This window comes from Tenrec ecaudatus, chromosome 16, assembly GCF_050624435.1.
Source record: "Tenrec ecaudatus isolate mTenEca1 chromosome 16, mTenEca1.hap1, whole genome shotgun sequence".
NCBI lineage: Eukaryota > Metazoa > Chordata > Mammalia > Afrosoricida > Tenrecidae > Tenrec > Tenrec ecaudatus.
The window spans coordinates 29,285,754-29,522,475 of NC_134545.1; the positions used below are offsets into that span (position 1 = coordinate 29,285,754).

The following is a 236,722-nucleotide window of genomic DNA, read 5'->3' on the forward strand; positions in this document are numbered from 1 at the left end:
TTGAAGCCAGTCTAGATGTGCCCAGGAGCCGGCTGGGATGTAAATCATTTGCTGGAGACAACTCACAGCCCTTTAAACCAACACTGGCGGTGACAGATGTTCCAGGCTGAGGAGAGGCAGAGCGAAGCGAGGGGTAGAGATCCATCAACATCTATCTCACTTCTAGCCACGTGTCTGGGTCTCTCCTCAGAAAGTCATTTATCCACTGGGCTAGTGGAACTGAACTGGGCAGCGTGGTATAACTGGGATAACTTTCGAGATGGACATACCTGATCTAATCCAACGCGACCCACTACTGTCAAGTCCATGCAGACTCATAGCAACCCGATAGGACATAGCAGAACAGCCCCTGTGGGTTTCTGAGACTGAATCCTTACAGAAGCAGAACGGCCTCATCTGGATCCTGTGGAGTGGCTGGTAGGTTTGAACCATGGACCTTTTGGTGAGCAGCCCAACACCAACCCATTGTGCCATTTATCTCAGCTCTGCCACTCCCCAACTCTGCAGGCCTGGGCAGGGCCTCTTCATGCATATCTGTACCTCCTTGTTCTCGTCTATAAAAGGGTGACTGTGTCCTCTGCCCAGCCCTCTCAGCCACAAACACACCAACATCACTTGGAGAGAGAGGCATTCAGCTCAGAGACGGGCCTCCAGAATAAACCATCAGAACGCAGAGAGAGAGGCACACCCAACTCAAAGTGCACATGCCAGTGCTGTGCTGTCATTCTGTGTCACTCTCACTGTGATGTCCAGGTGGGGTTAAACTGTCACCTTCTTGGTATTTGGGGATCTTTGAAGGTTCCAATCTAGCCCTGGGGGTGGGGAGGAAGAGTAGGAGGAAAGAGGAGAAGGTCAGAGGGTGGGGTGGAGGCAGAGAAAGGGGGAGCAAGGAAAAGGAGAAGACTGATGCTTGATCTGGCTGGGATGCCTGGTGCCTGGCCAGTTAAAGGCACCATCAGAGAAGAGAAGTGGGGGCTGACTCTCGCTGGAAGCTAGGGTAGGATGGAAGGGGACTCACTGCCTCAGGGGCAGGGCTTGTGAATGTGGAAGCGACCCTGTCAATTGGAGGAAAGAGCCTGCCGCTCTCCTGGGACTCTGGGGGTAGAAAAGCTGCCAGTGAGGGGTCTGGACCTGGTCTGAGAGCCTCCCTCTGCAGCCACCCAAAGCAAAGTGGACAGGGTGACCCAGCCAGAGGGAGGCAGCTCCAGGGATATATGTGCCTCAGGAGGGCAAGCTGGTGATAGTGGTGGTACGGAGAATGATGGATTTACAGACCTCAGGGAAAGGAGCCCAGTGGTGCTGTGGTTTAAACATTGGGCTGCTAACCACAAGGTTGGCAGTTCAAACCCACCAGGAGAAAGATGAGGCGCTCTGCTTTCATAAAGATTTAGTCTCTGAAACCCTCTGGAGGGCGGGTAAGTGTCAGGATTGGTTCCACGGCAACAGTTTGCGGTTTGGGGGATAGGGGAAAATTCTGGTGATGCAGTGGTTCAAGCACCTGACTGCAAGCTGAAAGGGCATGGGTTTGAACCCCCAGCCGTTCCTCAGGTGAACGATGTGGCAGTCACCTCTCCTAACTATTCTAGCCCTGGAAACCCCAGGAGGGAGTCGGCTTTGTCCTCTAGAGTTGCTATGAGTCAGAATGTACTTGGTGGCAGCGGTTTTTCTGATCCTTACCAAAAAGGACCTGTGGTGCAGTGGATAAACTGCTGGTCTATTGAGCAAAAGGTCAGCGGTTCGATCACCAGCCCTTCTACAGTAGAAAGAGGAGGCTGTCTTTCTGTAAAGACTGACAGCTTTAAAACCCCAGGGGGCAGTTTCATTTTTGCCCTACAGGGCCGCTTTGAGCTGTAGTGTATGGGAGGGTGATGGCTGACCCGGAGAAGTTGTGAGCTTTCCCAGCCAGGGCTCTGTGGCAGTGGACAAGGGGATGCAGGGGGGAGGGGGCACAGGTCACAGGATCTCAGATCTGGAGTCTTGGGGTTGTCAGGACTTATGAGGACAAGGTATCCAGGCCTTTCTCCCTGGTGCTCTGTGACCCCAAAGGAACCTGTTCTCAGAAGCATTCCCTGGCTGATGGGGAAATCATCCCTGGGGCAGAAGCCATTTTTAATCCTGCTACCCCCAGACAAAGCATAGCTTAGTGGCCAACAGAAAAGATCACAGATCTGAGAAGACCTAGATTTGAGTTATTTCTAGCATGATTATTCAGCAAATAAATGGACCATCCTGAGTCCCGGTCCAGAGAGCGGATGGCCCCCTGCCTCGGTTTCCCCATTTATAAAATGAAGGTAGGGTGAGTACTTACTTCATGGCCTGGGGGAGCATTTAAATGAGAACAATTCAAGCCAGAGCCTGAAGCAAAGTGAGTTGTGAGCATTGGTTGTGTTTTTCCTTGTTGGCTCAGTGAATGACAGCTCTTCTAACCACAGTCTTTGAAATGTCTTGGTAGGGGAGTCTGATGTGGGACCAAGTTGCTGTTGCTAACCTGCTAGCTTTAAAATGAGCCACCTTATAAACAGAAACTGGGAGTGGGGGACATCCCACAGCCACTGAGGAAAAAGAGAGCTGGAAGTGGAGCGCATCCTTTGGCCCCTGAGATCCCCATATGGAACCTCTTCAATCTAGGAAACCAACGGCTGTAACATAGGGAAAGAGGCAGCAACAGAACAAGAGCCCAAGTCCAGCACTGGGCTTCCATGCCCACGGAATGAGTACAGCTGAGTGCCACTGCGTAAGAGACTCAAAGGCTCCAGGCTTTTAATCTGAAGACCAAGGGAGATCAAGCCATAAACAGAGTCAGTCACTTGTGTGATGATGCTTATAGCAGAGTGGTGTGGCCTATGGGCATTTATTGGCAACACTAAAGGAGTTTTGTAACACATACCCAAGCAAGGCAGAGGCCAAGGAGCCCTCATGAGGTAGAGGCTAGAGAGACAGATGCCTCTGTGCATGGCTAAGGGAAGTTGTTCCTGACCAGAAGAATTGTATCCTGAGCATTTTGATCCTGAATAGCCCCTTAGTTACTCCATTAATAAACTCCATCAGCATGAGGGTGTTTTCCTGAGATCCGTGAACCTGTTGCAACTGATTTTTAAACTCGGCAGAGAAGTAGAGAACCAGGGGAAGGACAGTTGGTACCAGAACTGTTGAAGAAAAGTGGTGGGTGGAGGCATGTCCAACCTCCATCTCAGGGCTGCTGCTGGTTGTCAGAATTTTATACTCTTTATATTCGCCAAATGTCTTTGATGCCGACTAGATCATTCCTTTGATAACATATCTTTGATGAAGCCTCAGTTCCCACATCTGTAAAATGGAGCTAACAAACCTGACTGTAGGGTAGGTGTGAGGCTAATAGGAGACGATGTCTGGTAAGACCTGGTACAAGGGAGACTCTCAAGAAAAGCTGACCCTGCCTCTCTTCCCGCGAGCGGAACATGAGGGCAGGACAGGAAAGGAAAGCTGGGACCAGGGACATAAATGTGATTGTGGGCAGTGGGAAGGCCACTGGGACACTGGAGGGCTGTCCAGAGCTGGCAGCCAATGATGGGCCAACATCTCAGCCCTTCTCATTAGGCTTCTCCTCCTGTCCACTGCCATGCGGGCCATTCCAACTCAGCCACTCTCCACGACAGGGTCAAATCCCCCACACAGTGTCCAAGGCCTTCCATCAGTCTTTGGGGGAATAGCCAACATTATCTTGCTCTCAAGTTGCCCCTAGTGGGTTCAAACTGCTCAACTTTCACTGGGAGGTCCAAAGCTTAGCCCACTGTACAGCAGGGTTTCTCTGGCTTCTCCTTACTTGCAGCCTCTTCCCAAAGCCTTTTCACCCAAAGACTTCCACGGTCGAGGAAGGGCGGGTTCTCCCTCACCCCACAGAGTGAGCCAGCATGAGGGTCAGACCCTCAGACTCACCAGCTTCAAGCAGCGCCGGCTTGCCTCCACCTCTCGTTGTGCCAGCTCCTCCATGTCCGCCTTCAGCTCCTCCAGGCGCCGCTGGTAGTACTGGCTGTTCTCCCGCTGCCGGGACTCGGAGGCTGCTGCCCACGACAGCTCCTCACCCATCTTGATCAAGCTGTCACGCAGCCGGATCACCAAGACCTGGGGAGCAGAAGAAGCAGACCCACGCCCAGCTTAGAGCCCGAGGCTCCAATGGAGAGACTCTCGTGTATTTGTATATGGGAATCGTAGCCATTCACACTGGTGATACAGAGACCAAGAATTCTCGCCACACCTGGAAATTCCGGTTTGCCCCCTGGTGACCCTGTGTGTAGGACGGCTCCATTGGGTTTTCACAGCTGTTATCTTTGTGGGAGTATAAGCTTTTCTTCCGTGACCCCCCTAAGTGCATTCTCGTGACCACTTGAGATTAGTGGTTGACTACCAGCCATCCGTGCCACCTTCCTTCCAACTTTAAAAGTCACAGTGAAACCCAATCCTGGTGAGTTCAATTCTGGCTCCTACAGGAGCAACCCTACAGGACAGAGGAGAACTGCCCCCTGGGGTGCCTGGGGCTGTAAATAAATACAGGAGCAGGCACCCTATTCATTATCCCTTGGAGCAGCTGATGGGTTTGAACAGCCAACTTTGAGGTTGGCAGCCCAAATATCAATACACTGCCCCCAAGGTTTCTTCATGATGGATCCCAAATCAAACTCACTTCTATCAAGTTGATGTTGACTCAAAGTGACCCTATAGGACAGGGTAGAATTGTCCCTGTGGGTTTCTGAGACTGGAACTCTTAACAGGAGAAGAAGGCCTCCTCCTTCCTCTTTGTAGTTGCTAGTGTTCCAACTGCTGACCTTGTGGATTGTGTCCCAAAGAGTCACCATTACACGAGCAGAGCCCATCGTTCATGATGAGACATGAGGAGATAGGGATGGTCAGATAGAGGTGGGCAGGTGGATGGATAGTTGGATTGTGGGTTGGAGTGATTGAAGAAAGAAGGATGGAGGGAGAGATGGAAGAATATAAAGGAGAAGGGAGGGCACTCCGATGGGAAATGGATAAAGTATGTCCAGATATAGACAGATGACTAGAGAGAGAGGTGGATAGTGGAGGGAAAATGGAGCTTATACAATACCCCTCCCCTCCACTCTGAGCAGTGCTATTGTTTAGTTGCTGTTGAGTGGACTGCAAATCAGAGCAACCTCATGTGACAGATGGGCCTCCTAGGACACCATCTTTCTGAGAGCTCTTCCTTCAGCTCGTATCTGCAGCCGGGTGGGCTTGATCACCTAACCTTTAGACTAGCGGCCTAGTGCTTCAACATGGCCCCCCAGGGCTCCTCACACACATCAGTAAGTACCTCGAATCTCTTGATCTGCACTTTCTGGAACTCCGTCTTGTTTTCCAGGTCACAGATGACTGCCTCCTGCCGGCTGACAATGGCTCTGTCCACAGTGGATTGCTCCAGGTGCTGGATGTGCATCTGAGCCACCTGCAACTGGAGAGCAAACCCGAGAGGTTCACTGACCACCTACTGACCACCACTGACCACCTATTGACCACCACTGACCACCTATTGACCACCACTGACCACCTATTGGCTCAGGACAGACCCATGCAGGACCCATGCTGGGCCCGTGGCCACCATCTCCTTCTCTGCTCAGGCACTGCCCGTTGGATGTCTACACAAGCCAATGCTGCTTGGTCCTCAGCTGAGGACATTTTCTGTGCCGTCACAGCAGTTCCTGCCCCTGGAGGTCTCTGCTGCTGGGAAGAGATACTTCTTGTGCCTTCAGCCTGCTCTGCTGGCCTTCTAATCAGACCTGCTCCTGCCTCCTACCTCCCTCCCACAATGCACACGGTGCAATCAGAAGACTGCAGCATCCACAGCCAAGGGTCGGTTTGGGGGCCAAACACACAGACCAGGGTGCACAAATGAACTCCAGCACTTCCCGGCTCGATGAAGCTGCACGAGCCAGCTTTCCTCCCCGAGCCTCAAGTTCTTTTTCGTTACTTGAAGGATTCCGTGCAATGAGTGTATGGCATAGATTATTGTTCCATTCCGTCAAGGCAGTGGTGACTCAGACCGCCTGACCCAGCAGATTACCAGGACTTCCCCCCTGGGAACACTCTGTGGGTTGGAGCTCCCAACCACTTAGTGAGCAGCCAGGTGCCTTAACTGATGTGCCACCAGGGACCCTTGGCACAGAATAAGAATAAGCCCTCAACACATGGGACCCCTGCTGCGACTCAGAGCAGTTGCTTGAGACTGGGCCTCTCTGTCGGTCACGCGCAGTGGATTTGCCAAGTGCATTGAGAATGTCACAGATAATAGCAAACCTCTAGATAATGCGGGGATGTCCCAAAGTCCTAGGACAGGAAAGACAGATCTCACAAAGGACCACATCTCAGGACCCGGCTCTTGCATGTTTTCTCAGAGGGAGGAAACCCTGCACTGAGTGGCGGATGGGTCCTATCACACCAGGGTATCACTTTGGATGCTGAACAGGCAGGGCTGCTGAACAGGCAGGGCTGCGTGTGTGTGCATGCGCGCCGAGTGCGCACGCGCGGGGGTTGGGATTGTTCCCTACTCATCTGGTACACGAATGGAGTTAAGTGGCTGCTGAATGCATGACTGTGAATGAATGACAGTTTCCAAAAGCCAACAGCGGAGAGCCAAGGATCCTTCCCTGCCTGTGTAGTTACATAATCTGGTGTCAATTTGAGGATTAAGAGTGTAGGGGTGGAGTCTAGTCTGTCAATCAGGACATAGCCAATGAGGCCTCTGTGTGGGCATGGCCTTCCCCTGAGGATTCTGGGAACTTGGGTATTTCCTCTTTGGGGGCGGGAGACATTCTTTCTCTCTGCTCACTCCCTGAGAGACACTCTATTGATAAGGCACATGGCACTACGCTGATAGACCCCGTGCCCTGGGAACTGGAGGAGCCATGTGGACACCCCTGCCAGTGCTGAGATGCTTCTACAGCCACTGGATCCACAAGACTTTGTACCCACTGGCCTGTGATCTTCCTGTATTCTGCATCATTGCATGTGTTTTTGAATCCGAAGAGGACTTTATAGATTGGTATCGGACATATGGGCTAATATTGGACTTATGGACTTGATCTGGACTGGGCTGGGATGTTTTCTCAATATTCAACTGCTCTTGTATATAAAGCTCTTTCTTATATACACACGAGTGCCTATGGGTTTGTTTCTCTAGTCCACCCAGACTGACACACTCTACAACTCCACAGCAGGGCAGTCGGCCGCTGTGACCCTCAACACCGACTTGCTCTTGAAGCTTGTGTTTCTCCTTGTTGGCTTCCTCCAGCTGCAGCTGCATCTCTTGAATCTGTCCAATGTCCGCAGCAGACTGGTGAGATCAAACAATGCAGATAAAATGTCACCCTGAGATCACGGCTTTGTGGGAAACCAACCCCAGACCTCCCCTCTCCCCTGACCCATAAATGCCTAAGGCCCCGAAAGCGTAGATCACAAGGCAGCTTGCAGCTCATGGAGGCCCCGTGCACAGTGGGGTCAGAGTGTTGGGATCCACTGGCCTTCATTGACTGGTTTTTCAGAAGTACATGTCCGGACCTTCCTTCCAACAAGCCAACAGCTGGTCCCCCGTGCACAGTGGGGTCAGAGTGTTGGGATCCACTGGCCTTCATTGACTGGTTTTTCAGAAGTACATGTCTGGACCTTCCCTCCAACAAGCCAACAGCTGGTCCCCCAAAGTAACCTCCCCATCATCCTTCCTTTTCATGTTCACTGAGTCCCTTCCAATTAGCCTGTGGCTGTTCTCAGCTGTGCTGCCATTTATTACCCATGTTGGGGAGCCCAGACAGAAGTGAGCTGGCCACAGCTTTAAATCCCCGGAGCAAGGACAATTCCTAACGTCAGGTAGCTGGGGTTCACGAACTAGCTGCTTGCCTTGCCACCCCACCCACCGAGCCTCTCTGCCCTTTAGTGTCCCCATCTGTGGAATGTCCTTAGACACAGAGTTTCTTCTTAAAAGAGAGTGAAGTTTCTTTTAAAAAGAAAATAAGATTAAATGATTGAATGTGATTATCTCTAACCAGAGAGTTTTAAGGAGGTAGAAGGACCCTTATTTCTCTATTTCCCACACATGTCGGTTATTTGAAGAAACTACACTGGGCCTATGTACAGGTTGACTTAGTAGTTAAGCAAGTAAACAAGCTCCCATTTTTGACAAAAATCAGGGAACTTTACAAATAGGAAGGAGGACCCAGACTTCTTAGGGTTGTTATCCTAAGGTGGCTAACACTATAAAGTCAAGCTCAGTGCTATCGAGTCGATGCTGAATCCTACAGGGCAGTGACGGACTGCCCTGTGGGTTTCCCAGACTCTAACTCTTTATGGGAATAGAATGCCTCGTCCTTCTCCCATGGAGCGGCTGGTGGTTTTGAACTGCTGACCTTGTGGATCGTGGCACAATGCATAACCTCTATAGACCTACTGATTTTATATACTTATATTTAATAAAGTATGTATTTTTAACAATATAATTTATATGACATATAATCATATAAGTACATAATTGTAACAATCACATATTTACATAATTACAATTATTTTACATATTTTTATTGATGAATTATAGAAGTGTAACAATTGCATAATTATAATATGTAATTAGTTGTATAACTTAGACTTTAAGATGTACATTATATCATTAGAATTATATAATTAGTATGTGTCTAAACTCACTGCCATCAAGGAAAGCCTGCCTCACAGTGACCCGGTCTGGGTTTCTGACACTGTGACTATGTATGGGAGTCGAAAACCCTGTCTTTCTCACACAGAGCTGGTTGTTTTGAACTACACGTTCTGTTTCATGGCAGCGATTGCCGTCCCCACAGCGTAACATCATTTCTCCTACTTCCACACGTTGTATCCTTTCTCCACTCCTCCTTCTTCCTTCTTTTTCCCTCTGAGCTTGGTCCCTGGATCAATGCTGCCCTGTAGCTCTCCAAAGTGGGGGTGATTTTAAGGTGTGTGTATGTCCCTTGGATTCCTGATCCCTTTATAGATCTGTCTAGTGTTTGGCTGAAAATTGAGTCAGGGAGGTAAACGCAGATCCAAAAGTTGACTGTTGAATGAGAACCACAATCTCAGGGGTTCTCATAGTGGATTATTTGCATCATTATTGATCCTTCTGCAGTAGAAGAGGAGTCAGGGTGGCAGGGTGGTGGTTCAAAGCCATCAGCCACTCTGAGGATGAAATGATGAAGCTGTCTGTCACATACAGGTGATTGCTTTGGAAACCCTAGGGAACAGGCTTGCTCTGTCTTGTCTAGTTGCTTTGAGTAGGAATCTACTCAACCTGGCTGGGTAGCATCACATATATTTCCACAGATCAACTGATTGTAGGGTGAAATTAAAGGCTGGCAGGCCTTTTCCTCTGGATCTCCAGAAACAAAATATCAGGAAGACATTTGCCAATCCAGGAAGGAGCTGCTATCCCTAGCACAAAGACTATAAATACGATGGAGTCCTTCCTCACAGCCCTTGGTGTCACTCTGCCGAGCCTGCAATTTGCCACCAAACAGATGACTAGAAGGATATAAGGGTGCATAGATGGACAGAAGAAAGGGTTGGTGGGTGAATAAATGATTACATGGATGGTGGGGGGGGTGAATATATGAATGGATGGATGAATAGATAGATGGTAGATGAGTAAGGGAATGAGTGAGTGGATGTATGCACAAGGATGGACAGAGAGGCACAAATGGTGAAAATGGGTTGAAGGGTGAGTGGATAAACAGATTATGGATGTATAGGATGAGTGGGTGGATAATAAATGGATGGATGGATATACAATGGGTACAAGGATGAATAGATAGAAGGATGTAGAGATGGATTGAATGATGTGTTGATGGGTAAGTGGATGGTGTGTAACATGGATGTTGGATGGATAACTAGTATGATGGGAGGGTGGATAGATATCTGGGTGGGTGGTAGATAAATGTGTGAGTGGATTGGTGATGGGTAGATAGGTAGATGGTGAGTAAGTGAATGAATGGATGGGTCGATATACAAATGAATCGAAGGATGAGTAGAAGGAGAGTGGAAGAATGGATTGGTGGATGAATGAATACCAGGGTATAAGGATGGGTGGATGGATGTATAAATAAATATCTTGCTTGGTGGAGATGTTCACCAGAGATCACACACCATCTGAAAGTAGAATTCTCCTTCCTTAGAGCTACATAAGCCTGTGCACATGATCCTGATTTCAGTGGCATTTCCTCTCTCCTCTTGTCCTGGCCCTTCGACCAGGAAGCAGCTCAACCCTGTTACCTCCCCAGCACCCCCCACCCTTTTAGCTCCGGGCCCTCGAGTCTCGTCCCACACCAGGCTGTCACCTGGGCAATGAGGTCCTTGTGCTTCTTCATGAGCTCATTCAGGTCATCCTGGTCCTCATCGATGCGCTTCAGGAGATCTGCCCTCTCAAACTGCAGCCGGTACAATTGCTCATCCACCTGAAGGGAGGCAGGACAGCAGGGCGGAGGTGTCTTAATGAGAAACAGAGGGAGGCCTGCCTTTCTCTGCTAGAAGGTTGGCCATAGGTGTGCCACCACATGCTGTGGGTGTGTACCTGAGAAGGTGCCTACATGGAGCCCTGCATGGCCCTGTACAATGGCTATGAGTGCATATGTGTGTCTGTCCTGAGAAGGCATGTGACTGTGTGAATGTAGCATGGATGTGAATGGCTAGATATATGTGTGTAAGCCATCTGGGAATCTTTGTAGGCAGATCTATTTATAAATATGCCTGGAACATATATGTGGGCTTCAAAGCATTCAGGAAAATATGCTATTATCTTGGAATCCTATTTTCACACCACAGACATGTTGAATCCCCCTGGTACATGTGAGTGCAAAGCCCTAGGGTCTCCCAGAGACCAGGCACCTCGTCTTGTTCACAAGTCCATCCCCACACTAAGCCCCCTGCTGAGAACATTCATTCATCACAAGTAAATACAGGCTGAATGGATGGGTGGATCTAGATGTGTATATTTACATGTGTGCCTGGTGGCTTTGTATATGAATGTGTATGTTCCTCGGTTTGTGTGTGTGTGTGTGTATTTATGGGGCCATGTTCCTTTTTATTTAGTGTAAACAAAATTCTAAACAAAAGGACCCACTAGAATTTTCAGGCAAACTTCATCTCACACGTCTCCAAAGACACCTAAACTATTAAGATATTAAACTTTTTGAGACCAAATTCAAGTCAACCTGTATCTTACCCACTCTAAAGAAACAGAACCCGATTTTTACAATCTGAAAGAGCCATCCAAATTCACTGCCATTGAGTGATTCTGACTCACAGCGACCCTCTAGGATAGGGTAGAACTGCCCTTGTGAGTTTCTGAGACTGTAAGTCTTTATGGGCGTAGAAAGCCCCATCTTTCTCTTGTGGACTGGCTAGTGGTTTTGAACTGCTGATCCTGTGGTTAGCAGCTCAACACATAACCCACTAGGCTACCAGGGCACCTGTATAACAGATGCATCACATACGGCAACTTTTCCCTCATGTTTTCATTGAGTGAAAGCTTGCTCTAAATCACCGTGCCCTGATTTGATGGTGGTGCACAGTAGGGCCATAATAGATGGTGGGTCACCTTGTGGAAGTAAGTATGTGTGATCCCAGGAAAGATGTCACCACCTTGTCCTAACCTACATGAATGAGGGTGCAGTAACCTAACAGGAATGACCACCTTCCCTCTGGTGGTGGGGAGTGCATAGTAGGGGTGCACCATGTGCCTGAGAAATACTCAGGAGTGAGTAGGCTTGGTGCTTGATGAATACTTGTTTGACCAGACTCATTCTTAGAAAACATTAGGTGCATGGAGGATGAGTGCATCACATAGCCCTAGCACACAGTAGGTCTAAGTGCCCAGCAGGTATTCGGGCTGCTCCTTGCAGTAGTGAACACACAGTTGGCCCTTTCTCCTTCATGGTGCTCAGAGCATAGTGGGATATCTACACCCCATGGTGCTGAGTACACAGTAGGTGACTCCCTGTACCCATTCGTGAGTACTGATATAATGCCCGATCCTCCATGATGCTGGGCACCCCATGGCCCTCTAATAATGCTGTGCATATAGTATGTCCACAACAGCCCCCAAAGGCCAGTTGGCCCGGTTGCCCTTGGCGACAGGGAGGGGCAGGTACCAGGTTCTTGCTACGGCTCATGTTCTCCAACTCGCTGTGCATGCTCTCCAGGTCGGCGGTCAGCGCTTTCTGGGTCTTCAAGGCATCCTCGCACTTGACTTCGCTCTGCTGCAGCTGGATCAGGAGCAGGGTAAACAGAAAAGGCCTCGTGAAGCTACCTCCAAGAGGTTCTTTCCCTAGAGCCCAGCCCCAGCCCAGTGGCAGCCCAGCCCAATATTAGTTCAGCTCCAGGCCAAAGGCAACCCAGACCCAATCCAGTCCTAACCCAGACCCATCATAGCCCAGCCTTGCCCAGTATCTGTCCAGTCTTGCTCTCAGCCCAACCTAGCTCAGAACTGGCTCACCCCACATCAGTCCCAGCCCAGCCCAAATCCAGCCTAGCCCAGTCACAGTCTAACTCAAACCCAGCTTAGCCTAGTACCAGTCTAGTCCAGTACCAGTCCAGCCTAGTACAAGTCTAGTACCAATCTACTTCAGCCTACTACCAGCTTAGCCAAGCACCGGTACAGACCCTGCCCAACACAAGCACAGACCTAGTCCAGCCCAATACTCCCCACTCGACTATCAACCCAGAGTGGCCCAACCCAGCCCAGCCTAGCCCAATACTGTCCAACCCAGCCCAGCCCAGCCCCATAACACTACTTACAGGTAAGCTGGTTCACTTCCCACCCTAGGGAAGACAACATTTCTGCATCAGAGGGAGCCTGGCTCAGTGCCTGCATGGTACGACCCACACATGCCTGGGATATAAGGCAAGGCCATGTTCACTCCAGTGCCACGAGCTATTTCCCATTTCACTGGCCAAGGACTTGCTGATGCCCACTTTGTGCCAGGCCACAGGCCTGCAGAGAACAGGTAGCCTGGGCCTGCCTGCATGTGGGCTGGAAGCTCTCTGAGAAGTAAGGGTCCAGGGGCACTGGGCATGGGAGAAGTGGGCTGGGGCTTGTGGGGAGCTTCCTACACGAGGTGCCTTGATGTCAGATTGAAGAGTAAAAGTAGTAGGGGGTCTCAGAGAGCCTGTAGCCACCTCATAAATGCCACGCAAAGCTTCACAGGAGAGCCAACCTGCATTCAGCGCTGGCATCCATCTCCAGGATTGAAAACCACCAATGTGAACAGAATGTCTGCTCCTCACCATCCTATCTACCCACATGCTTCCTGGCAAAGCAGGGCATCCAGCGAGGGTGCTTCCTTATCTAGTGCTGGTGAAGGATCGTTTAAGTGCACAGACGGCTAAAAGAACAAGTCCATTGGGCTTGGAAGAAGTACAGCCACAATGCTCCGTAGAGGCAAGGATGGTGAGACTGTCTCACGTACTTCGGACACGTTGCCAGGGGAGACTAGTCCCTGGAGAAGGACTTCATGCTTGCTAAAGTAGAAGGGTCGTGGAAAAGAGGAAGGTCCTTCATGAGATGGACTGACACAGTGCCTGCAGCAATGGGCTCAACCATAAGAACAAGTGTGAGGCTGGCACAGGACCAGGCAGAGTTTCTCTGTGTTAAACGTAGGCTCTCTGAGTCAAGACCAACTCGATGTTACCTAATGAAAACAGCAATCCAGTCCTAGGGATAGTTACACACCAGGTCCCAGAAGGCAGACATCCCCACTGGAGAAAATTGTACATGGGCATAAGCCCTACTCCCTTCAGATCTGAGCCCTGCAATCTCTGTGTTGAAAATATTAGATGTCACTGAAGGAAAGCAGCCCTGGCTCAGGTAGGAATGGCATGGTATTCAGTCACAAAGCTCACGAGCCCCTGATCTTGTTGCCCTCTCTAAAACAGCAGGCCACTGCCTCCACAAAAGGGTTAATGATATGAAGTTGGGGGTGCTAAGACAGAAAAATGGGGTGGGTTGCAAGAGAGAGTCCCAGGAGGGAGCCCTGGTGGGAAAAAGGGATCAAGTGCTCGGCTGCTGACTGCAAACCAAAAAGCTGGTGGTTTATACCTGCCAGTAGTGCTGCTGCAGAAAGGCCTGGCGATCTGCTCTTATAAAGTCGACTGCCAACCTATGGAGCAGTTCCACTCTGTAACCTATGGGGCCTTCGTGAGGTGGAATCTCCAAGGCAGGCAGGGGGAGACTTCTAGGGAACCACATATGCATTTTTTGTGAGAAGCCATTGAGTTGATTCCAATTCATAGTAATCTTGTGCACAACAAAACAAAACACTGCCCAGTCCTGCCTTACAATTGTTCCTAGGCCTGAGCCATTGTGTCAATCCATCTCATCGAGGGTCTTCCTTTTTTTTTTTTTTTTGCTGTTGCTGTTGCTGCTCTACCAACCATGATGTCTTTCTCCATGGACTGGTCTCTCTTAACAATATAAGACGAAGTTTCTAAGGAGCACTGTGGCCATACTTCCTTCAAGACAGATCTGTCTGCCCTTTCAGCAGTCCGTGGTACGTTCAACATTCTTCACCAGCCCCATCATTCAACCGCATCCATTCTTCTTCAGTCTTCCTTATCCAATGCACAGGAGGTGATTGAAAACGCCATGGCTTGGGTCAGGCGTGCCTAGGAGGTGATTGAAAACTTTCACACGCACAGGAGGTGATTGAAAACGCCATGGCTTGGGTCAGGCGTGCCTAGGAGGTGATTGAAAACTTTCACACGCATAGGAGGTGATTGAAAACGCCATGGCTTGGGTCAGGCGTGCCTAGGAGGTGATTGAAAACTTTCACACGCACAGGAGGTGATTGAAAACGCCATGGCTTGGGTCAGGCGTGCCTAGGAGGTGATTGAAAACTTTCACACGCACAGGAGGTGATTGAAAACGCCATGGCTTGGGTCAGGCATGCCTAGGAGGTGATTGAAAACTTTCACACGCACAGGAGGTGATTGAAAACGCCATGGCTTGGGTCAGGTGTGCCTTAGTCCTCAAAGTAACATCCAACACTCTAAAGAGATCATGTGCAGCAGACTGGCCCAATGCAATGGTCTTTTGGCCTGTTGACTGCTGTTTCTCAGAACATTGATTGCGGATCAAGGCAAAACAAACTGCTTGACAACTTCCACCTTTTCTCTATTTATCATGATGTCGTCTATTGGTCTGTGAGGATTTGGGTCTTCTTGAAATGGAGTTGTAATCCACACTGAAGGCTGTAGACCTTGATCTTCATCAGCAAGTGCCTTGAGTCCTCCTCACTTTCAGCAAGCAAGGTCGGGTCATCTGCGGATCGCAGGTCGTTAGTAAGCCTTCCCGAGATTCTGGTGCCAATTTCTTCTTCATGGAGTCCAGCTTCTCTGATTACATGTGTATGTGTATACAGCTATTCTTGCTGACTGCCCAGGCCACAGAGTAAGTGCAGCTGCCCCAGGAACCCACGTACAAAAAATAAGGGATCCAAGGCGGAGGCTACCCCATGGACAACTGGCTACCTGCGGCCAAAGCCCACCTGGGGTCAAAGTGGGCAGAGGTGGTTCTCCTCAGAGGGTGTGATGCTCAGGACTCCAGCGCAGATGGTAGAATCACCCCAGGATAAAGGCCCGTAGGGGATTGGTGGCCACTCTGCCCAGAGCCACGTTACGGGCTTTACTTGTATCCTATTTCGTCCTCCGGTCTGACCTGTGAACTTCTCCGATCTACGTTGTGCATATGAGACCATCGAGGTTGGGAGCAGGAAGTGAGTGTGGAGCCGGGCTTGCCTGTCCTCATGGCCCTACACACTGCTCTTGTGTCTGGGTAACTCTGGTCCCACCCCCTACAGTCCAGCAGCTACAATCCTCAGAAGGCCCCAGAAGGATGCATTTCTGTAGCTGCGCTCCAGCAAAGGGGAACTGGGAGGACTATTTCCCGAAATGACTGGGAGGGATGGAGGCACAGCTAGGGAAATGAATTTGAGCAAGGGGAAGTCCCTGACATGGTCAGCGTATTAGTGATAGAAACGAGAGGCATACATGGCCTTATCTTCTTACAGGACCTCTGGAAGTGCTGGAAGATGGGGAGGAGACACGTGGCAGGCTGGCCCCCACTCATGGAGAAACCAGAAGCCTCTCTGAAAAGAAGGTAGGCAAACTACACCTGAAGTGTAGGTGTGAATGCAACATGTGCCGCTTTAGACAAGAGTGGCTGGGAAACCAAGGCAGCGTGAGGTGAGGATAAGAAAGGTGGTCAAGGTGACTGGATAGTCATGCAAAGATGAAGAGCGAAGAGAGTGCTGAAGGGAGAATTGGGAGAGGTAGTGTTAGAGGAGGAAGGAGGGGTGGGGTGATGATGCTGGAGAGAGGAAGGGGGAGGTGATGGCCAGGGCCAAGCCATGGAACGGGTGGCATCCAGGGCACATGTGTGCATCTTCAGAAGTACCAGGGCAGAGCAGGGTCCATGACACATTTGCCAACCATTGAGCTCATCCTCCTGGCCCAGGGTCTCATCAGCCAGAACCCAGTGGTCCTCAGAGTCACTGCAGAATAGAGGCTGTAATTTTAGCCGTCATCTAGTTGGACATGGTGCATGGTCCCAAAGTGCTCCCTCCTCACTTCTGGCTTCCTGGAGCAAGCCGATGTGAGGCCACTGAGCCCCGGGTACACATGAATTCAGAGAGCAGAGCCAATGGGGCCCCTCAACCAGCCCGGTTCTCAGCCCCTGCTGTTCCCCAGGCAGGACGTCATGGCCTAGCAGCTGGGTTTGGCATTAGCAGTCACAGCTGCTACGACTTCTCAGGGACCACTGTCAGTGCACTCTACCTGATCTAAGGAGACCTGGTAGTACAATGAGTTAGGAATTGGGCCGCCAACTGCAAGGCCAGCAGTGGGACCCCACCAGCCACTCCCAGGGAGAATGATTAGCCTGTCTTCTCCCCTTAAGGTTTAGACTCGGAAACCCTGTAGAGGACTGGTTCTCAACCTTCCTAAGGCCGTGACCCTTTCATACGGTTCCTCATGCTGTGGTGACCCCCAACCATCAAATTATTTTCGGTGCTACTTCAAAACTGCAAATTTGCTACTGTTATGAATCAGGCTACCCCTGTGAAAGGGTCGTTGGACTCCCAAGGGGGTCGCGACCTACAGGTTGAGAACCGCTGCTGCAGCGGCCATTCTGAGTGAGAACGGCGTGGGCCCAGGGTATGGGCTGGGGGCTTTATCTAAGGAGTCCCCGGAAGCACAGGGAGTTAAGTATGGGCTGCTAGCTGAAAGGTGGGCAGTTTGGACCCACTAGTTGCTCCATCGGCAAAAGATGAGGCAGTCTGGTTCCATAAAGATTAACCATCTCAGCAATCTTAGGGAGCAGTTCGACTCTGCCCTATAGGGGTCACTATGACTTGGAATAGAATTAGTGGTGTTGGGTCTGGGTGTTTGGGGCTTGGTGCTTATATTAGGCAGGGTTCTCTAGAGAAACAAAACCAGGACATTTATGATTTTATATGTATGTGTGTGTGTGTGGGTGTGTGTGTGTATAGATGTATATATGAGGATAGGTTTATACAGCGAGAAAGAATACAACAGCTAATTAGTCTACACAGAAGTACAGAGGGCTCAGTTCAACTCACTTCCGTGGAACAGTTAATACACTGGAAGTCCTTCAACTCATGGGGGCTGCCAGGTCCAAGGTCAAGGAAGCAGAGAGCAGAGTGCTCCCTTGGGCAAGGCAAGGCAAGGCAAACAGAGTCTGCCCACAGGCAGCAAGCAGCAGGTGGGTCACCAATAGTCAGTCACTTAGGAGCTTAGTGAGGCAGGCCCAGATGTGATATCGAACACAAGCAAAGCAAGGCGACAGGATCCACCAACCTCAAGCTCAAGTGATGTACACACCAGCAGCTTGGTGAAACAGGTCTTGAAGGATGCTCAAGCTTTAGAGACACGATCCGTGGATTGACGTGGCCCACAGGTTGTGAAGCTCACAGGTTGAGGCAGAGAACTAGCTAAAGCAGCAGCACCCTCCAGCATGCTCCAATCATCAGCGAACAAGAGAGATGGGGGCGGTCCATGCAGAACCATTTCTCTCTTTGCCCTCCAATCAAACTGTGACCTGATAAATCCCACCTGTTCCCATTGGCCAGGTTGCCACAATAAACCTAACGATCCCAGTACTTTATCTGCCTGGCTTCTTAAAATCCTCAGGATACTTCCAGGACGAAAGAGCTAACAGTAGGGTCATTTGATAGCTAGAGAAGGAAATGTATGCTCATGGAAGGGAGTGACCCCCTCTAGGTTACACAGCTGGTCCGTGAAATGACCAGCTTTCTCCATTCCAGAACCCAGGCTCTTAACCACTTTGGTCCACTGTCCTCATGAGAAGTCGCCCGCTGAAGTCTGACCACTGTGTGCCCTCAAGCCACTTCCAACTCACAGTGACCTGATGTACAACAGCATGAACCATGGGCCAGTCCTGTGCCATCCTCAATCACTGCTATAGCGGAACCCCTTGTTGCTGCCACGGTGTCAATCCACCTCCTTGAGGGTCTTCTTTGTCACTGACCCTCAACTTTACCAAGCATGATGCTCTTCTCCAGGGACTGGTCCCTTCTGATGACATGTCCCAAGGACTGAAGATGATGTCTCTCCACCCCTTGGTTCCAAGGAGCATCTGCTTTCACTTCCGTCCTTCGGGCCATTCATGGTCCATAGTCAGCATTCCTCGCCAACACCGCGATGCAGAGGCACCCGTTCTTCTCTGGTCTTCTGTAGCCACTGTCTGGCTTTCTCACGCACACCAGTTCAGAAACCAAGCCCACTGCCCTCGAGCGGTTTCTCCCTCACAGATCTTGGATCGTGTTTCTGGGAGTGCCGTCATTACAAGAGCAGACAGCCTCATCTTTTTCTCAAGGAGAGGCTGATGTGTGGGAACTGCCAGTCTTTTAGATAGCTAACATTAAAAACAGACAACACCTAAATTGAAACCTAAAACTCATTGCCATTGGGTCAAGTCTAACTCAGTTTGACTCATAGTCAGCTTGCTCCTTCCCATTTGTTCACTGACCTCTCATTGTGTCTCCCTACTGGGAGACCTAGCTGGCCGCACCGACAGCATCAAACCCCACAGCTGCCCATCACCTGCGCATGTGAGTTCATCTCCCATATCAAATTCCAGTCTCAGAAACTCAGAAGGGAAATTCTTGGCTGTCTTGGAGACTCACTGTGAGATGGAATAGACTCAATGCCCTGAGTTTGGTTTTCAGTTTGGATGCATGCTTAAAGGAGCCCTGGTGGCACAGTGGGTTAAGCATTGGGCTGCTAACCATAAGGTGGGGGGTTCAAACTGAACAGCTGCCCCTAGAGAGAAAGATGAGACAGGATGCTCCTGCACGGGCAAGTTCTCTGGTCTGGCGATAGACAAGTTCATCCCGCCAGAAGAGGACAGGAAGTCGGTATCACAAAGGGCCAGAGTCTGTGGCTCAGTGGGTATGAGCTTGGGCACTGGAGCTAGACCCGGCCATCTGCCTCTCAAAGCAAGTTACTTGACGTTGCTGGTGGTGCCAGGTACCTTGGATCACTTCTGATTGACATGTTCACCAGGATGAAACACGGCCCCATGCTAGCTACCCTCATCTTCAAGCCTGTACCCGAGACCGCTACTGTAACCAATATGTCACTCAACCTTGTGGTGCCTTGACTTTCTCATCTGCAAAACGGGGACAGTCACCAGCTCAACACCATGGGACCCGTGCAAGAGTGACACTGTAGGCTGTGTGTAAAGCCACAACAACGGTCACAGCCGCTGTTTGTCCCTTTCATCCCAAAGAAGGACTCCATTCAATGGTGAGGAAAATGCAGCCACGACGAAATAAGCTGTCCAAGCTCCACAGCCACCCTGGGCAGAGCCCCACACCTGCTATCCAAGCAGGAGGTTGAAAGTTCAAATCAACCCAGAGGAACCTTGGAAGGCAGGCCTAGTGATCAACTTCTAGAGGGGACAATCACTGAGATGGAGTGTGCTTGATGGCCACTGGCAGAGAGGGGCGGCGGAGAGGAAGGAAGGCCCAGCCATCCATCTTAGAAAATATCAGCCACTGGAAACGTTCTGGAACACAGTTCCAGTCTGACAGACATGGGGTTGCTGTGTGGTGGATTCTACTCAGTGGCAACTTATAAAGAGGTAGGAGGCGTCCCCCCAAAAGCAGCCATTTAAAACCCTCTGGAGTATGATTTTTATTCCCACATACACAGAGTCGCTGTGCACTGGAATCTCCTCAACGTGCACTGGTAAAGAGGCTAGGAAGAAAGGTCTGGTCATTGAGTTCCGAAAACCCAGCCACGGAAAACGGTAGCGAGCACAGTTCTACTCTGATATTCATGGGCTCTATCAGGGTCAGAATGGGCTCGACAGCACCGCTGCAGGCCCTCAGGCTCGCTGGCCGACCAGGGCGACTGGGTTGTTTGGATGAAGAGAGGAAGGTGCGGAGCCCAGAGGCACTCACCCAAGGAGGGCCCGCTTTTAACAGGCTCTGGGCTGCCGACATGTCATCTTGATTCCCTGCTGGGAGAGTCTAAAACAATTAGACTTCAGGGAACAGGAGAAGCACAGGACGGCTGGGCATCTGAGTAGCCCACTGCCCATCACATCCTGGTCAGAGCTGTTTGACGGATGGTTTTATGAGGCCAGTATGCCTGAGCTGCCATGAAACACTTTGAAAATGACTCTCCTGCCACATGCTCTGGCAGATTTCCGAGAGCAGGGAGGACTGACAACTGACTGAGAGGGCTGATTGGTGTTTGTTCTCTGGCCTCAGTGACCAACATGACCACAAGGATCCCAGGTGTTAGCTGGCACCACCCACGTTTGGGCAACAAGTTGGTCCCTAGGTTGGGGGCACATACAGTCTCGTGCTCTGCTACTGTGGGGTTGACAGCTCACATTCACCCAAAGGCACCTCAGAAGAAAGGCCGGGTGATCTACTTAAAAAATAAATAACTTCATTCACCCATTGCCATCACATTAATTCTTACTTTATACTCCTATAACATCCCAGTGTCAGAAATCCACAGGGATAGTTCCAACATGTCTTATAGGGTCCCTGAAAGTTGGGATTGACTCAAGGAGAGAGAGGAGAGAAAGATGCAGAATGGGGACCTGATGCAAAGGGCTTAAGTGGAGAACAGAAGCTTTGAAAATGATAAGTGCAATGAATGTACAGATGTGCTTTACACAATTAATGGATATATGTATGGATTGTGATAAGAGTTGTATGAGCCCCTAATAAAACATTTTTTAAAAGATGCAGAATGGGAGTTGAGAGTGGCTCTTCCCACCAAGAAGTAAGAGTTGTCTGCCTACGGGAAGCTGGGCAGTTGAACAAGACACACCCTTTTGACATAATTGGCCTTGATCGAGTCAAGCCTGAAAGCCATCCTAAATTTCACTTTTTTCAGATACTTAGGCCAGTAGCTTCTCTTTTCCAGCTAATGATTGATGGACTTAGGTTGCTGTCAGCTGCCAAATACAGACACTTGTAAATGGCTAGATAATGGTAAATTTTATGTTGTATTTTACCAGCAAACCCTTATATCTTAGTGGTTACACACTAGGCTGCTAACCACAAGGTCAGAAGTTCGAACCCAGCAGCTGCTCCCTGGGAGAAAGATGAGGCTCTCTAGTCTTGCATAGAGTTACAATCTTGGAAACCCACAGGCCGTTCTGCCCTGTCTTTTAGGGTGGTTATGAGTCAGGATTGACTCCATGACAGTGAATTTTGAGTGAGTGTATTTTATCATAGGAAGACAAACAAATACACCCTCCCAGTGCTGGCGGGTCCATTTTGACTCATAGATTCCGATCCTGTAAGACAGAGTAGGACTGTTCCTTAGGATTTCCAAGGCTGTCCCGTCTTCACAGGAGCAGAATTTTCCACTTTCTCCATTAGAACAGCTTCTGAATTGCTGACTTTCCAGTTCAAAGGGCAATGCTGAATGTACTCTGCAGCCAGGGTTCCCTATTAGAATATCAATCTCTCTCTCTCTCTCTTTCTCCCCCGCCCTCCCTCCTCCCTCTCACCTTTCAGCTTGCTCAGTGAGGGCAAAGAAGAATGTCTCTTTAGGCCCCAAGGTTTCAGCCCCTGCCAACCCACTGGATGTTCAGTATCACTCTAGCCCACCTCCACCCTGCATGAAAGGCATCTTTGTTTGATGCACACGCCAAATGCAGCCTGCAGAGCGGAAGTGACTTGTCCAAGGTCAGGCTCCAGTTGGCCTGCCTCCAAAGCCATCCAATTCCTGGGCCAGCACAGCTCCCACCCACCCCCGCCATGCACCCCCACCCCCACCCACATACAAGTCTCCCTGTATTGCTAAATTCATCCCAAATACTCTCGCCAACACCCACCACCCTCCTCTGTTCATTCAGCCCATTGGGATTCCCAGCACAAATCCATGCGCTACAAGCCAATGAATAGCACCGCTTTCCTATGCAAAGCCATCTGCTGGCTTTAAATACCTGGGTAAAATGTTTGCTTTGGACTGATTAAGCTGTGAGATGGGTTGGCTAGACATAGGGGATGAGGGGGAATGCCATCGAGGGGGCAGGACCTGCATTTCTGGGTCTGGTAGAACAACTAAAGCAGGATTTAAGAATACTGCACGACAAAGAACCAGAGGGACACATCCTGTTTAAGAAGTGGTGGCCTCAGGGAGTTCATATCAACACAGGCCCGGGCCCCCCCCCCCCGCCCCCAGCAGTGCAGAGTCTCCACCTGCATTCAGCTAGGAAGCTTTGCCACGAGAGATTTACCAAACGCTTAAACGCAAACGGCTCAGATATCAACGCGTTATTAAATGCAAATGTATTTCAAATGTCAGGCTAGGCCCGTCTGGCTCAAAAGTGTAATGAAAGTGACCTTGAGGAGAGATAGGCAGAAACTATCTGGTGGCCCAGTGGGTTAAGCGCTGGACTGCTAACCACAAGGTTGGTGGTTCAAACCCTTCGGAGAAAAATGAGGCAAAGAGTTACAGCCTGAGAAACCCCAGGGAGCAGGCCCTATTCCTCTAGGGCCTCTCTGAGTCAGAACAGACTCCGCGGCAGTGAGCAGGTCACTCACTGATAGAATTCTCAGCTTCCACAAGAAAGGTCTGGACTTGACTCCCAAGCAGCACGCCTTGTATGCAGCCACCACTCAACTGTCAATGGTAGCTTGAGTGTTGCCATGATGCTGAGCAGATTTCAGTGGTACTTCTAGACTCAGGGAGATGAGGAAGAAAGGCCTGGTGATCTGGGCATAAGTCAGGGAAAACTGTAGGGATCACCTGAGCTGCAACCCACCATGAGAATAGTGTACGACCCAGAAACATCTTGTTGGGTTGTGCATGGGACTCTGTGAGTCAGGGACTAGCTTAAGAGCCCCCAAAAGAAAAGCCTACACCCTGGATTTTTTATTTCAAAGATGTAGCAATACGCTAAACAGCCTGACCTTCTTCGAGGGGCCCATCTTTTGCTTATTACTCTTCCTGAATGTCTCTCTCTCCACTTTCTTCAGAGTTAGAATACTCCCATAGAGAATCACCACTCTTTTCTGTTGCCACCCTCTGCGGTGGCTGGCTTGTGGTCGTGTGGGTTGATACACCAGCATAAGTTCAAAGACAATAGAGTCGCCCATGGTCGGTAGGTTTCCGCGGAGCTAACAGATGAAGAGAGACTTGGGTGGGGTACAAACCCACCCAAGGGGAGGGTATTGTTTATATCTCCACAAGGAAAGAGGGACCAGACTTCAACCCAGTGCTCCAAGATGTGAATGCAACATACCGGCATCGAGTAGGGAACCAGTGGAGAGATCTGAGGGGCCGGCCCAATCCCAACTTCATAGACACCTGCCCCTCCCACCAGAAGAAATTACTATTTCCCATAATCATTAGGATATGGGAAACCTTGTATCTTGCAGGTTCCTGTGCACCCTAATTGCATGAAACAATGGAGCTTTAGTATCTTCCTGTGTTTCACATTGAGTTGGTTGGATTGTTGTCTCAACCTGGCTGATAAACACAGGTGGGGTTAATTGAAGGGCAGAGGTATACATGGCTCAGTGAGCCTTGCCTTTCGAGATCCAGGGTCTCTTGCTTTGTGAAGGTCAGTCCAGGGTGAAGTTGCCTTAGCCAGTTACTGCTATTGCTTCCATGGCTCACTTCCTGCATGACATCTCTGAGCAGAGGACACATGGACCTACCATGATGCAGCCCTGGGTGCCAGGCAGCCCTGTGGAGACCCTGCCAAACCTGAGATGACTACTCTTTCACTGACTTGGCTTTCCCCCTACAGTCGGGAAAATTTTGTCTCTTTTGTGAGATGGAGGGAGGCTGTGGATCTGTGACCAAAATAGGGGATAATTTTGGGCTTGTTAGCTTGGTCAGCTCTGGGTAGGATGTGCACTGGTACAGGTAGGAAATGGAAACACAGGGAATCCAGGACAGCTGAACCTCTCAGGACCTGTGGTGAGAGTGGCAATACTGGGAGGGTGGTGGGAAGATAGGGTGGAAAGGGGGAACCAATTACAAGGATCTACGTATAACCTCCTCCCTGGGGGAAGGACAACAGAAAAGTGGGTGAAGGGAGACATTAGACAGTGTAAGACATGACAAAATAATAATAATTTATACATTATCAAGGGTTCGTGAGGAATGGAGGATAGGGAGTGAGGGGGAAAATGAGGAGCTGATCCCAAGGGCTCAAGTAGAAAGCAAATGTTTTGAGAATGATGAGGGCAACGAATGTACAAATGTGCTCGACACAATGGATGGATTGTGATAAGGGTTGTATGAGCCCCCAATAACATGATTAAAAAAAGAAGAAGAAAAGCCTGGGGATCTACTTCCCCAAACTAGCCAATAGAAACCAAATAAATCACAACAGAATGCTGTCCAATCTAGTGCTGGAAGATGAGTTCTCTAGATTGGGAGACCCCCAATGGGTGGTTGGAACAATGGCCTTGAGCAGACCATGGTCATGAAGATGGCTCATTCTTGGTCTAGTCATGATCCCTTGTATTCACAGATGATGCCACAGCTACCTACAGCAGCAACTCTATGAAATGATTACTGTGTGTGTGTGTGTGTGTGTGTGTGTGTGTAGGAGCCCTGGTGGTGTAGTGGTTATATGTTGGACTGGAATCCTCAAGGTCTGTAGTTTGAGACTATCACGTTTTCTGCAGAAAAAGACAGGGTTGTCTACTCCTGTAAAGAGTTACAGTCTCAGCAGCTCACATAGGTAGTTCTACCCTGTTCTATAGGGTCACTATGAGTCAGAATTGACTCGATAGCAGTGAGTTGGAAATTTGGGGATATAATATATACATAGTTTTATAGAGAGAGTTATATATTTATATGTAATATATAATGTATATGTATGTTTCATTTGCAATGTGTATCAACTCTATGAAATGGGTATTTTATCATGTATCTATTTATTTATTTATATTTAATCAATGTGTGTGTATTTCCTTATATTCATTTGAAACATGTTAGCAACTATGTGAAATGGGTGGTTTTTATCCCTACCCAAGGCTCCTAGATGCACAAAATGAGGCTCAGAGAGGTTAGTTCACTTGTCAGTGTCTCCCAGCCAATCCGTGGTGGATGGAGCCAAGGCCTCAGCCAGTGTTGATTCTCAAAAGCACGCGTCAGGCATATGTCTTAAGTCTGTTTGTTTGGAGGCTGCAGAATCCCTCCTCTTTTTATATTATGAAATTTCAGACCTACAAGTGGAACCTGTTCCTGGATCAAGGGGCAGTTGTGCAAACACAGCTAGGGACCACTGCTTGATTTAGAATCAGGAAAGGTATGTGGCAGGGCTGTGTCCTCTCACCATACTTGCTCAATCTGCACAATGTAGAGCAAATCTTCCGAGAAGTTGGAGTATCAGAAGAAGAACGCGGCCTCAGAATTGGAGGAAGGCTCATTAACTTGAGATATGCAAATACAACCATGCTTGCTGAACGTGAAGAAGACTTGAAGACCTCCTGATAAAAATCAAGGAGTGCCTTGGATTACAACTCAATGTAAAAAAGGCCCAGATCCTCACAACTGGATTGCCTCCCAAGAGGTAACATCAATGTAAATGGAGAAAAGGTTGACATTGTCGAGGATTTTGTCTTGCTTGAATGGAAAATCAATGCTCATGGAAGGAGCAGTTAAGAGTTAGAAAGATAGACTGCATTGGGTCAATCTCCTGCACAAGACCTCTACAGAGTGCTGACTCTTTTAGAATCCTCAAGGAGGTTCCAAGGACTAAGAGGACTATAGCCCAAGCCATTGTATTTTCAATCACTTTCTGTGCACGTGAAAGCTGGACCTTGAATAAGGAAAGCCAAAGAATGATTGATGTATTTGAACCATGGTATGGGTGAGGACTATTGAAAGTACCATGGATTGCCAAAGGAGCAAACACAACTGTCTTGAAAGAGGCTGTCCCAGAATGCTCCTTAGAGGCATGTTGTCAGGAGATGTTAGGCTCTGGAGAAGGACATCATGCTTGGTAAGGTAGAGAGGCAGCAAAACAGAGGAATGCCCGTGACAGATGAATTGACACAGTGGCTGTGACAATGAGTTTTAATAAAGGAACAAATGTGAGGATGGTGCAGGACCAGGCAGCATGTCCTTCTATTGTAGATAGGATCGCTATGGGTCAGAACCAATCTGAAGGCACCTTACACCACCACCACCTTCTCCCATGACTCAACAGACTTTCCAAACTTCCAACCCCCTGCTCCCAAACCCCCCTGAAGGATTTGGAGCAAAGTTGATTCTTCAATCTCATGCACAGAGGAACTACAATAGTATAGTAGGGCTTTAAAAGAAACCACAAAGACAAAATGGTTGCTATCACATGGACTCGATTCAGAATAGAACTGTCCTCCACAGGGTTTCCTAAATGCTGTTGGCAAAGCAAGAGTGCCAGGCCTTTCCTCCAAGGTGCTTTGAATGAACTGTGTGGTAGCTACACAATTTCATGTGACATTGATAAATAAAGTGTAGCGGCGGAGTCTAGCCTGTCAATCAGGTCACAGCCTAATCATGCCTCCTTGTGGGTGGGGCCTTCTCATAAAGAGGGTCCTGGAAACCTCCTCTCGGTCTGCCTTCCCCTTCCTGTCAAGGAGCCACGCTGAGGCCTGTGTGAGCTCTGTGATGTGGCCACCACCATTGGATCCACACAGCTCTGCACCCACCAGCCTACGATCTTCCTGCATCGTGCATCATTGCATGTGGCTTGGTGGGTCTGAAGAGGGACTTATGGACTTGTATCGAACTTATGGACTTGCGTTCAAATGGACTGGGATGTTTTCCTGATATATAAGGCTTCTTGCTATAAAGTTCTTTTACACATATATGGGTGTCCCTGGGTTTGTTTTTCTTGTCAATCTGGTCTTACCCAAGCTGTAACCTTTTCATGAACAGCTGACCTTGCTGGTCGTTAAAACCAAAGAGCCTTTAATATTGTCTGCTGCTAATCACATGGTCAGCAGGGGAAAAGACCTAGACATTTTCTCTTGTAAACATGACCGCCCAGAAACCCTAGGGGGAAGTTCTACTCTGTCCAATAGTGTCGCTAGAATTCAGAATCCACTAACCCCAAACTAAACTCAGGTCAGTGTGCTAGCGGTCCAAGATGGGCTCCAAAAGAAGATAATGCTCAAGCTCAAGTTCAGTGAATGAACAGCAGGTCTGCCTGCCCAAAGGGCCTTGAGAGGCGAGCACAGGGCAGAGCTTTCCTACAGAGGCGAGGATGGAACCCCCAGCTTATACCGCATCTAACCTGGGGCTAGTGGGGAGATCATCCGAAGGGGAGGGGCTAGCCAGGGCTCTATGGTGGGTCAAGTTCAGGGGAAAAATAGTTTCCATTGGGTCAACACTAACCTTGGTCTCCTCCAGGGGTGTCAGAGTAGAAGTGGATTCCATTGGGTTTTCAATGGCTGTTCTTTCAGAAGTAGATCACTAGGCCTTTCTTCCAAGGCACCCCTGAGTGACCTTGAACGTCTAATGTTTCTGGTTCATAGCTGAATGTGTGAACTATTTATACCAACCAGGGGCCCCCAAGTTTGGGCACTTGAACTTAATTCTGAACACAGCAGGATGCCAAGACCGATGGTGGCTTTTGATTACAGAAAATCAGGGTGATTTGGAAATTTTTAAATTTTTCTGTACATAAGTCCAGTGGAAGATAGATTACTGGGATGAAGCTGGAGCATGGCAGCTCAGTGGGGGAAACAAGCAAAAAAGGTAGGGGGGGCATGCATTAAGGAGCCTGAGTAGGGCAGGGTGGGGTCAGAAGGGAGAAGCTAAAAGAGCTATTTAGGGCGTTGAGAATTGTCAATGACTTTGTTCTCAGCTGGAAAAAGGAATAAGGTGCCCGTCTTGGACTTAGGCAAACAATCCAAGAGTTCAGTGAAAAAAATAATCCTCCGTTTAATCACAATGAAAATCAAATAGTAAGAATTTTGGGGGACACAATGAAGGGCAAAGGCATAGGTAAATGAAATAAACACACAAACAAGCAAATGACAACACCACCCCAGTGACACGGCCATCAGGTGCCCACACCTGCACTTCCCAGGTGTTAATTCTACACAGTGATTATTTCAATTATAGTGCTGGGTGCTGGGCTTGCTGCTGTCTCCACACTTGTTTGTTTGTTTGCAGTCAAAACCTTCCCTGGGAATTACTTAGTAATTGGTGCCTAAAGAACAGGTGCCGTTAGATGGGCCCTGCACCTTGCCTACACCTTGCTGTTCCAGAGGTCTCATGGAGCAGTGAGCCCAGAACCCCACAGCTGTCAATGACCGGTGCTGATAAGAGGGGTTGGGAGGCCAGTGGGTCCACCTCAACCTCAAAATAAGTTCCAAACTCACTGCCATGGAGCCAATTCCGATTCATGTCACCCAGTGGGACGGAGTAGAACTGCCCTATGGTTTCTTTTAATGGGAATAGATAGCCTCATTTTTTGCCTAGTGGCTTCAATTGATTGACTTTGGGGTTAGCAGCCCAATATGTAACCTACTATGCCACTGGGTAGCCTTAGGCTTTTGAGATTCCGGTCGCATCCAGCACTTGCTATGTGTTGCACCTGTCCAGCACCCTGGGACCAACTTGTCCCCACAGGAACTCGGAGGCTGCAGAAAGCAGGCATTTCCACCAAAAGCATATTGTCCTTGTTGCCCATTGCACTGGGTCCACTTTAACCCTTATGCCCTGTGTCACTGGCATGGTCACCAGCCAGAGTCTACTGTGAAGCCCAATGATGGCCATGTGATCAGGGACCTCAACATGACTCCAAAGTCATATAGTTCATTCAGCAACAGAAGCAGCATTCAAAACTAAGAGACCTGACCCCTGGCCCTCTCTCCTCTCTTGTGTCCATATTGCCCCAGGTGGGGGTGCGGGGTTCCTCCTGTGTTGGATCCTCTTTTATGAACTGACCTGCACCAGGGCTCACAGCGGGTGGGGGCTTTAGATGTTGTCAAGTTGGTTCCGACCCATAGCGACTCCATGTACAACAGAACAAGACACTGCGTGGTCCTGTGCATCATCACGCTTGTGCTTACTGGGCACACTGTTGCAGCCGCGCTGCCCACCCATCTCATCTAGGGCCTTCCTCTTTCTGCCGCCCCTCAACTTTGCTATGCGTGAGGTCATTCTCGGGGGACAAGTCTCTTCTGATAACATGTCCAAAATACTTGAGAGGAAGTCCCCACCCTCAACCCCCCTTGCCTCGAAGGACAATCTTGGTCATACTTCTTCCAAGACAGAGCTGTTTGTCCTTTTGGCAGTCCGTGGTATGTTCAGTATTCTTCCCCAGCACCAGCATCCCAGTGCACTGGTTCTTCTTTGGTTTTCCTGATCCAAGTTCAGAACCAAAAGGATGCTCTCAGGACAGTCAGGGAGAGGGACAAGGTTCTTTGGATTCTGGCAGCTGGACTAGAACGGCACTGCATAGGGTTTTCAATGACTGATGTCTGGAAGTAGATCGCCATCCCTCCCTCCCCAGACCCTTCTCAGTGGACTGGAGCCTTTGGGAGCCAAGTATGGGTACTAAAAGGAAACCCTGTCTGCCTGACAGATTACTTGTGAATGCGCTGGTGGAATCCGCCACGATCACAAGCTTCTGATAGCCTCTCGGTTCAGTAGCCTCCTGCATCTGAGTCCTTTCTCTACACACATCTGCAAGGATGGAATCTAGCGGAGCTTCCTTCTAGAAGCTTCTTCTGCTTCTCAGCCAACCAGAAGCTCCTCCCTATCATTTCAGACACAGCTGGAGCCACCCCTCCACCCCGAAGCAAAGTCAAAGGCTTCCTCTTTCATGAAACCCAGGCACTGCTGCCGTAAATGGCAGGCATGGGATCTGCGATGGGGGAGGGGAGGGGATGTGGGGGTCTTCAGGGACCTTCGAACCCCGAGAAACCTGGCCTCAGGTTATCCTCACATAGTATCCCTACAAAGGAAATGAAAATACACCCCATCACGCGCCCCTTGGGCAGTTACCCTTTCTCTGGCTGACTGCCCTTCTGATAAGCAAGCTCTGCTTTATCTCGGGGGTTCCCTGGGCTTCCCTGGCTCCTCAAAAGCTGGCGACACCCCACCCTGGAGGAAAGGGTTCCAGGAGGTCACATCCTTTACCCAAGATCACAGCACTATCAGATGGTGGCGTCAAAAAGAAGTCTTGGTGATGTAGTGGGTTATGAGTTCAAAACCACCAGTTGCTCCATGGGAGAAAAGACAAGGCTTTCTACTGGTGTCAAGAGTTAGTCTTGGAAACCCACAAGAGCCCAGTCTACTCTGTTCTATGGACTCACTATGAGTCAGAATTGACTTGCTGGCAGCGGGTTTCATTTTTGGAGAGTAAAAACAACAACAGCCCCAGGGTCACTGAGCAGAGGCCAACTCAACACCGCCCTGTACAGGGTTTCCTAGACTATGACTTTTTATAGGAACAGACCTTTCTCCTGTGGAGCTGTGGGTGCTTTTAAACTGACCACCTTGTAGTTAGCAGCCCACTTCTTAGTCCACTGCATCACCAGGGAGCCTTCCACAACAAAACATCACAAAACACACTCATTGCCATTGAGTCAATGCCAACTCACAGCGAACCCAAAGGGCCGCCCCCTGTGGGGTTCTGAAACTAACTTTTTACAAGAGTGGAAAGCCTCATCTTTCTCCCATGGAGTGGCCGGTAGTTTCAAACTGCTGACCTTGTGGTTAGCCCAACATGTAGACACTGTGCCAGATCCCCAAATTTCCTTCTTCATAAAACAGCTTGCAGAACACTCAGAGCTACCTTGCTCAGTGCACCTCCTGGTCACTTCCCATAGCTGCAGAATAGGCAGGAGCCAGAAAGAAGAGGCAGAGAGCACAGCGTTTGGAGCACTAGGATGTGGGTTCGAGCCCAGCTTCACCGAACTCAAATAAAAAGCCCCTTGAGCAGCCCTGGAATCCTCTGAGGTGGCTTTGCTGACCACCAAAGCGGCATGAGACTCTGTGAGTCCCGATGAGTACCCAGGTGCCTTTGAGTCAATTCCATCTCACAGTGACCCCATGTGTGTGCCAGAGTAGTGCTGTACTCCCTAAAGGCTACCAATGGCTGGCTTCTTTTTTTTTGGGGGGGGGGATGAGGGAGGGGTGGACATAGAATGGCAGGCCTTTCTTCTGAGGTACCTCTGGGCAAACTCAAGCCACCAACCTGCTGTTTAGCACAGGGCATGGCCCCTCCTCCTTGGCTTGAGGCATGTGAGGATTCTATTGATCTGTCCTATTATCTGTCTGTCCTTTTTGACAGGTTTCATGAAGAGACAGGAGCATATGTTTTATGCTCACCCGCTACACCCCTGGCGATGAGCCCTGGTGGCATAGGGGTTACAAGTGGGGCTGCAAACCACGGGGTCAGCAGTTTGAAACCACCATGAGAGAAAGATGAGGCTTTCTATTCTCATCAAGAGTTACAGTGTCAGAAACCCACAGGGGCAGGTCCACCTTGTCCTATAGGGTCATTGTCAATCGACGGTGACTTGAGGGCAGTGAGTTTGGTGATGCTGTCAGTTAAGCACTGGACTGCTAACCACAGGGTAAGAAGTTCGCACCAACCAGCCACTCTGTGGGAGAAAGATGGGGCTATCTGCTGCCGAGAAATTCAACAGCTTCAGAAACCCTGTATCACGTCACCAGGAGTCAGACAGGCCCACTGAGTCCAATGGGTGTGATGGGTCAGTGCTCAAATGCTAACCAAAAGGTTTAGGGTTCCACCTTTACGTCTTCTCCAGAAACTAACTGGTCTCTCCTGATAACACATCCCAAGTGCATGAGACAAAGTCTCTCTATCGTTCTAAAGAGCATTCTCACTGTCCTTCCAAAACTAGACCTGAGCTTTTCTGGCCACCCATGATACTTTCAATGTTCTTCACCAGTACTGTAGTTCACATACATCCATTCCTCTGACTTCTTTACTCGTTGTGTAGCTCTCACATGCATAGGGAGTGATTGAAAATACCATGGCTTAGTTACCGTAACAATTGCTGTTAGGTGCCATCAAGTTGGTTCCGACTCACAGTGACCTGATGTACAACAGAACAAAACCCCGCTGTAAAGATAACAGCTTAGGAAACTCCACTGAGCAGTTGTCTTCTGTCACTGGAGGTGGCTCAGAGTCAGAGTGGACTTGACAGTCTCCCCAAAACAACAGCAATCTAGTGCATCAAACACTGTAGGCGATGCCTAAATGTTTGGCGAATGATTGCATGAATGAATGAAGGAAGGAAGGCACAGAGGAGTAGAGTCACTCTGCTCAGTGCCCTCCAGGGCAGACCTCAGTCAGCAGCAAACTTAGTTTTGCCACCTGTCCCCTCCCCCAACAGCTCCCTCTGTCTCTGTCCCTGGAGCCCAAAAGGCAAAGGACAAAGAGCACTCATCAGAGAGGCGACACGGTCATGCCCAATGTCATCTCGGTTTTATTTGATTAGCTCCGGCACCAGCATCCAGGACACGTGTGCTGGGAGCCAAAGCTACTGTACCCTGACCTCTGGTCCAGGCAATCCCATCCTTATGCCGATTTCCATGACAACAGCCTCAGAAAGCCAAGGCTTGTGAATTTCCTTTGATGGGAGCCGGATGCAGAGGCAGGGGGAAAAGAACTTGGAGAAGAAGGAGGCTCTTTGATTCTGCTCAAGGCTCCTGCATTAAATACCATGATTTCCCAAGAACACACATTTTAACCCTGTAGAGGGAGAGAGCTGGGCAACACTAATGAGAGAGAGAGAAAAAGAAACATAACCACTGTGGTCCCTTTTCAAAAGCATGCCCCTGTGTGGGGCCAGGCAGAGCTGGCTGGGGTCCTGGGTGTCTGCACTTTTTAAAAGGAAACTGGCAGGTAGGGTATGGGGTCCTCTGCTAAGTGGAATGCAGAAACCCTAGAGGCCAACTGACTCCAAGCCAGGGATGGAGGAGGAAGTGACGATGGCAATGTTACCATAAGGTGGGTGGTAAATGAAGGGGTGGACTAGTTCAAAGGCAGGGAGGGGCTCAGAAGAGGGTCACTGTGCGTGTTCCCTAGGGACACAGGGTCACCCTTGCCCTTGCCAGCTCGTCATGGGGCAAGAACCAATCCAGAGTCCTGCTTAATCAATTTGCTTGGAGATCTCCTTCACCAAGCATCTCACTACCTTGCTAGGCACTGACCCATTCATACCATTCTCTACCAGCTACCCTTGACCATGCTGCCTGCTCCCTGCACAGCCAACCATCATGTCCTCACTGCCTGCTCCCTGCATAGTCACACCACCATGTCCTCACTGCCTGCTCCCTGCACAGCCCACACCATCATGTCCTCACTGCCTGCTCCCTGCACAGCCCACACCATCATGTCCTCACTGCCTGCTCCCTCCACAGTCACACCACCATGTCCTCACTGCCTGCTCCCTCCACAGTCACACCATCATGTCCTCACTGCCTGCTCCCTGCACAGCCCACACCATCATGACCCCAATGCCTGCTCCCTGCACAGCCACACCATCATCCAATGCATGTTCCCTGCATAGCTCACACCATCATATCCCCCGAGGTCCCCCTCAGCTCCAGCTCTGGCCTCACTGCATCCATCCTTGGACTAGCTGGGGATAGTGGAGTCTGTGAGATCTGGGTTCAAATCCACATGCTACTGCTTTCTATCTATGTGATTGACTTGGTGCTAGTCAACTCCCTTCTGAGTAACTCAAACCCTTGACAGAGAGAGATGAGGATCTGCCCTTCTATGTGCTACCCAGAGAATATAGCAAAAAATAACTGTGTACATGGTGGGGACTCCTGATGGCAATAGTCATGGTTTGATATGGTATCATGATCAATATCATTATTATTCCTCAATGGAATACCTCTTGTTGGTTCTTATCATTATTATTAGGATTAGGTTTCATATTATTAGCATGCTTACTGTTTGTTTTATACCCATCCCTGTTGGCCACAAGGGTGTGGGCACACACCTACACACTTATATTGTGATCACAAGGCCTTGCCCAGGCCCTGAGGGTTACCATTCTGCTTCATCTCAGAAAACTAAACAAGCCAAACCAAACCAAAACAAACTCACTGATGTCAAGTCCATTCTGACTCACAGCAACCCTGCAGGACAGAGCAGAAATGCTTCTTAGGATTTCTGAGACTGTCAATGTATCCAGGAACAGACAACCCCATCTCTCCCCTGTGGAAGAGCTGTCTTGTAGTTACTAGCTCAAAGCTCAAAGCTCAACCCACTGTGTCATCAGGGCTCCTGCTCATCACCTTTCACCTTGCTTTAACTCTCAAAGTCCCAATGTCCCCAAGTTGAGAGCAGCGTGGCAGCCATGCTCCCAGCTAGGAGCAGGCCACACAGCCATGTCTTTCTTCAGGGAGTCCTGTGCCATCTCACCCAGAGACGGCCTCTCACATACCTGACTGTGTACTTTCTCCAGCTCCTCCTTGCTGACTGATGTCTTGGTGTCCTCCATCGTCCTGAGGAGGAGCTGTACATCTGACAAGAGTGCGTGGGTCCTCTTGAGGTCCCTCCGAAGACGCTTCTCCACATCAAAGTCCCTATGGCCAATCTGGAAGCCAAAGAAAGATCCATGAGCTTAGACATCAGTACAGTGACCAGGACCTGAGGTCTTGGAAGCCGGGATCTCTGCCTTCAAACCCAGCCTCTATCACTGTGCACACTGTGTGACCCTGCAGGAAAGTTGTTGCTTCTCTTCATCTTCAGGATGGATGCTGAGAAATTTAAATACACACTTAAGCTAATGGCTGGCTCATAGCACATGTACATGAGGGAGATTCTGTCCTTATTGTTGCTGAAGGAATGGCTATCCTAAATGTTACAGACTGCTGGAGGTACTGTGGATTATGCATTGGACTACTACCTGAAAAGTTGTTGGTTCAAACCCACTATTGGCTCTGAGGGAGAAAGATGGGGCTGTTGGCTTCCAGCAAAACTTATAGTCAAGGAATCAATCTCTAGGGTTGTTCGGTAGATTTGGCTCCATGGTAGTGAGTGGGTATCCTGTTATCAGAGCTTGCGTGCACTGAGAATCATCTCATCTCATATTTTGCATCAAAATCCTCCATATGGCCATCCCCCACCTGATCAGGGCCTATGCCCAGTGGGACCTTCTGCTATGGATCAGAATCACAAGAACGGTGGTTCAAGGGGGGCAGTCACTGGCTGGGGAGGAGAGGGTGTTATGGGGGCTCGCTATGCCATTGGTGAGGTGTGGTAAGCTTGTGAGAACTCATCGAGTCAACATGTCATATATGGTGTGTGTCTCTGCATGTCAGGCTGAACATGTGGCACCGAATGGATGTTACCCAAACCAGCACCATCAGGATGCCTGCCTGGATGGGAACTCTTACATAACTCCTTGCCATCACAGGATTCAATTTATAAAGACTCTCTAGGACAGAGCAGAACTGCCCAGGTAGGTTTCTGAGGCTGTCAACCATTACAGGAGCAGTCAGCCTCACCTTTCTCTCAAGGAGCAGCTTGTGGTTTTGAACTGTTGACCTTGAAGTTAGCACCTAATGCACAACCACTATGCTAGCAGGGCTCTGGCATGGATATTACACTTCAGAAAGTGCTGCTGTTGCTCTTCAAAGTTGAGATCAAGTCTCTCTCTCCGTTTAGCTGCTCTAGAAGTCTGGTGGTGCAAATGGTTTTTATTAGTGATTCTTCCGGTCATTCTGCCAGGGAACAGAATGTTCACATGCTTAGCTGCTCACTGAAAGGTTAGAGGTTCAAATCCAACCAAAGGTGCCTAAGAGTCAAAGCCCAAAGATCTACTTCCAAAAGACCATGGCCACTGGAAACCCCATGGCACAGTTCTCCTCTCACCCACAAAGGCTCATACCTGACTATTACCCGGTCTCCTTTGCCAGTCACAAAGCAGCACACGGCATCATTTTCTGGAGTAAGACCTTAGGTGGAGGTGAGCACCTTTCTTCCCTCAAAATCCTAAGCTTTAGGACCTGCCCTTGAAGGAGACAGTCCCAGTGGCCACAGAGCAGGCCTGGGCTGCCACCTGGGTGCAGTACTCAGCCTCACAGCCCAGGTTGTCCTCTGCAAGTCAATGGTGACTTCAGAAGCCATTAGCCACCGTCTATGAAATCAATGAAGAACCCTTTCTCAGACACTTCAGGAGACCAAAGAAAGAGCCTGGCACTCATCAATGCCTAACTCAAACTCACTGCTACAGGGCAAATGCTGACTCACAGTGACCCTCTAGGACAAAGCAGAACTGCCCCGGTGGCTTTCCAAGATGGTAACTCTTTACAGGAGTAGGAAGTCTCACCTTTATCCTGAAGAGTGGCTGGTGGTTTTGAACTACAAATCTTGCAGTTAGTAGCCCACTATGTAACTACTATGCCACTAGAGCTCCTACCCATTGATGGCATCAAGGCATGGAGAGGTTGAAAGAAATTCAACATAGGAACTTGGTTTCTGTCCACCTGGGCAATACCTGTGTCTCATCCCAAGTGCTCACCACTGCCTGAGATACCCAGTGGGCCTCCCTGTGCTTTTATGGATTTAGAATGAGGTGGCTCAGGCTTCTCACCGAGGCTCACGGCTTGCTAGTCGTAAAAGCCTTAGCTGAGCCATGTCCCCTTTCTGAGCCTGATTCCTTGTCTATGAAGAAGTTAAAAAAAAAGATATATGAAAAATCCCTGTCCACTGTAATGTCATAAAACAAGGATCAGGTGTGCTCATGGATCAGAAAGCTGTTGTAAACTGGCCCCTGCTTTACAAATAGGAGGGATTCTAAGCGTTGTCTGATGACCTAAAACACATTCCTTCAGCTCTTACGTGGCCATTCCACTACTTGTGGGTTTGAATTCTTTGAAAAATGACTTGGTTCCTCATGCTGAACCTCTCTGTCCACAGATTTAACGGTTGAACTATCTGATAGACAGATAACCTGTGTCTGCTGCTGTCAGGTTGGTTCTGACTCCCCGCCACCCTATAGGAAGAGTTTCCCAGCTGACACCTTTATCTCCTAAAAGCCTTGATGGCACCATGGGGTCAGGGGTTCAAAACCACCAGCCACACTTTGGAAGAGAGATGAAGCTGTCTACTCACATAAAGACTTACAGCTTCAGAAATCCTATTGAGTCATCCTTTGTCAGAACTGAACTGATGGCAGTGGGCTTGGTTCCCAGTGAGATTATCCTCATGGAAGCCGGTTACAGTGTAGTGGATTAAGTATTGGGCTGCTAACTGCAAGGTCAGCAGTTCCAAACTGCCAGCTACTCCATTGGAGAAAGAGGAGGCTTTCTACTCCTGTAACAGGTTATAGTCTCAGAAACCCACAAGGGCAGTTCTACTATGTCCTACAGAGTTACTATGAGTCCGAATTGACTCCATGGCAGTAAGTTGGGACTTTAGTTTTTGGATGAACTATAGTTTTTTAAAAGTTTTTAATTTCCAGGGTTATACTGAGTGATTTTGTTCCCTGTAAATGGACAGTAGGACAAATAAATTTGGGAATAGATAGATAGATAGATAGATAGATAGATAGATAGATAGATAGATAGATAGATAGAGCGAGCCATGGTGGTGTAATGAGTGGGGACTGGGCTGCTAATGGCAAAGTTGGTGGTTTGAACCCACCAGCTGCTCCTCATGAGAAAGATGGGACTGTCTGCTTTTGTGAAGATGATCAGTCTCAGAAACCCCATGGAGCAGTTCTTCTCAGTTCTATAGGGTTGCTATGGGTCGGAATTAACTGGGTGAGTGTGGGTCTGTTTGATCACATACATATATACACACACACATGTGCTTCCAAATGTTTATCAAATGTCCATTATCCAAAGCCCATCTGTAGATAACTGGATATCCCCTTACAGAAGGGTCTCCAGGAGGAGATGAGTCAGTCAGGGTGCAGTATAGCACCAATGAAACATACAACTTTCCTCTAGTTCTTTAATGCTTCTTCGCCCCCACCCCTCATCATGATCCCAATTCTACCTACCAAATCCAGCTAGACCAGAGCATGTACACTGGTACAGAGAAGAGCTGGAGGAGACACAGGAAATTCAGGAAAGATAAACGCCTCAGGACCAATAATGAGAATAGAGATACCAGGAGGGGAAGGGGAAGATGGGGGAGAAAGGGGAAACAGATCACAATGATCTACATATAACCCCCTCCCTGGGGGACAGATGATAGAAAGATAGGTGAAAGGAGACACCAGACAGTGTAAGACATGAAAAAATAGTAATCGTTTATTAATTATCAAGGGTTCCTCTCTGCTACATTGCCCTTGATGAAGCCCCACTAGGCATCCTACGCCCTTCTCTCCATTGATTTTAGTTCACTTGTTGTTCCCTTGTCCCTGGTGAAGAAAGCTGATGGTTCCTACCTATCAAAACATATAGCGTCTGGGCTCTTAAAGGTTTGAAGATAAATAGGCAGTCATCTAGCTGAGAAGCAACAAAACCCACATGGAAGAAGCACACCAGCCTGTGTGATGGGATCAGGTGTCGTTGGGACCAGGTATCACATCTAATACCCAGAACAAAAATCATACCCAATGTGAATTGGGGGCAGGGATGGAGTGGAGACCCAAAGCCCATCTGTAGACAATTGGACATGCCCTCACAGAGGGGTCACAGGGAAGAGATGAACCAATCAGGGTGCAGTACAGCACCGAAGAAACACAACTTTCCTCTAGTTCTTTGATGCTTCCTTCCCCCCACTATCATGACCTCAATTCTACCTTACAAATCGGATTAGACCAGAGCATGCACACTGCTACAGTTAAGAGCCTGCAACACAGGGAATCCAGGATAGATAAACCTCCCAGGGACAACAAGGAGAGTAGAGATGCCAGGAAGAGTAGGTGAGGGTAGGGGAAGAAAAGGAAATCGATCACAAGGATCAACTATAACCCCCTCCCAGGGGGATGAACAATGGAAAATTGGGTGAGGGGGGATGGAGGATGATGTAAGATATGAAAATAATAATCTATAACTTATCAAGGGTTCATGAAGGAAGGTGTGGGGGAGGAGGGAAAAGAAATGGGAAGCTGATATCATGGGCTCAAGTGGGAAAAGAATGCTTTGAGAACGAGAATAGTAGCAGATGACCAAATGTGCTTGACACAGTGGATGGATGGATGGATGGATGGATGGATGGATGGATGGATGGATGGATGGATGGATAGATGGATGGATGGATGGTGATAAGAGTTGTACAAGCCCCCAATAAAATGATTTAAAATAAATAGATAAATAACATAAATAAAATATCCATTATCTTTTCACTCTATTTTCTATAATTTTTTGAAGGTGTGTGTGTGTGTATGCACACTATGGGGTTTCAAAAAATTCGTGGAAAAATACATTATATTTTCATTCAAGCTTCCTGGACATTCTCTCTCCACAGATATAGATATATATGCATGTGTGTATACCTATATATATACATATACATATACCTATATGCACCCACATATATACAACTAGCTGAGCTGTGGGCTGGGCATCTTGCCATCCTTTTGTGGTATTATTGCATTTGGCTCTGTGACAATCCCTTTCCAAGAGGCAACATCATGATTGCCTCAATGAAAGTAGTCACAGCTCATCATTCTGGAAAGCTGGCGGCCAGGGCTGACCCTACAGAAGTCCCCTTCCCTGGGTGTGGTCACACAGTGTGCTCCTGATCAATCTGAGATCCATGGAGTGTCCTGCTCCCAAATGACATAAGATTAAACCAGGCTGACTGCAGCGAAGGCACTCACCCAAGACCACGCTGCCAGTGAGCCTCAGTGCTAGGATAACATCCAAATGTTCGGACTGGAAAGAGGTCGGTTTAGGAAAATGAGGGCTATGTTTTTATTAAATTATCAAGAGTTCATGGGGGAGGAGGCAGAGGGAGTGGGGAGGGAGGGGAAAAAATGAGGAGCTGATATCAAGGGCTCAAGTGGAAGGCAAATGTTTTGAGAATGATGATGGCAGCATATGTACAAAAGTGCTCGACACAATGGATGGATGTATGGATTGTGATAAGAGTTGTACAAGCCCCCAATAAAATGATTAAAAAAGAAAAAATAAAGAGAATTTTTAAAAAAATTAGAGGCATATGTGAGTATCATCAAGTTCAGTCTGGGAAAAGGATTTGGGAAGATTTAGGAGATAATTAAGAAGTAACTCGGTGAAAAGGAGGTTGGTTCCACCGTGGTTACATACTTGGCTGCTAACTTAAAGGTCAGTTGTTTGGATCCACTCAGTGCTCTGAGGGATAAAAGATCTGCTAATCGACTCCCCTAAATATTCTAAAACAAACAAACAAACAACCCACTGTTACCAAGTCAATTCTGACTCACCACAGTCTGCAGGCCAAACAAAATTGTTCCATAGTTTCCAAGGCTATCAAGTTCTTCAGTAGCGGCTAGTCTCATCTTTCTCCTTAGGAATGGCTGATGGATTTGAACTGGTGACTTTTCAGTAACCTACTGTGCCAATATTATAGTCTAGGAAACCTAATGGGGGCAGTTCTACGCTGTAACCTTTGGGGTCCCTACGAGTGAAAATTGACTCAATTGCAGCCGGTGAAGCCTAGGAGAAGAGGCCCAGGAAAGTCCTTCCAGATAGAGGGCGCTGCAAGAGCAAAGAAACCCAACCCAACCCACCACCACTGAGTCCATCCCCACTCACATTGAGCCTGATGGACAGGGCAGAACTGCCCCTTTGGATTTCAGGTATAACAACTCTTCACAGGGGCAGATTAAGAGAAAAATGAAGATTCCGCTTAATTAAGATTAAGAGACAGTTTCCTTTTCTCCCTTGAAGTGGCTGGTGGGCTTGAACTGCTGCCCCTGTGGTTAGCAGCATACCGTTGAATCCATCACAACAGCAGGGCTCCATGATTAAAGAAGGAAAAAACTCAATCTCACTGCCCGCGGTCGATGCCGACTCAGGGCAGCCCTACAGGACAGGGTAGAACTGCCCCTGTGGGTTTCCCCAAACTATAACTCTTTACAGGAATAGAAAGCTAAGTCTTTCTCCAGAGGAGCGGCTGATAGATTTGAACTGCTGACTTAGTGGTTAACAGCCCAACCTGTAATCAGTACCCTAGCAGGGCTTCATGAGTCAAGAAAGAGTTGAGTAATCATCTGGCATATAAAAATTTGGGTAATTAGTCTGGGAGTATGAAAAATGGGTGGCAGGGCAGGTCGCAGTGCTGGAGAAGCCACCTGGGGCCAGTCCATGTCCTCCAAGGTCTGCACTGTCACGGAGAAGCAGAGGTAAGGCTAAGAAGGTCAATATAGGAAGGTTAGCAATCTGTCCAAGGTCACACTGCTACCAGCTGGCCAGGCAGCGATTTGAACTCAGGCAGCTTGATTGTAGAAAGCAAATCCCGAACAGCTGCACCACAGTGCCTAGTAGAACTACTGCTTGAACCTATATTTACCAAAGCCCAGATTTTTCCAACACCAGGATTATATTCAAGCCGCATGCTTTGGGCCTTTCTAATTTGTGTCAGCTCTTGTTCTGCCCACATCCCTTTAACTCTCCTTTGGGGCATCTTGGCACCAGGGTCACACCCTGGCATTAGCCTTGGCCATGTAGATCATCTTCACTGCCAGCGAGACTTAGAGGATGCTGGCATCATCTCCTTCCCAGACGGAGAACTGCAAACAAAACTGACAACAGCACCCCTGAGCAAGTCAGCCCCCCTTCACTGTGAACGGCTACCAAAGGAAGAAAAGGGAAAAACCAACCTCATTAGGTTAATGGGAAATAAATGTCATCCTGCGAGTTCTCATTTTACAGCACCAAGATTCGGGCTTGGATGAAGCTGGTGGGTAATTAGTGTATATATTCAAATGATGCTCAGTGTTGTGGGAAACGATGTGCACACCTCACTTACTTCGCCATCCATCATACAGAGCACTTTGGGTTAGTATCTGCTGCTAAAGGGGTCTCATTGCATTGGGTAAATCTGCTGCACAAGACCTCTTCAAATTGTTAAAAAGCAAGGATGTTACCTTGAAGACTAAGGGGTGCCTGGCCCAACCCATTGTATTTTCAATGCCTCGCATGTGTGCAAGAGTTGGGCCTTGAGTAGGAAAGATTAAGGGAGAATTGGTGCATTGGAATGATGGTGTTGACAAAGAACACTGAAAGTACAGTGGTGTACAGAAAGAACACACAATCTGTCTTGGAAGAAGTACAGCCAGAATGCTCCACAGAAGTGAGGATAGGAAGACTTCATCCCATGCACTTTGGACATGTTGTCAGGAGAGACCAGTCCCCAACACGCACATCATGCTTGCAAAAGTAGAGGGGCAGTGAAAAGGAGGAAGGCCCTCCATGAGACTGATTTGTACAATGGCGGTGACAATGGAACCACTGTGACGATGGCCCTGGACCAGGCAGTGTTTTGTTCTGTTGTACAGGGTGGTCTCTAAGAGTCATCACCAACTCAACGGCACCTAACAACAAAGAACTCTCTGGACACTTCCTGAAAAAGATCTGGAAATTCTGTTAGGAATCACTTGACCACTTTAAAAAGTCGAGGCTTGGTGAGAGAATGTGAGTTTGCTGACGATTGCCCAGTGAACGGAGGGCCGAGCTGGACTGCCTGAAAACATTATGTAAAAAGATGGTCCTTAACACATGGGTCGAGGTAACTAGAGCTCATTGTGTTTAAGAAGCATGATGCTGTTGTTTTGCAAATGGGAATTCAGTGTGGTCAGCACTGTTTGTTAAAGAGACGATCCCAACCCCTTGAATGGATTTGGCCCTTTGTAGATCAGCTGTCTACAGGTGGATGGATTTACTTCTGGCTTCTCAAATCTGTTAAATTGGTGTACAGGTCTGTCGTTGGGCCAGCACCAGGATTTTTTGACAACCATAGCTAAGACTGGGAGGTGTAAGGTTTCTTCACTAGTGCTTTACTTATCCAGGGTCTTGGGACATTTAGACCAGTGGTTCTCAACCTTCCTAATGCCACAACCCTTTAATACAGTTCCTCAGTTCCTCATGTGGTGATGACTCCCAACCATAAAATTATTTTGTTGTTACTTCATAACTGTAATTTTGCTACTGTTATGAATCTGGTGACCCTTGTGAAAGGGTCGTTAGACCCCCAAAGGGGTTACTACGCACAGGTTGAGAACCGCTGCTTTAGACCATAGTCTCATGGGACATCTAGGTCAACTAGGATGACACAGTGCACAAAAACAATGTTCTACATTCTACTTTGGTGAGTAACTACTGGGATCTTAATAGTTTGCAGGCAACTATCAAAGAGGCAATTATTAGTCTCTCCTGCCCAGAACAAAGGAGAGTGAAGAAAATTAAAAATTCAAGAAAACAATCCAAGTAACTCATTGACCACATGAAATACAACCTCCAATACCCTGAGGCCAGTAGAACTAGCTGGTGCCCAGAGACCTCTAGTGACCACTCTGGGATCACAATAAAAGGTCCCGGACAGAGTGAGAAAAATGTAGGACCCAATTCAAAACTACACCACACACAAAGACCAAACTTACTGTTCTGACAGAAACTGGCAGGACCCTTGAGACAATGGTCCTTAGACACCCTTCAAACCTGGAATGGAACAGCTCCTAGGGATCATCTTTCAATGAAAGAAGATTGAGACCTATCCAGGGAGCAGTAACACCTACATAATTTGGATTATCATCAGGTGAGACCAGTCTCTGGAGAAGGGCATCATGCTTGGTAGAGAGAGTCAACAACATAAAGAACACCTCTGACAAGATGACACATTGGCTACCACTATGGGTTCAAAGGTGAGATTGGTCCTCAGGATGGTGCAGGACTGGGCAGGGTTTCCTTCAGGCATACATAGGGTCCCCAAAATTCTAACTTCCTGTACAACTACCTAACCATGCTCACTGCCATCAAGTCTATGCTGACTCATGCGAAACCCTGGCAGGTTTCTGAGATCATAACTGTGTACAGGAGTAGAAAGCCAGTCTTTCTCCCACACAGCTGTTGATGGTTTCCAATGGCCAACCATTCGAATCATGTAGTCACTGCCTACACCAAATGCCTACTCTCTCCCCTAAAAGAAACTAAACCCCAAAGGAGTTTGCAGGCAAATTGCCTGAACTCTTGAGAAACTACAAGAACCAACTTTTATAAAAATTGCTTCACCAGTGACTGAGGATTCATGTTTTGAGGTTAGCACAAAAAGTGCAGTGAGCCAAGATGAGAAAAGAGGGTTATAAGCTTGTTTTCAAAAATCCTCAACCAAATATTGCCACTTCAATACAGCAATGGAAGGAAATGCATTAAGATACATTACAATATCTAAAAGATATACAATGCACTATGTTAATACATCACTGAGACAAATCTTGGTATATTAACAACATCAGAAAAAAACACCTGATAGCATTCAACACAACCATATCTTATCCTTTTTTAAAAAAGTATTAGAAACTTGCCAAAAAAGACTGACTTCCTATGTCTCCGGTTATTTATTAAGCACACTTTGTAAATATGCTGTGTCTGATGATGTTGTAGAAGCATCCTTTTGATGTCAGGAGCAAGGAGAGACACTCACTACCTCTTCTACTTCTCAATGTTGTACTAGAACTCCCAGCCAATGAAGGAATGTAAGAAAGCAAAATGAGCCCTAGAAATAGAAATTTGGAAATTCCTATTCCCCAATGAGAAGCTTGCCTATGAAGCCAGCCTGAAAGCATCAACAGATGACAGATGAGAAGCAAAAGGCATCCAGCCAGTTTGCTGGCTCCACCATCAACAGAGAATATCTTTAGCATTTCTATGTGCCACCGTAAGGAAATGAAAGATGGAGTAGAGACAAATAGTCTATTCCTAATAGCTTAGCAACGGAAAGAACCCTAGAAATAAATCTAAGAACAACAATGAAAAAAATGCTTAAAGACTTTTCTGGGGAAAATATTACAGAGATCCATAAAGCAGAGAGATATGACATATGTATGAGTACAATAGTTTGAATTGACAATTATTCTCAAATAATTCATGAATCCATGTTTCAAAATAAACCATCAGATTTTGTGGCAGAGTCTTACTAAGAAGCTAGATCCAGAACAGACAGCATATTGAAGGTTAGTCTATAGGATATAATAATCCAGTAATCAGTACGGCGCAGGAAAGGACAGATGAACTGGTGAACAAAAAGGAGTAGCTAGGTATTATGCCAAGTAGACACTCCTGGCTAGGGGTGGAGTTCAACCTGTCAATCAAGAGGTAGCTTGAGGATGTCTCTTTGGGGGTGTGGCCTTTTGTACAGGAGCAAGATTGAACAGAGATGATTCCTCTTCCACTCTGTGTCTGCCTCCAGGGGCAACCCCATGTGAAAATAAAAGACACATGAATACAATCTGACCAATGGCACAATGGAGAATGGACCACACGAGCATCAGTCTTCTTGACCCGGAGACCAGAAGAACTAGATGGTGCCCAGCTACCGCTACCAATTTCTCTGAAAGGGATCACACAAGAAGGGCAAAGACAGTAGGGGAGAAATATGTGGGGAAAATAAAATCCAAACCCACAAAACAAAGATTGGGCTTCCTAATTAGACAGGAACTGTTGGAACCTTTGAGACCACTTCCCTTCAAGCCTGGGACGGAGCTCACCTCTGTGGCTTAATTTTCAGTCAAATAATAGGTCTGTAAGGAGAACAATAACACGAGGGAGGTTACACACACCTTAGAACCAGCAACCACTGGAGACCCAAAGGGCAGTATTCACCCCAGCAAAGAGTTTAGAAGTGTTCAGCATTCAGAAAGGAGAATGGATGGAGCAGGAAACAGAAAGAGGGAAGAAGTAGGATGCGTGGTGGGACAGTGTGGAAACTGCGATGATTGGGATGGAACAAAGTGTGTGCAACTGTGGAGTAGAAAACTGATGTGCTCCGGGAATCAGTCACGATAAAAAGTTAAAAATATATCTCAATCAAGTATGGAAAAATGTTAATTGATATGAACACTGGGTGTTTGGTAAAGAACCTTTAACTGTATCATTTGCGATTTTTTCCCACATGCTTGAGAAAATGTCAGCATGACAACATGATGTAGAAGTGTAACATGTCCTAACGCATCCGAAGGCTGCAGTTGGTTCCCAACACACCACCTGTATTTTAGGACAGATCTGAAGCTTCTGTGTTAGTGATATGTATAGACACCTTTCTTTACCTGATGACCTACATGGTTTTCTCAAATGGAAATTAAACCCAAACCCACTGTCATCCAGCCAATGCCACTGAATGGTGATCCTCTACATAGTTTCTGAGGCTGTAAATGTTTACTGGAGCAGACAGCCTCAACTTTCTCCCTAGGAGCAACTAGTGTGTTTGAACTGCTGGCATTGAGGTTAGCAGCCCAACAACACTCACCCAACAGTGCCACAGGGGCTTCTTCAAACGGACTCTGTTGATGATGTCCCCTTCTCCCAATGAGTCTAGACTATGGTTCTAGAAGCAGACACTTGGCCATGCTCCCGTGGCCTCATCCTACAGGGAAGGACCTCGGTGAGCCCCAGTGTCTGGCTGAAGAAAGAAAAACTTGAAGGAGAAAAGAAGTGATGCAGCCCAGCTGTCTAGTCTTCTCTGCTGCCACACCCACTTTCCCAACTGCTGTGGCCCTGCTCATTCAAACACCAAACAAACAAGAGCCACAAAGAGCTCTGACTAGGAAGAAACAATATTTCCATGCCCATCTGAAATGATCCACTTTCCTTTGTGGATGAATGGAAATGATATCATGAAATAAGATTAGTGATTAATAAGAAGTTCAATTAATAATAAGACCAATGGACAGATGGATGAATGCCTAGTAAGCAGCTACCTGAAATAGATTCCCGTGACCCTGGAGGACAAGGGCAGGGAACAGCGGGTTCACAGGCCATATCGTTTGCTCGCTCACTCATTGCCATCGGGCCAACTCCAACTCGTAGAACCCTAGAGGACAGGGTCTACGTGCCTCTGTGGGTTTTCCAAATGGTAGCTCTTTACAGAAGTAGAACGCCTTGCCTTTTTCCCTGGAAGCCACTGGTGGTTTTGAACTGCTGACCTGTGGTTAGCAGCCCAATGAGTAAGCACTGCACCACCAGAACTCCTGTGGGTCTTACATCTAAGGCCCACAAAGTCATCCACAGCAGCTGACCTCACACTCCTCACCGAAGAGAAGCAGTTCCAACCATCACCTTGAACAAACAGACAGACAAACTCACTGCCATTCAGTCCATGCCGACTCAGAGAGACCCTTCAGGACAGGGTAGAACTGCCCCTGCGGGTTTCTGAGACTGTAACTCTTTACGGGAGTACAAAGCCTGGTCTTTCCCCCTTGGAGCAGCTGATGGATTTAAACTGCTGTCTTTGAGGTTCGCAGCCCAATGCATAACCCTTATACCACCAGGTCTTCCGGGCATCATATTAGGGGTGAGTTAAATATGGCCAAACATGAATGATGTTATAAATATCCAGATGGCCCTCATAGAAAACAGCTTCCCCACCCCTGATTTTGCTTAGTAACTTAGAGGGGGCATTGAGGGAGTGAAAGACACTCAATGAGATGGATCGACACCATGACTGCAATCATGGGCTTAAGCCCATCAAGGGTTGTGAGGATGGTGCAGGACCGAGCAGGGAGTTTTGTTCTCTTGCACATAGTAGGGTCACTGTGAATTGGAACCAACTAGGCAGCACCTAACAACAACAGCAACAATAACCCCTTCTGTAAGAGAACCCATAGTTCTCCCAGGGTGGGGCGCGGGGTACCAGCAGCCAAAAGCAAACCTCCTGCCACCGAGTAGATTCCAACTGCTATCGACCAGACAGGACAGAGTAGAACTGCTCCATAGGGTGTCTGTGCCTGTCAATCTTTAAGGGCGGGACTGCTGCATCTTTCTTCATAGACTCTCAAGACTGTGACCTTTTGGAAGCAGATTGCCTGGCCTTTCTTCCAAGGGCTCCCTGAGAGGGTTTCAACCTCTATTCCTTTAGCTTAGTCATTGCATGCTATTTACCCTGCCTGGGGTCTCACCACTTACTCACTGCCATGTTCCAACTCTTCAAGACCCTACAGGACACTGTAGAACTGCCCCTGTGGGTTTGCAAGATTTATGGGAGTAGGAAGCCTCATCTTTCCCCCTCAGAGAAACTGGTGGTTTTGAACCACTGACCTTGTGGTTCATAGACCAAAGCACAAACACTACACTACCAGGGCCACTAGGAGGCCGGAGGCTAGATCTGCCTGGCTCCAATACTGGCAGACCCTCAGCCTTCTCTAGGCAAGGTCTTATTCTCCTGGTGACAGCAGTGAGCTCATTAGCATTCTCCCCCATCAAATCAAGGGCTGACCGCTGGCTCGCTGACAGCCTCTGAAGGCAAAGCCATCCTATCCTGAGGCCCTGGCTGGGCCCACACCTTCGCGTCCTGGGGTTCTTCCAAGAACCAAGCTGTCTGCCGTCCTCTGCAGGCCTCCGGTGTGACGCAGGGAGTGTTAGCAGGGACTGAGCTGATGGAGAAGCAGGGGTTTTCTGAAGATCAGAAAGACAGCCTCCTTTCAGCTGCCCTCCCTGATGAGCCCCTCTCTCCTCCAGCCCCCTGAAGCATGTAAGGTAGCATGTCTCCCCCATGGCTCTGGCCACCTCCTCCTTACCTGATCACACAGGGTTCCAATCAGGCCTTCCAAATCCTGCTTCTCATGCAGGACCAGCTGCTTCTCCTCATATTCTTGCTCCAGCTGCATTTCCAGCTGCCGGAGCTGTGGGCACAAAGGGAGAGGTCTGCATCAGGCCAGTGGACTCCACCAGGCATGGCAGAGACCTTCAAGGTGGGAAGGATGAGCTGCTGGTTCCTTGCCTAACTGCACAGAGGCTGCCTCAGTGGTGGGGGGGCTCCATCACCATCAAGTTGACCCCAATGCACACAGGGACCCCTCTCGAGCTGCAGAGCAGAGCTTCTCTGGGAAATTTCTTCAGCCATCATCATTATAGAAGCAGACCGCCAGGCCTTGCTTCTGCTGTGCCACACAGGTGGGTTGAAACCACTGACCTGCAGACTAGCAGTGGAGTGCAAACCATGTACACCATCTAGAGTTGGAGTTCTCAAGAGCTGGTCAATTATAGGAGCCCCCACCCACCCTATAATTCTCCCATAAAGAAAGCACGCCTTCTCCCCAGCTCCCCGCCCAGACAGAAGGGATAGCTCCCTCTTCTATGTACAGACCATGTATACGTCCTGGCACCCGGCCTTACTAAACATGATCTGTAACGTCTTAAAACACCGTCATCTCCCTCACAAAATATACTGTGTGGCAGCGAACAAAAAAATTAGCTCTGAGCTGGTTTGTCAAAGAACAGCCCACTGAGTGGACACTGGGCTTAGGCTTCTTGAGCAGAAAGACTTTCTGCCGCCACAAGGACAGTCTCAGAAATCCACGGGCGCAGTTCTACCCTGTCCTGTAGGGTCACTGTGATTCGGCACAAAGGCACTGCTGTGACTTAAGAGGTGACAAGCCGGTCACTGCGCCTCCAATGCTTCGTGGTCCCACCTGGGTCAGAGCAGAACTGGGCTCTGTAGGGATTTCCTGGGTGGATTGGGTGTCAGCAGGTTGCCAAGCCTTTCTTCCAAGGCACCTTGGATAACCATGAACCTCCCTCTGCTAGGTTCACAGCCAAGCATGCTGTGCTCACCGCTCACCCAGGAGGGCTGTGTTTCGCCCCACAAAGGCCCAGCCTCACTGCGAGACTTCCTCTCACCACCTTCCTCCTCCCTGCTGACCCCATGTCCCGAACAGCACAAGTCCACAGATGACAACCGAAGTCCCAGAGAGGTTTGAAGATTCACACTGGAAGGAAAATAAAGTTCCTGCCGTGTTGCCTGCCAACTGGGACTGCCAGCCACTTCCCACCCACGCTGCTGACCATTGATTTCCTGCCACGGGAGAGACAGACTGAGTCCATGTCAATGTCTGTCAGACAGAAAAACACCTTTCCCTGACCGCCCTCCCTCCCTCCCTTTATAAAGCTGCCTGCAGAAAGGTCTCCGCAGGGTCATCGTTCCAAGTCACTGGGACCCTGCCGCAGGCCCCAGTGGGAGACCCAGGATCTCAAGGATGGACCAGGACATATGCACCCTCCACCTGGGCGTGGCTGTGTTTCACCGCAGGGGCTGGGGCATCCCTCTCCTGCTGCTGCGAGGAAAACCAGATCACCAAAAATGCTGGCAGATTGTCCAAGGATAAAAAACAAGTTCCCTACCAATTGTCCCCCTTCGTGTAAGAACTAGCAGGTGTGCTCTGCTCCTGCGTGCATTGCAAATGAGGCAGGGAACATGAAAACTTTGGGGGGGAGGAGGGAATATGCTGAGTAAAAAAAAATGGATGGATCAGGCCTGGAAAACATTTCTGGATTGTGTTCTGGAGCTTCCCAAGCCACCATGGGGTTGAGGAGTCGGGAGCTGGGGTGGGGGATGGTCCACTGGGAGTCAGTTGTTGTTTGGCACATTCTCCAAGGGCTGATGCGAACCTTTGGTAAGCTCCCGTACAACCTATGCCATGGGACACAATCAAGGGAGCAGCGCTATCCATGTCCGGCAGGCGCTTCTTCGATGATTCCATGGACCAAATATTTTGGGAGGAGGACCCTCATGGCATAGTGGTTACTCGGTGGGCTGCTAACCATAAGGTCAGCAGTTCTAACCCACCAACCGCGCTGCTAGAGAAAGACTGTCGACTCCCATAAAGGGTGGAGCCTCGTGAATGCACAGCGATGACACACCCTCTACCCTGCCCTAGAGGGTTGACTCGATGGTAGTAGAGTTTGAGCTTGCTTTTGTTTCTGATTGAACAAAAATTGAAAAGGGAGTGTTAGGGTTTAAGAGTCTAACATTTGGAGTGGAACATAGGAGTCTATGGCTGTAGTTATTCTACCAACCTATCTCATCGAGGCTCTTCCTCCACCAAAAAAGATGTCCTCGGCTATTGATTGGTCTTTCCTAGTGGCCTGGCCAAAGGAAGGCAGCCCGAGTCTCTCCCTCTGGCTGGATTTCCTTGGAGATTGATTTGTTTGTTCCTATGACAATCCACAGTACAGTCCGCCCTCCTCCCCGGGCCTGTCTTCCTCCTCATCTTCCCTTCCCACTGCCCAGCTTTAGCAGGCAGATGAGGCAATGGAAAAAGACTAGGGCTAGAGGCAGCCACACCTGCATCATTCAAGTGACACCTTTGTTCTTTAAATCAAAATAAACCTAAAAGGACTCTTTGGCAGCACATTGGTCCAACACAATACAGGAATTGGTTTCTCGACTGCTGCTTCTGCGAACATCCTTGCTCCAGCCTTCTTGGAGAGCGACAGCTGCACGGGAGGTTCTGTGAGTTCCCCAGGAGCCTGGCTGGGAAGCCACCTGCTAACTCACATTGACCCCGATGCTTCCCAGCCATCCTACCATAAGGAGTGTGCATTACACTCACATCACTCAACACATCTTATGAAGGGTGCTTATCTCAGCAGAAAATCAGAAACCATCTAAATGGTTAAGCACGGGGTCTGCACTGAATAGCCTGGACCACTTTTAAGCCCCTTCAGTAGCAGTCAGCTCTGTATTTATCAACAGGGAAAGAGGCCAGAGCATCGATAACAGCAGGCTTCTGAGGAGCATGACCCACTTTGGGCTGATATTATCATGGCCAGAAGGGATGTGTGCGTGAGCACCAAAGCATCATGGTCGCAAACAAGCATCACAATACAGTTCTAATGATGGGTTCTGGGTGCTCAGACTCGGAGAGGCCATTGCCTCCTTACGCAGTTTGAAGTTTCTACAAAGAGCCTGGCTAAAACATGTGACATCTGTTGATTCTGAGAGAAGTACCGAGGGGCCTGCACTGCTTATTGAAAGGGAGAGGCCGTCAGTCATCAGTATTATAGGCTCAAGGCCGACATCGCGGGCTGATGATGCTGGATAGTACCAGAGATTTCTGCAAGTCCTGAGAACTTATTTAAGGCAGGGACTTCTGCTTCTCCATCCTTGAAAGCAACCAGGGAATTACGGTGTCAGGTAGCTGAAAGAAAGACCAGCACATAACCCCCCTTTCTTCCCCCCTCCCCCAGGGTCTTGGTGTCCAACTGGCACCACGACTGGATATGCTAGGACCCCAAGGCAGGGCTGAGCCCGCTGCCCACATACCCGCTTCTGGCAAGACTGGCGCATGTCCTCCAGCTCCTCCTCCTGGTCCTCATGGTCCTTCTGGTGCATCTGCTTCATACGTTCAATTTCCAGCTCAAACTGCTGACGAAGCTGGGGGTGGGGGTGGGGCAGCAACAACAATGCGTGAGGGAGACCCAGTCCTCCTTTCCCCTGACCCTCCATGTCCACCATGGCATTTCTATTGCGCTTTCCATCTTTGGGGTGCACACAGGCATGATCAACAAGTAGCCCAAATGTAACCTCTAACCCTTTCTATGGTCATAATTGTCACCAATCAATCATCTATTCCCACTGAGTTTAGATGCATCCTTAGAATCCTTTACAATGCTCTGATGTAGAAACACGTTTGTCATCCCTGGAAAATATATCAGCGATGGTATTTAGGATGAGTATATGTACACATGGATGTATGGGATTACAGATGGATAACTGGATGCACGGATGCATGGATAGATGTGTTTATAGATAGATGGATGGATGCATTTATAAGTAAGGGGAAAGATAGAGGGTTTATGGATGGATGGATGAATTTATAGATAGATGGAGGGTTGGATGGATTGATGAATGATTGGATGGATGGATAGATGGATAGTTAATGGGTGGATGGATGAGCTTATAAATGAGTAGAGATGGAGGGTTTATGACTGGACAAATGGATTTTTTGCATATATGGACTTATGTATGTGTGTACTTATTTGTAGATGGTGTGTACCTATTTATAGATGGTGTGTACTTATTTATAGATGGATATATAGGCTTATGGATGGATAAAAGTTTATCTATGCATAAATGAAAGCCTGAGGAATTAGTTAACTTGTCCAAGAATTAAATTAGGCGATCCATGAAAAGTAGGCAGTACAGTTCCTAACAAACAGATTAATATTTATTACACCCCATTCCCCACCATTTTGAATACAAAAAGAAAAGTGTACATCCCTCTTCCTGGCAATTTGACCTCATTGAGGAACTGGGTCATTTCAGCGCGATTCTCTGAAGCTGATGCAGGACAGAGTGGTGTGCTTACACTGCGTGGTGTGCGGTGCTGTGGAAAGGACCCTGGGACAGGAGGCAGAAGTCATGGGTTCCAGCTCTCGTTCAAGGTTTCACTTTCCTGATCTGCATAATCAGCACACTGATCTCAAGCCCTTGCTTCTCAAGTGTGGTGACGTCAAAATTACTTGACATGCACCATCCGTGGGCTGTGCTGTGGCCGTTTGTGTGTTGCTATTGTGCTGAAAGCCGTATCGCTGGTTTCTCAACTATCAGCGGGGTCATTCAGGGCAGACAGGTTTCAGCGGAGCTTCAAGACGAAGCAAGAGCTACTTCCCAGACACGGCCCATGAGAACCCTATGACTCACAGCAGTGTGCTACATTACTGGAAAAGGAGGCGCCTTGGTTGGAAGATGTTGCCGAATGGCGACGACAATGCACTCAAGCAGCCCACATGGTGGTGACCTGTGTGCGTCAGAGCAAACACGGCCAAGTTCTGTGCCATCCTCTCGACTGGTCTTACATTTGAGCCCATTGTTTCTGCCGCAGTGTTGGCACCACGATGACCCGGGCCCTGACGATGCTTTGTGTGTCCTACATAAGGTCACCGTGAGATAAAGCCAGCTGGACAGCAACTACCAGCCACGATTGTGAACTCCGGGGAGCCACTCCGGACCTCCTGAGCCAGGATCTGCAGAGCATAGGAGTCTATATTTTAAAGATTTCATAGAATTGGGCTAAGGTCCATGGAGCCGTAGTTGGAACCCATTGGTATCAATGGGTTATCAAAACCAAACTCACAGCCATCCAGTGGATTCTGACTCATGGTGACCCTAGAGAACAGGGTAGAACAGGCCCTGGGGGATTGCCAGACTGTAAATCTTTCCAAGAGTAGAAAGGCTCATCTTTCTTCCAGAGTAGCTGGTGGTTTCGAACTGATGAGCTTGCGGTTAGCAGTTCCACACATATTTAACTTTCTGACCATTTGCTGCACTGTTCCAGCCCCTTTCACCTAGCTTTCTGAAATTAGTTCCAACAACTGCCCTAATGTAGAGATTAAGTTGAGAAAAGAAAACAAAGACAAAGCCATCTTTGTCGTCTAAGACACCTGATAGAATTCCTTTCTATGCAGGACTCTAAGAGTCCCTGGGCCATACAAAGAGTTAAGCACCTCAGAAGAAAGGCCTGGTGATCTGCCTTCAAAATACAGTGCCACACAAGCCTCCTCTGATGTTCCCAGGCTGACACGAATCAAAGCAACCAGACACCAACTGGTTTGGTACAGATTGACCCATGCTTATTCAATCTGTGTGCTGGGCAAATCATCAGGGAGGCTAGATGACATGAAGAACAATTTAGCTTGGGGAGGGTCACTATGAATTGGAAATTAACTCGATGGCACCTAACAACAGCAAGAACAATGCAGTGAGGTCTGGCAAGCACACACTACATCACTATTCCTAGAGGGAAGTAAGCTCCCTGTAACTGTCAGCTTCCTCTCCATCTATAATATGACAGAGGTTATGGGAAGATAATCCAGAATGAGAACTCCAGGCAAGTAAATAGAAGATTGCTTTTTCCATTTTGTTTCCAGCCTCTTGGACATGCCTGGCATCTGCAGAACCATTCCTGTCAAGCTTGTATGAGTTAACACAAGATTCCCGGGGAAAAAGTGCTAGATGATAATCCATAAATATCTGCTGAGTGTCTGCAAGGACACAGACAGTGTGAGGTTATGGGCCAAGCTGGCGATGGATGCATGCCTCAAGTGCGCCTTGCCTTCTGGGCACACAGCAAGGCTGGACAATCAGATAGTTGCTTTCAGTTCTGGGTCACGGGGTTCACAATTCTGCGTCTGGGCACTCAGTGGCCCCTCGGAATCCTTCACAAGCAACACTCTGATGCTAAAACACATTTGTTTTCCCTGGAGGAGCCCTAGTAGCTTAGTGGTTACATGTTGGGCTGCTAAACAAAAAGTCAGTCGTTCAAAACCACCAGCAACTACACAGGAGAGAGATGGGGCTCTCGTCCCAGATGGGGCAGTCGTCCCAGAAACCCACAGATGCAGTTCTACACAGCGTGATAATCTTGTTATGACCCAGCATGGACTCAAAGGCAGGAAGTGCGGTTTAGGGTTTTGGAGCAGATACCAGTAATGGTATTTTGGATGTGTGTGTATATAAGCATGTATGTGTGCATTTCTGCATGCACACATCCATGTATATATATATGTGCATGTGTGCATGAATGCATAGGTGTACACACATATATGTATATTGTGCATTTATATATGTTTATGTGCATGCACATGTGTATGTATAAATGAGTAGCATGTGTGTGTCTACATGTGTGTATGAATGCACATGTAGGTGCATACATGCGTGCACATGCATGCATATATACAGGAATGCATGGATGTGTGGACATGCACACTCATGTGTGTACATGCTCACATACACATGTACACAAATACATGCATGCATAGACAAGATGGATTGACACAGTGACTGAAACAGTGGGCATAGAGAGGTAATACTATTTTCCAAAGTGCTGGTTTAACCCCTGGTTCTATGAGATTACTACCAGTTGACACAGCCCTGGGTGCCATGCGAGGCAGTACCATCTTTCCTGTCCCTTACAACCTATAGGGGTTCTTCCTTTTTTGGGGACGTTCACGGATTTCTAAGTGAGGGGCAAAGGGGAAGCTAGGAGATGAAAGCTGACCAGATTCAACGTCGTGGAGCACAGTACTGCTCTGATACATGGCGTGGTCAGGGGTGGCAATGAACTCAGTGGCAGTGGGTTTTTCCTGAACTTGATCTATAAGATGCATAGTATCCTGGGTCTGGGCAGCTGCTTGGCCTGCTTGTTCTTGCTGTTGTTGTTTACAAGGAGACTGAAGTCCAAAGCAAAGAGGGGATCTTATAGACAAGACCCGCGGCAAGGGCTCCATCTGGCTACAATTCTTCACAGCTCCTTAAGCGGGACATGACTTCCCTGCCCTGGGCTTCTCCCAGGCTGTTCCTGCTGTCTCAGTCACAACAAGCCAACTCTGACTCAGCCTTCAGGGTTTAACTTCCGAAAACAACATTTTTCCCTCCTGGAAGTCTCCCTGCTGGCCACTCCCTCAGTGCTGCTTCCAAGTGAAACCTGCCTCTGGATACTCAGGCTGGCTCCTCACTTCAGGGGGGCCGCCGCTGAATGCTGCACCTTCAGCACCCACACAGGGCCAAACACATAATGTTGCTACAGCCCAACAACAACAGAACCTACAGCAGCACATAAACCAAACCAAACTCATTGCCATTGGCTTTGATGATGACTCATCATGACCCTCTACTCACAGTAGAACTGCCCTTGTGGGTTTCTGAGACCATAACTCTTTACAGGAGTAGAAAACCCCGTCTTTCTCCCTAAGAGTGTCTGGTAGTTTCAAACTGCTGACCTTACAGTTAGCAGCCCAATGATGGACCACTATGCTACCAGGGCCCCGGTCCTATAAGTCACTTCAAATCCGCTGTAGGAAGAGGCAGCAAGGTAGACCAGCCCACTGTTTTCTGGCTCCCGGGTAAAGGAGCTGCTGCCATAGCTTACCTTGTCCTGTCTTGCTTGCTTTTCACTTTTACCACCTTGAGGACTAAGGTGTGGCAGACCCAAGCCAAGGTCACTTCAATCAATTCAGATGCATGTGAAAGCTGGACAACCAATAAGGAAGCCCATAGAAGAGTTGGGGTGAAGAATACTGAAAGATCCATAGACTTCCAGAAGCATGAACAAGTCTTGGGAGAGGTACAGCTCTAATACTCCTTCATCTTACAGGATTAGGACGGGTTCCCAGGAGGGACACGTTCCTAGAGAAGGACATCATGCTTGGTAAAGTAGAGGTCAGTGACAAAGGGGACCTTCCGCAAGGTGGACCGTCGCACAGGGCCTGCAGCGATGGTGAGGATGGCACAGGACTGGCAGTGTTTGTTCCTGCTGTACACGCGTCACTGACTCAGAACTGACTCGAAGACACTGAGCACACACTTGTTCCCATTTGCTATTTCCCATTTCCCGAAGCAGCCTCGGACCCTGTCCACACTGCTGCATCCAAAGGAGGCATGCAAGGCTCTAATGCCCACCACTGACTCCATCTCGCTGAGCCTCAGCTTCTCCATCTGCCAGGTGGGCAAGAACACCAGCATACCACCCCATAGAGGCTGATGTGACATTTGGATAACCCGCTGGACACGCAGTGGAGCATCAGCTGTGTCCCTGGCCTCACTCTGGGCTCTGGGGACGCATGATATAAGCACGATGAACCATCAATTTCTCCTGGGATTTATAGTCTATCTAATTAGAAAGGGAGGCATTGAGTGCACTGTACAAATACTATCTAGCACAGGGGCTGGCAAGCTGCGGCTCTCAAGCCATACGTGCCTCTTTCGGTTCATATAAGTGGGTCTTAAGTAAAATTGAAAATGAAAATAACACTATAGTTTCATTTATAATAGAGTATATTATATTATAATATAATATTTATAATATTACTTTACGTTTTCTTTTTTTAAGTATATGTATGGGTCTTGAATAACTTTTAAATTGTCATGACGGGCAGGATTGGCTCTTCCGCCTCAACAGTTTGCCAAGCCCTGACCTAGAAGATGGCAAAGGAGTAGAGCATTGGGTGGGAGCTGGTTTGGGGAAAGTGACCAGTCTGGCTTCTTGGAAGAAGTGCAGTGAGGCTCGTAAGCTGGTAGGAGAGGGCGAGATCCTAGAGAGCCTGAGTGTCAGATGACTGTTCTCTCCTGGAGCAATAGGGAGCCATTGATGGATGTGAAGCCCCCCAGTTGAGTGTCTGTGTCCTCCTGCACGGTCCTCTGCGGAGGTGCCAGCCTGGCTTACTGACCTGTTCCAGCTGCTTGATGGTGTTTTCTTGCTGGGTCTGGATTTTCTGCTGCTCCACGGCATGGGATTCCATCTTCCACAGTTTCTCCTTCAGGTCGGCGACGCCGTTATGCCCCACTGAGGGGGCCTCCAGCAGTTCCTGCTTGTGGGCATGTAGCCTCTCCACCTCCTGCTTCAGTTGCAAGGTGTCCCGTTCCTTTTGCTGCAGGGACCGAGGAGATAGCGATGTGGAGTGACCTGAGGCATGACTAGCTGCTGGAATAACACTGGGCTTTCCAATGCCTGGCTCCACCTCAAGGCCCCACACAGCGTCCCCTGTGGGACAGCAGTGAGAGTTGCTCTGGAGGACAGATGGGACAGGTCATGGTGGGCATGTTGGTGGGAAAACACTGCCATGGCCCTTCCTGTTACATCCCAAAGTGGATCATGGACTGGGATGTCAGAACCAAGTGGCCAAGTTTCCAGAAATGACTATTCTGGATTAGGAAACCAGCTCCGGATGCCAGATAACGTTGGGCAGTCTGGAACTGACCAAAGGTCCACCACGTCTCCCAGGCCTCCCAGGATGCCAGGAGCAGAATCCTGACATCAAGTATGGGGTCAGCTGGTGACTGTGCCAACCTCTGCTTGGCTTAGTAAGTCATGCTAGGTTCTGTGGCAGGACAGCCACGCAGGGCTCCCGCCCTGCCACCATGTACAGAGGGGACCCAACAAGAAAAATTCAAGATGGCGCCAGGGCCCCCTGCCCTTACCTCCAGCTGTTGCTGCAGCTTGCCCAGCTCCCACTGGATGCTGGTGTTCTCCTGAGTGACTTTCTCCCGGATGCCCTTCTCAAACACGGACTCCCCCAGGGCCTGGGCCAGCTGCATGTCAAACCTGTACAAGGAAGAGCATATGTCACAGTATGGTGGTACCATGGCAGGGACCCTGCGATGGGGTACGGACGAGAGAGAGCTGTTTTACCAACACAGAGAGAGGTGTGTGGGAGGACAGAGGATCAGGGAGAGAGGGGAGAGAGGGAAAGAGGTACAGGGGAAAGGGGGGGTATAAGGTGAAAGTGGGGAGGAGAGGTGAGAGAGGGGGCAAGAGAGAGAGTACAGAGAGGAGGGGAGAGGAGAGGGGAGAGGAGAGGAGAAGAGAGGGAGGAGAGAGGAGAGGAGAGGAAAGGGGAGAGGAGAGGGGAGGGGAGAGGAGAGGGGAGAGGAGAGGAGAGGAGGGGAGAGGAGGGGAGAGGAGAGGAGAGGGGAGAGGAGAGGAGGGGAGAGGAGAGAGGAGAGGATAGGAGAGGGGAGAGGAGAGGATAGGAGAGGGGAGGGGAGAGGAGAGGAGAGGGAAGAGAGAGGAGAGGAGAGGAGAGGGAGGAGAGAGGAGAGGAAAGGAGAGAAAGGGTCCTTTGAGAAGGTTCACACTGCCATCTGACGTGGTGTCAATCAAAGAGCCCAGAATTCCTTGGGGAAAAGTTAGAGAGCCAGAAACACTGCCTTCAGAAGTAAATAGAAAATAGAAGTAAATAGAAAACTCAGAAGCAAACAGAACTAGATGGAGGCTATGCCAAGAAACAATAATTCACTTTTGAGAATGAATGAAGGTTTCTATGATTTTAAATACAAAGTTATCCACATGAATTAGGGGCATACCTCATTTTCATATTTTACCCCCCAGTGTCTGCCTCATCCACCCCAAACCCAAACCCATATCCACTGCCATAGAGTTGAATCTGACCCATAGAGACCCTCGATGGCAGAGTCAAAATGCTCTCTACGGTCTCGGAGGCTATTTTACCTTTAGGAGAGCAAACCTCCTCATCTTGCTTCTGAGCAGCACCTGGTGAACCGCCCGTGTTATGGTCATCAGTCCAACACTTAATCCACGGTGCCACCAGGCACTTTTAAACCATATTCACGTTTTATAATAAGTACTGATCTAGGGATCCCTGGTGGCACGATGAGTCAGGCACTAGCTGCTAACTGCTAGGCCAGCTCTTTGAACGCAGAAGCCACTGCTCAGGAGAAAAATACGGCAGTCTACTCCCTTCAAGCCCGATGGTCTCAGAAACCCAGAGGGTCTCTATGAGTGCCAATCCGTTTGATGACAGTGGGTTTTGGTTGATGATTGAAACAATGTTGGGTATTTATACTTTAAGGATTGTCTTTATTTGCTTCCCAAGAAGATCACACCAAGATGAAGACCCCTACTCAGAGTCATGCAGGCTAATCATAGATTAGGACTCATAACCCTCCACCCCCAACCTTCCTTGTTGATAATCACCAAGGGGAAGAAGCTCTTTCTGTGCATCACACCATCCCAGTCATTATCCCCACTTCCAACCCTATAAACGGAGGAGCTGTGAGTAAGTCTCAATAGTCTAGGACTTTGAGTCACTTGCTCCCAGCCTGACAGGAAGTCTGCATTGATCTTGAGGATTCCCATGTGGCCAGGGTAACAGAACCAGGCATGAGCTTGGGTTCTGTTGCTTACAAGGCCTCCCTTGGTCCAAGGTCAGCCAATAGCCCTATGACACTCAATAGTCACTCGTTAGATATCTCAGACTCTAGAGAAGTCAATCATAGATCATGTAAGGACCTATCATTGGGGCAATCCAGGAGATTCCTTGCTGACTTTTGATGGCATCGCTTAAGAGCCTCTACTTGCTGCCTGAGTAGGAACAATGTGATGAGAATGATGACGTGGCAATTCCAAGGTGGCAGGCCCTGCTCTCGTGTCCATTTAGTCCTTTGCTTACCAGTTGGATTGCTTCTGCAAGATCAGTAGTTTGAAACTATCAGCCACCTCATGGAAGAAAACTGATGATTGACAGTCCCGTAAAGAGTTGTGCTCTCAGCAACCCGCCAGGGCAGATCTACTCTGTCCTCTGGGGTCACTATGCGTCAGAATCCACTGGACAGCAGTGAGAGTTGGAGCCATCCAGCAAGATACTATCTCACTTTTCCAGAAAGGAACTGAAGTCCAGAGACAGGTGGGGAAACAGTGGAAGACACAGAATGGCTGGTGTTTCAAAGATGTCCTTGGTCTCGGCAGACCAGCTGCTGCCAATGAATGGCTCCTACAAACCCCCAACTTCTGGAACACACTGACCAGATAACCACTGGTGACCAGATGGGTTCTCACCCACCCTTCCCCCCAGTTCAGAATGGGCTTGGTGCCCAGCATCACATGGTGGGAGCCAGTGGACCAGGGAGCGGGCCTTACCCCAAAGGCCAGCTAAGAGTTCCATCAGCTCTGGAAACAGAGGGTTGTGACACAGGGTAGCCATGGCAACAAGAAGCCAACCCAACACGGAACCATTCTGAGCCACTTTGAACTTGGAAGCCAGGTGGTTTCTATCCTTACGGTGGCCTCACTCTAGCTCAGCGCCTGTGACTTAAGGAAGCCATGGCCGCCATAATCTGATGAGATTTCGTGAGATCTGAGGAAGCACCACTGCCTCCTCAGTCGCTCCCCACCCCCTTCCATGGTCATGCTCCTGAAGCTCTCCGATTAGACTGGTATGTCTGATTGGAAAGGTTGAGTGCTGCCATCTGCCATAAGCATCAGAATAAAAAGTAAATGCAAGAAATGGCAACTTTCCTGGGGGTGATGAGGCTCCTCGAAGGATTCCTGAGGGCCTGCTTACAGATTCTGTCAAGATGGTAGAAGGAAGGCCTGAGAAGGCTTGTTCAGGCTGCACAACCTCCAGAACAGTGGTTCTCAACCTTCCCAATGCCGCGACCCTTTAATATAGTTCCTCGTGTGGTGGTGGCCCCCAACCATAAAGTTATTTTTATTGTTACTTCATCACTGTCATTTTGCTACTGTTAAGAATCAGGAGACCCCTGTGAAAGGGTTTTTGGCCCCCTGAAGGGGTCGCGACCCACAGGTTGAGAACCACTGCTACAGAAGGAGCCCCTGTACCACCAGAGCATTGGGACTCTGCTCACACCTCTCAGAGCAGGGCAAGAAAACACAGGTGGAGACTGCGATGGTCACAGCTAGAAGCTGGACCTCATGGGTGATGGAGGCCATGTTTCTTACTTCGTGGGTGGGCAAAGTTTTGAGAATTGAGGTTCTTTGACCAGGTCCTACAGTAAGTGGCCATGGTAAGGCTGAACTATTGCCCCTACTGTAAAGAGTCAGCCAGAGAGCCCATGGGGAGCTAGAAGGGGGATAGAGGGAGATATTAATGCTGTGTTGTAGTTGATGTCAAGTTGGCACCCAACCTACGGCGACCCTAGTACAGTGACACAAAAGCCTCCCAGGCGTGCTCCACCTGCTGGGAGTGGCTGCGGATTTCACCCCGGAGTTGGTGTTCCCTACAGTTTCTATTGGCAGATTTTCTAAAGTGGGTCATGAGAGTTTTCTTCCTAGTCCGTCTCAATCTAGAAACTTCCAAGAACCCCGTTCCATGTTAGAGCCACACACAAGCCATGTGAACACTGTCAGAGGTGGCGTGGTGTCTACGTGAAGTGCCCTGGTTAGGAATCGAGCCCATGTCTTCCATGTGGAAGGTGAGACTTTCTACCACTGAACCACCACCAGTTTAAGGGGCAAGAAAATAACCTTCAATAGAATCTTTTACTTTTCCCCATCTCAAAAAAGCCAGCCCCGGAAAAGCAGATGGCAAATGAGAGAAATGTAGTTTATAGCAAAGCAAGTTCAACATTTGTGCCACCCACCCCAGGAATGATGCCCTCAGAGAAACCCCATCCTGGCCCAGCTAGGAGCGGTGATCCATATTTTATTCCGGTCCTTTTGCAAATGGTGGCGCTTCACCGGTTTGCCTCCCGGGAAAGCCTGAGGACTTTCATGACTCAAAATAAGAAGGACCCTTTGGAAAACAGAAGCCCTTCCCTTCACAACCATTGATTCACAGCAGTCAGCAACAACCCAAAGCAAAGCCTCCTGCCAGAGAGTCCATCTCAACTCATAGAGACCCTATGGGGAAGAGTCAGGCTGTCCCCTGTGCTTTCCAAGACTGTCCAATTTTAGGGGAGCAGAACAGCCTCATCTTTTTCCCAGTGGAGGAGCAGCTGGATTTGAACCTCCAACCTTGTGGTGAACAGTCCAACACATAACCCATAGCACCACCGTGGCTTCTTCCCCACACTACCACACATAGATTGCTTCTGGCAGGTTCTTTCAAAAAGCCAGTAAGAAATCATCCTTTTCTCTTACCCAGTCCCAGCTCTGCTAGGAATTGACCATGTGACCTTGGGGAACATTCTTGGCATCCGGGGGCTCAATTATTTGACTCATGGCGGCTCCATATGTCCCAGTAGAGGGTCTCTGAGACTGTAACCTTTCCAGGAGCACACTACCTGGTCTTTCTCCAATGGAGTGGTTGTCTGAGGATGTTCTCATGGCCAATGTTTTGGGTAGCATCTGAGTACTTAACCATGGCACCACCAGGGCTCTTTCAGCTGTGTGTGTGTGAGTGTGTGTGGATGTGTGTGTGCGGTGTTGGGAGGAAAAGAGTGATTATTTGAGATCTAAGATTCAAGCTGCATGGTTGAGGAGGTTGGACGGAGGGGGTGGGACGTTAGGAGCAGAAACTGGAAGGTCTTCTCAGAAGACCCAGGACAAACACAGCAAGACAGGGAAGAACACCACGCACTTCTTCTGCTTCTTTTCCAGCTCATGGTTTCGACTTTGTTGGTTCTCAAGCAGGACACGAGTGTCCTCCAGGTCACAGGTCAGATGGTGGCACTTCCTCTTTAGCTGGTAAACCATCTTCTTGGCTCCTTCATAAGCACTCTGCAGTTCCCCGAGCTGCGGAAGCAACAGAATGAATTAGCCCCCTTCCGTTGGAGCTAAGTGAGGAGTCCTGATAGTATAGTGGGTTACAGAGTTGAGCTGCTAACCCTAAGATCGGTGGTTCAAAACCACCAAGCTCCCTGTGGGAGAAAGATGAGGTTGTCTACTCCCATAAAGATTAAAGTCTTGGAAACCCACCTGGGCAGTTCTACTCTGTCTATAGGGTCTCTGTGAGTTGGAATCGAGTTGATGGCAGTGGGTTTGCCTTTGTGGTTTGGTTGGAGATGAACAAGGAGCCCTGGTGGCACAGAGAGTAAAATTCGGTGGTTCAAGTCCACCTGCTGCTCTGTGTAAGAAAAGGGAGGCTAACTGCCTCTTTAAAGACCAATAGTCTCAGAGGCCCTATGTACTATATAGGGCGACTTGGAGTCAGAATCAACTCAGTGGCAGAGAGTGGGTAGGTCGGAGATGGACAGGCCTTCAAACTTTATATTTCCCCAGCTTCCATTTCCAAGGTGGCCACAATGGAAAGAGAATAGTCACTGGGGCCCACGGGGTCTTGCCTTGGTCACTTTCTATCCATGTCACCTGGAGAAAATGGGCCTCAGTTTTCTCAGGGGTAAGATGGGGACAACCCCATCCCTCTGGGTTCATTGGTGTCCAGTTGGCCCCCACTGGGGCAATCCCATGTGTTACAGCCTAGAATGGCTCCGGTGGAGTTTCTTACCTGGGACCTTAATGGGTGCAGCTCACCAAGACTTTCCTCCCTGCGACCCCCAGGTGGGTGCAAACATCCACCCTTTTGGTTAACAGCCAACCACCTGTGCCTCCCAGGCCACAGTCCATTTCCTGGAATTGTTTCTCTTTTGACCTGGAGTATCCTTCTGCCAAAATGCCCGCAGACTCATTTTATGTCAGGCCGCAACTCATGAGCACCCTGGCCTGTCGTTGACATCCCCATCAGCCAGCATACTCTAGGCACCTGTGTGAGGATTATCTGGGGAGCAAGGAGTCCTGGTGGCACAGTGGGTCAAACACTGGGCTGGAGACTTAAAGGGCAGCAGTTAGAACCCACCAACCGGCTGGTAGGAGAAAGATGAGACAGTCTGCTCCTGTAAAGATCGCCAGCCTCCGGAACCCCATGGGGCAGCTATACTCTGTGCCTGTATTGCTGTAAGAGTCCCTGGAAGGCAGACCTGATGCCATGGCACCTGGCAACTGCCAACAACGGCTACATGGTCGCTGCATCTGTTGAGTCGGCTCCATCCCATAGTGACCTGCGCACAACAGAAGGAAACACTGCCCGGTCCTGCTCCCTCCTCACAACTGTTGCTACATTTGAGCCCATTCCTGCAGCCACCGTGTTCATCTGCCTTTGTTTTTGTTATTTTTGAAGGAATGGGAAGCGTCTTTTGGTACAAGCACGAGAAGGTTCCCAATACGTACTGTGCGTGTGAAAGCAATGCTCATGTTCGTCATGACACTACCCACTCAATGACTTTTGACATCTTCTCAAGTCAAGCATTGCATTGCACGCTCCGCTCATCGGGACATGCTCCTGAGGAGAAAACAGCCCGTCAAAGGAGATGGCACCGTGAAGATGCCATCGGGTTGCCAAGCTGGGAAAGCCCCAGGAAATCCAGCGGATGAGTAAGCAAGCTAGCATGTCTCCTTCTCAAGGACAAAGAGTACAATATTTCGCACGGTATCCAAAAGTACGTTCACTTACTCTGACAGCCAAGAATGCAAGATCTGCATGGTGAAAAGCTCAGGACGATTCTTTGCTGTTCTCACTGTTTATTATGTCAGTCCATCTTGTTGAGGATTTTCCTCTTTTCTCATTGACCCTCTACTTTTGCAATCGGCTGCACAAAACCACTTTGAAGTGTTAAAGGGTCACAATGTCACTTGGAGGACTAAGGTGCACCTGAATTAAGCCTTGGTATTTTCAATTACCTTATGAGCATATGAAAGCAGCGCAGTGAATTAAGTAGATGAGCTAGTCTATTGTGCCAACCAGGCCGATAAACACATGTAGGGTTAGTTGAAGGGCAGAGGGATAAATGGCTCTGTGAGCCTTGCCTTTCTAGTTTTTGGGTCTCTTGCTTTCTGATGGTCAGACCAGGGTGCAGCTGCCTTAGTCAGTTCCCTACTCCAGCTGGCAAGGCGCACTTCCTGAAAGACATCCCTGTGGAGAAGCCACATGGACCTACCCCGATGCAGCCCTGGGTGCTGGAGCAGCCTTGTGGAGACCCCTGCCAGCGCTGAGATGTTTACACATTTACTGACTCACTTTCCTCCTGCAATTGGCATCATAGTGTGTGTTTTGTGAGATGGAGGAGGACTTTGTGGATTGGTGTTGGACATATGGGTCAATGGATTCATGTTGGACTTGTGGGCTTGGGCAGCACTGGGTTGGGATGTTTTCTTTATGCACACTTAACCTTTATAGAAAACTCTCTCTTATACATGAGTTGCTGTGGATTTGTTTCTCTGTAGTACCCAGACTAACACAGTAGATCTCGGAAGAGTAGATGCATTTGAGTTATGGGGTTGACAAAGAATAAGAAAAAGGATGGATGCCAGGTGAAAAAACAAATTGGTCTTGGAAAAAGTACAGACAGATTGCTCCTCAGAAGTGTGGATGGCAAGACTAAGTCTCACATATTTGCGGCACACCCTCAGGAGGGACCAGACGATGGAGAGGACATCATGCTTGGTAAAGTAGAGGGTCAGCAAAAGTGAAGAACTTCAGCAAGATGGACCGACACCGTGGCTCTGTGAGCTCAGACCTAAACACCATGGTAAGGACGAAGCAGGGCGGGCAGCGCTCCACTCTATTGTACCTGGATCTCACTGGGTCAGAACCGGCTCGACAGCACCTCACAGCAACAACTAGTGCCTCATCCACGATGCCCTTCTCCAGGGACTGCTCCCTCCATAAACAGACAAAATGGCATTCCCAGAAACTCTGCCCAGGAGGCCCTCCTCCATTCAGAGACAGGCCGGGCTGCTTCTGAGCTGCAAAAGGCATATTGGCTGTGCTGAATCCCACCGGGGGGAGCACAGTCTTAAACAAACCCCAGAGCAAAGCCCTTTGCATCATCCTCCAGGAGACCCCCTCCCCAATGCCCTAGTTTGGAGCTGGCAAAGAGCAGGAGTCAGCACACTCGCTTTGAAGAAATGGCCTCGTTAAAGAAGCGCTTTAAATAAGCAAAACACCGAGTTAATGAAGCCTAAAATTCTAAATTCGGGATTTGGAGGCAAATGGGATGTTTTCTGATATTCTGCCATTCACCAAAAGGTTTCCTGTTTATTACTTTTTAATGTAGCCTTAATACCACCCTCCCAATTCATTGGGGGAGCTGACCTGACTTTATAATTTGTCATTAAAAAGCTGGGTTGCGGCACTCATCCTGTGTGTGTCTACAGCTCAGATGTCCCCTGAGAACAAGTGACTGTCCTGGAAACAACCACGACAGCCAGGAGGGCACTGGGTCTAGTTTCCATTGTTTGTAAGATCCCCTGGATCTCAGCCTCACCCATCTACTAGATGATCACAAGACATCAGAAGTCTTGTGATCCAGCACCCTTAGGTGGTACACAGGGCCGCTAGCTGAAAGGCCTGAGGCTGCAACCCACCCCACGGCACCACGGAAAAAAGGCCTGGTGGTGTCATTTTTTAAAAATCAGCTGTTGAACACCCCATGGAGTCCGGTTCCACTCTGGCAGGAGTTGAGTTGCCAGGAGTTGAGATCCATTTGACAACAAACGCTTTAAAGGGCTTCAGAGAAAGAGAATTCAGCCTCCACCTTCATGGCATTTCTTCTCATGGGGGAAGCCAACGAGAAAGTAGGCATGTGCCACATAGCACAGTCAGACCTATTGCGGGGCACCAATTTAGAGGCAACCAAGCCAATCTGTATCAGAGATGGTTTCTAGGAGGGAATGACATTATGTTTAGATCTTAAATCTATGGTCCATCTACTGGTCTCCCTGTGTCCAGAGGTGAGAAGAGTGATAACTGAAGATACATGGAACAATTGGACGGATGGACTAATGGGCCATGCAACCATCAGTCCCCATGACCTTGAGACCAGAAGAACTAGATGGTGCCCTGTGACTCCAACCCATCCTCACCCACGCGACCTGGCTGCCCTTAAGGAATGAAAATAATCTCATCCCAGTAATCACCATTTAAAATTTAATGAAAATAACTGGGCTCTGTAAAGTCATATGTAAGTCATAATGTTGGTACTCCATAATTTAAAATGCATCAAGGATTCCCACAATTATCAAGTTGAACCAAGAGTGCCTTCATTTCAAAATAATCAAGCATTTCTCTAAGAATTGTACAGGCACAAAGCGAATAAAAAACTAAAGAGCCTGTATCACGCGGAACCATTTTAAAATCAGTTATGTGAAAACACTGAGAATTGCCAGAGGTGAAGGAGTGAACACAATGTCAATTACTAGAAGAGGGGTATTCATTAGCAGAGTTATTTTCCTGTAACTTTGACCTTGGGTGTTGGTATGTGACTTGCTTTAGTCAATAAAATGTGTGAACCGGGAAATAAATAAATAAATAAATAAATAAATAAATAAATAAATAAATAAATAGATAGATAGATAGATAAATAGATAAATAAATAAATAAATAAATAAATGTAAGGGCAGCATTTGTCCAAGGACAAAGTGCAATAGGGTTAAGAAAGAAAGACAGGAATGGAAATAGGAAACACGGAGGAAATGGGATGGGGAAGGAATATAGCAATGGCCATCAGATACATGAAGCTTAAGGTGTCTGAATTGCTGAGGGGGGGAAAGAGGGTCTGTTTTGTAATCCTACACCCAGTTCACAATGAATAGTTGCTTGTTTTAAAGAAAAGTTTATAGCCGGAGGACAGAATATGAAATTACAAGGGACCACCGAGAGGAATAGAAAGTTACATGTGATGGAGCATGGTTCAAGTGCAAACGGGTCCCTGAGGACAAAGCAAGGGCAGGTGAAGAGGCCCAACCCTCATGATACCCACCTAGGGAGGCTCCATGGGACCCAATTATACAAGGAGATTTCTAAAGTTTCGTGGAGGAATGGAATTAGAGATCATGGGAATTTTCCACCAATGTCCTGAAGCCCCCTCATAGTTGGAATGTCTCACTGCCTTGTGCGAGTAGCGGACGGAATCCACTGGCCTGCTAACCACAAGCCACAAGCTCACCATCCGCTTCTCTGGAGCAAGAAAAAACCTGTCCACTCCCGGAATATTGCGCAGTCTCCGAAATCTGGGGGAACAGTTCCACTCTGTCCTAGAGGGTCGCCATGAGTCAGGATCGATTAGAGGGCAGTAGGCTTTTGAAATGTCACTTTAAAGAAGGAAAGCGCGTGCTGGGTTATCGCAAACACAGAGGACACATAGGCAGCGAAGGAATGGTCGCTGCTGATGGGGAAAGAGGGGATGAGCAGTTGCTAGATCCAGAACTGTCTCTGAGGACAACCCTGCATCATGAAGTAGATCCCAGCGCAGAGATCCCGTGAGTGCAGAGCAGAACTGGGGTTCCTAGTCCCACGGAACTATGAGCTTTCATCTGAGGAGCTTCTGGATGGGGGCCAACTCCCAAACGAACCACTCCCTGTTTACTCTTAAGTGCTCAACCCTTGGCACCACAGAGAGACTGCCCACAGAGAGCAAAAACACTAGAAGCAACCAAATTTACCTCCATCAAGTCAATTCTGACTCGCAGTGACCCTACTGGACCTAGGAGAACTGCCCCAGGGGTTTCTGAGGCTGGACACCTTCACAAGAGCAGAACACCACCTCTTTTTTCCAAGGAGCAACTGCTGGGCTCAAACTGCAGTCCTGTGGGTAGCAGCCCAATGCATAACGTACTACATTATGAGGGCCTCTCCCTAAAGATTAAGGAAAAATACACCAAGCTCGCTGTCAGCAAGTTCATTCTGAATCTCAATGACCCTGTAAGGCAATGTAGAATTGCCTTTGTGGGTTTCCAATGCTCTACCTCTTGACAAGAATACAAAGCCTCATCTTTCTCGCTTGGAGTAGCTGGTGGTTTCAAACTGCTGACTTTGGGGTTAGCAACTCAATGCATAACCACTACACCACCAAAGGCTTCCATATGAACTCTCATACAGGCAGAAGGCAAGGTTGCAGATGCAGGGAGAGAGTGTGCATCCAAATGAAGACCTTTGCCTCAAGTCAGGATCCTCAGAGAGCTGCATCCTGGTTACGGAGGGGACAAGAAAAGAGCCGCCCCTTGACCCAATGGATGATGAGAAGGCTTGTTGTAGTCTGGCTGTGGGTGAGGGGCAAAGTCCTCCCCCAAGAAACCAGAAGGCCAGATATGTACTTCATATGGATTTTGAGATGAAGTCGATACTTGTCACATGTTTCCGGAAAGTCAAACTGAGACTTCCAATGAGATTGAGAAAACGTGTCTAACATCAATTCATGATTAAAATAGCCTTCAGGATAGATCACAACTTGTTACAAAGGAACCATGAACCTCACCACTGGGCCAATAGCACTGGGATACACAGAGAAAAGACCAACAGTACCCGTGGTTTCACCTGCCTTGGATCTACCACCAATGCTCATGGAAGCAGCGGCCAAGCAATCAAAGCATGTCTTACTTTCATTGGGCACATCTGCTACAACGGGCCTCTAGAGATACGCTGATGCATTTGGATTATGGTGTTGGCAAAGAATATGGACTAGATGGAGCATACTATAGACTGCCTGAAGAACAAAGACTGTTTCCTTGGGAAGAAGTTCAGCCAGAATGCTACTTAGCAGTGAGGATGGCAAGACTTTTTCTTATGTACTTTGGCCGTGTTAAAAGGGGAGACCGGTCCCTGGAGGAGGACACCATGCTTGGTAAACTCGAGGGGCAGTGGAAAAAGGAAGGCCCTCAATGACATGGACTGACACAGTGGCTGCAGCAATGGGCTCAAACATAATGATTGTGAGGATGGCGTAGGACCAGGTAGTGTTTTGTTCTGTTGTGTATCGGGACCTTATGAGTTGGAACAGACTTGACGGCACCCAACAGCAACCAGCCCCCAAAGTTCACCACGAGGCTCAGTAGGAAAAAGGAAGAAAGCAGATAGTAAAGATGACCTAGAGGACTAGAGTGGGCTTGGAAAGGTCACTGGGGATGAGTTTAGAATCAAAGTTCCCAGCACTCACAAAGAAACAGTCCACCTACTGAGTCTGCACTCCTGTCACTAATCCAACTCTCTGAAGGATGCTCCACGGGATCCCTTGGGCTGCAGAGGAAGAAGCCAGCAGAGCAGGTGATCGCTCGAGTCTAGATGATGGAGGTAGAGGACTAGAACCATGACCATGGGAATGGAGAAACCGTGACCACTTCCCCAGGATTTTTCCAATCGCTCAGGTGAGAGACCTGAGACCCACAGGTAATGTGATTTCCACAAGATCCGATTAGAAATTGAATTGGAACTACTCAGAAATTCTGAGTTCATAATATTCAATCAATAATCTTCATCCTGCAGCGTCCTTCTGTCCACCCACCACCACCTCTGCTAGAAGACCCCAAATAAAAATTAGCAAGCCAACCCAACCCCAATGCTATTGACTTGATTCCTACTCATAGCAACCCCACAGGACTGGATGGACTTTCCCACAGAATTTATGAAGCTATGAATCTTCACAGGCCCAGACAGTGTCATCTTTCTCCAGAGGAGCTGTTGGTGGGTTGGAACCACTGACCTGGTGAACAACCCAAGATCAGCCCAGATCACCACCAGGGAGAAGACCCACACATTGGGAAAAGGGACTCCCATACTCGACAGCGACCAGTGTGTGTAACAATGAGGAACGCTAGAAATGGCTGCCACCCTCCCTTTCCCTCTCAGGCTTCGTCAACCCTGTGAGCACACACAGTGGATGTGAGCAGGTGCTGCTCCTTGGCACCCCTGGGCCCAGCTTCCCCCCCTTCTTACCTTCTGCTCCAGTTCTTTCCTGGATGTCAGCTCTGAGTCCAGCCTGCCCTCACATTGCTGTAGACGCTTTCTGAGGAATTGGTTTTCCATCTTTGCACAGTCTAAGCGCATTTGCCACTCACCAGCTGTTGAAGAGAGTCAGAGAGACTAGGAGGGGAGGCTAGGTGTGAGGAAGGGAGCAGGGAGGGGGTGCCCCTCCACGTCCTTAGCCCTTTGCAGGCATTTCTTACTACTCATGCAGCTCCTGAAGCTAGACCTTGGACTTCAGGTAAGCAATCATATCTTAAGTCCAAGCTTTAAAAATGCAGCCACAGCTGGACATAATTGATTTATGGATGGTTATACTCTCTGTAAGAGCCCACAGTAAAATGAATTTTTTTAAAAAAGACAGCTACCACTGTCAACAGCTCTGAAAGTCCTGGATAGAGAAGGAGGAAAATGTAGAACAAAACTCAAAATCATAAAAAACAAATAAAAACAGCTTCTTGGCTGGGTAAAGACTTATAGAGCCCCTGAGAGTACAGCTCCCAGAAGCCGTTCATGGCTGTTTTCAGACAATAATGCCTATAAGGGGAACAATAACAGGTCTATAAGGGAGGTATGTACGCCGTTAATCAATCAACCACTGACAATCCAGAGAGCAGCACTTTCCCAAGCACAAAATGCAGAAGTCGGGAAAGAAGGAGGGACGGAATTGCAACCTATCAAAAATCTGGGACAGCAAAATCAGTACTCAGGGCAATTGATAGCAATAAATGCACACATAAAAAAGGAAGAAAAAACAAACACCTTAAGATATAAACTACAACAGTTGGAACAAAATCAGCAAATCAAGCCCTCAGACACTAGAAGAAAAGAAATAATAGAGATTAAAACATAAATAGATGAATCAAATATATATATATATGATCAAATATATATATATATATGATCAATAAGACAAGATGTTGGGTGTTTTTAAAAAGCTTGGCAATATTGAAAAAACACTGGCAAAACTAACAAAGAAAAATAAAAAGCAAATATTATGAATAAGAAATTAAATGGGTGACATTACAACAGAACCAACAAAAATTTAAAAAAACAATCACATAATATTGTTAAGAATTTCACTCCAACAAATTTGGAAATCTAGAAGAAATGGATACATTTCTAGAGATGCATTACCTACCTAAATTAACACAGACAGATCTGGAAAACTTAATCCAACAATCAAGAAATCTGTCATAAAAATGCTCCCAAAATAGATAAGTGGGATATACTGAAGATAAGTCACCTGTGCACATCGAAAGAATTCAACAAGAGAGTAATGAGAAAGCCAAACGACTGGGAAAACATCTTAGCAATTACAATCAGACAAAAGCCTTATTAGTAAACTCTACAATACTTTGCAAGCTTACAATAAGAGAAAAACTAACTGCCCACTGAGGAAGTGCGTAAAGGACCTGAAGAGAAATTTCACAGTATGAAATCTGAATGGCCAATAAACATATGAGAAAATGTTCCCGATCATTAGTCATAAGAGAAATGCAAATTAAAACAACTATGAGATACCATTTAACACCCTCAAAGATAGCACAATTGAAAAAATCAGAAAGCAACAAGTGTTAGAGGGGCTGTGGGGAGACAGGAACTCTCATCCACTGCTGGTGGACCTGTAGGTATGTACAGCCACAATGGAAATTGATTTGACGATTTCTAAAACAGATGGAAATCGAGCTACTATACGATCCAGCAATTCCCTACCCAGAAGAGGCAAGAAACAAACCATGGCCAGACATCTGTGCTCCAATGTTCATCGTGGCACAGCACACAATTGCAAGGAGTTGGAAACAACCCACACTTCCAACAATAGATCAATGGTTTAAAAAAAACGGTAGTACATACATACAATGGAGTACTATGCATCCCTAAAAAGCAGTGATGAACGCATGAAGCATATCGTTGCATGGGAAGAATTGGAGGAAAATATGCTAAGTGAAGTAAGCCAAATGAAAAAGGACAAGTACAACATGAATCTGCTGAGCTAAGTTTATTTTTTATTAAAGATATGCAAAAGGGACACAGGGAAAAAGCTACTGTATACAAACATTCCAGGTGTGAGGTCCAGGTAGTATGGCAGTGGCCAGACCAAATCCAGGGATACATATAGTAGCCAACTAAAAAGGGGTGGGGGGGAAGGATTTAAAAAAAAGGATAGAAATGTGTAGCGGGGAAATAGGTTACTGACCCACCCAAGGGGAGGGTATTGTTTATATCTCCACAGGGAAAGAGGGACCACTTAATTTTGGTGTTTCAGTATGTGAATGCAGCATGCAGGCAGGGAGAGGGGAGTCAGTGGAAAGATCTGAGGGGCCAGCCCCAATCCCAGCTATGTGGACAACTGCCCCTCCCCCAAGAGGAATTTACTTTGGAGGATGGCACTGAAGCTGCAGCTCAGGGAAAAGGACATGTCTGATCAGAGCACATGCGTGTGCAAGTGAGTGGGAAGGAAGAGAGAGTGGAACACATCCTGGCCCGCCAAACCTGGAGGACGATATCCCTGCTGAGAACAGTCAATGTACAGAGTGCCTAAATGGCTGATCCCACTAGGAGACAAGACATCCCTTATTCACCCATGGTCCTATGGGGGACAACAATGGAAACTCAGTGTCCGGATTGGTCCTGTCTGACCCCACCACACCGAAGCAAAACACTAAGGGCGTGTGGCAGAGCAGGGAGCTCCGGAGGGAGTGCAAAGGACAGACTTAGGGGCCAGAGCGTGGCACCACATAGGACTCGACTGGAGGACACTCCTAGAGGTCAAAAAACAGACCTTGATCTATTTACAGGTTTTTCTTTTATTTTTTTTAATTAATGAAAAAATTGGCATTGTTTTTCTTTTTGTCGTCATCGTTGTGTTCTCTTTTGTCACTTTGTCTTGCTATGCCTTGGTGTTTTTTGTGCATATTATTATCTCTGCAGGTCTATCTAAAGAAGATAGACTGGATGAACAATCTGGAGGAGAAAACATTGGGACCAATGGTTCCGGGGGGGATCATGGAAGATGGGGAGGTGGGGGAAAGGAGGTGGTGTTGACTAACCGAGGGACAAGGGAACAACAAGTGATCCAAAATTAGTGGCAAGGAGGGTGTGTGAGGCCTTGTAGGGATTCAGCAAAGACAATGTAAAGGAGAGAAATTACTGAAACCCAAATGAAGGCTCAGCATGATAGTGGGACAAGAGTAAAGGAAAAGGAAATAGAGGAAAGAACTAGGAGGCAAAGGGCATTTATAGAGGTCTAAATACAGGCAATGTACATATGCAAATATATTTATATAGATGATGGGGACATAGATCTACATGCATATCTTTATAGGTTTAGTATTAAGGCAGCAGATGGACATTGGACCCCCACTCAAGTACTTACTCAATGCAAGAACACTTTGTTCTATTAAATTGGCATTCCATGATGCACACCTTCCTGACACGATCACTGAAGACAAATATGTGCACAAGGAAATATCGTGAAGACAGCTAATAGTGCCCGGCTATCAAAAGATATAGCATCTGGGGTCTTAAATCTAGCTCAGAAGCAAGAAAGCCCACATGGAAGAAGCACACCTGTGTGACCATGAGGTGTTGAAGGGATCAGGCATCAGGCATCAAAGAACAAAAAATCATATCATTGTGATTGAGGGGGAGTGCAGAGTGGAGACCCAAAGCCCATCTGTAGGTAGTGGGACAATCCCTTACAGAAGGGGGGGGGTGGAGATGAGCCAGTCAGGGTGTAGTGTAGCAACAATTAAACATACAACTTTCCTCTAATTCTTAAATGCTTCCTCCCCCACACTATTATGATCCCATTCTACCTTACAAATCCAGCTAGATCAGAGGATGTACACTAGCACAGATAGGAACTGGAAACACAGGGAATCCAGGGCAGATGATCCCTTCAGGACCAGTGGTGAGAGTGGAATTACTGGAGGTTGGAGGGAAGGTGGGGTAGAAAAGGGGAACTGATTATAAGGATCTACATATAACCTCATCTCTGGGGGACAGACAACAGAAAAGTGGGTGAAGGGAGACGTCAGACAGTGTAAGACATAACAAAATAATAATAATTTATAAATTATCAAGGGTTCTTGAGGGAGGGGAAAGCAGTGAGGGAGGGGGAGGAAATGAGCAGCTGATACCAAGAGCTTAAATGGAGAACAAATATTTTGAGAAGATGAAGGCAATGAATGTACAAATATGCTTGACAAAAAGGATGTATGTATGGATTGTGATGAGTTGTATGAGCCCCAATAAAATGATTTTTTTTAAATGCTCCCAACATCAAAAAGTTCAGGACCAGATGGTTTTACTGAAGAATCCTACTAAGCATTTGGAGAAGAGTTAACACCAATTTTATATGAACTGCTTAATAAAATAGAAGCATACCATATAATACCAAACTCATTTTACGAAGTAATTATAATCCTGATACCTAAGCCAGGCAAAAACATCACCAGAATGGAAAATTATAGACCAATATCCCAGATGAATATAGATCCCAAGATTTTCAACAAACTTCTGTCAATTGATGCAGAAAAGGCATTTGCTAAAATTCAGCTTCTACTTTTGAATAAAACCACTCAAATAGGAACAGAAGGGAACTTACTCAACATAACAAAGGCCATATGTGCAAAACCAATTACTAGCATCTCACTTAATGGGGAACAATTGAAAACATTCCCTTCTTTGAACAGGACAGACAGGGTTGTCTTTTATAATCTCTCTTACTTAATATAGTCCTAGAAGTCTTAGCCAGAGGCTTATGACAATAAAAAGATAAATTGATGGCACCCATCTTGGCACAGAAGAAACAAAACTATATTTGCAGATAATATAGTTCTACATGTAGAAAATCTCACAGATTTGGCAATGTAAAAGGCTATAAAATCAACATATAAAAATCAGCTGAATTATTTTATGTTAACCTCCCTGGCAGTAATTCCGAGTGTGGCTCAGGGTAAATGTTAACTGTGTATTAAAGTTTATCATACCTGGAATGTCTACTAGAGAGATTAAAACGAGTAATTTCTTAAGAATTACAGGCCTACAATATAAAACAACACATTTTATGCAAAACAATGAACCTCTTTGGGTACAAAATTACTGATATAATTAGACTGGCAGGGAGGTTAAAGAAGTGGAAATTAAAAGAACAACACCATTTACAATAACTACCCCAAAAAACTAAATAACTAGATATAACTCTTACTAGAGAAACAAAAGACTTATGTGAAGAAAATTATAAAACACTTCTACAAGAATCTGAAAGAGACTTACACAATGGAAGAATGCCCCATGATCCTGGATAGGAAGATAGATCAGATACAGTGAATATGTCAATATTACCCAAAACACTTTATAAATTCTGATCCAAGTCTCAGCATAATCTTCAAAGAAATGAATAAAAAACTAATCGACAACTTTATATGGAAAGAAAACAAACCCAGGATAAACAGAACACTATTAAAAATAAAAAACAAAGTAGAAGGCCTTTCACTCCCAGCTTTTAAAGCCTACTATATAGACATAATCCAAACAACTTAGTACTGGCACAACAATAGACATGAAGACCAAGGGACTAGATTGAGAACTGAAAAATACAACCAAGTACCTACAGACAACTGATCTTTGATAAAGGACTAAATATATTAAGTGGGGCAGAAATGATCTTTTCAATAAATGGCCTTAGGAAAATTGAATCTCTACCTGCAAAAGAATGAAACAAGACCTATACCTTACACCATGTACAAAAACAATGCAAGATGGACTGAAGACTTAAATATAAACCCTAGAGCCATAAAAACCATCAATGGAAAAATGGAGACAAACTTAAGGGCCTTAATACACAGCATAAATACACTATCAAACATAATGAAAAATACCCACACTGGAGAATACAAAATTGAGAACAGGGACTTTCTGAATTAGGACATCTGTGCACATCAGAAGGCTTAATTAAAAGGGTTAAAAGAGAGCCCCCAGAATGTGAAAAAACATATTCAGCAATGATATATCAGATATAGGGCTAATTTCAAAAACATATAGAAAACTACAACACTGTTTAAGAAACACTACAAATAATCTAATAAAAATGGGAGCAAGACATGAGAAGACAATATTTACTCATGATGGCATGTAGGCAGCCAACAATCATATGAAGAAATATCCACATTCATTAGCAATAAGAGAAAGACAAATTAAAAAAACAGTGAGATACCACCTCACATCAACAGTCAGCAAAAAAAAAAAAAACAACTAAGAAATAACAAATGCTGGAGAAGATGTGGAGATTGGAACATTGATACACTGCTGGTGGGATTGAAGAAGCATACAACCACCATGAAAAACAATATAATGTTTGCTGAAGGAAATGCAAATACAAATACCGTTTGATCCTGCAAGCTCTCTACTTGATATAGATCCTAAAGAAATAAAGAGCGAAACACAAACAGCCATATGCACAGCTAAAATGCAGAAACAACTCCGACTATAAAGAATGGATAAACAAACTCTGGTACATTCACACCGTGGAATATTATGCATCTTAAGAAAGAATGACAAGTCTGTCAAATACCTTAAGACATGGACAAAATTAAAGAACATTTTGCTAACAAGTTAGTCAAGCTCATAAAGCTAAATATTTTATGACACCATTATTATAAAGGTATATAAAGGAAAACGTGTTTTTTACAGCAAAAGGATACAACGTTTAAGACTATAACCTGGCCAGGGTTGAGCAGGGAACAAAGGAGGGGGTCAGAAGAAAGGGCCAGGAAACTATGGAGGAGGGAGGGTGGGAAAAGGAGAGAGGCACTTCTAGGGGGAGTTGAATGGGATCCAGTTAGTGATTTGATTTGATACGCTGGGCTGTGCAACTATACAGAATATGTTTTTCTTTGTGTCATATTCCACACACAAAGGAATATATAAAAAAGGAATACATACATGCATATATTTAAATTTTAAAAGAGAGAAAGGATAGGGGTCAAAGCCTTAAAAGCCCCTCAGATGGCTTACCCATCAGATCTAAACACTGGTCTGAGTGGCTACAAAAGGAGGAAACGTAAAACTGAAATGACTGACTTGGATTCTTTTGTGACCTACAAGTTCCTTAAGAAAGAAAGAGGAAGAAGAATGGAAACAGAAAACACGAACAGTCCGATGTCAGATGAATGATGTTTCACTTTGAGATGGCAATGACTGCCATGAAACAAAATATGTCTGAATTGTCGAATGGAAACCTGTTGCAATGACGAAACATGCAAAGTTTCCCTTAGTTCTTTAATGCTTCCTCCTCCCCCACTATCATGACCCCAATTCTACCTTAAAAATCCAGCTGGACCAGAGGATGTACACTGATACAGATAGGAACTGGAACCACAGGGAATACAGGGCGGATGATCCCTTCAGGACCAGTGGGGAGAGTGGCAATACCGGGAGGTTGGAGGGAAGGTGGGGTAGAAAGGGGAAGCCGATTACAAGGATCTATATATAACCCCCTCCCTGTGGGATGGACAACAGAAACATGGGTGAAGGGAGACGTCAGTGTAAGACATGACAAAATAATAATAATTTATAAATTATCCAGGTTCATGAGGGAGGGCCTCAGGAAGGGAGGGGAAAATGAGGGGCTGATACCAAGGGCTCAAGTAGAAAGAAAATGTTTTGAAAATGATGATGGCAACAAATGTACAAATGTGTTTGACACAATGTATGTATGGATGGATTATGATAAGAGCTGTAAGAGCGCTCAGTAAAATGATTTTTTAAAGGCAAAGTAAAATAAAACACTTTGTGTCCCAGCCACCTGCAGTTCTCTGACCTTTTTTGACTGTTCTCTAGGTTCTAAGCTTGGCTGCCTCTTCAGTTGCCTCTACAACGGTGCGTGTCCATTTCTTTAGACAAGTAGACTACGCACTACTTAAGATACCTGTGAATTCTCAGCACCTCCTAGAAGTTTCCCCATACACGCCGATAGGGTTGACTAATTGCTAATGTTCCTATTCAATTAGATAGGCAAGAAGACCCACCTGGAGAGAACTAGCCAAGTGGCTACCTTAGTTAAGTAGCACAGAATATGTAACCAGCAACTGTGGGTTAAGTGCATGGATGATCATGCTTAACTCTTCATGCCTAGCACTTACAAATGGGAAAATTATGAAGTGCAAGCAACCGTGTGCTTATCTTGCTTATTGGGTAAATCAACACTGGGTACCTACCACAAAAGGTCCTCTCAATATGCAGCCACAGAAGGCGGGACAAATAGTTCCCTCCTCCAATCATAATTTAGACACCTAATGCATGGAGGAGGCGGTGGTGATATTGCCGTGGTTTCCATCAAAGGGGTTTTATTTCTTCTTTCAATGGGCCTCAACCATAGGAATGTTCTCTTGTGAATACATGTTATTGTCATAAAGAAGAACAAAATATGTGTAGGTAGACCTCCTGAAATGAGCCTGCAGAGCATGGTGACCAACGGGCTCCTGTGCTCAGCCCATCTCACCTCTCATTTAATTCCTGTAGTCTCACAGGGAAGCAATTGGGGATCAGCCTTGAGGTGTGGACCACAGGCTGAAGGGAACTGGTGGAACCCTCTTCTGGGAAAGCCACCTCATCACTCACATGACTGGTTCCAGGTGAATAGGTTCCTATTCAAGACATGGACTGGCCTTGTTAGGTCTCCTGTGTACACCCACCTTATTGGCTCTCCCATATCAGAGGCCCTCAAACGCCTCTTCACCAACCTTCCTTGTAAATGCCTCCTCTGGGAGTGGCCCAGTTGAGAGGGTAAGAGAGAAGAGAAAGCCAAATGCATCTCCGTCCTTCTCCATCACTACTTTCCTCTGCTCCTCTGAAGGCTCCTGGAGCACGACTTCTCCGGAGGCACTGAAGGAACGGTGTCAATGTCTATAGATGCAAAAGCACTGGGCATCCTTCTCAACTGCATGCTTTGTGATGAGAGAGAGGTCTGAGAGCTGCAGTGGCAAATTGATAGGGAGGACCTGCCCACAGAATCACTATCTTTATTACTGTTGGCAATATAATTAAATAGCACCTGTCTCTTTGATCATGCATTTTGGGGAACAATGTTGGATGTTTTTTTTGACGATTTCTTTTGGTCAACTCATCCTTCCACCAGAATGGAAGCTCCAGGTGACCCAGGGATGGGTCTTGTGCTCTTGGTTGTGGTACCAGGCTCTAACACAAGACACCCAAAGTCAGTGTTTAGTGTGTATCTAAAGCTGAATGATCGATGAATGACTGAAACAAACAAACAAAAAACCCAGACCCTGGTCTGCTCACCTTCTCCAGTATGGCTTTTCCCCACGTCATCCAACTGAATCTTCTGCTGGGCTTCTTCCAGCTGCTTCTCCACTGCCCCCAAATTCTTCTGTACTTGCTCCCACTTGCTCTGGAAGAAAAGGCTCCCACAGCTGTTCGGTGGATTTCAACTCACATCGACCCAGTAGAACAGGGCAGAGCTGCTCCATAGAGTTTTGGAGGCTGTCCCTCTTTATAGGAGCAGGCTACCTCATGGCTCTACCCCCTGGCAACTGGTGGTGTGAACCACTGACTTTGCAGTTAGCCGCCCTCCGTCTAACCCACTGAACCATGGGGACTCCTTCAAGGTGTGCATAGAAGGTCGATGGAGTTAGCCAGTCACTGCGTGGTTCTAAGCCTTGACCCCTCCCAGACCAAGACTTGTGGCTGCCGGCTTCTATGGAGCCTGTGTCTGGCTCCTGGCGACCTCGTGAGTAGTCAGAAACCCAGCCTCGTCCTGGACACTCCACATGAAGCTGGTTGCAAACTCAACCACTGCTGTCCACATGGGCTGACTGGGAGAGACCTAGCTCACCACATCTGTTTTTCTAGTCTGTCTTAGTCTGGAAACTCTGCTGAAGTCTGTTCTGTGGCACAGCTAAGTACCACCACGGACAGATGGGTGGTCGCTGCCCATGTGACACATTGGCCAGAATCAAACCCGCGGCTCCAGTAGAGAAGGTGAAACGTCTCCCGCTGACGTGCCTGTGCCCTCATCAGAGACCCATGTGGTCCTCATGACCTTGGCCATGGGCTTCAGAAAGCCTGTGCCTCTCACCTAGGCTTACCAACCCCAGACATGAATGAGCCCAGGGGGACAGTCCCAACTACTCCCAGCCATCCTGCTCAGCCACCCAGATGGCCCACCTTCAGCTCCTGCACTTCCCGGAAGGTCCTCAGCCGCTCTGCCCGCTCCACCTCCAGAGCCTGACAGGCCACGTCCCCCTTGAAACGCTCGTCCGCCAGCTCTGTGGTCAGGTCAGCAATCTGAAATGGTTGGTAGAGAATGCGTCACTCATGTGGCCAGCAGAGTTTGTGCCCCTACATACACTTCGCCACACCACTCTTGGTAAAAACACCAAGGGTTGTCATGGAAACCACTGGTTGGCGCCAGCAGTTTGGATAGATATACTAGTCTAAAGGTTTCAGTGGCCTGAATCCATACATGGTGGTACCGAGAAAGAAAGGCCTGGCAATAGCTTGCTTTAAAATCTTAGCCCCTAGTTACTCTTTGGGTCTGCAACAGAACTGATCCCATGGCTCCACTGACAGGCAAAACCAGACAAGGTCTATCGTGGAAGCGGTAATTCTAGGGAGGTCCGCGCTCATTCAAATTGTCAGCTGTTGGAGACTCAAAGGGCAGCATTGGCCCAAGGATAATGGTCAGAAGGTAGGAATGGGTTAGGACATGAAGTACTTATTGATGAAGATCAAAGAGTACTTCCCTTCAGCATGACTTACCCCTCAGTGTACAAGAATAAAGATCCCCACTAATGGATCACATCAGTGATGGAGAAGGATGTCATTGTAGCGGGATCCATAGTCATTGAAGCAAGACTCAAGAAGTCTCGCTCTGTATTGCACTGGGCAACTCAGTTGCACAAAACTGCTTCTTCTAATTGTTAGACAGCCAAGGTGTCACTTTGAGGGCTAAGGGGTGCCTGACTCAAGATAGGATAGTTTCCATGGCTCCTAGGGGTGGGGAAGCTGGACAATGAGTAAGAGGAACCAGAGAGGTACGGAGGCATTTGGATTGACAGCATTGACCAAGAACATTCAATATCCCGCAGAGAATGATTAAATCTGCCTGGGAGAAGAAAAGGAGCCCTGCCATATACTGTTACCTGTTGGGCTATTCACCGCAAGGTTAGCCGTTCAAAACCACTTGCCCCTCCCCTGTCAAGATTTGGTCTTGGAAATTCACAGGGCCAGTTCTCCCGTTCTACAGGGTCACTCTGCGTCACAGTCTCCACGGACGTGAGATTTCTGAGTTTGGGGAGAGGTACGGCCAGAATGTAGCCACACAAACGAGAATGAGAAGACTTTATCTCACATGCTTTGGAGTCGTCATTAGGCGGGACCAGTCCTTGGAGAAGGCCATCGGGCTAGAAGGAGGAAGGCCCGCAAGGAGGTGGATGAACACAGCAGCTGGACTACCGGGCTCAGCCGCACGGACTGTGAGGAGTCTGCGGCCCAGAGGGTCTCTACAAGACGAACTTGACTTTCCACTAAGAGCAATGACCTTTCGCTCTACTGTCAACTTGTGGTCCTGTGGTGACTTGCATGTCACTGTGATGCTCGAAGCTATGGCTCTGGTATCTTCAATACCAGAAACTTACCCTTGCGGGACAAGCTTCAGCAGAGCTTTCAACTAAGTAGAAGCTCTGGTGGGTTTGTGCTGGGCTAAACATGAGGTTGGGAGTTCAAACACACCAGCCACTCCAGGAGAGGAAGATGAGGCAGGGGTGAGTAATACATAGAGCAAAATTGCAGAATAGACCGTTGAACCTGATCCTAATTTTGTTTGTGTTTGTACGTAAAAGAAATGCTCTCTTAAAACTATTAGTAAGTTTTTTCTTCCCCCTAAAGAGGTGAACACAAGGTGAACTCCAATTTCCAAGTGGGACATTTCTGTACTATTGGAAAATAAACAGTTCTGCCACAAATATGCGTTGTTTTTGTCATCAGGAAGGGGAAAAATAAACAACTTTCTCTCTAAATTAGTAGGAACTGAGGGAAGCTCCATACCTCAGGCCTGCGGCTCCACACATTCTAATTCAAGTCCACCGTCCTTTCCCTTGGGAGCCCTTGTGGTGTAGTGGTTATGCATTGAACTACAATCCGCAAGGTCATCAGTTCAAAACCACCAGCCACTCTTAGAAAGATGAGGCTTTCTGCTCCCATAAAGAGTTGCAAAGTGTCAGAAACCCGCAAGGGCAATTCTGCCCTGAACTATAGCATCACTATGAGTGGATGTTGACTCGGTGACAATGTGTTGACTTGAGTTGATCCTTTCCCCACAGGACTGGTTACACCAGGGCCTGCTTGGACCAAAACACAGATTTCAAATGAGAAAAAGCAAAAGGGGACATGGGAAGCTGCATGGGAATATTCTGAAGTCACATGGTAAGTGAGTGGTGGATCCGGGATTTGAACCCCAATCTGATAGATCCAAAACATGGCCATCTGTTCGTGGATGCATTTTCCCATGCTGTCCAGGCATCTCTGAGGTAGGCTTCTTTTACGCTACTCCTTATACTGATATTTCCCCTGTGGCCTGGGGGAAATCCTTGCATTACAATGGCTTGATTAAAATGTAAATAACATGGTTCATTCAGGTAGACAGGATTTCATTTCTCCTTATTAAAAACAAACAAACTCACTGCCATTGAGTCCATGCTGACTGATAGAGACCCTAGAGCACAGAGTAGAAACGCTTCCTGTGGGTTTCCAAAGCAGTCAATCTTTATAGGAACAGAAAGCCTCATGTTTCTCCTACGGAGCTGCCAGTGGTTTCGAACATCAGACCTTGTGATGAGCAGTCTAACATGTAACTTTGTATGACTGTGTGAATCACCCCTACTGCCTACTTCCAAACTTCTCCATAACCCTTGCAGAAGTTCAATGCATCCTTACTGACATAGAGAAGAAACCAAATCCTAGCGGCCTTCTAGGACGGGGTAGAACTACCTCTGTGGGTTTGACACTGTAATTGCTGCTGGGAGTAGAAAGCTTCATCTATCTCCTGCAGCACAACTTTTGGTTTTGAATTGTTGATCTTGTAATTAGCGGCCCAACACACACTTCACTATGCCGTGAGGGTTCCTGAGTGACACTAAAGCAGTAGCCAAAAAGGTACAAGTAACTGAAGTGCCCCTTAACAGATGAATGGAGAAACACAGTTCTTATGTTCGAACACATTTGTTGCAGCCACTGTGTGACTTCATCTTGTGTGCACAGGTTCTCAATTCAATTGGCCGACTGCTCCCTTTTCAGAAAAAAAAAACCAGCTACTCAGCACCTAAACAAGTACTAAGGCAACTAAAACTTTTACACTCTAGCTTATAATCTGCACAAAGGGTTGTTAGGTGCCATTGAGTCCATTACGACTCATAGCGACCTTCCCTACAACAGAACAGGCACGCACAGGTATTGTAGCTGAAAGAGTGAGGCCAACAGGTGCAGGCTGGCACATCAGGCATGCCCCCACCTCACACCCTGCCCTGCCACCAGCATGGATGCTAAACTCCAGAGCTGTGCTCTCTCCACTTAGCCAATGAGTCTAGCAATTAAGCTGTGCTAGTTCGCCCAAGCAAAGTGATTCCACGATCAATGTAACGCATTCACTTTGAGTTTCATAGAACCCAACTCTCAAGTGCAAGGGGCCCTTTGAGTCCTTTCAAACTGGGAAGTGATGAAAGACTATGGAGAAAAAACAGCTTCTGGCCTTTTCCCAGACCTACAAATCCCTCTGCCTTCCACAGGGCAGCGGGGCGGGGGCTTTGTGCTTCGGTAAGGAGGGGGGGTCCACACCCCTGGCTGTTAGGAGAAGCAACATGAAAGGCAATTCATTGAGAAGAGGGCTGGGTTTGCAAACCCAGAAGGGTCATTGCAGATTACTCAAGGATCAATCACCCTCAAATGCCGTGGGAAACCTCCACAGATGCTCCACTGGGCAACCACGCACTGTCGTCTCCAAGGCTCCCCGAGAAAGCAAAGTGGGGAGAAGTGAAGCCACTCAGACTCCAGCAGAACATACCCTGAGCTCTGGCAGCCTTTGGGAAAGGTGAGCAGGGGCTCTTTTTATTGTTGGGAATCTCCCCAATGGAAGAGGCACCAAGCCAACAGCCTCTGGTTGCACAGCTCAATGGCACTGATCCTCCTTCTCGAAGGCCTTCCTCCCCCGCTGACATAACCCCCAGCCTCCAAAGCTTCCAGTCTTCATCTTTCTGGTTTCTATTGTCCATTCCATCCCATAGCGATGGCCCTCGAAGAGCAACATGTTCATGTTCAAGGCAGACATTTTTGTACAAGTTAAGCTGGACATGTGTCATTGACTAGTGAAGTTATGCTACTGTTTGGTTTTCAGAAGAACTTCATTCAGGGAATGGATATTTGGTGGGGGGTGGAGTTCAGGTTTAAAGATCATCTCAAAGTACTGTATATACTCGAGTATAAGCCAACCTGAGTATCAGTCGAGGCACCTAATTTTACCACAAACCTGCATAAAATGTGTGCTGAAAAACTCTCCTTATACACGAGTATCTACAGTAATTGTTTCGGGGCCTCATGCAGCCTCCACGACTCCAGAAGATCAGGATTCTATCAGAATTTAAAATTCTGCATTGCATTTGGCCTCTCCTTTGGATAGAGTCTTGGATCACTATGTTTAGTGACAGTAGCCAGGAACCACCTAGTTCTTCTGGTCTCATAGTAGGAGTTGTTTAGGGAGGCAATTGGCTACACATTCCAGATCTTCCTCCTCTTCTTGACTTTCCTGTCATTCCATAGGAGTAGAGACCAATTGCCATCCCTGGGATGGCTGCTTGTAGGGAACCAAGATTGGACTGTCACCGACACTTGCTTTCCTGAATCCAGTGGGCATTATTGGAGCGCTTAAGGTGTACCAGACCCTGCCCTTGACGACCGCTCTATGGAATTGGGAGGAAAAGTAATCACAGTAGTACCCATGTGTCTTTACTCAACTCTGCCCTTGACTCTTATATTCAAGGATTGCCAGATCTAAGACCCAACTCACCTGCCTGCAGAGAGCAGAAAACAACCACCTCCCACTCTCACCCTCTCTTGGGCTTTTCCGCCTGCCACACAAAAAAGGCCTCTTTTTTCTAGGCTTTGCATAGACCAGAGCTCACACTTACTAAATTTGGAGGCGAAGCATGTCAAGAACTTGGCACCCATCATTTTTTTCACTCTCTCTCAAACTCACTGCCACCGAGTCAATGACAACTCATCGTGACCCTACAGGACAGGTGACTTTCCCTGTGAGTTTCCAATACTGTAATTCTTTATGAGAGGAGAAAGCCCTATCTTTCTCCTATGGGGCAGCTGGTGGTTTCTCCTTTAAGACTATCAATATCTTCCAAAGTATTTCAGTTATTCTCTTTTTTTTTTTTGCTAGCAGAACTGACTAGCAACAGAGGCATTGAGACCTGAAATGAGCTACCCAGTATGGTAGCTGGTTAGGTGGCCTACTTTGTCTCGCCTACTTTGGACATGTCATCAGGAGGAACCAGCCCCTGGAGAAGGACATCGGGCTTGGTGAAGCTGAGGGTCTGCTAAAAAAGGAAAGCTTCCACGAGATGGACGGCCACGGTGGCTGCAGCCATGGCCTCCACCATAGCAGTAACGGAGAGGATGGCGCAGGTGAAGCAGCCTGTCCTGTTGCACACGGGCTCGCTAGGAGTCAGAGACAACTCAATGGCACCGAACAAGTAGCAGAGAGTGTCGAGTCCAGGAGCCTGGCTCATAACCAGTCTCTCCTTTAGCCCCCTTCCTCCATCTGAGGAGCAGGTGGAGCGGGAATCCTAAGGACCCGGAACAGACCACTATCCATGACTCGGAGACATAACAGTTCTTGTCCAAGGTTAAACAGCCAATGGGGGACAGATCAAAGGCCTGATCAGATCCTGATTCTACTATGATCAAACAGAGCACACGTGAACAGCCCCCATGGGAGATAAGCCACCTTCTGTCCCCATCCACCTGTAAGACTCCAAAGAAGATGTGAATCAGCCAATGAGGGGCCAGCCTCACTAGCCCCAGCTGACTCATATGCTGTTTGTCAAGTATATTAAGCCTCGGGCAGCTCAGTCTCAAGGCACATGCCCCAGAGCTGTCTCAGTCAGCAGGGAAAACCCAGAACAAATCCCTAGCTTAGTGGCAAGCTTCCAGGGTTTCCAGAGAGATACACAATGGCACAGTTCAGAGACCAAGGTCTGTATTCATTTCTCTCCAGGGATGGAAGGTAGCTAGGTACAGAAATCACTCAAATAGTAGCAACAGACAGTGACCATGGGCCCACATGGCCTCGTGGTTACTTATTGGGTTGCTAACTGCAAGATCAGCAGTTCGAACACACCAGCTGTTCCTTGGGAGAAAGATGAAGTTTTCTGCTCCCCTAAAGATGTAAAGTCTCAGAAACCCACAAGGAAGGTTCCACTCGGTCCTGTTATCATTGTTGTTAGGTGCCATGGAGTCAGTTCCAACCCATAGCAACCCCAACTCACTGCAATGGCCACACAGAACTCCCAATTATGGGGACTTATTGGGGAAGCCAACAAGTTACAAAATGGTAAGGACACTGGTCTTTCGTCTGTAACACCTCCCTCAGCCACGCTGGCAGACACGACTTTCTGGTCCTTGACCTTCAGCCACGTGGTCCCTTGGCCTCTGTATCCGTCCATCAACTCTCTGCTCTGTCTCATGGTCTCGGGGCTGTGGCCACTGCTGGCGTCACCACTTCCTGCAAGGATCTTCTAGGCACCCTGCACTGGTGGCTCCTAGTTCTGGATGGCGATTGGGTTGCTGCTCCAGCCTCTGAAATGGCTCACTCACATTCAGGCGAATGGCCAAACCGACCACGCCCCAAGTTCCAGTCTTCTACACCTTATTTGCATGTTCATACTCATTCAAACGTGTCGTCAGGAGAGAACAGTCCCTGGAGAAGGACATAGTACTTGGTAAAGCTGGGGGAGGCCCTTGCCAAAGAGGAAGGCCCTCGACGAAATGGACTGGCACAGTGGCTGCAACCCTGGGCTCAGACACAAGAACAGTTGTGTGTACAGCACAGGACTGGGCAGTGCTTCCTTCTGCTGTCCATAGGGTCAGTGAGTCAGACCCACTCAAAGGTACCCAACAAGAACAATCATTCATTTGAGGGGAGTACCAAGATTATGGATAGGAGAGCCACACCATGTGGTTTCACACAGAGGCTGCATGGACAGCAGAATGAAAGGCTGTGCCGTCTCATGCTCTCTTCATGACCATGGTCTGTCTGAGCCCACGCTGCTGCCATGGTGTCTTATGCACTTCCCTGTGGATGTCCTTCCTCTCCACTCTTCATGGACCATCCACCCGTAGAAAGACAGTGAAATGAAGTGCCATCGCCTGTCCTCCTTCCTACGGAGCATTCTGACTACAGTTTCTTCAAAGGTTGATTTGTGGATTCTTCTGGAAGTCCACACCATACTCGATTTTCTTCACCAGCATCACAAACAGGTGGGAATCCCGGGAAGGACTGAAGGGAGTGATGTTGCGCTGAGGGAATCCCAACCAATGAGATGGTGTGAATGGTGTACAAATTGCTGGATTTAAAACTGATGATTGGCTCTGTACACTGCCATCCAAGTTACAATATAAAGCAAAATAAAGCCAAAATACAAATGCATCAACTCGTCTTCCATCTTGCTTACATACCAACTTCCACATGCTTATGAGGTGACTGAGGGGACTAGGACTTGGAGGCAGGTGTACTTGAGTCTATAAAGTGACACCTTTACTTTTTCACATTTCAAATAATCCTTTTGCAGCAGATCTACCCCACACGATCTCAAAAAAAAATCACTGCCATCAAGTCAATTCTGACTCACGGAGCCCTGATAGGACTGTAACTCTTTTCAGGGACAGCAAGCCTCGCCTTTCTCCCAAGGAGCAGCTGGTGGTTTCGAACTGCTGACCTTGCAGTGAGCAGCCCAAGTTGTAACCAGTACATCACCAGAGCTTAATTTCTCCATGGATGCTTCACATACACACGGATTGAAGTCCCGTAGAATGCTTCACCCCAAAGAGCAAATAGCCAGCCACACCCTGCATCCACCCTTACCACCAGAATGGAGCCCAACCCTCTCATGAGGTTCGCATGGTCTGTTGTCATCTGACTCGGCCCTCACCCCCAGCCCTACCCCATGCCGCAAAACTCACTGCTGTCGAGTCAATGCTGACTCAGCAATCCCTTGAGCATTTCTGAGACTATAACTGTTTATGGAAGTGGAAAACCCAGTCCTTCTCCCAAGGAGCTGCTGGTGGTTTCCAACCAGCAGCCAAGCAGATCACAGCCCAACATGTAACCACTACACAGACTCCAGTCTTCCTCCCACCTGTCCCTTGCCTCACCGGCATACTGCCACTTCCAGGACAGCCTGTGCCGGGACACCCTTACACCATGCCCTCTGCCCGGAATGCCCTCTGCCCCCTGGGGGCACTTTGCTGCTTCTCTCCAGCCAAACAGTCTTTCCAGTCTGCACATATCCTCGGCCTCCGTCACTGGTTACAGAGCCCCTCAGTGGGTCAGGACTGGGCTGGTATGATACATCCTGGCAGCCACGGGGATGCTGGTTGATCTCAAGTCAATTCAGACTCAGGGTGACCCACGTGGGTCGCGCTCTTCAGAAAAGCCCCGCTGGCACCGTGACCTGAGTGTTGGGCTTCTCACTGAAAAGTTTCCAGTTCAAACACGACCTGTGCACAACAGAATGAAACACTGCCCAGGCCTGCACCATCCTCACAATTGGCTCTATGCCTCAGCCCACTGTTGCAGCCGCTGTTACAGTCTTAGTCTTCGCCACTCCTCCATTTTACCTAGCACGGTGTCCTTCTCCAAGGACTGGTCTCTCCTGACAATCTGTTCGCGTAAAGTAAGAGGAAGTCTTGTCATCCTTGCCTCTCAGGGCATTCTGGCCATATTTCTTCCCAAACATGTCAGTTTGTCCTTTTAGCTACACATGGTAATTTCAATATTCTTCTCCAGCACCACGATTCAAATGCATCAATTCTTCTTCGGGCTCCTTGATTCAGTGTCCAACTTATACATGTACACATGTATAGGAGGCAATGGAAAATGCCCTGGCTTGAATCAGGCGCACCTTAGTCCTCGAAGTAACATCCCTGCTCTTCAATACTCTGAAGAGGTCTTGTGCAGCAGATTTACCTAATGCAGCGTGTCTTTTGATCTCCCGGCTGCTGATTCTATGAGCATTGATTGTGGATTCAAGCAAGACAAAATCCTTGTCACTTGCAACTTTCTCTCCACTTATCATGAAGTTACCTATTGGTCCAGTTGTGAAAGTTTTGGTCTGCTTTACATTGAGTGGCAATCCATACTGAAGGCTGTAACCCTTGACCTTCATCAGCAAGGGCTCACGTCCTCAATTTCACCAAGCAGGGTTGTATCATCTGCATATCTCAGATTGTTAAGACGCCTTCTGTGGCAGTTACATAATCTCCTGTCAACTTGGGAAGGGGTGGAGTTTAGCCTGTCAATCAGGTTGCAGCTTGATGGTCTCATTTGGAGGTGCAACAGAGATAAACAGCTGACTAGAGGCCAGATACACACCTCACTCTCTGCTTCATCTTCCTGCTGACAAGACACATGTAGCTATGCTGATGGAGTGAGAGCCCTGGAGCTGGAGGAGCCGCATGGAGCCCCACGCCAGTGCTGAGATGCTTACACTGCCACTGGATCCACAGACTTTCCACCCACTGCCTATGATCTGCCTGTATTCAGCATTATTGCATGGCTGCATGATTCTAAAGAGGAATTTATAGACTGGTATCTGACATATGGGCTAATATTGGACTTACAGACTTGATCTGGACTGGGCTGGATGTTTTCTTAAAATACAATTACTCTTTGATATAAAGTTCTCTATTAAACATAGGTGAGTGTCTCTGGTTTTGTTTCTCTAGTCAACCCAGACTAATCCACCTTCCAATCCTAATGCCTCATTCTTCTTCATATAACTCAGTTTCTCTGATGATTTGTTCAGCATCCAGATTGAATATGTATCATAAGAGGATACAACCCTGACACACCTTTCCTGACTTTAAACCATGTGTTTGCACAACTGCCTCTTGATCCATGAGCAGGGAAAGGTAGTGTAGCCATATACATAAGAGATTTTTTAAAGTTTTGGGAAAATTCCATTATATTTTTGATTCCATTTAAATCCCACCCCCCGCATATGTGTGTGTGCATGTATTAAAAACAAACAAATAAAAACCCAACTCCAAATTCCCTGCCATCCAGTCAATGAGGGCTCTTGGGACCCAATAGGACAGGGAAGAACTGGCCCTGTGGGTTTCTGAACCTGTTAACTCTTTGTGGGAGTAGAGAGCCTCATCGTCGCAGAGATCCGTATGTGTGCGTGTGTCTGTGTGTGTGTGTCTGTGTGTGTACGCCTTAACCAATAAATAATGCTGACGCCCCTTATGTGTGTGTCTGTGTTTCCACATATAATGCCATCAACATCCAATATTGTCCAGCAAACTTCAAACCTCCGACTCTCCTTCAGGTATTCCACTGTAAATGAACATTGACTTCACAACATGCTGTGAGGCTCCCCTGTTAATGCTGCACCAGGGACCGGCGTTCTTTCTCTGGACAGGGCCAGAGAGTAAGCATGGATGTTTTGGCCTCTGCCATCACAATCCATGCCAGCCTAGCCCAAAGCAGCTCTGCATATGTGAATGGGCGTGACTGGGTTCTGACAACAGCGTTGTTTACAAAAGCAGATGGTGAATGGCTGGCTTCCTCATTCATTTCCACTCTGAGGAATTTACATGGTCATACAACAAAACTCTCTTATGCACAGCATTCCAGGGAGCATCCTTTAAAGGTGACAAAGGTCACCACTCTGAGTGTCTCAGTGTTTCATCCATAGCGGGGAGGCAGAAGTGGCATTGCTGGGTCTCCCGGAGGAGCAGCTCCAGCATCTGCAGACCATGCCGATGGACTCACATGTCCACTTGCAGGCAGTGTACACCCAAACTCACTCCCATTGAGTCCTGATGGTTCATAGTGACCCTAGAGGACAGGGGAGCCCTATATATAGGCCCCTGTGGGTTTCTGAGATTGTAACTGCTTATGGGGGTGGAAAGCCCTGTCTTTCTCCCAAGGAGTGGCTGATGGTTTCAAACTGCTGACCTTGTGGTGTGCAGCCCAACGCGTACCCACTATAACACCAAGGCTCACTAGGAGCTCCAGATGGTCCGTGCCTTTCCCAAGTCTTGGCTACCTGGGACTTTTCAGTGTTTCCGACCCAACATGAGGCATGGAAATGGCGGCGGCGGTGGTGGCAATTTGCATTCCCCGGTGCACCACTTCATGAGGTGAGTGACATTTGGATTCCAGACCAAAAACACATACACTGCCATCAAATCAACGCTGGATCATAGCAAACCCTGAAAGGGCACCTGTCTACGGGAGTACAACACCTAGTTTTCTCTCGTGGAGCTGCTGATGGTTTTGAACGCCAGTCATTACATCACCAGGGCTCCTATTTAGATTCCAGAACATGTGAATCCATGAAACAAAGTCCCTCCCTTTGACAATGGCCGATTCACATGTTTTGCCTTTTTTTGTTGTTGTGTGTAAAGAGGTGTTTGTCTCCTTGTAATTGACTTGCAGAAACTCCTTGTTATGCTGTGTTCCCTTTGCCAGTTCTATGGCGCGCAAAGTTCTCCTCCAAGTATAGGGACGGTTCTTACTTTATGCTGTGATAGTGATAGACATTCATACACCGGCTACTTTAATACAGCAGAATGCACCACGCCCTGACCCCCAGGCACAAAATGATTTGTGCTTTGGTAATTAATTTGAGCAGTACTTTCCCGCTGTCAGCAGAAAACCCAGGTTTGAATCCAAACCAATATTCCCCTGACCTCAGTTTTATGAATGGGGACAATCTGAGCATTAGAGCACATAATTCTGACAGCACTTCACCCAGTGCCCATCCCTCCATTAACATCCCCCCTACACACACACACACACACACACACACACACACACACACACACACACACACCGCTCCCACAGTAGGACTTGCTCCCCACAGGGACCGGGGTACCTTGCTGTCCAGCAGGTCTGCATTCTGCCGCAGTTCATTTCTCGTCCTCTCTGACTTTTCCAGCTTCTGTCTCAGCGCCGTGAGCTCCTCCTACAGACACAAACAGGGGACCGAAGCCACTCTGGGACTGAGACACATGGGTGCCACTCGGGTCAAGAGCGGTTGGGGGATGGGGGCGGCTACTGAATGCAAACCCAAACCCGCCTCCAGTGAGTCCCTTCTGACTCACAGCGACCTCTAGGACAGAGCGGACCTGCTCCTTGAGGCGCCTAATGCCGTGCGTCAGTCTTCTCAGGACCAGACCGCCTCACCTTGTTGCCCGCAGCGGCTGGGAGATCCAAGCAGCCCAACCTGGCACCCTCTGTGCGGTGGGTGAGTGTTTGATGTGTGCGTGCAGGACATGACGCTTTGTAGAGTGGAGGGCAGTGGAAACGAGGAAGGCCCTCGGCGAAAGCGTTGGACACTGGCTGCAACCATGGCTCAAACAGAGCAAGCACGGGGAGGCTGGTGCGGGACTGGGCGGTGTTTCTCTCTGTTGTGCACGGGCTACTGAGTCAGAACTCAGTAGACAGCACTTAACAACCGCATGTGTGTCGGGGAGCTGGAGGCGGGGTGCTTCAAAAAGTTCATCAGAAAGTCTCATTTTCATTCCAGCTTTCCCCACCAACTTTCTAAAGCTCTCGGCCATGTGTGGAGAGCCTGGGACCCGCCATGGAGGGTGGATGTTGAAATGGAGCTGAAGGCCAGAGACCCAACTAGTGACGGCATCATCCGACGCCCCCAGGTGACCCTGTGTCTGGGCAGAGCACAGAGGGCTGTGATCTTCTGCAAGAAGAGACTGAGGCTTCTGGGTGGATTCAAACCGCCAACCTTCCTGTTCCAGACAAGTGCTTAACCCTTAGTGCCACCCAGGGACTCCAGGTGAAGGGGAGAATTGTTTTCGTTGAATTATTTTCCTCTAAGTGGGAAATTTCCCCAGGAGCCCCGGGGGTTTAGGAGTGTAGAGCTGGGCTGCTAACTGAAAGGTCAGGGGTTCAAACCCACTGATCACTCTAGCAAAGTGGTTCTCAACCTTCCTAATGCCACACCCCTTTCATACAGTTTCTCGTGTTGTGGTGACCCCCCCCCTCCCCCACCAACCATACAATTATTTTCGTTGCTACTTCTTAACTGTCATTTTGCTACTGTTATGAACTGGGTGACCCCTGGGAAGGGGTCGACCCCCAAGGGGGTTGAGAACCACTGCTCCAGAAGACAGACGAGGCTGCCGGTGCTGCCAAAGATGAATATTCTTAGGAGCCCTTGGGCGCAGCTCTCCCCTGTTCTTTAGGGGCTCTTATAGGTCAGGAGAGACTTTACTTTGGTGGGGGTTGGTTTTTATTCTTTGAAGTGAAGATAAGAAGATACATGCAGGACCCTATGGAATGGCCGATCTGTAGGGTACTTGAAGTGTCCCTCTGACCCTGTTGGTGTTGCCCTTCCACTGTGTACACAATGGAGGGTGCTTGGGACTGACAGCGGTGCAGGGGTCTGTGGAGCAGAAGCACAGTGGGGGCTGGACTCAGCTGGGGGCGGGGAGTCAGGGACAAACCTCCTTGGCCCGCAGTTGCTCCTCCCCCAAGGTGGTGCTCAGCAGGGGCCGCAGAGACCCCAGGAGCCGCCACCAAGGCCAGTCCTGGACCTGCAGGAACACAGCCACATTCCTCTGGATGCACTTGGTGGCCAGGCAGCGGATCTGCAGAGAGAGGACAAGGAGACTAGAGGAGGTCCTTTCCACCTGGCCAGAGGAGGAGGCAGAGGGAGGCAGCATGGGGCATAGAGGCCGGGGGTTTGCAGAGCAGTGGACAGACAGGAGAACAAAACACAAAACAAACATGTCCGGCCCTGAGCTCTGGGCAGGAGCCCTGGTAGTGTGGTTGGTTACACATTGGGCTACTAACCACAAGGTCGGCACTTCAAATTCACCAGCAGCCCTGCTGAAGAAAGATGAGGCTGTCTACTCCTGTAAAGAGTTTCAGTCTCGGAAACCCATGGGGGCAGTTCTGCTCTGTTCTACAGGGTCCTTATGAGTTAGAATTGATTCGCTGGCAGTTGAATCTGGCTTTGGTTTGGGGGCACCAGGCATTCATCCCTGATCCCTTAATCCTGCGTGACCCCATGCTGACAATCACAAGGAATCCACCCACTGCCATTGAGTGCATTCCACCTCTTAATGCTCCATGGATTTCTGAACAGACAGACCCATCTCTCTTATAGAGTGGCTGGAGGGGGGGATGGAGGTGGGGGATTGAATTGCCAACCCTGAAGTTAGCAGTCCAATGCTTATCCCACCATGCCGCCAGGGCCCCTTAATCCTATATAGTAAAGGGAGAAGATAATATTGCATAGGGTCACATCTGAAGATAGGTTTGAACACCAGTGACCAAGGTAAAACCTCACCTTAAAAGTACTTGGAAGTGCCCATCACAGACATGTTCATGATTTTGTTGTTCTCTAATATGAAGGGGCTTCAAAATGCTCATGAGGGAGAAAAATATTCCATTTTTTCCCATGAGCTTTTCAAAGCTCCCTCATAGCTAAAAAAAAAAAAAAGAAGCTATTTTTAAGAGTATTTAAACACTAATACAGTATTTTTCAAGCTCCACATGAGCCAGAATTAGTAGTCCATGAGGCACAGGGCTGTGGACTACAGGGTCAGTGATTACACCACCAGCCGCTGCAAGGGAGAGATGAGGCTGTCTGCTCCTGTGAAGAGTGACAGCCTCTGAAACTCAGACAGCTCTGCTGATGGCCGCCACGGCCATGAGCTTGAAGGGTTTTTGGGTATGTAGGTGGGTGAGTCATAATGTATTGCTACAAAAATCAGAGACCTTTATTAGTCTCGAAATGTGAAGCTATTGTTTCTTGCCACTGCCTCCATCCAGGGCCATCCACCTGTGAAGACAGTGTTTCCACCTCTCTGAACCTCCCCTGAGGACTCGTGCTCTGAGCGTTTTGATTCACAGCATCTCCAAGAGGCAATTCTGGCATCCTCGTGTGACACAAATCATGTTCATTGTCTCTGGGGAACACAAAGAAGTCTGAAGGGTCAAGATCAGGACAGGAGGGTGGATGCAGTAAGGTTTCCCAAAGGAATTCTGCTGAGACGGCTCTCACTACCTTAGGACAATGGGCAAGTTCGTTGTCGTGATAGGAGACAGACCTCTCCATGAAGCTTTCCTGGACTTCTTGTCACCAAGGCAGTTTTTCATGTTTTAAACATTCTTCCTAATAAGTTCATGATGATTCTGTGTCCTTGGAGATGGCCCATTGGAATAAAAACAAGTCACTATAACCTCCTGAGTTGCTCTTTGACCTTGACTTGAACTGGCCCTTGGAAGCTACTGTTTTGATTGGAACATTATTTGTTTGTCGAAGGCACCACGATGAGGCTCTTGTTACGTTTAATTGCCATCAAATCACACCCCCTACGTACAACCAAATGAAACACCGCTTGGCCCTGCGCCATCCTCACAATGAATGTCATAGCTGAGGCCCGCGATGCCATCTCTGTGTCAATCCATCTCTTTTCACTGCTCCTCTCTTTCCCAAGCATGATGTCCTTCTCTAGCCACTGGCCTCCCCGGATCACATGTCCGAAGTCTGTGGGAGGAAGTCTCCCCGTCCATCAGGCTAAGAAGCATTCTGTCTGTATTCGTCCCAGACAGATTTGCTCATGTTACTTTCTGTATTCTTCACCAGCACCCATTCTTCTTAGTCATTTTCCATGTGAAAACACGCATATGACGTGACTGAAAAGACCATGGCTTGGGTCAGGCATACTTTCGGCCGCAAAGTGACATCCTTGCTCTCCAATACGTTAAAGAGGTCTTGTGCAGCAGATCTACCCAATGCAATGCATCCTTTTATTTCATGACTGTTGATTCTATGAGCATTGATCGTGGATCCTGATGATGAAACTAAGGGGCATGTGTATTCCTGGGCGAATGTGGCATTTACTTGCAGCCACACCTTGATGACTGAATCCTGTTTCAGCACCTTTGCTTGGTATAAACCTGTGCATATATCAGTAGGAGCCCCAGTAGCAATACTTTCAGACTTATCCTCATGTTTATTTATGTATTTTTGAATCTTAAAAAAAATCATGATTTAGAGGAAGGTTAACACAACAGGTCAGAGTTTCACATTCAACAATTCATATGCTTTTTAATTCAGCTCTTCCATGGTCACCGACTCAATGGCCCATTATTTATCCATTTCCTCCCTCTGTTTCCTGTTTCCATCCCTCCTTCTGTCTTAACCCTCTGCTCTCGGATAATGCTTCCCTTTTCATCTTCAATGGTTGGCATCTACTTCAATAGATAAGGTCATAGAATTCTGTCTCTAGAGAGCTCTGAAGGCCAGGGCCAAGAGTGGGTCTCCAGATTCTGAACTTGCCCTTGGGTCTCCTAGACCTTAGTGGCCTTGACCCAGCTCCTGCCTTGGGTGCTGTTCTCCAAAGACAGAGAGGTTGAAATCCCAGACTGAGCCAGGAGAGCATGGACTACCTCCTAGAGGTCAAGATCAAGGTGGAAAGTCGTTGAGTCAAAGACCTAGGAATAAGCAGACTGCCGTGCCCATGGCTGGCTGGCCCGTTTACTGAGATGGGTCCTTGGACCAGCAGCAGCACCAACTTCCATGGCAGGTAGTAAAACAGAGTCTCCTGCTGCATCCTTTTCTTTTTCTTTTTTTTAAAACATTTTATTAGGGGCTCATACAACTCTTAGCACAATCCATACATATACATACATCAATTGTATAAAGCACATTTGTACATTCTTTGCCCTAATCATTTTCAAAGAATTTGCTCTCCACTTAAGCCCCTTTGCATCAGGTCCTCTTTTTTCCCCTTCCTCCCCGCTTCCCCCTCCCCTTTCCCCCATGAGCCTTTGATAATTTATAAATTATTATTTTGTCATATCTTGCCCTATCCGGTGTCTCCCTTCACCCCCTTTTCTGTTGTCTGTTCCCCAGGGAGGAGGGCACATGCAGATCCTTGTAATCGGTTCACCCTTTCCAACCCACTCACCCTCTACTCTCACAGTATCGCCCCTCACACCCCTGGTCCTGAAGGTATCATCCACCCTGGATTCCCTGTGCCTCCAGCTCCTATATGCACCAGTGTACATCCTCTGCTCTACCCAGACTTGCAAGGTAGAATTCGGATCATGGTAGTTGGAGGGGAGAAAGCATTTAGGAGCTGGGGGAAAGCTGTAGTCTTCATCGGTGCTACATCGCACCCTGATTAACTCATCTCCTCCTCTAGACCCCTCTGTGGGAGGATCTCCAGTGGCCGACAAATGGCCTTTGGGTCGCCACTCTGCACTTCCCCCTTCATTCACTATGGTAAGATTTTTTTTGTGTGTGTGATGATGCCTTATACTTGATCCCTTTGACACCTCGTGATCGCACAGGCTGGTGTGCTTCTTCCATGTGGGCTTTGTTGCTTCTGAGCTAGATGGCTGCTTGTTCACCTTCAAGCCTTTAAGACCCCAGACACTATCTCTTTTGATAGCCGGGCACCATCAGCTTTCTTTGCCACATTTGCTTATGCACCCGTTTGTCCTCGGTGGTCGTATCATGGAGGTATGCAGCCAATGATATGATTTTTTGTTCTTTGGCTGCATCTTTTTCTTGAATGGAGATTCAAAGCACCACGTGGACAATATCCCACAGATTCCCGTGCAAGCAAGCATCAACGTGCACAGTGTGGACTCACTCACACCCTCATGAGCCAGGGGCATGGCTCTTCTCTAGAGCCTCACCACTGTGGAAACCCCCGGGCACACTGGCCTCCGTACCTTACACTTTCTGAATTCCTGGCGAGACAGGAAGCCCCTGCAGGCAGCCTGGAAGAGGATGATGCTCTGAGACACCAGTCTTTCCCGCTGCTTCTCCAGCCTGGAGACCACGCCAGCCTTAAGGAACACCTGGAAGGAAAGAAGGCGGCAAGTGGAAGTGGTGCACACCCGGCCCTTCTTCCCTTCCACTCCTTCTAGCTGTTCTTTCGTGAAGGACCCCTCATGGTTTCCTAGAGGGCCAAGCATTGGACTGCTAACCCAAAGGCTGGGATTTTGAGCCCACAGGGTTCTTCAAGAGAGAAATAGGAGGCAGACTGTTTTCATAAAGATGCACAGGTTTAGGAACTGCTAGGGGCAGTTCTACTATGTCCCCAAAGGTTACTGTGTGTCAAAATCCACTCAAAGTGGCAATGAGTTGTTTGCCCTTGATGACTGGCCTGATCCGGAAAGTTCCATGGAGCGCCAGGATACTAACAGATCTGCTTCAGAGGAATTACAGCAAGAGGCTCCCTGGAAGCAAGGATGGCAGACTTCTTCTCACCTGCTCTGGACTCGTTCTAAGGAGGGACCAGTCCTGAGAAAAATGTCATACTTATCAAAGGGGTGGGGGCTGTCAGTGAATATAAAGGAAGATCCTTAATGAGATGGATTGGTATAGCAGCTGCGGGGATGGACTCAAACATAGCAACTCTCGTGAGGATGATGTAGGGTTGGACGGGGTTTCCTTCTGTTGCTCACAGGGTCACCATGAGTTGTCAAGCAACTCCATGTCCCCTAGCAGCGGCACTGCCCCACAGGTTGCCTGGGAATCAATCTGAGTCTTTTTTCCATTCAAGGTGAGAATTCTCACACTGAATCTTTCAAGGAAGGTGTGATGTTTTAGGGGCTGCTGGACTTCCAGGGTCAGAAGGCCATATGGGGTGTCAGTGTGTCTCACACAGCCACTCCCTCTCTGTCAGGGCTCCTAGGGTCATTCAGACACCACAGTAATGGACCAGAAATTACCAGTAACCACCGGGTTGGCTACTTCTTCTGCAGTACCCCTGGATGCTTTGAATTGCCAACCCTCCAGTTTGTCATGAAGCACAAACTGTATGTGCCGCCTACCCACCCAGCACCAGTGAGTTGACTCTGACTCACTGGGAGCCTAAAGGTCAAGGTAGACCTGTCCTCACAGATTTCCAAGGCTGCCATCCTTATGGAAACAGACTGCTTCATCTTTCTCCTGCACAGTGGATTTGAACTGCCAACTTTTTGGTTAGCAGCCCAATGACTAGCCCACAGTGCCACTGAGAGACCTTAATTTTACAGATTGAAAATGGAAACTCACTGCCACCCAGTTGTTTCTGACTCATAGCCACCAGATACAGCAGAGCAGGATCCAGGGTTCCTTAAATACCCAAGGATGCATATAGTTTAAATAATTAAGTGCCTCTTGTAGATTAGAGTCACTAATCATTTGGAATTGACTCAATGGCAGTTGAAAATTTTGATTTTATACATTAGAAAGGCACCCTGGTGGTGTAATGGTTACACGTTGGGCTGATAACCACAAAGTCAGCTGTTTGAAACCACCAGCCACTCCATGGAAGAAAAATGAGGCTACTACTCCTAGAAAGAGTTATGGTCTTAGAAACCCACTGGGGCAGTCGTGTCGCATGCTATAAGTTCACTCTGGGTCAGAAATGACTTGATGTCAGTGAGCTTGTAGATTAGTGTCATTAATGAAACAAGAAACACTATTTGATAGGCATCTTGCCACCAGACCAATGGAAGCAATCGCGATGATAGCCAGTCCTGCTGCATGACAAGTTGCAGACTCCTGCATCCACCTTGAGAGAGACCAACAGCTACATTTCACAGATGAGAAGACAGAGGCTCCAAGAGGTGAAAGCATTGCCTCAAGCTTCACACAGTTAGAAGGTGGTGAGACCTAGGCATGTACTGGGTTAACCCGTGGTTAACCCAGTAGTGGCCTTCCCACCTCGGAGGCCCCTAGCACCTGAGATATTACACTTGCCTTCAAAAACTCATTCTGGAGCCCTCCTGGCATAGTAGTTATATTTGCATGGTTAACCTCATGGTCAGCAGTTCAAATCCACCAGCTGCTCCATAGGAGAAAGGCAAGGTTTTCTATTCCCATCAAGATTTGTCGTTTAGGAAACCTACAGGGACAGCTCTACCCGGTCCTATAGGGTCTCTATAAGTCAGAATTGGCTGATGGCAGTGAGTTTGAGACCAGACAATGCACCTCTGACACAGCCATCCCTGTCTAGCAGTGGAGGCTTGTGTGGGGTGGTTGCTCAGATGCTGAAAAGGTTCAGGGGGAGTTTCCAGACTCAGGTGAAGTAGGGAGAAAGGCCTGGCGATCTACGTCTTAAACCCAGCCAGTGAAAACCCTCCAGATCACAACTGCCAGGTCCACACCAACCAAGTGGATGGTGAGGCGTTGTGCAATGTGCCTGGGTCACCAGAGTCAACGATTGAAGACGCCAAGCCAGCAGGCAAACAAACAGCCCAGTAAGCTCCATGGGGATACAGCCACCTGGGTTTGCTCTAGCCCAGGAGCCAGCACCCTGCTGCTCTTTCAGCCCGCATGTGGCTCAGAGGTAAAACTGGAGAACCGTAAAGAAATATTCAGGTGAGGATGGTTTCATTTGCTTGTAAAAATACGTTTCTGGCTCTCAATTACTTTTTAAATTGTTGGGAGAGACAAGATTGGCTCTTCCATTTCAGAAGTTTGCTGTCCCCTGCTTTAGACATTGGTATTATTCATTGACTGCATCCTCTCAGAAAAATGCACAGGGTGGGAGACGTGCCCTGGCCACCGTACACCGGGGGCAATGACTTCTTCACCTGCCTCTGGCTGCTTCTTTGCTCTTCAGTCGAGACTGGAATCACGCTGTTCCTAGGGGCTGTTGAGTCAGCTGTGACTCACAGCCACCCTGCGCACCACGGGACAGAGGGCTCCTGGCCCTGCGCCATCCTCACAACTTTTGTCATGTTTGAGCCCATTGTAGCCCCTGTGTCTTTCCATCTCCTGTGGAGGGAAGGGGGGAGTCCTTTCTTTTCACTGAAGAAGACAGACTGAGACGCTAGGGCAAGAATTGGGTATTGGTCCCAGCCGCCATGAACAGAATGACCTTGAGAAATAAGTTCTACTCACCTGGCTGTGCCCCACGGCCACCGCCTCCTTCTCCAGGTCCAGGGTCTGCAGGAGTGCCTCCACAGCCTTGGGAGCAGAGAGAAGGTGGAGATTTCCAAAGTTATTGACTGCCCACAAGATAAGTCAGCATGGCTGGAAGGCTGGTACACCCCATCAGAGAAGGCCCATCCAGGGGTCTGAGAACTCTGCTAAACAGAGCCCAAGATACGAACACAGCCCATCCCACACAGAGAGTGACAAAGATAAGCCCTAATTATGCATCTACTGTATGCCAACCACTCTGCTGGGACCTTCTCATGGACCATCTCTTCTATGGTCTTACCAATTCTACCAGCAATGCCATAAAGTGAGTCCTATTTTACAGACAAGAGAGCCCAAGACCTCTAAACGAAGTGAGGGCCTCCCCTGGGGCAGAGCGAGGCTTGTATCCAGGTCTGTTGGGCCGGCAACCACAGAAGAACATCTGAGCCTCACACTACATCTGCCACATGACTAGGATGGCTCTAGAAGATACCCTCTCCCCCCCCCACCCCAGTCCCCAGTGTCCCTCTGTCCCCCCAGGGACAGCCACTAGCTCCCTGTTCTTCTCACCATGAACCTGCCAGAGAGGGCCTCTGGCTCACAAATTGCTGCTAAATGAATTACACCATCATTAAGCTTGCCTGCCGGACCCAGATTATAGCTACATGGCAGGAGAGAAGATGCTGAATTCGTCAATGCTTAATTCCTCCCCGGCACCTTGTACTGTTCGGAGCATCCAGTGCAGCGCTCGATCAAAATGCTGACGGAATGAATGAATCCCCAAACAGAGAGATGCTCAATGGGGTGAAAAGGCAGCCCCATGTTCCTGCCGAAGGGAAATAACTCAACGAGATCCCTGCCTATTGCTTAGGCTAAATCACCCACCATTTCATCACCTTCCAAATTACCACCCAGGCTCTGTAGCAGCCCTTTTGGTAAACACTGGTCATGACTGGTTCCTTCTGGACTGCCAAGCGCCCCTCCCCTCTGCCCCAGGTGGATCATCCATTCACTTGAAACCAGAAAGTCTCTCTTCAGAATGTGTAGTCAGGAATGTCACTGAAATCCAGTAGAGGGATTACAGTCCCATAGTCATCAGCATCACTGACAACTTCATAAGATAACCTCCTCTGGTACAGGGAATCCAGGGTGGATGATACATTCAGGGCCAAGGGTGTTAGGGGCGATGCTGGGAGAGTGGAGGGTGAGTGGGTTGGAAAGGGGGAACTGATTACAAGGATCCACATGTGACCTCTTCCCTGGGAGAGGGACAGCAGAGAAGGGGGGAAGGGAGACTCCGGATAGCGCAAGATATGACAAAATAACGATGTATAAATTACAAAGGGCACTTGAGGGAGGGGGGAAAGGGGAGGGAGAGGGGGAAAAAAAGAGGACCTGATGCAAGGGGCTTAAGTGGAGAGCAAATGCTTTGAGAACGATTGGGGCAGGGAATGTATGGATGTGCTTTATACAATTGATGTATGTATATGTATGGACTGTGATAAGAGTTGTATGAGCCCCTAATAAAATGTAAAAAAAGAAAAGAGGAGAAAAAAATGATTAGGGCAAAGACTGTACAGATGTGCTTTATATAACTGATGTGTGTATATGTATGAACTGTGATAAGAATTGTATGAGCCCCAATAAATTGTTAAAAAAATAAAATTAAATTAAAAAAAAAAAAAGATAACCTCCTCCTACCAGAAAAAAAAAAACTCAAGCCCCAACAAAAGGCATCAGAGTTATTGGTCAGATAGAGGCTGGTCAGACCCCCATTACTAGGGCCAGTAGTGGTGTTCAAAGAATTCACTGCCCTCAACTCACTGCTAGGGAGCCAATGTCTACTCATCGTAACAATATAGGACTGGGTAGAACTGTCCCCTTTGAGTTTCTGAGATTGTAACTGAAAGGGAGTAGAAAGTCTCATCTGTTTACTGAAGAGCAGCTGGTAGTTTTGAACTCCCAACCTTTAAGATCAAAGCCAAATTCCTAACCACTATACCATCAGGACTCTTCCCTTCCCTACTGACTGTTTCAAGTATAAAAATATGTAGACCAAAAGGTAGTTTATTATTTCATACAGTTAATAAGTTCAGATAAAAAGAGGTACACAGAATGAGATTATTCTGTAAAAGAGTTTAAAAATAGTAATTAAATAATACCTCACAAAAGAACAGTAAAACTGCTATTTAAGATACTTTCATATTGCTTCTACTTGCAGTGTTTTCCACTCCTATCTGACCATCATTGGCCGTGTGACTTATCCTTAACCATCTTTTCACTATAGGAATAGGATCCCATTCCTTTGGAGGTAGGCCAATTAGACAATATGCACCGTGCTTGATATATTATAAATAGGTTACTTTTCTAAACATATTTTGTTCATCTTTGAAAACTGCTTCTGCTGAACTGATAGCAGTTGTCCTGACAATATTTTTAGCTCTTTGAACCCTTTCAGGAATCGCATGATCCACTCATAATCTCATGGTGATCTGGCATGTACCAGCTGAAATGAATGACAGCATGTCATCCTCTGGCAGTCTGGAACTTTTTCTCTTCACAGCCTATGTTTGAGCACTGAAGTAACAAATGGAAACAAATAAAAATATAGTATTTTATCAAGAATATAACAAATTTTATAAAATAAATGATTAACTATCACAAGCATAGTTTCATCTGCTTTTCAGACCTATGGGCAGAATGAACATTGCAATGGGAACTTAGAATACACGGAATGAGTAAGGAATGTACATTTGTGGTTTCCATAGTGGGCGGCTGTGCAGCTGCCCACTTTAGAGAGAACCTTCATTACAAGTACCTTTTTAACAACGGGTTCGCCGAACTCAACAGAAAATAAGTATCAGTTCTGCTGAACCAGTGCAAATCTGCTGGATCCCACCACTGACACTGGCCCTTAGTTACCCTTCACAACTAGGACTGAACTTGGCCTCGTTTTTAAATTGCTCAATATCATTATTAAAAGAGTCAACCATTTCCACAGGGACAGAGGGGGAGTGAAGGAGGAAACCAGAGACACAGGGAGGAAATGGGGCAGTAGGTGGATCAGCGAGAGGATGAGAAGAAACAAAATGTGCGCGGTCGTCTGGAAAACAGACAGTCTGCTCTGGAAGCCTTCGCCTATGTCGCGCTCCAAGTTGAACATCCGAAAGTCTGATCCCAGATTGTGATTGTGGAGGGTGCTTCCTCCTCGACCCCTTAGAAGAGCAACTCGGAACACTCACCCTCCCCAAAGCATCAGTGGTTCCACTACTACATTTCAGGCCAAAACATTCTAAGGGAGTTGTCGGCAGCAGAGTGCATAAAATCAATACAGCTAAGCTATAACATCTCTTCTCTCTGCACCAGAAGAGAACAAAATAAAAATCGGCCGAAACAAGATGGATTATTAAAGGGAAAATTGAACTTACAAGCAATGGATTTTTTTTCTCCCCCTAAATCGCCTTGGAGTTTAAAGCCCTAGGTAGACATCTGGGGGTGCGGGTGCCTGGATCTGGGGGCTCAGAGCTTGGTGTGACCATTAATAACTGGAGCAATCTCAGCTAAGCACTTCTTTTTGCTGAGCCTGAAGCTCCTTGTCAGAAAGCTGGGGACAACAATAGCATGGGATTAAAAATGTTCTGAGGTCTTGAAGTCTCATATAGTACCTGGCTTCCAGGAAGCCCTCAGTGGGCACTAGAAATTCTGAAAAGCTGGTGTACCCCACAACTAGTTCTGTTTGGGCTCAGGTCTGCCAGAGATGGTGCAAAATGTGGGAGGCAGCTCCCATTTCTTGCATGTATCCCCCAAACCAAACTCATGCCACGGAGCCGATGCTGACTCACTGAGACCCTATAGAACAGGGTAGAACTGCCCCGTGGGGTTCTGAGACTATAACTCTTTATGGGAGTAGAAAGCCTCATCTTTCTCCTGTGGAGTAGATGGCTTTGAAGTGCTGACTTTAGGGTCAGTAGCTCAATGCATGGCCCACTAGAGCTGCAAGACTCCTTCAGAGACTGTCAGCTGGCATGCCAATAGCTGAGGAGCCTCTTTGACCTCCTGGGTTTTTATAACCTTCTTTTCTTACCACTGCCGTGTGTACAAGAATACCAATTGCTCTGAAAGGGATGACGTGATAAGGTCCTCCACTGGGCAGGAGAAAAGAGTGGGACAGAATGCAAAATCATAAAAAATACCTGACTTATTGGTTGGCTAGAGATTGATGGAATCCCTAAGCCAATGGCCCTCAGTCACTCTTCCAGTCTAGGAACAGCACTCACCCTGGTGCTCAATTCTCATCCAAACAATAGGCAGGTCTGTAAGGAGAACAATAACCCGAGGAAGGTGTGCGCACCTGAGAATCATCAACCACAGAGATCCAAAGAGCAGTGTTGAGTGAAGGAGAGAGCAGAAGAGGTGGAACTCCACACCAGGGTAAAAAGATGAGCCCAAGACCCCACATCTCATTTAAAAAAAGAAGAAGATGAAGAAGAACATAGACTGTTAGGCTCTACACAGATGTACCGTGTCCTGTGGCGTAATGGTTACACGCTGGGTTGCTACTCACAAGGTCAGCAGTTTGAGACTACCAACCTGGCTGCAGGTAAAAGATGAGACTTTCTACTCCCTTAAAGAGTGACAGTCTCAAAGCCACAGGGGCAGTTCTATGCTGTCCTTTAGAATTGCTATGAGTTGGGGTGGACGAGATGGCAGTGATTTGGTTGTTTACTCACTGCACTTTATTTTTTTTAATTGTTTTATTAGGGGCTCATACAACTCTTATCACAATCCATACATATGTCAATTGTGTAAAGCACATTTGTACATTCATTGCCCTCATCATTCTCAAAACATTTGCTCTCCACCTAAGCCCCTTGCCTCATTTTTCTCCTCCCTCGCCACTCCCCCTCCCTTTTGAACCCTTGATAATTTATAAATTATTATTTTGTCATATCTTTCCCTGTCCGACATCTCCCTTCACCCACTTTTCTGTTGTCTGTCCCCCAGGGAGGAGGTCATATATAGATCCTTGTAATCAGTTCCCCCTTTCCAACCCACCCTCCCTCTACCCTCCCAGTATCGACACTCATGCCACTGGTCCTGAAGGGATCATCTGCCTTGGATTCCCTGTGTTTCCAGTTCCTATCTGTACCAGTGTACATCCTCTGGTCTAGCCAGATTTGTAAGGTAGAATTGGGATCATGATAGTGGGGGAGGAGGAAGCATTTAGAAACTAGAGGAAAAATGTATTTTTCATAGTTGCTACATCACACCCTGACTGGCTCGTCTCCTCTACAAGACCCTTCTATAAGGGGATATCCAGTGGCCTACAAATGGGCTTTGGTTCTCTACTCCATACTCCGCCCCTCATTCACAATGATATGATTTTTTTGTTCTGATAATGCCTGATACCTGATCCCTTCAATGCCTCATGATCGCACAGGCTGGTGTGTGTCTTCAATATGGGCTTTGTTGCTTCTGAGCTAGATGGATGCTTGTTTACCTTCAAGCCTTTAAGACCCCAGGCACTACATCTTTTGATAGCCAGGCACCATCAGCTTTCTTTGCCACATTTGCTTATGCACCCATTTGTTTTCAGCGATCGTATCATGGAGGTGAGCACACAATGATATGATTTTTTGTTCTTCGATGCCTCATAACTGATCCCTTTGGCACCTCGTGATGAGGCACAGGCTGGTATGCTTCTTCCATGGGGGCCTTGTTACTTCTGAACTAGATGGCCGCTTGTTTACCTTCAAGCCTTTAAGACCCCAGATGCTATATCTTTTGATAGCCGGGCACCATCAGCTTTCTTCACCACATCGGTGGTGAGGAGAGTATAGGAGCCCTGGAAAGGTGTGATCAAGGGTAATGTAACCAAGAGGAATTACTGAAACCCAAATGAAGACTGAGCATGAGAGTGGGACAAGAGGAAAGTCAAAGGAAAGAGAGGAAAGAGCCAGGAGGCAAAGGGTATTTATAAAGGTCTAAATAAAGGCATGTACATATGCAAATATATATATGAGGATGGTGAAATAGATCTATGTGCATATATTTATAGGCTTAACATTAAGGTAGCAGAAGGACATTGGGCCTCCACTCAAGTACTCCCTCAATGTACGAATACTTTCTTCTATTAAATTGGCATTCTATGATGCTCACCTTCCCAAGACAACCACTGAAGACAAAGTGGGTGAATAAGAAAATGTGGTGAAGAAAGCTGATGGTACCCAATTATCACTGCACTTTAAAGAAAAGGAACCCTGATGGAACTTTGGGTTAAGCATTGGGCTGCTGTCTGCAAGGTTGATGGTTCAAACCCACCAACTATTCTGTGGAAGGAAAATGAGGCTCTCTGCTCCCGTGAAGATTGACAGCCTTGAAAATCCTATGAGGCCATTCCAGTCTGTCCTGTAGAATCTCTGTGAATCAGCATCAACGTGATGACAGAAAGTCTGATGTTTGAACAGGTTAAGAAGCATATTACACATGAGAGGTTCTGTAGGTGATTTCAGGTACTGAATGATGCTTCTCTCATTTTCCTCACCTGTAAAATATAGATGCTCTTCCCTCCCTGGGCAATATGACTATCAGGAGGATCCGTTGAAATATATGGAAAAGGACGTGGTAGATGACTTTTCACTTGATTGATATTGCTGTTCTAGCAGTCAATATTACTATTAGATGGAACCAAAGGAAAATGCCATTTGTTCTGGTAACATGGCAGAGATTTCATTTCATTCGATGTAATAATATGATCATTGTCTGGCAGCCAGCTGTTGATGAGACAGGGCAAGTTTCCAGAGGACAGAACAAAATTCTGTGTCCCACGCCTTTGTGAAATCAGCTATTCCATGTATCTGAAACGCTTCATCTAAGGAGGGAATGCCGCTTTTATGAGCAAAATGCTGCCTATTTCAATCCAAGGAAACACAATTGTCTGTTTTTGAGTCTGTTGTTTGGTGCTATCAAATTGGTTCTGTCTCATGGAGAACCTATAAATCATTGTCCCGTCTTGCACTATTCTTACCCTTTCTCGTAGCTATGTGTCCATGTAACTCACTGAGGGTCTTGCTCTTTTGACTAACACTCTGCTTTACCAAGGACTGGTACGCCACAACACACCCAAAGGATACGAAACAAAGTCTCGCCATCCTCACATCTATGCTGATTCCAACACCAATTTGTGCATTCTTCTGAGAATCCATGGACTGACTCTTCCATGTTCTTCACTGACACCATAACTCAAATGCACCAATCCTGCTGTGGTCTTCCTTATTCATGGTCCAGCTTTTGCACGTGTGTGAGGCAACCAAAAAATACCATGACTTGATCCAGGAACACCATAGTCATTAAAATGACAACTTTGCTTTTAAACATTTTAAGAAGGGTTTTCACAGCAGATATACCCAATGACTACATTTTATTTCTTTACTGGTTTTCCCACAAGAACTGGCTGTGCTTTACATATAGCAATTCATTTTATTTTTAAACTCCTTGGATAATACAATATAATCCCCAATTTGCAGAGAAAGAAACTCAGGACTTGTGCAGTGAGATGTTCAGTTTTCAATTAAAAAATCATAATACATATATGGAGATTGAAATTTTTGATCTCTAATTGGGGGCGGGGGGGCGGTATCAGTCAATAGAGACTGTCTGTCTATACAGGTTCAGATACCAGATTTAGTAGAGAAAGGCTTTATAAAAATAGCTGAGAAGTTTTTTAAAAAGAGAATGAATTAATGGAAAGTACAATGAGAATGACTCATAAATACAGAATATTAATAAAGAGCTAGAAATTCTAAAATAAGACCCAAGTGAAAGGACTGTATTTGAAAAGTCCCAGGAGGGGCAGCTCAGCATAAATGTAGGAGATGATGGCAGAATAAAGAATCAGCAAATTTGAAGATAAATCAATAGAAGGTATCCAAGTGGAATACAGAAAAAAATAAGATTAAACAAAAATGAATAGAATCTGGAAAGCATATAGGATGCATCAAGCACACCAAGAGTCCCAGAGGAGAGGAGAGAGACGGGGGCTGGAAAAAATATGAGAAGAAATGGTGGCGCAAATATACAAAATGTGGTGGCAAATATTGATACAGATTTGTTCACTCTGTTACCTAAATGCGATACACACAAAGAGCTGCCTCAACATACTTCATAATCTAACGTAAGAAGAATACTTTAGAAACAGCAAGAGAAAAACACCTACTGTATGTCCTTGAGTATAAGCCGAGTTTTAAAGCACATTTTTAATGCGGTTTTTGTGGTATAATTAGGTACCTCGGTGGATATTCAGGTCAGCTTCTACCCGAGTATATATAGTAACTCATCAAGTAAAGGAAAACATCACAACAGTTAATGTATCACTGATTATCAGTCACAATGGAGGCCCCAATACTGTAGATTGCACATTAAAGTACTGAAAGCCAGCAATTAAAACTGTCAACTAAGAATTCAATATCTAGCAAAACTATCCTTCTATCAAATAAAATATTTGATATTTTGTTTTCTCAAATAAAAACCAGGAAAACGTATTGCTTTTAAACCTCTCTTAGCAGGCACCCACTGCCACTGAGTCAATTCCTAACTCGCATCAACCCTAAAGGGAATTGTAGAATGGTCCTGGTGGGTTTCCAAAACTGTACATATCTACAGGAGTAGTAAAAGTTCATCTTTCTCCCAAGGAGAACCTGGCAGTTTCAAACTGCTGACCTTGTAGTTAGCAGCCGCATGCTTAAACACAAGGCCACCAGGGATTTAAAAAAAAAAATCTATCTTATAGAAAATATAAAAGAAGATCCTCTGGGTCCAAAACTAATGCTACAGAGGTAACTCAAATACTTGAAGAAATAAAAATTTTTTTTAAAAAAGTCATCCGAGCTAGTAAGCATGAGAGATTATCTATGAACAATTTTCCTTTCCTCTTTTCCTAACTAATTTTTAAAAACTTCCAGTAAATAAAATAAAAAGCATACAGCCGTGCGGTTGGCCTGGTGACATACATAGATGTCATAAATATTCCGTGAGACCTCGATGGTCAAAAGGCTCCAAAAGCTCAAACTTTTCGCTACACAAACAGCAAAGTTCAAAAAAAAAATCTCGGTGTTTTTAACTTTGTTCTACAGGCAAATCAAAACTCTGACATGAAAACCCGTCTGAGCCAGGACACCAAGGGGTGACTCACGCTTCCGTCTCAGCCCCGCTCTCTCAGACAACAAGCAGTGCTGATGTCAGTGCATTACAATATTCATCATTGTGCTTTGGGGTATGTTATTTGCACCAAAAATCAATCATTTGGTTACTGTATTATGTTTTGATATTTCATGTACTGTATTTATTGTGTTTAGATGTTTTAGGACTGTTTCCACAACCCAGGGCTGGTAACTGTGCTAAAATCTGGGGAAAATAATTTTATAAGTGTAATTTTGGGGCCTCCGACCAAATTATTTGGTTTTCCATGATTTCATATGGGAAAAATATATTGTTTTCCAACTTTTTGGTGTTCAAACATGACTTTGGAATGAATTGAGTTCAATAACTGAAGTATCACTGTATATAGGAGTAGCTTCATAAAGTTCATGGGAAGATGAAATAAAAAGATAATGGAATTTTCCCACAAATATTTGAGGCACCCTCGGGTATTACTACAATGGTATTGGTGCAAATAGTGTACGTTTTAAGAGAAATTAAGTTTCTATTAATATAAAATATTTTAATAAATTAATATGCACATTGTAGTCTATAGACCAGCCACTAGGATTGGGGATGAGATAAAATGAAATGGTTCATGAAAAACACTTAGATTACACAAAAGATAACATAGAAGAAGGACAAGAGACACCAGAAAATGAATTAATAAATTTAAAAAGATATTGCCATGGAGTCAATGCCAACTCATAGTGATCCCATAGCACAAGGTAGAACTTCCTCTGTGGGTTTCTGAAACTGTAACTCTTTACAGGAGGATAAAGTCTCATCTTTCTCCCGCCAAGCAGCTGGTGGTTTCAAACCGCTGCTGACCTTTTTGTTAGCAGCCAATGCCTAACCACTACATGCCCAGAGCATTTGTACAGTCATCACCACAATCAATTTCAGAACATTTTCTTCTTGTCCTCATTGTTGTTCGTGCCCCATTTCCCCCATCCTCACCTTCCACGCCCCTAGGTGATGATCAATCCAGTTACTGTCTCTACAGTAGATAAATATACTTCTGAAAGCTGTGTTTCCATCTCTTTAACTCTTCCCCAGGATCATTGATGGCACAATGATTTAAGCATTCGGCTACTAATCAGAACTTACTAATGGGTTATCAGGAGAAAGATGGGGCTGTTGGTAAAGATGTAGTGCTTTGGAATCCTTGGAACTGCCGTCCTCTGTCCTGTGGGGTCAAAATGATGGCAGGGGGAGAAACTTGCTTCCAACCCTTTCTGTGCTCTTCAGTCTACACCATGTCAAAACACCTATTTTGGTCTCCTCCAATCGCAAACTCACTGCCACGGCTGTTAACCCCAACTCCCAGAGACCCCGTAGGGCAGGGGAGAACTACTGCGCCTGTGGGTTTCTGAGACTCTAAATCATTACAGGAGCAGACCGCCTCTTCTTTCTCCCAAGGACTGACTGGGGAGTTGGAAGCCCAGACCTTATGGTTAGGCCACTGCTCCAGCAGCCACCTTTTTGTCATCCTGGAGGGGTCCGAATTGTGTTCCTCAGAAATGTCCTTGGAATTTTAGGAACAAAAGGAAGCATGAAGGATGAATGAGGTCAGGTTTCCCAGAGAGAGTCTCACAGGACCATCCTTGCTACCCTAGTAGAAGGAGCAGGTGCACTGTCATGAAAAAAGGAAACCCAAAATCCTCAGTGCAACTTTCCTGACCTGCTGTTCACCAAGACAGCGTTGTGAAAACTCCCCAATAAGCCCTCCTGATCTTCTACCGAGAGGGCCTCTTGGGAAGCTTAAAAAACAATTGCCATAACCTTCAAGCTGACCTCTGTGCTTTGAGCTTAACTGGCCCAGCAGGTCCCCTTCAAGGGCCACTGTTTGGATTGAACTTTTTTCCCCTAAGGTACCATCATGGGACACTGACAAGTGTATTCCTGAGAGAATTCATCTATAGCCATCCACTGATCACACAGACATGCTTCAACAGGTCTTGTTTGGAATCAACCGGTGCGTGTATGGACTGGAATCCTGGTAGTTCCCCTTGTTGGTTTATCTCTCTATACAAATGGGGGAGAGATGGGATTTCTCCTTCCTTAAAGAGTTAGTTACAGTCTTAGAAACCCCCAGGGGCAGTTCTACTCTGTCCTGGGGGGTTGCTGTGAGTCGACATCAACTTGATTGGTTGATGTTACAAATGGTTAATGGGCACATGCCATAATGGCAAGAATAACCATTTAAAAGACAATGGAAAGTCTTGGTGAAGATGTAAAGAAACATTATTGTTGTTGTTGTTAGGTGCCTTTGAGTCGGTACTGACTCATAGTGATCCTATGTATAACAGAAAGACACCCCCCACCTCCCACCACAGGTCCTTCACCATCCTCACAATTGTTCTTAAGTTTGAGCTCATTGTTGTCACTACTCTGTCAGTGGATCTTGTAGAGGGCCTTCCTCTTTCTTCACTGTCCTTCTACTTTACCAAGCATGATGTCCTTTTCCAGGGACTGGTCTCTCCTGATAATATGTCCAAAATACATGCTACCAAGCCTAACCACCCTGAATCACACATTGCTCATGAGGATGTAAATTGGTGCCGCGGTGCAGGCAAACCATTTGGCAATTACACTCCTCTCCATCCATCCAGTGAGCGCTGGCGGCGTAGTGGTTAGGCATTGGGCTGCTAACTGCAAAGTCCATAGTTCGAAATCACCAGCCTCTCTGAGGAATAAAGACAAGGCTTTCTGTTCCAGTAAAGAAGTACAGCCTCAAAATTCCACATGGGCAGTCTATCCTGTACTATCGGGGGGTCATTATGAGTCTGCATCAACTTGCTGGCAGTGAGTTTGGTTTGAAGTTTTCCAGCCATCCAAGAAAAATGGAAACATATGTCTCCGCCAAGGCTAATATGTAAATGTTCACAACAGCTTCCTTTTGTAATATCTTCAAACCTGAAAACCATTCAAATGCAGTTGAGAGAGGATCATTGCCACATCTGCTGGAGGATTTTTATCTGTGACTACGTGTGAGGTTTTTAAAGCAACGAGAAAGACTTTCGTTTTAGAGAAGGGGCACTAATAACCATAGCAGACAAGATGACTAATTTTGATGACAGAATCACAATGTCTTGCATGTGCTGGTCATTGACTACATATCAATTACTGGGTTAAGGTTAAGGAGCCCATGGAGTGTTGGTGAGGTAAGTTAGCCTACTGGCTGCAAACAATGGGTTCAAGTGAAACAAGAATTGTAAGGATGTCCCAGGACTGGGCAGTGTTCCAATGTATTATTTACAGGGTCACTTTGAGTCAGAACCAACTCAACAACACCTAACGACCACCACCACAACATGGTTTCTGAGTATAACTTCAGAACCAAGGTGTTAAACAGCTCCCTCCCAGGCATGGACTTAGGAGAAAGATGAAGCTTTCTACTCCTGTAAAGAGTTACAGTCTCACAACCCACAGGGGCAGTGCTACTCAGGATGACAAGACCTTGTCTTTTGAGGACAGTCCCAGCTTGGGACTGTGACCTCGCCATGTGAATGTGAGCTTGGGATGGAACTTGTGTAATGTGTGGCAGTCAGATTTTATGTCAACTTGAAATTGTGGAGGGCTGGAGTCTAACCTGTCAATCGGGTCACAGGCTGATGGTGTCTCCTTGTGGGCTTTTTATAAGAGAGAAACTGGGATGGCTCTCTCTCTCTCTCCTCTCTCACCCTTGGCCTTCATCCTTGCTAGGGCTGTATCCGCCTCCAGGGGCAGTGTCCAACGGGTGGCTGACCCTTGAGACTGTGCCCACCGGCCTGTGGTCTCCCTGCTTCTCACTTCATCTTGCTGCATCATCCAACTGCAGCTCTGGGGGACTCACTGCGTCATCCAGCTGCAGCTCTGGGGGACTCACTGCGTCATCCAGCTGCAGCTCTGGGGGACGCAAGGGGTACTGCACCTATGGACTTGGGGTGGGCTGGGGTGGGGGCGCCTTCTTGATGTAAATTTCTTTCTTTCTTTCTTGAGTTTGTATACTACAATTATTTCATCTTCATAAACTCAACTGCATGACCCCTTAAAAGCATGACAAATTTACTCGACTTTCTGGTTCTTATTCTATAACTTCTTCAATGACTTAGTTTTGTTTTTTTTAAATACTGAAGTTTTGTTCATGTATCTTACACAATCCTATATATCCATTCACCTACAATTCTGTTGTACAGTCCCCTCAAGTTATACAATCACTGATGCTATTAGCCCCACATCCTCCCCATCCCTGTGTCTGGGGGCCCTGGTGGGTTACCTGTCTGGCTGCAATTGCAAGTTCATTGGATCAAACCCACTAGCTGTTCCATGGGAGAAGGGGGAGGCTGCCTGCTCCTAAGAAGATTCATAGCCTCAGAAACCCTAGGGACCAGTCCTGCTCTGTCCTCCAAAGCCTCTAAGATGGGAACTGACTTGAGGATGGTGGGTTGGGTGTGGGGTAGGTGCCGCATGTTAACTACACAGAGGACACCACTGGCTAAGACCCCTTCTGTGCCCAGGACAGTGAGTCACCTCTGCTGAGTGTCCATAGCATCCTGACCTTATCTAGCTGTCAGATTTGTCCAATCAAATCCTGGAGGGCTTAACTGCTGTGCATGCAGGGGCCAGCAGCCCATCCCAGCACATGCTCATGTTTAATTCAGAGCACATCACATCGCCTGGAAAATGACTATGTCTCAGGGTGTGTGTGTGTGTAATGTGCTTTCCCTAAGAGACAGGGTGGTGCTGGCTCCAGTGGCTCCCCAAATTCTATGCTGCCACAAATGAAATTTGTGAGCAAAGAAAGCAAAGGCATCCGCAGAGGCAAAGATGCCTGACCGAGTGCAGGCCGCTGGTAATTTTCCATTTTCCCAAGGCCTCCAGCGTGGAGGGAGGCGGTTTCGATTTGGTTGCAGCTGAGCGCTGCGGAGTCATCCAGAATAGAAACAGTCCCATATGCTGCACCCACGGGCCCCGCGGGAGAACACCCTCCCCCCTCCAGCACTATTTGCAGCTGTAGGGCCATCTGTCCCCACCCCAGACCCTCAGCAAGTGAATGAATTGGGGGGGGGAGGAACCAAGGGTAAGGGGCCCTCAAATGAAAATGGGCACTGAACCTGCCTCCCCCATACCCCAGTACTTTGACTCCCAAAGCTAGGAAGTTACTACCAGAGTAAGGATAACCTTGCATTCCCCCCCCCCCCCCGCATTTGAGCTGATGACCACCACCATGACCACACCGGGTCAGGAAGGCCAGACTGGACATTGCCAACCGGACTCTGCTGCAGCAGCCAGCAAGGAGGGGACCTAAGATCTGCGCTCCTGTTTGCTCTTCCAGACTCCACGTGACTGCGACAGAAAGAGAGGATTATGGTGGTAGCCTTCTCAGGCACGTGGTCCTGGGGCTAACTGTTCAACAGGGTTCTGAAGATCGAGTCCACCACCCTGCCCTTAAAAGGTGCTGATGCTGGTGCTTGTGCTGATGATGCAGTTGATGCCGATGCTGACTCACCGTGACCCTACAGGACAGGGTAGAACCGCCCCTGTGGATTTCTGAGACTGTGGCTCTTTAGGGCCGTCAACGTCTTTGTCTCTCTCCCTTGGAGTGGCTGGTGGCTTCAAACCGCTGATCTTGAGGTTCGCAGTATAACATGTAACTCCCTATGTCACCGGGTCTCCTGATGCAGATGACAGTACCAAATATATACTGAGGCCTTCATCTCTGCCAGGCTCAGGGTCAAGCACGCTTTTTCTATTATTAAAGGGAATCTGCAAGGCAGGTGATTGGCTCCATCCCCGCTTTACAGGTGAGGAAACTGAGGCTGAGAGGTGAGAGGAGTGGCTCCAGCTGGGAGGCACACTCAGGGCTGTGTAAGCCTGGGTCTGTGCTCGTTCAAGTAGAGGCCAGCTGCAGTGCGACCGCCTAGCTGTGTGACTCCTGGGAAGTCGTGTCCTCTCCAGGAGCCTCTGTCTTCTTTGTAGGTGGAAACAGTTGTTTTCCCACTGGCTCTCATTTTGGAAGTGGGTGAGATGGGACTTTGAATAGTCCCAAGTGCCTCGGCAAAGCCTGTGAACATCTGCCACCACACATGGTGAGGGTTTGTCCCTAGGCAGGCTTCCTGACCTCCAGGAACTTCTAGTAGAGTTGGATAAAGGAAATCCAAGCAGAAAGTCAGATGACTATGAATATTCACTGTATAAATTCATTCCAAAAAGTTTTGAGCATTCACCATGAGCCAAAAACCAATAAAACTCAAAAAAACCAAATTCATTGCCATCAAGCTCATTCCAGCTCATGGGCAGGGTAGAAACGGTCCCTGTGAGTTTCTAAGACTATAACTCTTTGGGGGAGTAGAAAGCCTCGTCTTTCTCCCACAGAGAGGCTGGTATTTTTGAACTGCTGACCTTGAGGTTCACCAAAGCCCAACCAGTAACCACTATGCCAATAGGACTCCTCAGAACCACAGGGCATCTAAATAATTCCAGATAGCGATAAATGCTTACGGGACCATTAAAAGTCCATGATGTTCACCCCGTGACGAGCAGCACTACATAGTGCCCCGCAACCACTGCCGAGTGCTCTGAAAGGACTCACAGTAGAGAGAGAGGGTAGAAGGAGGGAAACATGTGGAACCAAACTGAAAACTCATTCCAAAGCGCAGTCTCACAGGTCTGGTGGAGAACTGTCTGAGGGCACTACGGCAGTCTTTAGGCTGAGAACTAAACACACCCCCATGGCCCAACTTTCAGCCCACGGGGTGAACAATACTCCAGCAAGGAGGTACGAAGTGCCTTAAAACCATCAAGCCCAGGAGATCCAAAGGGCGGCACTCTCCCATCAGACAAAGCTCAGAAGGCAGGAAGGGATGGGAAAGCAGGAGAGAGGGCAGTGGGAAGCACAGGGAAGAGGCAGGGAGAACACAGTTGCACCGTGGCTGTCAATGTCACAAAACCAAGGTGTGGGAATTACTGACTGGAAAACAATCATGCGCTATAAACCTCCACCGGAATCACAGTAAAAAGGCTTTAATAAAATAATATCACGTAAGGCGATGGGGTAGAGGCAAACACACTGGAGCCAAGATTCCAGTATCAGGATGACAACAGGTTCTGAAGAGTCTGCGAGAGTGGGAGTGAAAGAGGGGAACCCTGGGGATGTAGTGGGTGAGATGCTGAGCTGCTAACTGCAAGGTTGGCTGTTTGAAACCACCAGCCGCTCTTCAGGAGAAAGACAAAGCTTTCTTCTCCAGCAAAGAGTTATAGTCTCAGAAACACCCAAAGGCAGTTCTACCCTGTCCTATAGGGGTCTGTGAGTTGGTATTGACTTGATGGCAGTGAGTTTTTGTGAGACTTTACACAGGTTTTGGATGGGGGGGAAAGGGGTGGGCTGGTACTGCATTGGGCTGCTGACCATAAGTTAGCAGTTCCAAACCACCAGTTGTTCCATGGCAGAAAGACGAGGCACTCTGCTCCTGTGACGAGTCACAGTCTCAGAACCCCCAGAGGCAGTTCCCGTCTGTCTTCAAGGGTCAGCAACTCAATAGCAGTGAGTGTTAAGGGACATCGCAAAGACAGGGAGTCTGGGTCAAACCTGGGGCTAACCTCAGCATTGCCCACATGATCCAGCAATTAGATTGCCCCTAGGACAATCCCATGGACCTCCCATCATCAGGTGGATGTCCACAAAGCCAGGCCCTCTGCCTCCTACCCCCCCACCCCCACTGCTCGCCCAACTCCACATACCTTCCTCTCATCCAGGCCCTCCGAGCTGGACATGAACGTCTTCATGAGTGGAGGGTCCAGGACCTGGAAGCGCCGGCGGAACTTCGTGAGACCCATGTGGTCAGCGTATCCTGGTAGGTGTAGGGGGAGGGGAGAACAAGGAGTCCACCGAGGAGACGCTGTGAGGAGCCCTGGCCCTGTAGGCATGGCATCCGCATCCTAGTCCTCTGGCTTTGCTACGGATGTCCAGAGGGGACTTAACTTCTGGAAAGCTTGGTTTCCCTGTTTGCTATTGAAGGGGCCAGATTCCATCAGCCTTCTACCTACCCCCAGAAAATCTTACCCAAAACATGAGCCCTCTGAAATGTCCCCCTGAAAGTCTGGCATAGCGCAGCCCCTCTGCCTCCTAGAGAGATGCCCCGCATTGACACCAGAGGCTAAGGACCCCTGAAGAAAGATCTTTGTCAACTATCAACACTATCTTCCCAGACCCGCCTGATCCTAGAAGTTCCTTTTTCAAAATGGCAGAGTGGATTACCCATTGGGATGCTAACCACAAGCTCAGCAGTTCAACACCACCATCTACTCCATAGGAGAAAGATGGGGCTTTCTGCTCCCATAAAGTGTTACAGTCTCAGAAACCCACAGCGGCAGTTTCTCCCCTGTCCTATAGGGTCGCTACGAGTTGGAATCAACTCATTGGCAGATTTATTTGTTTTTAAATTGGGACCCCTGGTGGTGTAGTGGTCACAGGTTGGCTGTGATTCACATGGTTAGCTGTTTGAAACCACCAACTGCTTCACGGGAGAAAGACTGGACATTCTACTCCTGTAAACACTTACAGTCTCAGAAACCCACAAGGGGTCACTGTGAATCAGCATTGACTCAATGGCAGTGAGTTTGGTTTTTCAGTTTGGTTTTTAATTTGTCCAAAGGGTGCCTCTAGCGGCATCTAGGAGGTACTGCATTGGACAGCAGGTCAGTGATTCAGAAAAGAATGCTGAATTTTCCATGGAGGAATTCCCATTCAATGCCCCTCAGTTATGGCAACTACCTATCTTTCAGTGTCAGTGGGGGACAGGGAGGGGGCAGTACTACTGTAATGCTAAGTGGATTTCAGCAGTTTCAGACTAAGACAGACTAGTAAGAAAGGCCTGGAGATCTACTTCCAAAAATCAGCCAAGAAAAATGCCAGGTATCACAATGTCAGACATGGGCCATGAGTTGGGAGCTGGCTCATGGGCCACCAAAGAATGACAATGTCTTGTTGTCCCAAGGAAGTAGGTCACTGGTCCTTCACCCACCCAGCCACTGGGTAGAATCCACTGGCAATACTTTGAGTTAGCAATTGAGCACTTAATCACCATGTCATCACCAGGCTCCTTCTGATAGCCTCTTAACCATCTCTCTGCCCATCTGTCTGTTTTTAAAGGGGGCTGTTAAGAGGCATAAATATATTCCTTTATTTTTTAATCCCACTGTTCCCATGAACTTTTTGAACCTGCCTCATATATATGTGCATACGTATACAGATATAAGTGTGTGTATTTAAAATTTTAAATATATATACACATTAACTATATGTGCATGTGTTTAAGATATAACACATATATTCACTATATGTGAGTGCTTAAAATAATATGTCCTGCATATTTGTGTGTCTGTGTGAGAGAGAAACAGAGACTTGGATGGGGCTATGGCCCTTCCCCTTTCGGGTCTAGAACTGGACTATTCCACCAGTTAGAATCATCAACCATTGAAGTGAAGGTCAGCACTGACCCCAGGACCAAGCACAGAGGCCAGGAAAGAAAGAGGCATGGAAACAGGACACTGAGGGAGGAACTGGAAGAAGGGATGGAACATTTTCTCTGCCATTGCGTTGATGCTGACCCAAAGCACCCCTACAGGACGGAATGGAACTGCCCGGGTGGGTTTGTGAGACTGAAACTCTTGACAGGAATAGAAAGCCTCATCTTTCTCCCTGGCAATTTCAAACTGCTGACCTTACAGTAAGCAGCCCAGTGACATAGAGGCTCCTGGTTGTACATTAAGGAGATGGCAATGGAGGATTGGAATCAGAACGTACAAGAGCCGCTGAAGGTAAAACCAGGATTTGCTCAGTAAACCTTCACCTAATTCACAATACAAATGAGAGAGAGAGAGATAAACAGAGAGACAGAGAGATTTGGAGATATATGAACAAGAAAGGAACTAGTCCTAGTCAGGAAAGGTTTATCCTGGGGTGATCAGACTTTCACTTAGTTGGGAAGCTCCCTAAGCCGAGTTGGGCTGTACTGAGAACAGAGGGGGCGGGGCTGCATGGGGGGGGTGGGAGTGGGGAGGCTTCCCTAAGCTGAGTGGGCATACAGTAGCTCAAAAGGTCCCTGAGTGAGTCAGGAAGCCAGCAGCCAACCAGAATCGATCTGCCAGTCTCATGTCCCTCCATTTCCCCCCTCTTCTCCCCTCCAGCCCCCATCCTGTCCCCACCATTATCTGTCTCCCTCTGCCTGTGGCTATACAGGCAGGAGAAAATCAATGAGGTGCTTGAGAGAGAAAGGGTCCCATTCAGCTCAGCTTTCAGCTGTTGCCAGGCAAAAGCCTCCTGCCTGGGGTCCCATTGTTAATGGGCTGGAGGAGGCCCAGGCAGCAGCCATGGGTGGGGGTGGGGCAGTCACCCCAGAAACATAGCCTGAGATGCTCCCCAGCCCCTGACACCTCCCCCTGCTCAGCTACAGGGAGGGAATGGATGTGTCCAAGCACATTCTCGCTGCCAGGGGGTCATACATCTCCAAATCTCTCTCTCTCTAAGGACTCAGTGGCCGAAAGGAATGGGAGAGATTAAGATCAAATTCAACTGGGAAGATGAACTACTGGTGCCAGCCCCAGGTCGCTGCTTGCTTTCTAAAAGGGAGACCTGGAGATGCCATCCCATGGATTACAGAAGACCTGGTGGCACAAACAGGTAAGCACTCAGCTGATAACCCCAACGTCAGTGATTCGGATCTACACAGAGGAACTGCAGAAGAAAGGCCTGGCCATATGCTTCTGAAATGCCAGCCCTTGCAGACCCTGTGGAGCACAGTTCCACTCTGACACATAGAGGGACCACCTGGGTCTGCATCTGCTCAAGGGCCGTGGATTTTTTCATTTAATCTCCCTGCACGACAGAACAAGACTCTGCCTTGTCCTGTACCATCCTAACAAATCCTTTGAGACCTGGGTCTCCTGTTGGAGTCACTGAGTCAACCCATCTCATTGAGGGTCTTCTACTTTCTTCATGAACCCTGTACATGACCAAGCATGATGTCCTTCTCCAGAGACTGGCTCCTCTTGATAACACATCCAAGGAATGTGAAGTCAATTTCAGACTGCAGGTGCTGGTAAAAAAAAATGTGTTTTTTTTTCCATTTCTACAACTTGGGTAGTAGTGGTTGGAGCATAAATTTGAATAACAATCCTATTAATGGGTCTTCCTTGCATTGTACTTGCGAGGTGACATCCAATCAGTTCTGATTCATAGCGACCCTCTGGACAAGAAAATTAAGGTCTGCCTAGTCCTGTACCATCCGCACAATTGTTACATTTGAGCCTATTTGTAGGCATCTATTACGATGCATCAATTCTTCTCTGGTCTTGTTTTTCCCATATCCAAGATCACTCTTATAGGTGTGTGGAGATCATCCTACGACAGCGTCGTACTTCAGGAAAGACCTGAAATATTCTCAAAGATAATGCCATTCCTCTTAGATTTACCATGCTCAGCAGTTTACCTTGGTATTCTCAGCATATGATTGATTCAAAGGGGCCAATGTTCATCCACTTCAGCTCACTCACTAAGATAGCCATCTCTGACCACTTCCATTTCATCTCTGACCACTATTGTCATAGGTTCATATACTTCTTACATTCCATGTTCCGACCATTAATGTATCCTTGCGGCTATGTCTTCTCATTTTGAGCGGTGCCTGATCAGCAAATGGATGTCCCCAAAGCTTGGGCACCAGAGAAGGGAGTTCCGAATATCCAAGAGCCACCACCCCTGGGTTCCTAAAAGATGATGCTCTTCAATGAACGGACACAGCAGAAGCTTGTCAACTCTTCTCTGAGGAAGCAGCGCTTCCCCGGTCATATTTTGAGTGCTTCCAACCTGAGGAGCTCATCTTCCGCTACTATGTCAGACAGTGGACAGCTGCGATTCATCAAGTTTTCAGTGGCTCCGTTTCACAAAGTGGACAACCTCTTCCTTCTTCCCAGTCTAGGCTTGGTCTAGACGCTCTTTTGAAGCCTGCCCACCATGGGTGAGTCTGCTGTATGTGGAATACTGGTAGCATAGTTTTCAGTGTCACAGAAGCACACTGGGCTGACAATGGGTGGAGCTGAATAAGGGGACTGTCAAACTCCCAGAAGCAGCGTTCGCGGCCCTCCCCGAATTCTCCAGCCTCATCTCCCATGATCATGACTCACTTTGAACTTCATGCCCTGAAAACACCTCACTTCTCACATGTTTCCTTCCCTTTGAGCACACCGGTCCCTCTGCCTACCGTCACTCCTCCCCAAATGAGCTTTTCCTGCTGTTTCCAGAAGCAATTAAGATGCTACCTTCCCTAGGATCCCCACAATTTCTCCACTGAATAAGGAGCCCCCCACTCTAAATATCTGCTATCCCCTGTGATGTACGCACATGTCACATCATATCAGTATCATCAGGAACACCAGTACCTACTTGGTCCTCCCACAGCACTCTGTAAGCCTGTTGTAGACCAAAAGGGTACCCTCCATCCTTGGGTGGGAAAAAAAAAAAATCGTTTGCAATCAACTATTTGCTTGAAGGATGAGCATTCAAACCCACCCAGAGGCATTGCCTGGGGTCTGCTTTCCCTAAAAGATGCCAGCTAAGACGAGCTTATGAAGCAGCTCTGCTCTGTCACTTATGGGATCGTCATGAGCCAGAACTGACTCCAGTGACCAAGGGCATAGAAGGCGCCCAGACATTTGCATCACACCAATCACACCAGGTCACACTAATCACACCAAATCACACCAAACTCAGTGGTATCGAGTGGAGTACAGCTCAGTGGGACCCTATGGAGCAGGGTAAAATTGCCACTGTGGGTTTCCGAGACTGTGGTTCTGCGTAGGAGTAGAAAGCTCCGTCCTTCTCCCTCAGAGGGCTGGGGCTTTCAAATGGCTGACCTCACAGTTAGCGCCCCAACTTGTAATCACTCTGCCACCAGCGTTTCTGACTTGCATGGGGAAGAGACAAGAAGGGTGTAGCCCTGGTCTTCCAATTGGCCTTCCTGGACATGTGATCTGGGGACATAACAGATGCTTGGGACTCAAAGGGAGCTGGGTTCAAATCATGGCTCTGCCTTGTCCCAGCTGTGGGACCTTGAGGAAGCCCTTTCACCTCTTTGTCTCTCTGTAAAATGTGGGTCGTTACAGCATCTCTCTGGCAGGGCTACTGGGAAGATGGTTGGTGCTCTGTTCCTCCCACTTCTTACCTGCCCTGTGCAGACGCAGTGCCTCTAGGATGTGGAAGCCCGCCAGCTGGGTCCGCAGTGCTGGGATGTCCACGGCCAGGGGCCCACCTGTCTTGTCTCCCCCAGCCTGGGGTGAAGGCGGACACTCCAGACTGGCTGTGTTCTCCACCATGGGCTGGGACATTAGGCAGTGGATGAAGTGTAAGTGGGACCGTCTGATCACATTCAACAGTGCGTCCTAGGGCAAGAACAGACAGGTCAGGGCCAGCTGTCTTAGCAGGACAGATGGCCTGCATCCTCCCTTCAGCCTGGCCTTCGCATCATGGTCCTGCATCCTCCATCAAGGTCCCCCCACCTATGATCTAAAGGCGGTGTTTCCCCAAGCGGTAGAAGTGGGGTGGGGTACTGGAGCAATCTAGGCAGAGCTGCAGAAGCAGAACTTATACTTGAAGCCTGAGTAATGAGCTGGAGTACAATTTTTTTTTTTCTGGAAAGGGGGTGGGGTCTTATTTCCTAGCAGCATCTGCAGGCACAGATGGGGAAACTGAGAACTAGATAATCTATGTGGTGGGCCCAGGACCCTCAGGTGAAGGGCTGGGATTCGTATCAGACCTGAGATGAGGTCTTTTCTAAGGCAAGATGCTTGAGGGGGTTGATTTATGGCCCCAAAATTTACTCTGCCGTGTCGTGCCCTCCGATGGACAGAAGTATCTCATGGATGGTGGGAGCCGTGTGTCCCTAATCAGGCAGTAGATTCACACCCCACTGGCTCCACCACCCTCTTCTGAGGAGCCCCTCTGAAGAGCAAGGCGAGCAGGATGGCCTTCCTTAGCGAGGTCCTTGTGGTGTCTCCTCAGGACTTGCCTTGCACTGAGTCCCTTCTCAGCTGCGCAACCTTGGTCACATCTTCGCTCCTCTAAGCCTCCAAGTGCTCTTCTGTGGAATTTGGGGTCATGCCCACCCCTCCCCACAGGACAGCAGAGAAGGTCCCTCACTGGGCGGGGGGAGGGGGGGAAATGGGCTTCACTCACCATCTGCAGTTTGACCTGGGCACACGCGGCCCTTCTCCTCACTGCAGCCAGGCTGCTGGCAAAGATTCTCCTCACGGAGCAGCCCCGCTGCAAGGCCTGCTGGGAGGTGCCCTCCATGCCTGCCACGGCCCTGCAGACAGGGGGCAGCTTGGCCCGAGCCTGGAACAGGCTTCTCAGCTCATCCCTGGCAGGAAGGGAAGAGAAGGGTTCTAGTGGGCTGAAGGGGAGGCCTCTCTATGGAAGGAGGCTGTCTACCCTGCTTCTGGCTAATTTGCTCCCTGAATCCTCCAGTCGAGTCAAGCTCCCCTCTGCCAGAAGTATCTGCTTCCCGACAAATGCCAGCACCTTCCTAGACTGCCTCTCTCCCCCCTGCTCCCTCCTTCCCTTACACTCCAGAATCTCTCCTTCCCGAGAAGTCCCTGCAGGGACCCTCTTCAATATTGCTTTCTTAGAGAGCACCCCTCTGACTTCCTGCCAGCCACACGGCAGTGGCGGGCATGTTGCTATGATTCTGGAAGCTATGACGCCGGGATCTCAAATACCACCAGGGTCATCCATGGTGGGCAAGTTTTAGCAGAGCATCCAGACCAAGTCAGACCAGGAATAGAGGCCTGGCGATCCACTTCCAAAATGAACCCATGAGCATCATTCAAATCACAGTCTGACAGAGCGCTGGAAAACGAGCTCCCTGGATTGGTGGTAGTGGTGGCGGTTAGGCGCTGACGCATTGTTTCCGACTCATAGGCACCCACCCAGTCCTGCACCGTCCCTACAAAGGTTCTTATGTTTGAGCCAATGGTGGCAGCCACTGTGTCAATCCATCCCATTGACGGCCTTGCTCCTGTCGCTGCCCCTCTCCTTTACAAGTAGGAGGTCCTTCTCTAGGGACCGGTCTTTCCTGACAACATCTCCAGAGGCTGTGAGATGAAGTCTTGCCCTCGTGCCTCTAAGGAGCCTCCTGGATTGGAAGGCCATCAGAATACCAGCGAGTGGCTGCAGCCATGGCCTGGAGCAGGTGAGGGGTGGTGGTGATGACACAGGGCTGGGTACCAGTTTGTTCTGCTTTCAGGCTTGGGAAAGTAGAGGGGCAGCAAGACAGAGGAAGACCCTGGAAGAGATGGAATGACACGGTGGCTACAACAATGAGCTGAATCATAAGCAACAGGGTGAGGATGACACATCCCGGGTGATGCTTCCTTCTGCTGTGCCTCAGGTCCCTATGAATCAGAACCAACTCCACGGCAAATTACACCACCACCACCACCACCTGAGGTCACTGTAAGTCAGAGGAAACTCAATGACAACTAAGCAATAACATACTTAGAACAAACAGGTCTAGTCCACTCACCAAAACCCAGAACCAAGCCCACGGTCTCCAAGTCCACTCTGATTTCTAGTGACCCTGCCTAGGATTTCTCATTGTCAATCTTTTTCTTTCTTTAATCATTTTATTTGGGGCTCATATAACTCTTAAGACCATCCATCCATCCATCCATCCTTCCATTTGCCCATCCACCCATCCATCCATCCATCCATCCATCCATACATCCATCCATCCATCCATCATGTCAAACACATTTGTACATCCTTAAAACATTTTCTTTCTACTGAGCCCTTGTTATCAGCTCTTCATTGTTTTCCCCTCCCTCCCTCATAAACCCTTGACAATCTATAATTATTATTTTTTCATGTCTCACACTGACCAATGTCTCCCTTCACCCACTTTTATGTTGTCCATCCCCCAGGGAGAGGGTTATATGTTGATCATTGTGATTGGTTCCCCCTTTCTCCCCCACCTTACCCTTACCCTGTTGGTATCACTACTCTAAATATGGGTCCTGAGGGGTCAATCTTGACAGAAGCAGTCTCACCATTCTCCGAGGGCGTAGCTAAGGGATTCGAACTGCCAGTCGTGGAGTTAACAGCCCAATGCTGAACTCACAATGGCTCCAAGTCTCCTCATCCAATCCATAGCATCATCGTTGATCAGGTTCCCAAGACTCTAAACCTTTGTGAGAGCAAACAGCCTCATCTCTCTCCCCAGGAGTGGCTGGTTGGTTTAAACCATGAACCATGTGGTGACAACTCCACAGTGCCATCTAGCTGATCCCATCCACTGTCATTGAGTCAATCCCAAATCATAGTGACCCTAGAGGGCAGAGTAGAACTGCCCTCTATGGTTTCTGAGGCTATAAATCTTTATGGACGTGAATAGCCTCATCTTTCTCCTGGAGTGGCTGTGGGTTTGAACTGCTGACCTTGCAGTTAGTAACACAGCTCACAATCCACTATACCACCAGGGCTCCACCGCTAAGTCAATCTCTATCTCTCGCTGCCATTGAGTCAATGTACACTGATAGCAACCCTATAGGACAGGGTAGAAATATCCCTGAGAGTTTCTGAGACTATAAATGTTTTCAGGAGTTGAAAGTCCCGTCCTTCTCTTGCAGAGGGCTGGTGGTTTTGAATTGATGACCTTGGGGGTTGGAATCCAAGCATAACCCACTATGCCACCGAGGCTCCTTCTCTAGGCCACAGTAGGTGCTTGAGATATACCTCCTGTAAGAAAGTATACTTCAATGTCAGGACAGCCACTTCCTTGAGCTACAAAATGATGTCCAATAGATGCCCAGCTGTGCCAGGAACACAGAGAGGGGCCCTCACATGATGTCATGTCTGGTCCTGTCTGCTTTCATGCCCATGGCCCCTCCGTAGCAGTCTCCACCATCTACTCCTACAGGAATCCAACAGGAACCTGAAGGACCTCTGTACACACACACACACACACACACACACACACACACACCCTAGGCTAGCCTATTTGCCCAATTCTCTGACTTGAACCCATGGGTAACTGCCAGCCCCCTGCCAGGACTTTGGGGACTCATATTTTGTTTGTTTGTTTCACTGCTGCAAATGCATCAATTCAGTTTTATGCCTCATTCTAGGATGTCCATAAAAGTTGTTCCAACCCCATCATTTCTCAGACTTAATGAAAGGCAGAAAGCCAAAAGGAGAAGCCAAGGTATCTTTCTCATGTTCTTTCTCCCCAGGAGGCCAGCTGTGCTGGGCAGCTTCAAGAACAATTGGCACTACCATTCTTTGTTCTATTTCAGAGGGCAGCATTCCCTTCTGCCAAGCCCCTCGAGGGCTAAGCTGCCATAAAGGAAGGAGTCCCGAGGGAAAGGGATCCACAGTGGCTTCAGGGTCCTCCGGCCCACTCCCCCTCCCTGACTTGGCTCACCTTTTTGACTGATAGAGGACCTGGGGGGCATCCAGGGTGGAAAGGTTGGGCTTAGCTCTGTGGATCCAGCCAGTGAGGTCATAGCGCACAGGGTCTTGTCCCAGCTGGTGGAAGATCTCGCAGTGCAGGGGCTGTTCACAGGTACGCAGGACGGGGACCTCTGAAAGGGACAGCAGCAGGAATGTCAGGGCTTGCTGGGGAAGGGCGTTTGGCAAACTGCCAAGCCAAGTATATGCTTTTGGGTTTCAATTTGCCTGGGACAGCAGAAGAGGAGGGAGAATTGGGGAAGAGGGGTAGGGTGTGGCATGTATGGCTAACTGCTTCCATGAACAACAATGCCTCTCGTGTCATGAGGGCAGACCTGGAATGATACCCTGATTCCATAAATGAATGATGTGTGTGTGTGTGTGTGTGTTAGGTATTGAGCTGCCAACCACAAAGTTGATGGTTCAAACCCATACAAGGGAAAGCGATGAGGCCCAGGGCTCCCATGAAGATGTAGTCTCAGATACTCTACGCCGGGTCACCGAGTTGGAATCAACGTGATGGCAGTGGTTTGGGTTGGATTTGGGATCCTTTCTCTTTTTATTAAATCATATTGAAAAAACATTGTTGTTGAGAATGCACGGGGATATTTCAAAGTTTGTGAAAAAATTAGAGTTCAAAGATGATAAACTTTTGGGTAAGCTTTTTGAAGGACTATCGAAAACACAGCAGAATAGACACCAATTTAACAGTTACCACCCCTACAGGTCAATGACGTCACGGCATCCTTTGCATGACGCAACCATCCTCACTGCCTTTTCTGAATTGTTGCCATTTCATTCACATGCACTCACTGCTCCCTCCATCTCCTGCCTCATCTTTCGTCTGCTGTTGACTTTCATTCCATTTGATAGTTCTTGAAAGAGCAGCACAATGATCAAAATAGGCATTCTTTCTGAGCCATACTAAACTATCATTTGGTTTTAAGAAGACTTCAGAGGGCATTTCTGGTTTAAGATTGAGCAATGATTTTAGGTCAATCATTTCCAGGGCTCACCAAGCATCTATGGCTCCAGAAAGTCTGGAGTTCATGGAATGCCAGTTCTCTATCTCCCCCCCTCTCTCGATCAGGATTCTTCTACAGAATCTTTGATCAAAGCATTCAGTAATGGTAGCCGGGCACCGTCCAGTCCTCCTGGAGTCATGGAAAATGGAGCGGTTGTTCATGGAGGAAATTAGCCACAGGTCCCATTGCTTTCTCTTGTTTCTGACTCTCCTTCTTCTTCTACTGCTCCAGGGGAAAAGAGACCAATTTTTGCCTTCGATAGCCACTTGCAAGCTTTTAGACTCAGGCATTCTCCAGATAAATATGGGATAGAACAGAAGTACTAACCATGTTATCAGGCCAATTGGCTGGATGGCCCCAGAAGCCATCCTGTGTTAGTCTGGGAAGACTAGAGAAACAAATTCATAGCCACTCATATGTGTACAGGAAAGAGCCTTACATACAAGAGCAGTTGAGTATTGAGAAAACATCCCAGTCCAGTCCAGATCAAGTCCATAAGTCCAATATTAGCCCATTTGCCCAATGCCAATCTACAAAGTCCTCTTCAGACTTAGGGAAGTCTTATGTTCAGAAATGTCTCACAGGGAGTGAGCCGAGAGAGTGTGTGTGTCTCCTGCCTCCAAGGAAGAAATACAGGAGTTCCCAGAATCCTCAGGAGGTGGTCATGTCCACACAGAGGCCTCACTGGCTATATTGTTATTGACAGGCTAGACTCAAGCCCTACACTTTTAATCCTCAAATTAACACCAGATTATATAACTACCACATATACCACACAGTTTCAAACCAAGAAAATAAACCCTGTGAGGCTTCTGCTTACACACACGCAACCTCAACAGCTCCTCCTTTGCTCTGTGCCGAACACTCCAACCAGAGACTCTATAGCAGAATCTGCTCAAAAAGGGAAATGCAGCACAAAGTGACGGTATATCCTCCTGGAATCCAAACTTGCTGGGGCTACGGGAGCTGGATGAATCCAAGAAAGACTGCCTGAAGATCATCTTTATATCTTTGATCTTAAACCAAAAAGATCTCCCAAAGGCTACTTTACCCCCAATAAGAGGTTAGGTTATTTAGTAAAGAACGTTTGCCTTAAACACCAAGCTCTTTTGGAGAACAAGCTATATGGGAGCAAATTTATAAGAGCAACTCAAAAGGTTAAATAAAGACCTTGGGGGTGACGGTGAGTTTATGTCAATGAGGGGGGAATCCATTGAAAAGGAGGGTGAGGCTCTATAGACAATTGGACATCCCCTTACAGAGGGGTCACAAGGAAGAGACAAGCCAGTCGTAGTGCAGTATAGCACCGATGCAACATACATCTTCTGTTCTTTAATGCCCCCTCCCTACTCTCATGACCCCAATTCTAGCTTACAAATCTGACTAGACCAGAGCATGTACACTGGTACAGATAAGAGCTAGAAACACAGGGAATCCAGGACAGATAAGCCCCTCAGGGCCAATAATGAGAGTAGTGATTAGGGCAAGAGACTAAGGTAAGGGAAAGGTGGAGGAGAAAGAGGGAACCTTAATGATGTACCTATAACCCTCTCCCAGAAGTACGAACAACAGAAAAGTGGATGAAGGGAGACATCGGTCAGTGTAAGACATGAAAAAAAAGTATAAATTATCAAGGGTTCAGGAGGGAGGGAGGGAAAAATGAGTTGATACCAAGGGCTCAAATAGAAAGAAAATGCTTTGAAAATGATGATGGCAAAATATATACATATGTGCTCAACACAATGGCTGTATGTATGGGTTGCGATAAGACCTGTAGGAGCCCTCAGTAAAATTATATAAAGAAAGAAGATGAAAAGGAGGGTGAGGAAAGTTACACAACTTGAAGAGTATCATCACTGTCACCGAATTACACATGAAAAATTTATTGACATGGTATGTTTCCTGCATGTACTTTCAACAATAAAATATAATGTGCCTTTGCTTCCCATTTAACTGTGTTTCCAGATAGCTAACACTCTATGCACACCTCACCTGGATGCTCCTAACCCCACAGTTACTTGAGGACAAAGCCATGGCCTGAGCCAAACCACGGTATTTTCAGTTGCCTCCTATGTATGTGAAAGTTGGAGACTGACAAAGGAAAAGTGAAGAAGAATCAGTGTGTTTCAATGATGGTGCTAGCCAAGAATATGAAAGTACCATGGACTGACCAAAGAACCAGCACTTCTACCCTGCAAAAAGTACAGCAATGACACTCCCTAGACACAAGGATGGTGAGTGTTGGTCTCACGCATGTTGGAAGTAGCGATCAGTTCCTGGAGCAAGCCATGCTTGGTAAAGCAGCAGGGCACGATCAAGAGGAAGACCTTGGACGAGACGGATGGACACAGTGGCTGCAGCCCTGGGCGCAGCCATAAGAACCATCTGAGGAGGCCTCGTGCTATGCATCAGGTCGCTATGAGCTGTAACTGAGTCCACAGCACCTCACAACAACCACAAATACAGCTTCCTGGCATTGCTTCTCAGCTGGAGAGGCGGCAGGTAGTGGATAAAGAAATCCGCATTATAGGGTAGGACCCTACATGTCCATCGGGCATCCACGCGTGTCCTGTTTTCGTGACTTTGTCCATGAAAGTTTTCAAAGTGGATGCTATCTCCTTCTTTCCTTAAATCCAGGATACTTCCTTTTCCAGACACCATCATGACACACGAACGTTGCCAGATCCCGGGAGCATTGGGATCCCCTGGTGGTGTCAATGGCTGAAGCACTGGGCTGCTGACCAAACGTTGGAGGCCCAAGTCCGCTCAGAGCCACCTCAGAACAAAGGCATGGCAATTGACTTCAGAAAAAACAGCCGTGGAATATCCTACATTACTCAATTCTACTCTGACACACAGAGAGTCGAGGGCTAGCAGGAAATTATAGCCGGGCAGTAGGGACGGTGTGTGAAGACTCAAGCCTGGAGCTGGGAGCGGAACAGGGAAGAGGCGTAGCCCTTTCTCCGTCTCCCACCAGCCCTCTGAGGTCAGCATGGCCATTAGCACCCTTTTACAGAGCAGGGAGGTGGCATCTTAGAAGTCACACGTGCCCAAAGGAAGTAGCTTAGTCGGGGATCCAGCTGCAAGGCTCTACAGTCCAAAGCTTGGGCTGTTTTCCAGTTAGGTTTTGGTATCTCTGCCTCCTGGCTAGTTCTGGGCCTGCTGAGGGTCCACCACCACCACCACCACCACCCACTCTCCACCCTGCCCAATGTGCAAATAGAAAAGCCAGTTTCACAATCTGCAGAGGGATTGGGGGTCTGCCTGACTTGTGGGGTGAGCCCGTGCTAATGGTTTCGGCTCATAGCTAAAGGTCAGCAGTTTGAAACCACCAGAAGCTCTGTGGAGAAAGATGAGGCTTTCTCTTCCAGGAAAGAGTTACAAACTCGGAAACCCACATGGGTAATTCAACCCTGTCCTATGCTCAGATGCCAAACCAAACTCACTCATGTCAATGCCGAATCACAGCAACCCGAGAATTGGTACACTCAGGTATGTAATACAATTATTGCCATAAAATCAGAAAAACTTTCATTAAACAAAATATCAAAATATGAAGCTATCGGTGTTTTTGGCATAGCCTCTATTTAGGTCTGTATACTTCGAAAGGCAGAAGCCATCTCGTTAACCCTCCCCTGACAAAATAGGCATACTTTGGGTATCCTTCAGGTACTCAAGTTATCTTCCTGTTCAATTTCCTTTGAGTTTGGGAAGCAAAGAGAAGTCTGAAAGGACAAGATTCGGATAGGAGGGTGGCCGGGGTCAGATTTCCCAATGTGATGGCGGGTGGGGTGGGGGGTGGGGAGGATTCCTTGGTACAAACATCTCATCCACACAGTGTTCAAGATTTTGAAAACTCTTTCCTAATATGCCTCTGTGATGGCCCTGTGTGCGGCAAGAAAATCTATCAAGATGACCCCCGTGGAAGCTCCCCAAACAGTCCCTCTCTATCCACTCTATTGCATAGCTTCTTCTTGCCCGGGTTCCAACCAAGGTGTATTCGTGACTCACAGGCATGTGTCTCAGCCCAGGCCACCTCTCCCAGCTAGCTGTGCATTGTGCGTGCCTGCTCTTAGTCAGCTCCGGCTGTGCTGATTATAATTGTATTCCTTACAGATAAGTCGGCTCTGTCCTCGAGGACTAAGGTGCTCCTGACCTACGCCATGGTGTTCCCAATAGCCTCATATGTATGTGAAAGCTGGACAACGAATAAAGAAGCCCAGAGAAGAGCTGATGCAGGTGAATGACGGTGTTACAGAAGAAAAATACTGCGGATTACCAGAAAACAAAGAAATTTGTCTTGAAAGAAGTACAGCCGGAAGTGTGGATAGTGTGATTTAGCCTCAGGTCCTTTGGACACGTCACCAGGAAGGACATCGTGCTTGAGGTGAGCAGAAAAGAGGAAGATACCCCAAGAGACTATTGACACAGTGGCTACAGTGGACTGGGATGTACCAATCATTATGAGGATGCTGCAGCACCGGGGAATGTTTCTTTCTGTTGTACATGGACATGGACCCACTGTGTTGTACATGGACATGGACCCACTGTGTTGTTGGACATGGAGCCACTGTGTTGTTGTACATGGACATGGAGACACTGTGTTGTTGGACATGGACATGGAGCCACTGTGTTGTTGTACATGGACATGTATCCACTGTGTTGTACATGGACATGTATCCACTGTGTTGTACATGGACATGGAGCCACTGGGTTGTACATGACATGGAGCCACTGTGTTGTTGGACATGGACAGGGAGCCACTATGATGTACATGGACATGGAGCCACTGTATTGATGTACATGGACATGGAGCCACTATGTTGTTGGACATGGACAGGGAGCCACTGTGTTGTTGTACATGGACATGGAGCCACTATGTTGTTGGACATGGACATGGAGCCACTGTGTTGTTGGACATGGACATGGAGACACTGTGTTGTTGGACATGGACATGGAGACACTGTGTTGTTGGACATGGACATGGAGACACTGTGTTGTTGGACATGGACATGGAGACACTGTGTTGTTGGACATGGACACTCTGAGTTAGAATCAACTCCATGGCCCCTAACAACAATAAACTAATAAAATATTTACAGTCTTGGCAACATTGTGGAGCAAGCAGATTTACTCTTATAGAGTTGGCAGGAGCCCTGGTGGCCTAGTAGGTTATGAGTTGGACTGGGGAGTTTGAATCAATTTCCTTGCTGTCAGCAGCCCAGTGTGTAACCCACTACAGGAAGGAGTAAACCTGCTTGCTTCATAACATTTCCAAGACTGTGCACCTTTTGTAAGTTGAAGTCTCAGAAAGCTTCAGGAGCAGTCCTACTCCATCCTATAGGCTCATCATTTATCTGCGTGATAGGGGTGCTGAGTCAGAATCAGTTCAATAGCAGTGAGTGAAGCACATCATCAGAACACCACACTGGGGCATCTCAGGGTCACCATGTAGGTATGCGTTTGTCGACTTGCTTAGCACTGCTCCTGCCCATCAGGACATGAATGCGTCAGATCAGGCTGGTTCACAGCTGTATACAGTGGCATCCGGCACACAGAAGACACTCAATGTGGTCAATAAAAGCACACACACGTGAATGAGTGGAAACTTGAACTAATGGACGCAGAGGCGCACGCAGGCACACATCCCTGTGCCCAGAACTTTGCCCAAGCTTGATCAGGGCTTTCTGTGAAGAGCTGATGAGGAGAGACCCCAACATCCAAGCTGGACTCAGTCCCCACAGCCCGTGTCGCCTTACCTTCGGCCGCCACTCCTTTCTGCTCAAAGGCTGCAGATAGACGCTCCAGCACCATGTTATCACTGGAGCCCTCCACCCGGACCTCCTCATCCAGGACCCAGAAAAGGCCCTTGGCACCTTCTGTAGGCCCTCCAGCTGCTAAGCGGAGCTGGTGGAGAGAACAAGGATGCATTGTAGGGGCCTGAGCCCTGTTGGAGGCCGATGCCCGAGCTGCTCCCGGCACATTGACGCTGCACCAAGCTGTCCACACCCATGTTCTCACTCACCCCACCACTTGCAGCGTCCATAGCACACAACTGGACACCGGGTCGAAAACCTGCCCCTGTGTTCCCTTTCTGTGTAACCTTGGGAGGTCCTGGCACCTCTCTATGCCTCTGTGTCCTCTTGTGTTTATGGCTAATGGGAATACCTCCCTAGGAGGGCTGCTGGTGGGCCGGGGGTGACCAGGCAAAGCGGAAGTGCTCTGTCCATCACACATTTGTGGAGGCACACAGGGGCTCCGTGAGAGGGGCAAGGCTCACCCAGCTCCCCATCACTCTTCTCACGGGGCTTTTATCTTTCCTTGAACTAAAACCTTGAAATACTTTGAGCACCCAAAGAGCACTTCAAGGGAGAGAGGGGTGAGCTCGGGCCAGAGCCTTGGCTGTGAAAATCTCATGTAGCCATGAGCTGCAGGGAATCCTCAAAAGGAGCCCTGGTGGTGCAACAGTGACGCACTCAGCAGCTAACTGGGGTTGGCAGTTCGAGCCCACCCATCAGATCTGCGGAAGAAAGGCCTGGCGATTCCCCCACCGCCCGCCCCCAACCGGCCCCAGTGCAGTTAAAAGCCTAGTAGACCCCACAGGATGGCTCTACTCTGTCACAGGGGAATGACTCTGAGCCGAAATCCGTGGCACTTAGCAACCACCTCCTCCTCAATGAGAAAGGGTAGAAGGCAGGAGATTGTCAGGGTGTGCGTGAGACCTCAGGGGTGAGGGTTGGCTGGCAGCTAGAAAAAATCACAAGTAGCATTAAGTGGTGGCGGAAGAGACGTGCTGTGGTAGGTGATCAGCGTTCCCAGTTTGTCTAGGACTTGGGGGTTGGGGTGGGCGGTGAGTTTTCTAGACCTGTGCTTCTCAGGGATAAGACCAGGATGAGTGGGCATGCTACCTTAGAGACCTTGAGAGGAGATGGGGTCTGCCTGGAGTTACATTGAGCCGAGGATGAGCCCCAGGAATCCTGAACTTGTCTCTTGGCCTTCCGTGTTGGGCTTGAAATTAGACAGCGGGCTGTTTATCATGAGGTAACATTCCCAGCCATGCTCCAGTAGCCTGAGGGACATTGCCTCTGTTCTGGGAGGAAGACCACCCAAAGAGAGGCCAGGAGGAAGTAGGCACACTGGCAACAGGCTTCCCACAGGCCTTGAGGCAGTTTGTTCAGCCCACCCTGGGCCAAAGGCAGGCTGGCAAACCACCCCTGACCAGCGAGCAGGGAAGCCTGAAGAAGAGAAAGGGCGCCTACCATGTACCGGCCACAATGTTGGACGCGTTACATGCTAGAGCCTGGACTTCCCCAACCGCCCCAGGGAAGATCTCATGGCCTCTTTGTAAACAGGAAACCGAGGGTATATCAAGTGCCTAGGTCACAAGCTTGGATCCAGCCTGGTCAGGATTCTCAGCCCAAGAACTTTCACCTCCAGATGTGAATGCCAAAAAAAAAAAAAAAAAAACACCAAAAAAAATACCCAAAGGGAAGCCAAGGGCAATGCTTAAGATAAGGAGCGTGAGGCATGCCCCGATCTACAGCCCATCTCCTCCCTCTAGATCAGGATTCTGGCTCCACCATCACCCTCTGCTCTCCTGTCACTAAGGGTCCCATTGCTGCCAAGTGCAGTGTCTTTGATGTCTGATGTGCCAGGTGACAGAGGCTGCATCCATGCTGAACTCCCTCCCCTTCATTGCAGACCACAGGCATCTGATCGACAATACAAGGCTAGACCCAAAGTGACAACTGTCATCCCCTGGTGCCCCAGCCTCATACCCAGACTAATCAAAGCAGAATGCTCCTGGATCACCTTGGGTGCTATAAACTCCTAAATTAAGAGACCCCATGCAGCCAGAGGGCGATAAAGAGGTCACACGAGGTCTGAGTTCTGTGGGTTTTCTGACCACACCCACCTCTCTCCCCACCCCCCATTACCTGGGAAGGGTTCTGATCTACAACTGCCACCGTGGCCCCTGGAGATGGTTCTGGAAGGTCAAATCGCACAGGAACACCCTCCTGGAAAATCACAAAGTTAAGACGTTAGCTTCTTCAAGGGTCTGAAGGGAGAACACGCCTGGAAGTGAAGCAGGAAGGGAGGGACAGAGAAGTGGCCTTCAAGCGGGAAGGAAGATGGCAGACCAATGTTTCAATAATGTTTTGATACTGCCCACCTTGCCAGCTCACTGGCAGTCCTGGTCAGAGAGAACGTCACTCGGGTGACCTGCGGTCAGTTCAGTCGGAGCGCAGGAGGTCAGAAATGCTGGAGAAGCCCTGGTGCTGCGGAGGGTTAGGTGCTGAAGTGGGCGGTTTCAGCCCAGCAAGCCACTTGGGAGGAGGAAGAGGAGACTAACTGCTCTGGTCAAGATTGACAGAAACCCAATACAAGGTCACAATCAACCAGGTGACAGTGGGAGGAGTCATGGTAGGTGTTGAAAGCAGCAAATATAAATTGGAGACCATTAGCCATGTCCTTCACAGCCTTGTTTACAATAGCTTAAGCTGGGAAAGGCCAGGAGACGTCCCCCAAGGTGGATTGAATGGGCCGTGGCCATTGGCCCACAGGGTCACTCATCAGAAGCTGTCCTGAGTGAGGGAATGGAATGACTGCATACTACCAGGGGGTGTGGGACTTTCACAAAGTTCTTGGGGGAGAAATGGAGTGAAAATAGCGTGGACCTTTTCCAGGAACTTTTGGAAACCTCACGTAGCTGCAAGGAAAATCACGGTCAAGATCATGGGGCCGTAGATGGAAAGATCAGGTTAAAGGGCTGCCCAAGACCTCTTTAAATTGTTAACAAGCAAGGAGGTGACATTGAGGACTCAGGTGAGCCTGACCCAAGCCAGCGTATTTTCAGTGGCATCACGTGCACGCGGAATTTGGACAGCGAATAAAGAAACCCAAGGAAGAAAAGATGCGCCTGAATGACGACTCTGGCGAGGAATGTTGAAAGTACCGTGGACTTCCAAAAGAACACACAAATCTGTCTCTGAAAAACTACAGCCAGAATGCTGCGCCGAGGCCGAATGGCGAGGCATAGCCTCATGCCCTTTGGACACGATGTCAGAGGAAACCAGCCCCTGGCGCAGGCCATGAGGCTTGTCATGTGCAGGGGCAGAGACAGCGAGGAAGGCCCTCCGGGAGATGGAGGGTGCCATGGCTGCCACCATGGGCTCACATATAAGAAGAGGTGTGAGGATGGCCCAAGGCGGGGCAGGGTTTGGTTCTGTGGTCCATCCGGTCTTTGTGAGCAGGACGGACTAGAAGGCACCAAGCAACAAGTGGAAGAATAGATCATTTGTAACCACATGAAGAGGGGGAAATGAATCATTCCAGCAGACTGGAAGCGGTGGTGCCTGTGGGTGTCAGGGTTACAAGAACATTGTTTTTTCTTCGTCTTTGACACTGAGAGAAGAAAAAGCTGGTGGTTCTCTGGGCTAGGTGAACTGCCTCGAGGTATGCAGTTCAAATCCACTAGCTGCTCCCCAGGAGAAAGACGAGGCTGTAAAAAGGGACAGTCTCTGGAACCCTAGACAGGGCACTGTGAGTCAGAATTGACTAGACTGTATGGGTTTGGTTTCAGTTGGCTTTTCTTCAAGTCAGGAGCGCTGGTTGCCCTGGTCTGTTAACTGAAATATAGGGGGTTCAACCCCACCCCTGATGCTCTGAGGGAGAGATATGGGGTAATCTGCTTCCATAAAGACTGATAGCCACAGAAACCCCTCAGAACAGCTCTACTCTGTCCTATCTGGTCGTTACGCATTGGAATTGACTCCATGGGAGTTGGGTATGTTGTGTGTTTGTTTGTTTGTTACATTAACAGGCACTTTCTAGTTAGTCAGCAATAAATAAAATACTATGGGTTGGGGAGTGGGGATAGCTGCTCCCATATCCTCAATGATCTAGGCCACTAGTATTTTCTTCTTTTTTTATTTCCTTTTAAAACACTTTATTTAAGCATACAGTTATTTTAGCTCCTTCTTCCTTAGGCAATATGAATTGTGATCTTTACATCTTTTTAATCTGTTTATTTCTTTTTCAGGTAGAAAATCATACTGTTTAGGGTTTTTTAATACTTTAATTGGGGGCTCTTATCACAATCCATATATTCCTCCAATGTGCATATTTGCACATATGCCGCCATCATCATTTTCAAAGCATTCTCTCTCACTTGAGCCCCTGATATCAGCTCCCCATTTCTTCCCCCTCCCTTACGAACATTTGATAAGTTATAGATTATTTTTCCATATCTTACATCATTCTCTGTCACCCCTCACCCACTTTTCTGTTATTCGTCCCACTGGGAGGAGGTTCTAGGTTGATCCTTGTGATTGATTCCCCCTTTCTCCCCACCTCCTCTAATCCTCCTGGTATCTCTACTCTCCTTGTTGGTCCTAAGAAGTTTATCTATCCTGGATTTCCTGCGTTGTGAGCTCTTATCTATAGCAGTGTGCATGTTCTGGTCTAATCTGATTTGTAAGGTAGAATTGTGGTCATGAGAATGGGGGGAAGGAAGCACCAAAGAGCTAGAGGAAAGTTGTGTGTTTCATCGGTGCTGTACTGCACCCTCACTGGCTCATCTCTTCCCTGTGATCCCTCTGTGAGGGGATGTCCAATTGCCTACAGATGGACACCGGGTCTCCACTCCATGCCTGCCCTCTCTCCATTCACCTTGGGTATGGTTTTAGTCTGGGTCTTAGATGCCTGATACCTGATCCCATGGACACCTCATGATCACACAAGCTGGTATTTTTCTTCCATGTGGGCTTTGTTGCTTCTGAGCTAGATGGCCGCTGGCATTTTCAAGCACTACCAAGGTCACCCAGGGTGAATAGGATCCTGTGGAGCTTCCAGCCTAAGGCAGCCTAGGAAGATAGGCCTAGAAACTACTTCTCCAAATATAAACAGTGAAAGCCTACAGACCGCCACAAAACATGCTCCAACTCACTGGCTTGGATACAGCATCAGGCAGGACCAATTGCAAGGGGTGGACATGATGTGGGTGAGGTACAAGGGGACTGTAAGAAGTTGATGGAGATGTTCGTTATCTTTCAATTCCATTTTCAGACAGCTGAACTCTGTCTTAGAGGGTCCTGAGTCGACAGCAGTGGTGGTGGGTTCTACTGATTTCTAATAGGTCACCATTAGAATTGGTGGGAGTCGGGAAGGGAGGAAGGAGGTAGTGATTGGGAGGAGGTAAGAGGGGGCGACTGGGATGCTGGTCTGCTGTGGAGTAGGGAGGAAAAAGGGGGTCGTCATGAGGAGTGGGCATAAGGGGATGGCTAGGGTAGGGTTCTGCTGCCCTGGGTGGGTGACTGCATACATAGGACCATTGGGATTAATAACCCAACCAGTGAACAATGCCATGGAGCCGTCCACTTCTGAGTCATGCATCTGGATGAATGTTCCATTGCCATCGAAACAGCTGTTAAGTGAGGAACAAAGAGCCAACAGGGACTGGCCTGTATGCTTCCAAGTTCACATGCAGAGAGATTTTTTAGGGTGTGGTCTGGAAGGGGAATTGCTGGCTCTTGGGACCGGAGCACTTCAGCACGGTTGGATGTTGCCACATTGCCCCGAGGGCGAGTGTAAGTCACCGGATCCACCGAACTGCAGAGCTCGGCCTGCAGAGCAGGCTGAGCCTGGGGGCAGCTTCCACTGGAGTGAGGTGGGCCTGGGGGTACATGCCACCCCAAAGCAGGGCAGGTGGATGAGCAGAGGATGGAGGCCCCCAAAGTCACTGTGGTTTGAGGACCACAGAGTGTGCAAGACAGTGAGAGAAGTCTGGCTGCGGTGGGAGAGCAGCCGAGGATGGAGATCTACTCAGTGGGGTGATGCCAAAGGGGACTAGGGGGCCAGCCTCCCACCCTACGCTGAGCCCCCTCCAGCCTGGCCCCACCTCTCGGCATCGCTCCAGCAGGGAGACAAAGGTCCGCTGATAGAAGAGCAGCTGCAGGCGCTCGTGGGCATAGTTGTGGCACAGCTCCTCGAACGTGGCAGCCCGGTCGTTGCCCTGGTGCCGGGGGTTCTGGAAGCCCGGAGGATCCACCACCATGATGGAGCCCATGGAGAGGTGGTTGGAAGAGAAGGATCTAGTAGGAAGCAGAGAGATGATATGGAGACTGAGGCAGCACGCTGGGTGGGTTGGTGGGATCTAGAGGAATGAGGGTGGTGGTGAAGAAGGATGACTCAGTGCCATGAACTTTCCAGAAGAACCAACAAATCTGTCCCAGGGGATGTGTAGCCAAAGCGAGGATAGCGAGACTTCATCTTGGGGCTTTGGACACGGAACCTTCTTTATCTTTGTGTTTGTTTCCGTTGTTTAACTCTTTATTGTGAGTGGGGTCCAGGGGTGCAGGACTGACCAGCTTTCCCTACGACCATTGAGACCTGTTTTTATTTCTTCTCATTGATGGTCATCCTCACATCCCTCCTCCCACTTGTGTGCTGCATTTCCTGTCTCCCTTCCTCCTCCTGTCCTGACCCCTCCTGCCTCTTGAACTCTGCCCTTGGGTCAGCGCTGTCCCCTGGATCCCCGATGCTTTTAAGGAGTGCATACCTCCTAGTGTTACAGTTTTCATTACAGACGGATCATGGGACTGAACCTTGAACCAGTTCAAAACTGAGCTCAGTTCCAGCCTGGCAGGGTGACAAAGCCTATTCTAACCATCTCTATCCAACCAGTAAACCTGGGCTTTTTGTGGTCTTGAATGCTGTTTCACATTCTCCACCCACTTTCTCCAGGACCTTGGGATGTGAACTCTTCCAGAATGTTTAGCAGGAGTAGCTGGGCACCATTGGGTTTTTATGGCCTTGGGGTAAAGGAGACTGATTTTTGCATGGTCCATTCATTCAATGAACTATTATTTCCACGTGTCTCTGATGTTCTCCGCTCTTCTTTCCTCCCAACAGGAAGAGACCAAGAGTTGGACTTCAGGGGTCACTCCAGAGCTTTTAAGACCTCAGTCTCTCTTCACTGTGATTGGATGTCAAACGTCTTGGTAAACTGTATTCTGCCAGTTCGCCTGGGTGTCCCCTAAGACTATGATCCTGAGCCTCCAGACCCAGTGGTTCATGCCCTCGAGGTGTTTGGTTCTGGCTGATCGCTTACCTGTTGATGAGGGAGACCACAGCGGCAAAGAGCTCCTGGTACAAGCCTGAGGCCATCCCCTCCAGACACTCTACACTTGTCATCTTGAGCCCTGGAGCTAGAAGAAGGGAGGACAGGGGCAGCAGCCTGCGGTCAGGTGGAGGCAGACCCATACCACCACCAAGAGGCAACAGAAGGTCACTCAACTTCAGAAGACACGCTCCCCCGCGCCCCCCCCCCACCAAATGTGAAGAAATCATATGCCCACATTGGCACAACACTCACATATCTTAACAGGACTCATGACCCTGCCTCCGTGGTTCTGTCTCCCTCTCCATTATGCCCTCCACTCACATCCTATCCTCTCCATCCACTCCCACGCATCCTCAGGGGCTCACCCCAAATGTCACCTTCTCAGAGAGGCTTGTCCTGAATGATCGTCCCACATAGAGCAATGCCCACCTGCACCTCACTTGATGCCAGTTCTCATGCATCTTATCTTCACTTAAAGGGCTGTTTTGTTCATTAAATGGAACAGTTGGGGTGGGGGGATGGTTTGTTGGCCATATAATCCCCCATTACCTGGTACATAGTAGGTACTTGCTTATGGGAGGAAAGTACATAGTAGGTACTTGTACGTAGTAGGTACTTGTACATAGTAGGTACTTGCTTATGGGAGTAGGTACTTTCCTTATGGGAGGAAAATCTGGCAATTTCATCTCCAATCATGAAAAACAAAAAGACACAGGGTTTCTGAGGTTGTCAATATTTATAGGAGTAGGCACATTTGTCTTTTTCCCACCGAGAAGCTGGTGGGTTTGAACCGCCAAATGTTTGGTTAGCAGCTCAATGCTTAGTCCCCTGCAGTACCAGAGCTCCTGATTTTCGATGAGAGGCCACGAAGTATGCGTGTGCTTGACATTGTTGTCCCAATGCAAGGCTGTTACCATGGTGAGGGGAGGGACTCGGAGGAGCAGAGATTTCTGGGAGTCTAAGTGTTTCCAAGTGTTCAGACTGACAGTAGCATTGTTTTGCAAGAGTTTCAATGTCTGCGTTAGTTTACTGTGCCAACCTGGCCGATACACACATGCGGGGCTAATTGAAGGACGGAAGGATAAGTGGCTCAGTGAGCCTCGCCTTGCGAGTTCTCAGGTTTCTTGCTTTGTAATGGGTGGGCCAGGGTGCACTTGCCTTGGCCAGTTCCCTGCTTCAGCTGGAAGGGCTCACTTCCTAAAAGACCTCCCTGAAGAGAAGCCACATAGACCTACCCCGATCCAGTCCTGGGTGCTGGAGCAGCCGTATGGAGACCCCTGCCAGCGCTGAGATGCTTACACATTCACTGATTCGGCTTTCTTCCTGCAGTCGGCATCATTGTGTGTGTTTTGTGAGACGGAGGAGTTCTTGGGTTGGTGTTGGACATATGGGTTAATGTTGGACTGTGGGCTTGGGGAGCACTGAGTTGGGATGTTTTCTTGATGCGCACTTAACCTTTATACAAAACTCTCTCTTATACATGAGTTTCTGTAGATTTGTTTCTCTAAAGTACCCAGACTAACACAATGTCCAATGACAGCAAATCACTTAGAGAATTCATAATCCATCTGTACTGAGGTACATTTCAATGCACTCTTCAAGTATAAAGGGGTATTTGCCGAGGCAGGAAAATGTCAGTCTACCATGTTCTCAACACCATTGAGTTGATGCCGGCTCACAGTGACCATCTAGGACAGGGTAGAACTGCCCCTGTGGGTTACTAAGACTATAGCTCTTGACAGAAGAAGATAGCTAGCCTTATCTTTCTCCAGAGTAGCCACTGGTGGTTTCCAACCACTGACCTTGTGGTAAGCAGGCTGACTCATAATCATTATGCCACCAGGGCTCTAGGGCCTACCATGTTAGGAGTCATAAAAATATTTTAGAACTAGAATGACACTGTGGCCTCAATTTTGCTTAAACACAAACCCATACACACCAGGAAGACAGCCAGCACTGATTCAAGTGCCTGGTCTGTTGCTAAGGAACCCATAGCCTTCCAGCACCCATCCTGACCTGCTATCCCCTGTCTTCTAATATCGACCTTGGGACCTTGGCATGAGAGGTGTGTCACTTTTAGCAGACCACGATGGAAGTACAAAGAGGTCAATGGCATCCAAGTGCCATTAGCCATCAAGCGGAAGTCACTGCAAAGAGGGACGGCTACAAGTATTCAGAAGAACCCCAAGACATGTGTAACAATCATAGCTCCAAGTCGTCTTCCTCATGAATCTCAGCCTCTGTTGCCTCGGGGAGACCTTATTGGGGGGAGTCCTCAGAGACCCTTGGATCTTCCAAGGGGTCCCTTGGCGTCTCATCTCCTACAGCGGGGACATCAAGACAGCAGGAGGGTGCACACCAAGCACTCGGCTGAGCTCACTCTTGCAAGTCCAGTACCAAGTCCCCCTGCTCCTTCCCCAATACCAGTCAGAAGCACCCTCCTCCCTCCAGCTGCTCAGAATGCAATCTCAGGAGCTGTCCTCGGTCCCTTTCTGTCCTTTACGCCACACCATGCTTATTTCTGCCTGCATCTTCTCTCCGGCTCGTGTCCGTCCCTCCCATCTTACTTCCCACCTCTTTCACCTCTCCCCATGGGACTTTCACAGATTACCCACTATCCCCCATTCCTTACCCAACTTCCACCAGACTGAGCCTCTTCAGAAGTCAAATCACATCATGGCCCCCACTCAAGCCCCACCCCCAGAGATTCTCAGCAGTCTGAGCACAAACCCCCTCACCTGTAAACTCTTCAGCGATCTGATCCCACATTTCTCTCCTAACCCATCTCTTCCACCCTGCTCCAGCCACCCCATCCAATAGCTACTCTCCCAACAGGAAGATGACATCACTGGTTGGGGCTCAACAAGAATCAGCTGCAATGGACATGCTGTAATCGCTTATCAGTGTCCACTCGCCAGGAACCGACACCAAGCAGAAGTGTGGTAATGAGGGTCTGCGTGTGGTGAACCATCAGGAAGACCCCGGAGAATCCTGTCACCCTCCCAACCTCTGGGCTGCCCACCCAGCCTGCACAGCTGCTCAGGGTTAACCCTTAGGGAAACAAGGACATGGAGGGCTTTCATTTCCGAGCCCTAGACAGGGCTGTCAATAAGCTTCACGCCTGCAGAAGCCATCCACAGGTCGGCCGAAGGCAACACACTCACTGCCATCAAGTCCATGCCAACTCATAACAACCCTCTAGGACAGACTAGACCTGCCCCTGTGGCTTTCTGAGGCTTTGTTTATCAGAATAGAAAGCCTGGTCTTTCTCCCAAGGAACAAGCTGGTGGGTTTGAACTAATGACTTTGCAGATTGCAGCACGTGTAAACACTATGCCCAAATCACTGATGAATGGGTGAGTGGTGGAAGGCAGGTGGGTCCCCTGGAGCTGCCCCAGAGAGCCCCAGCCCGCCAGCAGGGCAGGTAGTACAGTACCTGAACTTGTCTCTTCATCCTCCAGGCCCCGGCGGCTGGACCCGGCCTTCACTTGCTCGATGATCTGCTGCAGGTGGTGCTTGAAGGTGGCTCGGTTCAGCTCCTCATACTCACAGCCCAGCACCTCGGCTGCACGGTTCGCCCACTCAAAGTGCATGAACTGCTTCCGGCCCACTAGTCAAGGGACAGAGCAGAGGGCGGGTGGTGAGGGTCCACCCAAGGGGAACTTAGAGTATCGCATCACACTCCCACCAACTCAGATCAGATTCACAGAGTGGCCCCTGGGGGATGGACCCCTCGGGAACAGTCAGGTTGACCCGGGAGATGGGTTGATACTACCCACCTGCACTTGCCAATTGCAGTACTTACTTTCCCACAGCAAACCAAATGAGCCAGGGAGTGCTCTACTAAGGGAGCGGAGACATCCTAGGTAAAGTACCAGTGATGAACCGACACTATGGGTCACTATGTATCAGCCACATGCCGTCTCTCCACCAGCCACACACAAACCCTTGCCATCCACCTAGTGACCCCGCCACCTGCCCGCCACCCAGCCACCCACCATTTCATTCAAACCAGATGTACACAGCTCCTTGGATATGGCAAGCACTGGGGAAGGAAGGCAGGGTAAGGTTGGTCTGGTATCTGCCCTTCTGGAGAGCTGATGGCCTATTAAGGAGAAGAGAGACACACATAGAAATGGGCTCATTTGTTGTTGTCAGGTGTCATCAAGTCGGTTCTGACCCATAGGGACCCTTGGCACAAAAGACCGAAACACTGCCCGATCCTGCACCATCCTCCCAATTGCTCCTGTGTCTGCACCCATTGGTACAGCTACTGGGTCAACAACCCATTGGGTCGAGAGCCTTCCTCTTTTCCATTGCCCCTCATTTAGGGTGATCAAATCATAAAGGGGGTTTCTCTCCCACTGTGTAGAAAGTGAACCAGGATGGCAAGACAATGGGAGGTTCAGAGAGTGGTCACAGGGTGCCCCGCCTGGGTGTGTAATATGTGAAGTGGGTACACTAGGATGTGGTGCGTGACGGAGCCTGGAGAGAGACAGGAAGAAGCAGGACAGAGCTTCCAAAGCAGCACCGAGGCTGGTGCTGAGAAAAGAGCCCAGCGGATGGAAGAAGTGGCAGGAAGGCTCCAGGGTGTGGAGGTGACCGCAGCTGAGGTGGAAGAAATGAAGGAGCGTCACTTGGTGAGACATCGCAACCCAGCCCACCCTCTGCGCTGCCCTCACCATGATTCTGAACAAAGTGACTCAAGGGGACAGAGGGGAACCGCCTCACAGGGTTTCCAAGGCTGCACTAGGTACAAAAGCAGGTGACCGTGCATCTCGCCTGTAGAGAAGGGGGTTCAATGCCACGGCCTGTCTCACAGCAGCGGAGCGCCTCAATCCAGACGCTGCCGGGTGGATTCAGCCATGGAGTCACCGTGTGTGTGAGAGTTCTGTGGGGTTATCAATGGCTGTGATCGTTTGGAATTCAATTGCCCAGCTTCTTCGTATTCTCTTCCTACAACACTCCCTGCCCCCTGCCCCCAGAACCTCGGGGTAGATTTGAACGGCCAATCTTGCCATAAGTCCATGAGCGGTCAGCTAATTACATATCTCTTAGTGACTCTGAAATCTCCTGTTTTTGTTGTCATCGGGGGTCAGCAAGTCGATTCCAACACATGGAGCCCCCAGGGACAGCAGAAGGAAACACTGCCTGGGCCGGGGCCAGCCTCACACTGTCACTCCTTCTCGCCAAAGCTCTTCCTGTCTTTCACTGCCCCTCCACTGTCCCAAGCAGGAAGTCCTTCTCAACTGGTGTCCCCTGGTAGCATGTCCCACACACCTGAGATGAAGTCTCGTCATGTGCACTTCTAACAAACTCTCTGGCCAGACTCCTTCCAAGACAGATTTGTTTGTTTGTTTGGGCAGTCCATCGTACTTTCAATATTCTGGGCCAGCACCAGAATCCCCATGCATCGGTCTTCACAATAAATTGAGAACTTTCATACACATATGAGGTAAGGGAGGATGCCATGGTTTGGGTCAGGTGCATCTCAGTCCTCAAAGTAACATCCTTGTTCTTCGACACTTTAATGAGGTCGTGTGCAGCAGACTCACCTAGTGCAGTACGTCTTTTGATCTCTGCACTGTGGTTCCCATGAGCATGGATTGCAGATCCAAGCAAGACAAAATCCTTGACAGCTTTCACCTTTGTTGAATCCATGTTACCTATTGTCCAGTTGTGAGGATTTGGCTTTTCCTTACATTGAGTTGTAATCCACACTCAAGGCTACAATCCTAGATGTTCATCTGCAAGTACTTCAAGCCCTCCTGCCTTTCAGCAAGCAAGGTTGTGTCAAGGGCATATCGAAGCCTGTTACTAAGCCTTCCTCCCATCCTGATGCCACACTCATCTTCATATAAGCCGCTTCTCTGATGATTTGCTCAGCAGACAGATTGAACAACCCTGACACACAACTTTCCTGATCGCTAACCATGCAGTCGCCCCTTGTTCTGTTTAGACAACTGCCTCTTGATCCACGTACAAGTTCTGCCTGAGCCCGACGGAGTGTTCTGGAGCTCCCATTCTTCTCAGGGTTCTCCATAGTTTGTTATAATCCACACAGTTGAATGCCGTGGCAGACACCAGAAAGAAGCCTGTCTGTGCTTTGTTGATTCCAAAGCATTCACCAGTGTGGCACGCAACCCACCACACCACAGCCTTGGAAGTCGCGGTGGCACTTGTGCTCTGTCCCAGAGGGGCCACTGTGAGTCAGAATCAACACTAGGCCAGCCACAACAATGGAGCGGAAAGAGCCCTCCTCTGATCCGCTGTCCTTGGAAAGATGACTTAGCCCAAGGTCACTGTGCTGCTGAAGAGGCAGAGATGGGATCTGAGTGAAGGAGACAAAGAAGCTGAGAGGGAGGGGCAGGAGAACACGGGAGCCCAGCAGGGGGTTAGAGCGAGGGCAGGGAGCAGATGCCAGCAGGTATTCACAGGCTCAGGCTTATACCTCTAACCCTGGACCAGAGACAGAGAAAAGGAAGAAGAAGTAACTTAACAAGAAAGGACCATATATGTGGCCCTTCAACTCCATCTACCATGAGTTCAATGGCTATCAATTACGGCGGCCTCCTGCATCTATTAATAACCCAGCCATTCCATCCTTTAACAAAGCTGTGTGACTGCGCAATGGCTCAGTATCACAGGACTTATTTATAAGGAGGGCGCAGCTGGATCCCATTTCTTCACACCCAGGCCAATAACTCGGAGGTCAGGTAGGATGGGGGGGGGGGGCGCTGGACGTGAAGAGCTCAGAGTTCAGCTGAAGAGAGCTGATCAGCTGAAGCTGGCTGCCTTGGGGATGTGGGGGGAGGGGCAAGACTGTGCTCTGGAGACACGCTGTCTGGGCCTAAATCCTACCTCCACCACTAAAAGCCGGGTGCCTTTCAGGAAGGCCGGTTCCTATGTGAGCCTCTGTTTCCTCTTCCGGCGATGGGGATGGGTAGAGAGTTTACTCTTGTGGCCTGGCAAAGGGCAGAGTGCTTCACGCCGAGTCAACTCTCAGAGGGACTGTGGTGCCTTGGCGCCAAGTTGGGCCCCAACTCTCGGCGGCCCTGAGCACCACAGCATAAAACACTGACCCATGATGGACTGGGATTGGACTATCGCACTGATCTGCACCGTTTTCATGGGGCTAATTTTCCAAAGGAAGCCACCCAGCCTTTCTTCCTCCTCCCTCTGAGTCGGGAAGCACCACTGAAAGCTGTTCATCGTCTTAGCCACGTGCAAGCCTCCGCCGAGGGAGTATGGATTCACTGCGAGGGAGTCCCGCGTCCCCTGCATGGAACATGGAGTGCCTACCGCGGAGCCAGTCAACTGCCACTCTAAACCTGAGGGCTCAAGCCATGCTCACTTTTAGCATGGCAGTGGCTATGCATTGGGCTGCTAGCTGCAAGGTCAGTAGTTCAAATTCACAAGCTTCCCCAAGGGCTTTATGTGATCCCATAAAGAGCTACAGTCTCAGAAGTCCACAGGTGCAGTTCTACCTTGTCCTGTAGGAGAGATCTGTGTCCACATCCACTGGTTTTGCATGGCAGTGAGTTTGGTTTGGTTTTTAGCATGGCTGTCGCAATCTGGAATTCCCACTGTCACGTGGATGACAAAGGGAGACCCTAGGGTCAATCTCAGGCCTGTGGCTTTCTGCCCCAGGGCATGCAGCAAAGCATCAGTACTAAGAGATGAGTGACTTGGTTATTCTTGGTGGTCAGAGGTCTGAGTGCCTTCCTGCCTCTATGGGTCAGGCTGGGGTGTTCCTTCTGCCCCTAAGTCATGCAACCCAAAGCCCTAGCTGTCTTGTTCCACCCTCCCACTCTCATCCCCTCAGACACTCCCAGTAAGGCCTGGCCAACGAGTCAGAGATAAATTGGGTATGAGTTATCCTTAATCCAAAACAAATCCCTGCCCACACCTCTAGTCTCTATGCTGGCAATGCCAAGACACCAACACCACTCCTCGTCCACACGCCCCTGTTCTGGACAATCCGAATGGGCATTCCAGGGGAAGAGGCTTCAGCGGGCAACTTGATGGAGCGATAATAGCTTACACTGGCCATGTGGGCCTCCCTCGTGCAGGACCTTGAGTGTGTGGCGCATGCTGGGAATTTATGATGGCAGAGGAGCCTGTGAAGGAGTTTCCCAAACACATCTGATGGAGAGGTGGATGCAGCATCTCTGGGGCACTGTGGGACTGGAGCAAGAACCAGAATGCACAACCCGCGGCAGTTTCAGCCTGGCTGCATGATCTCGGACCCTTGGTTTTGTACCTGTTCCATGGGTGGCAATTCTCCCCTGGGATTATGTTGCAGGTGAGGTAAGATGCTGGGTGTGAAGATGCTATGAGAACGTACATCCCAAGTGGAGGAGCAGGCCATCTTTGGGGAGTCATTATGGGAGGGGCTTTCCATCTGAACTCTAGGAGCACAGGTGCAGAAGTGGGGCTCCAGCCAGATCTATAAGTGACTTACCCAGACCCCACTGCTAGCCAAGCTAATGCCAAGACCAAGTTCAAACTTGGTGCACCTCAGCCCAATACTCCTTGCACACTCAGATGCTGCTTGCCAAGGCAGGCCGTCCAGGTAGCATAGTGGGTTTCATCTTGGGCTGCACCAGTTCGAAACCACCAGCCACTCCACAGGAGAAAGGTGAGGCTTTCTACTCCTGTAATGATGTACAGTCTCAGAACTGGGATCTGATTTACAGCTGCGAATTGGAATCCACTCAAAGGCAGTGGGTTTGATTTTTGGAAGGCAGCCCAGGCTGCGGTCACTCAACCAGGAACACTTTCATGGAAACTGCTGTGACTCCAGGGAAGCCCAGCAGTGGGTGGCTTTTCCACAGGCCGTTCCACATGCCCGGTCCTGTGCTAAGCACATCACCCTGTCAATGCAGCCACCGGTGACAAATGAACTATGCTTAATTCCATTTAGGGACAACACCTTGTGAAGAAATTGGGGGCCCGATGGCTTTAGGAACCTTACTTTTCTTCTCCAGGTTTCCAGTTAGTCACCTATAAACTGGGCATAACCTCCCTCCCCCTCTGCCCACCCTCTGCCATGGAATCCATTCTGACTCATAGCGACCCTAGGGCAAGGCAGAACTGCCCCTGTGGGTTTCTGAGACTAACTATTTACACGAATAGAAAGCTTCTTTCTCCCTCTGAGTGGCTGGTGGTTTCAAATTGCTGACAGTGAAGTTAGCAGCCCAACATGCAACCCACTTTGCCACCACGGCTCCCTGGTACATCAATCACCCTGGTGGAGCACAGATGCTTAAGAAACAGTGAGCAAGTGGCAGTGCTATGCCACCATCATCCTCACCACCGTGGCTCTGGTGCTTCTGATCTGAAGGAGGGCGGGCCCAGGACGCTGTCCTCTTGTCGTTTCCACTGAGCCATTTCAGATAAATGGTGCTTCTCCAGACCAAAGCTAATGGGGACTGCAGAACGCCTCTGGTCCACTTCCCCTGCTGAGCCTCAGTTTTCTCATCTTTAAATGGACACAACGCACCTGGGAAGCCCTGGGTGAGTATTCGCTGCTGGTATGGACTAGTTATGGGAAATGGAGGGGGAGAGAATGGCAGGTTTCCTCAGTGTTGTGCGGGGAGGTCCCCTAATCTGAGCTCTAAATCTCAATCCCCCAACACTGGTTCAGGGCCACACAGGGGCCAAATTTACTGCCGTGAAGACTCCTCAGGACCCTATAGGACAAAATAGAACTGGCTCCTTGGGGTTTCAGAGGCTGTCCATCTTTGCAGGGCCGCACAGCCTCATCTTTCTCTGGAGACACAGCTGGCAGGCTTGAACCATTGACCTGGCAGTTAGCCACCTAGTGCTTAACTCACTGTGCCACCAGGGGCTGTGAGTCAATGTCCCCTCCTTGAAATCAGTGTTCCAGCCCTACCACCCCATTCCAGGACCCACAGCTTCCTTTCCAGAACTGGCCTCCTCGAGACTACATATTAAAACACACACACACACACACACACACACACAATTGTTTGCATCACAGAACAGCCATTCCAACTTAATGAATGAATTCAATATGCTCAGAGAACACAGGATAAATCCTTGCATGGGGCCCAGAATAGGCCAGCCGCACCAGCTGGCGGGCCGGGAGCCAGCAGCCAGCTGGGGCAGGCAGGGGAAAGGCAGACACAACAGATGAGCTTGGGGTGTTGTGACCAAGGACAGAACAGTGACATCTCCAGAGTAGAAGCCCCAGGGGTCCCTCACTTCATTCTTGGCTCAATGCAGGGGCCAGAAGCTGTGAACAGAGGGAGACGGCAGGCCTAGCAAGGGGAGCAAGTGCCCTAAGCCTTGAACCTGAGCGATAACTGGCTCTGCAGTACTGATGCAAACCCCACACCTGCCCAAGACCCAATCCCTTAATGTCTTCTCGGCCCACAGGATGCCCTGGGCGGGACGCCTCCTGGCCAGCAGTCTCAGGGCACTTGCCCAGACTTCTACCACATGCTAAAAGTAGAAGCAGGGGTCTCAGGACCCACTGGAGCCAGCTGTCAACAGCCCAAATCAGTTGTCGCCCAATCACCTCCAACTCCAGGCAACCCCAAGTGTGCCTGAAAAAGAGACCGTGCCCCGCAGGGCTGGGGATGGCTGATTTTGCAGGAGGAGGTTGGCATGCCTTTCTTCAAAGGGCCTCTGGGTGAACTCGAACTGCCGACCTTTCAGTTAGCAGCTGTGCATTCAGCCAGTGGCAGAGGTGGAGGAGAAGACCAGAAAGGGGGAGAGGTGGGATGAAGCCTGAGAGAAGCAGGGAGGTGAAGGGGGAGAGAGGGACTAGTGGCCTGTGCCAGGTGAACAGTGATGGCCAAGTTAACAGGTAACTAGGGTCCAGCGCCCTGCTCTTCAGATTCTAATGCTGGACCACAGCTCCACGAAACACCATGATTGTTGGCAAGGGGGAGGTGAGTTCGTGAGGCTTGACCGGCCCTCTTTGCTGCTTCTGTGACCATTTCAGAACAAGGAGTTAAAAAGAAAGAAAGACTGCCTGTACAGCACACCTGGAAGAGTTCACGGAGATGCTCGGAGTCATCCCTGAGTTCCTAAGACGTTACCTTCCATCCCTCTACTTGTTAGCTTAGACCAAAACCAAACTCATTGCCGCTGTGTCAATGCCGACTCATCGCAACCCTGTAAGATGCTGAGACGGTAACTCTTTAAGGGAATAGGAAGGCTCATCTTTCTCCCAGGAGGTCGTGAACTGCTGACCGTAAAGTGAGCAGTCCAATACATAACCCCGACGCCACTAGGGGTCCAAGAGAAATGAGAACTGGGCCATGAATAGATATAAATGCATACCCACACCCATCACAGTTGACAAAATCAAAAGGACAGAAACTACTTGTGGTATTTACGTAATTTGTTGTCAATTTGAGACTTAAGAGTAAAAGGGTGAAGTTTAGCCTGTCAATCAGGTCGAAGCTCGATGACCTAATTTGGAGGCGCTAAGGAGATAAATGGCTCTCTGGAGACAGGATACATGCTCACTCTCTGCGAGACATCCCAGGTGCCAAGACACATGGAGCTAAACTAGAGGCCTGGAGCTGAAGGAGCCACATGGAGACCCCTGCCATGACTGAAATCCTCTACCGCCACTGAATCCACAAGACTTTCCACCCACTGGTCTATGATCTTCCTGCATTCGGCATAACTGCAAGGCTGCGTGAGTCTAAAGAGGAATTCATGGACTTGAATTGGACATCTGGGGGTAATATTGGACCTATGGACTTGATCTAGACTGGGCTGGTTGTTTTCTCAATATTCGATGGCTCTTGTGTATAGAGCTCATATGAGTGTCTCTATGAATGTGTTTCTCTAATCTACCCAAACTAACACTCTACTCAAATTCTCGGCAGTAGAAAAGTGGATAAACCAAGTCTAGTGCATAAACACAATGGAATCCTATGCAACACTGAAGATTAACGATCGATTTGTAAAACACCTCATCGCACTGATGGAGGACATGATGCCAAATGAAATGAACCCAACACAAAATAACCAGTGTTGTACAGGACCACTCTAGTAAAGTCTGGAGAGGGGTTTCACATTAAAAGAAACCGCTTTGGGAGGTTCCTGAGGGAGAGAGGAGAGAAGGAGGAGGAGAGGCCACAGGCTAGAGATTAGACAAGTGCTAACATGGGGTGAGAACTCCCTCTCTGCCCGCAGGTGGGTTCTGACAGACAACACCACTGTAGGACAGAGCAAAATGGCCCCTGTGGGTTTCCGGGACTGTCAATCGCCTGTTGTGGCTAGGTACCATCCCACTGATTCTGCCTCATAGCCACCGCATCGAGGTACAACAGAACGAAATGCTGCCCGGTCCTGTGCCAGTCTCACCATGGTTGTTATTTTTGAGCCCAAATTTGCAGCCACTGCGTCCATCCATCTCATTTAGGGTCTTCCTCGTCTTCAGTGAGCCTCTATTGACCAAGTAGCATGTCCTTCTCCAGAGCCTGGCTCTCCCAAGACTATTGCAGGTGGGTGCCATCAAGTTGGTTCCGACTCATAGCGAACTGATGGACAGCGGAATAAAACACTGCCGGCCATCCTCACAATTGTTCTCATGTGTGAGTTCATGGTTGCAGCCACCGTGTCGATCCATCTGGTCAAGGGCCTTTCTCTTTTGTTTGCTGCCCCTCTACATTACCAGGAATGATGTCCTTCTCCAGAGACTGGCCTCTCCTGAGAACATGTCCAAAGTATGTCTTGTCATTCCTTGCTTCTAAGGAGCACCCTCGCTGCCCTTCGAAGACAGATCGTTTGTTCTGACAGTTACTGTGTTTTCAATATTCTTCACCAACAGCACAGTTCAAATGCACTACTGTGTTACTCTGGGTTGACTAGAGAAACAATTTCATAGGCACTCATATGTTTAGGAAAGAGGTTTATATACAACAGCAATTGAATATTGAGAAAACATCCCAGCCCAGTCCAGATCAAGTCCATAAGTCCGATATTAGCCCATATGTCCAATACTAATCTATAATTCCTCTTCAGACTCACAAAAACATGCAATGACACCAAACTCAGGAAGATCACAGGCCAGTGGTGGGAAGTCTTGTGGATCCAGTGGTGTTGTAAACATCTGAACACTGGCAGAGGTCTCCGCGTGGCTCCTTCAGTTTAGGGCACTAAGGTAGCCCCATGTGTCTTGGCAGCGGCAATGTCTCCCAGGGAGTGAACATGTGCCTCCAGTGAGCTATTTATCTTCTTACTACCTCCAAATGAGGTCATCACTGCGACCTGATTGGCAGCTAAACTCCACCTCTTCACTCTTGTCTCAGATTGACAACAGATTCTGTAACTACCACAACCAACTATTCTTCCATCTTCCTTATTCAATGCCCAACTTTCATATGCATATAAGGTGATAAAAATCTTTACAGGAGGTTAAAGCGTCATTGTCTTGCAGAGCAGTTTGGGGTTGCACACTGCTGATATTGCAATTAGCAGGCCAATACATAATCCACTAGGCCACCAGGGCTCCTCTTAAATTGAGTAAAGGGGAGGCAGTATGACAACAAAAGAGTGTTTGGAGACAAAAATATAGAGGAAGAGAGAGACAGTGAGAGGTTAGAAAGAAAGGAAGATGGCATTGCGATTCTTACAACCATATAGGACAGGATTGAACTGCCCCTGTGGGCTTCTGAGACGGTGACTCTTTCCTCTTTCTCCCATGGAGGCTGGTGGTATCGAACTGCTGACTTTGTGGTTAGCCGCCCAGCATGTAACCACGACACCCTCAGTATGACTATTATTATTATAACTGGCTTCTCACTCAGGGTCTTGGCCATCTTAAGACGTGGTTGGACCCCTCCTTGGATGCCTGGGTAGGCTGGGCTGGCTCTGAGTGTCAGAGTACACCAGGAGGAGGTGGGGGTGGGCTTTGGTCATTACCCCATGTCTCCCTCTCTCTCCAGTGGGCTCCACACTCACAGCGCTGTCCATCCAGGGACATCCAGTGGCACTCTATTGACAGCAGCTGGAAAATTGCCAGCATCCCTCCATCACCTCTCACCATGCAGCCTCCCCAGGTTATATATGGGGGGACTGAGTTATATATTAGACTCACAGCAAGCAGGTTTGCCAATTTAGTGAAAGACAAATAAATTAGATGCCCGGCTAGCCTTCTGAGAGGCCTGTCAGCTTTGATGCTGAATGTCATTGTTTTGTTTTGTGGAGGAGTCAGGGACAGCAGGCCGGTGGCAAATCCATTCAGGCCTGCACAGGGAAAGCAAGCACCATTGTGTTGTTCTTTTTTACAGCTACAAAACCACAGAGGCCAAGCAAGGGGCAACAAAAGACAGCCACGCCCCCAGGGGAAACTCCCTGGCCTGTGGGTAAATTCTTCTTCTTAATGAAATTAAAAGTTACAGTGACCCTGTAGGACAGCGTGGAACAGTCCCCATAGATTCCCAAGGCTGTAAATCTTTCTGAAATCAGAAAGCCTCATCTTTCTTCCTTGGAGTGGCTGGTGGGTCCAAACAACTGACCTTGAGGGTAGCAGCCCAACACCTAACCCACTACAGCACCAGGGCCCCTTCATTCACACGAGAAGCGATAACAAAGGCAACACCGGTGCTGAACATTTTTGAAGTAAACAATTCAAGACTCCCAAGGATGCTATTCAGCTGGTGCGGTTATTGTGGTCACTTTATGAACAAGCACACAAGTCCCGGAGCCCGGGCACACCCTTGGAGGATGCAGCTGATGAAGCCAACAACATACTGCATTGGACCAATCTTCTGCAAGAGACCTCTTGAAAACACTTTTTTAGGTGAGCCTCACCCCAACCTCGGTCCTTTCAAACATCCCCTGGGCGTGGGGAACCTGTAGATGGAACCGAAAGATAAGAGGAAAGGATGCGCCTGAACAGTGATGTTGGTGCAGAATGCAGCCAAGAGCTAAAGCCTGCCCACCATTGGGGACCCTGCCGCCGCTGGAAAACCTGGAGGCATTGATTGTGGCATCACATCCACAAAGAGGCTACCACAGGAAGACAGGGTGACAGCTGGGTCGTGGAAGTGCCCCTAGCTCATCAAGGACCAGAGTGCATCCACTTGAGATACACAGCTAAGTGCACCATGGCCCATCTTCTTCTCTTAGCCATAAGGTTGCATAAACGGTTGTCTAATTGCTCGTAAGGGCTGGCTGCTCCCTGAGCTTTGCCTAATAGCAAGCCAACCTGTTGTTGGCTGCCTGCCATGTGATGCCAGCCCCCAGCACTCCCTCTCACTGCCTACCCCAGGAGAGAGGAATGGACACAGAGCAGAGGAAGCGAGGGGAGTGGTCTCCTGAGCACCAGGGAAGGCAGTTCCTCAGATCCAAAGGCCACCAGACCCAAGCTCCGAATAGATGATGCTTTCCAGTGAATAGAAGAGTCTAGAAGTTTGACCGCACGTGGTGACCTGGAGCCAATGCAAGAGAGGGCGTCCTTGGGAAGGGAAAGGACGCATTCAGAACCACCAGCTTGCTTTTGTCCATCTGCTGCGCTGTCCGCCAATCCTTCCAACTATAAGCACAACTCACCTTGGAGTGGCTTCTCCCTCCCCAGGGACAGTGACTGCAAAAATGTGCATCCTCCACCATCACCTACTGAGCCATCCAGAGTGAACAGGTCACAACAGAGCATGCAGGCTAAAGGAGACTAGGAAGAAAGGCCTGGCTATCTGCTTACCAACACCAGCCAAGGGAATGCCTCTGCATATGAACAGGGCTGCTGTCTGGCTCACTTGCTTTGGACACGGTGTCACTGGGAGAATGTTGGAGGAGGATATCATGAATGGACACAGCAGTGGCAGCCAGTGATCGTGTGGACAACGCAGGGCTGGCGACATTTCTTTCTGTGGTGCATGCAGTGACTGTGAGCCGGAGCTGATTCGCTGGTGGCTAACAGCCACAAACAGACAGCAAGTGCTGATAACGATGCCAGAGTAGGTCTCTCCCATTGCTACAGCTCAGTGGGGGAGGCAGACACAAACCCCAGTCATGATCCCAGGCTGGAGGAGTAAAAGCAGGGGCTGTACTGAGCACTGGAGAACAGAGAAACCAGGCCTGGTCCTGGGGTCAGGGAGGACTTCCTGGAGGAAGCAATGCCTGATCATAAGCAGGATACCTAGGAGGCATCATGATTACCTGGGAAGAAGGGAGAAAGCGAGTCCTGGGGAAAGGGAACAGCAAGGCAGTGGCTGGAAGATCTGGGGAGCTAGAAACGTCTACCCAGCTGAAATCAGCAAGATGGACTGGACTTCAGGTTGGAGCAATGGGCAGGGAGCAGTGGCTGATATTACTGAAGGGTGACAATCAGAATTGTGAGAGATCCAGTGGGGAGCGGACATCCAAAGTCACCCTGAGAGATCTAGTGTATCTCTAGCCAGGTGTCCATGGGAAGTCCATAGACCCAGGGACCCTTAAGTTAATGGCCTCCTGGGAGCTTCAGTGAATTTCATCTCCCACTTTATATATGAGAAAGCTGAGGCTCAGAGAAGGCGAGTGACCTGCCCAGGGCTACAGTTAGTAAAGGGCAGAGCTGAATTCCAGCTGGATTCAATCCTCTAAGCGTTGGGATACACACGCGTCTGCTCCAGAATGTCTGGGTCAAATGCCATAAAAATATCAGCCTCCATCTTCAAAGCTGGGAAGCAGTCATCCAAGGAACAACTATTGCTCTCTTCCCAGTGAAGACCCATGGAAATGATGCACCCAATGGACTAATGAACCACATGAACATTCAGTCTCCACAACCCTGAGACCAGAAGAACTAGATGGTACCCAACAACCCTACATGTGCTCTGAAAGGGATCACATTAGAAGGTCTTGGATACAGTGGAAGAAGAAAACATGCAGCAGAACTCAAAATCATAAAAGGGACTAGGCTGACTGGTCAGAAAAAGACTGGTAGACACCCCCGACACCCCCCCCCCAAGGCTATGGCCCTTAGTCACCCTTTCAGGTCTGGAATTGAATTCACTCCAGTGGATCCGTTTTTAGGAAAGAAAGGGGGGGGGGAGAGATAGGAGGATACAATGAACAATGACACCAGGGAGGGCTGCTCACCTTCAACTCATGAACCAGTTGAGCTCCGAAGGGCAGAACTGACCCAAAGGCAATGTGTATCAGGCTTAGGAAGGCAGGAGGGATGCAAGCAGGACATTCCGGGAGGAAGTGGGATGAGGGACGGTCCATTGAGGGGATGGCCGTGAATGAGATGAAACAAAATGTATCTGAATGACTGAATGGAACAGGGACCTACGGTGTCAACCTTCTCCCACAGGCTCACTGGGAGTAGGTGTTTACTGAGCAGTTGCTTGGGACGAGAAAGGTGCCGACTTTCATATTAGCCAGGCAGCCTTGGCAAAGCCCCAAAGGCTCTACACTACCTATCTCCCACAGATGAGGTCCAGAAGAGTTACCTAATTTGATCAAGGGCACAAGCAGTAGTGGGGGTTAAGTAATAACCCCAAACCCAGCTGCCATCAAATCGACTCAGACTTCAGGCCACCTCCCCCATGTCCGAGTTGAATCCTCATGTCCATCTCCTCTGTATCTGAGTAAAATTGAGCCTCACAGGGTCACCAATGGCTGTGACCTTTTGGAAAGCGATGGTCAGGACTTTCTTTCTCTGTACCTTTTGGTGGATTTCAATCGCCTCTTCTTTTTTGGTTAGTAGCATAGCACATTAGCATTTGTGCCACCCCTTGAGTTTAAGAATGCCCCCCACAAATCTATGTCCACAGACCACAATCGTATTTATAAAGAAACTATTTACACATGTAAGTAGCTACCATGAGATCATAACGCAGTAAGTCAAGCCACAAAACTCACTTACATTGGGTCATTTTTGACTCCTGATGACCTTATGGGACAGAGTAGAATTGCCCCCTAGGGTTCCTGAGGCTGTCAATCTTGACAGAAACCCACTGCCTCATCTATCTCCTGTGGGGCAAGTGTTGGGATCAAACCACTGATGATGCAGTTAACAGCCCATTCCTAAACCCACTCTAGCACTTTCAAAATAGACACCCCAAAGCCAAACCGTCTGCCGTCAAGTCAATTCCAAGTCACAGTGACCTTGTGGGACAGAAAATAACTGTGAATTTGGGTTTGTGAGACTCGATCTTTCTGGGAGCATCTCAATGTGTACCACCCTGTGCCACCTCTCCTAACTTCCCCTAACCTAACCTATTGCCATTGGGTGGATGCTGACTCCTAGGGAACCGATATAGGGTTTTAGGTGCTATGTGTGTGCTTGCAGGACAATGAGGCTATCTACTCTGTACAAATGTACAGCCTTAGAAACCCAACGGGCCAGTTCTGCTCTGTTCTTTAGGGTCACTTTGTCAGTGGCAGTAGATCTTCAGTGTTTCTCTAGTAGAGTGGCCTGCAACCCAATCACACCACCCAGGCAACCGACCAAAAAACCAAACTCACTGCCACCGAGTCGATTCTGACACCTCACTGTCCTATCGACTCACGGTAACCCTATAGGACATAACAGAACGACCCATATGGGTCTCCAAGACTATAACTCTTGATAGGAGTAGAAAGCTTCATCTTGCTCCTGAGGGGCGGCTGGTGGTTTCCAACCTCTTGGTTAGAAGCCCAGTGTACCACCCATTAGGCAACCTCCTAAATCCAATGACAGATGTCCTTACAGGAAGAAGAGCAGTGCTAGAGGCAAGCACAACTGGGAAGATGGCCAGGTGGAGGCAGAGAGAAAGACTGGAAAGATGGATCTCAGTGAAGGAAGACCGTGGGCTTCTCAATTGCCTCTTGCGCATGCAAAAGCCAGGCAAAGATGGAGGAAGATCCAAGAATGGACGTCTTTGAATTATAAGGCTGACAATGAATGTTGAATGCACCATGGACTTCCATAAGAACAGTCCAGTCTCTCTTGGGAGAAGTCCAACCAGAAAATTCCTTAGAAGCGAGCATGGCGAGACTTCGTTTCATGTGCTTTGCGCATGCGATCAGGAGAGCCTTTCCGTGGAGAAGGACATCAGGCTTGGTAAAACAGAGGGTCGGAAAACAATAGGAAGACCTTCAATGCGATGGATCGACAGTGGCTACAACAATGGGCATAAACCTAACAACCATGGTGAGTGTGGTACAGAGCTAGGCAGTGTTGAAGTGGTTGTACATGGTGCCACTATGAGTCAGAACCAATCAATGGCACCTAATGACAACAACCGGAAGGTGGCCAAGCAGGGTGGAACAGACTCTCTGAGCAGCCCCCCAAAAGGAACCCACCCTCCGCCACCTTGTTTTCTCCTTTGAGTCAGAACTAGGGGAGAATGGATTTTGACTGTTTATGCGCCCGAGGGAGTAGGATTGTTTGAGGCATCCACAGAAAAGTTATACTTAGCAGGGCTAAGAAAAAATGCACAGCTGTGACCTGCACCCAGGACTGGCTAACCCCCAAAAGCTTGTGTCCTTTCCCCTGCTGTCCCCACAATAAGGAACATGTTTATTGTGGGCTTTGAGGACTCCTCTCAGATGCCCCTGCTCCCCAGGGCAAGGCAGATGCCAAGTGCTTCCAAACCTTTGAGGCAGCCCTGTAGCCCAGGAAAACAGAACCAGAGGCTCTTCATCTAAAGGAGGCCAAGTTGTAAGAGCTAAAGTGATGGAGGAAAGGGCAAGGAAAGGTCTCTACTGAACTTTCAAGGACCAGCACGGCCGTGCTGAGACTCGGGGGTGGAGTGATCCCGGAAAGAGGAGGCTCAGCAGGACTCCCGGATCCACTGTTGAGGCCTCATGAGGGTCAGCACTGCCGACTCCCTGCTCCCATAGGCCCATGAGCACCACAGCAATGTCGTGTCAAGGCAGCCAGGTCCTGGGGAGTACCTGGGGGTAGGAGGCCCAGTCCTGGAGGGTGGGCTTTGAGCTTAGGAATGGGCCCAGGCTCCCCCTGTCAAATGGAAATGGGCATGGGGTGGGTTTCAGCCTTCCTGGCTGTTGGAAGGAGGGAGTGGTAGTACCGTGACCCTGAAGAGGAGTCAGTTCTCCAGCAGAGCATGACCTCAGGGGTCCACCGCAAAGCCTGGGGCAGCCGGAAACCTCAGCAGCAAGACTGGCTGATGTTCCAAGGTCCCACCCGGGAATGTGCAAGTATAGTCATTGCAGATCAGTGACACCCCATGGCCAAGGCACCATTCCCTTGTCTGTAAAATGAAGATGGAGGACAGGGACCAGACACGGAGCCCTCTCTTGGCAACAGGTCCCGAGCCGGACCCCAGTACCCAGTAACTCCTTTCTTCCTCCCAACCAGCTCACTTGGCATGCCCATGTTACAAAGGAGGACAGCAAGTCTCCAAGAGGCTCAGCTAGGTTGCACTCCCAGCCAGCTGACTCAGGCCTGTGCCCAGGGCACTGCCAACTTGAATGAATCCAACCGAAACCAAACCTAATTGAGGTACACAGAATGGCTGTGGAAAAGGCCTTCAGCTTTCCATTCCATTTCCTCACCAACCGGCACACATGAGCTAGAGAGCCTCCAAGGCTGTCCTGGTGTTGGTGATAGGTCTGGTTACTGGGACAAAGTTGTGAGGTGACTTCAAGTCAGTTCTGTTCACAGCAGCCCCTTGCACAACAGAAAGCAACACTGTCTAGTCCTACACCACTCTCCAAGGGTTAGATTTGAGCCCAGCGCTGAAGGCCTGTCAATGCCCTAATGCCCTCTACTTTACCAAGGCTGAATGCCCTAATGCCCTCTACTTTACCAAGCCTGACGTCCTGGCGTCCAAAGGAGGTGACACCAAATCTCGCCATCCTTGCTTCAAGGAAGCATCCTGGCTGTACTTCCTCCAAAACAGATTTGTTTGTTCTTTTGGCAGCCTGTGGTGCTTTGACTCTTTTTTGCAAGAACCTTAATTCAAATGCATTAATCCTTCTTTGTTCTTCCTTATTCGATATACAACTTTCATGTGCACATGAGGCCATTGAAAAATGAGGAGCTGATACTAAGGGCTCAAGTAGAAAGCAAATGTTTTGAAAATGATGATGGCAGCAAATGTACCAATGTGCTTGACATCATGGATGGAGGGATGGATTGTGATAAGAGTTGTATGAGCCCCAATAAAATGATTAAAAAGAAGAAAGAAAATACCACGGCTTGGGTCAGGTGCACCTTGATTCTTACGGTGACACCTTTGCTCCCTCATTTAAAGAGGTCTCGTGGAGCAGAGTGACCCAGTGCAACGCATCACTGGGTCTCCTGACTGCTGCTTCCATGAGCGTCGGTTGTGGATCCAAGGAAGATGGAGTCCTGAGCAACTTTAGCCTTTTCTCCAGTAGTCACGGGGTTATCAGGGGGTAACCACTCAAAGGTCCTGAGTCAAGTTGGAAGGCCTCGAGGTCTTCCCGCGGAGACCAGTTTGGGAGTTGGTGACAATAAGATTGCAGTTCTTAAAATAAGCAAAGGAAATCAAGCCCATGAGGGGGAGAATATTATTTTAATTGGAAGGGGGAAGGGGAACTCCACCTGATTAATGGAAATGATTCTTAATATATTTCAAAATGATCTGTTGTGACAGAAAGCAAAGACGTTTATATATGACTTTGAAAATCTTAATCGCTGGGTTTCAAGCAGTTTATTACTATTCCACTGTGAACCCTTTCAAAGTGGAAATCGAGAGTAAGTAAATCATCCGGGCCACTTGCGCGGGAGCAAGAAGGCAAAACGTCGGGAAAGTAATTTATAGTCTGGAGGTGGAGTGGGGAGGCTTGGGAGGAATTATTGCCATCATCACATATTAATAAAATATTTATCAATGGGGCATTCTCTTTTATCTTTACAGATGGTTAGAGGGAGGGGTCACATCCCAGGGGGAAAAAACCTGAGAGTCAGAGGGTCTTCCACACCATCCACTGGGAGTTCAGCAGGCCAGGGGGTGGCAGAGCATCTGCTCTGTCTCCCAGGAGGCAGAGGCGTGTTGGTTTGAGAGCCAAAGTCAGAGAGCAAGGGCTGCTTCTCTGAAGACTCACTCTTTCCTCCCAGGGCTTTGCAGGGGGTCTGAAGGGAGCCGAGCATTTGCGCCTGCTGAGAGGCAGCTGTGTGCCCTTGGGGAGGTCGCCTAACACAGACACACTCCTATTCATCAGAGCCACAACAGTGGCTGGCTGATGGTGACAATGCCCAGCCCATGGGGTGCAAGCTATCAAGGCCATGAGTTTCCGGCAGCCGATCTCAAGGCTTTCTTGCAAAGAGGTTCTGAGTAGGGTTGAACCTTTAGCCTTCTGGTCAGGGTTCATGCCACCCAGGGAGGCCCACACTGGTTGTTGCTCTTGATGTTTGGTGTCTTCAGCTTGGTTCCAACTCATCGTGGCGCCATGTGCAACACCATGGAACACTTGCACAGTCCTGCGCCATCCTCGCCAGTGTTGCTGTATCTCAGGCCACTTTTGCAGCCACTGTGTCAATCCATCTCCTGGAGAGTCTTCTTCGTCTTCGGGGACCCTCTACTTCACCAAGCATGGAGTCCTTCTTCAGGGACCGATCTCGCTGGAAAACATGTCCAAAGTATGTGAGACAAAGTCTCACCATGCTGACTCCTAAGGAGCATTCTGGCTCTACTTCCGGATGGCACCCGGGTTGGTCTCACCCTTCTGGCAGTCTATGGTATAGTCGGTATTATTAGCCAACACTATAATTCAAATGTATCCATTCTTCTAAGGTCATCCTTATTCAGGGCCCACCTTTCACATGCATATGAGGTGAATGAAGCAACCATGGCTTGGGACAGACCCATCTTCATCCTCCAAGTGACATCTTCGCTGTTTAACACTTGAAGGAGATTCGCCCACTGCAATATATCCTTGGGTTCCTTTCATGGACGGTGAGCGTGGATCCAAGTAAGATAAAATCCTTGATCGAGGATGGCCTTGATGACCTGTGAATGACCCCTATGCCCTTCCCATGACCCTCATCCCCACCCATGCCCTCCCAGGCATGGCCCTGGCCTCACTACACATACTAGTCTGAGCCTCTCTGGTTTCTCTAGCTGCAAAAGTATGTGCCGCTGAAACATGCATGTCCAACAGAACAAAACACTGCATGGTCCTGCTCCATCCTCACGACTGTTTCTAGGCCCGAGTCTAGTGGTGCAGCCAGTGTGTCAGTTCCTAACATCAAGGGCCTTCCTTTTTGCCCCCCTCCACTCTACCAAACATGATGTCCCTGTTCCGGAGTTGGTCTCTCCTGAGAACATGTCCAAAGTATATAAGATGAAGTCTCGCCATTCTTCCCTCTCAGGAGCACTCTGGTCTGACTTTTTTAATACAGATCAGTTTGTCCTTTTAATAGTTAATGGTATTTTCGATTCAAATGCATCAATTCTTCTCCAATACCCCAATTCAAAAGGATCGATTCTTCTTTGGTCTTCCTTATTCAACACCCAACTTTTACATGCATATGAGGCAATGGAGAATACAATGGTTTGGGTTAGGTGCACCTCAGTCCTCAAAGTAACATCGTTGCTCTTCAGTACTCTAAAGAGGTCTTGTGCCGCATTCTTTACCTAACGCAGTACATCTTTAGATCTTTCAACTACTGCTTCCATGAGCATTGATTGTGGATCCAAGCAGGACAAAATCCTTGACGACAACCTTTTGTCCATCCATCATGATGTTACCTCTTGGTCCAGTTGTGAGGACTTGGGTCTTCCTTACACTGAGTTGTAATCTACACTGAAGATTACAATCCTTGATCTTCATGAGCAAGTCCTTCAATTCCTCCTGCATATTGAAGGTTGTTAATAAGCCTTCCTCCAATCCTGATGCCACCTTCTTCTTCATCTAATTCCGCTTCTCTGATCATTTGCTCAGCATACAAATTGAACAAGCATGGTGAGAGGATACATCCCTGATGCACACCTTTCCCGATTTTAAAGCATTCCCAGTCTGAATTCACAGCCACACCCTCAATGTAAGCCAGCTTACAACCGTAGCTGATGGTTTCTCTCCAGACAAGCTGGCAAAGCTCACATAAGGTGGAAACCTTCCTACCCTCACATTCATTGCCTTTACTCTGACCAGCACAGATCTGGGCACCAAGGAGAACAGATCTGGGCACCAAGGAGATGTCACCTCAACTCAGGGTGGCTACTAGGTTGACGTTGTAGTTATTGTTATTGCTATTGCTATCATTATTGTTGTTAGTTGTCCAAACACTACCTGGTCCTGGCACCATCCTCACAACCATTCTTATGTTTGAACCCATTGGTATAGCCACTGTGTCCACCCTTCTTTCTCATCGAGGGTCTTCTCCCTTTTTACTGCCCCTCCACTTACTCAGCATGATGGCCTTCTCCAGGTACTGGTCTCTTCTGACAAGATGTCTAAAGTAAATGTCTAAAGTAAATACACTCCTGCCAGTCTTGGTGCTAAAGTACATTCTGACTGGACTTCTCCCAAGATAGATTTATTCCTTCTTTTGGAAATTCATGGTACTTTCAATATTCTTTGCCAGCACCATTTATAATGCAGATTCTTCTTGGCTCTTCCTTATTCTATGGCTAACTTGAATATGCATATGAAGTGATTGAAAACCGTATGGCCTGGGCCAGATACCCCTTAGTCCTGACAGTAACATCCTTGTTTCCAACACTGTAAAGAGGTTTTATGCAGCAAAATTACCCTGTGCAACATGTCATTGGGTCTTTAGACGGCTGCTTCCATGAACATGGAGGTTTGCGGCTCTTATGGAAAGAGTTAATGTTGTCCAAAATCCTCACAGAGGCCACAGAGAGAGCAAAACTGCACTCGTGATTTCCTGGATCTTATATGAAGAAGGAGTTGCAATACAAGGAGTTCATTGTAATGGGTTACACATTGAGTTGCTGATCACCAGGTCAGCAGTTCCAACCCACTAGCCACTCTACAGGAGAGAGATGAGGCTGCCGGCTCCTGTAAAGATTGACAGCCTTGGAGACTGGCAGCGGCAGTTCTGGCCTATCCTGTTCTGTCAGAGCGGACTTGACGGCAGTGAAGTTGTTTTGAGTTTTGGCATTTTCAGTTGAATCCACTTCTCTCCCTCTCAGGGGACTTGCCAGTGTCAGTAAGGTAGAGGGACATCCATCTGACTGCCATACTGGGAAAGCAGCAGGCCACTTTCCTTTGGAACTGGGAGAATCTCAGCAAGATGGCACCACCCAAGCCTATTTGTGATGCCATCCTTTCCAAGGGAGCACAGCCCTGGTAGAGCTGTCGATCCAGGCACCTCCCTTGATCAGGAGGCCACAAAGAGTGGGTGGCGAGGGGAAATGGAGAGGGAGAGCCAATCTGCAAACAGACCATGTAGCTGAGAGTACAGACATAATGGGGTGAGGGGGTCTCCAGCATGTTTATACAGAAAACCATCACTGCCATTACTAGGAGAAGCCCTGGTGGTGTGGTGTAGTGGTTATGGGCCGTGCTACGATCCACAAGGTCAGCAGTTGGAAATTGCCAACCCCTCCTCAGGAGAAAGATGGGGCTTTCTACTCCCGTAAAGAGTTAAATCCTCACAGACGCATTTCGCCCTTGTCGTATAGGGTCGCCATGAGTCGAAACTGAGGGGATGACAGTGAATGAGAGAGAGCCATTCCTAGAACCCAGCTCCCCCTCCCCCTCGCATGTTCAAGTCACAGCTGCTTGGCCAACCCAGCAGCCACTATCAACATGCGACGCTTTAAATTAAAAGGAAACATCTGATTCGTCTCAGATATTCAAACTCCCAATGGGGGTCAGGCTTTCTGGAGAAGCCCCTAATATCATTCTTCAAACCTTAAACACAAGTTAGTCCCTAAAGTCTTCCTCCAACCGAAACAAAAGCTCACCTGGGTAAGGCATCTCTGCTTTGAGCATCAAACGCTTCAAAACAAAGGAAAGAGACATTTCATTTTGCACTGGGTGAAGGCTCACAGAGCAGATCAGCTCTGAACCTCTCAATGACTCGGGCACCTTTTGCCTCAAGGCATCGATGGCCATCATCACAGCATGGCTTCCCTCATCCCTCTTCCTCCCTGTGCTTCCATCCCTCCTCCTAGTTCCGCCTTAGTGTGACTGTTCCCCTGCCAGACTGTTCCCCTGCCTGTTGGGCTGGAAATAGACCTGGAGGGTGACGGAGGACCATTTCCTCAGGGGTCTGCCGGTCTCTATCCGACCAGCATGATCGATGTGGAATCAATGTGACAAGGGCAACACATCAGGTTCGATGGGAGGCTTGGAGGGCTTATGTTTGCAGATGGGGACTGGTTTGGAAAAGAAGAACAAAAGGGATCAATCATACAGCATGAAGAAGGTCATTAACGCCACTGAGAAGTCCTCGCAGAGATGGGTAAAAAGGTGAATTTTTGGCTAAGTATAATTCTCACAATTTTAAAAAAGTTCTTCAGTCCTTCTGGCCACATATATAGTGTGCTGAATGGACTCTTGGGGGTAATGGCTGACACCCTGACCTGCCCATCCAGAAAGCATGCCTGTCTCCGTGGGAAGTGCTATTGGGCAGGGCTGGCCTGCAGTGACTGACTCTTTTCAGTGTCCTTCTTGCAAGTCCTTGTCCCTTAGCCTCTAAAAGGGCAGTCTGTCCCAGAGACTGGAAAAATTACAGAATGACCCTGTTCCCCCAAATACACACGCACGCACACACGCACACATGCAGAGAAGGCCTTGTCGGGCACCTGCCAAAGCAGCCAGGTGCGCTGAGCCAGAAAGACCTACCTTTACAGGCGCCTGCAGCACCTAGGTGATACATGGCTGCCAGAACCCTCCAGATGGCTTGCTGTTCCTGCTCCAAGATGCCCAGGGTCTCCATGGCTCCCCGGAGCTGGGCAAAGGCAAGGGCGTCTTTCTGCTTGTCTTCCGGCTGTGGGCAAAGAGGGGGAGAAGGAGAGAGGCCAGCATGGTTAAAGCACGCCTGTTCACCATGTGGAGCCAGCTGGGTCTCTGAGGAACACGGGGACACTTATGACTCCGGTAAATTGCAGCAGTTAAGCTGAGGGGATGTTGACATACACTGAGCTTGGGCTTCTGGGAAAGTTTATACAAAGCATTCCAGCCTGACTAGAATAATTCAGTATGGTTTTTTTTTAGGTGGCCAGCACAGATTCTGTTGGGTGTTGCTCTGTGCCAGGTTCTGGTTCAGGGACGCAAAACTGAAGGAAACCAAGATTTTGATAGTGACCTCTCCGGCGGGAGGAGCCCTAGTGGCCTCATGGATTACGTATTGACCTGGTAACTGCTATAACAATAATTCAAAACCACCGGGCACACTGCAGGAGAAAGATGGGGCTTTCATCTCCCATAAAGAGTTATAGTCTCGAAACCCGCGGGGCAGTTCAACCCTGTCCTAGAGGGTTGCTGTGAGTTGTAATGGACTCAATGGCAGTGAGTTTGGGAGTGGGTGTTCATGGGTGGGAGTGGAAAGAGACATCAAACCCACCAAGTGTGAGACAGGCTCAGAGATAGGGGACCGGCATGTGCAGAGGACTAGAGGACACCAGAAGGAGCTCTGATGGCCCAATGGTTGGACTCTTCGCTGTTAATCAGAAGGTTGGTGGTTCAGACCCACTCAGTGGTTTTGAGGGAGAAAGGCCTGGCGACCATCCTCCATAATGATAACAGACAAGAAATCCCAAGGGACAGTTCGACTCCACGTGTTGGAATCAACTCCACAACATCAACCACATGAGATTCCAGGAGGGGTTCTCTAATGAATCCCTACTCCGAGCCCCCAAAGAGTAAATGCCCCACGGAGATGGTGTTGTTATTGTTGGTGGGTGTTATTGAGCAGGCGCTGATTCATGGCAGCCAGATGTGCACCACAATGAAACCCTGCCCGGTCCTGCATCATCCTCCCACTTGGTCTTGTGTTGCACCCATTGGTACCGCCACTGGGTCAGCCCATGTCTTCAAGGGCCTTCCTCTTTTGTGCCACCCTGCCACTCTACCGAGACTGATGGTCCTCTCTGAAGACTGGTCTCTCCTGCCAGTATGTCCAGAGTACAGGAGATGAAGTCTGGCCCTGAGAACCCTTGCTTCTAAGGGGCATTCTGACTGTGCTGCTTCCAAGACAGGTGGGTGTGCTCTTTTGGCGGTCCCTGGTACTTTTCCATATGCTTTGCCAGAACCTTCACTCAAACACGGAGATGGGGTACAGCCACTCTACGTGTAGGATGCTAGAAGGCACACGTGTCCGCATGTTGGGGAAATTAGAGGGTCAGCAAGAATGAGCAAATCCCCAATGCCATGGATCGATGTCACACCCAGAACTGCAGCTGTTAGAGGTGATGCTGACCAAGTCCATGGGCTAAGGACCCTTGGGGGGCAAGAGATCATGGTCCAGTAAATACTGGGTCTCTACAGACCATGGGCATTCAACAGAATGCTGACTTTTGGGGAGGTCGAATGGGCAGACAAGGAGAGGAGTGACAGCAGGGAAAGCTGACAGAGACCGACAGTGACCTCTCAAACAGAAGATGCTGACGTTCAACCCAGGCCAGATCCCCACCCTGTTGTCACGGAGCCACTTCCAGCTTGCTTGCCCGCTGTCTGAGAATCAGTTCTCACAGTGAGTCTGTATGTTACAGGGTCAGGCTGGGCTCCGTCAAGTTTGCTCAGGCATCATCTTTACAGAACTTTCTTCCGTGGTGCAGCTGGGTGGCCAGGAACTGCCCGGACTTTAGGTGAGCAACCAAGAGCAAAGCATTTGACCTGCCCAGCAACCTCAGCTCAACCATGACTGACAACAGAGTCAACGCCCGTTCCATCCCTGACATTTCTAATCGATCACACATACCAGTGGCGTCACCCCTTGCAGCTGCCACGGGGGAATCTGGCTTGGCTACAACAACGCGACCTGTCTACCATCCCTGCTTCAGGCCAGGAAAGACTTGTCAAAGGTTTTTTTTTTTTTTTTGAGGAGGAGGAGAAAACGACATGATTGGATATTTATGGGGTATGAGTTTTCTAGGGGTTCCCCCCCTTTTTTGATTTATGATCCTAATTATGGTTGATTGAATATTAAAACCAGTCTGAAACTCCTGTGCGCATGACATCTGGCCGAGGAAACACAGCCCAGAAGCCTGCTGGATAGAAAGGAAGCAAGCCAGGGAGGGGAATTCTTTAGTCAATAATCCACCGGGAGTTAACGAGGGAGTGATCTGCACGCTCAGCCTGCTGGAGACACCGGGATGAACTCTTGGCAGTCAGAACTGGAAGGTGTTTGGGTTTGGCGAAGTTTGATGTCCAGTGAAGTGGTGGGCACCTTTGCTTAACTCATTGCCACCTAGTCAATTCGGATCTGATTCTGATAGGACAGGGTAGAATTACCTCTATGAGTTTCTGAGACTGGAACTCTCTAAGGGAGTAGAAAGCCTCATTTTCCTCCTGGGTAGTGGCTGGTGGCTTTGAAATGCTAAAGTTGCAGTTAGCAGGCCAATACTTAACTCCCTATGCCACCAGGGCTCCTGGTAGGCTTTGTATTCAGATGCCCATGTCAAGGATGGAGGTTTGACCCTCCCCCAGCAAGTACTGCCAGAAAGGAGTGGCCTGGTGGTCCACGTCTGGAAAGATGACAGCCAGGATGGCTGCCTTTAGTGGGAGCCTGGGCTTGGAATACCGAACAGTCTTAAAAGAAGGCACAGAGGAGACAAATTGCTACCGTAGATAAATCTACCGTCCAGAGTAGGTGACTAGAGGAGCTGCAAATCCAAGTGAGGTGGAGGAACAACTTGAGTAGAGGAGCCCGGGTAGCACAGTGGTTACATATTGGGCTGCTGGCTGAAAGGCCAGCAGTTCAAAACCACCAGCCCCGCTGAGGGAGAAAAATGAGGCTTTCTACTCCCATTAAGAAACCCAGCAAGGCAGTTCTACTCTGTCCTATTGGATTGCTATGAGCTGGTGTGGACTTGATGGCAGTGAGTCTGAGTTTGAACAAGGTGAGTAAGGAACCCTGGTGGCATCCTGGGCTAAGGGTTGGGCTGCTAACTGCCAAGTCATTGGTTCAAGCCCACCAGTTTCTCTGAGAGAGAAAGAGGAGGTGTCTGCTCCCAGAAAGACTGGCAGCCTCAGACATTCCTCTGTCCTGTAGGGTCATTGTGAGTCTGACCGAACTGGATGACAATGGATTTGGCAGTGGCGAGACTGTTGACCCCAGATGAGGATGACAACCAGTGCCGAGGACCTCTCCAGGTAAAAGTTGTTCAAGGGGGCATGCTGTGCTCTGTTTTCATGCAAAATAAGTGGAAAAATTAAAAAGACATCAGCCTAGAAAAGGCCATTCTCCCTCTGCTCTTCTCTCTCTCCTCTCATCTCTCCCTTTCTCTTTTTTCTTCCTCTTCTTCTCCTCCTTCCTTCCTCTCTCCCCCTCCATCTAGCTATCATCCATCTATCTATCTATCTATCTACCCACACACGGGGTCTCATGAGTCAGAATGGACTCAAACCTGACAAACAACAAACCAGCAGGCTTGATGAGCCCTCCATTCTGACCAGCCCAAGTAGGATGTCTAGAGAGGGGGCACTGTTCCCCAAGGCCACCCACCAAAGGAGTGTCCAGTCCTGTGCCTCTGTCTACTCCATCTGCTTCCTTCTTCTAATCAGGGAAGTCCCAAGACCCACCTCCCAGTTGGCCGGACGCTGGAGCATGCAGCGACGTGAGAGATCTGTGGCGCGGGCCTTTCATTAGCAGTGAGAGCATGTTCCACTGATCGTCCTGTCCCTGGGATGCTGCAGGTTGGAGAGCCCTAGCAACCAGGAGCGCAACCTAGTAACCACAGCTGCTCCACCAGAGCAGGCAGAGGGGAGGCTGGCGTCTCACCTACATGCTCTCCCCTGTTATTTAGGAGATTTCCAAGTATCGGAGACAGAACCGTGGAGGGTGGCAGCTACACATTTATTATGGCTCCAATTGTCAGCAGGAGCACGGGGCTTTGTTTTACAGGCAGGTGCCATCATTTGGCACTTAACTCTCGTGGGAAAGGAGGAGGAGAAGGCTCCTGCTCATTTGTTTTTTCTTTTCTCTTCCCTTCTCCTTCTTTCTCTTCCTCTCCCTCTCCTCTCCCTTTCTGTCTTCTCTCCCCCTCTCCACCCTCTGTTCATCTCTCCGTCTCTCCCTTCTTGCTGTCTGCTCTCTCCTCTCCTCCCTTAACCTCACCCCTTCTCTCACTTTCTTCCTCTTCTCTCCTATCTTTCCCCTCCTCTTTCCCTTTCTTTTTCTTCTTCCTCTTCTCCTCCTCCTCCTCTTCCTTCCCTCCTCTTTCCCCTCTCCATCTAGCTATCATCAATATATCTATCCATCATCATCTATCTCTCCTAATTCTATCTCTCTCCCGCCTCTCAACTTTTAAGATGGAACAGGGGCAGCCTGTTTCTAATCACAATTAAGATCAAGAAGATGTTTGATTCTGCTTCTAGAATGCCAAGAGCTCCACACAAGACCCCCTGAAGCTTGTCTTTGCCAGAACCTACCCCAGGAACCCAAGCTGAGGACAAGTGTGGGTAGAGACAGCTCACAGCACAAATGTGGCCAGGGGTCTGCACGGTGGTTCAGCCACAGCCCAGCTCAGCAGAGCAGTGAAGACAATAGGCCACCGGATCCCACACACTCCGGGTGAGCAGGCTGCAGGACCCCACTGCTAGGAGGTATAAGAATAGCCAGAGCCAGGTGTGCTGCGAGAAGTCAGGCTGGTGGGCAATCAGGTCGAGGCTGCTGGTGACTGTAGTGCAGCATGATTCATGCACTCCTGACAGTGAGGTGTACACATCAGAAGTGCTAGATCAGTGGGTGGCTGTGTACACAAGGCCTCTGGGCGAGTGTGCAAACCTTCACCGGAACCCATGCAGCTGGGTCTGGCAGTCTGCTTCCACGAAGATTTCAAAAGAAGGAAAACGTAGCTGACTCGCATGGAGTGAAGACCCCCAGCATACCTTGTGGTCAGCAGACCACGTGCATAACCACTCTACCACAAGGCTCCTCAAGCCTCCCATAAAGGAGGGGTGAAACCGCCCTTTATATGTCAAAGGACCAGTGGGGTCTAGACAAGAGGCCTGTTGTTAGTGAGCAAGCTCCATCCTGCCACAATGGACAAATGGGCCGCCAAAAATAAAAAGCTCCTTGGGCCAGCAGGCTGTGGGAGCTGGGAGCTAAGTGTTGAGTGGCTAAGACGGTGATGATGGTGATGGTGATGATGATGATGATGATGATGATGACAGCGACTTGCTACGGTCAAGTGCTTTTCCCCACAGAGGAAACTCAGGCCAGGTTGCAGAAAAAGAGATTACAGAGAAGAAAATAATGTGCAAGCTCGGTGATTTCAGACAGAGCTCGAGGCCCTGGTGGATTGCAAATGCATTCCCTATCAAAGCTGAAATGTGGCAGGCAGGTCAGGGCTCGGCATGAGGGCTACAGCAGCCAGGCAGCAGTCTGGGGCAGCCAGCCCGGGTCCTGGCTCTGCACGCACACTCAGCCCTGCTGTCTCACGGCCACCAAGTCCACTCTGACTACGAGTGACCCTGCAGGACAGGGATGAGCTGCCCCTGCAAGTTTCTGAGCCTGTCGGTCTGTGTGGGAACAGGCAGCTTCATCTTTCTCCCTCGGCAGGCCGTGTGGTTTCAAACCTCTGACCATGACTTTAGCAGCCCAACGCGTAACCCATGACACCACCCGGGCTCCTAGTACAACCTGCCTTTGCATCCACTGCCCAGGGCAGGTGGCCTCACTGCACGTGACAGTACTCTCATTCCAGGACTTCCTACCCAGCTGGCCGGGCCAGGCGGTATCTGAGACACAACCAGCGGCCGTGAGTCAGTTCTGATGCTTAGCAACCCCACATGAGTTAGAATCGAATTCCGCTCCAATTAGTCTTCCAAAACCGAAAAGCCAAACTCATTGCCATCCAGTCGATGCCAATTCATGGTGACCCTCCAGGGGAGGGTAGAGCTGCCCCCATGGCTCTCCGAAACTGTAACTCTTGGTGAGAGTAGAAACCCCCATCTTCCTCCTGAGAAGCAGCTGGCAGTTTGAACTGCTGACCTTGCGGTTTGCAGCCCAGCCTGTAAACACTGTGCCACCAGGACTCCTTCCATCCAGCATCCAGTGGCTGAGACTCTGAAAGTAGATGCTTAGTCTTTCGTTGTAGACACTCTTTCTGGACTCGAACTGCCAACCTTTAGGTTCAGGGCAAACCCGTTAACCCACGTGTACCACCAGGGCTGCCCCTACTGAGGGTCTTGTTGCTGTGATTAGGTGCTGTCCAGTCGATTCAGATGCGCAGTGACCCTATTACAATAGGAGGAAACACTGCCTGTCCTGGGCCACCTCCACCACGGTGGTTCTCGGCATCAGTCCATCTTGTCAAGGGTCTTCCTCTTGTCTCCAGTGGCCCTCTAGATGCACAAGCCACACGGACACTACAAAAAGAGAGCTCGGGTGGCAGAGTGGTTAAGTGGGGGGCTGCGGCGATGGGCAAGGTCAGCAATTCAAAACCAGCAGCCACGCCACGAGAGTCACAGAACGCTCTCCTCTCATACGGAGTCCCAGTCTCAGAAGCCCACGAGGGCAGTTGCACCCTGCTCTCTAGGGTTGCTAAGAGTTGGCACATTAACTTGGTGGCAGTGAGGATTTTTTTTTTTGGTGGTGGGGGGCGGGGATGGCAGAATGCTACAAAATGATTTGTGGCTTAGCAGAAATATGATTTAAACCTATATTTTTTAGTTGTTATACCTGACAGCTTTGGGAGTTCATCTTCCACAATCTACATTCTAGGGGAAGGGACATTCAAGGCCATGAGGTGTGTATCCTGAGAACGCAACCCCAGGGCACTAGTTCAGGCTTGTCTGAAAGACAGTGGCGTTTTCAGACTTTATTTCCCTGCTTGAAAGAACAGAAAAAGCAGCCCCTTCATGCCTTCCAGGCAGCCGAGTGAGCAGAGAGGGATGAGTGTGAGCTGAGTCTGCCAGGCAGCCGAGCGAGAGAGATGCCCGCCCTCGTGCCTGCAAATCAGTTGGTTTAAAACACACACACACAACACTAGAGACAGAAAGATAATTCCTTCAAAGGCATCCTTGATATGGATTCATTCTGTGCTCAGTCTCTTCATGCAGATGGTTGACAAAAGCCAGGGATGAGGAAGCTGCAGAGAGCAGGGACCCTGTCCTTCTCAAAAGTGACAGAACACAAAGGACTCCCTGGTTGGTTCCAACCAGTGCCACCAGCCCAAGCCCACCACTGTCTTATGGGAACTGAACAGCTTTTAGGCATAGAAAGCCTCATCTTTCTCCCTCAGAGTGACTGGTGGGTTTGAACTGCTGACCTCTCATTTAGCAGCCCACCCCATAATACAATGTATCACACCTGGGGTTTAAACTCATTCAACAAATGAGAACCCGTATTGCTGGAACAATCAGGTGTTGCAGTGAATCAAGTGAATGCACTTGGCTGTTAACAGAGAGGTTGGAGGTTTGAGTCCACCCCGAGGAGCCTCCGAAGAAAGGACAGTGACCTACTTCTGAAAAAGCACCTGGTGGGTAAACCCTCTGGAGCCCAGGTCGACTCGGGTCCACATGGAGTCATCATGAGTCAGTGCTGACTCAATACCCACAGCCTTCAAGACTGACTCACTGTCAACCAATCAATTCCAACCCCCTAGTGACCCTATAAGGCAGGGCAAAGCTGTTCTTGTGGGTTTCTGAGACTGTGCGTCTTTATGGACAGGATCAGAGAGCATCATTTTTCTCCCTGGGGGCAGCTAGAGGTTCAAACTGCTACTGTACCAGAAGAGCTCCAGACTCCATTACTACAATGGTCTCCAAGTATGACCCCTGAACTAGTAGTTTTAACTTAAAAAAAAATCCCCCCAAAGGGTGTGTTATATCACAGTCCCACCTACAGTGTATGAGAGTGAGTGAGCGTTCCAGTTGCTCCCAATTCTCACCAGCACTTGGCGTGATCCATCCTTCTCAGTGTGCCATACTAGGGATCATGTGGCACCACTGTTGGCTGTGAGCAAGACTTTAGGGCAAGAAAGCAGCCGTTTGGATTTGAATCAGCCACACTTAAGTATAATCCATTGTGACTTAACATGTTATGTATAATCCATTTTGGCTTAACATGTTAAGTATAATCCATTTTGGCTTAACATATTAAGTATAATCCATTTTGGCTTAACGCGCATCACCATGTGCTTGGACTGTTTCCTAAGTTTCAAAGGACAGTCTGACATGTTAATTACAATTTGAACTGACCCCTGACATTTTCTCAGCCATTGCATGAGACCGTTAAGGAATGGTGTGGTAGTTACATAATCTACTTTGAGAGGATTTAGAGTAAAGGGGTGGAGTCTGGCCTGTCAATCAGGTCACACCTTGATGACCTCATTTGGAGGACACGCTCACTCCCTGGGAGGCGTTGCAGTTGACAAGTCACATGATGGCAGCCAGTGCCTTGGAGCTAGAGAAGCCACGTGGAGACCTCTGGCAGCGCTGAGATGCTTACATCACCACTGGATCCATAAGACTTTCCACCCACCAGCCTGTGTTCATCCTGCATTCAGCATCATGGCATGTATTTTGTGAGTCTGAAGAGGAATCTAGGGATTGGTATCAGACATGGCTAGTACCGGACTTATGGACTTGATCTGGGCTGGGCTGAGATGTTTTCTCAACATTCAACTGCTCTTTCTTATACACATGTGAGTGTCCATCAATTTGTTTCTCTAGTCTACCCAGACTAACACAAATGGTTTTGGGAAGTAGATGTCAAAGTGAATTATGTTACTGTTGTTAGGTGCCATTGATTCTGACCCATAGCCACCCTATGAACAACAGAACAAAACACTGTGTGGTCCTGCATAATCCTCACAATTATTCCTGTGCCTGATCCCGTTGCTGCAGCCCCTGCGTCAGTCCTTCTCCTGGAGGGTCTGCTGCTTTTGAGGCACCCCTCCACTTTACCAAGCATGATGTCCTTCTCCAGGGACTGGTCTCTCCTGACAACATGACCAGAATACATGAAGTCTCATCATCCTTGCCTCTAAGGAACATTCTGGCCATAGTTCGTTCGAGACAGATTAGTTTATCCATTTAGCAGTCCCTGGTACTTTCAATATTCTTCTCCAGGACCACGATTCAAATGCATTGATTCTTCCTCAGTCTTCCTTATTCAATGTCCAGCTTTCACATGCAGATGGAGCAAAAGTAACATCTTTGCATTTCAATATGCGATTCTTTGATGTACTTCCTGTGTCTTTATGTAGCTTGTCACATATTTTAAGAATTATAGGGCTAGTAGAAAAATAAATGTCTAGAAAATAATGATGGCAATATATGTATAAATGTGCTCAATATAATTGATGTATGGATTATTATAAGAGCTGTAAGAGTCCTCAATAAAATGTTTTTTAAAAGAATTATAGCTCACCACTTATATGTCAAATGTGATCAATACTGTTAGAAGAAATCAGTAGAAGTATCCATTAGATATTGGGATGACCTGCTAAGCTAGTCTTGTTTCAGTTGAATACTCCATTGACTAGACTCTTAATAAAACCAGTTTCCTCTTTCTCCATTCTGTTGGGTTTGGCTGTTAATCAAGCTCATCCCTCAAGGGCACAGGCCCAGTGTGTGGGGTGTTAGAATCTCAAGGTGTTGTAAGTTGCATTTCTTTAATGACGTTAAAGATGATGAGAAGACTTCTCTCCATTTATTTGCTATCATCTTTTGCTGCCAACCTCAACATCGGAAGTTTGAGACCACCAGACACTCCTTGGGAGAAAGATGAGGCTTCTATTCCCATGAAGAGTTACATTCTGGGAAACGCACCAGGCAGTTCTCCCCTGCCCTATAGGGTTGCTCTGAGTCCAAGTAAGTTTTTGGAGGTAGGACAGCTGTCCCAGAACTCAGCATGGGCCTGCACAGGGCGATGGAAGAGACAGGGAGCTCAGAAAGCCACGGTTAAGATGCAAACCAATGAACAAAACAGCAAACACGCAAGGATGCCATTTGCTTTTTCGGGGTGTTTTTAAAGTGTTGGGAAGCAAGGCTTTTACTTTGAGGACTAAGATGCACCTGACTCAAGCCATAGTATTTTTAATTGTCTCATATGCATATGAAAGTTGAATATTTAATAAAGAAGACTGAAAAAAATTGATTCATTTGAACCATGGTATCGGGGAAGAATATTCAAAATACCATGGACTGCCAAAAGAACAAACAGATCTGTCATGGAAGAAGTACAGTCAGAAAATGCTCCTTAGAGGCCAGGATGGTGAGAGACTGTCTCACATAATTTGGACATCTTTTCAGGAGAGGCCAGTCCCTAAAGAAGGGCGTTATGTCTGGTAAATTAGAGGGGTGTGAAAATCTGTCAACAAGATGGAAGCACACAGTGTCTGCAATGAGCTCCGTGGCTGCCGCAGAGCCTCCCCCATTGCTCTGATAGGTCGGTGGGGCAGGCATGAGCAGTGCTTTTTTCTGTCATTCACAGGGTTACCATGAGTCAGAGCTGATCAGTGAGAGCTTTATCCACGTGTCTCATTGCATCTTCACAAGACCCCTAGCCCCCGGAGGGAGATACGACTACTGCTTTGATTTGACTGAAGAAGACACAGAGGTTCAGAGTGGCCAAGTTCCCACAGCTAATTAGAGTCAGGGCCAGAGTGTGAACACAAACAATCTGACTCCCAGAGTCGGTGCAACCTCCTGCTGCTCTTTCTCTGTACAACCCCGAGGCCCAATAAAGACACCCCAACAGGGATAGCCCTTGCCCACTGCATACTTCAGTGCAGCACTAGGGACTCCTCCCTCTCCCTCCCTCCCAGGTCCAAGGACACAGACCCTCACACACAGAGTGAAGGAAGCTTGCTTACCTTGGCCCACACGCCCATGCCAAAGGAGTTGCTGTCTGCCATCTGGTGCAAATACAGCTCTGTCCTGGAAGCAGACAAGAGGGAGTGAGGGGCCTCACCACACCATGGAGGCCAGCCAGGTCAAATGGGTGACGTGGCATGGATACCCCACTGAGTGACCAGGAGGTCACCATGCTTCCATGGGCCTTGACTCCACAGGTCTGCCCCCATTTCCCCTCAATAACCCCCTTGCTACAAGAAAGTGTCATGGACAAGAATCAGGAAGCAGGCTGGGATCCCAAGTCCTCCTCTAATTGGGAGAGTGGTTTTCCCCTACTGTCTACACGGGGGCATCCTGGCCGTGGCCTGGATCCTGAGGTTATTCTAAACAACAGTGTTCTTCTTGTTGCTGTTGTCGTTATTGTTGTTCGGGGCCATGAGTCGGTTCTGACCCATAGCGACCTTCTGTACAACAGAACGAAACACTGCCCGGTCCTGCACCATCCTCACAATCATTATTATGGTTGAGCCCATTGTTGTTGCCACCGTGTCCATCCATCTCATTGAGGCTCTTCCTCTTTGTGCTGCCCTTCCCCTTGACTGAGCATGATGTCCTTGTCCAGTGACCGATATCTCCTAACATGCCCAAAGTATGGAAGAAAAAGTCTCTCCATCTTCACTTCTAAGGAGCATTGTGGCTGTACTTCTTCCAAACAAGTTTGTTTGTTGTTTTGGAAGTCTATAATGCTTTGATATTCTTGTCAGTACCATCGTTCCAATACAACAATGCTTCTTTGGCTTTCCTTATTCAATGTCCAACTTCCATATGCATATGAGGTGAGTGAAAATACCATGATTTGAGTTAGTCTCATCTTAGTCCTCAACGTAACAACCTTCCTGCTTTACAACACCTTCCAGAGGTCTTGCTAATCAGATTGCCCCAATGCCATGTGTGACCTGCCTCCCTGGACAGTGATTATGAGTCCAAGCTTGGTGAAGTCCTTGACAAGGCCAACCTATTCTCTATTTATCGTGATGTGACCCACTGATCCAGTTGTGTGTCCTTAGTGGCCCCTGCATCCAGTCTTAGTTGAGGTGACTCAGCCCCTCTAAGGGGCTTCTTCTCTGCCCTCTTTGATGAATGCAGACCACCAGGCCTTTCTTTAGAGGTACCTTGGGGTAGATATGATCCTCCAATCTTTAGACTAGCCACCTGGGGGCCCTTGACGAATACTGAAAGAACCATGGGTTGCCAAAACAACAAACAACTCTGTTTTGGAAGAAATACAGCCAGAATGCTCCTTAGAAGCAAGGATGGTGAGATTTGGTCTCGCGGACTTTGGACATGCTGTCAGAAGAGACTGGTTCCTGGGGAAGGACATCATACTTGTAAAGTGAAGCAGAGGAAGGACCTGGAAGGATGGATGGGCACAGTGGCTGCAACAATGGGCTCAAACCTACGAACAATCGTGAGGATGGCACAGGACCTGGCGGTGTTTTGTTCTGTTGAACATCAGGCTTCGCTATGAGTCAGAGCCAACTCAATGGCACCCAACAACAACAAACCCATCTCAGATCCTATCGTCTCTGGGAGCCTTTCCTAATCTTATCTCGCCCTTTTCTTTTCCTTTCATCCCTTGTATCACCTTATCTGTACAACTCAAAGCAAGAACAGAGCTATGCTTTTATCAAATTCTACTTCGGTAGTATGCAAATGGAGACTGCTTTACAACCAGGGGGTCACTATGACTCCAAATGGACTGCAGCTAACAAAAATTCAAGAGGCAGGGTTAGCATGCTGAACTTTTAATAGCAAGGTTGGCAGTTGAAGCCCACCAGCTGCCTCTCCAGAGAAAGCTGAGACTGTGCACGGAGGGACTCTATCTATAGGGTCAATGTAACTGAGAATGGACTCAATAGCAGTGGATTTTTTTGGGGAACCCAAGCGACAGGGAGGATTGGGGGAGTTTGTTACATGTTGGGTTGCTAACTGCAAGGTCGGTGGTTCAATCCCACCAGCTGCTCTGAAGGAGGGAGATAAGGCTGTTTGCTCCCGTCATGATTTGCTGCCCCAGAGCCATCAGAAAGAGCTTCCTCCTGTTCTAGAGGGAAGCTGGAGCCCCGGGACCACTGGATTGGACTGCACTCTTTCCCAGGCCCAGGCAGCCTCTGAGGCTAGTCTGTTGGAGAGGGGTTCCCTTGCCTCGGTGCCCGCAGCTGTCCCTACTCATCCCACCCCACCAGCCATTCACCTGAGATCCAAGGACAGTCCAGCGAGCAACTGGGAGAAGACTTTAAAGTTACCTTCCCCTTCAGGCCGCCTGGCCACTCGGCTCTTTTCCAAAAGCATTGTCTGTGGGGGATAGAGAGGGGTTGGGGAAACACTTGGGTTATGAACGGTTGGGGAACAACTGCCCCAGGCCCGGTGACTAGCTATCCAGGAGGTCCCCCGAGGAGGTCCCAGCCCATCCACCCTTTTAGGCCATACTGCAGTCTAAACGCTGGCTAGCATCCTCCACATGAAGCCCTCTCCTTTCTTCATCTCATGCATTCAGGGTTCCTTCAGGGGATCCACAAACACAAGAGACTCCTTGCAATTGCAGTCTCAAAGCCTGTCCTCTGGTCAGCTGTCTTCGAGTGGAGGCTGACTCCCAGTCCCCTCCGAATACTGCTGATGTGGATGCCATCCAGTCGGCTCCAACTCACAGTGTATGTGCAATGGAACCGAACCCTGCCTGCTCCTGTACCATCCTCACCGGCCCATTGTGGCAGCCACTGAGTCAACCCATCTTGTCGAAAGTCTTTTTCACTGCTCTCTGACTTTACCACAGACAGGTCTTTGCGGAGACAGGTCCAAAGCAGGTGAGACCAGGAAGTCTCACCACTGTCGATTCTGAGGAGCACCCTGGCTGCCACTCTTCCAGGTGGATCTGCTTGCTCCTTTTGGCGGTCCACAGTGCTTTCAACGGTCTTCCCCAGCACCATCATTTATTGCACCAATTCTCCCTCGGTCTACCTTAATTCCATTATAAGCTTCCCTGGGCATAGGAGGCGACTGAAAATATCGTGGCACCTTAGTCCTCCAGTTGAAATACCTGCTCTTTGAGACTTTCAGGGGTCTGTGCAGCAGAGTGACACAATGCAATGGCTCACCACGATCCCTTTACTGCTGCTCCTATAAGCATCGATTGTGGCTGTGAGCCAGATGAAGCCCTTGACAGCACCCATCGTTCCTCCATTTGTCATGATGTGCCCCACTGGTCCAGGGCTGAGGATGACCGTGGTTGATTTCTATCAGGCTGGCCCTGACTCGTGGAGACCCATAGAATGAAGCAAAACAGAATGTGGCCCAGTCCTGAGCTCTCTTTGCAATGATTGGCTTATTTGAGTGCATTGCTGGGGCTACTGTATTGATCCTGTCACGGGAGGGGGCCCCTCATTTGCGCTGACCCTCTACTTTGTGAAAAGAGCCCTGGTGGTGTAGGGAGTTACAAGTTAGGCTGCTAACAGCAAGCTCAGCAGTTCAAATCCACCAGTCAGCTCTGTGGGAGAAAGAGGAGGCTTTCTGCTCTGGTAAAGAGTGACAGTCTTGGGAATCTCCAGGGGCAGTTCGACCCTGTCCTGTAGGTCACTGTGAGTCAGCGGTGACTTGAGTGATCGGGGTCTGTACTCACTCTTAGTTATCTCTTCCCTGTGGTACTGGGGGTCTGGGGGATAGAGAGGGAAGACATGTTCTGGGGAGTGGTTATCAAGAAGATCTATCAGGTCCCAGCACATTTCTAGGTCCCTAATCAGGGACATGGTCTGCATCCTTGAGGACCCTGCCCCATCCAGGGACCTCACCTGGAGCTGCGCACCCGTGATACGGCCTGTGGCATTGAAGTCCAGCGACATCACCATGGCGAAGCGGGTAGCACTGTGGCTGTGGCCCGTGGACACAGAGCCGAAAGCCTGGAGCACAGTGAAGGTGGCCCGGATCTTCTCCACTGCAAGAGGTATGGAGGGGGTATTCCGACAGCCCAGTGCTCCCATCCCCCACCGCTCCCAGGACCACCATCCTTCTCCAGGCCATGAGCCCATGCTGTCCCAACCTCTGTGGGCTACAAACACACACACACACACACACACACACACACACACACGCCTGAGCAGGATGGTAATCCATGTGGCAGGAGTTGCAGAGGGCTCTCCCATGCATGGTGGAGCCTGGAGAGAAAAGGGCAGGAGGATAGCACCCTCAAGCCCGCCCTCTGGAGCTCCCAGCATATAGTGGTACTTAACAACCTTGGGATCTCTCTACAACCATGCATTGAGCACCGACTGTGTGCCAGGCCCTGTGCTGGCACCTGGGTGCAGCCTATTCTGAATTCCAACCTCACAGCACAACGGCATTCTGGAAAGGCAGGGATCAGAACACAGGCCAGGGTAGATGGGAGGTGATCAAAGGAATGAGTGGATAGGCAGCCTAGCCCAGTGATCAGGCATCAGCCTCCAAACTTTTTGCTGACCACTTAGTTTGGGGTATCCGTCCTCATGTCTCAGATCACCGTGTCTAGCAGGGATCCTCGTCACCAGGATTAAGAGCTTGAAACATGTGAACCCACAGCTGAGGAGTCAAGTTCGACTCACAGGGACCCTCTAGGACAGACTAGAACTGCTCCCTGGGGATTCCGAGGCTGTCTGTCTTTACAGGAGCAGACGGCCTCCTCTTTCTCCTGGGGAGCAGCTGGCAGCCCAGTGCTTAATCTGCTGGGCCACCAGGGCTCCATCCATTTCATCAGGTGGCATGTGGTGGTTATTTTTCGTCTTTGTCTTACTATCGGAGCAGCCAGAGTGATTCAGTGGAGGAAGCCTGACCCCTGGAGGAGAGATGGTCTCTGTTCAGAGGAAGCACAAGCGCCCACACTCCCCATCCGCAGATGCAGAGCATTACTGGGGGAACTGCAACTTCCTGCTGGGAGGAAGATGAGGATGAAAACTGCCTACAAGCCTCTTTAATGCAAAAATAAAACCACTGACACAGGTTCCATTCTGGGCACCAAGAGCCCTGGTGGCCTAGTGGATTAAGCACTGGACTGTGTTGGATTGCCACTAGGGTTGGGTACCAACCACAAGGCCAGCAGTTCAAAGCTACCAGCCATTCTGTGAAAAAAAAAAACGAAGCTTCCTACTCCTGTCAAGAGCTACAGTCTCAGGAACTCACAGGTATAGTTCTACCCTGGCCTCTGGGGTTGCCATGATTTTTCATCGACTCCATGGCAGTGAGTTTTGTGGATGACACTAGGGAGCAGAGTAGAAATACCATGAGATTTCTGAAACTCTAAACCAGGGGTCCTCAAACTTTTTTAACAGGGGGCCAGTTCACTGTTCCTCAGACCCGTTGGAGAGTCAGGCTATAGTTTATTAAAAGAAACTATGAACAAATTCCTATGCACACTGCACTTATCTTATTTTGAAATGAGAAAAACAAATGGGGTAAAAACACCTGGTGGGCCGGATAAATGTCCTCGGCGGGCCACATGTGGCCCACGGGCCGTAGTGTGAGGACGCCTGCTCTAAACCCCGACGAGAGCAGCCTTCCTAGTCTTCCTCTTGCAAAGTGGCTGGTGGGTTCAAACTGCTGATTTTGCAGTCAGCAGTCCACTGCACCACCAGGGCTTCTTACAAGGCTCCTTAACCCCCCAAACCCACGGCCACCCAGTCAATGAACCCTAAAGGCCAGCGTAGAACTGCTTTCTTTGGGTGTCGGAGACTTCAAACGTTTATGAGAGGAGACACTCAGCTTTCTCCTGAGAAGTAGCAAGTGGATTCAAACAGCTGAACTTGGGGTTAACAGCCCAATATGTAACCCGTTTTGGTAGCCACAGATCCTTACAATTCAACCAACCAACCACCCCACTGCCACCACGTCAATTCTGATTCATAGCAACCCTATAGGTTTCTGAGACTTTGTAAATCCTTATGGGAATTGAAAGTCTCATCTTTCTTCCTTGGAGTAGCTGGTGAGTTTGAACCACTGACCTGTGGTTAGCAGTACAATGCTTACCAGACAACACCACCAGGAGTCCTTGACAATCCATTGCCATTAAGGCAACTCAGACTCATGGTGGTTTCTGACAATGTAAATTTTTACAGGGGCAGTCAACCTCTTCTTTCTCCCAAAGAGCAGCCAGGTTTGAACCACCCACCATGTGGTTAGCTGTCCAACATTCAACACATGGTTGGACTGTTAACCACACTGTGCCACCAAGGATTTTTTAAAAATCATAAACACAAGGCTGAGAGTCACTATCAACTATAACAAACTCTAGTGTCGCCATGGGTTACTAACCACGAGGATGGCAGTTCAAATCTACCAACTGCTCCAAGGGAGAAAGAAGAGGCTGTCTGCTCCCATAAAACCCTTTGTCGCAATTCTACTCTGTTCTAGAGGGTTGCTGTCAGTCAGAATCGACTTAATGGCAGGAATTAAATTAAAAAATTAATAACACAAGCTCCCAGGTGGCAACATGGGTTAACCATTGGGCTGAAAACAGAATATTTGGTGACTAGAACCCACCAGTCACTGTGTGGGAGAAAGATAAGGGCAATCTCAAAGTCACTTCCTCAGGTCCCACACCATGTCTCCACCTCCCCCACTCACCAGCCACAACCAGCATTTTCAAAGAGGATTTGAGGTGAACCTGGCTGGGTCACCTGTATGACGGAAGCACCCTCACCTGTGCTTGCCGGGCCCTGTGTATGGTTCACCAAGTGGTGCACTGCACAAGGAGCCAACAGTCACATCATAGGATTCTAGGTGGGTAAATGTAGTAGTGCAGTTCACTGGTAGAGGGCAGCCAAGTGCCTGGCTCTATACAACCTCCATGTAGGATGGTGGCTCAGGGGACAGGGGAGATGGGTGTCTTTTGCTCATGAACACAAAGGGGCCTGATGAAGTAGGAGCCCGGCCAGCAGCAGGTGCAGGGTCTGCCAGCATCTGTGGACATCAGGAGGGACAACCAGCACTACCCCCCTCGCAACCTCCCCCACTACCTCCACACCTTGAGCCCTCAGATGTACCTGAGACTGTGTTGTCCACACTGCCTGCCAGGGCCACCAGGTGCTCCAGGGTCTGCTGGCTGCATGTGGTCTTCCCGGCACCACTCCGGCCCAAGGCCACAATGCTTTGGTCCCTCCGTTGACTCAACAGTGACCAATATGCTCGCTGGGCCAAAGAGCTGATGTGGGCAGGCAGGCCATCTCGGCGGCCCCTGGGCACCTACAAGAAGATCCAAACCTTCAGTCCTTTGATCCAGCTGGTGCCCAGAGAGCCCTATGAGGCCAAAATCCAGACTACATGCCTCCCATCCTGCCACACACACTCACTGACCCACGCCACCCCCATCTCTGTGCCTGGATCTCTTCATCTCATCGGGAGGGGAGTGACTTGAAAGGGACCCAAGGGGAACCCATCCCACTCAAAGCGATTGGGAGCAACTGCTTAACAGGCACCTGGTGTCTGAATTGGCAGGATTGATTAGTGCTGTCTGCCATGGACACAGGAGCTAGGCAGGGGACGTGGGGCCACATATGTCACTGCATTTGCCATAAGAGACCTAGATGGGCCCTGAAGTCCTTCCCACCCCATATACTCATCCACCCATCCATCCATTCTTCCTTTAGTACATATTTTAAATCCTTTGAAGCTCTACTGTAGAGCAGCCGCTGCCTTAGGCGTTGGGAGTCTAAAATAAACAGACGGATGAAGCAGAGTCCTGCTCATCACCAGAGACTGTAATACACCTGTGGTGGCCGTGAGCGCCTTGAATCAGCGACCCTGCCTGTGATACGAGACACTGCCCTGCCCTGGGCCAACCTCTCCTCGTGGCTATTTCGAGCCTGCTGTAAAATTGACTAAACTTAAGTGTCTTTGATGCTTTATCTAGTGGTTAGAATTTTGGAGGGGCAATGAGAACTCTCGGCTGTTTGTTATGGGGGTGGTCCTGGATACCACCTTCACTCTGGGAAAGGGGCTTTGTAGTTTACTGTCAAGTCCGAAAGGATCCCTGGTGGCCTAGAGGGCTAAGCTTTGGACTGCTCAACTCATCACAAAGTCAGGGGTTCAAAAGCCCCAACCACTCCAGGGAGAAAGATGGCGCTGTCTGCTTTCATCAAGATGTGCAATCTCAGAGACCCGTGTTGGCCATTGAACTCTGTCCACGAGACCCGCTAGGAGTCAGAATGCCAGAACAGTGTGTGTGTGTGTGTGTGTGTGTGCGTGTGTGTGTGAGTATGTGCGTGCGTGCGCATGAGTGTGTGTGCGTGTGTGTGAGTGTGTGTGTGAGTGTGTGCGTGTGAGTGTGTGCATGTGTGCGTGCGCATGTGAGTGTGTGTGCATGTGTGTGAGAGTGTGTGTGAGTGTGCGTGTATGGGAGTGTGTATGTGTATGTGAGTGTGTGCGCGTGTGCGTGTGAGTGTGTGTGTGTTGGGGGGGGTTGTCACACTAGAGCTATACTCATTATTCAGTCCAGCAATCCCGTCCCTATGAGTTTACCCCAACTCAAAACGCACATCACTGCCTCTGAGTCTATGCCCACTCATAGCGACTCTGGAGGACAAGGGAGAACTGCCCCTGTAGGTTTCCAAGCCTGTGACTCTTCTTTGCAGTAGAAAGTCTTGTCTTTCTCCCTCGGAGCAGTGGGTGATTTCAAACTGCTGACCTTGTGGTTAACACCCCCAGCTTAACCACTATAACACCAGGGCTCCTTTTGAGAAATGTGTGCCCACCCTCCAAACAAATAATCAACAAATAGTCCTATCCATGCTGGATTAAACCAAACCCCAATCTACAGTCATCCACTCCATTTGGACTCCCGGGGAGCCTTGGTAGGGTTTCCAAGCCCACCCATCTTTAAGGGAGTGGCCAGCCTCAGCTTCCTTCAGTAGAGCAACTTGTAGATTTGAACCGCCTACTTGGAGGTTGACAGCCCAACTATCACCTCACTCACAGAGCCACCAGGGCTCCTCCCATGCTTGGTTCTAGCAAATTTATTAAAAATCACACACACACACCCCCACCAGAACTCGCCACAGCCTGAAGGTCCTCTAGCTAGTGAACAGAGGCCACTGACCACCCACTTGTAGCACAACTTCCCCCTGGTCCAAGGGAAGCTCTGGGCCGGGGGAAGCCTGGCTGGCTGCTCGCCATGCAGCTGGGGCAACAAGCTCGTGCATCCACGCCACGAACCTGAGCATAAACCACCAGCGGGTCAGCTAGCAAATGGTGAGATGGCTGCTGAATAATGTAAGAAGACCCTCGCACTCAGAGCCCTCACGTGGGTAGGGGACACTGTGCGTCACGGGGTTTCCAATAGCTAGTTGTTGCAGGGTTTGTCCTGCTTTCCAGAAGGAGGCTGCCAGGCTTTCTTGTGAGGCACCTTCGAGTGGAATCAAGCCCCCACCCTTTATGTGGGCAGCTGAGAGCCAGGCCGCCTAACGAAGTGGGTGTTGACCATGAAGGAGAGATGCGTGGGGACCAGGGTACCCTGACATGAAGCGGTCAGGGAGACTCACCAGGCAGAGAAGCAGACTACAGAGAAAGACCAGCACAGTGGCGTCTGGGAGCCCAGGGCAGGAGTAGCAGCCACATGCTGCTGAGGGTTGAAGATGAGAGAACTGAGTGGGTCAGCCAGCCAGCAGGGGATAGGCAGCAGCCAGAGGAAGCAGACTTAAGTTCTGGATGCCAAAGGAGTACCCCCTTAGGCCCAGTAAGGCACCATCTTCCCCTCCTCTAGGACCTTGGTAGAGTCAGGCCCCATGGCGCGATGCTCCCACCTCATGGCCACAGCGGGAAGGAGCCGTGACTCAGAACAGGCTATGGATGGGGGTGTAGGAGGCTGGAGAAACCAGGGGAAGGATGAAGGACGGAGACAGGATGGAGACAGTGTCACCAGCATCCCAGCCCAGGGTGATGGAAGGACTTTCTTGGGCAGGGGTCACTGGTTGAGCCTGCCAGGGCGGGCTCCAGGCCTGTTCTTAATGCCACCTGGGCCGGGGTTCAAAAGGGGTGTTTCAATCCAGGATGGGCAGCTCTGACCTGGTATGCCGGGGGGCTGTAGAAGTACCCACCCACAGGGGCACCTGAGCAGCCAAAGGTTTCACCCCCTTCCCGGGGGCCTTCATGGGGGACAGTGGCAGAAACACGAGCTGAATGCAATAAGATGTCCAGCTGTCACCCACCCAGAGCTCCTGAGGCTCTCTGGGCCACTGACCATAACAGCCAGGCTGGGCACACATGGCTAAGACGCAAAGTCCCTGAGGCCATGGGTGGGGAGGAGCATTCGGGTTTTTCCACAGCCCCACAGCCCACTAGAAGGTATTTTAGAAGGGGCAGGACCTTTCCCTAGCACATTCTCTGCCCACAGATACAACACCTCCCCTCCAGCCAGATTCTCCACCTCTGTGGCCTCTCCCTGCCCAGTGGGATCCTTTCATCCCAGCAGTTGCAGGCTGCAGCACTCTGCTGGGAGCTATGGAAATTGCCATCGGGTTCAGAATGAAGCTGGACTCTTGGTCACCAAACACATAGGATTGTGCCCAGCTTCTTGGGACCTCCTGGCTCCTTTCTGCCTTGCCTGCCTCAGGACCTTTGCATGGGCTGTTCCCTGTCCTAGAGAAAGCCATTCCCCAAGCCGGCCCCTTGGCTTGCTCCCTCAGCTCCTTCAAGTCTTATGTTAAATGCGACCTTTTCCTTCCTGTGAAATCTCCCCTCTCCATCCTAACCTTGCCCGCCATCAAACTCACTGCCATCCTGTCAGTGCTAACTCATGGTGACCCTGAAGAGGAGGGCAGAACTGCCCCTGTGGGTTTCTGAGACTGGAGCTCTTGATAAAGCCTCATCTTTCTCCTATGTAGAAGCTAGATGGAGGTTTTGAACTGCTGACCATGCAGTTAGCAGCCCAATGCGTAACCATGATGCACCAGGGCTCCTTCCCCCACCAGCAGCTAGGATGTAATAAAAGCATTTTCTAGCTCTGTTAGCTTTTCATCACACCAAGCACTTCAGGTATCCACTGTGTGTATCACTCCTGGCCTGGCTTGCCTCCCCACCCCCCCCCCCGAATGGAAGCTGCACAAGGCCAGGACTGTTTGCCTGACTAGCACCCTGACCTGTAACGGATGTCCACCATCTCTGCTAAATGAATGGAGGGAACGCACTGCCATCAAGACATCTCCGACTCACAGTGACACTACAGGACCAAGGACAACTGCCCCCAGGGCTCTCAAGACTGTCCATCTTTACGGGAGCAGATGCCCCCCTCTTTCTCCTGCAGAACAGCTGATGGGTTTGAACCACTAACTCTGTGGTGAGCAGCTCAATGCTTAATCCTGTGTGCCACCAGAACCCCTGGGAAAGAACCACACCCCACCCCCGAGTTTTCTCTCTGCACATGGGCTTAGCCCTCTGTCCCTTGTATAATCAGAGAGTCCTGGAACATGGGTGGACATCCAGGGGTAGGAGTTTACTAAGGATCATGCTTTCCCACTCCCCCTAGGGAGAGATCTAATTCCCAGGCCAAGGCAGATGATGGCTGGCCTGGTTCCCCCAAATAGGAGCCCTGGTAGCATCAAGGTTACACTTTGGACTTCTAGCTGGAAGGTCAGCAGTTCGAAGTTACCAGCCACTCCTTGGGAGAGAGATGGGGCTTTCTACTTCCATAAAGAGTTAGTCTCAGAAACCCACAGCGGTAATTCTACAATGCTCTATAGGGTTGCTATGAGTCAGAAGTGACTCGATGGCAGTAAACTGGGGGCAGGGGGGTGATGTAATAGGTGACACATTGGGCTGCTAACAGCAAAGTCGGTAGTTTAAACTCACCAACCACTGTCTGATAGGAAGACGAGGACACCTGCCCCTGTAAAGACTGCCGTCTCCGAGATCCCATAGAGGGCCACTTTGAGGCAGAACAGACTCAGGGGCAGGGGGGATAGGTTGGTTTGGCTTCCAGGAGGCAGCCAGCAGTGTCCCCACCCAGACCCCCTGGTTAGACACTTTTTGCTGTTTTATTTCCCAGTTACATTTCTAATCCTAGGAAGAACGTGGGATCCACCCACCCAGCCATGGCTGTGGAGGCAAGTCATTTCTGACTCACGGCCACCCTGTAGGATGGGGTAGAATGTGGTAGTGGATGAGTGCTTAATCCACTGTGCTACTAAACAAAACCCACTGCCATTGAGTTCCAATTCTCAGAGTGACCTTAAAACCAGAGCAGTGTGGGGAGCCCTGGTGGTGTAGTGGTTATGCGGCTGGCTGCTAACCACAAGGTCAGTGATATGGAACCACCAGCCACCCCCTCACAGGGGCCATTCCACCCTGCCCTACGGCGTTACTATGAGTCAGTATCGACTGACTCCAAGGCAGTGAGTTCTTCTTGACTTTTTAAACTGCTCTCTGGGGTTTCCGAGGTTGTCATTCTCTATGGAAACAGACAGCCTCATCTCTCTCCCAAGGAGAAGCCGGTGGATTAGAACCTCCAAACTTTGGGTGAACAGCCCAGCGCTTGGCTCACCGCATCACCCAAGCACCATACATGGAAGGGGATTGGGTAGAAATAATGTCCAGATTTGTCCACAAGAGGGCGTGTTGAAACCACCTTTGGTTTTATGTAAAAGAGCTGTTTTCTTCACACTACACAAGATACCAAGGGCTCCAGCAGAAAGTAAATGTTTTGAGAGCGATGATGGCAGCAAATGTACAGATGTGCTTGACACATAATGGATGGATGTATGGATTGATTGTGATAAGAGTTGTACGAGCCCCCAATAAAATGATTTCAAAACAACAAAAAAGCAACCTATTGGCCAAGACAGTAGCTTCTGTACCCTAATATATGAGCGCCCAGGAGGACGCTGAGAGGACACGGGGGTTCAGCAGGCTGTGCTGGGCCCAAGTTGCTCTCTGAGCAAATCTTGAGACGTCGCCAGGTCTGGCCCATGGGCTGAGGTCACTCCTGTCATTTGGGATGGATGTGACACTTGATGGAGTCAGCCCCGGATGATGCTCAAGGCAGAATCTGCCTTCAAGTGAGTTCCGACTCAGAGTGAGCCCCTGTGTGACAGAGAAGAACTGCTCCGTAGGATTTTCTTGGTGACAGAAGTCAGAGTGCCTGAACAGAAACGGGTTTAAGAAATCCTGGCGAGGGAGTGCTGGGTTACGTGTTGGGTTGTGTCCACGTTCACACTCACCAGCCCCTTTGTGGGAGAATGATTAGGCGGTAGACTTCTGTCACGATGCCGAAAACTCATGCTCACAGCCACCGAACTGATCATATGATACAAAAAAGATCAAACTCACGGCCATCAAGTCAATGCCACCTCATAGAGCACAGGGTAGAACTGTCCCTGTGAGTTTCCAAGACTATAACTCTTTTTATTTTATTTTTTATTGCACCAGCCAATAGAGAATGGTCAGGTGCAGTGGCGGGTGGCTGGCGACTGTAACTCTTTACAGAGTAGAAAGACTGTCTTTCTCCAGCAGAGCACCTGGTGGTTTTAAACTGCTGACCTTGGAGATCACAGCCCACCTCGTAACCGCTATGTGGCCAGGGCTCCAGGAGTGACACTATAGACAATTTACTACAGAAGGCCATGTTTTTCTTTTGTCGAGCAGCTTGTGGATTTGAACCACAACCCCTGTGGTTAGCAACCCAACCCTAAGCCCACAGCACCCCTAGGATTCCTTCCTGGTTTGAGTCTCAAAAACCACCACCACGCAATCAATTACGACTCAGCGCGACTCCATTAAGAGTACAACTGCCCCCCTTTTGAGTTTCTGATTCTAAATCTTTATGGGAGTACAAAGCCTTGTCCTTCTCCCAAGGATCAGCTGGGTGGGTTTGAACCTCCAACCTTGCATTTAGCAGCCCACCAGGATGGCCCAACATCACCTCAGGTCACCCCCAGAACTGCATCTCTGGTGAATGCTGACCACAAAGGCTGTTTTCTCTTAGGAAAGATATGCAGGATCCCTGGTCAGCCTGCCCCCCTCCCCACCCCATGAGCCCAGTTCCCTCACCTTGCCTGCAGATGGTGCTGCAGGCTCCGGGGGCTGGAGGACGACCAGGTCAGGCCCTGTGCAGGTGTACGGCAGCTGGCTTCGGCTGCGCTGCAGAAGTGTGTTCAAGACACTGGACTCGTTCACGCTGCTGAGAGAGGCCAGGTCCTCCACCCGGTCCAGCTCAGGAGGGTTGGCCTGTGGGCCAACACACGGTGACTCAGCTGACCTCCTGGGTCCTCACTACATGGCCACCCATAATCCACACACACACACACACACACACGGACATGCACATATACACACATGCACACGTGTGCATACATGCAGATGTGCCCTCACATACATACAAACAGATGCATGCACACACATGCACTGCACACACAGGCACACACATATAGAGACGTGAGCACAAACACACAGCTTGGAGACTTTGCACCTGGAGAGCCTCAGGTAAACATGACACCAAACACAGGTTCTGGGGGGGAGGGGCTGTGGCCCAAACCAAATCCAAACCCACTGCCATCCATTTGATGCCAACTCAATAGCGACCCTAGAGGACAGGGTAGAACTGCCCCTGTGAGTTTCCAAGGCCAGAGCGCTTCATGGGAGCAGAAAGCCTCATCTTTCAGCCCATCTTTCTCCAGGAGGGGCGTGAGGAAACCTGCTGTGAAATGGAGGTCAGTAGCCAAAGCACCCCTTTCTCTGAGAGTGCCCCTCCTATAGAAAGCTGCCCCGGCCCGCTCAGGTAGAGGGGTGTTGGCAGCATCTCCTTACGGTCCTCACTCTAGAACAAAGGTCCCCAAAGTCTTTGGCTTACCATCCCCTTCTCAGGAGAAAGAAAAAAAAAGACTCAATGCCCCCCCCCCCCCCCCCCAGCAATAACAACCTTGAATAGCATATGTCCAGGGTCAAGCGGAGCATCTATTTGCAGGTTGTTTCAGCAGCACCCACCAGAGGGCAGTATTATCCACTTTAGAAAACACTGTCCAGGAGATCTACTGGTCTACCCAACTCTGGCAAGTTTTTAGAACCCAAGATTTGGTAAAGAGCCCTGGGAGCACAGTGGTTATGAGTTGGACTGCTACCTGCAAGGTCAGCAATTCAAAACCACCAGCCGCTCTATACAGCAAAATAGGGATTTCTACTCTGTAAGGAGTTCCAGTCTTGGAAACCCACGGGGACAATTCTTCCCTGTCCTTTACGGTCACTTTTAGTCAGAATCCATTCGACAACAGTGTGTAGGTTTGAAGTAGCCTGAGTTCTGGTCTCTTTTCCAAAGGGCAGTGAAGAGCAAGAGCAAAACCCAAACCCACCACCACCCCGTGAGCTTTAGACTCACGGGGACCCTGCAGGGCAGAGTGGGACTGTTCTCACAGCTTCTGAAGCGGTGAGGCTTTCTCCTGCAGAGCAGGTGATGGGTTTGCAACTTGGACCTTGTGCTTAGCAGCCCAGTGACGAGTCCACAACACCGCATGTCCCTCACCAAGAGAACTCAAAAAATCCAACTCTGCCATTGCGTCAATTCTGACTCACCGCCACCCTGAAGGGCGGCATAGAACTGTCCCTGTGGATTTCTAAGACTGTAACTCTTTGCAGGAGTAGAAAAACTCTTCTTTCTTCCGAGGAGCTACTGGTGGTTTTGAACTCCCAACCTTGTGGTCAGCAGCCCAATGCCTAATACTCAACACCAGCAGGAGGAAAGGGCCTGGGGAGGATCAGGGAGGGACACGGGCAGACCACACACAGCTCCCAAGTCCAAACAAAAGGGGTTTGGTGCTCTACCCATATATACAAGACAATTAAAAAAGGAAATAGTCACCAAAGAAGGGCTGGTGTCCAAACTACAGACCACCAGGACCCAGGCTGTGGTGAGTGACGAGCAAAAACTGTGGCTCAGTCCCTGGAAGCCAGGGTGAATGAAGAAACATGCTTTGTGACATGGGTGGCAAGGCCCATAAACGGCAAAGCGATCCATCTCTTGGGTAAACCAGGAGACCTGCCAGTATCCAGACCTGATAGACATGTCTCTTGCTGTAATGTCAGACAGGGGGCACCATGGAGCTATGTGAGTGGCACCCTCCCCCAACAAGATCCCTCCAACAGATCAGTGAGTCCACTCACTGCCATTGAGTCAGTTCTGACTCATAACGACCCTGAAGGAAAGGGTAGAACTGTCCATGTGGGTTTCCAAGACTGTAACTCTTGACAGGACTAGAAAGCCTCCCCCTTCTTCCTCCAAGAGGTTGGTGGTTTCAAACTGCTGACCTTGAGGTTAGCAACCCAATACATAATCCACTATGCCATCAGGGCTCCTCATGAAGTCCAAAGGGCTGGATAACTCCCTGCAAGGCATCAAGCTGAGGAGTGTCTGTTGGCAGGTCTCAGGAGGTCCCTTGCAGGGGTGGGGAGAGGAGGGTGTGGAGCCAGGTGGGGAGCAGGCAGGGGAGCGGGGCTTACCCGGTGCACATGATCCTCATCCACTTCGATGATGGCTTTGTCCGCATCTACACAAAGTCTCACCCTTCCTGGGGGCAGGTCGGCTGTCCCCTCGTCTGGTTTCAGGACGGTTGCTGGAGAGCATCCCAGAGAGAGAAATAAAGAGGGAGGTGGACAGGGGCTCTGAGCGGCTGGACAAGGCCAGGAGCCTGGTGAGGAGACATCCTCTCCTCGTGAACAATTTTCACTTGTGACCCCAGGTCCCTTAAGGGTAGGCCCGAGACCTCACAGGAATCCAGAGTGCTACCTGCATGGCACCAGGGGGTGTCTAGTCCTGGGAAGGTAGAGTAGGGTATGAAGGCTGCCTGCTCCCCTCCAGCGTGCATGACAGACATCACTAACGGATAGCATCGTCCAGGACTCAGGATGTCTGCTCGGGGAGCTGCCCTCAGACCCAGCTAGTCTACAGAAGTGGATGCGAAATGACATCTCTCTACTTCTGCCCACTGGCATGAGGCTTGTTGGGTTCCTGGGACAGGGTAGGCACTATGCCGTTCATTAACACACCTTCATTCAAGGTTTCAATGACTGTGGTCAAATGACCAACAAGTCTCTCTACCCACCCCCAAAAGTCACAAAGCCCCATCCTAGGTCCCTGCTGCCCATCACTGTATGCCCACCACCCCATCCTCACCAGCACCACCCAAAATATAATCCCAACCCAAACCAAACCCACTGCCATTGGGTCGATTCCAACTATAGGACTGAGTAAAACCGCTCCCTTGGGTTTCTGAGATTGTCAATCTTCACAAGAACTGACAGCCTCATCTTTCTCCCGAGGAGCAGCTGGTAGATTTGAACAGCTGACCATTCGGTTATCAGTGCAATTTGTAAGCCACACCACCACCAATGCTCCTTACAAGTGTGACCCAGATCGGGCAAACATGGCAGCCACGGGAATGGGGGTGGTGTGGAAGTAGCAGGGCTGAGACGCCCAACTCACCAAGGGTAAATCCAGCCTTCTGAACCAGCCAGACTTTTTCGGCTTCATACCATCTGTCTCCAAGGACCTGGGAACAAAGGTCATACCTTAAACTGCAGAATGGCACCATCATAGGTCAGGGGAACCCCTCGCCCAAGGGTTTCTCACAGTGAAGCCTGGGAGCACTTCAAACAGCATCTCCTTGGGGGCTAGGGGTACTTACTCAATCCCAATGAGTAGTTTCTGACTCTTAGTGACCCTATAGGGCAGGGTAGACCTGCTCCTCTGAGTTTCTGAGACTGTAACTTTTTACAGGAGTCGAAAGCCTTGCCTTTCTCCAGCGGAGCAGGGATATGAACTGCTGACCTGTGGCCAGCAGGCCAACTCATAACCAGTACATCGCCAGGGCATTGGGAAATTCTTTGTGAATAATGTTTTGGGGACCTTCGCCTACTCTTTGGAGAAACCCCACCTCAAGAACGGGAACAGTGGGTGCTTTAAGTCCCCTACTTATCCAGGGACCTGTTGTTCCCTGTTCTGGAACATCCCTCTCCAGCCCCAAGGTGGGCCCTTCCTGAGGCTCCATCTCAGATAGTCCCGGGGCTCTGCTCCTCCCACACCTGGGGCTGCAGCTCACTCACCTGATCTGAGTCACCGCCGTGGCCTCCTGTGTCCCCCTCCTGCAGGGCCGGCCTCTCCTGATTCTCCCGCGTCTGGGACTGATCCACCTGGGCCTCCGGACTAGACCCGAGTCCTTGCAGCTCCACCTCCAAGACCTTGGCCTTGGCATCTGCTCTTGGGTCCGGCCCCTCCCCCTTCTCCCCTCTGTTTGCTGGCAAGTCCTCCCTTCTGTCTGCCACTGTGGCCGCTGCCCTTGTACCCCCCTGCTCAGGGGCAGCACAGGCCATGTCTGACTTTCCCTGAGGGTCACCTACCTCCCCAGGCTGACTCTGAGGTTGTCCTACCTCCTTCACCTTAGTCTGAGCCTCACCCATCTTTTCTGTCACCATCAGGGGTTCCCCCTCACCCCCCAGAGTTTCCATCTTCTCTTTCTTGAGTTGGGGCTCACCTGCCTTCTCCCCCTTCCTCAGAAGTGCACCTTCATTGTCCTTCTTACTCTGTGGGTCATTCCACGTGGCCTTTCTGCCCAGGGAACCGCCCCATTTCCTCCCCTCACTGTGAGGCGCAGCTTGCTGGCCTGCACCCACTGAATTCTTTGAGGGACCACCATTCTCCATCTTGTTTGGGGGCGCTTCTGTATCCTTCTCTTCTGCCCCTGACTGTCCTCCCTCACCAGGCTCTGGGGCTGGGGGCTTGGGACCTTGGACCTCCTTCCCCTTGGCCTTACCCCCTTTAAGTCCTTTGGTCTGGGCATGGTCAGCTCCTGACCTCACTGAGCCCTCACCCAGCTGTTCTTTGGGCAAGGACACACCTCTGTGCACTGAGCCCCCATGGTTCCCTGCCAGGGTCTTCTCAGTCTTCAGAGCTGGCTTCTCTCTGCTGGCCTTGGGGCCCCTGGAATATCCTGGGGTTAATCCTTCCTTTCCACCACCAGGGTCTGTGGCTTGGGGCAAGGTCTTTGAGGTGGGGGTGTCCTGAGGGTGGGTCTTCTGCTCCACCTTGGCCAAGTCAGGGTCCAGCTTGGCTACCATCAAGAGTACGTCGCCCCTCCTCACACCCCTCTTCAAGGGCAGGGTTCTTTTGGTGGGGGTCTCACTGGGGCCAGACTCTTGGGGCTTCTCACCATTGATACTGGCCATCAGCAGGGGTCCCGGGCCACTGGCCCCCTGGCTCTCCTTACTGGGAATGTTGGAGTCCTCTAGAGAGCTTGGCTGGGTGACCTGGGGACCCTGTTGGCTTCCAGATTTGGTGATGCTGTTGGGCTTGCTGTTGTGTTGGCTGTTGGGAAGTTCTGTGGTCTAGGAGAAGAAGAGCATGATCATGTTTCACTGCTTGTTGACTTGACTGGGTCATCGTTCACTCGCTCAGGCATCCATCCAACCATCCATCATCCATCTATCCACCCACGCATACATCCATTCATCCAAATATCTTCAAACATTTCCAAGATGTTGCTAGTCAATGTGCCAGGCAGTGGCATCCCTGGATGATGCAAACAGTTAAGCACTAGACCACTAACCAAAGAAGCTGGCAATTCAATTCCATTCAGAGATGCTGCAGGAGAAATGTCTTTGTTTTGTTTTGTTTTTGTCATTGTTTTGTTGTACATTGCTGCTTGGTTTTGCTGTCTTGTTTTTGTGCATGTTATTATCTCTGCAGGTCTGTCTAAATAAGATAGGCTGGATGAACAATCTGGAGGAGTAAACAACGGGACTGACAGTTCCAGGGGAACATGGGAGGTGAGGAAGTGGGGGGAAAGGAAGTGGTGTTAACAAACCCAGGGACAAGGGAACAACAAGTGATCCAAATTGGTGGTGAGGAGGGTGTGGGAGGCCTAGTAGGCATGATCAAGGATAATGTAACCAAAAGGAATTGCTGAAACCCTGGTGGGGACTGAGCATTATAGTGGGACAGGAAGGAAGTCAAGGGAAATAGAGGAAAGAGCTGGGAGGCAAAGGGCATTTATAGAGGTCTAGATAAAGAAATGTATATATGCAAATATACTTATATATATGAGGATGGGAAATAGATCTATGTGCAAATATTTATAGGTTTAGAATTAAGGTAGTAGAAGGACATTTGGCCTCCACTCAAGTACTCCCACAATGCAAGAATACTTTCTTCTATTTTAATTGGTATTCTATGATGCTCACCTGCCTGACACAACTGCTGAAAACAAAGCAGGTGCATAAGCAAATGTAGTGAAGAAAGCTGATGGTGCCCGGCTATCAAAAGATCTGGTGTCTTAAAGGTTTGAAGGTAAACAAGCGGCCATCTAGCTCAGAAGCAACAAAACCCACATGGAAGAAGCACACCAGCCTGTGTGATCATGAGGTGTGTGATCATGAGGCATCATCAGAACAAAAAATCTTACCATAGTGAATGACGTGGGGAGAGCTGAGTGGAGACCCAAAACCCATTTGTAGACCACTGGAGATCCCCTTGCAGAGGGGTCTCGGGGAGGAGACGAACAAGACAGGGTGTGATGTAGCAATGATGAAAAATACAACTTTCCTCTAGTTCCTAAATGCTTCCTCCCTGCTCCCAGCCCTCTGCCCCCACCCCCACCCCCTATCATGATCCCAATTCTACCTTACAAATCTGGCTAGACCAGAGGATGGACACTGGTACAGATAGCAACCAGAAACACAGGGAATCCAGGGCGGATGATCCCTTCAGGACAAGTGGTGTGAGTGGTGATACTGGGAGGGTAAAGGGAGGGTAGGTTGGAAAGGGGGAACCGATTATAAGGATCTACATGTGACCTCCTCCTGGGGGATGGACAACAGAAAAGTGGGTGAAGGGAGACGTTGAACAGGGCAAAATATGACAAAATAATAATTTATAAATTATCAAGGGCTCATGAGGGAAGAAGAGGGTGGAGGAAGGGGTAAAAATGAGGATCTGATGCTAAGGGCTTAGGTGGAGAGCAAATGTTTTGAGAATGATGAGGGCAATGAATGTACATGTGCTTTACACAACTGATGTATGTATGGATTGTGATAAGAGTTGTATGAGCCCCCAATAAAACGATTGAAAACAAACAAAAAATGAATTCTAAGATGAAGGGAAGATTAAAAACAAAATCAACCGCTGAAACCCATTTGAAGCATAGTACCACTCTAATACATGCAAGGTCTCCATAAATCAGAATTCAACTGATAGCAGCTCATTTATAACTAGGAGCCCTGGTAACACGGTGGGCTACACCTTGGTCAACTGTTTGAAACCACCAGCTGTCCCACATGAGAAAGTTGAGGCTTTCTACTCCCATAAAGAAACACCACCTCAGAAACCCACAAGCGGTTAGTCCTTGGCCGGTAGGGTCACTATGAGTTGGCATCGAGTTGAAGGCAGTGAATTTGTATATTTTTGTTGGTGGTGGTGGTGTTTCTCTTACTTTTTTTACTGGTACCAGGCCACACTCTGGGCCTTAGCCCAGCACCTCCATGTCCGCATGCCAGAGTGGAAAGGCAGTGAATGGCAGGGGACTGGACAGCCCCAAGTCCCACTCCGGACTCTACCACTCACTCACTGTGTGGCCTTAGATAAGTTACCCCCCTTCTCTGAGCTTGCCTCCTCATTAGTAGAATGAGGATTTGAAAGGCCTACTTTGTAGGATGGTGAGACTTTGTCTTTGGACATGTTTTCAGGAGGGACCAGTCCCTGGACAAAGGCATCAACCTGGTACAGTAGAAGGTCAGCAAAAAAAAAAGATGACCCCTCAAGGAGATAGATCGACACCACAGCGGCCACGGTGGATTCAAACATTATCGTGATTGAGATGCTGGCGCAGAGGCAGGCAAGGTTTTGTTGCGTTGTAAAGAGGGGTCTGTCTGAGTCAGAGCTGACTCAACTCCAGTGTCAACTGCAGCAGCTTTGTAGGGTGGATGGAAGGCTTCATGATAACATTACATGGAGAGTGCAGGCGAGTGAGTGCTTCCAGGCCCTCATCAGCTTGTTGAAGCATCTCCCCTGCTGTCCCACCGGTTCCTAGGGCCTTGTTTTTGGCTAATACTTTCAGTGCAGCTTGCACTTCTTCAGCACCATTGGTTCTTGACCACGTGCTACCTCTTGAAATGGTAGAATGCCCACTCGTTCTTTCTGGGACAGTGACTGTGTGTTCTTTCCCTCTTCTTTTGATGCTTCGTGCGTCATTCACTATTTTACCCATGGAATCTTGCAATACTGCCACTTGAGCCTTGAATTTTTTTCTTGAGTTCTTTCGGTTTAAGATATTCTTAGTATGTTCTTCCCTTTTGGTTTTCTGACTCTAGGTCTTTGCACATTTTTTAGATTTTGCTTTATCTTCTTGAGCTGTCTTTTGACAGTTTCTGTTAAGCTATTTGACTTCATCATTTCTTCCACTTGCCCTAGCTACTCTACAATTGAAGCAGGCTGGCCACAGAGACTCCATTTGTCACATGCTTGCTTAAGTCCCTGATAAATGATAGATCAGTTTTTGCCTTTATAAACTCACTGAGATGTCTACTCAGGACTGTAGTCAAAAGAACTGCGTTTAGACTCTGGAAGTCCAGTGAGAACCGAATAAAGACTCTTATAAATTTTCAAGACATTGTCATGGCTGTTATTTATTTGAACCCACAACGCAATTACGAGCGAGTTTCAGAGTCTCTTCTGACACCCGTTTTGATCTTTTCTTTTTTTTCCTGTCTTTTCAAGGACCTCTTCCTTTCTTAATAAATTATGTTTTTGATGTCCTCCCACAGCTCACTGGGTCTTCTATCATTCTAGTTCAATGTATCAAATCTGTTCTTGGGGTGTTCTCGAAATTCAAGGGCGATAAACTCGAGGTTGTATTTTGGCTCTGCTAGGCTTGTTTTAATTTTCTTCAGCTTCAACCTAAACTTACATATGAGCAATTGGTGGTCAGCCCTTGGTCTCGTTTTAACTGCTGACATTGAATTTCTCCATCATCTCTTCCCACAGATGTAGTCAATTTGATTGTTGTGTATTCCATCTAGAGAAATTCACGTATGTAGTTGCCATTTGTATTGTTGAAAAAGTTATGAATAAGTCATTGACCTTGCAGAATTCGATCATGCAAGCAATCTCCAGCTTCATTTCTATCACCAAGACCATATCTCCCAATTTCAGTTCCTTCCTCCTTGTTTCCAACTTTTGCACTCCCATTGCCAATAATTATCAAGGCATCTTGATTGCATTTCTGGTCACTTTCAGAATGAAGATGTTAGTTTCATCACTTATTCGCTGCCGTCAAGTGAATGCCGACTCACAGCAATCTGACAAAACAGGGTAGAATTGCCCCTGTGAGTTTCCAAGACTGTAACTCTTTACAGGAGTAGAACACCCTGTCTTTCTCCTGGTGGTTTTTGAACCACTGACCTTGGCAGTGAGCCACCCAAAACGTGCCCAGGACATCACCAGGGTTCCTCTAAGACGTTGGTAGACTTCTTCAGTGTCTTCATCACTAGCTTTAGTAGCTGGTGCATAAATTTGAATAAGAGATGTGTTGATTGGATTTCCTTGAAGGTGGATAGCTATAATCCTATCACAGACAGCATTGTACTTCAGAGAATTCTTGAAGTGTCCTTTTGGATGATAAATGTAACCACCTTCCTTTTGATTGGATCATTCCCAGTAGAGTAAGCCATATGATTCTCTCATTCAAAATGGCCCAAACCAGTCCATTTCAGCCCATCAATACCTAGAATATCAACCTTTATGTCTTCCATTTAATTTTTGACAACTTCTCAGTTTCTTAGATTCATACTTCCTATTGTTAGTAGAATCTTGCTGCTGTTTCTTCTCATTTTGAATTGTTCCTCATCAGCAAATGAAGGCCCCAAATGCTTCACTCGCAAAAGGTTTACAATACCTCAACATGGTCCAATCTACTTTGAAAAATCATCCCTTCCTCAGTCATATTTTGGGTGCCTTCTGACCGGAAGGGCTCATCTTCTGGCACTATCTCTTGCAATGGTCTGCTTCTACTCATTGGGCATTCAGTATCTGACAGAGTTTCGGTGCTGTGCATAAGGTTTTCAGGGACTGCTTCCTCTGAAGAAGACAGCCTCCTCCTTCTTTGGAGTCTTTTGTTGGTCTGGAAGTTCTGCTGAAACCTGATCACTTTGGGTGACCCTGCTGGTATTTGAAACACAGTAACATAGCTTCCAGCATCACAGCAACACACAAGTCACCACACTATGATAAACTGATAATCAGAGGTCGGTATCCTTAAAAAAACAGGTCTCCATCAAACCAAAGTATAGAACAGAGTAGAACTTCCCCTGTGAGTTTCCAAGACTATAACTCTTTACAGAAGTAGAGCTTGTCAACTTTTTCCTGTTGAGTGACTTATATTTAACTACTGATCTTGCAGTTAGCAGCCCAGCCCGTAGCTCCTGAGCCACCAGTGCCCCTGGTTGTTGTTGTTGTTAGGTGCCAGTAAGTTAGTTCTGAGTCACAGGACACTAAGAACAACTGAACAAAACACCCCTGGTCCTGCACCATCCTCACAATTGTCGTCATGCTTCTCGTCATTGTCGTAGCCACTGTGTCAGTCCATTACTTGATCTGCGCCATCCCTTTGGGAGTTGGGGAATTTTTTTTCCTTTGTTTTTTAAGCACAGGTGCTTCGGCTCACTTCCCAGGGTGTTGGTTAGAAATAGCCTGGGTCGTGACCCCCCAGTGACGCCACACCCCTGGCTGAAGTCACTGCTTTCACCTCCATGGCAAGTGGCTCAGTCTCACCTTCTGGGTCCACGCAAGACATCGTCTTGGAAGGGGGTGATCTACTTGGCCCGTCTCACCGCCATCGACACCATCATGGCAGTGAAGTAGATCTTGTTTTTAAGCAACCATCGTGCAGGAGCCGAAACAATATCACCCAAACCAAGTCTATTGCCACCAAGTTTATTCTGACTCAGTGACCCTGTAGAACAGAGCAGAGCCACTTCCTAGGGTTGCCATGGCTGTCAGTCTTGACAGGAGCAGGCGACCCATTTTCCCCAGAGGAGTGGCAGGTGGACTTGAACTGTGGCCCTTGTGTTTAGCAGCTTCATACTTATCCCACTGGGTCACCAAACCCAAACTCACTGTCAAGGAGTCAATTCTGACTTAATGGCATTTTAGGTCAGAATGGACGAGCCCCTTAGGGTTTCTGAGGCTGTAAATCTTCACAGGAGAAGTCTGTGAAATCCTTTCTCTGTGTAGTGAATTTGAACTGACAACCCTATAGTCCACGGCCCAATGCTTAACTCCTGGTGCCACCAGGACTCCAAAATGAAAGCAGTGACAAGTCCATTCTGACACACAGCAACCCTGGAGGGCAGAGAAGTGCCCCCACCGGGTTTCTGAGGCTGTCGATCTTTACAGGAACAGGCAGCCTCGTTCGGTGGACTGACTGGTGGATTTGCATCACTGGCTAAATGCGCTCCGTAACCAACACCAGCCCCCTCTCAATTCTCCTCTGTTGGATTTTCAGTCGCCAGTGTCCTTTTCCCTCTGTGCCCATCTTAGCATATGGGAAAGGGAACACCTTCAGACTCACTCCAGCCAAGAGAGAGCTCAAAACATGCCCATTTCACAGATGAGCAAACTGACCAAGAGAGGGCCAGAGATTTGGCCTGGACCACACAGGCGGCAGGGCCAGAACTCGAACCCAGGCCACCTGACATGTGATCCATGCCCCTCTCTGCATCAGTGTTAGCCAGCCTCTCCCTGCCCCTTGCTGGCTGGGTGGCTCTAGGAAGAATCAGGCGCCTTTGCCTCATTCCCCTTTTCTGCAAAGTGGGGGTGAAACTTGAATGGCTCCTTCCAAGGATAGTATGAGATTCGTGCGGCCCAGCAATGCTGGGACAGGCAGGAAGGGTACTGGGCTATTTACTGATTGGGACAAGAAAGTTAAATGTGCCAGACCAGCCAGGGCTTGCTGTCCTAGAAGAGTGTGTCCTAAGCCACCGTGCCCCGGGCCCCACGGGACATCTTGGCCCACAGTCCAGCCACCTGTTGTGGTCAGAGGTTTGTCCCTCCCACATCGTGGCTGAGGCCCAGCAGTATCTGTTCCCATCTCCTACTCAGCTCTGCTTCTTCACTTGTGCACCCAGAGATCCTCCCAGCTTCTGTGCAGCTCTCCGCAGTTCGCTCACTCAGCCTACTGGCCCTTCCCCAAGCAGCTCTGGGGAGCGAGCAGAGCACATGCCCCCCTAGCCCTGGCCCTGGCCCTGCCTCAAGCTGGCAGTGCGACCTGGAGAAAGACGTGCCCTTTTTGGGTCTTGGTCTCCACCTCTGTGGTCTAAAGCCATCCACCCCATTGTAGGAGAGCAAATGAGCCTCTTTGTACAGCAAATCCCAAACCCCAAACCAAACCCGCTGCCAAGTGGCTTTCTGATTCACAGCAATGCGAGAACAAGATTTTGAGGCTGTCAGTCTTTACAGGAGCAGACAGCCTCGCTCTAGACCCTTGCAGGGACTGGTGGTGTCTAACGGCTGCCCTTGAAGTTTAGCAGTCCAAGGGATAACCCACGATGTCACCAGGACTCCCAGGCACAAACACCCGTAACATTTCAACACGATTAACAATAGCCTGGGGTATAGTGACTTATGCATTGTGCCTGACCACAAAGCCAGCCATTCAAAACCATCAGCAGCTCCACCAGAGAAAGAGGAAGCTTTAGCTCCAGTGAAGATTGACAGCCTCCGAAAGCTTCGGGGACAGTTCTACCTTGTCCTATAGGGTTGAAGATCGGTGGGTGTGTCTGAACAGCCAACCTTGAAGTTAGCAGCCCAAGCTTACCCCACCAAGGCCTGTTTTACCCCGAATCCTTAAGGGCGTTTAGAAAACACAAAGCAAATAAAAGGAGACCGAAGTTAGTACTGCAGAGCCAAGCATTAACCTTTGGTTACTGGATTAGAGGCATTTCAGGGTCCTGTGGGAGTAGCAAGGAGCCTGATAGTTGAGAGGGCTTGGGGTCTCAGCCATTTGTCCCTGTGTGAAAGGGTTTCAAGGTCTTAACAAGCCACAGAATTACTGAGTATCATTTTTCTGCAAAGAGTTAGCTCAACATTCCTCCTTAGCCAGTGTTTGGGTTCCCCTTTCTTCAATCCCACCCCTACCAAAACAAAACTTCCAGGGAGTCAATTCCAACTCCTAGTGACCTCATAGGACAGAGTAGAACTATGCCATAAGGCTTCTGAGGCTATAGCGCTTTATGGAAGCTGGTGGTCTCATCTCTCTCCTGCAGAGCAACTGGTAGGTTTGAACCACTGACCTTCCAGTTAGCAGTCCAATGCTTAACCCAAGGCCCCATCATGGCTTACCCCTTTCTTCAACAGTAGGACAAAGTTGTCCCCCACCAAGAAACCATCCTCTAGAACTACTCATTCTTCCCACAGACATTGGCTGCACACCCCCTGGGGTTTAGTCACATGTTAGCAGCATGGCCCAAGACATAGATTTGAATGAGAGTGGCAGGGCCCCCTCCTCAGGAATGCCTAGTCTAATGAGTCATGTGATCACATCATGACTGTACAGACTACCATTCAGGCAGTCATAGTGGGCGCAATGGGAATCAACGGAAGAAAGGCAGTGAGAGGACTTTCCCTGAATGTGCCTTGTGAGTTGGGTTTTGAAGGGTCCCTAGGAGCTCAATAAACCAAGTCCGAGGGAGGCCCTTTCCTCAAAGCACAGAGAACTGAGACAGAGGCAGGAAGGCCGGAGAGCTCCTACAAGGAGTGGGACTCGCAGGTCAGACCAAATCCCTTCCCCATGGGGCCACTTACCTCTTGAGCCGGCAGTGGGCTGAGAGCTGCCTGCTTCTTCCGTCGGCTTTCTTTGGACTCCTTCTCAGTCTCCCGGACCAGTTGCCGAATGAAGCCCCCTGGGATGACAGAGAACAGAGGGGGTGGGGAGGAGGGCGGGGGGCTCTTGTCCTCTTCCCGAATCTGTTTTGCAAAGGGGAGGGAGGAGAAGACTCAGTGAGTAAACCAGTGAGGATGAGTCACCCTTCAAAGAGCTGGGGACAGCTTGGCAGGGGGCTGGGGAGAGCACCAGTGACCAAGCCCAGAGATGAGAGGGTCAGGGCAGGGCAGACTCAGGAGGCCTCCAGCAGCCCAGTGGACACCAAACAGCAGCAGACATGTGAACAGCGAGCTATGCCTGTCAGGTGTTTAGACCTGGATCCGGGTCAAAGACACTCTTTGGCCTGGGCAGACTCACCTTGGGGAGGATCTGCCCCAGCAGAGGGGGTCTTCCAGTTCCCAGGTTGGAATGAACCCCAGGGGCATATCCACACACAGAGCCCACACCTCATCCCCTCTCTCAAGTGCCAGCCTCCATCTGTTACATCCTCAAAATCACAGGACATGAGTTACTAGCCAGAGTAGATCTGTGCTCCAAAGGACCTGCAAGGAATGTACACCACCAGATCCTACTTGCGAAGCCCCTCCAGGTGTACTTGAACCACAAACCTTGCGGTGAGCAGTTGAGGGCTTCCCTGTTGGCACTTGCCAGGGTCCTCAGTGTCAGAATCGATTCAATAACCACTTGGGGGTTTGTCTTGTTTCTAAATTCTTTTTAGTGTAACTGGACTTAAGCACTCAATCACTAGCTAAAAGGTTGTTAGTTCAAACCCATCCACAGGCACCTCTGACGACCAAGCCTAAAACCCACCACTGTGGGGTTGATTGTAAATGGTCGGCAAGGCATGACTGCCTGCCCCGCCCCCCAAGGGTTCCCAGGATGTCGCTCTATGTGCAAGCAGACAGCTTCATCTTCCTTCGGCAGAGCAGCTGGTGGGTTCCAGCCGCAACCTCGCAGTTCTGGGCCCAACACTTCGCCCACTGCGTCACCAGGTTCCTTTCCTTGGAAGACAGGCCTGGTAATTGGGGGACAAAATGTGGCCTGGTGAGCACCAAGGAGCGCTTGGACTCTGTATCTCTGGGGTCCCCACAAGTCCTCTTCCATGGCAACCAGCCATCAAAGTGCTGATACAGTCAAAGAAATCATGGCAGCTGGTGGTTAGTCATCACTTACTAGGGGCCAGGCACCTGCTCCCCAAACTCCAAAACCAAGCTCATGTCAACCCTACAGGACATGCCCTGGGGGCTCCAAGACTGTGACTCTGCAGGAGGACAAAGCTTTGTCTGTCTTACTCCGAGCAGCTGACGGTTTTGAATTGCTGACTCTATGGTAAGCAGCAAAAGGGAAAAGTTGGCAGCCCTGTGACCCAGCCCACTCAACTGAACTAGTATTCCATATGTAGGATCTTGATGGCCTCTCATCGGGAGCTGGGCAGAAGCACACTGCCCAACATAGGACCTCAAACAGTGGTACTGAGTCCTGGAATTTGTGTCCAGAAACATAACCCAGGCCAAGGTTTATTGGACTTAGCTGGTGCTCAGGACCCTTCAGTTGCCACAGAGACCCAGGTGGGAGTGGTGGGGGTGAGACTGGGGGCTGGGCTATGGGACCAGCAGAGTCTGGTGGGCTGTCTTTGTTAACCAACATCATTACAACTCCCCATGAAAACAACACCACTAATGGCAGAGGAGCCATGAGAGGAATGAAGACCACCTCTTTTCTGTGTCTTCTGTGGATGGCTGGCAGACTTGGTCTGTGTAGCCCAGCAGATAACAGGGGCATCCAAAGGAGACAGAGGAGTCCATGGAATAAGACAGGCCCATGCCAACATCTGCCCAGGGACAAAGAAGCATGGGAGTACTCTAGTCCAGGCTCCCAGGCTACACCTCAAATCTTCCTCCCCAGAAGTCCCTGGGTGGTACAAACAGTGAATACCCTCAGCTGCTAACCCAAAGGCTGAAGAGTCCACCTTAGAGGCATCTCAGAAGCTAGGGGACCTTCTGAGGATCTTCTCTTGGCCATTGCAAGCCCCATGGAGCACACACCCTTCTGACATGCCTGGGACTGCCCTGCTTTGCAGTCCACCCAAGGAAAAGCGGTCTCTCCTTCCCAGTATGGACAGAGACCCACTTCGTGGGTGAGTGTGAGTCTGAGAATGCCCTCTACAGGTGACAACCAAGCGATGCCCAATCCTATTCTCAGATCCATTTGGAAGGTTGGGGAGAAGGGACAAACTTCCAGTACACTCCAATGTGTCTTGTCACACATAGGCTGATGAGATGAGGGCTGGAGGAGACTATAGGCATCACAGAAAGGCAGCAGCCCATCATGGTCACTGGTATGAAATATAAGGGGCCTTCAAAATGTTGGTGGAAAAATGAAAGGCATTTTGTCCAGGGACTTCTTGAAGCTCCCTTACAGGCAAAGGAGAATAATCTTGACTGGGGAGATCTGTCCCATGGAGACAGAAGGTAGGTGATAAACTTGGTGGCCAAAGTGCCACCTCTAGCCCCCGTCCTCCTCTCATGCAAACAGACTACCTTCATGTCCAGACCCGTGACCAAGGCCAGGGAGGAACATAGGCTACCCACAGAGGAGGCACGAGCGTGGTTGATCAGGATGGGACATGGGAGTGGACACGCTACAGGGCTGCTCAAGATGGCCTCCCTGCCCCAAGGGGCCACTCAGCTATGCTTGTCCTCCAAGGGTCCTCTGACTGCCACCCCAGCCCTGACCATGACTTTCCTTCTGCTCCCAAAGGGCGAGGCGTGATGAGATGGCCATGATGAGGCAGGTCCAGGCTGTGAGCTGATGAGATGAGCTGATGAGCTGATGAGCTGATGAGATGAGAGAAAGCAGTCCCTGGCACACAGCACAGGATGAGGTTCTACAAACACAAGACGGATACATAAGACACACACTCACAACCAAACTCCCTGACATCGAGTTTATTCTGACTCACGGTGACCCTACAGGACAAGGCAACACTTTCCCTCATGAGTTTCTGAGCTTATAACTATTCATCGTAGTAGAAAGCCCCATCTTTCTCCCGTCCATAGGACATGGTGAGAGAAAAGAGAGGGACACCATTAGCTCACACGCACAGCTCACGTGCACAGCCCCATACATTCACCCAACCTCGTAGAGTAGGACGGTCCTCCATCTCCAGCCATCTCCTCCTGCTCAGTGGAATCGTCAGTAGGGAGGGCTCTCGTCATGGAGGACAGAATGTACTGACATCCTTGGCCTTTTGGTCTCACGCCTTTTCTTGAATGTTCCATTGAAATTATATGAAGCAGTGGGGAAGGGGCTGTGGTCAAGGAGTTCATGGAAAAATGGAATAGAAAGATCATAGACTGTCTCCGTGGACTTTTAGAAGACCCCTCTACATACCATTGAAAGTACTATGGAGTGCAAAAAAGTAACATCCCCAAACCAAGAAAGGAACCTGTCATTGAGTCGCTGCCAACTCATGGCGCCCTTATAGAACAGGGTAGAACTGCCCCTGTGAGTTCCTGAGCTGTTAAGTCATTAAGAGAGTAGAAAGTCCCATCTTTTGCCTGTGGACTATTGTAAGAACAAACAAGTCTCTCTTAGAAGATGTACAACCAGAATGTTCCTTAGAGGCAGGAATGGTAAGACATACTTAAGACATGTGGTCAAGAGAGACCAGTCCCTGGAGAAGGACATCATGCTTGGTACAGAAGGTCAGAATTGACTTGACAGTGGTGAGTTTGGTTTGGTTTGGTTTTTGTTCATCTCTGCTCTCTAGTCTGGCTGTGCAGATTACGTGGGGGCAAGGAACCACAGCCCCTAATTTCTCCTAAGGTTTTGAGGGAGACATCTTATTATTGAGAGCCTTAAATAAGCCTCAAGCTCAGCAGTTCAAAGCTGCCTGCTGTTTCACAGGAGAAAAATGAGGCTTTCTACTCCCCTAAAGAGTTAGTCTCGGAAACCCACAGGGGCAGCTCTAGTATGCCCGGTAGGATGGCTTTGAGTCAGCCTCGACTGGATGGCACTGAGTTTAAAGACATTCCCAGAATAAGACTTAGGTAAAGACCATTGATGGATGCCGTATTGAACCAGAAAATATGGCCGCTGAGTGACTGCAGCGTCACAAGAAGCAGGCACAGCCTTAGAGAAGGTGGAGTTCATGATTGAAAGGGCAATTTGACCCCAACAGTTTTCCTGAGGTGTACTGTGGCTGCCATAGGGCCACCCATTTGTGACATTCTGGAGCTGTCATTATGATAGAATGTCCCATCCTCCAGCCACTTGAACACCTCACCCCCCGGGGGAATCACAGGTTACCTCGCATTAGTCCTTTCTCAGACACTCTCACACAAATGGGGTGGTGTCATACTGTAGTCTCTGACATCTGGCTTTTTTCACTCAATGTCATGTCCAGGCTTATGGCCCAGCATGGACTGGCAACATTAACCCCTGCTTTACTGATGAATAATATTCTATGCTACATATATACCACATTATATGTATCTATTCAGTCACTATGGCAGACGCTGGGCTGCTAACTTCCAGGTCAGTGGTTTGAACCCAGCAGCTGTTCCACAGGAGAGAAAGGAGGTGGTCTGCTCCCTTAAAGACTGACAGCCTCAGAAACCCACAGAGGCAATTCTACTCTGTCCTACACTGTCGCTGTGAGTCAGAATTGGCCGGAGGGCAGTATGGGGTGTTATTTCTATTTGGGAACATTCTCCTGCGAGTTACTGTTGAATGTATGTTTCCATTTCTCTTTAAGTAAACTCCTGGAAGTGGAACGGCTGGGTCATATTTGGATGTTAGTGTATCGATTGAAGAAACTGCTAGACTGTTTTCCAAGGGGTTGCCCCATGCTCCCTGCTCACTTGACATGTTTGTTTGTTAAGCAAATTAAAATGTAGACCATTAATTATAGTAAGAGATGACAAAATCTTTATAGGATGATTGATCGTGCTAGGGACATTTTAACAGTTCGTTAACATACAATTCACATATCGTATGGTTCAATAGTTCAGTCGCAATCATAAGAGTCATGCAACCACCACCGCTATCAATTCCAGGACATTTCTTCTTTCTTGTACTCACTGTTGTTAGCTCCCAATTTTCCACCAACCTCCCCCTGCCCTGACTCTATGAAACTATTATTCTGGTTGCTGTCTCTATAAATTTACCTATCCTGGGTTTCAAACACAGGAAAACATACAAAAAACAAACAAACACAGTCCAACAAGAATGACAATGAAACAGAGAAAAAGCTAAATTAAAAAAAAAAAAAGAAAAGCGAGAACTATTAAAAACTGGAACAAATATACATTGGCTCAAAAGGGAGATCAAATGACCGGTGTCACATTTTCATCTAACCACCCTGCAAAGTAATCTTTCGGACAGCCAGGCCCTTTTCCTCCTTGGTTTAAAGTCTGAGGGCATTCACTGGAGGCTTAGCATTCACATGGGGGATCCTAGGATTCACATGGGGGATCACAGAGATGCTGGGTTTGCACTGTTACTTACCCACAGCCTTCTACAAACGGGGTGTACCGAATTTAAGCTCTGATGCTGGTCCCTCCTCTGGATCTGGGTCTTGTTATTTACAATCCTTGTATCACACAGGCTGGTGTGCTTCTTCCATGTGCACTTAGCTTATGCTTCACTTTAGATGGTTGTTTGTTTTAAGACAAGCCTTTAAGACCCCAGACACTCTTCTTTCTGATACTACAATCTTGCTATAGTTTCGGCAACTTTTAAGGGGACCTCACTTCTACCTGGGCAACCACTCTCTTCACCTCTTTCCCACTCTGTGTTCAGCGATACCATAATAAGAAGTTGAAAATGGTCCTGAATCAGGGTCACGAAAATTGGCAAGTACTGTACATCAGAGCTTTTATTTAGGAATCCCCAGTGTAGCACAGATGGTCAACTGCACTTGGCTGCTAACTAAAATATGAGAGATTCAAGTCCCATCAGAGGTGCCTGGGAAGAAAGGTCTGGTGATCACCAGAAACATCAGCCCCAATCATTCTTCCCAGGCCCATGCGGAGCCGACTCCTTGGCTGTGGGCTGGGTTGGGTTGGAGTTGCTCAGGGCAGCTGATTATTAAACACTGACCCATCCATCACTGGCCAAAATCTCAGCATCCTACGAGGGCTCACACGGATGGAACCTCGGTCCAAAGGAATATTTAATCCACAAAGCGACCCTGGATACAAGTCCAAGGGCAGATGGTCACGTCTCTGTCTTAGGAGAAAGTTCTAGGAGAGTCCCAGGAAGCTGAGTGGGAGTCTCTGGGGAGGAGGTTTGGAGGACAGAGACCTTCTTCCCTGCTAGTGTCCCCCTAAGATAGTGAGAGGACCCTAGGTGACTCCCAGTCAGGTCTCCCTTGCCTGCAAGTACGGGGAGCAGCAGCCAGGTTATGAATAGACCTGATGTACACAGCTGCCCCAGCCATTGGCCCCTTCCCCCTCACCCCAGCCATCCAGACTCAGGCAGGCCAGCTCCAAGGCTGCCACCCTAGAACCAGCCTCGGCTTCTCGGTCCAGGGAGACCCCTGGCTCTCGCCCAGTGCTCTCTGGGGGTGGGGGTGAGGGTATGGCATCAGGACCTGGGGGGAAGTAGAGGGTGCTCAGTGAAGGGCCTTACCTGGCCTGGTGCTGCCCCTCACAGGCTCTAGGTCAGCCCCACTAACCCAGGGCCAGGAGCCCATCCTGCTGGCATGGCTCGGTCCAGCCTTAATTTAGGCAAGTGTTCTGATGCCCGAGGCTCACACCTGCCTTGTCAGCTGCTGATTTAAGCCCCTCAGGAGGCCCCGGACATTCCGAATTCATGGTGCAGAGTCGTGGGACTTGCTTCCCAACAAGGGAGCTGAGGAACAGAAGGCAACCCCCAAAGTCCAGGCTGGCTTGAAACAGACACATGGCGGGTGTGGGGGTCATGGGCCCCCACCCCCACTGCCCAGTTCCAGGTGCCTTCTCCAGAAAAACCACACAGCTGTCCCTTTTTGTATCCAACTCACAGACACCATTTCTCCTGACTGCTGGGCCACTTCTCGAGGGTGCCAGGCTACTGACCCCTGCCCCTCACCCATCCTCTGCTCTGACCACTGGGCCAAGCTTACACCTTTGAGCGCGCCAGAATGCTCTTGCCACAGCTTGGTTGCTGGGTGGGATGGCACCCAGCTAGCTGCCAAGCTCCCTAGTGACAGACAGAGGGCTGGCAGCCACCAAGAGAGACTCAGCTGGCCACTCACCTGTCCTGAGGGTGACAAAAGTGGCCAGGGCACAACCAGGCAAGCAAATCGTTGGAAGAGGCGACTACACCTTTTCCTCCCTTGACTCATCTGTGCCTCCATACCCATACCCACCCCTGCACCCTGCTTTGTGCCTGTGGGTGCTAACTGGGTAACTTTGACCTATGGCTCCCAGACTCATGCCACCTCCTGGGTGGGTCCAGCTAATGACACTCACCTATGAGCAGGTGATCAGGTAATGGGGACAGATGCAGACAGGCTGTCTATGTACCCAGCTCTCTCTGTGGGTTTTCCCTAGCTGCCTGCTTCCCACATATATAAGCCCTCCCACCCAGACAGCTGACTCCTTCCACCAAGGCAGTCAGCGCCTCCCACTCAGATGACTCCTCCCACTCAGACAGATCCCTTTTTAGGCCACAGTCCCCTCCCCTGCCACTTCCAGCAGAGAAGAAGGTGAGGCCCACTTCTGCTAGCCTGAAGGTGCTGCGCCATCTCGCCTATCCTCTATGGAAGAGAAACAGAACAAAGCCCATTGCTGTTGAGTCGGTGGTAACTCATGGTGACCCGTGTGGTACAGGATAGTACTGTGCCCCATGGGGCGTTCTCAGCTGCCATGTTCATGGAAGCAGATTCCCAGGCCTTTCCTCTGTGGCTTTGCTGAGTGGGGTTGAACCCGAGCTTTTCATTTGTCCAAAAAGCAAAATTTAAAAAAAAAAGTTGATTCTGACTCATAGCAACCCTACAGGACAGAATAGATCTGCCCCCAAGGGTTTTTGAGGGTCAGTCTTTATGGGAACAGACTGCTTCACCTTTTGCCCTCAGAGCGGCTGGTGGGTTTGAACTGCCAACCTTTCCATTAAAAGCTGAGCATGTCACCACTGCCCCTCCAGGGCTCCTTTTGCTATTGAGTCAATTGCAATGCCTTACAACCCTATAGGATAGAACTGCCCCTGTGAGTTTCTGGGGCTGTAAATCTTTACCGGAGCAGACAGCCTCATGCTTCTCCAGTAGAAAGGCTAGTGGGTGGGTGTGAATTTAGGATCTTGCAGTTAGTTGCCCGACTCGGCCACCAGGGCATCTTGAAGCAGTCAAGTACAAATCATGTGTGCCACCAACAGACCGTTCTCTTCATGTAGGGCTGTTCTCTGTAAGGGGCTGTCACCAACCTTCACAGCTTTGCAGACCACATGGCTCCATAGCTCAACAACCCCCATTGTGCCTGCTCCAGTTCAACCTCATTTCTTCAAAGCCGGCCGAGAGCTAGTGTGCTGACTTCTTCCTGCAGTGGGGATGCTGTTGTTAAGTGCCAGGCATCATCTCTGGATCACAGCGATCCCAGTTCAACCGAACCAAACACTGTGCAGTCCTGCACCATCCTCACCATCATTGTGTTTGAGACCCTGGTACAGCCCCTGGGTCCATCCATCTCCCTGAAGGTCTTCCTCTTTTTTGGCCGACCCACAGCTTTACCAAGCACGATGGCCTTCTCTATGTAAGAGGAAGAATCGCCACCCTTGCCTCGAAGAGCATTCTGGTTGTACTTTTCTTCAGACAGATGAGTTCCTTCTTCCGCCAGTTCATAGTGATTTTGATATTCTTTGCCAGCACATTGATTCCACGGTATCAACTCGTCTCTGGTCTTCCTTACATTAAGTCGAGCCTTTACAGATGCAAACTATCCATGAGTAAATGACCGCAGGCAGAGTTTCAGGCCAGATTCAGAAGAGGGTATCTCTTCTGGATAGGATATCATTGCTGATGTCCGATGGGTCTTGTCTCAAAGCAAAGAATACAAGAAATCTGTTGACTTGTTTCATTGACCATGCCAAGGCCTTTGACTGCATGGATCAAAACAAACTACGGAGAACCTGAGAAGAATGGGAATATTCCAGAACACTTCACCGTGCTCGTGGAGCTTGTACACGGATCAAGCAGACGCATAATCCGAACAAGGGAACATGGCCTGATTTAAAAGCAAGCAAGGTGTGTGTCAGGATTGGATCCTCCGACCATACTTATTCCACCTGTCTGCGGAGAAAATCACCAGAGAAGCTGGATCCTCTGATGAATAGTGCCGCATCGGGATTGGAGGAAGGTTGATTAACCACCTGCGATCTGCAGATGATGTAATCTTGTTTGCTGAAAGTGAGAAAGACTTGAAGTGCTTGCTGCTGAGGATCCAGGCTTGGAGCCTTCCACATGGATGATCACTCAATGTAAGGAAGACCAAGATCCTCCCAACGGGACCCACAGTAGCATCATGATACATAGAGACGAGGTTGAGGTTGTCAAGGGTTTCATCTTGCTTGGATCCACAATCGATGCTCATAGAAGCAGCAGTCAAGAGATCAAAAGACACACTGCACTAGGGAAACCAGCTGTGCCAGATCTCTTCAGAGTATTGAAGAGTACAAACGTTACTTTGAGAACTACGGTACGCCTGACCCAAGTCACGGTATTTGCAATTCCCTCAGAGGTATGTGAAAGTTGGACGTTGAATAAAGAAAACCAAAGAACGATGGATGCATTTGAATCATGGTGCTGGCAAAGTATACTGACAGAACCCTGAACGGCTAACAGGACAAACCAATCTGTTTCGGAAGAAGTACTTCTCAGAGGGCAAGATAACAAGACTTCGCCTAACACACTTTGCACATGTCATCAGGCCCTCTACAAGGACACCCTGCTTTGTAAAGTAGAGGGCAGTGAAAACGAGGGAGGCCCTGGACAAAATGGACTGCCACAGTGGCTGCAAGCATGATCATTGCGAGGACGGCACATGGCTGTTGAGGGGTTGCATTTCATTGTACACGAGGTCGCTGTGAGCAGGAACTGATTCAACAACTACAACTACCTGTAACCTCTAGCCCCGTTGAGTAGACCCTGACAAGGAGTTTTGGCTTTCCCCAGGTTCCTGATCCACCTTTTCCCTTTCTCCCTCCACCTGCCCTAGACTCATAATCAAGTCCTACCACTGCTAATTGCTATGTGATTCAACAGACTGCCTCCATTCCCTTAACCCTGCACATACCTTTGGGAAGAAAGCATTCCTTCATTCACACCACTCATTGCCATCCAGTTGATCATACTCCTCTTGTGGGTGAGAGTACAGCTGTGTTCCACAGCATTTTCCAGGGCTGTGTCTGCTTTGTTTTGGAATTTGATTGTCAAGTCTTTCTTCTGAGGTGCTGCTGAGTGGACTTGAACCCCTCACCTTTCAGTTGATACCCCTCAATTCATGTATCAACTTTTTAGAGAGGTACTAGGTGCTTGAAGTATTAAACAGGAAGGTCTCTGAGTCTTTATCTGAGCTCAGTGGGGAGGAGGGCTGGGGTTGATTATGCCTGTCCAAGGCAGGAAATAATGAAATTATGTACAAATGCCATCTAACAACTGTGAGTTTGGGACAAGACCAGGCAGTGTTCCTTTCTCTTGTACATAAGGTCGCTATGAGTCAGAGCTGACTCATTGGCACTTGACAAGAGCGACAGAGTCCTATTGTGGCAGAAAGATGAAGCAGTCCATAAAAATTTGCCGCCTTAAGTAGGAGTTCTACTCTGTCCTAAAGGGTCTTTTTTTTTGGGGGGGGGGTGGTGAGAACAGACTTGATAGCGCCTAATAACAAGTTAAAGGAATAAGATTACCTTTATGATTTATATATAGTCCAGCCAAGCTCACCCAGACAGGGTTGGATGGCCAGAGACCCAGGGCATATCAAATAGAGTTGGTATGCCTGCTATGCTAATTCTTTCTAAGGCATCTAATCAGATGAAGATTCAGGTCCCACCCACAGTCATGTACATTATTCAGAAAGATGAGCTAGACTAGAGGAAGAAACAAGAAACCAGCGCAAGAAGGTTACGGGGGGTGGGGGTGGGGGTGGAGTGTGTGTGTGTGTGTGTGTGTGTGTGTGTGTGTGTCAGGGGAGGGGCAGGAACTCACTGCAGGGACGAGACAGAGACAGAGAAGATTGAGCAAACAGTGATAGCAGGAGTGGAGAGAGCTGGGATGGGCTTCAGAGCATCACAGAACCACAGGCAGTGGAAGCAGAGCCACGTCTTTGTCCCAAGAAGACACTGAGCCAAAAGAAGACGACCCACTGTCATTGAATGGATTCAATTATGACTCATAGTGATCCTCATAGGGTTGCTGAGCTTGTAAATTTTTCTAAGTGCAAACAGGCCTATCTTTCTCCCAGGGAGCAGCTAGTAGGTTTGAACCACCAACCACGTGGTTAGCAGCCCAATGCTTAGCCCATAGTGATATAGGTGGTTTCAAACTGCTTCCGAGTGCTTAACAGTTGCACCACCAGTGTTCCTTCCACACAGGTCTAAGGGTTACCACAGCAGACAATACAGAACACTCCAATCATGGCAAAGTTCTACAAGACCATGCTGGCCTAGAACCCAAGGATCCCTGGTGGCACAGTGGGTTATGCATTGTAGTACTAACCACAAGGTAAATAGTTCAGACCAACTAGCCACTCCATGGGAGAACAATGAGGCTTTTGGATTCAATAAAGATGGACAGCTTTGGAAACCCATCTGTGCAGTTCTACTGTGTCCTATACAGTCCCTCTGGGTTGGAATGCATTCAATGGCAGTGAGGTTGGTTGGGGTGTGGGGCTAAAACAGTGGGTGTCAGCTGGAGTGATTTTGTCCCAAAGGGAGATTTTGTGACATCTAGTGACATTTTTGCTCACATAGGTGTGCAGATGTTTTGGGTAGCTAGTGGGCAGTGGCCAGGGATTCTGCTCAATATCTTACAATGAACAGAACAAGCTCCCACACAAAGCATGATTTGGCTCAAAATATCAACCTATCGTTCTGAGGTTGAAAAACTCTAATATGGAAGAATCATGGCACATTGAGAGGAGAATTAAGGGAGAAGTAGGATGTAATGGGTAAAGGTGTGTGTCAACCTGGCTGAGCCAGAATTCTCAGTGGTTTGACAGATGAAAGAGAGCTTCCTTGGGGGTATGACTTGCTTTCCATACATGTGGACACTGGAAAAGCTTGTTTGGTTTTTGCCAAATGTGGATCCTGTATCTGACTTGTAATCTCACTTCAGGTTCTTTGGACTTGAGCCAGCAGCCTGCAGCATTTCCTGCCAATCCTGGGAGCCATCGGCAACCTGCCATCTTACCTACTGACCTTGAATTTATTCCCTTTTGCTGTCAGCAGCCTGTCATCTGACCGGCCAATCTTGGTTTAATCCGCTCCTGCAGTTGCAAGGGTCAGGAGAAGCCTCCAGCCTGACATCTGACCCATGGGCTTGGAACTTGCCCACCTCCACAACTGTGTGGCGTTTATTTCCTTGAAAAAAAGCTCTGTGTATATATACATTTATAAGCTTCTCTCATTTTGCTTCTCCAGAGATCCTAGCCTATGACAGAGGGAGAAGTGAACTTTTCTTAGAAAAATAAATAGATGTTACATAGAAAATAACAACCACAGCCAACCAGTTGCTGTCCAGTCAATTCCAACCCATGGCTGGCCCTATGTGTGCCAGAGCAGAATCGTGATTGTCCATAGGATTGTCTGTGGCTTTTTGTTAGCTTTGGAGGGGGGGTTGGTTTTATTTTTAAGAAATTGCCAGGCCTTTCTTCTGAGGCTTCTCTGTGGACTACAACTGCCAACCCTTGATGTGGAAAGAAATGAGAAAACGAGTGAACTCTGTGACCAAAGAGGATGCAGAGGCATGGTTCTCAGCTCTACCATGACTCACTCGCTGCGTGGCACAGGGCGAGTCGCTAAGCCTATTTGGGGGATCCAGGGAATAAACGATAGTCAACGGGCCTACACTGACCCACTGAGATGGGGCCATATAAGCCACATCTTAACAAACCACATTGTTTACAGCTGTTGGGTCACTGGTGGAGGTGGTGTCAGCTGTGGGTCTGACTAGTGAAGTCAGACTTAAGGACATTCCATGTGGAACTAACTGCTCCCAGCGTTTTCCAGACAGGTTAAATGCAAATCATTCGGCCTGTTTTCAGAGGCACCACCTGGAAGGTAAAAGCCACCGCCTTTCAGAAAGTAGTCGGTCAAGGACCTCTGTGTTGTTTATTGCTGTGGTGGGGCTGCTGCTTTGATTATAACCCCTATCAACTCTGTATATCAGTGCAGGGCTTTCCCAAGCATTTTTTTTGGCTGTGTGCTTGTTCTGTTTGATTTTAACTTTTTAGTTCAAACTGGGTGAAGGCTTACAGAGCAGATCCACTCAATAATTCAGACAGTTTGTCCTGCCATTGGTGGCCACCCCAACAGTGGAGGATCACACACCCCATTTCCTCCCTGTGTTTAGGGAACTCCTCATCTGGCTCAGTTCCTGGGACCAAATAGCCTGCACTTTCTCCCCTGGAGCCTCGGGATAGAATTGAAACCAAAAAACAAACTCACTGCCTTGAGTCGATACTGACTCACAGCGACCCTATAGGACGGGGTAGAACTGCCCCTGTGGGTTTCTGAGAGTGTCACCCATTACAGGAGTAGAAAACCTACCATTCTCCCTCAGAGTGGCCGGTGGTTTTGAACTGCTGACTTTGCAGTTAGTATCCCTACATCCAACCCACTAAGCACAGAGCCAAAAAATAAAAATAATAAATTCAGTGCCATCAAATGGATTGCAACTCATAGGGCCCCTGTAGGGTAGGGTAGAACTACGCCTTGTGGGCTTCCGAGACTCTAACTCTTTATGGAAGTAGAAAGCCCCATCTTTCTCCCTCAGAGCTGATGGTGATGGTTTTGAACTGCTGACCTTATAGATCACAGCCCAAAGCATAACCACTAAGCCACCAGGGGTTTGAACCAAAGTAGACTAAATATACCAACTTCTAGTGCTAGGGCTCAAGCATAGGAACAATTAGGAGGATGGTGCAGGACCAGGTGGTGTTTCAGGTTGTTGTCTATAGGGTTGCTATGAGTCAGAGTCAATTCAGTGGCACCTAACAACAGCGCTAGGACACAGAATTCTGGCTTCTTTTCACTCTCGGTATGACCTTGCGTCTCTTAAGCCCCCAAGTCTCACTTTTCTTACTGTAAAATGGGCTAATGACTCAAGCCAAAGGTTATAAGGGATATTAAGATGAATGAGACATCTTAGCCCACTGAGCCAGCCCTCCCTCCCTCAACCTGCCAGCTAATCCAGCTGACCCCGTGAAACTGAAACTCAAACCCTGGCTGGTATGCAAAGAGACAGCTGAAAAGTCACTCCGGCTTTCTTTGGAGGAGAAAATTCTCTGGGAAGCCTCGACTTTGAAATTCCTGCTCCCGCAATGTGAGAACTGGCCAGTGTTGGGATCCATACTTGGTTGGTTCTTGGTTCTTTCATGGTTCTTTCATGGCAATAGGAGTATGTCTCCAGGGTGACTTTTTTCCCTTTTGTGAGCTCGATGGGGTTTGTGTGTTTCCAAATGGCATCAAGGATGGTTTGGCTTCAAAGCCAGGCCAGGGACAGTGTCGGGGTCCCTCCAGTCTCCACGGGTCTATGAAGTCTGGATTCCTTCAGGAATGTGAAATCTTGATCCATTCAAGTTTTCTCCATTCCTACAGGATCTGCCTGTCACGCCCCTGGATCCAAATGTCTGGTAAAGGTAGCCGGGCACCATTTAGTTCTTCTGGTTTCCTGTTAGTGTAGCGGTTCTCAACCTGTGGGTTGCAGCCCCTTTGGGGGTCGAATGACCCTTTCACAGGGGTTACCAGATTCATAACAGTAGCAAAATTACAGTGATGAAGTATCAATGAAAGTAATTTTCTGGTTGGGGGATCACCACAAGATGAGGAACTGTATGAAAGGGTCGTGGCATTAGGAAGGATGAGAACTGCTGTGTTAGAGGAAAGCAATGGTTCATGGAGGCAAAAATCATATTTCTTATGAATCATTCAGCATCATGGGGAATGGGATCCAAAAAGGGATGGGGCGGGGTAAGCCACCCCTGGGGGAGTGGTGACTCAGCATGAGTCCATGGTGTCACTGGGTCCCTCAGACTGGATGGCATGAGTGCCACGGAGGGAGACCGACATTGCCCTCAGGGGCGAGTGACGATCCCATCCACTAGATAGTCTGCTGACCTTGCTTGGGTCATCAAGTTCATTGTTGTGCTTTCTCCCAAACTTGACTGAAACTTCCTCTGCTTCTGAGGCTTGGAGGAAGGGATGTCAAAAGTTTAGAGGGTGGGGGTGGGATTCAGAAAATCAGGCTGGCCTTGTTAATTAAGCGGGCCATGCTGACCCTCTGTCTGGAAGACAGGCAGCTGTTCTGACCCCAGGGTGTCACTGCTGTGCTGTGTGTCCTCAGTTAAATTGCTCCCCCTCTCTGTGTCCAGCTGTGAGTAGATGAGGGGGTGTTAGCAATACTCTGGGAGGTTAGCCCACCATCCATTTGTCTCTTACTCACCTCTTCCAATTCTCAAATAGTCTCATTCTGCATAAATTCTATTAAAAAAAACCCATGCCCATCTGTCCCTTTGTGGTCCTGTGTCAGTTTGTGTGTGTGTTGCCAGAAGCTAGGCCTCTAAGGATTTCAAGTAAAAGCACAGTCACCTATGGTGCACAGGATACAGTGGAGAATCTAGGCCCGGAGAGACAGGTAAGAAAGGACTGGTGATCACCTTTGGAAAATTAAGTCAACCTACACCTGTGGGCCACAGTAGAATGTTTTGTCATTAACTCACTGCCACCCAATAGATTTTGACTCAGAGAGACCTATAGGGCCCTGCCTGTGGATTTCTGAGGCTGGAACTCTTGAAGGAAGCAGAAGGCCTCATCTTTCTCCTGAGAAGCAGCGGGTGGGTTCCAACCACTGACCTTGTGGTTAGCAGTTCCACTGGAAGATGAGCCCTCGGGGTTGGAAGGCACTGCGAGTGCAGAGTAGTTTGGAGACTGGCCTTTGGGTAGAGGGTGCGGCGGGGCCCTGCAGGGTTTCACTCCCTTGTATGTGCAATTTCCACATGTCAGCTGAGATGGACGGGCCATGAGCGAAATGGAAGAGCAGCGGGTGGTGATGCAGCCCAGCAACTAGCATCTGCCTGGTGGGGGCTGCCCAGAGGTTGTTCTCATCTACCCAGTGCCCGGGAAAAGGGCCACTCCGCCATGGCACTGTGGAACCGCAGCCAGCATGCCCCTTCTCCTGGGGAAAGGGACCCATCTCAGGTCATAGGGTCCATAGCGGTGTCACTGGAGGTGAGCCTGTCTACTGAGAGTAGCAGGGTCCCGCCGCCTCCTTTCCTCCCTCCTCCCTCAGCTTCTCTGCTCTAGAACCCATCATTAGGCTGCTGGCCCTTCTCTGTCCTCTCTCTGGCACCCAGCCTGACAGTACTGCCCAGGGGCAGGGGCACGGAACTGGGGTCGGAGGTGAGGAGTGTAATTCCATCTAGTGGACCACGCCAGCTTCCACGAGGGGGTCAGTGCTCACTCTCCACGGGGAAGGGCACACTTATCCCTGCCCTTTAAGTAGGCCCCCTGAGGAAGCGTAAGGGAGAGAGCGCCCCAGGCCCCAGCACAGGGGAGGCCACGTCATCGGGAAGGATGGGGGCTGTCCTGCAACTGGCCCGAGGCCTGCAGAGGACAGGCCTGTGTTACAGCCCAGAGCTCCCCATCCCCCTGCCCCGCCCCCACTGCTCCCCCTACAGAGACCTGAGGATCTCCTTCATTGAAAGAGACACTGGTATCTGGTCGCAACAAGGCAAATACCTCCTCTCAAAATCAAAAGCCTCCGCCACGAATCACCACTCTTTCCATCAGCCCCCCACTCCCCAAAACACACACACACACACACACACACACACACCACCACCACCACCACCACCACCACCACCACCACCACCCACCAGCACATGAACACAGGCATGCTGTATTTAGAAGAAACAAAGGCTTTTCCATGCAAATGCCTCCACTGACCTCCACAGGTGGGAAACGTTAAGTTTGGCTCCCTGGAGATCCAGTGGAAACCACATAGGCAGAAATCCAATGTTAAGGGGAAAATTCTAATCTAGAAAGTCGGCAGGCTAGCTCCTGAAAGAAACTTTTTTTTTTTCCTGTAAAAAGACAACCGACTGGCCAAGGGTGACCCCTGAAAGGGTTGCTCCTGGTACTTGGTCCTGAAATCGGTCCACTAAACAAGTCTTGTGCTTTCAAAGCAGAAAGGCATGCGAGAAAAGGTTTGCTCCCTTCTGGAAAGGCCTAAAGCCGATCTCCAACCCAGAGGCCTGCTGCCACCGGAGCCCCCAGACGTACAACTGGCCAATGGCAAGCCCTAGCTCACAGTACCTTCTCCACGCGAGGTCACGGTCACAGGAGCCGCCGCCACCCAGGAGGGCTCCCAGTGAGCCTCTGCGCTGACCCCACCAAACCGAGACAGCAGGGGCCCCAGGAGGACAGTGGGAGCAGCGACCCCCACCGCACGCTCACACTTGTCCCTGCCCAGGCCCCTCCCCTTGCTCTGAGCCAGTGTGATCCCAGCAGCTGAGTTGACAAGTCATTTCTAAAATTAGCGGGTGAGCCCAGGCGCTGGCCAGGAGCAGGCAGCCCAGGGTGGCCGGGGACCAGGGAGCCCTGAGTATGGACATATATGGTGGCATGAAGCAAGGGAGGGGACAGTTCTGGATGCAAGCACATTCTCACCCGTCAGCCCCTGTCCCCTGGCAGGTCGCATTCTGACAAGCCCAGGAAAGAAGGAACCAGAGGCCCAGGACTGCGAGTGGGGGTGGTGAGGAGGAAGCATGGAGCAAAGCTGGTAGGTCCTCTGCAGAGTTCCTGGCCCTGCAGGAGGGCCCGGCCTGCACAGAGGTGTTTGAGTCGGGGTGGGGTAGGGGTAGGAGTGTGTCCTCCACTTGAAATAATGACGAGATAGTCCAACTGCCTCAGGGGTTTCCGAGGCTGTGAATCTTTAAGGAAAAGGGGCCTGGTGGCCCACCTTGCTAAGCGTCTGGCTGCTACTTAAAGGTCGTTGGTTCTAACCCACCAGCTGCCCTAGGGGACAGTTCTCCCTGGTCTAAGGGGGTCGCTTTGAGTTGGAAGGAGCTCAAAGGCAGTGGGTTTGTATTTTTAGACTGGGGCCCTGCTTGCATAGTGATCACCTGTCGGACTGCTCTCTGCAAGGTCAGCGGTTCGAACCAATCAGTCATTCTTTGGGAGAACAAGGCGGCTTTCTCCTTCCAGAAAGAGTTACAGTCTCGGAAACCCACAGGACAGTTCTACCCCATCCTACAGGGTCACTATGAGTCAGCATCAACTGGATAGCTGTGAAATGTTGTTGGTTTTGAGTGTGTGTACGTGTGTATATATATAGATATACATACACACACACATACATGAACTATCATTGGAAGCTAATGATCCCAAAGAATGACAATAATAATGATCCCAAAAAATGACATTTTAGTAGCGACAGGAAATACTGTCCTTGGAACCATCAGCCACAGGAGAAGGAAAGGCCCCACTTGGCCCAGGGACAAAGCACAAAGGGCCCGCAGGGGGGATGGGAGACTGGAAGCCCCAGGATGAAGTGGGGAAGTGGGAGAAGGCTGTGGCATTGGGGGGGGAGGGGGTCAACTGCAACTGGTGTCAAGTTACAAAAGGGTGGGAGTGGGTGGATGACAAACCTATTTTCTCTGTCCACTTTCACCCAAATTGCCATTAAATGTTTTATAAGAGAATGTATAATCACTACCCAACTAAAATCAATCTTGATTATTTTTCCATTCCCTTTGTATCTTTAACCCAGATAACACAAATTGGAGCCACATAATCTACTGGCCCCACCACCAGAAAATAAAAACCACACACACGCAGTGCTGATGCCTGCTCAAGCCAAAACATTCACTGCCACTGCTTTGATTCTGGCTCATAGTGACCCCACAGGACAGACTACAACTGCCCCTGTGGGCTTCTAGGAGAACAGAAAGCCTCATCTTTCTCCCTTGAAGGGACTAGTGGATTCAAACTGCTGACTTTGTGGTTAACAGCCCAATGTGGAACCAGAATGCCACTAAGGCTCCATCATGAACCTTAAAAATGTTGTTGGTTGCCAACGAGTCACCCTGACTTACAGTGATCCTATGAGCAATAGAAAGACACACGTCCATGGCCCTGTCCCATCCCATGATGGGCTCTGGATTGGCCTCTGTGATGCACAGGCAGGCTTTTAGAATAGAGTGCCAGGTCTTTCTTCCTAGCTCACGTTCATCTGGAGGCTCCACTGAAACCTGTTCAGCACCCACAGCAAAACACAGGCCTCTGCTGAGAGAGCGGTCACAACTGCACCTCAGGGGCATGGGCCTGGCCTTGAACTTGAGGCTCCCTCATGGGAGAAGGGGATGAGCAACAGACAATGGAGATGTTTGTACAGCAGGGCTGATGGATTAATGCCACTGAATCATATACACTAAAAAGTGGTTAAATGGCAAATTTCATGCCATTTATATTTAACGATTTAAAGTGAGAGAGATGGAAGTACGTTGTCCCTGGGTCCCTGGTGGCTCTGGGGGTTAAATGTTGGGTTGCTAACCAAAAGGTAGGGGGATCGAACCCCCCAGCTGCTCCTCAGGAGAAAGATAAGGCCGCCTGCTTCACTAACAGTTTATAGTCGCAGACACTCTGAGTTTGATTGGCTCCGTAGAAGCAAGGATGGCAAGACTTCATCTCACAGACTTCGGACATGCTGGCAGGAGAGACCAGTCCTTGCAGAAGGACATCATGCTTGGTAAGTGGGCCCAAATCTAAACTCACTGCCAGGGAGTGGATGCTGACTCATAGCCCCCCAACAGGACAGGGTGGAATTACCTCTGTGGGTTTCTGAGGCTGTAACCCAGGATGGGGGTAGAAAACCCTGTCTTTCTCCCAGGGGGTAGGTGGTTTTGAGATACTCACCATGCAATTAGAATCCCAACTCATAACCATGATGGCACAGGGGCTCCTTGTTAAACCAGAGGGCGGGGGACGAGAGGAAGGCCCGTGACAAGATGGGCTGACACCGTGGCTGCGACACTGAGCTCCAGCTTAAGACAATGGTAGTGAGGATGGCTCAGCGTCAGCCAGGGCTTCTTTCTGTCCACATGGGGTCACTAGGAGTCAGGGCCGACACGATGCACCTGCTAACAAGAGTCGGGATTGACTCCATGGCACTGGGCTGGGGGCTAAGTCAGCCATGCAGGTCACCCAATGCATGAAGGTGGAGCCAGGATTCCAATGTCAAGTCCAAAGGTGACCTACTGCCTCTTGAAAGAAGCATGACAAGAAAGATCACCCCTGTGGCTACCTTCTTCCCCTGTGGCTACCTTCTTCCCCTGTGGCTACCAGTGTTGTTCCCTGCTGGGCTTGGGGTTTCTCGTGCAATTGGAATCTCTGAGAAAGACTAATTGGAGCCGGCTGTGGACATGGCTGTCTACCAAATACACAGAAGATGGAGGCGTGTCCCCAAGGTCCTCATGGGAAGGTGGCTGTGGACATCTTTCTCAGCTCTTCTGGAAGACACAGAAAACGACAGGTCCCCCATGAGTACTTTTCTCCATCTGAAAGTGGCAACATGAATCCCCACGGAACCAGGTCCTGAAATGGGAGTTACTGGTACTTTTAACTGGTCCTGGCTGTCAGGACCAGTGCGCACGCCCGCCAGAGGAGGCAGGCTCATAGTAACCCTGCAGGACGGAGGAGAACTGCCCCCTCGGGGCTCTGAGATGGGAACTCTACAGGAACGGACTGCCTCATTTTCCCCTCTCAGAACGGCTGATGGCTTCAAACCGCGGGCCTTCTGGCCAGCACAAAGCTTGACCCACTGCCCCACACCCAACTCACCAGGGCTGTCAGTGGTCAGAGGGGTTAATAGAAGGAAGACTCTTCACGTGATGGATTGACACAGTGGCTACCCCAGTGGGCTGTCAACCAACAGCACTGATGAGGATGGCACAGGATGGGGCCGTGTCTCCTTCTGTTGTGCCTGGGGTCGCTATGAGTTGGAACTGACTCAAGGACACCTGACAACAGTCTGAAAGGGGGAACTTGACCTTGGGAGGAATTCTCTGGGTCTAGGCAGGGGCTCTCCAGGTGGAAACCTGCCCAAATGATTTCTTCTTGTTGAAAAGCTAGCCCCGACCACTAATGGCTGAAAGTCAGGGATTCCTCTGAATATTCTCATGAATCTAAAGGGTGTGAATGAAGAAGCAAGCAACTGCTCGTAACTTACCCAGGAAGGAAGTGTGAACTTTCCCCACCCCTAAAATGGAACCACCCAAATCACACCAAATAGCACGAGACACCGAAGCTCACACTAGCGTTCAGTAAAAATACAGGAGCCCAGGGGACGTAGTGGTTAAGCGAGGTCAGCAATTCCAAACCACCAGCTGCTCCTTGGGAGAAAGATAGGGCTTTCTACTCCCATAAAGTTACAGTCTCAAAAACTCACAAGGGCAGTTCTACCCTGCCCTATAGGGAGGATCACTATGAGTCACATCAACTCGATGGCGATGAGTCGAGTTCATGAGCCCTAGTGGTGCTGTGAGATAAACATTGTACTGTGATCCGAAAGGACAGCAGTTCAAAACCACCAGCCACTGCAAGGGAGAAAGGTGAGGCTTTCTACTCCCATAGCATTATAGTCTCAAAAACCCACAGGCACGGTTCTACCCTGTCCTATAGGGTCGCTGAGTCGGCATCCATTTGATAGCAGTGAGTTTGATTTGGTTTTTAATAGTAAAAACAAGACCCAAACCCCAAACCCATGGTCATCAAGTCCATTCCAACTCCGCGTGACCTTATGGGACAAAGTAGAAGGTCTCCCTGGGGTTTCTGAGGAAGGCCATCTTAAGGAACCTGAGGGACTCATCCTTCTCCCTTAGACCTTTCAGTTGGCAGCACACTGCTTTCCACAGCTCCACCAGGACTCCGGCGGCAGCTCTGTCAAGTACCCAGCTTTCCTGGGAGGAAGATGAGCCCGGGGAGGGGAGCTGTGTGCGCCTCAGCTGGGTCTGTGCTGATGGCATGTGTCAAACTAGGCCACCACTCCATCGCTCTCAGCCTCCATTTCCCAATTGTGGTTGCCCTGTTTACAGAACCCGGGGCGCGTGATCCGGGCTGGAACAGGAGCCTGAGGACCTGCTTCCTCGGGATGTCTGTCTGCCCCAAAGTTGCAGGTCTCCCAGCTCAGCCCCTCACCCAGCATGGGGCCTAGCAATGGGCAGGAAGTGATGGAGGGTGGGGTGGCGTGGAGACCTTGAAGTAGAAGACCCCTGGAAGCCTTCCACTGACTAGCTCTCTGCACAAAGTTCTAAGGCCCCTGGGGTGGTTAGGGGAGCATCCGGAGGTGAAAGAAGCAGCCCAGTGCTTGGCAGCAGCCCCCAGCCCTGCACTTCCTTCAAGCAGGCCTCGGGAGAACCCCCACCTGCATGGGCTGCCAGGGGGGTCCTCTCTGTGAAGTGGCTTGCCCCAGTTCTGTGGTCAATGGTGGGTGCTCAGAGGACGTTTGCTGATTGACTGAATAACCTCTGAAAGCTAGAGGGTGCCACTGAGGGTCTCAGCCCTGGTGAGGGTCTCACCCTGCCCCCTCTGCCTAGCTTGCTCCTGGTGGTCTCATGCTAGGCTTCTCTTGTTCAAATGCCCCAAGAATCTAACCCCGGGAGTTTCCTTCCACTGCTGGTGCTTACAGTGAGAACAAGGGGCTGGCTACTTGAATCCATTTGTGTGTGCTCCCCCTCCAGGGGACACTGGCAACGTCCCCAGTTGCTGCTCAAGGCTCGCTCAGAGGATGCTCCTGGAAGCACTGGGGAAAAGGTGGCCCAAGCTAAGGCTAAAACACAACAACCAGAAGCCCACTGCCTTGCTGTTGAGTCGATTCCGATGCACAGTGACCCACGTTGTGGTTAGGCGCCATTGAGTCGGTGCTGGCCCATTACACCGCATGTGCAACAGAAGGAAACCCCGCCCGGTCCCGCTCCATCTTCAAACTACTACGTTTGAGCCCAGCAAGGGTTCTCCTGTTTTTTGCTGCCCCTCTTGGCTTTACGGAACAGGATGTCCTTTCCAGGGATGAGTCCCTACTGCAAACACGTCCAAAGTACAGGTTACCGAGTCTCACCAGCCTCGCTTCTAGAGCACAGTCCCACTGGTTGTACTTCTTCCCATACAGAGTTGTTCCTTTTTCTGGCAGGCCACACAACGTTGGTATCACCACTGGCCAAAGGTCATGGTGTTTTCAGTTGCCTTGAGCCCTGGTGGTACAATGGGTTACACACTGGACTGCTAACTGCAGGGCCGGCAGTTCAAAACCACCAGCAGAAGATGAGGCTTTCTACTCCTGTGAAGTTGCAGCCTTAGAAACCCGCAGGGGCAGGTATTCCCTGTCCTCTAGGGTAGCTATGAGTTGTCATAAACTTGAAGGCAGGGAGTTCATGTGCAAGGGCAAACTGCATAATGCCTAAGGCAAACCAGAGAAGAATGGATAATTCAAGGCTGAGGTGTTAAGATACCATGTCTCATTTGGGAAGGAAGACATAATTAAATCCATACCACCCCCAAAGCCAGACTTCTTTAAAATGAGTCATCTCCTTTAGTCTTGATAGCTTGATAAAGAAACACAGGGCTTTTAACTGGGGGAAAAGAATAGCAAATGGAAGTAGATAGATTTGTGTAGATTACTTTGATTGAGATGTTGTAAAATGTGTGTACATACATGTATGTGTACGTATCTGTGTGTCTCACTCACTGCCATAGAGGTGATGCTGACTTATGGCGACCCTATAGGACAGGGTAGAACTGCCCCTGTGAGTTTCCCAAACTGTAACTCTTTATGGAAGTAGAAACCCCCATCTTTCTCCTGAGGAGCTGCTGGTGGTTTCGAACTGCTGATATTGAGGTCACAGCCCAGTGTGTAACCATTAAGCCACCAGGGCTCCTGTGTGTGTATACATATGTGTATATATGCACGTGTGTGTGTGTGTGTGTGTATATATATATATATATATATATATATATATATATATATATATATATATAGAGAGAGAGAGAGAGAGAGAGAGAGAGAGAGAGAGAGAGAGAGAGGCACCTGGCCAACACTGGAAACCAGCTATGCAAGAGGTGGGGCATTCAAGGGGAGATGGCCATATGACTGGGAGCACCATCTCCACATAGGTAGGTAACAATTGGGGGTGTGCACTACTAAGCCAGACACCAAGAAGCCAAACCCCGAGTGCTACCAGCGCAATGAAGAGATGCGACATGAGAGCTAACTGGGCCAGGTATGTGCATTTCTAGAATCCTAGCACCGGGTACAGCACCTTCCCAGCTTCTATGTACAATAGGAACTGGACTTGCTTTTTGAAGGGGTGAGGAGCTGGCCAAGGGCATGGCCCATATGCCACCATGTCCATAGACACCCCATGATGGGAGGGACAATGGTGGCCAGCGAGGATGAACACTTGCCTTCCTGCAAAGTGGGCCTCCTCTCTACCTCACAGGGGCCCTGCGGAGGGCTGCCCCCAACGGAGCCCTCCCACAAACATACCTAGGTTACAAGGGGGCTCCTTCCGGCAGGTCTTACAGGCCTCTGGGTGCCCCATCTTTCAAACCATCTTGAAATAGTGAGAGGGGTAGAATTTCCAGGGGAGAAGGGCTCCACTCCGTGGCCTTTTTCTCATAAGTCCAGCTCACCACCTGTCCAAAGAAGGGTCAGCCCAAGATGGTGGACAGATGTGAGACCACCTCCCGCCTGCCGGTGCCCAGCCAGGCACCATGGTGGGGCGTTGCGGTCTTTGCAAGGCTGCCTGGGGAAGTTCTCTCAGAAGTTCCAGCCTCCCCTTCTCAATACAGATTTCTTACCTACCTGCCCACACTGAAACAAAGGAACTGCACCTCAATGCCCTGTGGAAATCCTTTCCAATAGCACTGCTTCAGAAGCACATCTGAGTGAAGGTACATGAGGCGGGGGGATGGGGGAGATTTCTGAAGAGGTAGAGGACAAATTTGCTTCCTGATGTTACAAAAAACTCTGGGAAGTAAGGAGACAGCGGCGCTGAGGGCTGAACCCACGTGCCATTTCTACAAACAACAAACTCGGCAAACACAAGGGGGCAGAAAGGACACGGGAGATTTCACACTCCATAAAGAATGGAAAATGCTCCTGTGCTGAAAGAGAACTCTGGTTTTCTGCATGAGGGGGTGTGTGCGTGTAGTCATTTTGTCACCCAGAAGCAGCCAGCTGCGTGAAAATAAGTGAACACACAGAAAAACAACATTTCACAACAAAGCGGCCAGTATCTCATTTGTGAACCCATGGGATAGCTGCACCAATGAACAAACGGACACACATACACATGCAAGTGCTTTCGCAAGATGCGAGCCAGACAGATTTATTCCTCTGCTCTCCGTCCTCACCAAACTGCAACACGCACTCCTTGCCGAGTCACGGCGGCCCTCCAGGGCAGGCTAGGGCTGCCCCTGTGCGTTTCTGAGCTTGGGACTCTTACAGGAATAGAAAGTCCCATCTCCTCCCATGCGGCGACTGGTGGTTTCGAACATGCCACTAGGACCCCCTCCAAATATCAAAGACAGCTGATAGCTAGGACAGAACTCAAATCGGCAGCCTGTCTGCCAGTTCTCAGACCTCTTTTTAATGTCTATGACTTTCCGACTGTTCGATCAAGAAGTGACCTCTATTACGTGAACGAATTGCTTTACTCTGAAGTCCAGCTCAACTGTGCTTTCCCTCAGGATATCTGATAAGATGCAGACACTGGTGGTGCAGAGGATTAAACCCGGAAGCCAGTGGTGCGAATCCATAAGCTGCCCCTTGGGAGAAAGACAAGGCTGTGTGCTCTGATAAAGATGGACCACCTCCGAAGCCCCCGGGAACAGTCCCATTCTGCCCTGTAGGGACCCCCTCTGAGTGGGAAGCGACCTGCGAGCAGTGAAACTGCTTATTTTCTATGTTCTCTGAGAAGAAAAGGTTTAAAATTGGGGTTGTTACATTTACCCATCCAGGTTCACAGTCACATCAGGGACAGGACCCAGAGTCAGTGAAGCAGCTGGCATCATCCCCTCTCTACCTTGTCCCTTTGGAGCAGGCAAGCCTGCTCTCTGAGGAAGAAGAATAGTACTCTTAGTTCACCGAGGCTAAGGAAAACCCCACAGCCACTGTGATTGGAGCAAAGAAGTAGGTATCCTCTCCTCTCAGAATTTACCTTCTTCTATTCAGGCTTCAGTAAACACAGTTAAAAACATGGCCCGGATCCAACAGTCATCACAGGGACATGGATTTAAGTGCTTCCTTCTGGGATTTCATGGGAGGGAGGCCACGGTAGATC

The 236,722-nt window shown here is 48.9% G+C and overlaps 3 protein-coding genes and 1 long non-coding RNA gene across 4 annotated transcripts; all 4 read right to left on the minus strand.

Annotated features, from left to right (window-relative positions):
* Window positions 1-3,897: 3,897 nt before the first annotated feature.
* Window positions 3,898-5,766, minus strand: LOC142428564 (unconventional myosin-XVIIIb-like). The gene is made up of 2 exons (XM_075533416.1): window positions 5,309-5,766; window positions 3,898-4,101 (listed from the first exon to the last, which is right to left on the minus strand). Exons 1-2 carry the CDS (start codon window positions 5,429-5,431, stop codon window positions 3,898-3,900), a joined length of 327 nt encoding a protein of 108 aa, XP_075389531.1. The 5' UTR covers window positions 5,432-5,766.
* A 4,505-nt stretch (window positions 5,767-10,271) lies between these two features.
* LOC142428565 (unconventional myosin-XVIIIb-like) lies at window positions 10,272-192,067 on the minus strand. The gene is made up of 30 exons (XM_075533417.1): window positions 192,026-192,067; window positions 189,330-189,528; window positions 186,111-186,253; window positions 184,520-184,620; window positions 182,289-182,352; window positions 171,145-171,289; window positions 147,869-148,042; window positions 144,421-144,511; window positions 143,209-143,401; window positions 139,247-139,327; window positions 137,069-137,216; window positions 130,259-130,418; window positions 127,015-127,198; window positions 126,005-126,221; window positions 120,525-120,634; window positions 103,584-103,649; window positions 100,418-100,546; window positions 96,169-96,312; window positions 94,578-94,667; window positions 82,582-82,701; window positions 81,697-81,805; window positions 72,361-72,485; window positions 64,237-64,391; window positions 59,372-59,501; window positions 58,627-58,827; window positions 52,724-52,834; window positions 49,197-49,301; window positions 34,971-35,123; window positions 12,153-12,266; window positions 10,272-10,457 (listed from the first exon to the last, which is right to left on the minus strand). The coding sequence occupies exons 1-30, from the start codon at window positions 192,065-192,067 to the stop codon at window positions 10,272-10,274; spliced, it is 3,990 nt and encodes a 1,329-aa protein (XP_075389532.1).
* Window positions 192,068-196,345: 4,278 nt separating this feature from the next.
* On the minus strand, window positions 196,346-199,814 carry LOC142429389 (uncharacterized). Its single transcript, XR_012780423.1, has 3 exons — window positions 199,745-199,814; window positions 198,763-198,875; window positions 196,346-196,500 (listed from the first exon to the last, which is right to left on the minus strand). It is a non-coding gene; the product is annotated as an uncharacterized LOC142429389 (long non-coding RNA).
* Window positions 199,815-200,310: 496 nt separating this feature from the next.
* On the minus strand, window positions 200,311-217,923 carry LOC142428566 (unconventional myosin-XVIIIb-like). Its single transcript, XM_075533418.1, has 5 exons — window positions 217,896-217,923; window positions 216,652-216,786; window positions 211,139-211,203; window positions 210,110-210,271; window positions 200,311-201,642 (listed from the first exon to the last, which is right to left on the minus strand). The coding sequence occupies exons 1-5, from the start codon at window positions 217,921-217,923 to the stop codon at window positions 200,311-200,313; spliced, it is 1,722 nt and encodes a 573-aa protein (XP_075389533.1).
* Window positions 217,924-236,722: the final 18,799 nt, after the last annotated feature.

Bases quoted from the DNA above. Each gene is read 5' to 3' on its own strand.
- LOC142428564 (XM_075533416.1), bottom strand. From the start codon at position 5,431: ATGCACATCCAGCACCTGGAGCAATCCACTGTGGACAGAGCCATTGTC. The intron at 4,102-5,308 runs GTACTTACTGAT...TCTGCTCCCCAG, and splicing joins TGCAGATCAAGAGATTCGAG to GTCTTGGTGATCCGGCTGCG.
- LOC142428565 (XM_075533417.1), bottom strand. From the start codon at position 192,067: ATGGGGCCTGACTCTACCAAGGTCCTAGAGGAGGGGAAGATG. The intron at 127,199-130,258 runs GTGAGCCAAGTC...CCTTCCTGCCAG, and splicing joins GTCCTCTATCAGTCAAAAAG to GGATGAGCTGAGAAGCCTGT. The intron at 64,392-72,360 runs GTAAGAAGGGGG...TTGCTTCCGCAG, and splicing joins GGAAAGAACTGGAGCAGAAG to CTCGGGGAACTGCAGAGTGC.
- LOC142428566 (XM_075533418.1), bottom strand. From the start codon at position 217,923: ATGGCGCAGCACCTTCAGGCTAGCAGAA. The intron at 216,787-217,895 runs GTGGGCCTCACC...ACTTCCCCCCAG, and splicing joins GCACCTTCAGGCTAGCAGAA to GTCCTGATGCCATACCCTCA. The intron at 201,643-210,109 runs GTAAGTGGCCCC...TTCTTCTCCTAG, and splicing joins GCCCACTGCCGGCTCAAGAG to ACCACAGAACTTCCCAACAG.